The sequence below is a fragment of the Alligator mississippiensis genome, chromosome 1 (assembly GCF_030867095.1).
Source record: "Alligator mississippiensis isolate rAllMis1 chromosome 1, rAllMis1, whole genome shotgun sequence".
NCBI classification, from domain to species: domain Eukaryota; kingdom Metazoa; phylum Chordata; order Crocodylia; family Alligatoridae; genus Alligator; species Alligator mississippiensis.
The window spans coordinates 109,327,240-109,553,360 of NC_081824.1; the positions used below are offsets into that span (position 1 = coordinate 109,327,240).

Here is a 226,121-nt window from a genome sequence, read left to right on the forward strand (position 1 = left end):
GTGTTTATACACATGCTCTGGAGGCACGGTGGGCACTTTAATTAGCACAGCTCCAAGAGCCGAACTAACTAAAAGCGCCTAGACCGTCGTGTATCAGCATCCCTGCACTGAAAAAAGGTGGTGGGGCACTTTGAACTAAAGCTTGTCAAACCAGTTTTAGTTTAAAGTGCTCTGCCACTATTTTTCAGCATGGGGACGCTGATATATGTGACGCTGGAGGCTGCTGGAGTGTGTTAATTTCCACGCTCCAGCAGACTTGATTAATAGAGTCTGCCCCTACATGCTGGAATTACAGCACGTCAAAGCAGGCTCCCTGCACATATATAGGAGCCCTGTGCTCTTTAGTTAATGTGCATTAAGACAGGCTAATGCACATTTTCCTAGTACCCCACAATGGGCTCCTATACATATGATGCACTGTAATTCCAGCATGGTAATTACCATGCTCCAGCAGACTCCAGCATCGCGTGTCTAGGTTTACCGTATTTCCAGTACCAAAAGAAGATGACAACTGTGCGGGGGGCAGGGTGGTGGGGAGGGGGCAAAGAGGGAGGAGAGGTATATGATTAAGGTGGGGGCAGTGATATGCCCGTGCCCTGCCTCTGCCCCTCACTCTGCCCCCCCAGCCCTGCTGGTGCCCCTCACTCCTGATCCACAGCCCCTTGCCCCCCCAGCCCTGCCAGTGCCCCTCACTCCCCAGCTCAGCCCCTGCCCCTCTAGGCATGCTGCCCACACAGCTCCCACATATGTGCACACACACGTGCACACACACATGCACTCACACACTGCACACACTCTGGGTCTCTTACCTGGGAGTTTGCCGGGGCCCGCTTGCAAAGCATGTGACCCCAGACAGCCAGTCACCTTGCCCACTGCTCCCAACCCCAAGCAGTCCCAAGCTGGTAGTGCCCAGGAAAGCAGAGGAAGAAAAACCCAGACATTTGCTCCCATTTTAAAAACCCACTGGTACACAAGGACAGGGAGCCAAAAAAGAGGACAGGTCTGGGAAAACCCAGACGTATGGTAACCCTAGTCAGCATCCCCATGCTGAAAAATAGTGGCGGGACACATTAAACTAAAGCTTGTTTGATGAGCTTTAGTTCAAAGTGCCCTGCCACCATTTTTCAGCACAGGAACACTGATGCACGTGACACTCCGGGTGCCTTTAATTAGCACGGCTCTCAGAGCAGGGCTCTCCCCCACCTCCTGGAGCAGGTCTATAAATGCCCAGAAGCACTGGATTTAATGCACTTTAACTAAAGCATGTTAATGCAGGTGTAGACGCACCCTAGGAAACCAGAAGGAGCACTTGACCAACACACATCAGGAAGCCAAACAGCACAGTGCAGCTCCCTACACCCTTTCTTCTTGACTCAGACAAACAGGTCAACTCCTACGGCTTGACTAGCAGGAAGTTGCTGTTGTGGAGACCCTGCACTTTGGGAAGGGCCTCAAATAACACCCTAGCCCCTCCACTAGTGAGTTGTGCTGACCTGTGTGGGCTGCCTTCTCTCCAGGAGGCAGGGCTGTCAAACTGACCAGAGCCCTGCTCTGTTCCTCGGTAGCAAACACAACCGGGGCTAGAGATGAATAGTAAGGTCGTCCAGCTGGTAATTCCCATTTTTAACAAGTTTCCGTGCATCTGGGAAAGCAAGAGCCTGTTTCTAACCCCTCTCCCCCTTCAAGTAGCCAGTAGATATTTTATGCTTATTCTTTGCATTGGGCTAGATGATAACCTCAGTGCTAAGGGGGTTTGAAATGAAAGGTGTGTCTGCACATGCTGATAAGATGCGTTAGCCATTTTTAAGTCACACTAAGGGTGCAGGTCTACATGTGTGTGCCCTTAACACACCTTAAAAATGGTGATTTTAGGCTATTCATACCTCAGTTTGATACCTACAAAAGCAAATAACTAAACACTCTGTATGTTGACTGACTTGGGACTAACTTTGGTCCCAAGTCGGTCCACACACACAGCGTTAATGTGCCTTAGCACATGCATGTGTAGACGCACTCCTAATTCACCTTAATGTGCATTAGGCAAATGCAGGTTAAGTTTAGGTGCCTGTAAGAGCACATGTAGACATGCCTTAAATCTGCAAAACTCAGCTATTTTAAACTCTGAGTAAAACCAATAACAAAAAAGAGTGGGCTGGGGGAAGGCTAGAATGAGGGGTTTCCTAAAGGAGGGCACGAACTGCAAGCAAGGTCCTGGGGGCTCCAGGACTCCCGCAGGCAGTAGCAGCATTGATGCCAAGCCTGGGAGACAGAAGGTGCTCATTCAGAGCTGGGCAATTCACCCTCAGAAAAGAAGGCTTATCGGCAGGGCAAGGGCTGCTTGGCCTGGTCCCCAGCTCTGAATAAATGCCTGGCCTTCTGGAGCCCCAGCCTGTGGAGCCCAGGTCAGTGGTGCAGCAAGGATTCAAAGCCTAGGAGCCGCTGGGAAGTGCCGGGGCAGGGATGTGAAAGCAGCCGCCTTCCCTCTGCTTCACATCGTCTCTGCCTCTCCTCTACCTTCAAGGAAGCTGCTTGAGGCTCTTGCGGAAGCGGGGCTGTGCTGGGGCCGAGGATTTCGGCGCCCCAAGGAGGCTGGGCAGGCGGCCGCGGCGGTGGCAGGGGGGAGCCCGCAGGGCCCTGGAGCTCGGCCAGAGTCGCGGGCAGCGCCTGCTACTGCCTCGCCCCCCGGCTGCCGCGCGGGGAAGGGGAAGGGAAGGGGAAGGAGCCCGGCCGCTTGTGCAGGCGGAGCCGGAGCAGGGTGGCCGCCAAGGGGGTGAAGCTGCAGCCTCGAGCCCTGCTGGGACACGGGGGTCGGCCGCAGCCTCTCCCGGCCCTTCCTCTCAAGGGGCCAGACGCGGACAGGAGCGGGGACGGGAGCTGGGTCGGACCCTCCTCCAAAGAAAGAATAATTATGATTGTTATTGTTGTTGCTATTATTATTAATTATTATTAATAATGATAACCGATCACAATAATAATACTTATTATTGTCGTCGTTGTTGTTATGACAGCAATAATAATAATGGCTACAATAGCGCCAATGATAGTACTAGTGATAATGATAGTGATAACAATAGTAATCATGAGAGCAATATCACCAGTAATAGTAATAGGAGTAATAATACTGTCGCAGTAACACCGAGCATAGTCATAATAACAGTAATAATGGGAGCAATAACACCCATCATAGTGATAATTACAAGAAGAATAGTCCCAATGAGAGCTATAATACCATAGTAGTAATGCGGCCATAACAGCAATAATGGTAATGATAATAGTATCCATGCAGCAATAACACTGGTCATAGTAAGAATAGAAGTAAGAAACAGCAATAACACCAAGCATAGTAATAATTACAGTAGTAATAGTAATAGCAGGGATCCTGGTTTTCTCTAATTTAAAAAAAAAATTCCCAATTTTCGGTTAAAAAAAGTAACCCCAAATACATATTTTTCCATTATTTAAATAAAATGCCACTAATATATAGCTACATATCTATATATATAGTGGTGTTTCATTTAAATCATGGGAAAATGTGGATTTGGGGTTACTTTTTTTTTAACCGAAAATTGGGGATTTTTTTTAAACGGAGAAAACCAGGATCCCTGATAATGAGACCAGTAACACCCATCATAACAATAATAGTAATAATAATAAATGCAGCAGTAACAGCAATCGTAGTAATAATAGTAATAATGAGAGCAATAATACCAATCCTAGTAATACTTGCAATAATAATAGTAATAATGAGAGCAATAACACCAAGAATGACAATAATAACACCAGTCATCATAATAATGATAATTAGAATGATAAGAATGATAATGAGGCCAATACCACCAATAACAATAAAAACGATGGCAGCAATAACAGCACTAATGACAGTAATGACAATAGTAATAGTCACAATGGTAGTACTATAACAAGAACAGGAATCGCAAGAAGATTTTCTTCCGAGAAGTGGTGGATGCAGCCGCAGCGTGGGTGCCGCGAGTGAGCTGCTGCTATTCTTTTTATTCTCGCTCTTCTTCTTGTTTGTTATCGTCTTAGTTGTTGTTTGTTTTCCCTTCGTCCCTATTCCCCAGGTTTCGCGCAACTTAATTTGACCTTTACTTTTTAAATCAATAATAATAATAATAATCATCATCATATTTTTAAAATAATAATAACAACAATAATCACCCTGCAGGACCCGCGGTCTGCCCGACCCCCGCCCGCGGGCCGGCTCTGGGGTGGTGCCGGCTCCCGGCTCGGCGCCGGACGCCGCCGCGGGGCACCCGGAGCATTCCGCCCCCCCTTCCCGGCCCGGACGTCGCATTTCCAGGGTTGCATCGGGTCGGTGCTGAGGCGCGCAGCCAGCCGCCGCCGCCCTCCGGGGAGGAGATGCGTGCTGCCCCCCCCGTCGGCTTTCCCCAGCGACGATGCAAAACTCTGCCGCCTGCCTTGCCAGAGAGGCGCTCCCGGGCCCGCAGGGTCCAAGCGTGGCCTCGGCCAGAGCCTGTGCCCGGGGCGGGTTGCCGGGCACACACTGCTGGTCCCACTGTCCCACCAGCTAACCGCCTGGGAAGTGTTACCCAGGGCACCACTAACTGGGTGTCCTGCCCTTCAAGGTAAAAGGCTGTCCCACTCCTGTTTTAATGGGAGTCAAATCAGGCCCGGATTAAAGCCCACCTCTGTTTTCAGCGGTGAAGCTGGCTGAATCCCAGCCCAGGGAGCCACACAGACAGCTTCAGCAGGTGCTAGGAAAGAGACGGGGAAGCTACCTGCCATCTCCCTCAAAAGCCCAGATCCTGCCCCCTCCTGCCCTCTGGCAAGGGTGCACCCCCTCCTCTCATGACCCCTGCACCTTAAACCAGTGACTTCCAACCAGGGGGCCTCTGGGGTGCCTTGAGATCTTTTCAGGGGTGCCACGGGCAATGGTAGCACTGTGAGGTGTGTGGACATGATCCACAAGGGGTCCCAAAATGAAGCGAGTAGGCAGTAAGTTTAAAGCTAGCAAAAAGAAGGGTTTGTTTTTTTTCGCACAGCCCTTCATTCAAGCGTGCAACTCATTGCCACCAGATATTGTGGGGGCTGACAGTTTAGCCAGATTTAAAAAGAGACTGGGCAAATTGGTTGCCTCAGCCTCTCCCTGCCCTCTCTGCTACATGCATCAGGGTGTTTTTAAGCCTTCCTCAGAGGCATGAATGACTCCCGCGACTGCAGGGGCACCATGGTGGCAAGTGGCGAGTGGAAACTGCCCACAACCACCGTCAGTGGTGTTGGCAGCAGCAAGAGGTAAGCAGGGACCACCTGCAGCTGCCACCGGCAGTGTCAGCAGCGGAGGGGAGGGGGGGGGATGTGGCAAGTGACTGGCACCAGGCAGCAAGCAGGGACCACCCACAGCTGCCGGCAGCCATGTCAACAACAAAGCAGCGTGGTGACCACCTGCAGAAGCCAGAGGCAGCTTTGGCGGCAGGCAATCTCAGGTGGGGGAGGCATGTGCCCCACTGTGCCTTCCCTACGTGTTGCCTATGCTCAGAGATGTTGGGTGCTGGCTACAGCCAGACCTGGGGACTTTGATTGGGGTGTGCCAATGCTTCTGCTGGGAATGAAGCTAAACGTTCCTGGCTGGAGGGTCTTGCCTCTCTGCTGAAGGTCAGAGAGATGGCCATATTTGGGGTCAGAAAGGAATTTACTCCCTGGTCAGATTGGTATAGACTGTGGGGAGTTTTGCCTTCCTCTGTAGCAGGGGGAACAGCTCTCTACCTGGGATCTCTTGAGGGTATATTGACAACATTTCATAGAAGCAGGACCCTGACTGCCCCATTCCCCTGCTTAACTTGTGGCAGGTGAGGGTGTTAGGTCTGTGTTATGTCAGGGTTAAGGGATTTCTTATGTGGAGTTTAGATTCTGGACTGCATGGGATGGGTTGGCTAGGGCTGACCCTGCCTCAAGCAGAGGGTTGTCCCAGATGACCTCTGGGGGTCCCTTCCAGCTCTGCTTCTCTATGACATGGGCTGCTCTGGTCCCCCTGCTTTACCTGTGGAAGGTTAGGGCATTAGGTCTTATGTTGTGTCAGGCTTTAGGGTAGTTTTACAAAGAGTTAATGGATGGTGTGGAAGGGTTTGACAAGGACTGGTCCTGCCTCGGACAGGGGGTTGGACTAGATGACCTCTGGAGGACCCTTCCAGTGATCCTGTGATCCTATTTGTTTGCAAATATCTAGTTGGTCAGATAAAAGATATCACCTCTTCCATAAGTTCTGATTCCTTCTGTGATCCTATGAAATTCTGAGAGAAAAGCGATGTTCCCTGAGCATGGGACTTAAAAGGCACAGCCTCTGAATCAGAACTGCCTTAGAGACCTTCAAGGCTGGAGGCTGCAAGGGAGAGAGGAAGAGTAGGGGGGAAAAATAAACCCCAGTTCACTCTCCCTTTCAGCATCTGCAGTCTGCTGTGTGTGACACAGGAGACTGGACTAGGGTCTGACACACTCAATGGTATCTCTTATGTCCAAGACAAACCCCAGGGTCCCCCACAGAAATCCAAGGTGTTAGAAATATGCTGTCCTGCTGCCACTGTTCTGAGCTCTCTGCCCCCAAAGAACAGCTATGGGATCTTTGTGCCACAAAAGGCATGAATGCAGAGGAGGGCCTTTTCAAGGGGAGTTTAAGGCTGGGGACTTCCCCCCTACCTTTAGCTCCTGTAGGGCAAAGAGGAGGAGACTATGTGGTCTCTCAGGATCACAGAAAAGGAGGGTTGGAAGGGACCTCAGGAGGTCATTGAGTCCAACCCCTGAGGCAGGATCAGTCCTTGTCAAACCCTTCCACACCATTCATTAATTCTTCATAAAACTACCTTCAAGCCTGACACAACATAAGAGCTAATGCCCTAACCTGACACAACACAAGACCTAACTCCTTAACCTGCCACAGGTAAAGCAGGGGAACCAGAACAGCCCATGTCATAGAAGTAGGGCTGGAAGGGATCTCCAGAGTCCAACCCCTGTTCAGAGCAGCATCAAGAGTGACATCAGCCCCGGCTGTAAAAATAGATGTAAAAAATGTCCAAAAACAAACAAAAAAGAGCCATAATCATGGGCAGTCCAAGATGTAAACGTGTTGTTTCTCTTACCAAAGAAGGGGGCCTGGCAGGGCATGTTAAATTTTCCCTCAAGATATCTACACCCTCACATCAGTACATACCCACCCGGGACCCAGTTTGCCCCCCTTATTTATTTTAAAAGAAATAAGGAAGGTTAATCATTGTTTTAAAAATAAAAAAAACCCAAGGATCTTTTCCTGGTTAACTCAGATGAGCACCTTCAGAAGCACACTAAAGCTGAATCTCTTCTTATGTGGGAAAGACCCAGGCAGCATGAGTAAGGGCTGCCCAAGCACAGGTCTGCACCTTCACACATGTGGGGAGGGCAGGGCACAGCGTTGCCAGGTCTTAAATATGAAATTATCATATGGTTGCTCAAAATGTTGTATTTGCTGAAAAATTGGCATATGCTGAAAAATATGCAAATGTGAATACAAATAAGTACACAAATAAGTCTTCTTATTTACTTCTTATTGCTCACTGCAATTCACTAGTGAAGACCTGGGCTGGCAAAGTTGAAATATTTCTTTATTTTGAAGCAAGCAGACATGGGGATGTGCTGAGAGCTGCTTGGCCTGGCAGGAGAAACGCCATGTATCTGGGCCCAAGAAGGCAGCTTTCCTTAAGCGTTCCCCGGCATAACTGTTCTTCTGGTGTAATTAAGTACCCACCGAGGTGCTGGAGCTTAAAGTCCACTTTATGGAAATGGGAGGCTCCTCTTTAGCTTGCTCCTGTGGCCATATGGCTGAGGGCAGGTGAAATTTGGGGGCATCCAAGCCCCAAGCCTCCCGGCTTGGGGCTGCACATAGGATGCCTGCCAAAGACGTTGGAAATATCTGAAGCCCCTGGAGGGAGTGGAGGATGTTTGCCGGTTGTAGTGCCACTTACGGTTCTGGACTGACTCATGGATTTAGATTTGATTTGGCTGATTTGGTTTGGAACATGAAAAATTTCTTTAAAAAAAAAACGGGGCTTCTTGGCCTCTTGTGGGTAAGTAGCTGCTGCACTGGTCTGTTGCCTAAACCAAGATGGATTTAAATGGCATTGTGTAATGGAGTGTGCACCCCTGTCCCATGCACTGTGGACAGGACAGCCTATGAGTCTTGTAATTAGCTTCCCAGTGGTCAGCTTCCAGTGGGAGGATCTTGGCTACATGTCTGCTTTATAGAAATGAGGGAATCCTCCTAGCTTGCTCCTATGGCCTTTGGTTGAGGGCAAGTGAGACATGCAAACCCCAAGCCTCTGGACTTGGCCCTGCACGTAGGAAGCTCACCAATGGATATCTGAAGTTCCAGGCTGAAAAGTCTGGGGTGAAGGATACTTGCTGGTTGCAGTACTACATATGGTATTTGAACAATTGAACTTTGCTCAGTCAAAAGGATTTGGAACTTATCTGGCTAATTGGACCTGGAATATGAAAAACTTTCCAAAAAAAAATTATATATATATATATATATAAATTGCCAGTTGCAGTGCCACATATGGTGCCTGAACAATTGAGTTTTGCTCAGCCAAAAGGATTCAGAACTGATTTGGCTAATTTGACCTGAAACAAGAAAAATTTTCCAAAAAAAAAAGAGCAGTGAGTTTTGCTCAATCCATATGATTTGGAACTGATTTGGCTAATTTGACCTGGAATATGATTTTTTTTTTTTTAACCCAAAAGATAGTTAAGACTCCCTGAGAGTGACCTGGACTTTGCATTTGCTGCATCAGTTAGCTACCTCGAAAAGTATTGGAATCAAAAGCCATGGCAGAGGTGATATTTTTTATTAGACCGACTAGAGATTGGCAAAAAATGTCTTCATTTGCATGCTTTCAGGCATCCTTCATCAGGCATAGGAGATTGCCAAAATTGTAAAAGTTCTCCTAGGTAGAAATGAAAACTCTGATGAAGGATACCTATGCCTGAAAGCTTGCAAATAAAGACTTTTTTTTTTTTTGGCAAATATCTAGTCGGTCTAATAAAAGATATCATGTTTGCCATGAGTTTTGATTCCTTTTGCCTCTAGACCAATACGACTACAACCTGGATACCTCCAAAATTATGGTACAGATAATTTGTCAGGTAAACAAATGTGTCAGCATTTTGTCAGGTAAAGAATATTTTTCTTGCAAAGAAAGCTTGCAAATAAAGAACTTTTTTTGTTGTTGCAAAAATCGAGTTGGTCTAATAAAAGACATCACCTCTGCCACAAGTCATGATTCCTGGGATATTCTGGAATCAGAATTCATGGTAGAGTTGATATCCTTTATTATCATTTAATTATTATTTATCATTTTATAATGTATTATGATTTGTTGATTATTTATTATTATGAATTTTTTATCATTTATTATCTTTTAATATGTTATTTTGCAAAAATCTAATAAAAGATATCACCTCTACCACAGTTCTGATTCCTGGTACATTTTTGAATCAGTACTCATGGTAGAAGTGATATCTTTTATTACTATTTTATTATTTATTATTTTATCAGTTATTATAGTTTATTATTATGCATACTTTATTGTTTATTATTATTTCATTATTTTATTGTGCAAAAATCGAGTTGCTCTAATAAAAGACATCACCTCTACCACAAGTTCTGGTTCCTGGAATCAGAAGTCATGGTAGAGGTGATATCTTTTACTGTCATGTTATTATACTTATCATGTATTTTATTATCTATTACTATGATGTGAGCTATTATTTTATTCATTATTATTATGTATTGCTATTTATTATTGTTGTTTTACTATTATTTATCAGTTATTATTGTTTATTATTATTTCATTATTTTATTATCCAAAAATCGAGTTGGTCTACTAAAAGTCGTCACCTCTGCCACAAGTTCCGATTCCTGGGACATTTTGGAATCAGAAGTCATGGTAGCGGTGATATCTTTTACTGTCAGGTTGTTATGCCTATCATTTATTTGACATCATAATCATCTATTATTAAGATGCCTGAGCTATTATTTTCTTCATTATGCTGATGTATTGCTATTTATTATGATTGCTTTGCTATTATTGATTATTATTCATTTAATTTTGGAACAAATCTAGTGGGTCCAAAAAAAGAAAGCCCTTTTGTGCCACGAGGTCTGATCCCTTTGGCCAGCCCGGCCGTACCCTGGATACCTGGCCCAGGCACTTGGGGCATGTGTGCTGCTCTGGCTGGTGCACGCTACAAGGGTTGAGATGCCGGTGGCAATATGACCCTGCTCAAGCCCGGCTGCAAGGGGAGACAGCGACTGCCTCGTGCCGGGGCCGGGGCCGGGGCCGGGACAGACGCGGCCGCGAGCTCGGGGCTTTCCCACGCTGCGGCGGCGCCTGCCGCTGGGGCGGGGCCGGGGCGGGGCGGGGCGGGCCGGGCGCTGGGGCAGCGCGCGGCGTGGGAAGGCGCCCAGAGCCCGCGGCCGAGCGGCAGCTGCGGAGGCTCCGCGCAGCGCCCCGCTCCCGGCCGCCGCCATGAAGCGCCCGTGCGAGGACACGACCTCCGACAGCGACATGGATGAGACCATCGACGTGGGTAGCGAGAACAACTACTCCGGGTGAGCGGGGCCGGCCGCCCTGGGGACCCGCAGCCGAGCCGGGCTGGAGCTGCCCGGCCAGCCGGGTGCTGCTGGCAGGCGGGGGTTGTCCTGGCTACAGGGTTGAAGCCCCCCCTCCTCCTTGCACGCCCGGCTCAGCTCCTGGGATACCTGAGAGCAGCTGTCAGCTCGTTTGGAGGGGGGTCTGTGTGTGTGTGTGGCATGTGTGTGCAGGGTTTGTGCAGGGTGTGCATGTGGGGCACGTGTGCATTTGGAGCCTGTGTACGTGTGGCAGGGTATGCAGGATGTGCATGTGGGGCATGTGTGCACGCAGCGGGGGTGGGGTGTGGGGCGCGCGTATCTGTGTGTGCTGCAGGAAGAAGGGCCGCATCCAGCAGAGCAAATAAGCCAGGAGGTGCTTTCATAGTCATGGAAGGGACCTCAGAGGTCATCTTGTCCAACCCCCTGCCTGAGGCAGGATCATCCCTAGCTAAACCCTCCCATACAACTATAATCTAACCACTACGTAAGACTGTCCATGCACCCTTTGCACTGGTGACATAAGGACAAACACTTCCAGGTGGGCTGACATGGGAAGGGGAAGGCTCAACTGGGCTCTTACCTAGTGCATTACAGTCAACTGAGCCAGGAGGCTAAGTCTAGTTGGGTTGCACTTGAGAGGCGCAGTGGTGTCGGGCTTGTAATCTAGTGATCTAAGGCAGCGTTTCTCAACTCATGGGTCGCGACCCAAAAGTGGGTGGCAAGAATGTATGAAAGGGTCATGAACAAACTTTAAAAATGGATTAACAAACTTAAAAAATGGGTTCTCTTTGAAAAGAGAAAAATGTGGGAAATTGTAACTTTTCCCTTGCAGGCTGGTAGAGGTCCAGCCTGCAAGGGGCTGCTTGGGGTCCCCTGTAACCTACACACCCATCCCCTGCCCCACACACTGGGGGAGTGGGGCCTGGGGATGGGGGGCAGCAGGTCGAGAGTGAGGGGCACTGGGTCAGGACTGGCCATCGATGTTTACAAATGGGTCCTGGTACAAAATATGTTAAGAACCACTGATCTAAGGGGGTTGCGAACTAGGGGCGGTCAAGGATAAGGATCTCTTTCAGAAGAATGTATTTTCCTCAAAGCTGAATGGATGGATTGGTGAAACGTTTATGTTCTCTATCCATCAGATGTGAACCCAGAGTATCTCCACTTTAAAATTTGACTAGTAATCTGTTGCTCAGGCAGGTCGGTTTTATAATTTAATTGAATTTTGAGTCTCTTAAAGTTTGACATCTGAGCAGTACCAGCAAGACTCCAAACTGAGCCCAGATCCTACAAATTTAAAAAAAAGCATCATGTGTAAAGCAGGCTATTAAAATGAGTGAGATTTATATTAATTTGCAATCATTTCAGCTAATCCTAACAGCGGATACATACTGACAAGTGGTCAGCCAGAACAGCCTGAAATAAATCAGCACCAATAGGAAACGGCTTTTGGAAAGTAAGATATGATCCCTGCAGCTGAGCAATCGCTGCAAGCACTCTCTTCATTTGTAAGCTGCGGATGAAGTTTCCCAGGGTTTTCTGAGACAGGGCTGAATTTGAAGGTTTGCAGAGACCTGTGTGTGCATTTGAAAGTTGGCAGGTATTGCCAATTCTAAGAAGGGTTATTAGCTTTGGGGTCTATTTCTAGTTATGTGATCTCTGGGTTACTACTGTGTTTGGCATCAACATTCGAACCTAGGCAGACAGAGACTGCAAAACTAAAGTCCCTTTACTCACAAGTGTTCAAGTGTCTGAACGGATTGTATTTTCTTTATCAAATTCCATTAGAATGCATATTTTCTATACACAAGCATGTATGTTGCGAAAGCCAGTTCAATCATGCTACTGCAGGGAAGTGTCTTTGGGAGGGATACTTTCACCAAAGTGCTCTGCCAGCTAATATAAAAGTGGGGGGGGGGGGTGCTGAAAAGTGAAACCTCTGAAAGAAGAAACGCTAACCTTGTAACACAAAAGCACATCTTCCAAACCCATTAAAGCAGAGCTGAAATAGCTGTGAATTTTTCAAATGAAATGACTGGCCACATCTAGGTGGGAGCAATGTCATGTAATGCGACACCTGACATACTTTTATTGTTTTCATAGGCAAAGTAGTAGTTCTTTGATTCGATCAAATTCCCCAACAACAACATCTCAGATCATGGCCAGAAAGAAAAGAAGAGGGGTATGTGTTTTGTTTTTTTTAATTTTATTATTATTATTTTAGGTCTTTTTTTTCTTTTTCTTTTTCTTTTTACATTCCTTCTCTACATAAAAAAATTCATGTGTTGATTTGGTCCATCATTTTTACACACTTTATTTTTGTTTTGTGTTTTGGGGATAGATTATAGAGAAAAGGCGCCGTGATCGTATAAATAACAGTTTATCTGAGTTGAGGCGGCTTGTGCCAACTGCTTTTGAAAAACAAGTAAGCGTGCTCTTTTTTTAATATACTGTATCTCATCTGGCAATGCTGGTTCTCTTGTAAAGCTTGTTAAAATCATATTGTATGTGTCCTGATCTGGCAAAAAGTACATTTCAGTAAAATGCTTTGTTGTGGCAAAACTATTAAAACCATAATCCATCATAAAGCCGAAAAGCATTTCCATTCTTTGGTTTGTTTTCCCCTTAAGGGTAACAGTGTTCATGTTGCCTCTGTTCTTTCGATGAATTCCAGTAGTGGTTTTGTTTAAAAATGTGCTTTACTCCATTTACTTTTTTTTTTTTTTTAAATGTCAATTACTCCTCTGTCTAAATCCCTTAAGGGGCGGGGAGGGGGACAACGGTTTCTTAGGGTGATCTCTTTTATTGGACCAACGATATAGTTGGACCAGCGGTAGACAAGCTTCCAAATGCAAGACATTCTTCCAACTTCCCCTTCTCTTTCTCTCTCAATAACTTTACAATTTAAAAAAAAGCATAATTGCAGGAATATTCCAATTAGGCCGGTTTTCTAATAAGTAAACAAATTGTCTAGATTACTCCATTTTTAGAGATCCATTTAGTAGCAGTACATTAGCTCATATTTTACAGGCCTGATCCTTTCCCTGATGAAGTCAATGGGATTTTCAAAGGCTTTTAATAGGCGAGTCTTCAGTGGAAAGATTCCCCTTCATTTTAATGGGCTTTGGGTCAAGCCTGCTCTTTGCTTGTGGATTCAATAGAGAAAGACAATCTGTTCTATAAAAATGCTTCTGTCATAATCAATAATTTCATCCAATATCACTGAATTTCCAAATATATTTAGTAAAACAAGAATGCCATTTCACATCACTATAAAAACCAAAACTGAGATGTGGCAAAGTAATGGCTGTTTTAAATCAGTGTGTTTTTAAATCAAAAGGAATGATTGACATTAAAACAAACAAAGATCTCTGTAACTTAAAAAAAATAGAAAGGTAATATAAGCTTGATTTTGGAAAGTGCTGAGTGCTTTCAGCTCCCAGTGGTTTCTATAGGTGGTTTAAATGTTCTGCAGCTCATCGTACAGGCCTTATCATGTTTCTGAACCGAGGAACAAGTAACAGGAAAGCAATTTTAAATAATTTGAGCAGAAAGCAAAATACCACTTGTGCCACCTGCAAATATGCTTTTAAGCATTTATAGGACGGTGTTATTTCATAGGCTTTGGCAACATAGCACAACCAAGGTATTTTCAGCTAGACAAAACAGGGGCAATAGACAACAGTTGTTTGTCCCATTTTATTGTTTACTTCTTAAAAACCACAAACATTATAAAACAAGTCCTACAAAGCCCTTGGAAATTACCCAGCAACATGCAGTTTTTAGCTATTAGTCACTCTCACTGAGACGGCTTGTACTGTGTCTATGGAAAAGATTAGGACTGAGAAAAGTACAGAGCGTAATTCCATATAAAATGTAAAATTCTAACCAAAAAAATCACAAGTACGCCAAATTTGGTACATTGAGATGTCAGGCATTTCAGTTTAGTAAAAAAAAAAAGCCAAAAAATCAATAGCAGAAAAAGTAGTGTGTGCAGGGATTTAAAAACGTTTGTGGTTTGCCAGGCTCCAAATAATTGGTTCTTAGTAATCTTTTTTGATGTGGAAGTTGCTGGAACAGCTGTATCTGTAAAATGATAGAATTCTTAGTTTAACAAAATCAAAAGCTCCGTTCTCAGCAAATTCTGTTGTAGCAACTTGAAGATCATGAAATTTAGCTGCAGAGAAATATATCATTCTAATCTCATTTCTACTGGTGCGCCCTTAGAAAAGTCAGCTGGTCTTCAAGCCTATTATAGTCAGTGAGTTTACATGGATGTAACTTAGAGCAGCCTTTGGCTCACTGGGCCAAATCCTCACGTGGTATAAGTTATTATACCTTTATTGTAACTGTACTGATCTATGCCGGCTGATGATTTAGCCCAACTTGATAGTACTTAAAAATCAAGGTCAGAGGAATACCAAAATAACTGCTTTGTAATGAAATCCTGATTGACATTAGAATATTTATAAATTAATATATAAACAGTTTTTTTTATATGGAACACTTAACAAATTTGCGTGTCATTCTCGTGCAGGGGCTATGTTAATCTGTATCATTCCAATTTTAGTATATGAGCTGCCAAAGTGAGCACAATCTATAAACAGTTAAATACCTTAGTCATTTAAGATGTGACATTTATATTTTTGTAACATTTACAAGGCTATAAACCAACCTTGACAATGCTTTAGCTTCTCGCTGACAGCAACATCGTGCTTTCTCTATTCACAATGATTGTCTCCTGGTCCTGCAAACCAGCCTTCTTACAAGGTCAAAATAATTGTGGGACATGTGCATGTATATACAGAAGTGACGGTCTGTCACCATTGGATGAGAAGGGAATGTTCATCAGCCAAATGAAGCATGAAAAATGCATTGGGCCATTTTTTAAATTTCTGAACATTCCTCAAATTAAAGACGGTATGTGTTCACAGCGACACCTACTGGTAAAAGCAGAAAACAGTGCTGCGACGGATCATCCAGCATTAATAGCAGACTCTTTGCTATTAGCTATTTTCCATTCTTTTGGGAGGAAAAATCTCTGAAAATCAGCCTCCTTAGTCCATAGCACTGAGATGCAGTATCTGCACTGACCTCAGTCCAGAATTGCATTGGATTGTCAAGCCAGTCATCTAGCTGACCATACATGGAGGTGATTGGAATTTTGAGCTGGACCTTTCTATTGTCTGTTCATCTTCAATGATAATCCCTTCATTTAAATAAAGGGACTATGGTCCCTGATATTATGCTAATCCTATCTGCTATTACTATTTATTTTCTACTATGTTAGACGCATCTGAATTGCTAGACAGGATACAGAATTTGTCTTTAGTCTGGGATGCAGATGCTCAGGGAAAGAATTAAGCTGAGAATGTCTTAATGATGGGGGAAATTGAAACCATAAGGTTGAACTCAGTGGAAAGTATTAAAGCTTACAGCACTTGTAAGCCTTTATTTATCTGAGCCTCTTATCTCAAAGGGATCTGCAAAATTAGAAAAAGCGGAAATACTGCAAATGACAGTGGATCATTTGAAGATGCTCCAGGCAACAGGAGGGAAAGGTAAGGAGCTGACTGTCTGTCTTTTAATATTTGGGGAAATCTTTGCAAACAGTCGTTTGACGAGCTGTGATAGGCAGCTCCAGATTAAAGGAGTGGAAATCAATGCTAATGGCAGGATTGAACTCGTGGGAAAGAACTACTGGGACAAAAGAAGCACTTGACCCTGGGCTTGTGTTTGCTTTCATAACACTGTGGGAGTAAAGGCTTCATTCACAGGCAGCCCAGTCAGAGATTTGTTTGGGGTTTCCAAAGAGCACTGAAATGTGCACAGGGAGACAAAACAAATACACAAACATCCAAACATAAACAGGAGGTTTGTGGCAACAATTGTGTCGCACAAAACCAATGTTAAAACTCATTATACAGCAGCTTATACCAAAGGAAGTGGAACCAGAGAAACTTTCATTATTGTTTATATATTTTCTTTGTTCTGGAACAGACTATTTGAAATGCAAGGTTAGGCTGTCTCATTCACCAGACCAAAATCTAATCTTGCATACCTACACCACTGGGGATCAGATGATAGATACTGGTAGAAGGCTAGCCATGCATATCTGCACTCACATTTTTATGCAAGCAGTTGTGCTTATGTCAGGGTGTTGGGCTGTTCCTCCTCAGCCGGTACTGCAAGGACACAAGGGCTGGACTAAATGACCTAGTGGGGGGTCGTTCCCAGCTGTAGCGAGTCCAAGCTACCAGCATACCTCACTTGTGTGAGCTGACATTTGCAAGGCTGACAGCCAAATGACTTCAATCGCCCATGAGGTGTGGGTGGTTTGGTAGAGCCATGACTTATGCAGTGCACTGTTGGTCCAGAAGTTGTTAGATTATTTTTTTTCTTGAAGTCAGACTGTTACAGACTTACCCTGGTGCTCTGAACATTGGATACTTCTTCAGTTCAAGCTGTTGTCTTGCAAGCTGCTTGATTTTTTTTTTTTCACTAGGCCCCCATTTTATAAATGTTAACAAATGCAAGCAGGAGAAAAAGTCTTTAAGGTTTGTACCCTTCTGTTGTCTAAATCATGGGAGGTGATTGATTTCTTCTCCCCCTCCCCCTCAAAAGTGCCTTGTTAGTAGGAAATATTTGCTTGAAATTCACTTAGGAGTTAATAAACCTTTTTTTAGTCATAGGAGATTTAACAAAAAATTCAACCCCAAACTATTGCAGTTTGTACTTTAATAATAACAGACCCATCTTTTGTTTGACCAACAAATATTCAGACAGCCTGATCAATTGAATCTCAAAATATTGAGATCTTATAGCAGATATAAGGTATAAGTAAGCAAATAATAAGCAGGTATAAGTAAGCAAATTCTGTGCTGTATGCGTGGTGCACTGGGCAGCAGCTGCAGCTGGGCTGCTGGCAGTGGCAGCAGCAGCCAGGCTAGCAGCGTGGCAACTGCTATTTTTGTGTCTCCCTCCTAAATTGGTGTCTGTGGCTGGTGCCCTTAGCTACACTACTGGTTTATAATACTACATATGTGAAAACGATATATTTAAAAGACCTTTTATCTCGGTGACACAGTTAAGTACAGAAAAGTTAGGAAGCGACAGAATTTACTTGTCTTTGCAACTTTAATTCCTCCCCCTGATGCATGTGCTTTAGGACATAACTGCACAATTACATGCTGTTTTTCCACATGTAGGACCTTCCTGAGTCAGAACACAGAATCTAAGGTACTTGAAAATCTAGTAGTTCCTCATTATTTCTCTTTAATCATTTTTGTATGTGCCCCTTGCCATAGTTATCACATGCCTACTGAAGTACATGCGTAATATAGAATTTTTCATTTTCTAAACCAGGGCTTGGAAAAATGCAGCCTGTGGGGCAAATCCAGCCTGCAGAGTTTGTAGATCTGGCCCACAGAGCCAGAAGACTTTGCCTCTGCTAGTGTCCATGCTGGGGCTGAGCGGTGAGGACCTGCGCTGTGGCCCAGCAGCTAGAATCTGAGTTTACATTGCCACTGCTTCCCCCTGCCTCCTGCTCCCTGGGTTCAGTATGGGCACAGCTTCCAGCCAGTGGGGAACTGAGCCAGGGCTGGGCAGCTTTCAGCTATGCCCTTGCTGCACCCAGGAGTGGGGGCAGGGGAGAAGTGGCAACAGAGTGGCTACAGCCTCTAGGTGCTAACCCCAGCACAGTTTCCCACTGGCCCAGGCACAGGCAAACCCCTCTCCCCCTTGTAGCTGCCTCGCTGCTGAAACCACTCAGCTGGTGCTCATCCCTATGCTATTGACTGCTTCACAAATGCTGCTGGCACGATCTATCTGTACATCTCCCACAGAAGATAGCATTCTCCCCATTTTTTTCAGATTGGAAAATGAAGGGACGTACCTAAGGCCACACAGCAAGAACTAGCAGTCAGCATCTCCTGACTTCAAAACCTGTGCTCATACTTCCAGACCATACAAACTTGTCCCTGGAGGAGTCAGCTCATAACTACAGTTATGAGCACTCTGCACTTTTTGCAAATCTGGCTCCCACTGCCTCAAGCTTGGCCACTTGGAAAACTGCACCTACCCTGGTTTCAATACAGTTTATTCATTATTGTATAGAAAGATTCCAATACAAGCAAGGACAGATCTTGGTTTTCCTGTGTAACATCCCTTCTCTTTTTGCATTGCCTTGCCCTTATTATGCTTACACCTTTTAACTTCTAGAGTAAATGAAGTAAGAAGCCCACCACAGTCCCATTTACTATGTAATCCAGACTTCTTCTAGGAGCACCATCCATTCTTCTCACAGAATGAGGCAGGGGTCCTATGGAGAAAAACAATATGTGATCATCTAATTAAAATCAGTGTGCACAATATGCATTAAGCAAAGTAAGACATTATGCACATGTATATAGAATATGCACAAAGAAGCTGAATTAAGTTTGCAAAGCATCATTAATTCTGGTGTTAATTAATTTTGAGTGCTTGAGTTTGCAGCCTAAATAACTAGGTTTAAAATGTGGATTTCTTAGCATTTTTTAAACAGTAAAAATAATTGTTATGTACAACTGGAAGAATAATGTGGGAGCTGTTAATTTCAGTGGTTGAACCCTGGTACCTCAATCTCTGTAGCAAAATAGGCCATCATTTGAGTTATGGTGCTAACAGCGTTACCTAGCAGCAGCAGAAACCTGTTCTACAGGGGAGAAAATGGGTCACAAGCTATGTGTTGGGTCTGAGGAATGGTTAGTGAGAGCCTGGATAAATCTCCTCCTCTTTCCTCCCATGAAATGGCCACTTCTGCTCCATGTAGTGGTCCCAAAGTCAGGGCGGGATATGGAACAATTGGCCCTGTGCTTAATTCATGACTGGAGACATTTGGAGAAGCCCAGCCTGCTGGCACTGTCTCACTTCCCTTCCTCATCTCTCTCCAGCTGTTCTGAGAGCCAGCCTACCTTCATCTTGAGCCTCTGCTGCAGTGTGAGCAGCTTTGCCGCTGGCACTGCCTTGGGAGTAGGATTGGCAGAGTCTTAGATAAGAACCCCCCAGGTTCAAGTATTATTTTGGCCCAGTGCCAGCATTTGTGCTATCAGGCCAGGCAAGATAAGGAAAATGGCAAATGTTTAACATGGTATAATTCACCTGAAATGTAGTGTAATTGAGCATATGTCTTTGCTGCAGAATTAACCAAGGTGGTTGGCACCTATCTCTGAACTCCTGAGCTAGCCTATTACCGTTCTGTAAAGCTTCCACTTACAGGTGCTGCACTCCCATCTGTATTGCTAGCATTGCTGAGTGCACATCGCCTGCTTCAGCCAGCAAAGCTAGCTACTCTTGTTCTTTTTGAGTGAAACACGAGACGAATAATAGGCAGGGAAGGCATTAAAAGGCTATCAGCACTAAAGTGAGTTACTTATGTTGTAGCTAGCACACAAACTAAGTGTCCGGCAAAGCTGGCCAAAAGCTGGAATTTCCATTCCATGGACATTTTTTAAATTTGTGGGGGAGGAGGGTGTGTTTAAAACCCCTTTCCATTTCAGAATTAAACTAAATATTTCCACATTCCCTACAGAAGGGGAATTTTAAAAAAAGTTTGAAACATTTTATTCCAACTTTTTTCTGAATAAAATTGAGTTTGGGAGTCCCAGTTCTAAGGCTGTCTTCTCCTCGATGGCTTCCAGAGCTTTGGGGCTCTTAGTTCTTCATCAGCCCATCAGACTGACAGGGACCCAGAAATCTAGAAGCTCTGGGAAAGACGGGAACCTGAGACCTTGGGAACCAAGGGTACCTAGGCTTCCTGCTGTGGCACCAGTAACCTAGACCCGAAGAACCCCAGTTACAACTAGATTTCCCAGTATCCCGGCTCTGGGACACAGAAGAGGAAGCACTGAATATTCTAATTTGAGTCTGCTGGGGAGCTGGAGCTGAGTCCTGTTCCCAGGCTCTAGGCTCTGTTAGAGCCTGGAAGTCCTGGGGACCTCTGGTACTCTGGCCGTCCTCATGATGAGCTGGTGGGAAACGAGGAAGAAATCCTGCCAGTTCTCTACAGATTTGTGTTTGTTTCATCAGAAAATTCCTGACCAGGTCTGGTTGCCAGCCCTAATGTAAACTTCTGTTGGGTTTTAGCTTACAGCACTCTAAACCAACTAGCCCAAACTGAGAGCAACAACACGTTGTTCAGGTGGGAGGGTGTTGTGTGGATGGGAGGGAGATTAAAGTCAACATCAGAATAAGACCTCCAGTTAATTATTTTGAAGCGAGTTTATGTCAGAGATGCATCCTTATACTAAGGGTTGCCTCCCTGATGAATTTCAGAAGCCTGCTGCAAACAATGAAGGTGTCAGAGCTTCTCAGAAAAGGTTTAAAGAATCTTTTAAAACAGAAAGTATTGGGCAACTTGACTGTAAGATGATACGCAGATGCATGCACTTAAATACTCTGACTGAACTGAAACACATAGTGAAAAACTACCACACTTTGAACTGGAAGTGGGATACCATGTACATGGCATTATTCACCCTTGATGGCTACTTTCAGTATGAAAAGCCTCAGCTTAGAAGTTGGATTTTATTATAAAACCTTTCGGACAGAAAATATTTTTCCTCTGTGTTTTAGAAAGTGTCTTTCCTGTTTGGGGAACTTAATGAGATATACCATTTTAAAAACATCTTTGCCCCAAATGTGCGAGCAATTCATATACCACTTGCTGAAGTGCTTCATGGGATATATAGCCATAGTTTCTGCACCACTTGTCCAGATTTAGTGACGGTATTACGTAAAGCATGTTGTTTTTCATAGAAACTGTGTATCATGCAGAAGTAATGACAAGATGTTTTAAGTTTGCTACTAAATAACACAGCATGTCACAAAGCCTTTATGAATTTACTAAACAGATGATATTCCAGCAGTCTCCAGATCTTAGGAACTATGTTATTAACGGCAATATAGGGGAAAGGGCAGGACACAACATAAAAGCCCTTTAATCTTCAACTCATTTGTGTGCGTGTACGTGTGTGTGCACATGCACACAGTGATACATGCACTTAATGTGTGCACGTGTGTGCGTGTCTGCATGTGCGTATACACACACACACACACACACACACACACACACACACACACTATTCTGGAAAAGCACACCATGGAATTTGCCTCTCCCGCAGTGCAAGATGAGAAGTACCATATAGCTTTTTGGAGAACCTCAAATGCTGATGGTCTCAATTTTTCTTCGTTGTAATATTTGGTTGCAAGAACAACTGTAGCGTATTGGATTACCACAGATAGTCACACAAGTAATTTTACAAAGCAAACTTTCCTCCCTGAAATTCTCAACCCACAAATAGATGATACAAGTACTTAGTCAGGATTTTGCTGATTGCTAGCTAAGATGGGTTAAGAAATCATCTCATACTCAATGTATCTTTTTAACTTCCTTTTAGGTTATTTTGATGCTCATGCTCTAGCCATGGATTTCATGAGCATTGGATTCCGAGAATGTTTAACAGAAGTGGCAAGATACCTGAGCTCTGTGGAAGGTCTGGACACCTCTGATCCGCTACGCGTTAGGCTCGTCTCTCATCTCAGCACTTGTGCCTCTCAGAGGGAAGCTGCTGCAATGACCTCATCCATGGCCCATCACCATCATCCCTTGCATCCTCACCACTGGACAGCTGCATTTCATCACCTCCCAACCGCTCTGTTTCATCAGAATGGACTTCACTCCGACGCTGCTCCTTGTAGACTCTCCACCGCCACGGAAATGCCTCCACATGGTTCTGCGCTTCTCACAGCCACGTTTGCCCACGCTGACTCCGCACTCCGAATGCCCTCTGCTGGCAGTGTTGCTCCTTGTGTCCCACCACTTTCTACCTCTCTTCTCTCGCTCTCAGCCACAGTACATGCTGCTGCTGCTGCAGCTACTGCAGCTGCTCAGAGTTTCCCTCTCTCCTTCACTGGAGCATTCCCAATGCTTCCACCTAGTGCAGCAGCAGCAGTGGCAGCTGCAACAGCAATTAGTCCACCATTATCTGTGTCAACAGCTTCCAGTCCTCAGCAAGCAGGCAATGGTGGAAACAGTAAACCCTACCGGCCGTGGGGCACCGAAGTGGGAGCTTTTTAGATTTGCCCCACTCCACAAACCTCCTTTGGACTGTATGCAGTAGTAAGTCAATGTCCTTGTTCAGCCAGGTTAAAGATCTGTATAGCCTTATAGATGCCTGAAAGCCAAGCAAGGAACAGCAAAGCTATTCTAGTCACAGACTTCAAAGAGGACATGTGGTTGTATTGGGTAGATTTGCCTTTGTTTTGCTTATGGCACCTTGATGAGCAGCAGTGGCTTTTGGAAACCCCACAGTAAAAGTGTACTGGGAAATGTGTAGACTTTAGAACTAATAATACTCCAGATAATCATTGTCATTTGGCAGGGAGGAGAGGGATTGTACCCATAACACTCTCATAAGGCTGGACAAAATGTTCAAGTTCAACTAAGTGCCTCACCTTTCAAAACATAAGTGTGTGTGTGTGTGTGTGTAGGTGTGCATGTATGTGATCTTGTAAAGCTGATAACATTGCTAAAGGATGAAAAAAGATTGGGGAGCTGGGCAGGAAAACCATAGATTTAAATTACAGACATTTGATACAATTCCAGGAAAGACTATATCTCTAAACCAACCGGTTTATTTAGCCAAAAGGATTGCCGAGAAAATATGTTCAGCTTGACAGTTTTATCTTACCTAGTTTACCTTCTCTGTACAGACTTGCCAAATGGTGACATCTAGCATAGCATTGGTAAAAGCAATTATCTTATCAGTGCTTGGATTAACAAACATTTCAGCATTGCCTGGGGGCCTTGAGGCACTTTTTCATGGCTTAAAATATGGTGCTTGCTTGTATCTCTACAAACAATGAACATAGTGCACATAGAAGTAATTGCCTACTAAAAGCGTGCACACATCAATGTGGTTGATTCATGCCAATACAAGAGACTCAATGTTGTTAAGAGTTAATTTTAACATATTTAGTTGCATTTGGACATTTACTTTTAGCTGATTCTGTACAAGATTCCTCTTCCTCTACTATCAACTTCTGGGGATAACTATCGCTCTGGGTATGAATGAAGTTACTGTGGGGGTGATTTTTAAATTGGCTTTTTACATGCCAACATTGTAATGTGGGTTTGATTCCAAACCAAAATGAATGTACTAAAGGGGATGTCAATACCCAGACAACTAGTGCTGCATAAAAGGTTTTGCTTTCATTTTTTATTACGATGACTTAAAGTAACCTAAGTATTTTAATACATCAACTCAAGAACTAGAGATTTTATGTAAAAATAAAACACAGCATGTATTATTATGCACTTGATTTCTCTGCTGTGTGGAGAAAGCAATAAACATTGCAAATGTTAAACATTATGCAAAATATACTTTAAAATATTTGTTTTAAAAATACTGTACCTAGTTGGTCTTTTGTGCATTACTTTGTTAACCTTTTTCTATGCAAAAGTCTTTACATATCACTAATTAAACGAAGTCCTTTTTGACTGCGTTTTATGGATGATTTGTTTCAGTTTCTGTGTGCTTCTCTTAAACCTAATTGGATTTGAAGTTACAAGTGTCTACCTCTGCTAATGAGAGTCTGTAAGCTACTGCTTTTTCTTTTGACCTGGGCTCATTCAGAAAGTACATCCGTTATGCAGTGTGCTTGAGATGGGAGGGATCAAAACACTGCCAATGAAACAGTATTGTTTTTAAACTCATAAACTGGTTCACAGTATAACTGACAGCAAGCTTGGCAATACAAACCAGTCCCTTCACCCCAGCTACAATAAGAAATAGCTGTGGGTTCCAGACTCATCTTTCACTAAAAACACTTACTAAGCACTTGGGACTGTCTGGAATGCGTGTGCCAGATACTAAACCCCTGAAATCCTCAAACATGTTTATGTGGAAGAGGGTAATATTTTATCACCAGTTCTGCTCGTCTATTTTACAGATCCTTCACTGATTAATAGCATAGATTCTTGCCTTGAATTTGCCACGCTTTGAGTTTAATTCTCAAACCATCTTGAGGCTTGACATGGGAAATGAAGCAATATTATTTTGCCCATTTTATAGGGGGAGGCACAGGCACAGAGGTGCCCTTGTACGTTCAAGGGCACGCAAGTGTAAATCCATGTCAGAGGCTAATGTATAATTCCAGGGCCCGGATCTCCAGTGCCTAGTCCTTGCTCCGAACAGTAAAAAAAATAATGTCAACCTTAATTTGAATAGACTGGCCTACTGTGCCAGCGCAGGCTGACCTCTGTTTGCTTGAACAGTAGAATGGTAAAGAATGGACAGGGGATGGTTTATGTTCTCGGGGGTTTTGTTGTTTGAGGAGGGATTTTTTTTTTCTCTTTTGGAATACAAGTACCATTCTATTGCATGGGGATGTTTAACAATATCCAGTTCCAGTACCTTAGCTTTTCTGCCAAGCTGTCTCAGGAATAAGAATTTAATTGGCAAGTCGTAAGCTGATGAAAAGGCACACTTTATTTGCACAAAAGAGAACAGATACAGCCAGTCTTGGCTCTTTTGTATTAGCTATAAGCATTACCTGTAAGACCATGGTACGTTATGAAGTGTTCCACAGGCAGCCGTTGTCTGTGTTTCCCCTCGGGCTTCATTTTGGCCCAGTTATATGTGTGCACACCCAATCATAGAAGACAGCTCATAATTCTGAATCCCAAATGCTTCCTTTTCATCCCTTGCAGAAATTTAGTTTTAAAATATATCATAATTCTAAATACCTTAAAGCCTAATGAGCAGAAGTAGAATACTGATTTTTAACTTCAAAAAAAAGTTTTGGGTTGCTGGGTATTTTTGCGTGCATCTGTGAGTTCAAGTATATCAATTTCAGTGCCCAGATAAAGGATCAAATTGATAACCTGTGAAGGCCAACGTCTTTTTGTCTTCCTTTAATCAACTCAACTAAAAAGTTATAAGCAGTGGTAGTGCACACTTCTGTTAAGAACCTGTTAATGCCATGACAAAACAAGAGGCATAACAACTAGGGGCTGTGCCCTAGGCAGTGGTAAGGGCCAATCCAGCTGTGGCAAAGTCTCCTATTCTTGTGCTCCCTTTTAAGTGGAGCCCTAGGGCTGGTGCCTTGGTTGCCCACCACTTGTTATGCTACTGACAACCACTCTCTTAAAATTATCTGGGAGGGTCAGCTGTAGGGAGGAAATAGTAGCTCAGCCTTCATGCCCATTTAGTCCTTGGCATCTCTGCTGAGAATACCAACCAGAGTGCCAACTGTGGGGCTGTGCTGTGGACACTTGCCCAGTGAAACTTAACTGAGACCAAACATCTTTCATGGACATTGCTGAATAGCCATCTAAGAGTAATAACTTCCAGTCTTTGCTGACTTTGGCTATAATGGTACTGACAAGTCAGAGGCAGAAGATTCCATACCCTAGTATATTAAAAAAAATTACAGTAACAAAAGTATGTTGCAAAATTGATGATTTAAAAGATAGAAGATACTAGATTTATGGTTACCCATGTAACCTCAATTCAGCCCCTTTCTGCCTTTATCCTGTGCACTTAAGTAAGGGCTGTGTGGTGAAAATTATCATATAATTAAAGACTTTATCATTGCGCATATGCACAAGGGGGGCTATTTAAGGTTGCATGGTTAATTATAAGTTGGCTGTTTCCTAATCTTTGACTGTTTGGCTGCAACCTTTGTTCTTTTAGCTTTTTTGGATGTAATTTTAGGATTATTTTTATAAGGAAAAAGTTAAAACCAGATTCTGTCAACAGCTGCAGCTGTCAACAGCCCTCAACAAAACAAACCCCTCAAAAATTATTGTACTACCTAGGCTATAGAACCATGCAACTATCAAACCTTGGAGAGGAGTGGGCTGCTGAGCTGGGTCATGAGGTGGAGTTGGTGAACCTGGCCCAGCTTTCTCTTTCCTGAGCCGGGAAACAGAGCATCTGCTCTGGGGTGGGAAATGGACTGCTGGGGTGCAGGTATGTTTGGTGCAGGGGGAACCTTGCCCAGCTGCAGCTCACTCTGTACACAGCTTGCAGGTATAGCCAGATCAGGGTGTACTGCTGTTCCTTGGCAGGAGCATGGATCTAACCCTGGATTGTCTATGTGCAGTTGTTACTTTGATAGGCTGACATTTATTTCCCGTGCGTGCAACACCAGCAACAGAAGGGAAGGGGCAAGTTTAATGGTTCATATCTCAACCAAACCTAACAAGCTATGAGGAGAGAAATGAAGGGTGTGTCTCTAAATCTTGGGCTTTGCCTATGCCAAATTGCAAAGCACTGTTGCAAACAATGAAAGTATTAAATAGTCTTATAAAAGGTTGCAAGGCCCCTTTATTACAGAAAGCGTTACGGAAACCAAATATAGTGGTTGGTATCAGTGTTGTCTGTCATTACCAGTCTCCTGAACAATGCTCTCCCAGAGGTTTAGATAACTTCAGCATTGCACGCATGAAAATTTGCTCCAATAGCCCCAAGTAGTTTGGCTGTTCAACAAGAAATGTGTTGAACTTTATGTATGCTATAAATTGTTTGGGTTTAATTTTTGTTCAAAGTGATTCACAGTCCTGATCCTCTTTCAGTTTTTCCCCTTTGTAAAGTCTAGTACATTTTTTTTAGCTCATGGTCTTAACTCAGAGGCCTAACTGGGGATTTTAATGCCCTCTACACAGAGATGGCTAGGCTAGAAATAGATGTCACCACATGAAGCAAGGATGTGCCCTGGGACACCTGACCCACTTCATGGGGCTTAAGTGGATCAGGTCCCTTAGGCCCTGGGGTGTGCCTATCCAGCTTTTCCCACTTACCAAGACACACGCCCTGGATCTCTGTAGATATTGGTAAGCACATGTTGGTAATCAGGGTAACCTTGATTTTCCCCACTTAGAGAGACATGCCCTGGAAGTCCCAGGGGTGCATTTCAGTAAGCAGAAGAAGCTGGGCAGAGACACCTAGGGCTTGAGGGGTCTGATCCTGCACACAAATTCCCAGGGTGCACAGGATTGGGGCCCTCAAGTCCCTGGAGTACCTGCCTGGGGCAGTAGGCAGCACAGGCACATCCAGGCTTCTGGGGCTGTCGCACCATAAAGTAAACACGTCTTCCACTAAATAGTTGCACAAATTGACACCACCTTTGTTGTGGACGCAGATTTGGGGTGTTTGTAGTGTGACAAGAGGCAAGGACATCTCTTTGTTTGGCCTTTGCTGCCATAAGCATTTTTATGGCAGCACAAAGGCAATGTCTGTTTCCACCCTTAGAGTAAGGGTTGAGGGTGGCAGGCTGTGTACTTACCTCCCCAAATGTAGGTAGTTACTGCTGCCACAGCACAGGCTCCCTAGAGGCTGCTATTCTGGTGCCCCCTCTAAATTGGCACCAGGGGATCATGCTGCACATGTCCAACTCTAGTTACGCTACTGGTTTAACCATCTTAGCTCCATTGCTGATGGACATGCACACCCCAAATGACTCTGTTACAGGCATCACAGTAAATTGCAGTTGAACGAGCAATTTCTGGGTGCTTAGCCAGCCAAGTAGCTAAAGCAGGTGACCATATCAGTCCAAGTATCAGCCCAATCATTCCTGAGTTTACAGGTTGGCTTTGGTCCAAGATTGTCTTGGCTTTGATAAGTAATCACCTGGGAAATATTTTGTTGTTTCTATGATAGTAATGGCCACAAGCAATTGTGCCTTATTTATGCATGAATAGCATATATATATTTATCTTATCTCTACTCAGCCTGGAGAGAGGTCTAAGTCTGGCTCTTGCTTTCCAGGGAGTCAGGGACCAAAAACAACAATCACAGCAAAGCATATGAGAACCCAACGTGTGGTATTAAAAGAGAACCCTGGGGTGGGTAAGCTAATTTAATGATTTGGGGAAGCAGACTCATTTTTAAACACTTGAGACTGGCACTACTGAGCACGTCTACATGTTCATTAATGCACAGTAGTTACTGCACATTTAGTTTAGTATTTGCTTAATGAAGTACTAACTAAATGCACAGTAATTACAGTTATTGGCTACAGTTAGTAGCATGGTTCTTGACCAGCATGCTACTGTGCAGTAAGCATCATGTGTAGACGTGCCCACTGCCTTCAGGCAGAATAAGTGGTTACAAACAATGCATGCGGCTTGTGCACCAGAGCAGGGATATTATTTCATCCATGGAGCCTCTTTTTGCAGTGTGAGTTTTATATTCCTTTTTCTATCACATATCTTTAATATTTTCTTCTTATAAAGAAGGTTTTCATGATGCAGAAATATATTAATGCAACATTATACTGCAGCCAGCCAGGAAATTTCTGACTCTGCCCACATCTTTGTATGTATTAGCTCTGAGAGTCTCTTCTGTTAAATCATGACACTAATCCCAGAAACAATATATTTCTGGCAAATTGAAAGGAAAAGATTTTTTTTTCTCTGATGCCCATATATAGTGTTCAGTATAACTGTACATTGTGTGACAACCAAGTGAATGACCGCATGGTGTGTAAGGAAGCAAAAGGAAGATTGCTTAGAGGACTTTCCCTTTTATTTTTCTGATTAAACCCTTCATTTTTCTTTGTTCTCTTTTGGAGGCTCTTTTTGGGAATTTTAGAAGACAATGATGGTCTTTTAAGATGCATATTTGTAATCAGATGAGCACAGTTACATAAATTGCATATGGATAGTTCAAATAATGCTAAAGTTTTTATGGACCTCTCCAAAACTGCACTTGTGATACACACAAGCCTGAAAATAAAATCATATTCTTACTCCTCACATTCATTTTATGACTTAATGTATTGTTGATGGGAAGAAGGTGCTGTTAATTTTGTTTTGGGTTTGTTTGTTTTTTTGGTTCTGTTTCTCTGAAAAGCACCAGTATGGTTAAAAGGAAGTGGCAACCATGCAAATCGTCTCCTGTTACTCTAAGAATATTTCATTTAGTTTGGTTGGTTACAATCACTTCCTCTTCTTTCCCCTATCCTCACCCCTTTCTGGACAGCTGCTCCAAAATGCAGCCCTCATAGCTGGCAAAAATGAAAGCCAGAAATTTGCTGGAAGCAGAGTAAAAGTAAGCAGGCAACCAGACACACTCAAAGTTTTTATCCATATCCCTAAAAAATATCTAGTTTGAAGTACACACTCCTGATAAGTCTGCAGTTATAGATGGCTACTGTAGAAACTTGAGTACCTCTCTCCCTTGTTAAATCTTTTTTTGTTTTATTGTTACAACACAAGTGTGTGTCTTCACTAACTGTATAATGTTCTCAGCCATGATATTGCCACCCTTCCCCTAAAAGCAAGTGATCATAATGCTCCTGAATGCATGCACAGCTAAGTTGATTGGTTTAATTTTAATTAGGCTGTACACAGTGGTCTGTGCAGATAAAATATTATGGACAGTGATCATTTCTGTGTGAAAAAGATTTTTGATACTGCCAGCAAAAGTGACCTTTATGTGTCGCACTGTCCTCCTTCAAGGCCTGATAGACCCACAAGAAAGATTCCCATTAGTAAATCACTGTTGGATCATTAAACCTTTTTAAGGCAGTATGTGCTTTACCAAGAGAATGAGGATTACGACACCCAGTGCCTGCTGCCCACTGACAATCATGGGAACAGACCTCAGTAATAAATCCATGAATTATCTGGCTCACATTGACCGGTTCTCACGCCAGAGCAGCTCCTTTGATGTGACCGTCAAAACCCAAGGATGTCCAAAAGCAGTAGCCACAGACAAAACAATAGAGAAGTAATAATTCAGGATAAATATGTAAAGCCAGCTGCCCAACATGCTCAGCTTTTGCAGCAGAGCATTTCTGTGCATATGAAATCAAAGACAAAAAAGAAAGTTCACATTAATTGTAGTGTTTTCTCTCACTGCATCTTTAAAGGACAAAAAAGCTGGGTGCTTAATAAGAACCTTCAGCCACTGTGAGTATATGTGACTCTTTCTTTTGGAGAGGATCCCTGACTTTTCACCTGAGTTGGAATATATATAGGGGCTGCGAAGGGACTTAAGAGCATGAGTAACACCACTGAGCAGCGCAGTCCCACTGATTCCAGTAGGATCACTCATGTGAATAAAGTGATTCATGTTCTTAACCCCCTGCAGGACCCAAGCTTGAAGAAATGCTTTTGCTTTTTCTATAAGTCCTGTTCAGCATAGGCACAAATGCACACATCACAGGAATAAGCTAATTTGCTTGACCAGAAGACCCACTGGGAATTAGCAAATAAAGAAATGAAGGGTAAAAAAATAAAATTGTAGTTCAACCTTATTTATTGTCATGGCAGCAGAGTGGCTAAGGACTCTCCGTATGGCTCCACAGACAGGAGTTTGAAGCCTCCCTGTGGATATGTGCCAAGGCTGCTCCCAGTCAGCTCAGCCAGGAATGCATACCTGGTCATTCAGCCTTCAGAGGTGGCTAGATGTTATGGTGACTCCATCACTTCCTGGCATATGATTAGCTACAGAAATTGGTGTGTCTCAAGCATGCTGGCCTGTTAGATTGTTCAGCCTGGGCAGACCTTTGACTGGAATGTGTTATTTATCTTCACAGTGTAGGAGTGATGTTGTAGCCATGATGGTCCAGAAATCATGGGAGAAGCAAAGATTTCTTAGGGTGATATCTTTTATTGGACCAGCTATGTAGTTGGGATAAAGCTGAATGCAAGGTATTCTTTGTCTCATTTATTACCATCCTTCATAATTATTTGTGCGGTTTCCAGAGCCATGGTACAAAAAGGTTTCCATCCAAGACTGAGAACCTGTGTGACAAATCCACAATAAGGCATTTCCTGCCCCAAGCAGCTTACAATCTTAAGCCCTGATCATGGAAATGGTCAAATACGTACACTTGTAAACACCTAGGCCAGTGGTTCTCAACATTTTTAGTCTCAAGGCTCCCCTCATTAGACTCGAGGCATCCCCCAGAAAAATGCCAGCTCTTAGTTTTCACTCAGTTTTTGATTAAAGAAAAATAATAGAGCAACTTTTCTGTTGCAAAGAACTCAGGAAGACTGCAACAGGTTAGAATGCTTTTAACATTATCGATTTCTATTTGAAATCTCTGGTTTATTGTAGTGAATTGTGTTTGCTCACCTGATAATGTTAACATTTTCTGGCACCTCCATGGCACCCTTGAAAAAATCTCTAGGCACCTCAGGGTGCAAGAGCACTCTAGTTGAGAATCACTGACTTAGGGTGTGCACACACAATACCTTTATTCTGAGTATTCTCAATACACCCTGGGGAGAAAGTGGAATGAAGATGCAATGCATATCACTTACTTGGGGGAAAATGCTGTTCTCTGCTGTAATGTTACTTATGAGTAAGTCAGAAGTAAATTTACACCAAGATGGTGACATCGGTATATGTTTTGTGGGTCAGCTACCCTCATTGATTTTACTTCAAGGTAGCCTTTTGCTCTCTGTAACCAACGCCCTTGCCACCTATTGTCCAGGTATTGCAATAGCATGTATGTCAGGAGAACTGGTTAGGCGTCTACTCCATCCTACGGAGTAAACTTTAATTATGCTGTTGTAATCATGTCACGTGTCTACCCTCTTAGTTGTGGGTGGGCTAAATAGCAGGGGGGCTTGGCTGAGCCCATCCAAGTCTTGCAGATGTGACCGCACCGCTGTGATGATTGCGGAAGCATTCTGTGCAAAGACATACCAAAGGAGATTGCTGCCTGGCATCATGAATGCCACATGCCCCTGGAAGCTGGGGAGGCATGGTGAGCTCCCACATGTGGCAGCAACGGTGTCAGCAGCATGGTGGCGGTGAGCAGCAAGCTCTTGCAGGCAGCCACAGCCCTTGCAAAAAGTGTTGCCAACGCTGCCGGCAGTGCCTTCAGGAGGTTGCTGCTCACCATGTCCCCCCACTACCTTGCTGCCGACACTGCTGGTGGTATCTGCAGGTGGTCACTGACTGTCAGTCAGCGCTCACCGCCCACTATGCCCCCTGCTACTACAATGCACCGCCAAGCTCAGGGGATGCATGTGCACCCCCTTTGCATCGCCAATGCCTGGCACTGCAGTAGCATAACTGAAGAGGGGCAACTGGGGCAGCAGCTCCAGACGTTGTTTTTGTGGGGACTGCAAAAGCAGCAGCTGCTGCAGCAACTGCTAAACATCCTGCCTCAATCAGCGTGGCAGGAGCCAAAGCTGCCCCATGCACCACAGCTGCCTCAGATGCGGAGCTGCTACGTGACACGTCTGTGGCACTGTAAACATGTAGATATGCCCTAAGTCAGTGTTTCCCAAGCTTCTGCTACGTGGAACATGCTTTTCTTCTGGATTAAAATTGGGGTACACCTGAAAAGGGGGGCGGGAGCTATTTTCCCCCAGAAACATATAGCATATTCCATTCCCCTGCAAGAGGAAATCATGACACACACAAAAAAGATCTATTCCCTGCTCTTTCCACTGGCTGCTCCTTCCCAACACCTGATCTGTGCCTCAGGGAGCCCCTGCTCCTGTGGTTGCTCCTATAGGGTCTCATATATCAAAGACCATCCCCACAGCCCTTCCTGCTGGCCCCAGGAGTATTGGAGGAGTGGAGGGGATGAGCTGGGCTGCAAGTGTAGCTCAGTCTGTGCATCTTGCAGCAAACCTCACTTCTAGGAGCATTGGGGGTCCAGCTTAGGGGCTGACTGGGGCTGGGAAAGGGTGGAGGAAGGCAGCAGATGTGGTGACAGTCCCCAGAGGAGCAGTCCCAAGTGCCGCTGGAGTAGCTGGGGCAAGCACAGTGTTCCAGCTGGGGGAGGAGAGTTTTTTTCTCCTCACAAAGGGAGATCCTGCAGCACACGTCTGTAATGCTCATAGCATACTAATGTGCCACGACACACCCTTTGAGAGTCACTGACTAAGACATACTACACACAAGTTACTGAGTTTAGGTGGGTCTACTCATGGGTCTCTGCAATATCAATTACATTGCATTTTGTAAAACTAATAACATTGTAATGAGCTCTCACTACAGCTTCTGGAACTAAGCTGTTACTGAGAGGTATGTAGACAGAAACCACTCTTGCTCTGTATTCTTATAAGGTGTTTGGTTCAGTGTGTAACTGCTGTTGTCAGATATATATACATATTTAACGTGTTTATGGAGCATCTGTCTCAAGGCATCTAAATACCATAAACAAGAAATAGTGAAATGCAAAGCCTTAAAGTTAAAAAGAAAAAAGCACCAAGACAGCCCAGAAAGCTCTGGGCACAGGAAGAAATCCAATAGCTGAAAATCCTCACAGAAAGGAAATGTGGTCTTGTGGTTAAAGAGCTAGGCTGACAGACAGGAGATGAATGGTCAGGTCTAGGCTTTGCCCCAGACTTCCTGTGTGATCCCGGATAAGACTGCATTTTGCAAGGTATTTAGATGTCAAATTCCCAGGGAAGCAGACACCAAAATACAGTACAACCTCATTATAGCAACCCCCAATGGGCCTGGGAGAAAAGTTCAGTAAAAGAAGGTGTTTGCTAGAACAGGATTAGTCCAAAGGTGTGAAACATCTGACCTATGGGCCAGATCTTGCCCATGGAGTGACTCTATCCAGCTTGCTGGGCCACTGAAAGTTAGGGGGCTTGGCCCCAGCAAAATTCAGGGCCCTTTGACCCTGTTGGCCATGGCCATTTGTGGCAAACTTGGCTTGCTGCTACTGTCCCTAGACCTCTCCCTCAGACCCACTACTGACAGAGCATACCCACTGCTAGCAAACCTTCACTGGCTCCAGACCCAACGCTGTTGCTGCCTCTGAACACTTTGCCACCCTCACCAAACCTCTGACCACTGCCAGAACCTGCAGCACCACTACCATGGTGGCCACAGCACCCACCCCAAGCCCCTGGCTGCATCTAGCCCATGAAGACCCCTGTGGTCCAGATCTGGCTCAGGATTGCAAGTGAGTTTGATGCCCTGAGTTGATCAATTTGCTGAATAACCATAATGAAAAAAATCTGTTCCTGCTGTTGGATTGTTAAAAGCTGGGCTGTGTTATAAACAGGGTTTGTAACCACAGATTGTAAGACCAGAAGGGACTTTAGAAGATCATCCGGTCCAGCCCCCTGCACCAAGCAGGAAAGATAGCTGAGGGTCAGGTGACCCCAGCAAGGTGACCGTCTAGTCTCCTTTTGAAGATTTCCAGGGTAGGTGATTGCACCACCTCTGGACGGAGCTTATTTCACAGACTGGACACGCTGACTGTAAAGAAGTTTTTCCTAATGTTGAGCCTGAATCGGTCTTCCAGCAGTTTGTGGCCTTACTCCTGGTTTCCCCCTTGGGTGCCCTGGTGAACAGTTGCTCACTGAGCCCTTGATGTACTCCCCTAGTGTAGCGGTAAGCTGCTACCACATCTCCTCTCAGCCTTCTTTTCTTCAGGCTGAAGAGTCCTGATCTCTCAGCCTTTCCTTGTATGGCTTGCTGTGTAAAACTCTGATCATACAGGCGGCTCTTCTTTGGACTCTCTCAAGCTTGTCCACATCCTTGTTAAAAGTGCTGTACCCAGAACTGGACTCAGTACTCCAGTTGCAGTCTCACCAGTGCTGAGTAGAGCAGAAGAATCACCTCCTTGGTTTTGCTGGAGATGCATCAATTGTCTCATCAGCACAGAAGCAGAAAAGGATCTTGGGAGTCATTATAGATTCCAAGATGAACATGAGCCGCCAATGTGAGGACACAGTCAGTAGGGCCAATTGCACCTTATCATGCATCCACAGATGCATCATGAACAGGTCCAAGGAGGTGATCCTTCCCCTCTATGCGACACTGGTCAGGCCACAGTTGGAGTACTGCATCCAGTTCTGGGCACTGCACTTCAGGAGGGATGTGGACAGCATCAAGAGGGTCCAGAGGAGGGCCACCCGCATGATCAGGGAGCAGCAAGGCAGGCCCTACAAAGAGAAGCTAAAGGACCTGAACCTGTTCAGCCTCCACAAGAGAAGGCTGAGAGGGGATCTGGTGACTGTCTGTAAACTTACCAAGAGGGACCAGCAGGGAACAGGAAAGACCCTGTTCCCCCCAGCACTACCAGGATTAACTAGAAATAATGGCCACAAGTAGATTGAGAGTAGGTTCAGGCTGGACATCAGGAAGCACTACGCCACAGTCAGGGCAGCTAGGATCTGGAACCAACTTCCAAGGGAAGTGGTGTTCGCTCCTACCCTGGGGGTCTTCAGAAGGATGCTAGATAGACATGTTGCTGGGGTCGTTTGACCCCAGTACTCTTTTCTGCCCATGGCAGGGGGTCGGACTTGATGATCTGCTCAGGTCCCTTCCAACCCTACCAACTATGAAACTATGCATGCCAGAGTATTATTTTCCCTACTGCCTACAGCATCACACTGCCAGCTCATATTCATACTGTGGTCTATTGTTACCCCCAGGTCCCTTTCATTCATTGTGCTAGTCAGTTTGGTGCCATCAAACCTGTAGGTGTACTGGGGATTCCTCGTCCCGAGGTGATGCACTTTACATTTCTCGACATTGAACTTCATCAGATTCCAATCTGCCCAACTTGCTAGCCTGTTTCTGTAGCTTTTCTTCAAGCGTGACCATGCTCCCCCATAACTTGGTGTCGTCCACGAACTTGGCCAGTAAACTCTTCACCCCCACATCCAAATTGTTAATAAAGATGTTGAAAAGTACTGGACCAAGCACTGACCCCTGCAGGACACTGTTGCCCACTTCTCACCAGGATGACACGTATTTGTTCACTACGACTCTCTGGGTCCTATCCTGCAGCCAGTTTCTCACCCACCTGACTGTCTCAGAGTTAAGCCTACAATCCTCCAATTTTCTCATGAGAACATCGTGGGATACTAGATCAAAGACCTTTTGGAAGTCAAGGTATACAATGTCAACCTGCTCTCTTGTGTCCAGGTGGCAAGTTACCAGGTCATAGAAAGAGATGAGGTTGGTAAGGCAAGACCTGCCTGCAACAAAGCTATGCTGGCTGCCATTAAGAATCTTACCTTCTGCAAGCTTATCGCAGATAGACTCCTTGCTGAACTTATCTAGGATTTCCCTAGGATAGAAGTTAGGCTAATTGGCCTATAGTTACCTGGGTCATCCCTCCTGTCCTTCTTGTGGATGGGCACAACATTGGCCCTCTTCCAGTCCTCAGGGACTTCTCCAGAGCACCACGAGTTGTGGAAGAGTTTCACCCTGGGTTCCACAATATCTTCCGCCAGCTCCTTCACCACTCTCAACTGAAGATCATCCAGTCCGTCTAACTTGTATATGTCTAATTTTTTTACTTGGTCATACACCAATTCTATGGCAATAGTAGGAAAGCAGTTACTCCTACCATGCTCATCCTGTACTCTAACTGGCATTGTTTTCCCCTTTCCGGTGAAGGACAGAGGCAAAGTAGTCATTCAGGAGTTCAGCTTTCTTCTGAGTACTGGTAACCAGCTCTCCTGAGTTGTTGAGCAATGGCTCCACACTCCCATTTGTTTTCCTCCTGTTCCCTATGTACCTGAAGAAGGACTTCTTGTCCTTGATTCCTGTTACTAATCTAAGTTTGGTCCCCACTTTAGCCTTTCTTATCTGTTCCCTGCAAATGCGGGCCATTGTGGAATAATCTTCCTTGGGGCCTGTCCTGAGTTTCCATTGTTTATAAGCCTCTTTCTTCTTTCTTAAGAGGACCGTGATTTCCCTGTTCAGTCAAGAGGGCTTCCCAGCCCTTCTGTTACCTTTTCTCCCCATGGGAATGGACTTCCTTTGTGCTTCAAGGATCATGTCCTTAAGGAACAACCACTCTTCATGCACACCTTTTGCCTTCAGTCCCTTCTCCCACAGCACTTTCCCTGCAAGTGACCTAAGCTTGTTGAAATTTACATTTTTGAAGTCCAAGACTTCAATCCTTCTATCAGATTTGTTTGCCTTACATCAGACAGTGAATATGACAGTTTCATGGTCGCTGTTGCCCAGACTTCCCTCTATATTTAAGTCAGTCACCAAGTTGGCTCCTTTGGCCAGGACCAAGTCTATCAGAGCATCACCTCTGGTTGGCCCACGCACCTCCTGAGTCAGGAGCTCCTCGACACAGGTCAGGAAGGATTGTGACTGATCCAACTTGGCCAACTGTTCTTCCCAGGAGATGTCTGGATAATTAAGATCACCAATGACGACCTTGTCACGTGCACATGCAGCCTCTGTCAATTCTCGGGTAAACTGCAGATCAAGTACCTCCCCCTGCTTTGGTGGTCTGTAGTATACACCTGCAGTTAGGTCTCTCTCACCGCCTCTCCCGCCCCGGCTTAACCCAGAGGGTTTTGAGCTGTTCATTTTTGGAACCAATGTCAGCCTCCAAGGAAGTGTACTGCTCTTTTACATAGAGAGCACCGCCACCACCACCACTTAGGTACAGGAGGCCCTGTGGCTTAGTTGGCTAAAGTGCCTGTCTAGTAAATAGGAGATCCTGGGTTCAAATCCCAGAAGGGCCTGTATTTCTTCATCTATGTGGATGCAAATGATACACGCAGCAGTCCTGGCTAGGTCATGAGAGACTTCTGGGTGCAGGTAATTTTCTTCTCATTCCTGCCAGTTGCAGGTCATGGGTACAGCAGGGTTGGATGCACAGAAAAAGTCAAAAGAGGGCTCCATAGCATTGGTGTTCCTGTGAGAGTTTTGGCTTCTAGTGAGGCCCTGAATGTTTCTCAGCTGGCCATCTGTAAAATGGGAAGTGCAGTACTTCCTTTCTTCAGTCCTTTGTCTGGCCTATTTAGGCATCAGTTTCTTCAGAAAAAGCCTGTCACTTAGTATGTATCTCCATAATGAGTGCCTAGAACTATAGGACCTGGATATATTACTAAGAGCAGCATTTATCTGTTTACAGCTGGGCCACTTGGGGGCAGCCTTTGAGGCAAGCATAAGTAGAGCTTGAACTATTGCTTTCAGTACCCTAGGAAAAAGCCCTTAACCACTATGCCATCACAGCTATGTAACACCTCCATGAAGGAGAGCACTTCCTAAGTAATGCAAAGCATGACAGAACCAGAAATAGTACCTACAAATAATGGGACCCAAAAAGGGTCAAACGGTTAGCAAGGAAACAAGAGTTATTTCCCTTATCTTGTTTAGCCATCTAACTTTTTCTTCCAAAGCAGGATTAGAAAGTTTAAATAATGAGAAGCCATATATGACTTTGAGACAGCAAGGGCCTGGTTTTTTGAGATGCTGAATATCCATATCTACAACTAACACCAAAAGTAAAGCACACCTAAGAAAAATCTGGCTCTACATCGGTCAGGTGACATACCCCAAGTCTTAAAGCGCTTTGAAGTAACAAATGCTAGCCTACATCTACATAAATGCACACAAACTGCATTTTAGAGCCATATGTTAAGGTTCTCTAGGACACACATGAGGCAATTAAGGGTTAGATTTCAATCCAGGTATCATTTTTGCTGCATAAAGCATATGCCACATGTGAGGTTTTAAGATATGTTGTGATTCTACTGCAAAGCAAGAGGAACTGGATCCGAGGAATGGAAAAGTGCTGACAAAATGAATGTGGTTTCCACTTTTTGGACTCACCCAGGTCTCCTCTTCATTGACATCTGAAACTAAGACCAAAGGTTATGACAGAGAAGAAGGAACCTGCTGCAAGTGACATCATGCAAAATTATGTTCTCTAGCTTCAGGGTTACAATTAGGTAGTCTTACTTGTTGGGAGAAGGTATCATCCATCTCTTGATCATACTATCATAGTGTTGCCCTGAGGGGCCAGGCCAACATTTATACAGTGAAGAATGCAGGCATACTGCGGGTGTTAGCGGGAGTGAGAAGTGTGGGCTGGGTGATCTAGTGTGCTTGTGTATTCGATGTCTGTTTGTGTTATATTTGAAGCATTGCTGTTATTATAGAGACGCCTACACCGTTATTGTTGTTGTGATTATAGAACTCATCCCAGAGCGGGATGGGCTTACCCAGCGTAGGGTCAGCATTATAGAACTCATCCCAGAGTGGGGTGGGGATACCCGGTGAAGGGTCAGCATTTTTAAGGGGAGCTCCTGCAGGACAGGGGCTTAAGCACCCACAGCACTTTCCTTGTTGTCACTGTCATTGCTGTCCTTGTTGTCGTTGTCATTGTTGATGTTGGGATAGGACTGAGAAGTAACCAGTATGTTCAGGAAGAAGACCCCCACGCCAGGCATTAGTGAGCATGGGGCAAAGTAGGTGAAAAAGGAGGAGGTATCACTCTTGTGCAGGGAGATCCTGAAAGAGGGTCCTTCACCTTGGAGAGAGGATGTGTGTCTTCCAGGTTCTCCCTGAATGATATTGAGGTTCAATTTGAGAAATTTTGTCTCTGTGAAAATCCATTAGCCCAGAGACAGCACAGTACTGCAGTTTGGCTACTGTGGCATGCTGTGAAAACAGCAATTGAAGAAAAAAACCCAAAGAGCCTCCAAAATTGAGGAAAAGGAAAAATTCAAAATCAGGCTCTGAGGGACAAAAATTCATAATTGGAACTGAATAACCAAATATTGAAAAGCTTCCTTCATACTTTGGAACAGGAAAATGAGATATTAAGAGACACAAATCTGAATTAGGCCCAACAATTAGAGTCACTTGATCAGGAAAAAGCAAGCCGGGAGGCCTTGCAAAACCTGGTAAAAAAGATGGCAAAAGAACAATCTGACAAAGAAGCCAAAACTAATCATGGGCCCTGTGAGGAAACTATCGCCCGCTTAAAGCAGGAACTCCAGGAGAGCAGCTTACAAGTGGCTGCTTTCATACAGGGAGAAACCAGGAATGGGAAAGGGGGTTCACACTATGCACTGTACCCCTCCCTTCAGGACTTTGAGTCCGAGGAGGAGACAGAACCAGGGCCTGAGGTATGCGCAGTCACATGGACCTCCATAACCAGGGATGCCCAGGGAAACCCCAACCAAACCACACAGATCACGGTTCCCCTTAGTGGGACAGATCTGGCTGCCCTAGGTAAAACAAACATGGGGGCCCACTAATATAAAAAATTTGGGGCAGTGGCTGCAGAAATCACTCCAAGTAGTGGAAAATGAAACCCTAGATACCTGGGAGTGGCACTGTTTAATCAGAGCCTGTGCAACCCCAGAAATTATGACAGCCATAAACCAGGAGGGTGGCATTTGGGGGGACTCAATCCTCTGGAGTATATTGGATCTGGGAGTGAATATAGGGAGGAAAACCTTCAAGGGGCAATTTGGGGCTAGCAGCCAAAACCCTGGGGAACCAGCTGGGGATTATGCAATTAGGTGTGTGATTAGGGTTGTTGCCTAGGATGGTCTTGCCCATAGGTAAGGCAGGCAATAGGACCCTTGAGATCAGAAACATTGATTATCCCCCTGGATTCTGGAAGGAGGTGCAGGAGGAAATGCACCAATCCATTATAGGATTAATGGGGCCACTTAGGGAAACCCAGAATTATACTCTGGGGGAAATCCTCGTCAAAGCCTAGGACGCAGAGAGGCTGGGTGGCAGGCAAGGGGGGGTGATGGCAGTTCTCCAGCCCCGAACCAAAACTTACAGAGCACCAAACCACAGGGTCACATACTCGAATGAGAGTGCCTACCCTGATTTGGAGCGAAGGACCCAAAGGCCCAATTTCCGCCTCAATAACCATCCCAACTACCACCGATATGACAGTAGAGAGGAGTATAATGGGGTTCGGGGTACCATATGGAAATTCTTAATGCAGCATGGGGAATGCCATTTTCATCTGGACCAGACCAACTTCATGTCACCTAACCACCCCAGAGGCCCTGCTGGCAACCCCCTCTGGACAACACTGAGCTGAAGGAGACCCTGACTGGCCATCGAGGATCAACTTCCAGCCTGGGATAAGTAGATATTACCTGCACACCTCCTCCTACAATTTGGACTCTCTCTTTCTCTCTCTGTCTCTCTCCTCCTGGACTTCAGTGGACTTCAGCCCCTGCACCAAGCCTCTCTAACCCCTGCTGCCACTGTGTGGGTGGGTGCAAGGAACCAATTTGGCATTGTGTCACCATCTCCCCTGTTCAATAAAACCACTGTCATTTGCAACCCTGAGTTGGGTCATGTTTTAGTGAATCCCAGTCCCTTCCTTACCTTAAATTCCAGCCTCATTCTCTCTCTCTCTCTCTCAATTCCAGCCCTCACTCCTCTCCACTAGTTTCCCGATCTCCTCTCAATTCCTACTGCCTTTTCCCTGTGACTTTCTGCTGCCTTTCTCTGCTTTCCCACTGCCTCTCCTGCGATTTTCTGCTGTCCCCCTTCTTCCCATGCTCCTGCTGTCTTTCTCTGCTTTCCTGCTCCCCTGCTGCCTTTCAGACTCTCCTGCTGCTTTTTCTGTGATTTTCTGCTGTCCGTCTCTCTGGTTTCAGGCTCCCCCCCGCAACTTCCCAGACTTCTCTAGCTGCCCCGGAGCCATCCTCTGGCTCCCCCACACCCAGAGCCCCTCTTTAACACCCACACTTTCCCTTAGTCCCACTTTCCCTCTCCAGCACCTACCTTTTCAGCTCCCCCATAACTCTGGCTCCAATCCCAGACTCTGTACCGGTAAGGTTCCTTGTTCTGTAGGCTTTGGGCGTTGTCTTTTAATCAATTAAGATCAATTAACCTAAAGTTACCTCCAAGCCTCAATTCTTCAGCCCAGGCCCCTGCAGTCTACTGGTTCTAATCCCGGTCCTGGTAACTTTAAATCCTTACACTTTTAGTTTCTTACTTTAACCTTTCCCCAGGTATCCCAAGTACACCAAGCATATACATACGTACACATCACAACAGCCAACTTAGGAACTCACTTGTGTGTATGTATAGGTGGGTGGTATGTGTGTGAATTAGTGAATACACATATATAGATATCAGTGTGTGTGTGTGTGTGTTATATGAATTAGTAAGCCACGTATGTGTATTGGATGTGCAGGTGTTGGTAACTGGTAACTGATTCTGTCTAAATTTGGTGTGTGTGTATGGGCTTAAACTGGTGATAGGTGTGCATGAACCTAGACTAATTATTTTGAACTTGTGTGTATCTGAGCTGATAGTGTGAGTGTGTATGCCTAGTAGGGGTGTATGCACCTAATGAGTGTATGTGTGCTTAATTGATTTTTATGTGTGCATGTGCAATTGTACACCACACCCTCCTGTCCAACAGCGCAATATTGAGATCCTGAGCATTGGCCTGAACCCTCAGGGCAACAATAGAAAAATAGGGAGGGACCTCAGGAGGTCAACCAATCCAAAAATATTGCTCAAGGCAATATCCTTGTCTTCAGCTGCACTGCTGCATCTCACAGACATAATTTGGCAAAATCTGCTGGTAGGTGTGATACAATGCTTGAATTCTTACAGGACATTTCTATACTGCCTCTGTGTTGAGGCCATGACCAACTCTGATAAGCACACAGCATCTACTCACACCTGCTCAGTGGTCGTGTCTACCTGAGACGCTTTACTGCAAGTAGAGCTGATTACTGTGCATTAAGCATCCATATCTACATGTGCAGACACTTACTGCACAGTAATTGACTCTAAATGCAAGTACACTTTCTACCTGCAAAGGCAAATAGCAAATTTATTTGTGATTAGTAACTGAGCAGTAGCAGACGTGTAGACGCCTGACTGGAAGCAAATGTGCTCCCAGTCAGCTGGGCGGCAGGAGGTTGCTCCCTGACCTGGGAGCTGCCTGCTGCTGGGGTGGGCTCTGCCACTGGAGCCTGGGCAGGGACAATATCCCCCTGCCCCAGCAACAGGGAGCTTCCAGCCCCTGCTCTATGATCACAGAGCTGGGGGATCCTTATCTCCCAGCCCAAGCCCTGTAGTTGTGGGACTCAGGCTGGGAGATCCTTATATCCCAGCACCAGCTCTGCAGTCAAAGGGCAGGGCTGGGAGATTGTTATCCTTAAGGATCTCCCAGCTTGGGTTCTGTAACCACAGGGCTAAGGCTGGGAGATCAGGATCTCCCAGCCCTAGCCCTGTGATTGCGAAGCAGGGGCTGGGAGCTCCCTGCTGCTGGGGTAGGCAGACATTGTCCCTGCCCAGGCTCCAGTGGCAGAACCTGCCCCAGCAGCAGGCAGCTTCTGGGGACAGGGAACAATCACCCAGCCCCTGCCAGGAGACAGCTGTCTCTTGACCCCTGGGATGGCACCCAGAGAAAGCCTAGAGCCCCCCCTGACTGCTGCATGGGCTGGTTGCAGGGCTATAGGGAGCAGAAACAGTTTGCTTCTAGGAGTAGTAAAACTGCTCCAGCATTCCTGTATATGTAGACATATGTCTGGGAAAGTTTACTCTCGAGTAGTTTACTCAAGAGGAAATTGTACCTGGATTATATGCATATGTAGACACCCACTGTCCACTGAAGCCCGGAAATTAGGCAGTTTAACCAGTTTACCATGGCTCTGAGTGTGCCTGAGACAGAGAGTCTGAAAGTGTCTCTGGGTCCACACTCAGGACTGTGTTGCCTTATTTGGGATTTGGTGAAAGGAGTTTCTTAGCAGTACTCCTGGGCTTGCCATGTTTAACAGTGTAGATACCTGCCTAGAAGAGGAGTCTAAGACTCATCTTCTTCTCTCATGTGGTAAAAGGGGCAATCAGTTATGTTTGAATCCTACAAGCCCAATTATTTGACTACTCAAGACAGTGAGCTTTATGTAGCAATCCTCTTGTGTGTTAAGCTCAGGAGGCTTGTCGGTGAGGCCCTAAGGGACCATGACCCCAAGGGGAGGGGAGTTCAGGAAGAGTGGTTGTTCCTCAAGGGAGTGATCCTAGATGCACAAGCTAAGGGAATTCCGTCTCGGAGGAAAGGCAGCAAGAGGGCACAGCAGCCCCCTTGGCTCAACAAGGAACTAGCAGACCTCCTGCAGCTAAAAAGAAAGGCCTACAAAGGATGGAGGACAGGATCCACCTCCAAGGAGGAATACGCTGCACTGGTACCTGCAGGGAGCGAACCAGGAAAGCCAAGGCTGCGACAGAACTCCAACTAGCTAAAAGTATCAAGGACAATAAAAAGTCTTTTTTTAGATATGTGGGGAGCCAGAGGAAAAGCAAGGGCAACATTGGACCCTGCTAAACCAGATGGGACAACTGACAACCGATGCCCAGGAAAAAGCCAACCTGTTAAATGGGTACTTTGCGTCGGTCTTTCATCATTCCCATGGGACGCCCATGCCCATTATGGTACAGGGAGGCCTGGGTGAGGGAGATTCCCTGCCCTCCATCAGTGCTGACCTTGTGAAGGAACACCTTGAGAGGCTGGACACCTTCAAGTCAGCTGGCCCTGACAATCTACACCTCGGTACTCAAGGAGCTGGCGAGCATAGATTCATAGATGTTAGGATCGGAAGGGACCTCAATAGATCATTGAGTCCGACCCCCTGCATAAGCAGGAAAGAGTGCTGGGTCTAGATGACCCCAGCTAGATACTCATCTAACCTCCTCTTAAAGACCCCCAGGGTAGGGGAGAGCACCACCTCCCTTGGGAGCCCGTTCCAGACCTTGGCCACTCTAACTGTGAAGAAGTTCTTCCTAATCATAACTCAGCCCCTGGCACGGATCTTCGAGAACTCCTGACACTCTGGTGAAGTGCCTGAAGATTGGAAGAAGGCCAATGTCCTGCCTATCTTCAAGAAAGGGAGGAAAGTGGATCCGGCAAACTACAGACCCATCAGCCTGACCTCTATCCCGGGAAAGGTCTTAGAAAAGATTATTAAAAAGGCCATTCTTAACGGACTGGCTGACGGCAACATCTTGAGGGATAGTCAGCATGGGTTTGTTCCGGGTAGGTCTTGCTTGACCAGTCTTATTTCCTTTTATGACCAAATGACCTATCACCTGGACAAGGGCCAGGAGATTGATGTCATATATCTTGACTTAAAAAAAAGCCTTCGATCTGGTATCCCATGATCACCTCTTGGCAAAACTGGCTAACTGCGGCCTCGGGTCCACCACAATCTGCTGGCTGGGAAATTGGCTCCATGGTTGGACCCAGAGGGTGGTGGTTGACAGAAGTCAATAGTTGTGGTGCCCTCTGATGAGTGGGGTCTCCCCAAGGCTTTGTTCTTGGACCTATATTGTTCAACATCTTCATTAATGATGTGGACATTGGAGTCAGAAGCGGACTGGCCAAGTTCGCCAATGATACCAAACTCTGGGGTAAAGCATCCACACCTGAGGACTGGAGGTCAATCCAGGCTGACCTGGACAGGCTCAGGAAATGGGCAGACAAGAACCTGATGGTGTTTAACACTGAAAAATGCAAGGTTTTCCACCTTGGGAGGAAAAACCTGCAGCATGCTTATAGGCTTGGCTGTGCTATGCTGGCTAGCACTATGGATGAAAGGGACTTGGGGGTCATGATTGACCACAAGATGAATATAAGCCTTCAGTGTGATGTTGCAGCTAGTAAAGTGAGCAGGACATCATTCTCCCATTGTACTTGGCCTTGGTGAGGCCGCAGCTGAAGTACTGCATCCAGTTTTGGGCTCCACAATTCAAAAAGGGTGTGGAGAAGCTTGAGAGAGTTCAGAGAAGAGCCATGCACATAATCAGAGGTCAGGAAAATAAACCTTATGATGACAGGATGAGAGCTATGGGACTCTTCAGCCTGGAAAAGTGCAGGCTCAGGGGTGATCCAGTGGCCACCTATAAGTTTACCAGGGGTGTTCACCAGGATCTGGGGGAATAATTGTTCACCAGAGTGCCCCAAGGGATGACAAGGCCGAATGGTTATAAACTCCTGCAAGACCATTTCAGGCTAGATATAAGGAAGAACTTCTTTACTGTCCAAGCCCCCAAGGTTTGGAATAGACTGCCGCTGGAGGTGGTTCAGGCACCTACATTGAACACCTTCAAGAAAAATTTGGATGCTTATCTTGCTGGGATCCTATGACCCCAGCTGACTTCCTGCCTGTTGGGCAGGGGGCAGGACTCGATGATCTTTTGAGGTCCCTTCCAGCCCTAATTTCTATGAAATTTATGAAATCTATAATACAATTAAGTTATCTAAGACTACTAGACACTGATCTGTCAGTCTCCCAGCATGACTAGCAACAAGTGCAAACCTGGGAGTGTTTTGCATTTCCAGCCAGAGAGAGCTCCGCTTTGTGTTAGAAATGCAGTAGTGCAGTCTCCTATTACCAGACATGGGAAACTGCAGCAGTGAGTTGACAGTGGGACAGCTCCAGCCCAGCACCTGGGTGAGCATGGACTTCCCGCCCAGCCGGAGGCTTGCTGCCAGCTGCCCCACTAGTGGAACAGGTCGTGCCCAACCTCTGGCTGAGAGGGAAAGAAAGAGCTCCCCAGTCCCTGTGCTGCTCAACTCCCCACTCCTGTGGTGAACTGGGAGCCCCACGGTGCAGGAATAGGGTGGGGGCAGAGAGGGACTCACCCAGTCCCCGCACTGATTGGCTCCCATCTCCTGGGGGAAGCAGGGAGCTGAGCAGTGCCAGGACCCAGACCCCTGCTGGTGTGGCTAACTGGGAGCAGATTTGCTCCTGGTCAGCATCTACACAAGCCCTAATGTGCAGTATCTACTGTGCAGTTAGTTTAGTACCCATATTTACAGGTACTAGCTAACTGTGAAGTAGACTAATTTACTGCACAGTAGCTTATGGGCACAGTTACATGATGATGCTTTATTCATGTGATGATGACTGATCTTACCAGCTTATATGAAAATGTTTTGAATATGTAAAGTATTATACAAGTGCTGAACATTCTTATTATTATCTATATCCCAATGGCTTCACACTTCTGGGTCCAAAGAGGTTCTGGGTGGAGATGGCCCAAGCAAGGCCCTGTTTTCCCTCATACACTCTGATCGGCAATCTCTGTTTTGGCTGGTTATGCAGCTACTCCTGCCATCTGAAGAATGAATATCATTGGCATACAGGTGAGTGCCTGCTGTTTACCAATGGCAGCTAAGTCTATGTTATCTCATTCTGTCTCTCATGTAGATATTGAACAGGAGTAGAGATATATTTTATCCTGCAGGGCCCTGTTGATGAGCACTTTTGGAGAGGAACAGGTGTGTCACGCGGTGCTAGAGACTGGTGGTTCCTTCCTTCTCAGATAGTTTGCTCAGCACCAAATTGGTGATCAGATAGTAGTTGGAGAAATCATCAAGGTCTAGTGTAGACTTTTGGAGGGTTGGACAAATGATAGAATTTTATTGACTATTTCCATTAGCAGTGACCAGACTTATTCTTCACTGGCTCTTATCAACCAGGAGAGACATGTTTGTGTTTCACAATTTGGACTGTATCTGAATGGCATAACGCGCTCAAGGCTGAATATGGGGTTGTACTCCCCTACTCCCAGTGCTGGCCATTCACTGAGCTAAGCCCCATCTTAAGGTAAAAGGAGGACTGCACACTTTCCACCTGGCAGGCTATAAATCCAAGGGGATTCCTAAAACCCATCACCTGGAGTAGAAGACATTACTTCCAGATAATCAGACCAGGTCTGAGTAGGCATGTCTACACGTTCATTAATGCGCCTTAGATACTACATATTTAGTTTAGTACTTCCTTAATGAAGTATAAACTGAATGCTCAGTAACTAGAGTTACTGTGCAGTAGCACCAGCGCATGGTTATTTTGTGATGCCTAGTGTGCATTAGCCTAATAACACTGAGCAGTAGGCTATTAGCAGTTTTTAACCACCAAACTACTGCACTGCATTATTAGTCTAATGTGCAGTAAGCATCTCATATAGATGTGCCCAGTATCTACTTTTTCTTAAAAATATATCTTCTTTATTAACAGAAAAGGGTAGAATTCACATTTATGGAATAGTGACATTTTAGAGCAAACCTTATCCCTTTGGTCTGCTAGCCTTATGGATCAATGTAAAGGGGGACAGGACTGGCCAGATCTTTCATGTTTGTCTGGTGGAGAGACAGTGTTGGATATGAGCTTGCAGAAATTCTGGTTCATGTCTACTTTAATACAGACTTTCTGTGTGGCCCTAGGCAGTCTTTTAATCTATAAGTAAAGTCTACTACTTCCCTGCATCACAAAACTGTTGTGAGGTTAAATGTGCTATGGTTGAAAGGTTTTTGGATACTGTGTTACCTTAGCTAGATACTAATAGAATTGTTCTAGCAACATATTAGTCCTTTGTATCCTCTCTTTTGTAAACCATACCTTCTAAGAAAAATGCTGAAGAAAAACACTTAAAGTTTGCATGCATGGAATTGTAGTGTTCTGTCAAGGAAACTGGTGATCTTTGTGGACTGAAACTATTTGGTTTGGTAACAGATACATATTTTAAATTAAGCTTACCATTATTAAATATAATATATAAAACTGCCTTGTTGTGTGCATAACTCTTTAGTATTATATTGTGCCACTTTTACTTTAAATATTTAATTAGTAGTGCTCTTAATAGTAACCAGTTTGGAATGTGAATCAAGAAATAGAAGTCATGCAACTAGGATGCCACCTTGTGGTGCACTGAAGTGGTATTTTGAATCAATAAATATATGATTGTTCTCATCTAGACTACACAGCATAGCACTTTACCTGGGTCCTTATTTCCACAATATAAAGCAGACAGTAAAAAATAATGGGGTATTTGATACCTACATATGACAGTAGCTGTCACAAAAGCCACATAGGAATATTCACTTAAATAGCTTCCCCTTTCAGACACTGTGCTGCAAAATCAAGTAGAACCCAAGCCTTTAGAAAAAAAACACAAATGGTAAGCATACATCTTCTAAGTATCTTATTGATGTTCAAGGCCATGGACAGTTTTTGAAGATGATCACAAAAAATTAATATGTAGGCTGTAAATCGAAATTTAAAGAGGAAAATTAATAAAATGCTCTAGCCTAAAAATATAGCAACAGGAAATTTTAAATTTAAAATTTAAAAGCTCCAGCCATGAATCCTTATATATTGGTAGGTATCTAAAATAAGAATTAAGGTATTCAAGCAAATTACAGACAGATTAAGAACCATTGATTGGAGTTCCAATAATTCACACCAGCTAAGGATCTGTCTTCTTTAACCCTGTCTTCATATATTCACCCTTGGACCTACCAGCTATGCTGGTTCCATTATGTGGAGTGTACAAACTTCTGAAATATTGGAACTAATATGTTCTGAAACCTTTAAAATACATTTTTTTTTTACTTAATTATCTTGTAGCATGAAGGTCTTACATCTCAGCATTTATCAGAGTTAGAAGTAAATGCAGTGACCTATTTGAAAGTTAGGATTCTGCTATTTAAGGTTACATAAATCACAGAATCATAGAAAAAGAGGGTTGGAAGGGAACTTAGGAGGTCGTATAGTCCAACCCCCCTGACCAAATCAGAACCATCCCCAACAAGATCATCCCATCCAAGGCTTTGTCTACCTGGGCCTTAAAACCTCTAAGGATAGTGGTTTTTAAGACCTTGCAACTTCTCTGGATAGCCTCTCTGGTGCTTTACTACCCTCCTAGTGAGAAAGTTTTGCCTACTATCTAAGCTAAGCGTTACTTGCTGCAACTGGAGACCATTGCTCCTTGTTTTGTCATTCAGTGACAGACTGATGGGTGGGGGACCATGGCCCCCGGGTGCAGACCTGGTGCGGGGCACCAGCTAGACCCTTCAGAGTTCTTATTGTGCAACGTGACTTTCAGTATTGCTACATGAAGGACGGGGGTGGGGTACAAATGCAAGCATTGGCCTTTGGGCGCCGGAGATCCACGGTACATAACTGTACCTGGTCCTTGGACTAAGGTGATTCTCGAAGGGAATTCCACATTTGGTGGTAAGAGAAGAAAGCATTTCTTCTACACGTCTTTTTGTTTGTTAGTCTGTTTTAAATCATGAGTAAATCACAGTGCTGGGATGTTAGGCTGGATTTTTTGGCAGAGAACAGGGAGGCAGATCTAAAGTTTAAGGGACAAGGACTGCAATTTAGCGCACAGATATTTCTACCACATAGAGGCTGATTATAGGCTTTATGTGTCCAGTTTTGGGACCCCCACCACAGAAAGGATTAAGACAAATGGGAGAACGTAGCAGAGGGCAAAAAAAGTGGTAAGGGGGCTGAGGCACATGATTCATGAGAAGAGTCTGAGGGAACTAGGCTTATTTAGTCTAGCGAAGAGAAGATGAAGGAGAGATTTAATAGCAGCCTTCAACTACTTAAGGGTAGTTCCAAAGAGGATGGAGCTGGACTGTTCTCAGTAGTGGCAGCAGTGACATACTGTGGGTCTCCAGCCACCACTGACCAAATGGGCAACATTCATGCCTGGATCAGTGATAAGTTTCAGATTTCCTACTATAAAACTCATTAGTGCTGAAAACTAATGTTTTTACTATTAGAAAGACAGTAACCTCCCTTTTCAGAAGCATATACATTCAATCCCAGAACAATCTAAGGGGTGGGACCTAAAGCTGCACCATGTGTATGCATTAAAAAGTTTGGATTTTTTCAGAGTTTTGCTTATTTTAATTCTGTCCTGGCTGCCTATAAAGAGAGCTTTGTGGTGCTATGGAGGCCTGACTCCGCAGAAGTGCATGTAAAAAAAATGCCAGTAAGTTAAAACAGAGCAGAATATCTCCATCATCATTGGATGGACATCACGCTAACCACTTCTCAAACCACCCATCATTGCCTGAGGTGGAAAACAGGGGCTTTTTAACAACATATCATTTCACTAGTCTGCTAACACATCCCAGTGAAATGTATGGAACATTATCAACTTCTGTTGTAACATAGTTGATGCCTTAACAATGGAGTAAACTGTATAACTGTCACTTGTGTAGAGAGAGGAGGCATCTTAGATATAAAAGAAGAAATGATGAAAGTTCATGGGTTTTTTTGCTATTGGAATTAGCTGTTTCCTGCTCTCATTTTTTTTCAGGTTAGAATGAAGGAGATCATACATCCCCTCCTTTGAACCTCTCCCCCATTAGTTTGTGCTTGGGGCTTCTTACTCACAACATTTGGTTAATACATTTTATGAAGCAGATCCATGCACTATTGGATTAAAGTTTAGACCTTATAGACTAAACTGAACCAAAGGTACTACTCACATTGTTTGTTTCAAGCCAAAATATAGTCTCCCAGTGGAAGGAGCAGCTTTACCTGTCACCATTAAAGGGAGTTGCACCTTTTAATGTGCAGCTACACCCTGGCAAGTCTCTGGTGGCCCAGAGGACTTTTATTAAAATCCAGCTAGTTAGTGTGGCTTTAGCAGTAGTAGGCTTTGTCTTAGGATCATATGAAAGCAGGGCTGGAAGGGACTTCACAAGGTTATCTAATCTAGTCCTCTGCTCAAGGCAGGATTATCCTTGACTAAACCATCCTAGCCAATGTCTAGTCTAACCTGCTCTTGAAAATTTCCAAAGATGAAGATTCCACAGTCTCTGTGTAGGTAGGCTCTAGGTAGGTTCCCTAGGTAGCCTGTTCCAATCCATGACTACCCTCGTAAGCTTAACAAGAGTTGGGAAGGATTTTCAATCAAGTTGAGATAATTCATAAGAACATAAGAAGTGCCATACTGGGTCAGACCAATGGCCCATCTAGCCTAGAAGCCTGTTTACAATAGTGGCAGAAGTGGATGTTATACAGGGCAAGCATTGAACCAGGTCTCTCTCAAGTGATCTATCCCCTATTCAACACCTTCCTGGGCATCCACTATTTATCGAATTAGAGATGCCAGAAGAAATATCTCCAACCATTCTTTCTGTTCAATAGCCATTAATAGACCTTGAATTTATCCAGTCCCTGTTTGAACCTGGCTATGCTTTCTGACTCCACCACTTCCTGTGGCAATAAATTCCTCAAGTTAATTATGCTTTGCATAAAAAGTACTTTCTCTCATTCAGGGGCGGATCCACAGGGGAGGCGAACACTGGTGCATTTGCACCCTGCTTTGATTCCTGCTCCACCCAAAGTTTAAATCTAACTGCCTGGCAACTTTTCTATTCAGGCGGGGGTGACAGCCTCAGGCAAATTCATGGCTCATTAGAAATCTACCTAATTCCTTCTGAGCTCTTCATTCACAGGTGTTAGTGACCCTCCTCCTTTTTAATAGCCTTAGTGTTACACTAATCAAGCTAGCCTTTACTCTGCAATTCTGGTTTGTTAACAGCTCCTGGTAGCTCTTATTTCACAGCCCTGCAGACTATTTTTTTAAATTCATTCCAGTAAAGTTATATTTGGTTTTGCTTCAATTATTCTTAAACTGAATAATAGAGCCCGAGGCCCCTGGCATATTAGTTTCTTTTTTTTACCTGGAGAAAAATGGGTGCTGTGTTATATGTGATGATGGACAACATCATCTGCACCCCCTCTCCTTTTCAGAATCCGAGGTCTACCCATGTTCTCATTAGTTTTAAACCTGACACCTACTAATTGCAGCAGGTGCCCCCTAATTCTGGTATTCTGGGACTCGGTGAGCAACAGTTCCTTGCCTGCACATACTGCACCATGTCTGGCTGCAGCAAATGGAGCAAGTGGCTGGGAAAAGGAGATACCAAGCACCATTGCAAAGTTCTCCATGACAACATTCTCCCCTTGTACTCAGCCTCAGAGAGGCTGCAGCTGGAGTTCTGTGTCCAGTTTTGGGCCCCACAATTCAAAAAGGATGTGAAGAAGCTTGAGAGAGTCCAGAGAAGAGCCACGCGCATGATCAGAGGTCAGGAAAACAGACCTTACGACGACAGGCTGAGAGCCATGGGGCTCTTTAGCCTGGAAAAGCGCAGGCTCAGGGGTGATCTGATGGCCACCTATAAGTTTATCAGGGGTGACCACCAGTATCTGGGAGAACGTTTGATCAGCAGAATGCCCCAAGGGACGACGATGTTGAATGGTTATAAACTACTGCAGGACCAATTCAGGCTGGACATAAGGAAAAACTTCTTTACTGTCCAAGCCCCCAAGATCTGGAACAGCCTGCCATCAGAGGTGGTTCAAGCGCCTACATTGAACACCTTCAAGAGTAAATTATCTTGTAGCTTATCTTCCTGGGATCCTATGACCCCAGCTGACTTCCTGCCCTTCAGGCAGGGGGCTGGACTCGATGATCTTCTGAGGTCCGTTCGAGCCTTAATGTCTATGAAATCTATGAAACATCCAGGGCATTACCAAGCCAAGCCATCCCTCTGCTGCCTGGCTGGCTGTGGTGGCATGAAGCACATCTCTGGCTTCATCTAACAAAGAAACCGTGGGGAGCTGAAGGTCTTCCTGGAGAACATGACCTGTGACAGTGACGCTTTCTCCTACACCGAGCATGCCAAGTGCAAGACCGTGACTGCCACGGGCATAGTCTACATGCTGAAGCGCCAGGGTCACACTCTGTATGGCTTCGCAGCTCAACTCACAGCACCAGAACCCTGTTCACTTGGTGGGACCCCCTCAGGGTGTCGTGGTCCTCTATCACAGTGCCCCCAGCCCCATCCCCGTGTTTATGTGCATTGCCTTGGCACACAGGAGCCGCAGTCACAGAGCAGAGCCCACTTGTGCCAAGTGTGGTAGAAACCAGGGCCCAAAGGCAGCACAGAGGTGTCCTTTCTGCCTGTTTGAACTGGGTCCCAAGGGGTATCCCCTGCCCAGCCAGCTCCAAGAGCACACGCAGCTCAGCAGGTGCCCTACCCACTACCCGCCTGGCTGCACCGGACCCAGGAGTCCCTGCTGCTCTCTGCCCCTGCCAAGCCCCGTGCAAAGGGATGCAGTCAGGGACACCCCGCCAGTGCAGCTGTCTCCACCTAGAGACAACACAAAAGGAAAAATAGGAACCTTCCCTGACCGGGAATCGAACCCGGGCCGCGGCGGTGAGAGCGCCGAATCCTAACCACTAGACCACCAGGGAACTGCTAAACTTTTTCGCCCATGTGCAAATTCTGCTTCCTAGCCCCGCCCCTTCTCTTTGTTATGCCATTCGTCATTGTCGTGTAAACCCTACTCGAACCTCCGCCCCCCCACCTGGCCCAGCCTCTTGAGCTGCTCCAGCCTGAGTGCTTCCTTGCGCCGCTCCCCCACTGCGGGCGATACCACTGTCCCGAGAAGCGGGGGGGAGGAGGGGAGGTAGTGAGATCATTCCCAGAGCTTAGGAGGGAAGCACCAGAGCGGCTTGCGGGGCGGGCTGGGGGCGGGCAGGCCTAGAACGCGGTGCGGGGGTGTTCTGCGGTGCAGGGTGTCTCAGCAGCGGGGGCGGGAGCGGAGCTCGGCTCAAAGCGAAGGAGCTGGGGAGAGGAGAGGTGGCTTTGCCGCGTGGTGCTCGCTCCGGGCGGCTCAGCCCTGTTGCCGGGGCGCGGCGTTGTGCTGGAGGCCCGGAGTCAAAAGCGGGCTTTTGCTGCGGGGTGGGGGCTGCAAGCATGGCAGGGACGACGAGACGGGGTGGGGGGGCTGTGAACTGAGCCTTTCCAGGCCGCTGGCATTTCCCCAGTCCCTGAATATGTACTGTGTATAGTGTATATCCACTGATATAGTGTATAATACATAGTGTGTGTGTGTGTATGTATGTATAGTCACATCTCAGTTGAAGCAGCAAAAGCAACTGGGGGAATAAACACATACATACACACACTATATACTATCCACATATAGATGTGATATACTATACACACACAGTATAGTTATTTTTCACAGTTGAAGCAACAAAAGCAACTGGGGTCCTGGTGGTGTCTGTGAAGGCAGGTGCACACTTCTTGGTTTCAATCCCTCCCTGGCAGGATGTATACATCTAATAGCTATGAACACTCTCCATGCAGAACTCCCACTGACTCCAAAAATCATTCTAATATAATCCAGGGCTTCATCTGTGTCTATCCGTCCATGACGCTTTTGGGCAACTGCATGTGCCACCGAGAGGCCGGGTTGCGATTGGCTGCGCAGGCCCCAGTTTGAGCTGCTGCTGGGGAAGTTTGTGGTGGTGGCGAACATGCATGCCCCAGCAGTGGGGCTTCCCCACGCCTCCCTGCCTGAGGGCGAAGAGGGGGCATTGTGGTGGCAGTGCTCCCCCTGATGCCCATTTCTGATGCCCCCCAGGACAGCCACTGGGGAAGGGGAGGCAGCAGGGGCTGGCAGGGGAAGGGGAGGCAGCTGGCAGGGAGGGAGGGGAGCTGGGCAGAGGGAGACAGAAGTGGGCTCACGGTGGTGGCTGTTAGGGCAATAAGGGAGGGAATGTGGGGCTCCGAACGGGGCCCTGACAACAGCTGGCAGGGAGGGGGTGAGGAGGGAAGGAGGCTGTGCAGGGCAGGGCAGGTGCAGGGCAGGGGGAGGTGAAAGGCAGGGGGCAGGTGGCAGCTGTTGTCAGACCAGGCGGCAGGAAAAAAAGGGAGAGAAGCAAAGGGAGGTGGTCACAGTGGTGGGGCCCCACTGCTACCTGGCTCCTACAACAGCTGGCAGGGAGGGAGGGAGAGAGGGAGGGGAGTGGGAGGGAAGCTGGGTGCAGAGGCTGGAGGAGGCGGCGGCGGACAGAGGACCCAGGTTGTTGGGTTGCCCTGAGAATGGGGAGAGGCTTATCCTGCCTAGAATGACCAACCTGTAACTCCCCAACTTGCAGTCTTCAAGTTGGCACTTATCTTGGTCAACCCTTAAGGTTGTTATGGAAAAAGCAGGTGTGGCTCAGAGCTCAAAATTATTTTAATGTGCTTGTTACATCATGGCAGGTCTAGTAGTAGGAGTAAACTGGCATCTTCTGGATGCAATGAGTGGCCATTAATAACAGACACCCATTGATGGCCATTAATAACAGACCCTCATCTGGATATTTTTGCAAATATTTTGTGGAAACCCCATGTATTTTATGTGCAACTATTATGAGATCCCCAGTCAACAGCTATATTACATTGGTGTTAATTTGGACAGCACTGTTTTTCTAAACAATTATCCAAAGACAATGTGTCACAGGGGTCCTGGGTTAATGTTATCTCCCCCTTTTTTGTTCAAGTCATTAAATTGAAGTGTAAATAAATAACCAAATAGAAAGTTTTCATTGTAAAGTAACCACGCGCCAAAATAATACATTCCTCCATGGGAGTAGAGAATTCAGAGAATGCTTTTTTCTCATTTTATTTGGTTTGTCTGTGAGTAAGAAGAACTGAAACAAGAGACACCATGAATCTTGCATATTTTAATATCCAGACACTGGACAAAACTGACCAAATTCTGGAAGCCCACAATGCTTGGGAAACTATTTTCTCACAAATAAAAAACAAAATGACAGGCCATTTGTTCAGTGCTACTTGCACTTCCTTTGTTCATGGTTTTCTTAGGCCAGGTCAGATAGGTGTATTGGTTTTTTGGTAAGATTTCTGTTTGAAAAAGCCAAAAGCATCAACAGTGTTGATATCATGCGGATTTCTATCTTTCTGACATAGGTTAAATTGCTTGTTAAACCCATGTAAGGCATACTGGCAAAAACATTATTTGTTGGTGTAAACTGTGTCTGTATTAGGAGGGTGCTGGAATAGCAGTAAATCTCTTCTAGAGTAGGCCTCTAAAACCCTTAAGCACAGGAAACACTGCCCATTTCCCTCCTTCCTTTTTTTGTTAAATATAAGCTAAGTTTCCTTATATCTTCATGGTAGCAGACAAACACTTGAAATTGTGATTAAATGCTTAAGAGTCTGAAGGTAAGAGTGACTTAAAAGTCTCAAAGCAAATTAAAAGAAACCCTAGGAGTGGGAGATTGGTGGTTTTGGTTTTTTGGGGGGGCAGGGTTTGGCTTTGCTTTGGCTTGACAGTACTGAATGTTTGGCTTCACAGTGCCTTCTAATGACTGTCCTTTTTGTGTCATTTAAAAGATTTCATGGTTGAATAAGAATGGCTGTGTTAATTCATATTACGACAACTTGTTCTAATTGATTGCTTTTATATTTGGTGACCAAGGATATTTCATATTTTAGGCCAGAAAGGAACCATTAGATTTAATCTGACCTGCATATCACAAACCATTAATTTTACCTGGGTACTCTTATGTTGATATGTCACTTCAGTTTAACCAAAGTGTTCTGGACCTCAGGGAAAGTAAATTGTGCGTCTCAAGTAAAAAACGAGACACTAAAGTGTAACCAATGACTGAGTGCCCCCCCTGCCTTGCCAAGTCAGAGAATTGATTAGGTGAGAGATGCCTATGTGAATCCCAGCAGAAAAAGTCTGCAGAAGGTCCCTGCCAATCTGACCTGAGGGAAAATTTCCTTCCCAATGCTAAATCTGGTGATCAATATAACTCTAAGCATGGGAGCAAGATGCACAAACCAGGAGACTTCTACATTGCACTGATAGCAGCTTTTGAAGACTTGCTTGAGTTAGTTTGGATATTGACGACAGTCTGCTCAGCAGCAGGTTAATTGCCCTAGTATTTAATTTACTCTGGAGTGTTTTTGCAGTGTGGCCTGAACTCTGTGCGACCATAGCTATACTGTTATAAAACCTGAGCTAGCTTGGCTATGATTGAGTTGCAGTCACTGCAGCGTAGACATTCTTTATGCCAGCATTTCTTGACCTGTGGGTTGCAAGAATCTATGAAAGGGTCTCAAACAAACTTGAAAATGGATCAACAAACTTTAAAAACAGATTCTTCTTTAAAGGAAAGAAATGTGGGAAACTAGCTTTTCCCTTGCAGGCTGGCAGAGTTCCAGGCTGTGAGGGGCTGCTTGGCCCCCCCCCACATACTGGGAGGCTGGTGCCTGGGGGCAGTAGGTCAGGACTGGCCATTGATGTTTACAAATGGGTCCTGGTAAAAAAAAGGCTGAGAACCACTGCTTTATGCTGCCTCAGAAAGGTGTGCCATCTCCAGGTGTGACCAATCTCTGCTATTTCAGAGGCAGGTGAAGACTATCTCAAATTGCATTTGCCAACTGTGTGTTTGCAGAGCATAATACCTTTCTGATACCAGGTGTAGGGAACTGGCTGGGGCAATGCAACTTGAGACTTAATTAAAATCTGTCTTAATACAGTCTTGCAAGTTAAGAGCATATTTCAAGAGAGAACTGAATTGTCTGCACTTTCTTTGTGTTAAAACCACAAAAGATCCTTAGGCTCATACATTTCAGCATTACTCTCTCTAGCTAGAAAGAATTCTAACCATTTTAGTGAGGATTCCTGTATCACAATGTGAATAGTAACATAAAACATTTACCTTACAGTGGGTCCTGGGTATGCCCATAAACAGCATCCAAATGGACAGCCTCCTGGCAACATGGGGCTGCTCATGGCCGGGGTAGCCCCTATAAAATATCACAATGTTGCAACCTCCAGAGTAACTTGAGTATAGGGCAGGTGCGGCTGGTGAACTCAGACTCATGGGGTGGGTGGAGCGGTACATGGGAACCGGGGTTGGGAGTTTGCAGCCGGCTGGAAGTTGGGGGGTTTGCAGCCTCCTGGCTGCACCTGCCCCCCACCCCCACTGCTGTGTGATGCTACACCTGCCCCACCAGTCTGAGTTCACCATCTGTACCTGGTATAGAGTGCCTCAAAACTCCCACTGCTTTGTGGGTACTCCAGGGTTTGAGAGGCTAAAGAACATTGCCCTGACTGAAATGTGCCCTTGCTGAGGCATTAGGCAGTCAGCAGCAGCTATAATCTGTTCCTCTCTGGCAGAAGCTACAACCATCGAGGCAATGAATGTCTGGACTAGGGACAGAAGTTACACATAAATTGGTTTAAGTGAGCAGAAACTGGTTTAAACCTGTAGCAAAACATTCATTCAGTGCACACAAACCAATTTCAAAATGGCCAAAATTGGTTTGAGATAAACCTGGTTGAATATAGTATCAGACTTAACTGATTTGGCTCAAACCAGTTTAGGGAACTTCATCCCCAGACCCCTTCCTGGCTTAAGTTAAACCAGAGTCTCCCAGCATCCCAGCATGCTCTGCAGCCCTGGGCTGGGCTGGGCTGGGCTGTGTTCTCTGCTCCAGTGGAATAGGGCTGGCCTTGCCATGGGTGATTGGTGCCTCCTGAGTATGGGGGAGCACCAGCAGCCGATCGCCAACAGTGGCAGTGGGTGTCTCCCAATGGCAGATCGCTGACTGGGGGGCGGGGAAAGGAGTGTCAATCACTGACCCTGGAAGTGCTGGCAGCAAAACCTGAAGTGCCACCAATGCTTCTTTTGGCGCCCCCACTCCACGGCCAGCGCCAGTCTCACCGGGGGCACTGGCTGGCACTTCTCTCAGTGCCCTCACTCCCTGGTCAGCGCAGGCCAATCTCAGGGGGGGGCCCCTGTGCCTCCCTTATGGGCCCCAACCCTCTGCTTTTTAGCCAGAGCAGGGGTGGGGGCGTGGCCAGACATTGGCCCCTGTAAGGCAAAGCAGGCAGGGAAGAGGTTTAGTCCCCCCTCCCCTGTCCCAGCAGCACAGACCCCAGCTGGGATCTACCTGGGCAGGGTACTGAAGACCCTGCTAGGCATTTCTCTGCTCACAGCTCCAGTGGCGAGGGCATGGCCAGCTCCAGCAGCAGCGTGAAGCAAATGGAGATAGGGGTATAATTCTCCCATCTGTCCCCTGTCCCAGCAGCACGGATCCCAGCTGGGCTCTGCCTGGCCAGGGTGCAGCAGCTTGTATCAGGGTTCCCCCCCAGCTTTCTCCTGCAGGCATGGGGACATGGCCCCCTGAGGCAAAGGGGGCAGGGAGAGGGTTTATTCTCTCCTCTGCCCCAAGGGAATGCAGCTGGAGTCTGCTAACCCTGATCACTGCCTCTGCCAATCGCTCCCTGGGCAGGGTGAGCAGGGAAATAAGCCCCCTCCCTGCCCGCTTCGTGTAAGGGGCCATGTTGGTTGGCCTATGGCCACACCCCTGCCCCTTCTGCTGGAGCGACAAGGGAGGAGAGATCCTGACAGGGCAGGAACCCCTGTGATGGTGTCCTGGGAGCACAAGTCTCTTCCCAGTTGGGGGCTGCACTGCGGGCAGGAGCGAGGCAGGCAGAGCTACTCAGATTGCGTGGGGTGAGTGACAATTCAGGCTCTGGCTTTTTGAATGTCTTTCCCTAGCACTGGACTCAGTCTGGCCTTTGGATTTCCCTAGTCTGGCCTTTGGATTCTATATGGTCTAAAGGGGGGATGGTAGGTCTTGGGCAGCCTCCACTCCTCCACACTCTTGCCTAGATGTACATGTTGAAGATCTTGCTGACTAGACCTCTTACACTGGGAGTTAATTAAGATTTATTTAAGATTTATTTGCTCCTGGCTGCCTGTCAAAGATGACAGGAGCCCAGGGCAGTAGGACCCAGGGGGAGCTGGCAGCAGGAGGCAGGAGCCCAGTCCAGCCCTGCCCCACCCCCAGCCATTTCCCTGCTTCCTGCCCCTGCACTGCTCCAGCTCCCGGCTGCATGTGGCTCCCGGCTGCATTGCAGGACTGGGGAGCACAGGACTGTGCTGGTACTCTGTGTGCATGTGCGTATGGTGTGTGAGCAGGGAGGGACTGTGTGGGGATGTGTGTATGTGCCAGCAGGAGCAGTGTGTGTGTGCGTAGGCAGGGGCAGTGTGTGTGGTTTTTTTTTAGGACAAGTCCCACACGCTTACCTACCATACACATGCACCCACACCTCCCCTCACACTGCCATACATGCAGACCCCCATCCCCAAACCTCCTCACACACTCCAGCCACCTTCCCCCAACACACAGCTCCCCACACCCACTAACACCCCACATCTCCACACACCCACGTGCTCCCTCACCCCACATATCCACATACCCACAGCCACCCACAAATGCACCTGCCACAATATAGAAGTGTAAGACTTCATTTTAAGCTACTGTACAATCACCTCTATGAGCACTGTACAAATGCATGTAAATCAAGACAGAAATATTTTTTGAAATCAAATTAATGAATGTTATAGATGTTTTGTTTTAGAGTGTAATTTGGTATTTTTTGCCATCTGGTTCCAAGATGGCAAAACCCCTTGCTGAAAGTAGTACTTCCAGGGACAAGGGGAGGGACATCTGGCAGCAAAGGTCAGGGGTTAGGGGCCAGGACTTCCTGTCACAAGATGATGATCAGGGGGCGGGGCTACCCATGCAGCCCACAACAACTTGCTAAAACTCAGTAAGTGGGCCTCCACCTGAAATAATTGTTCACTCCTTCTTACATGGACACCATGATCCAGAGCAGCAGTGGGTGCCTACTAGAATTGATAAAGCTGAAACAGACCTTGCTTCCCTTCCTGGGAAGCAAACCTGAGTTGAGGAAGGTAAATATGAGCCACTAAACCACAAGGGACATCCTAAAGGTGCCATTGCATGTTCTTATGTGCTAATGTGAAGGTACACCAGTCTCTTTTCTTTGTATAGCTAACTTGTATTACTGAGGGAAACAATATCCTTCCATTTTATGTCTCTTGTGGCTTCCCAGATGTAGCTAGAACAACTCATCAGTAAAACTGTTAGTTATTTTGCCTCCTGCTAACAGAGAAGCTGCTGTTTGGGCGTATATCAATCTTTCCAAATGGTGCAGGAATACAATATATGAAATAGAGCTTTCTGTCCACTTATGAAGAAGAAATGTCCATGAGCAATCAAAATGAATAGAAACCAACAGTCTGCTATAAAAGGCACTGTAACCCAAAGCTTTCGGATTTCTCTATCCAAATCTAAATCTAACCTTGTAAATAAGTGGTCTGATTTTTTTTTCAGATGGACTGTATAGCTGCATATGACTGACAACTGTATATAAATACATGGGTTAATTTAATTTCCTCTGCTAACTGGTTTTGATTCTAGTCTTATACAAATTCCAAATATAGTAAGGAATTAGTCTGAGGTTATCCTTAGTTGTCTTAGATAAAAATACTTTAAGCAGACCAAGAACAGTGATTCTCAGCCAGGATGCTGTGGTACCCTACATGCAGTGAGATGTTTTGAAGAGTACTGTGAAGTGTGTTGATTGAAAGAAGCAGGTAAGAGCAGGCTCAAGCTTGTCACTGCATGGCTGATCCTTCATCCCTGCTGCCTGGCTCTTTTGCAAGGAAGTAAGCACTATAATCTATGTTTTTTGTGAATTTACTAGCACCCTTCAAAAGGGTTACTATTCAAAGTGCCCACTCTAGTATTTAGAAAGATACTGATGTGTCTTGATTTTCACAAGGGCTTTTAAATTATATTGATATGGTTGCCATGTCATCATAAGCTCTTCCATTATCAGGCTTTTATACCTGTCTGGAAATGAATACCATTGGAGCTGAAATTTTATACCTGTTTGCAGTACAAAAGGGAAATTTATGGAAAAAAAATTAAAATGTATCATCCAGTCTTTCAGTAAGATCCATCTTCCAACCCCTAGTTTTATATTTGTCATAAACTGGGATGTGTCTGGTTACCTTTCTGTAGCACAGGGGTGGGTAATTACTTCGGCTTACTGAGTTTTGGCAGGCTGTTGAGGGCTGCACGAGTCGTCCTGCCCCTTGACAGGTGCCCCATCCTCTGATCGTCTGCCCCCTAACCCCTGACCTTTACCACCAGAAGTCCCTCCCCTTGCCCCCAGAAGTACTCCTTTCAGCAAAGGGCTTTGCCATCTCAGAACTAGAAAAACACCAAATTATATTCTAAAAAGCGAACATCTACAGGATTCATTAATTTGATTTAAAAAAATATTTTTGTCTTGATTTACATGCATTTGTATAGTGTACACAGAGGTGATTGCACAATAGCTTAAAATGAAGTCTTACTCTTGTATATTGTGGGGAGTGGATATAGGTTTGTGGGGGGCTGTGGGTGTGTGGGGTGAGAGAGCATGTGGGGGTGTGTGTGTGATGTGGGGTGTTGGTGGGTGTGGGGTTTGTGGGGTACTGTGTGTGGGGGGAGGGTGGCTGGAGTGTGGGGGGGTATGGGTGTGGGTGTCTGCATATATGGCAGTGCAAACACAGAATCTCTGCTCTGGAAAACTTCCTTTTAACCAGCATCCCTTCAGTCTCGCCCGCTTTTAAGTTTAAAGAGCAATAGTATAGCAATCTGACTGGGTTGCATTAAAAAAAAATGTACCTAGGGCATGTGTCCTGCAGAAGTGAAAGCCATAATCTTAAAGAAAATCTACAGGTAGTTCAAACTTCATGTCTCATCTCTGGAGCATTTACTCCAAGGGACCGATTAGGCATTTTAAACATTGTGCTCCAAACATATTTAGCTCAGGATCTGTGGATCCGATGGTCTGGATTGTTAGCAGTTATTCTCTGCTTCCATTTTATTTTCTATCAGATAGGATTTAAAATACTGTGTTGATTTTAGCAAGGTTCAATTTGCTAGTGTTTGTGAAGCACTCTTAGGTCCATGTATGGAAGGACAAAGTTTTAAATATTGTTTTAAAATGTAAACTTATACATTCCAAAATAAGTGCATATGTGTATGTGTGTTTATATTTAAAAAAAAGGTGTAGACTGGGGCTTAGCATTGGTGGGTGTTTACACTTTTGGGGAAGTAAGTCTTGCATATAAACATCCTAACAGCTATGCTACTTTAAAATTATTACATAAGATAATATTCAAGAGCTCATGTGAAGCATCACTTGCTGTTATGCATTATTGCTTACAGTATTATCAGAGTCTAAATTTATGAGCTTCGGGGATTTTGTGTCTAACCTCAGGCTTTTGGCCTGCAGTGCCGGAATCTATGGATTTACTAAAATCCTGGGGCCTGCCTCTGAAGTCTCAGCACTGCAGCTGGGAGCATGACACAGAATAGACTAGAGGAGGAAGAGAGGGATGGGTTCTAGTTAGGCTGGCTGCTAAGAGCACAGCCCTGCTACATGGAGTCACCCTTTTTTTGCACTTATTTATTTTTGTCACTGTCCCTCCTCTCTTCTTTTTTCTGTTTCATGTGGAGAAAAACCCCAGCAGGCCAGAAGCAGCACGTGCAGCCAGGAGGAAATCTTGAGGCACTTGTGTTTAAAACAAAAAATATCTTTATTTTTTGTGGTAATTTTCCAGTTGACATTTGAGATTTACCTGAATGTGGTCATTTTGGTCACTTCTGCTTCGGGGGGATACAATGTAGCGCCAGCTGCATTCAACTGCAGGTTTGGGCCTTCTAAGTTAAAAAAAGAAATAAAATAAATGGCCTTTCTTCCTTGTTTGGCTGTTCAGATCCTGAGGCCAACCAGCCTTTCTGTCTCTGTTTTTTAAGGCTCCAGTTTTTCAAGATTTCAGTCCTAGGGCTAGCCGGCTTGCCCGTCTGTCTTTTAGGATTTCAGTCCCAGGGCCAGCTGGCCTTTCCGTGTCTCGGTCTTTTACGACTCCAGTCTTTCAAGATTTCAGTCCCAAGACCAGGCAGCCTTCCTGTCGGTCCTTTAAGACTTCAGTCCCGAGGCCCAGCGGCCTTTCTGACTCTCCATCTTTTAAAACTTTGGTGCTAAGGCCAAGGCGGCCTTTCTGTCTCTCTGTCTTTTAAGATCTTGATGCTGAGGCCAGCCTGGTTTGTTCCCCTCAGCCTGGCTTTTAAGCTTAAAGCTGCCCGTCTGCAAGCAGGCTGGCCGAGAGGAACCTCGGCAAAGCGAAGCAAAGCAGCCGCCCTGAGGCCTGGCAGGGAGAAGCGCGGCCCTCCCTCAGAGGAGGCGGCAGCGGGGCAGGGGCGCTCGGGGAAGAGACTGGAGCGGGGGCGGCGGCGCGGCGCGGCGCGGTGGGGCGGGGCCGCGCGGCTGGGCTGAGCCGCGGCGGCGCTGGAGGCTTGTCTGCAGCAGAAGCCGGAGCCGAGCATCCCTGCACCCCCGGGGCTGCCTCCCGCCGGGAATGCCCGCTCGCCAGGTGCGCAGCCGGGGGTGGGATACGCGGGCTTGAATGTTGCAAAGGCGGCAGCGGGGCGCAGCACAACAAGGCGGCGGGGCGAAGTGCGTGAGCTGGGCGGGGGTGGGGGCGCGGCGCTGCTGTCAGCCCGCGCTGCGCGTTTGTCCGCGTTGCTGTGTGCGGGGCGGCGTCCCCGGCAGGACGCACGCCGGGTGGTCGGGGGGAGCCCGCGGCCCCAGCATGCGGATGCGGAGACCCGGCCCAGCCCAGCCCAGCCCTTCCCTTCCCGCGGGAGGCCTCCCGCCAGCCTCCAGCCTGTACCACAAGGAGCAGCTGGGATCCTCCCCCCTCCTTTGGCACTGATTTCAGACGGGCAGCAAGCAGGTGAATGGCAGGAGTGAGGGTTTGGTTAGCACATGGTCTCCCCCACCTAACCCCCCCCATGTGTTTTTTACCTAGTAAACCCTCCCAACCAGCTGCTTAGTTTTAGTAGCAAACTAGCTACAGTGTTGTTGCCCATCTAACACCCCCCCCAACCCACTACTTGTCTTTATACCTGTCAACCCCTCCCAGCCAGCTGCAGCCTTACCCAGCTAAACCACCTGTAGTTAGTTACCCGTCTAACCCTGGCAGCCAGCTCCAGGGTTTTACCTCTCCAGCCAGCTCCCTGGTTTGGTACCCAGACCAGCTCCCTGTTGCTACGGATCTCTAAGCCTCTTAAACTTATGGGAGGTTTGAGGCCTGGGAAAACAGGGGTTGTCCAGGGAGGAGCCTGTGAACTCAGACTCTGTCAGTGCCCCATTGTATTTCTCTGTTTTTAACCCTTTCCCTGTATGCCTGGATTGTTGTCGTGGTTTTGCAGTCTCTGCCTCTGATGCGTCAGTCTCCAGGTGGCTTGCTAATGCAACTCAAAGCATCCTAACATTGGCTCTTGATAATGTTTGTGCTACATGCTCTTTTCCTCACTGGGCCCCAGGAGTCCTCTCTGTGAACTGGGGTGTTGGTTGCAGCCGTGTTGATCTAAGGATAGAGGCAGACAAGGTTATTTGGGTAAATGCAATATCTTTTTATTATACCAACTGAATAGTTGGACAGTTTGTTCTAATAAAAGATATCACATTTACCCAAATAACCTTTTCTGTCTCTGTTAGCTGGGCAGTGAAATCGGTGGCCAAGAAGTAGGGTTGGGTGTGCAAAAGTGAATTAATTTAGACCCGGATCTTGCTGGTTGGTCTGAGCAGGTGCAACTTGGCACCTGGCTCATCCTGATTGACTGCATTGGGACTCTGTGGGAATAGAGGGTTTCACCTGTGCTGAGGCCATCTGCTGTCTCAGGGCCTTGCTGTGTAGCAGCTCTTCCCTTGCCATTAGTCTTTGAAGCTAATACTCTATATTGGATTTGTTATTTACTTAAAATCTTTAACCATTGCACTTCTGTGAGGCCATTATATATTCATGTACTAATACAGAATGATGGACTTCTAAAATGGGTGGTGTTTAGGATTTGTTTGAAACTGCTGTGGTGAGTAATACTGAGGACCTGTATTTGGATAATATGTAATGTGCATCTTGAAGGAATCTTTTTAGGCTATTGAATAAACAAATACTAGCACCTTTTTTTTTTCCTTCAAAATGAATGCCGGTATTTTAAGTCAAGAATAAAAGATCACTGCATGTTGCAGAAGGAAACATCAAGAAGTAAGTGTGTGTGTGTGTGTGTGTGTGTGTGTGTGTGTGTGTGTGTGTAAAAGAAGATTGTTTAAACAGCCATACAGATCTTGAAATCTGAAAGCATACCAAGAATTTTAAAAAAATCCATTGTCTAATTCTATTCCTCTCTCTAATCCTTGTATCTAGAAAATGTCTATACATTAACTGAATAGTAGACTGAAACCTGCAAAGGTTATAACCCTGAGTAATTTTGCTCCTTTGAGAAGTCATAATGCAGTCAATAAGACTACTGAAAGGTTTAAAACTTCTCAGGATTGCCCATAGTCTTTTTAATGAGTCAGTATTGTGAGTTTCTCAATATTGAGATCTTTCAAGAAATTCAGTACTTGAAATTTTTGAAGAACATGGAAGCTCTGTGTTCAGTGCTCTCTCTTTCTCTGCTACCTAGCACAGACTGAAATGAGAAATGCTTCTAGAAAATGTGATGCATACACATGAAGCATACAAACTTGGGCCTGTCGGCCTCTTGTCTTTTCCCCAAAGGACTGTTCTCTCATGATATCATTTTTCTGAATGGCAGAATCTCTGAGGCAGCTATGATTCTAATTTGTCATCTCTATTGTTGAAATGATAGCTCCTCTCTTTGAACTTGGAGTGAATCAAAACCAGCTGAAAGGATAGGCGAGAGGTATTTGCTAGAGCAGTTCTATTCATTGTCTTCTGTTTTCAAGAATCTGGAAAATATAAGCAGGATTACTCAGGTATTCATATACAGTATTTCACCTCCATATATATCTTGGAGACCTGTTTTTTTCCCCTGCTGCATGCTGTTTGCAGATATCACAATATCACATGGCTTCTTGCATTTCGTGCTGAAATGTGGCTGAATTCAATTTGGAAAATGAATTCAAGGAACAAATGCAAAGATACTATTTGTTCAGAAAGGGTTTTTTGACAACTCATCCAAATGAGATCGCTAGGTGAGGCCAGTAGTCACAAGAGTGAGCTGTTGTGCCTATACTACTTTTCAGAGAATAGTGTTCAGAGACTAATATGGCTATCTAACTCTCTACCTTTCAGAGAGGATGTTGCAAAGATGGACATTCACATTTAAAAACTTTATTGAGGAAAATGCTAAAATTATAGTTGGTAGGTTTGGAAGACATCATGGGACCCTGTGCTTGGTACCTATGTAGGTACACAATTGTTGTATATTAACACAGTTAGACATGCAGCCTATGTTAGTTTGGGATTAAGTAATTATAACACTTCCATGAAACTCTGTGGTAGGAGGAGAAACAGGACCTCGCACCTGGGGTTCTGCACAGAGTTGGAAGGCCGAGAGACATTCTAGACAATGAGTGGCGTGTTGTGTACAGTTGTTGTGGGGAATATTGAATAATATTAGTGGTGTTTGCAAGAATCCATAGTATGCGGGGATGGTCTTTTTCAGCCCATCTCCCTGGTCTTGCCCAGGGTACGAGCCAGTAAATTGCTGTTCTTGGCAGCTGGGGATTACACAAAAGATAATTGTCATATAAATGGAGGACAAAGAAAGCTCAGTATCTCTTTTATGCCAGTAGGCATTGAGGGGAAATTTGGAACGCAAATGATGATGGAGATGTCTCATGCCTGTATAGCAGAGGATTGCTTAATGGATGCCAGGCAAAGCAGCATAGTCAAGATTTGCTTTCTGGTCAATAAGGGGGAAGAGATTTGTCATCCTTCCAATTCTGGGACAGTTATAATACTACATTCATCTGGTTAGAAGTGCTGACCTGAGGCAAATAAGTTGATGGTCCCTGCTCTTGTATTAATAGAACTTTCTGTATGTTGGCATCCTGTTGAGGATGAAAATGAGTCTGTCAGTCACTTCTGAAATATGCTGGGCCTGAAAACAAAATCTGTTATAGTAGGCAGCATCTAGGTGGGCTCGTTAATAGCTAGAATTGTTGGACTTTTCCTTTACAATTATGTACCATTTATCAATTGCATTGTTCAATTTTAGAAGTACTCAGAAATTGGTTATTTCATTTGTAAAAATCCCGATGGCAAGTACTCCATGTATTATATCAGTTGGACTCCTTTGGGACATTGGGGGTTCAACCTTTTTGGCAGGCATGCCACAAACTAGCCTTGCACTTTCCCTGGGTGCCACTCTGATACCCTTTCTCTGCCCAGTCTGTTGCACTGCTTTTATCCTCCCTACTCTGTGCTCTCTGCCTGATCTCTGCTCTGCCATATGGTCTGTGCCACAGTCCAGCATCCCCTCTCTGATTTGTGCATGCCACACAGAAGCCACTTGTGCCATGTGTTGGCCACCCCTGCTATTTCTTATTTTTTCTTTTCTTATCTTGCTTCTTACCTGGACAAGTTGGCCTCTTGATTCTGTGATCTCATAGTAAAGGATATGCAGATTATACTTTCTCCCACCCTTTCCTTTTGTTTAAAAAAAGGCTGCCCTGCCTATGCTTCTTCAAAAAGCAGAAGTGTAACTGTCAATTTGAGAAGTTAGTTTCAGTTTCTAGAGAACTTGTGTATGTTGTAGACTTTGGGGTGTTTCTAAAGGATATGTTGCTTCTAGTGCCTAAGTTAGCTCAAGTAAAGCTAGGACAGGAAAAATACATGGCATTGTATTGTGCCATGTAGCCTTGCTTGTATATAGTAGGATAAGAAAGGACTTTGACTAATAGTCTGACCTAGTGCATAACACAGGTGATAAAACTGAACCCAGTGATTCCTATGTTAGTTCTAGTTCAATAGCAAGTTATTAGGCTTATTTTTTAGAATTATTTGCAGGCTTGATTATAGCCTTCAGCTAATGCAGAATTCAACATATCTCTATGCAAGCTGTTGTGGTGATTATTTACTCTTTTAAAAATGTGTGCAATATTTCTGATTTGAATTTAACTTTTATACATACAGGATCGTGTTGAGGCTTGGTCTTCTAGATTAAACAGCTCTCTTCTGTCAAATATTTTTCTTTCTACATACATACTGCATGTATATATAACCTGTCTCTTTCTTAGACCTGAGGAAGGGCATTTGATGCTTAAAAGTTTGTCCAGGAGCTCTCCCAGCTATATAGTAGATCCATTAAAAGATATCATAAAACATTCTTGCTACCCAAAAATACATGCCTCAGTTAACACTCTAAATTCTTAGTGCATGGCAAGTTTCCAGCTCTTGAGTCATTGTTATGGCTGTTTTTGGAATACTTTCCAATTCTTCAGTATTGTTTCTGAAATATAGGAACCAGAACTGTATACATATTCCTGTAAAGGTCATATTGGTGCTGTTGGATACCTTTCCTCCTATTTGATGGTTTTTTCTTATACACCCAGGGATTGCATTCACTTTTTGGCTGCAGCATCTCATGAGTGGAGCTTGTGATCCACTTTGACCATGATGTCCTTTTTTGGTATTGCTGATTTTGCAGATGTAACCCTCTTCCTGTAGTTCTTAGATTTCATAGACATTAGGGCTGGAAGGGACCTCATAAGATCATAAGGTCCAGGTCTTAAAAGGCAGGTAGTCAGCTAGGGTCAAAGGATCCCAGCAAGATAAGCATCCAAATGTTTCTTGAAAGTGTCCAGAGTAGGTGCTGGGGTGTAGGTTGTAGCCGTGTTGGTCTAAGGACATAGGCAGACAAGGTTCTTTGGGTGAATCTGATATCTTTTATTAGACCAACCCAAATATTTGGAGAATAGTTATTAAGCAAGCTTTCCGGTTCAAAAACCCTTCGTCAGGCTAAGGAAGTTTCAACAGTTGGTGTGTGCTCTTCCTGGATGGAATGAAAAGGTGCTTGCACCACCCCTGGAGGGAAGTCTGCTCCAGGCCTTGGGAGCTCGGACAGTAAAGAAGTTTTTCCTTGTGTCCAGTCTAAAATGGTCTTGCAGGAGTTTGTGACCGTTGGACCTTGTCATCTCCTGGGGTGCTCTGGTGAACAGGTGTTCCCCCAGATCCTGATGTACACTCCTTATGTACTTACAGGCTGCCACCATGTCACCCCTGAGCCTGCACTTCTCCAGGCTCAAGAGTCCCATAGCTCACAGCCTCTCTTCATAAAGCCTGTTCTCTTGCCTTCTGATCATGCACATGGCTCTCCTCTAGACACTTTCAAGCTTCTCCAGGTCCTTCCTAATTGTGGAACCCAGAATTGGATGCAGTACTCCAGCTGCAGCCTCACCAAGTCCGAGTACAGTGGGAGGATGACATTCTGGGTCTTGCTTGAGATGTATCGGTAGATGCAAGCCAGAGTTTTGTTCATTTTATCAGTTGTGGTATCATATTGGTGGCTCATGTTCATCTTGTGATCAGTCATGACCCCCAAGTCTCTTTTGGTCATGGCAAATTGGCTTGGGGGTTGCACACAGAGAGTGGTAGTAGACGGGTCAGTATCGACCTGGAAGGATGTAGGCAGTGGGGTCCTGCAGGGCTCAGTCCTTGGACCTGTACTCTTCGATGTCTTCATCAGTGACTTGGATGTGGGCGTGAAGTGTACTCTGTCCAAGTCTGTGGATGATATTAAATTGTGGGGTGAAGTGCACACTCTGGAGGGGAGGGAACGATTTCAGGCAGACCTGGACAGGTTGGATAAGTGGGCAGAACACAATAGGATGCAGTACAACAAGGACAAATGCAGAGTGCTGCACCTAAGGCATAAAAATATCCAACACACCTACTGACTGGGAAATGACCCTCTCAGCAGCACAGAAGCGGAAAGGGATCTTGGAGTTGTAGTGGACTCCAAGATGAACATAAATCATTAGTGTGACAAAATCATCAGCAAAGCTAACCATACTTTATCATGCATCAGAAGATATGTGACAAGGAGGTGATACTTGCCCCCTATGTTACATTGGTCAGACCACAGTTGGAGTACTGTGTCCAGTTCTGAGTGCCTTACTTTAAGAAGGATGTGGATAACCTCGAGAGGGTCCAGAGCCACTCATATGGTTAAGGTTTTACAGGCCAAGCCCTGTGAGGAGAGACTAAGGGTCCTGGACCTCTTCAGCCTCTGCAAGAGAAGGCTGAGAAGTGATTTTGTAGCCACCTACAAATTCTTTGGGGGACACAGCAAGGAATTGGAGATGTTCTGTTTACCAGGGTGCCTCTTGGGCAATGGTCACAAATTAACAGAGAGCAGATTTAGGTTAGACATCAGGAAAAACTTCATGCTAAGGGTGGCCAAAGCTTGGAATGGGCTTCCAAGTAGGTAGGTGCTCTCCCCTACCATGGGGGTCTTTAAGAAAAGGCTGGAGGTCTGGGCTGGCTGGGGTCATCTGACCCCAGCACTCTTTCCTGCCCAGGTGATGATCTTTTGAGGTCCCTTCTGACCCTAGCATCTATGAATCTATGGTGCTAGCGAGTGTAGCATGGCTGAGCCTGTAAGTGTGATGTGGGTTTTTATTCCCGAGGTGGAGTACCTTGCATTTCTCCGTATTGAAAGCCATCTGGTTTTCATCTGCCCACACGCCCACCTTGTAGGCCTATAATGCCAAATTATGACAATTTTGCCCAAATTATGGCATTTTAGTGTCTCCTGCACCCTTGCCTAAACAATTGCATGATTCTGATGAAGCAATATCGTTAATCTGTGAAGAGAGCAAGCAAAAAATACTCTTGTTCACAAATCTTTACTGGTTTTTATATTTTAGAGTCCCCTGTGATCCTTTCCCTATACAGGTAAAGAACCATTCCTGTGTATAAGAAGGGGTGAGAAAAGGGATCGTTTAGGTTACCCCATGGAAATCCATATTAAAATCAATTACTTTCTGGAACTGCAGCCTGATATGGACCAACTGCAAAGGCATCCACTTCTCTTCAGAAAAAGTCTTCTAGTCCCTGACTCATTCTCAGTCTAATTTAAGATTTCCTAATGGTACTTTCTCTTTCTGTGCGTTCTGTAGTCTGAGTTCTCAGCGTTCCATACCACACACACCATCTGTTTCATTTTCTGGTTTGTTTTCATTTACAGTGTTCAAAACCAGCACAATAATATGGAAAAAGACGAGTCATGAATATTTGTGAATATTGCGGTCCCCTCAGTTACAAGAGGAACATGTATGGATGGATGTCTGCCATATCCCCTTGTTCTGTGTTCTCAGAGGCTAAAGGGGCTCAGGTTGGGTCATTACTCAGACTGGATATACCTATAGGAAACAATTAAGGGTTGTGGTGATTGAGTAACATTTGTATACTGTGCTGATGGTCACTGACACCAGATACATAAAATAATTGGTGACATTCTTCTGGTATAGTAAGAAACCATTTCTTAGGGTATGCACTGCTCAAACATGGTGGTAAGGGACTTTGTATTTATGAATCAAAAGAGAGGTTAAATAACAATGTCTTTTTGCTTGTGTCATTTTAGATAATTTTAAATAAAGTAGGGGAATGATTGATTTACAGGTCTGTTGGTGGTCACCTGGAAGAAACCCTGTAGTTCTGCAGCTCTCCAGACTGTAGTGTCTTTAAGAATATTCTGCCAAACTAGACAGCGGGTTAGGGTTTCTTTTGTTTGACTCCAGGGAGAAAAGTTCAGTTAAATTGCAGACATGCCCATGTAGGAACTCATTTAACTTCAGCTGAACCCAGTTAGGTTGAAAGAGTGTAAAATAAATTGGGCTCTTTGCTGTTTCATGAGTTTTAAAGAATGCCTGATAGCTCTAAGGTAAGTGGTGAGACTGGGTGGGGGGCAGGCAGATGAGAAAAAGAAATGCATTAGGAACGCTGTGGTCTGGTTTTTCATGCTTTTGTTTGAAGGCTTTCAGGGATGTTTAATCATGAATGTTGAACACCTTAAATGAAGGTTAGAGGGTGTTGAATACTACAAGTTAGTAAGTGTTAATAAAAAAGGAAATAAAGATCATATGATGATCCTGATGCTTTCTCTGTGACTTTAGAGCAAATAGCTGTTGTGTGGTAAGCAGCACAATGAGATTATCAAGTGTTATCCACCCTGATTGGATAACAAGTAGGCTTGGCAGAATTCAATTTTTAAATTTTTATTTATTTAAAATTGTTTATTTCCAAGCATTTATTTTGTTTGCTAGCAATTTAAATTTTCAGGATTGTGCAAAATTAGGGGGGGAGGGGCAAATAATTTAGTAATATAAAAAGTAAGTATCCATAAATCAATAAAGCATACCTTCATGTAAGCAGGCAGTAGCAGCCATCAACAGAGCAGTATCTCTTGGAATTCAGATTAGCACCACATAGCCTCATAGGAGTTTGGTGCACAGACACACATTTCATAGATTTCATAGACATTAGGGGCTGGAAGGGACTTCGTGAGATCATCAAGTCCAGCCCCCCTGCCATAGGCAGGAAGTCAGCTGGGATCATGCGACTCCAGCAAGAAAAACATGCCCATGTTTTTTGAAAGAGTCCAGAGTTGTTCCAGACCCTGCACAATCGGACTGTAAAAAAAAACAAACAAACCTTTTTTCTTAAGTCTAGTCTAAATCAGCCTTTGGAGTTATGGCCATAAGACCTTGTTATCCCTTGGGGAACTCTGGTGAACAGCTGTTCTCCCAGGTCCTGATGTACCCCTCTTATAATTGTAGGCTGCCACCAAGTTCCCCTCGAGCCTGCTTCCCTGGACACAGTACTCCAGCTGCGGTCTCACCAGGGCCGAGTAAAGCAGGAGGATGACATCCCTGGTTTTGCTTGAGATGCATCGGTGGATGCATGCCAGAATTTGGTTTGCTTTGCCAGCCACATGTATGCAGTGGCCACTGCAGGAGCCCATAAGGATGTGCTGGGAGGAGGGTTATGGAGGGGCAGGGCTGGTAGCAGCTGGGAGCCTGGTGCCGCTGGCTCTTTGCTCTACCTAGTTCCCAGCCAGAACAGGGGTCAAAGTCCTGTGGAGCTCAGCCTGGCCTCTGTGGGAGTTTGGACCTTGCCCCAATCACAGGAGGGCCAGGCTGGGCTCTGTGGGAATTTGGCCTCTGTCCCAATCATGCAGGAGCCAAACTTCCTTGGAGCCTGGCCCAGCCCAGCCCCTGTGTGGTCAGGGCAGAGGCCAAATTCCCTTAGAATGTGGCCTGGCCTGGTGTAGCCCCCGTGTGATTAGGGCAGGGGTCAAACTCCTGCGGAGGCTGGGCCAGGCTGTCCCCCAGTTGGGACCTATGCAGAGTGAGCAGCTGGTGGCACCTGGCTCCTGGGCTCCCTGCTGTTACCAGTCTTGCTCCTCCAATCCCCCTCTCGGCACAGTCTTGCTGGCATGGCCCCAGCTCCTACAGTGGGCCGTGTGTGTGCGTACGCATGCACATGTAGTGCCTCCTGCCCTGGATTTCTTACCTCTGTCCCGGATTTTTTATTTTATTTTATTTTTTAACATCTCTTTCATGTAAATGTCAGTGGTTACTGCTGACATTTTTCTGTTGGCCTGCGAGTATCGATCTATCTATCCTCAAATCCTGCTAAGCCTAATAATAAGCTAGCTACCAAATCAGCGTGCATCTGCTGAAGATTGAGTGCCTGTAGGCAGATATACATACTGACTAGGGAAATCCTGTGAGAGCTGTTGGGGTGTCACTACCTTCCTTTGGTTCTGACGCTGAGTTATTAGCCATGGCTCTGATAGCACTGGACAGAGAGCCTTCTGGCTAAAAGCACGCGGATTTCTAATTTTCTTCTGTGACAGCTCTCTGGTACTTGTTCAGTTACAATCCAGCTATGTGGCAAATACAGCCCAGGTGACCAAAAAACTAGTCAGTGACTGGTTAGTTAGTAGACACTGTTGTCATTGGCCCCAAGTGTCAGTGAGTGGTCAAATAGCAGGTAATGTGAGAGGAACAATGAACTACCAAGGGCTGCTGTGGAAGCAGTGGACACCTATCTTTCACAAAGTGTTGCTAGCCCTGCAAAGAAAGTCCATTTCACTTGGTAATAATTTGTGGTCTACTATTTAAGTAGGCTAGATTGGATTATGATTAAGTGGTATGTGGGTACACAAGCAGAAAACAGTACACAAGTAGAAAACAAATGTCATCACCAAGACTGTGTAACCTTTGTACACCTTGGAAGGCACTCAACTGTGCTTTTAAGAACTGTGCCACCTGTAGACCAAAAAACTTTGTCTTCACTAATGCAGGAGTTTGGGAACTTCCTAGAATAAAGTAAATGTGAACCTCAGCTGCAAAGGTTTAAAACAGGGGCAGGCAACTATTTTGAGTGGAGGGCCACTTATCCAGTTTTGGCAGGCTGCCAAGGGCTGCATGGGTAGCCCCGCCCCTTGACAGGTGCCCCACCCCCTGGTCACCATCTTGGTACCAATGCCCCAGGGCCAGCACTGGTGGGGCCCAGAGCGGGCACAGGCCGGCAGGGGCCTGTGGAGCCAAGCTGGGCTGCACCAGCAGGGAGGGGGTAGCTGGCTCATCTATAGAGACCCTGCACTCCTGTCACCCTGCTCTGGGCCCCGTCGGCACTGGGCCCGGGACAACAGTGCAGGCCCTGTGCTCCCACTGGTTCCCCATCCGCTCACACCCAGTGCCCCCAGCCCCGTGGTACAGGCGGGGGGGGAGGGGCCGCACACAGCCCTGGCCCCCTGCTCGCCAGCAGGGAAGAAGCTGGTGCTGAGCGTGGGGAAAAGCGGCCCCTCGGCTGCTTCATGGCTGGCGCCCCGCACTGTAGGTGTTCGCAGCCCACGCGGGGCTGTCTGGAGCAGACACAGGCAGCCCCAGGTAGGCTGCAGGTGGCTGCAGCGTGGGGCGCTGGCCATGGGGTGGGCAAAGGGCCGCTTTTCTCCGAGCAGGGAAGGAGCCCAGGGAAAAGCTGAGCATGGGGGGGAAGCGGCCCCACCCCCACCCCACGCCTGGTGCCCCACGCTGCAGGCGCTCGCAGCCCACACAGGGCTGTCTGGAGCGGGCACAGGCAGCCCCAGCACAGGGCATGGGGCGTGGGCCCACTTCCTGCCCCGGGGCAGCCACGTGCTCCCAGTCCAGAAACCCTGGCTGGGGCTTCCCGCGGGGCTGGGCGGGCCCCACTGCTGTGACAGCCTGCCAGGCTTCCCCTGGGCCCTACTGCCCTTGGTTCCTGTCATTTTTGACAGGAACCAAGGGCAGAGAAATATTAGTTTTCTACTTTTTTTTTAGGGGCTTGGTGGGCCGGATGCGGCCCGTGGGCTGTATTTTGCCCACCCCTGGTTTAAAAGGACTCTACTAGCTTGAAAATCAAACTTCCATCTGAAATTGGTGTATGGATTATATATGTTGGAGTGATGCTTAGTTCTTTGCAGTTGAAACAGATGAGGAAATATTAGTTTTCTGTTAATTTCTTGGTCTGCTGACATTGTTTATTTGACACTGCTTTGTGGATAGTCGGTATTGTTTTGTCACCCAGTCATAATCATGCTCTTTCCCAGACCCAGGAAAGGGTGTTTACCAAAAACTAAAGCAACAGGGTTAAAATTGAAATATAACGTAGGTGTGTCAGGCTTTATACTGACAGAAAAGGGGGCTGTTTGGGATAGGTCTGAACCCACCTAAAAGACCCTTCCAAACAGCAGCAAAGGAGAAGGAAATCAAGGTATGCTATTAAAGCATAGTTTTAGTTAAAAAGGCATTTTTTCTCATTGATGTCCCTGTCTATAAACTCTTAAAAGCATATGAAATTTTACAAACCCAGATGTTTTTCTGTTTTAATGGTCTTTAGTTTACAATTAAGACTCCTAATGGGTTTTTGCATGGATGACCATCCCAACAGAGTCAGCTGCTCACCAGGAAAGATTCAGATCAGCTACCTCAGACCCCAAACATAGCCCAGTTTGTATAAAACTAAGGACCACTGAACATGATGAGATAATTTGCTATGGAAATCCTGTGCCTGACTCAAGAGGCACTATGATAAAGGGAAAATTTTTCTAGGCAAGAGAATGAAGACTTACTCCTCTTGCTTAGTTCTGAAAGCAAACTGCCAGCAGATGGAAGTAATTAGAAGATGAAGAAATGTGGGTTATGAGACCTTATGGCCTAAGAGGAAAAAGAAGCACATGAGATCTCAGCTCTGTTAGAAACTCTGTTTAGATCCCTGTAGTTGTTCAGAGTTTCATGAAGGACTAGGGCCCCACTAGGTTAAATCCTGTCATGCCCAAGAAGGGCTGCTGGTAGATCTTAAGAAGAATATAGTGGACTTAGGCAGTCTGCAAGTTGTGAATCTGGAAAGTCTAAAGGATATCTTTATATCTAGCGATTATATCTAGAGATAAGGTGGTTGTGATGAAATATGCATTTCTTTGTACTTGATAGGGCATAACACATTACTGTTGTCATGGGCAGTATAGGATTTATGATGTCCTTAACTTCTCAGCTCCTTGTTCTTAAGCACTTGTGTGTGGTAAATTTGTCACTGGTAAGTAAATCGTTGCCTCTCAGTAAATGCCTTTGAAACCATCATTTTAAATTGCAATATCTATTCCAGGGTGTTGCTGGTTTTTTTGTTTGTTGAACTTTTAAGGTAAAATCCTTGCCCCAGTGAAATCAGTGATTGAACTCCTGTTGACTTCTTTGGGAACAAGACTTCAGTGGTGGAACTTTAATTCAGTCCTGAAAGTTTATTGGCCTTGCTGCCAGTGTTATATTGCCTTGAAGTTGATAAGTGTTCTTTACTCTCTGATTCAGTGCTTTTTATAATTGCTTTCACTTTTAAGTTTCTTCCTCTTGCCTTTTGTTTTATGTTTTCCATCCCACATGCCATCTGCTTTGTATTTTTTCTGCTTCTGTTGTTTGTAACCTTGGAGTGAGAATTGTTGCTACTTCATGATTATAAATAAAGTGATAAGTACTGGTGAGTTCCAGTGTCACCATGATAAAGGGAGTTTTGCTGATGTATAACCATATGAGTGAAGTACAGATGGGTTGTCTTTTTTTTTTTTTTTTTTTTAAAGGCCCAAACACGGCCCAGTCTTATTTTACAAATGGCTTTTTTCTGTATTTCATCTGGCTTGGGAATGCAATTTGTTCTTCTCTTTTATATTTCCTTTTCTCTGCCCCCTGTTCCTGACAAAGTGAAAGATTTTTTTACTATGTCAATTTTTGCAAGTGAATAGATGGGAAAGGCCATGTTTGTGTGTAAACCTTGAGAAACCAGTGCTACAGATGAGTAGTTTACAGGGCAGCACAGTGGGCAGCCTGAATTTTAGTTGTAATAGAAGCCTTGTTCTGGAAAAGAGTGTTTTTTCAGGGATGGAGATGGATAAGTATGAATAAAAATATTAAAATTTGCCCTGTTAGCCTTAGCATCATCCTGTTACTGCTTGGATTCTGGGATTGAATAAATGCGTATAACATGTTCCTACATGCCTTGAAAATTATAGCATTCATAATATGTTACAAAAGCTACCAAATTTAACCTTACATGCAGCAAAACTGGGAGAATAGTTCCATGCTGCTAATGCTGGCTGCCTTGAGCCCTTCACTCTGAAGATAATCAATCCTTTTGCCAGTGTAATTGATAGCACTTTATTTAGTTCCAATGTGGAGGCATCCTTATCGGCCATAAATTATTTTCAAATGCCTGGCTCCTTCCCTACTTCAAACTTTTCCTTCTAAATAGGACTCCTTTTTAGCTTTGGCATACTCATGCCTGTGTCAGGCTATATGACTGTTGCTCTTGTATCTCATTGGCAAAGCATCTTATCTCCCCCCTTCAGTGCTAGTGCATAAAGTAGGGGCGGGCAAAATACGGCCCGCCAAGCACTTTCATCTGGCCTGCAGGGCCCCCCAACAAACTGTGCCCTGGCCAGCCCTTTCACCCATGATGGTGGGAGCGAGGCTCCCATGTGTCACCCGCTCCCCAAACATACCCTATTGCCTTGCTCCCACCCTTGTGGGTGGAAGGGACTCGCCTGGCCCACATACAGCTTCCGGGCAGCACTGCATATCGGGACGAGGGGCACAGCCTCCCCTGGGCTGTCTGTATTGCTGCCGCTCCCTGCCACTCAGGCTCAGCCCCTGCACTCATACAGCACAGAAGGGAAGCCCCCCAAGCTGGAGCCAGCTGCCTTCCCTGCTGGGGCTGCACAGCTCAGGAGAGAAGCTCTGCAGGCTGGAGCTGCCTGCCTTCCCCACCCCCCAGAGGAAGGCACCTGGGGCTTCCCTCCCCTGCAGCACAGCCCTGGGGGGAAGGCAGCATGCTCCAGCCCACAGGGCTGCTCTCCTGTGCTGTGCAGCCCCAGCAGGGAAGGCACCTGGCTCTAGCATTTGGCTTCCCTCCTTGCTGTGCAAGTGTAGGGGCTGTGCATGAGTGGCGGGGAGCACTGACAATACAGACAGCCCCTAGCTGTGATGTATAGTACTGGCTGGAGCTGTGCCCCACAGGGTGACTACACCCTGCATGCTGCTGCGCCGTGGGGTGAATGTTGGGGGGGGTCCCACACCCTGCCCCCACAACCTCCCACATATATACAACCTCCCCTGCACACACACCCACATCCTACCCCTATACACGCACCCACCCCATACACACCCACACATACCTCACAGACCACATCCACCATACACACCCACATGCACACATCACACAATATCCAAAACTAAGAATTTATTTTAAAGTTATTATGCAATCACCTCTATATACAGTATGCAAACAAAATAATTAAAAAAAATGTTTGTACTAAAATTAAAATATGTTGTAGTAGGTGTTTGACTTTTAACATATGATTTGTTTTTCCAGGTTCTAAGATGGCAACCCCACCTAGGAGTATTTGGGGGGGTAAGGGGAGGGACTTCCAGTGGCAAAGGTCAGGGATTAGGGGTGGGACTTTGTCCCAAGATAGTGGCAAGGGGGTGGGCAACTGTCAAAGGGCAGGGCTACCCATCTGGACCTCCATAGCTCATCAAAACTTGTTAAGTGGCCCTCCACCCAAAATAATTGCCTGCCCCTGGCGTAAAGGTTGAGACACAACTTTTTGGTTACTGTGTCCATTCAAGAGGCAGAGGTCTGTGCCAGAGGTCATCAAGAAACCTTAAAACCTTTAGACCAATATGGGTTTCAGTATGAGGCCAATTTTTCAGGTTTTTAAGAAACCTCGGAGATCACATACATACATGTGCACACTAAAGGAACATTATTCAAATTGCAAATTCAGAAGTTAGGAGATGCTACAATTAGAGTTGCCTGTGCAACCTCAATCAATTCATTAACTGCAGGACCACATGTGTTTTTATCACAGGACCCGCTGCCTCTTGTTACACATGGAAAGGACCTCCTTTAGGGATAGAGCTGGGGTGTGTAGTGATGGAGGCTATTGTGTTACGTAAGTTGGAAGGGGTGATAGCTGCAGGAAAAGGAGAAGCTTTTGATTGAAGCATTTGAATGATGCCTTGGGTTCTGTCTGTGTTTGTGCCATAGAGCATCTTTGTGTAGCTGGAGGAAGGCTTTGCCAATGAGTTTCATCAATAGTGGCTTATAGCAGAGTGCTGGTTCTTAGAGACTTTGGGTTGCATTTTATGCTCTGGTGGGAATTGTACTTTTTAAGGCACAGCCTCTCTGCCCATTTCCTTCTCAACTGGACTCTTCTGCCCCACTCTCTGGAATCTGTTCTCTCATCTGCTTGTCCAGTTTGTCTCTGGTCTTCTCTTCCCCGCTGGCTGTCAGTTCCAGCCTTTTCTCTAAGTCTGGTCACCTTATCTTCCCTAGCCCACATACAGTGCTATACCGTGAATATACTGTGCTGTTCTTTGCCCAGCCAGTGCTAGATCTACCCACTGTTCTTATAACCTGGCTCCCAGTTTGATCTTTTTTTTTTTCTTTTTTTAATTCCAGTCTCCCTTTACCAGCTGCTTGTCCTAACTTGGTGCATCTTACTGGCATCCAGGATCCCCGCCCCAGCAAATTTCCTTCATGCTTCATTTCCTATTTCAGCTCCTATTGTCTCCATCACCCTCCAAATTATTTGTGCTCCCTCCTGTAGTCAGCATTCATATATGTTCTTTCTGGGTAGGTACAGACATTCAAAAAGCCTGAGGTGGAATCAATCTAAGATTGCACACAGAGTTGCATGGTTTTCTGTAAGTGGCGTAATTTAGATCAGTGGTGTAGTTTAGATCATCTGCCCTTTGGGGGATGCAAATCTTAGATCAGGTTCCACTATTTTTAAACCAGTCTACGTGTGCCTAATGTCTTATGGGTATAGACTGGTTTCCTGTCACTTATACCAGTAAAAGTGTAATGTCTGTACCTGGCTTCTTTCTCAGACATACCTGTGCATGCATTCTCTCTCCCTTTCTCTCCAAATTAGGCAGCGTGCCCACTGTAGATAGAATCTTCTTGAGTTTGTAATAAAAAGCTCTAGCAGTTCATATCATGGGTTGTTTGACCCCAGTACTCTTTCCTGCCATGGCAGGGGGTCGGACTTGATGATCTGCTCAGGTCCCTTCTGACCCTACCAACTATGAAGCTATATGTTGACTGATTTCATTTAAAAGCTTATAACATGACCAAATTTGGGGGGCCTTTCACAGAGACAGCAAAAGAAGCATGTCTGAAATGCCCCATGCCAAATTTCAAGTTCCTACTCTAAAGCTTCTCAAATAACAGGTTAAAATGAGGACAAAACAACTTTTTTTTTTTCTTCCCTTTAGCCTTATTTTTGAAGTGGTTTGAACTGCATCATCTGAAAACGTTATACAGGCACGTGGTTAGGAAAACTTCAGCCCAAATGTGTTAAAATTGGGAAATGAAAATGGGGCCTTACAATCAGCAAGTTTTATAATGGCTTGTGTTACCAGCCCTAGCAATGCTAAATAATTTGACTTATTTTTCTTTTACTTTTTTTTGTACAGTAAGTTGCATACTTAGAACTAAATCCTGTAAGAATATGCATGTCAGTAACTGTGTATGCAGAAAGTCTGACTGAACAAAGATGAAATAGGTGAAACGTTACATGAATTTTAGGGATCAGTGTAAAAGGAGTCCAATTCAGTATCTAGTTGATTTGGACAAAATATTTCCAGCAAAGTAAAATTAGCTAAAATTTTCAGTTTTAGGTGGATTAAAACTATTTCTGAATTCCAATCAAATTCAGGGAATACTTTGAGTCAGGACAAAACAATTGGGGGGGGGGGGAATTGAAAATGTTGTAATATTTTGCTTTTTTTTTTCCCCAAATGTTTTTTTCAGCAGTGCTGAAACATTGGTTCAGAGCTTTCAGTATAGAACATGAAATATTTAGTGTTTTCAATTCAAGACATCATCTTTTGGTTTAAAAATTGACCCATGTTTAATAAAAATAGAAATTTAAATGACTCCCAAATGAAATGATTTATTTTACTTTAACCCAAAACCTTTTTTGTATTGCTTTGCCAAAAAGAAGATGAAAAATTTCAGTTTTGACTCAATTCAGACTGAATTTTTCTCCAATTTATTTGTCTCAACCGTCAACCCCAAAACCCCATTATTTGTCCCTAGTTACTATAGGACAGAGTGAAATTCTCTAAGGAAGAGCAGTACATAGCTGATCTGTGTTAACACTTCTTTGCTTCTCTCCATATTTATTAAGAAATTAGTTTTTTGAAGGAATGAAAATAAAGACCACAAAGTTAAAATTTTGAATATTTTTAAAGGCAAGATAAAAAAAAATAATAAAAAAGGAATGCCACAGATTTTTCTGGGTTTCTCACTTTTCCTCATCTGATCTCGTTTTGTGCTTCAGGTGTAAATCATGCAAAGGTACAAAGTTACACTTAACAAATGTTCCTGTCCTATCTGCAGCCAGCAGCTGTAGTGTGAATTCCCTGTGCCTCTTTCTGCCATACTGGGAACTCTGGTGGGGATGGGGGTGGAAAAGGAGCACCCCCCCTCTTCCCCTCCCATCTCCCCCCCACTGCAGGATGACCTGAGCCAGGAAGCCCACCTTCCTGGCTCAGGGCTCCTGTTCCACCCCCCTCCACCAGAGTACCTGGTGCAGTGAAAAGTGGTGCAGGGAACCCACGTTGCTGCTTCTGGCTGCAGCTGGGGAAAGGAGCCCCCTTACTGGGCGCCCCTCCTCCTCCCCCAGCTTCCTGGCGTGGGTCTTCCTGGGGTCTGGGCTGTGCCTGCTGCAGCAGGGCCCCTTTCCCCAAGCTGTGGCAGCAGTGCAAGCTTCCTGCACAGACTTCCACGACACCGGGAACTCTAGTGGGGGGAAAGGGTGGAAGAGGAGTGCCCGTGCACCGCAGGCCTGGCCTTGCCCCTGCCCCGACCAAGACTCAAGCTGAGAAGCTAGGATGGGCCCTTTTTTCATCCCTTGCCCCCCCACCAGAGTTCCCAGTACTGCAAAAAGTGGCACAGAGATCCTGTGCTGCCACTGTTGGCTGCAGCTGGGGGAAGGGAGCCCCCACCACAAGGACTCCTCCACAGGTTGATGGCTCGGGTCTGGTGGGGACAGGCCAGCTCTGCATGGCAGATGGGCTCCCTTTCCTCTCTCTCAACTGCTGCTCAGCCCTGCAGCTGGCAGGGAGTGGGACAGGAGGGGGCAGTCCTCCTGGGAAGCTTGCAGGAGTGCCCCCTGCCTGCTGGCCTTGGCCGTTGCAGAGAGGCACCAAGTTCCCCCACACCAAACAGCTCAACCTAACTTGTAGCTCTCTAAGTAAAGTGTGATAAAATACTTTCCTGTAGGAGCTTTTTGAATGTCTGTACTTGGCCCTTGTTGACACACACATTCATGCAATTTCCAGCTTTGGTAAACTGGAATAAAGTAGGAAAGACTGAGTTTTATCTGTTTATCGGAGTGTCCACTGTAATGGCATAATTATTCGTGAAAACATAATGTTACAGTATTATTATTGTATAAAAAGGTGTTTTAAGTTTTGAATTGGAGGAAATGCTCTGCATATAAGGGGAGGAATGAAGTCACTGAGATTTGATACTACAATCAGCTTCTGACCAGGTACAATGGAACGTTGAAGAGGAAAAAAGGAAAAATGATAGGATAATAAAAAGCATTAGCAGCAAGGGATTTAGGAAAAGAGGCAGGAGAATTAAATGTGGTTACCTTAAATCCTGGCCATTGTACCTCAGTTAGTTTTTCAGAGAGGAAAGAAATAGTTTGTAGTTTTGCTTTTCTAAGATAAGTGTCAGAGCACACACTGTGTAAATGGTACAATTCACGCTGATCTTTGTAATGCACCTAACACTGAGTTTTTGAGCACCTGTTTGGTTGCATGTAACATGCACAAAAACCCCTTAATTCAACATGCTCTAATGCAACAGTACTTTTCCAGATTAGCAAGTCCAGAAATAGAAAATTGAACTTTTTGTAGCAATAGTAGTTCTTCCACATTACACACGTATAGTATTTTTAAACTGTTCATTTTGTTACTTAATATATGGTGCATGAAATGCAGCAGTTACTGTTGCTATAGAAATGTTGAATTTTGCTTCTCTTAACTATGTGGTCAAATACGTGTTGCATTACTTTAGATTTATTTTCCTTAAATCTCCTTCTTTTAAAAAACCAAACCAAACCAAACCAAAAAACAAACCTGAGAGAGGAAATGCCATACTCCAGTGTTTTAGAAATTGCACAGTTAAGCATTTTTTGTAACTCCATAGTTGTTAAAATATAATTATTTTTGGAAATTTATCTTGAAAGTAGCACATAATTTTTTAATGAAAGAATTGAATAGCTTCAAGAGTATTGCATAAAAATATTAAATGCTGGAGAAAAGCCCTGGTTCAATAAAAATAATTGATACTCTTAAAAAAAAAAACCAAACAAAAGAACCCAACAGCAAAAAATGCCTACACCAGTTCTTCTGTTAGACTATAAGGCACATTTCTGGCCTGCCTTCAGCTCAACATAGAACTCACTGCTGGATTTGAGACTTCCTGTATCACACCTGAGTTTCATTTTATAGATCTCTGAGGTTGTACTATTCTATAAGACCAGTGGACACAACCTAATGGACAGTATTATGGGATTTTTTTACTATGCTTTTGCAGTTAGGAGTTCATCCTGCACTTATTAAAGTCAATAGTAGGGTTTCTGTTAAGTTCAGCTGAGTTCAATCAGTCACTTAGAACTTGACTGTATAAAATGCTAAACACCCTCAATGGCCATTAGAATCAATATTTAAATAGCTTGTAGTGTTTTTAAAACAAAAAGAAAAATTTCAAGTAAACATATTGACTGATCTCAATCTGTAAGCAGGTATGCATGTGTTTAACTTTTCACAGTTCACTAGTTGCACTGAACACATTGGGACTGTTTATCTGGAAATAGTTAACTTCATAACAAAGTGTTTGTAGGCCCAGGACTGAAATAATTGTAAATGGAAAGTACTGTTACATTTATTTAGTGAGTGTAAACACTGAACCATTTCAAGAGTGTTGGACATATTTAGTTATTAAAGAGTTTTACCTTGAAAGAGCCCTTTATATTTTCCTCCTTTCCTTTCAGTACTTTATTTCTGCTCAAAAATATTTTTAATTGACTTTAGATAAAAGTTAATATGGGGGGGGGATACTTTCTGAAACATAATATGTTCATTAGTCTCTGTTTTTTTTCTGTCTTACACACAATGTCAGGGTTTGAATTACATTTTGACTCTGGGGGAGGGGTCTGCGGTGGTGGCAGCTGGAAGCTGAAAGGAGCCGTTGGTGCCTGAGGTGTGGGGCGGGCCAGGAGGCTCTAGTCCCTTATTGGGGGGTCAGCTCCCCTGGGCTCCCTCATAATTCAAACCCTGTATAGCATACAATGTTTCTAATTCACTAAAGCAAATTAGAAAGGCTACCCTCTTTATGTAGGTAGACCATTGAGATGATGTAACTGAAGTAGCAAGGAAGGAAACAACCACTTCTTTTAGGCTCTATTCTTGGCTGGGTCAACTACAACCCAGTGTGAAGAGAGCATAGAAAAATCCTCTGCATGACGACTGCCTGTGGCAGATGGGCCAAATGAAGGTTCTGCATACTGATTGTGTGCTATTCCTGTATTGCCCCTTTTTGTGCTAGTTTAGGTGGGACCTGCTCTGGTGGATATCCAGCTATGGGATGTGTGACTTCATGGATGTAGTGGCCTGTAATGTCCTGTATACATGACCATTACAGTTACCATTGCAGCCTACGCACTAGAACCGTGGTCTTGGGCAAGGGAAACTGGCTTCGCAATCCCATGCCCTGGTGCTTGAGTTGGTAGAATCTGACCTGTTTTGCTTTCATAAAAAGCAATTAATCAGCCTGTATGCGGGAATGAAATGAATTTGTCTTTCTGTCCTTCCTGCTGTTTTGTTTTGGTGCACAATGTTAATAATCTATGTAGTATGAGTCTTTTAAAAATTTGGTAAACAACAACAAAAAAAAACAATCCCTGTACAGAAGATTGGGGGTTTCTTCATTGTCTCCATTCATATCTTTGATAAAATTCAAATATTATTTTTTCAGACTCTTTGAGCAGATCTTATAGGTATTATCTTAAATAAAAGGCATGCTGTTTTGAACTGCCAAGCAAGTGCCTAATTATAATGGAGTTCTCTCTGTGTGTGTGTGTGAGAGAGGGAGAGAGAGATCATGGTGTGGTTTCTCTTCCCTTACCTGATCCTTTATCCTCATGGCTAGGTCTTACCTCTCCTTTCTGGATAAAATATTAAATCTTTGACTGACTTTTGTTATATAGTGACAACCACCTGGAGTTGTAGATAAATGCTTTTAGATGCACTGTAAGCTATTTTATTTAATGCGCATGCTCGTGTGTGTATGCATCTGTGCACTCCAGACAAGGAAAACTATGATTAATCTGCATTGCAAGTATAATGGGGTATGTTGAATGTTGGCATTGAAAACAATGGAACTATGCTGCTTTACTCCAGTTTTTGGTTGGAGACCTGGCCTCATAAATGCAAGGGAGGCTACTAGGGGTATTATTAGAATCAAGCTAATGCTAATTATTAGAATCAAGTACTGTAGTAGGTTTTATTCAAAATGTGTTCTGGAAAAAGCATTTGTGCAGTCAGTAGGTAATCTACTGGCCTAGGCTGAGAGGGGGTCTGTTGCTTTGTCACAGACCTGCATTGTGATCAAGAAACAAGTCTTTTGACCTTCCTGGGTTTGTTACCTACCCATAAAATGGAAGTAATGCTGTTATGCAGGAATACTATAAGGGTTATTTCATTGGAGGACAAACTCTAGTGTTTTTCAAAATTTTAGAGCTAGCTAGATATCCAGTCCTGCAATCTCTTGTGTGTGTGTATGTCTTTATACTACAAGTAGCTAGCTCTTTTGGCTTGGAGAACTATAGAATTTATCTGTTTACAGAAAATGGTAATTTTTGTGGGGGGCAACATTGAACCTTCCTGGCTAACATATTTGGCAAAAAAGACTGAAGTTTTCTGTTAATAGTTTGTAAAGCATTCAGGATTTAATACTTCACTGTTATGCTTTGTGTTGATGTGTACCCATGCAAGATAGTTGAAAGTGCTACCCAGATCAGGGTTGGTGTGTGAAACACATTTTGTACTGATGCAAATGAAAACACAGCATGCAAGGAAAGGACAATGTTATATCCTTTTAAACCTCTGTGGGGAGGATCTGTATTAAAGCTAGCCCAAATCTTATGACTTCTAGTAATTACCAGGACATCTGATAGAGTAAGACGGTGCTTTTACCTTCAGCATTACACAGTTCTCCATGGAGTAGTCATGTTAATATTTTCTAGGCCAGGGGTTTTCAGCCTTTTTTAAAGAGTGTATCCCTTCTTGTGGGTACCCCTTCTGAAGTGTGTGCCTTTTTGGGATGGGGGTTGCTGATGGCCGGCCAGACAAAAAGCCAGTGGCGCAGGGAAGCGGTGCGTGGCGGCATGGAGTGGTGAATGGTGGGGGGTGGGGTGGGGCAGGGAAGTGGTGTGCAGCAGTGGCACAGTGGTGAATGGCGGCAGCGGGGGGTGGGGTATGTGTATCCCCAGTTGATAGCCCTGGTTCTAGGCTTTTCATTGTCTTTTTTTTCTCTCTAACACCCCATGATCATAAGAAAGAGAGAGGCTGGAAAGGAACTCAGTAGGTCTTCCAGTCCATTCCCCTTCTTGAAGGCAGCTTCATTTGTATCTAAGCCATTACTCGCTGATTACTGTCTAACCTGCTTTTAAAAAGCTCCAAGCGATGGAGATTCAGCAACTTCTCTAGGTAATCTGTTTCGCTGTTTAATTATACTTACAGCTGGTAAGCTTTCCTGATATCCATCCTAAATCTCCCTTGTTCTGATTTAAGCCCACTGCTACTTGTCTTGCCCCAGCAGACTTGTAGAACAGTTTTTTTTTTGTTTGTTTTTTTTAATAACCTTCCTCTTTGCAGTAAGCGTTTTACATATTTGAAGGCTGTTTTCCTGCGTCCCCTCTTTTCTAGACTAAACAAGCTCAGGTTCATTTTTCCCTCAAAGGTCATATTTTCTAGAGTTCTGACTTGTTGTTTGAATCTCTTCAGTTCAACCTTATCTTTCCTGACTGCACACAGTACTCCAGTTCCAGCTTTACCAGCACCAAGTAGAGTGCAAGGATTACATTGATCTTGCGTATCACATTCCTTAGGCATCTTATTGGTGGTGGGTTTTCTGTGATGGAAAGTTTTTTGACTCTGATTCAGTTTGTGTGAAGCATTGCGTCCACCAGATTCTTTTCTGCAAATCTAGTTATTTACCTCCCATTTTATACTCAGGCCACTGATTACTCCCAAGTGTAGTACTACTACATTTTTCTCTTGTCCAGTTTCACCCTATTTCAGACCATTTCGGATAATATCCTATATGGGTAATATAGTGATGTACAGTTGTCAAGTAAAAAAGGGCACAGATGACTAAATACATGCTTTTAACCTTGATAAATACCATTCACGTGATATTTCCATGCCAAATTCTTGGTATTCTTATTTTCTTTCTCATCTTCATGGGGGATTCCCTCCTCCCACTTGAGTCTATATCAGTTCTGCTGTGGAATTCTGTGGAAGTATGACCAGACATATTTATTGGAAATTCTATGTTTATATTGCTGTCTCTATCATATTTTTCACTCACTTCCATATTTCCAGAACTTCATAGTCACAATGCTGTATTTCAGTAGGAGTTACAGTGATTCTATAATAGAGATGCCATACAAATTCATCATCTCTATTTGGACAGAGAAATACAAATCTGTTTTTTCCTATGACATCCTATGGCTTCTTTTATCCTGAATAGAATGCCTGTTGGGGCGTGTGTGTGTGTGTGTGTGTGTTTTTGCCCGTCTATTAGTTCATTTTTAGGTAGTTCCTCTGTATTTTAGTTGTATTAGATTTTTTTCAAAAGTGCCTCCTCATTGCAAGAAACATTATATGCATCCTACTTCAACCTTTAATGACACAAGCACATTGAAGTTAATGGAACTACTTGAACAAGTTAGGATTATTCACCTAAGCAAGGATGTATAATCAGACTCAACCTTGCCTGTGGAGAAGCTTTCCTGGCATGGTCTGAAAGCTTTTCTGTAAGGTGCTTGATGGACCATGATGTTTTTACAGAGACAAAGAGGTTATTCATATGTGTGTTTTGGCTGTTGCTTTAAACTTCGTATTGTAACTAGTATTTTAATTATAAAGCTGAGGGTAAAAATTTCCTGGTTTCCTTAAGGTAACCTTTTAATATAAATTCCCAATGTCATATACAGAGTACTGAAGCTAATACAAGTGTAGCTGAGGCTAATTGAACTGGTCTGTGCTGGTGCTTTCTTATAAGCATCCAATCTCATTTGTAGTTAAGGCATTCTGTCTGATGAAAGAACTAAATAAGCTGTGGCTTATTCTAATCTTTGCTGGCTATGCATTTCTATTAGACTTTCATTCTAAGACCCTGCAGTGGTTGAACCCTTGTTTTCTTGGTGACTAATGCAAATAGACTAAACTAATTGATTCTAACAGTAATTCAATGTGAAAGTAGTTTGTCCAGTCAGTGATAAACTAATTAATGAAATTCAGCATAGCTTGCCTTTTTGCAAGGACAGTTCTAAAATGCTTCCACTTTTAGCATTTATAGAAGGGGAGAATAGCGTATTACAGTGACTTTCTTGAAATGTTTGGTTATTTATACCTCAGCCCATCAAGTCACAGCATCTAACCCTACTTTCATCTCTGTGACTGGATAACAAATTAGAAATCTCACTTTCCAGAGTTTTTTCCTTATACATTTTTTATACTCAGATATACTGTATTCTTGCATTGCATTGGGGAAATCCTTGTTTTGTATAAAGCCCCATTACTCCTAGTTGGTTCTAAGTTGGCAGAGAGGTTTTCCCTGATTGAGCCATTTATTTGCAGGATTGGGGCCTTATATAACAAGGAGGAATAAAAGTACTGATTCTTTATGTGAAGGTGTGTGTGTGTGTATGTGTGTAAAAACAAAAAAACCAAGAAAAAAATCATTTCCTTCTTCCACCCTGATGCAGGTTTCAACATTGCTCCCAAACTGTGTTTCATCCCATTTGCTACATGTTTGCTGGCTGTCATGTTGGCATTATCCTTGCTGCTTGTTTTTGTCCCCCTTCATGGCTCAGAATTGAAATGCTAACAGCTGAAACTCAGAACTTTTTTTGACATTTCAAGTACAGTTATTTCCAAGGAAACAAAAGCTGCCTACACATTTAAAAATGGAACTTTATGATACTCTTAAGTACTTTTTCATTGTTACGTAATGCCTGTGGTAGTGAGGAAACCAGTTTCTGTGGATCAGTGCTTCCACTGTTTATCTATAACCTCTAGGACAAATTTAAAGGGCAGAAACAAGGAAAATACAGTTGTGGAGGAGATCTGGGGGTCAGGTGACCTGCAAAATACTGGACAATGTCTGGACAGCTAGAATACAGTGATTGCTTACTAGTAGTCTTCTCCTGTTACCTGATCTATTCTTTGCCCTGGTGCTAGGACAGACATTACAAGTAAACTGGTATATGTGATCAGAAACCAGTTCATATCTGTAACACAACAGAAGTTCAGTGCACTTAAGCCACTTTCAAAATGGCCAAAATTGGTGTAAAACAAACCTGGGTGGATGTAGCTAACTGAATTAGTTTAAATTGGTTTATGGAATGTCTGTCCCAGATCTCCTTCAGGTACAAGTTAACTTGCAGTCCCCCAGCATCCCAGGATGTTTTGCACCTATGCCGCAAACCCCGTCTTGCAAGGAGGGTAGGCTAACCTTGGCCTAAGCTGTCTGATCCAGCAGATCAGGGAGGTCTGCTCTAGCACCCCCCAGCTTCTGGCCTGAGCCACTGCAGGCATGTAGCTGCACTTCTGGAATCAAATGTGAATGTTCACTTGCTTATCAGTTCAATGTATACATCTTAGACTAACCTGTGAAGATTGAATCAGTTCAGCCTCAGGCTTTTTGACTGTCTGTACTTAGCCTGGGTGATTGTTTTTCTCCACCTGCTGGGTGCTATTCACTCCAAAACTGTTGAAAATATAGGATCAGGCCTACTATTTCTCTTCTGTGTTGCAGGGCAGAGAGGGGATGGATGGCTTGATGGTTATAGGGTTCATCTGGGACTCGGTAAAACCCTAAATCTGCTCTTTGCTCTGTCATAAGTCCCTGCATAATCTAGGCAAATCATTAGCACTGTTAGGCACCCAAGTCCAGGAATAATCCCCCAACCCAGAATTGAACCTCTGAGGCACTTGAAAATACACAGGGTTCTAAATCTTCATCAGTAAAGCTATTTGTGTGCATGTATCCAGCAGGGCCGCCATCTGGGCAGGACTAACCAGCTCAGTGCCTGGCTTCTGCTTAGGCTCATCTGAGACCTACAAACCAGGCAATCTTCTGATGGAGTCACACTAGAGGGGTGCAGCATTGGAAGTTGTGTTTACAGTCCACCTAACACACATTGATAGATGGCACTGAGCTTCATACAAACCACAGCAGCTTTGGCCACTTTTATTTAAAAATACAGTCAGAGGAGGAAAATTAACGAGTGGAGGAGGTGGTTATGCTGCTGCTCACTTTAACAGAGAGGCTTGTCATTAAAGAACTCACCCACCAAGGAAGTGAGTGAACTGGATTCAAGTCCCTTCTGAGCCTGAGGGCTTTGAGACACACATGTCCTGCCTTCCAGGCTACTGGCCAGACTGGTTTGGGGATACATGTGATGAAGCATGGCCAGGCAAGTAATATAAGATCCATAGAGTCGGAGGCAGACGTTTCCCAGCTAGCTTCAGGAGAAAGGTCCAAGCTGTGAATCTCTTCTTGACAAAGGTGCTTTTCAGCCACCCCGTATAAGGTGCGTCAGTCTTGGAGAGGGGTGGGATTTGAGACTCCTTTCTTGGTTTTATATTGGCTAACCTAGGTTTTCACTTACAAAATAAGGCTCACAAAAGTAAATTCCATTGTGATTCTCCTTATGCGGTATAGGGAACGTAGTCCCCTAGTCCAGGGTTCCAGCTAGCACATGGTAGAAAACAGAACATGCCCAGGATTCCCAACAGGGCCAGACACAGGCATAGGCAAACCGGGCAGCCAGACAAAAAGGGGGCCCAAAAATGGTAATTTAAAAATTACAGTACAGTGCTGCTCCCCAAAGGGCAGTAGCATAAAGCAATAGAACTGGGGAACCAGCCCTGGGCACTGACCCCAGGGGAGAGGATGCAAAAAGAGTAGCAGCTGAGCTGTTGGATTTGCTGCTACTGCCAGCGTTGTAGCTAACGATGCTGTCCCATGCACTCAGGCATGTTGAAGTTCATGCTGCTATGTCTTTACTACTATTGTTACAGGTGTTATCTTGATTTGAGCTAGCATGGGTATATAAGTACATGATATCCTAATTTTGCTGCATAGTTCTTTTTTCAGTTCCCCAGCTACAAAATGGGGAATAATAGCACTTCCATATATATTCATCTTGACAACAGCTTTACAATGTTAAATGCCATGATTCAGGGATATATTTGGTAGCCACATTGGTCTGAGACAAAAAGAAATGCAAAACTCTAGAACTCTTGGTTCAGAGATTATACTTTCTTTTAGATCAACTATGAAATCACAAAAAAAAAAAAAAAAATCTTTTTCTGCAAGCTTTCAGGCACATGGGCACATGTGCCCTTCCTCAGTCTCAGGGAAAATTAAAGATGGTAAAAAGTCCTCATATGTAGAAAATAATCTTCACTTTTGCAGAGAGGAAGCTGAAGGTGGAAGTCTGTTCTTCTAGGTCCATGAGTCAGGTTGAACAGACTTCCACCTTCAGCTTCCTCTGTGCAAACATGAAATTTATTTACTACCTGGCCAATTGTCGCCTTGGGTCCCCCACGATCCATTGGCTGGAAAATTGGCTCCGGGGTCGGACCCAGAGGGTAGTAATTGATGGAAGTCACTCATCGTGGTGTCCTGTGACCAGTGGGTTCCCCCAGGGCTCTGTCCTTGGACCCATACTGTTCAACATCTTCATTAACGATGTGGACACTGGAGTCAGAAGCGGACTGGCCAAGTTTGCCGATGACACCAAACTTTGGGGCAAAGCATCCACGCCAGAAGACAGGCGGGTGATCCAGGCTGACCTGGACAGGCTCAGCAAGTGGGCGGATGAAAATCTGATTGTGTTCAATGCCGATAAATGCAAGGTTCTCCACCTTGGGAAGAAAAACCCGCAGCATCCTTATAGGCTCGGCAGTGCTATGTTGGTTAGCACTATGGAAGAAAGAGACTTGGGGGTCATCATTGACCACAAGATGAACATGAGCCTGCAATGCGATGCTGCGGCTAGTAAAGCGACCAAAACGCTGGCTTGCATCCATAGATGCTTCTCAAGCAAATCCCGGGACGTCATTCTCCCCCTGTACTCGGCCTTAGTGAGGCCGCAGCTGGAGTACTGCGTCCAGTTTTGGGCTCCACAATTCAAAAAGGATGTGGAGAAGCTTGAGAGAGTCCAGAGAAGAGCCACGCGCATGATCAGGGGTCAGGGAAGCAGACCCTACGATGACAGGCTGAGAGCCCTGGGGTTCTTTAGCCTGGAAAAGCGCAGGCTCAGGGGTGATCTGATGGCCACCTACGGGTTTGTCAGGGGTGATCACCAGTATCTGGGGGAACGTTTGTTCACCAGAGCGCCCCAAGGGATGACGAGGACGAATGGTCACAAACTACTACAAGATCGTTTCAGGCTGGACATAAGGAAGAATTTCTTTACTGTCCGAGCCCCCAAGGTCTGGAACAGCCTGCCGCCGGAGGTTGTTCAAGCGCCTTCATTGAACACCTTCAAGATGAAACTGGATGCTTATCTTGCTGGGATCCTATGACCCCAGCTGACGTCCTGCCCTTTGGGCGGGGGGCTGGACTCGATGATCTTCCGAGGTCCCTTCCAGCCCTAATGTCTATGAAATCTATGAAACCTATGGGAACTTTTTACCATCTTTAATTTTCCCTGAACCTGAGGGAAGGGTGTGTGCCCAAAAGCTTGCAGAAAAAGATACATTTTTTTGTTATTTCTTAGTTGGTCTTATAAAAGGTATCATCTCTGAACCAAGAGTTCTGGAGTTTTGCATCTCAAACGCTGTGATACTTTCAGATGCTGCCATAGATAAGTAGCAAGAATAGTACTTGGTTTTGGATGGCTTAGATTCTGTTCTTTTTTCTCTCTTCTATATGGCATATCCATCGCAAGCAATTTTGGGTGCAAGGTGTTCACTGTAAACTGCCAAATTCCCTGAACGTCATATAAAAATAACCATATCTGTTTTCATACTCTTCTCTGTGCTAGTACTACTGAATATACCATTAGTGATCTGCACAGCTGTTGAAACCAGCACTGGCTGATGGATAACTGCTGATACAGAGCCAGGAAAAAGAAGTTATTTATTCTGAAACTGTTGTGCACCAAGCAGATTGACACATTCCTTTATGTCTTTTCATTTAAAGAAAACATTACTATTTATAGGACAAGTTAAAAAAAAAAAAAGTTGACATTTATTGCTTAAAATCAATTGGTTCATTTTGACAGACGGAGAAGTGAAGAATCTGCTAGAAATTGTCAGTGGAAAGGGATTGTAAGCTTTTTTTTGTGTATTCAGGAAAAATAGTGCATAAACAATAAGACTCATCGCTAGATGACCCAAATTTTACACTATGGTTTTAAATATTTCATCTCTGGCTACAACTTGTTTTGGCAGTGTTTGATGCAGCAATTATGTAACACAGATTTAAGGCGGAAAACAATGGATTTTAGCAATAATTCATCTTCTGAATCAAGTACGTGTCCTTCAGCCAGATCCTCCCTCTTTAAAATTATCTAATAAAGAAATACAGCATTGTTATGGTCATAAAATATAAACTTTCCCTTGTCTATTACAGACTGCAGTTTAGCAGGGAATACTTCTAAAATGCTCATAAAGACAATGCCAGCTGTCTTGTGGTTTATATCTGATCAGGGGTCATGCTGGTGGTATCTGGGAAAATGTGCATCTTTTTTCCCTGCTGTACAAAAATGTTATTTTAGGGATTCTCTCATTTGTTACATTCAACTCTTACTTCCAGCAGAGAGAAGTTACTACAAGCACTAGATTTATTGTTTTAATACCCAACCTAATAAATATTTAATGTAATATATTTTATGATAATATTGAAGAGATAGTATCAGGTTAGAGTGGAAAATGTGAATTTTATTTATCTGAAAAACATTATACAAAAACTTTAATGTTTTCCAAATGTTAGTGAAAACTTTGCTTTGTTTAGAAATAAATATCCCTTTGCTCCACCCTGTGTTTATAACCTAAACATTGCAGCAGTGGCCTACTTCTGAAAACCACTTCTTGAAATTTTCCTTTCTCTAATATTACTTTCCATACCAATTACTATAGGCTGCTGTGTCACCATTCATATGGGGAGATCTACACTATGAAAAGGTTTGAAAACTTGTGGGTTTGTTTTCTGTATTTGAGATATAAGTATGGGCCAAAAATGGCAAAATTAAATTGGTATTTAAAAAAATTGGCACTACTTACAATTGCTTTCTATAGAAACACTGAGGAAGATATTATCTGAATACAGTTTTTAACCTTGAAGCATGCATTTTCTGGAACCACTTTTCTTTTTGGAAAGCAGGCTTAAAGAGTTTTTAAACTAAACAAAGGGAAGAAAGGAACGTAATATATTAAGTCTGCACGTGGAAACTTTTGTTCAGCTTGGGGAGTTCATAGCAACTATTTGAAATGAGATCATCGTTTTCCCCTCAGTACAAAACCCAAAAAAGAACAGATGCTTTTTGTCTCTTAAAAACACCTTAAATTCAATGCCCTGACTTTGCTTCCATTTTCTAAGTAATGCTCCTATTTGGGGTAGTCCGTTTATCCTGAATCAAATATTGCATTTCTATTGTATTTAGTCTTGATTTTTATTTTTTTTTTTAAATGCTGAATGAAGGAATGAATTCGGTTGCATCTGATTGTGGTTTCTAGAACTCAAGTGGGAAGAGAACTGTAGCTTCTGACCTTGCATTTTCATAGGGAGCTTTGCCATGTTAGGTGGTCTGTGATTCGTTCTTGCCACGAGTACAGTATCACTTGTTAGGGAAGCGGAGGTTCTTTCTTCACTTGAACTCTAAAAAAAATCAGCTGCCTCTGGCATTTGTTGGTCCACAAACTCTGTAGTCTAATTTCAGTTTTGACTGTAATTACAATGTGAACAAAGCAAGCAGTCGTTCTTTCCCTAAATGTTAAAAAATCTAAATATTTAGCACTTGATATTTCAAGTGTTGACAGCTCCAAAAATTGGTGGGATGATGGGGAAGGTAGTTCCCGGCCCTTGGGATGGGGAAAGCGAGGAAGGTGAGGAGTGGGATGGGACACTCAACATCTTGTATAGCTATCAACCTAGTTTGTTAGTGGTTCAGCATGCTTTCACAATTTACAAAGCTCTGCAGTTTCAAAGCACTGTAGTTCAAAGGTGTTTGAACGTTGGGGTTGCCCAGGGTTCCATTTAAATGGTAAGTCCATCCAGTTCAATTTAGGACTTGCAAAGAGTACTGTTAACAGGATAAGATAAGAAGTGTCAGAGCCTCCTGGGGTGGACAGATTTTATTTGAGAAGATTTTAAACTGTGAAGATACCCAATATGTTACAGTGATTTGGTAAGAATAAAGGGACTGTTTTCAAACAGTAGCTTCTAAGTGCTTTGGTTTGAGATTTTCATAGACGTGTGGGCTGGAAGGGACCCCAGAGGATCATTGAGTCCAGCCCCCTGCCCCATGGGTAGGAAGTCAGCAGGGATCATAGGATCCCAGCAAGATAAGCACCCAAATGTGTCTTGAAGGCGTTCAAAGTGGGTGCTTGAACCGCCTCCGGCGGCAGTCTATTCCAAACCTTGGGGGCTCAGACAGTAAAGAAGTTCTTCCTTATGTCCAGCCTGAAACAGTCATGGAGGGGTTTGTGACCATTCGACCTTGTCATCCCTTGCGGCGCTCTGTTGAGCAGATGTTCCCCCAGATCCTGATGAGCACCCCTGATAAACTTATAGGTGGCCACCAGATCACCCCTGAGCCTGCGCTTTTCCAGGCTGAAGAGTCCCAGGGCTCTCAGCCTGTCATCATAAGGTCTATTTTCCTGACCTCTGATTGTGCACATGGCTCTCCTCTGCAGTCTCTCAAGCTTCTCCATATCCTTTTTGAATTGTGGAGCCCAAAACTGGACGCAGCGCTCCAGCTGCGGCCTCACCAAGGCCGAGTACAATGGGAGAATGATGTCTTGGGATTTGCTTGAGAAGCATCTATAGATGCAAGCCAGCGTTTTGCTCGCTTTACTAGCCGCAAAATCACATTGAAGGCTTATGTTCATCTTGTGGTCAATCATGACCCCCAAGTCCCTTTCATCTGTAGTGCTAACCAGCATAGCACTGCTGAGCCTATAAGCACGCTGCAGTTTTTTTCCTCCCAAGGTAGAGAACCTTGCATTTTTTGGTGTTGATCACCATCAGGTTCTCATTCGCCCATTTCATGAGCCTGTCAAGATCTGCCTGGATCACCCTCCTGTCCTCGGGTGTAGATGTTTTACCCCAGAGTTTGGTGTTGTTGGCAAACATGGCCATTCCGCTTCTGACTCCAATGTCCACATCATTGATGAAGATGTTAAACAGTATAGGCCCTAGGACAGAGCCTTGAGGAACCCCAGTGATGACCGCGCACCAAGACGATTGGCTTCCATCAACCACCACCCTCTGGGTCCTGCCGTGGAGCCAATTCCCCAGCCAGCAGATCATGGTGAGGTTGAGGCCACAGTTGGCCAGTTTTGCCAAGAGGTGATCATGGGATACCAGATTGAAGGCTTTTTTAAAGTCGAGATATGACATCAATCTCTTCCCCCTTGTCCAGGTGATAGGTCACCTGGTCGTAAAAGGAAATGAGATTGATCAAGCAAGACCTACCCACAACAAACCCATGCTGGCTATCCCTCAGGGTGTTGCCATCGGCCAGTCCATTAAGAATGGCCTCCTTGATGATTTTTTCCAAGACCTTCCCCAGGGTAGAAGTCAGGCTGATGGGCCTGTAGTTTGTCGGATCTACTTTCCTCCCTTTCTTCAAGATAGGCATGACATTGGCCTTCTTCCAATATTTGGGCACTTCACCAGAGCGTCAGGAGTTCTTGAAGATCTGTGCCGGGGGCTGAGCTATGATGCTTGCCAGCTCCTTGAGTACCCTTGGGTGTAAACCGTCAGGGCCAGCTGACTTAAAGGTATCCAGCCTGTCAAGGTGTTCCTTCACGAGGTCAGCTTGGATGGAGGGTAAGGAATCTCTCTCACCCAGGCCTCCCTGACCCACAGTGGGCAAGGGTGTCTCATGGGACTGGTGAAAAACTGACACAAAGTACCCATTTAGCAAGTTTGCTTTTTCATGGGCATCAGTTGTTCCATCTGGTTCAGCAGGGGTCCAATGTTGCCCTTGCTTTTCCTTTGGCTCCCCACATATCTAAAAAAGGACTTTTTATTGTCCTTGATACTTGTAGCCAGTTGGAGTTCTGTCTCAGCCTTGGCTTTCCTGGTTTGCTCCCTGCAGGTCCGGACCAATGCATAGTATTCCTCCTTGGAGGTGGATCCTGTCCTCCATCCTTTGTAGGTCTGTCTTTTTAGATGCAGGAGGACCGCCAGTTCCCTGAAAAGCCAAGGGGAATGCTGTGCCCTCTTGCTGCCTTCATTATGTAAGAGCATTAAATTGTACTATATACTGTGATCAAGTATAATTTTAGCTATAACTAAATAGCCACCCAGTATCTTCCTTTATGGAATTTCAGTCAGGGTGGCCTCTCTTGACTGCTGGTAGGAAAATCACTGGCTGGCTCCTACTTCATAAGGGAGCTGGTAGATTCTCTGTCCAATCAAGCCTGGATCCTTTTCTGGCAATTAAACTATCTTTGGCTAAAGCTTGAATTCAGTATAGGTGCAACAGAGTGAAAGTTTTTTGGCAGATGTTATAGACTGTCAGACTAGATAATCTAATCTATGTGCTGAAAGATTACTCCTGAAAGTAAATTGTGGTGTGAGGGGCAGAGGTAAGGAGAACAGGTTAATTGTACCTTTTCATTGAATTCTTTTTCTTTTACATGATTGTCTTTGCTGTCCCGTATCTCAGTGGACTGGGGATTCTCAACTAGGGTCAGGAGATCCTTTGAAGGCAGGTGTGAGGAGATAAACCAGGTGATAAGGAGATAAGGGCAGGCTCAGACTCCATCACTGCTTGGCTGTTCCTCATCCGGACTGTCCACTCCCTCTGCAAGGTGGTAAGCACTCTAAATAAATTGCTTTTTGAAATGGGGTGCTGCTCCATTTAACACCCCATTTTAAAAGTTATGGGGGGTAGATTGTGTCTAATGATGGGTGGCATGAGTCTAAAAAAGTAAAGAACTTGTACAGTAGATTATTTAGAATTCAGTACTGCATCTGAGTTTTCAATGTGCCGGTGCTGAAGAGTAAATGAATCATAAAAAGAGGGAGTTAGTACTACATTTCAGAAGGACTTTCAAGAATTCCAGCCAGGGGTGGGGGAAAAAGGAGTTCCTTTGAGATGCCTTTCATGGGATTTTTAAAAGCACTTGACTTTAGTGTTTCAGTCACTTCAGTGGACGTATAGAAGGATCAGTTTGGAGCTCTTTTAAAACTTCTACCCTCTGGTTAACAAGTGGTTTATGTTGTGTAAATAAACTGTGATTACACTGCTATGGATGTATATCCCTCTATTAGTCTGCATTAGTGCTACATTAAAAATCAGTTGTTTTCTTGAACTACTCTAGTTACAATTTTCATACCTCAGTTATGAAAATCACCAGTTCTTGTTCCAGCAATTCATCTGTGAAGTAGTAAGCCATCTTTAGTTCTGTTTTTCCATACAGACTTATTGGGGCATGTACGGGGCAAAAAATAGCTTTTTTGCCATTTCATATAGAATTATTAATGGATTCCTCCTATAATTTTCTGATTATGCACTTTTTTCTCAGCATTTTTCTCTCAGGGCACATTAATGATTCATAGATTCATAGATGCTAGGGTCGGAAGGGACCTCGATAGATCATCGAGTCCGACCCCCTGCATAGGCAGGAAAGAGTGCTGGGTCTAGATGACCCCAGCTAGATGCCTATCTAACCTCCTTTTGAAGACCCCCAGGGTAGGGGAGAGCACCACCTCCCTTGGGAGCCCGTTCCAGACCTTGGCCACTCGAACTGTGAAGAAGTTCTTCCTAATGTCTAGTCTAAATCTGCTCTCTGCTAGCTTGTGGCCATTATTTCTTGTAACCCCCGGGGGCGCCTTGGTGAATAAATACTCACCAATTCTCTTCTATGCCCCCGTGATGAACTTATAGGCAGCCACAAGGTTGCCTCTCAACCTTCTCTTGCAGAGGCTGAAGAGGTCCAGGTGCCCCAGTCTCTCCTCATAGGGCTTGGCCTGCAAGCCCTTAACCATACGAGTGGCCCTTCTCTGGACCCTCTCCAGGTTATCCTCATCCCTCTTGAAGTGTGGCGCCCAAAACTGCACGCAGTATTCCAACTGTGGTCTGACCAGCGCCCAATAGAGGGGAAGTATCACCTCCTTGGATCTGTTCGTCATGCATCTGCTGATGCACGATAAAGTGCCGTTAGCTTTTCTGATGGCTTCGTCACACTGCCGACTCATGTTCATGTTGGAGTCCACTAGGACTCCAAGATCCCTTTCCACTTCCGTGCCACCCAGCAGGTCATTTCCTAGGCAGTAGGTATGCTGGACATTTTTCCTCCCTAGGTGCAGCACTTTGCATGTCTCCTTGTTGAATTGCATTCTGTTGTTTTCTGCCCATATGTCCAACCTGTCCAGGTCTGCTTGTAGTTGTTCCCTGACCTCCAACGTGTCCACTTCTCCCCACAGTTTTGTGTCATCCGCAAACTTGGACAGAGTACACTTCACTCTCTCGTCCAAGTCACTGATGAAGACATTAAAGAGTATCAGTCCAAGGACCGAGCCCTGTGGGACCCCACTGCCCACACCCTTCCAGGTCGAAACCGACCCATCCACCACGATTCTCTGGGTGCGACCCTCTAGCCAATTTACCACCCACCAGCCTGTGTAGTCATTCAAGTCACAGTCTCTTAACTTGTTCACCAGTATGGTGTGGGATACCATATCGAAGGCCTTCCTGAAGTCTAAGTATACGCTATCAACCCCTACTCAAAATGAGTATTTTGGGGTTTTACTACCTCTGCCAGTATATTATGGTCTCAATATTTGGCTCTTCCTTTTCAGTCATGAATGACAACACAGCTTCCTATAGTAGTCATTTTCTTTCATGTGACATTTTAGGATTATAACATTCATAGATTAATATCTGCATTTGATAACCATGTGACTGCTTCAGGGGTAGCTGCATGAATTGATTTTCAGATGGCCATTAAATGATATAATTGGGCAATCATTCACAATGTGTTGCACTGTCTAAAAAATCGCACCACAGTTGTAACCCAGGCGCTCTCTGATTCTCCATTTATGGAGTAGATGTCCACATTTTCCATGAAGTGTCTGGATGCGATTCAGGGAGGATCAGATCTTTCTCAGTAAATCAAATCCTGGCTAGAGGATTGTAGGGTTGCTGATGACGTATTTCTGTGGCAGGTTGGTATTTGCCCAGGCTTCCCTCTATTGTTCCCCAGTGCGCTTGTTATCATCATAGAGCTTCTTGGCATATTTCCATAAGGGTTTTCTAGATTTGAGCCTATCTGGTGGTGGCATGACGATGTCTTCGTTGAGTGGGAGGTTTGGGTTACCTATGGCTTTACGGTATTCCCTCATGCATGTGGTGTTGCCAGAGTTGTGGGGGAGCAGTATTCCCTAGGACTGGAAGCCATGGCAATGGCATACTTTTTAGCGTTCCTGATATAATCTGCATAGCAGCTTTTAACTGTGTATCAACGATTTTTGTATGCACACTTTTGTTCAATACTGGAGAGCAATAATATTCTGCTGCAGAGGAAACAAGTGTTAGAGTAGCCATTTGAAGTGTGGTTGCATTTGCTCCCCATGTTGTTCTGGCCAGTTTATTTACAAGATTAGCTTGTGCTTTCATTTTTTTTAGCAATTTTCTGTAGATGTTCATGAAAGGTAAGGAAGTAGCAAGTAATCAGTATGGAAAAGTAATATTGGGAAAAGGAAATCTTTGGTTTCCATTTTCAAGAACAAGGTCTGTACTACAGTATTTGCAGGTACTGGGGGGAAAAAAGAGGGGTTTTTAATACATTTTTGAAAGGTAAAATCTTCACAAGCTGTTGAAAATCAGTGTAAGAGGTCTTTGAATTAATCTCCTGCTGTATGCTGCTGTAAAAGCTATTACTTCTTTTCATGTGAAACTGTACAAATTTCTTCTGCTGTTCCTTCTCTGTTAAATATCTGTTATAATTTTTCTGCAGAGACTTGCTCAAACCTACTCATTGTTTTTTGTTTGTGGTTGTAATAGATCTGTGTCACATGATGTGCTTTCAGTGGTTAAAGTTTACTCACATCTGTCATGCGACTAGGTAGGTTACCTCTGCACCCTAAACGCTTGCAGACTTTGACATTTTAATTGATACGTTTCCTCTTTATTTTCTTCAATGATAAATACAGGGTGTACTTGGATATGAGGCACTGAAAAAGAGCAATACACCCAACTACTCACCTTGCACATTTTACTGTATACCATGGAGACTAAGGAAGAGAAGAAGGAGCGGAGACAGGGTTATTTTTCTCGGTAAGTTTGTAATTTTTATTTCAATCCTGATAAAAATGCAACTGTGGACTTCGCCTTCTATGTTGGGTCTGTTTTTTACATTTTAAAATTATAATCTAGTGTGTTATAAATCCAGCAGAGCCTCAGGGGACCTAGATTTCCAAGCATATTTCTTCTTGGCATTTGAATAATGATTTGATGTCCTCTCTGCTGTTTCCAAGTAATGGAGTTAACCCTGCCATACCAGTTAGCTCTGTACCATAAGTAACATCTATATCATGGTGAACCTAATTAAATTGCTCTGAATCTGATATTAGCAATTTGCAGTAAATCTGACCTCCAAGTGGCTTGCTCCTGTGTAAGGTTAACTGGATATAGGTGCAACAACTTAACTGCAAAACATACAGGTCTTAACATTTTAGATTCCTAGACACAGATTCAGTAGTACTTTACCTCAGGGGGACAGTTGGTAAACTGGGGAGACTATTGCCCTTATACCTTCAGCAGTGAAACTGTTCTATGCTGTTTTTAACATTCGTTTATAAATATTCAGACTTCTCTAATATGTATAGTGCTAATGCTCTGGTTTTTTCCCAAGCATCTTGGGGCCATGGCTTACGGGGTTTTAAGAATAAAAATGAGTTGCTAAGGACTTGCCCCTTATCTTTGTAACACTGTAGCTATTGTATAGCCATCCATGACAAGCAGCAAAGGAAAAAGAGTATTAAAGCTCACTCAGCCGGCTTTGAAAAATATGAGAATATGGTTAGGCAGACAAAGTTCTGTGGATAAACATGATATCTTTTATTAGACCAACTAAATAGTTGGAAAATTTGTTCTTTGCAAGCTTTTGGGTACAAATACCTTTTGTCAGGCATAGGGAGAGTCTGCTGCTGTTCTGCGTTTTCCTGGGTGGAATAGAAGCCAACATGCAAAACGCAAGTCTGTGACAATGCAAATGCATGGCAGTGAGGATCAGAGGCCATGGGAGACAATAGGTGAGAGACAGGTAGGTGGGGTGGGGGAAAGGGGGAATATTGGTCTGGTGATAGAATGTAGCTGGTAAAATGTAGAGAGGTTACCTGAGGTGTAGGGTGTAGCCGTGTTGGTCTAAGGACATAGGCTGACAAGGTTATTTGGGTAAATCCGATATCTTTTATTAGACCACCTCAAACAGTTGGAAAAATTCTTCTTAGCAAGCTTTTGGGCACAAACACCCTCCAACAGGCTGAGGAAGCATCTGCAGATGGTCTGTGCTCTTCCTGGATGGAGTGGTAAAGCAGCCAGAGGCCAGTACATTTGCAAGAAAGCCAGTCAGTTAAAATGTAAATTGAGGTGGTCAGTAGGTGAGAAACAGGTGGTGGAAGGGAGGGGGAAATGAAAGTAGTTGTAGTCAAAAGATGAGGGCGGGGGTGAGGGGGAAGGAATCGGAATAGCTGGTAAAAAGTGGAGGGTTTACCTGGGGAGTCAGATGTTAGGCAGGTTATAATGTCATAAATCCAGTTTCTATATCTGGTCCATGATTTTTTTTGTATCCAGTAGATTTATGAAGTGAAGTTCAAAGATGAGCCTATGAGCTTGTGACCCTGTGTGTAGCACAGGAGACTGGTCTGAAGTGCACTCTGCATGCAGCACCCCACTGATGGGGCCCTGGGCTCTGGCTCTGGGGCTGATCCAGATCAGGTTATGCTGGAAGCAGTGAGAAGGGCCAGTGTGGTGGGGCACCATGTACAGTGCATGTCTTGGACTGACCCCCTGTGCTAAGTGCAGCACACACAGTTAGTCCAGCCCTGTATACCACATGCAGCATGTTTTAGTCCCAGGGTTCAGGGGCACGTAAGGCTATCACAGGATGCACGCTACACATGGCACAGGGGGTCCAGGGTGGGGGCTGCATGCAGCACCCCAGACCTACCCTCTGGGCTGCTGTAGTACTGGTTCCAGACCATGCACTGTTAGTTCGCATGCCATGTGCACAGAGAGTACTAGGGCTGGTGCATGCTGTTCGTAGGCTGGACTTGGTGCTGTGGGCACTGCATGGGGGGTGTGGTCCCCATCTGGCTTACAAACTGGCCCACTGATCCACATCAGGCCCACACAGCCAAATGAGTTTGACACCCCTTTCTTAAGTTAATATTTCAGCCTGCTTGGGAAGCAAACACCAGTTAACACTCAAACAAAGTGAAACTGCCATGCTGAGAGTTGTTGTCAGCACAACACTGACATGTATTTAATTTGAATTCCATGGTGATCCTGACTAAGATCTAATGAAAGGCAGCGTAGTCCAGGGGATGGGGCATTGCACTGGAATTCAGATGACTTAGGTTCTGTTTGTGGCACTACCTTGTCCAAGGCCATACAACAATTCACATTACCTCTAGGTATCTTTCCCATTCCATGTACTCCTGGTCTGTCTCTTTGGAACACTCTTACTCTTGCTAGTGTCTACCACCATGAGGCATTGGTTTATATTAGGCCCTCCAGGCTCTCTTATAGTAGGCAGGCTAGATGTGTATTATGCTTCTTTTGCATACGAGGACCAGAATCCCTACAGGGTACACAGGCAGGCTGTCAGAGTCAGCAATGAATCTGAGTCTCCTGAGATCTAGCTTAACAATTGAACTACAAGATCATTCTTCCTCTGGCAGTCAGACTTCCCACGATCTAGAAGATAAGTATTGGGTCACCTTGGTGAGAATTGAACAGAACAATAACTACAAGGGGGTCTCTAGTAACATTCCTAGCACAGAACAATTGATCGAATCTGCTGGAGCATGATAATTACTGCACTCTGGCAGACTCCAATGTCACGTATATCTGCATCCCCATGCTGAAAAATGGTGGTGGGGGTGCTTTAACTAAAGCTCATTTGTTGTATTGGCCCTAACTAGTGATAGTTATACTTTCACAAGTATCTTGTGTCCAAATATCTTGTTCTGCCTCTCCTAGTGTTCATCTTTTACTAAACAAAGAGATGCTATCTGGGCTCTCTCTCTCTCCCTCTCTCCCCTCCCCCCCCACCCTCCATTGCTCTGTGTTGCATTATATTTTATACCATCCCATGTTGTTGTTTTTTGTGAGGTAGGAGATTTGGGTTTTGTAAACACAGTAGCTACATATAGTAAACATTGTCTCATGATCCAGAGACTTTTGTTTTGTGGGGTTTTTTGTTTTCTTTCTTTTGTACCAGTAACTTCATTAGTAAAAAATAAAAAAGTGTGATGTTTTAGGAGGGGAGCTTTCAAAGAATGGAAAATACCAATGGGATGGGAGAATGCCAATGAAAACTCTCTCTCGCTTTCCCTCCTGCATCTTATTTTAAACCTTTATGTAAATTTAATTTAGGGTGAGGGTAAGGAAGCAGGGGAGAGGGATAAATGTCTTATTAATAACAATCAAAGCACAGATCATTGTTCCACCTAACAGATATGCTGCAGAAGTGAGCTGCCACAATTTGAATGCAACCCTGACAAAACACTTCTGGACTGCTGACTTGCACTTCAGAGTTAGCATGGGGACTGAATGCCCTTTTCTACACGGAGTACCAATTGGTGTGCCTGACTTTTTTTTTGACAGAGCATAATAGTGATAATTTGAGAACTCTTAACTGTAAAAACTTCTCAAAGAATTCTATATAGTAACTATGGAAGTTATTTTGTCTTTCCAATTTCTGGAAATACCTGTGGTATGCCTTTTTAATAGATGATGACTGTGTGCGCGCCACATACCAATATCCCTGTTGTTTGAGGGGGACAGGATGGTAAGGAGCTGCCTTCTTTTCCTCTTCCTTCAAATCCTAGTTGGCATGTGGGATGGTCACCAAAAAGTTGCAAATTGCAGCCTGCTGGGAAGAGGAAAGTATAATGCTCAGCAGTACAAGAAAATGACTGGAGATAAATGACAGTGGTGAGGCAGGCCTTGTGCACAGAAAGGAGTTTGGCTGATTTGAGGGGTACTTCTGAACTAAAGGAAATTCCTTTATGGACACTAACTTTGGATTGTGTAGTTTATATCACTTGAATTGATTAGGAATTGGTTTAGATAAGTGGGGGCCAACCTTTTTGGCAAGTGTTTCACAAATTAGTCCCGCCCCCTCCCTGACTGCCACTCTGATCCCTTTCCTTCTGCTTGATTTGCTGCTTTGCTTTCTGCTTCCTGCCCTGTGCTCCCTGCCTGATATCCTGCTCTGCCTTTTGTTCTATCTGACTCTGTGCTGCCTGCCCCTTCCTGATCTGCCAGGTGTCACATGCAGAGGCTGCCCATTCAACTTCTAGTGTTATATGCACAAGGTGTCCAGTGCGAATTAAAAACAGGCGGGAATCTTATCAGGGTATAAGGCACAATGCCACATTTACTGGAACATAACCTTATTGTTTTTTATTCCTTTTATCTGCTTTACTTATTCACATACGTACTCATTCACTCATTCATTCATACAAAAAAAACAAGCACACAAACGGATAGTTACACAGTCCTACAAAGGTTAAGGTGTTACCAAGTTCTAAAGATGCTCAGGTCAGTCTGGTGACCAGCCAGATTGACCACAAGGAATGGAGCCAGGTCTTGCTGGATGCGCCCAAAACTCCTTCTTGCAGGTGGACAGACCCAAAGCCTTTTCTTTGTGTTCATTCTTTATAGCGATAGCTGTCCATACAAGCCTATGGATTCTGCTGATTCAGACGCGAAGGTCATCGTCCTTGACTCATTGGCAGTCTGGGATTGGTAGGGCGTGATCTTCTGGCTTTGTGTTCTGCAGTCTTCGGTGGGGGTTGTTGCTTGTAGTCTTCAGCTGTTAGGGTGAAGGCATGATTTAGTATTTAGTACTCCTTAACTGTTGACTCGACATCGCTACAACCTTTAACTGTTAAACCACAGAAGGCTATTTTCACCTGCTGTGAGAGGACTGTCTTCCTTCACATTGTCACTTACATACCTCACTAATTCTTTCATTACCTCTTTTCAAACATGCCAGACATACCACAGACCTTACATGAACGTTTCTCTTGTACTAAATTTTAGTTCTAAAATCATGGGACCAACAGGTCACATACATTTATGCTATGCAATAGGGAATTTAAGGTAAATGGTTAATTCCATGGTTATTTAATATTTGATGCAGAATCATAATGACTGATAAAAATATTATGAAAAATAAATCATAACAAGATTCATTATAAAAATAGCAATATAAAGCAATTACAGCAAATATAGCTACTGCAATACAACAGTAGCACTCGTGCTGCAGGTTGGCTACCCCTGGTTTAAACTAAGCCAATATAAACCACGTTGGAGTTGAAATAAATGTCCACACTGGGGTCTTTTTGCCCATGTAATTAAACCCATGCAACTTTCTTGCATAGATAAGAATGCCCTGGAGGGCATTAATTTATCCTTGTTTGTGCCTACAATCTGCTTATCTTGTTTAAAGACTGCCTTGTTAGTTCATCTTCTTTTCCTAATTCTTCACACCTCATCTTCAGGCTCTTTGATATGACACTCTCTGTTATGAGATCCAAATTAGACCAATATTATTTGCTCCTTCAGCTCTTGTAAAGAACCAGGCTGCTCACAAGATGGAGAGTGCCCTGCTACCCTGCAAGTCAGAAAGCAAATGAAAGTCTCATGGTTGCTGATGTGTATGATAGAGCAGCACATCTTTGTGAACTGAGTTCCCTCATTCCAGTTGCTTGATCCTGGCAGCTTGATTTTCTTTATTTGTGGTGTGTCCTTTTATTATACTTCATTACCATGCATCATTCTCCTTTACCTAGATTTATTGCCTCATCCTTGAGATTGTGCAGTATGGAGAATCTCTCTGACTGCCTGCTAATCCCCCTTCTGTTTTGTAGGGTTATTCTTTCCTACATGGATGTGGTGATAATATTGTTGGTGTTTGGAGGCTTTTAACAGTAGGTGTACATGTGTTTGGAATGGTAGTAAATAAACAGTTCTGTAAATTGAGGGAAATGGTACATTCAATAATCCAAGCAAGAGGGAAAGGACAATTTTGTGAAACCATTGTAAAACCTAAGCAACCATTACGGAGTACCCTATTCCAAATATTTTAATTAATGAACAGCTGGAACTTCCTCTTGTTTATGTAATCTGACCTCTTGGTAATACTGGTTACCTCTTCTGCTTTCAGAAACCTAGCATCCACTCATACTAGAAATACTTCCTTAGAAAAACAATATCAACAATAAGTCGCAGAAAAATCACATGAAGGAAGTCCCCTTGCCCCTGGGCTTATAAAGTAGGACACTGGGTATAAACTGTATTTGTTTTGTGTACACTCTGCTATGTAATGCTGGATTCATTGGTGGGGGGTGCATTTTGGAGATCTATAATGAGGAAGGGAACCTGATGAGCAGGATTCTACAAGAAAAATTAGATATTCTCTTATGGGGACAGCATAGATTCTCTTTATCTTAACCTTGCTCACTGCTAAATTATAGAACCTTGGAAATACCAACTGTTAAGTGTACTAGTACATCAGGTAGCTTCCCAAACTGTTTCTCATCAGAGTGCAATAAGGCTTTCTTTGCAAAATGTTACTTTATCCCAGTTAAAATGATGAGATTCTTGTTTCCAGTTTATAATGGTTCTAATGAGTTAAACATTCTTGAGGGAATGCTGGATGTGTATTATACACATCACTTTTTGAAAAGCATCTAGTCATTTTCTACCCCTGCTCAATAAAGAACATTTTCCCCATTTTATTTTAAAACATACATAAGTCTCTAACCATGCCTTACATAGTATTGAAGCATTGCTTTGTGTTTCTATATAAATTTGTGCTTGTGTGTCTGTGAAAATATTTCAAGAGTGCAATTTCTATTAATTGAGCTTGCATTTCAAGCAAAAAAAGTTAAAATTGTTGATTTTGATCTTGAAATTATAACTATATATAATTGTAATATAATTTGTAAGCTATGGATCTGCCACACAAGTCCCTGTCAATAGTAGGTAACGTTCCATTGGTTTTAGCATGAATTTGATCATAAGACCTTAAGAAGTGCCATAGTGGGTGATACCAATGGTCCATCTAGCCCAGTCATTTTCAGCCTTTTTTCATTTGTGGACCCCTTTGGAAATTTTGAATGGAGGTGCAGACCCCTTTGAATTATAAGTGTGGGCAGTCACATACTTTTGATTGATTGTAGTCATAGTCTGACATAGTCTGTGGCTCCCCAGGGGTCCATGGACCACAGGTTGAAAACCACTGATTTAGCTTATTATCTTGTCTCCAACGGTAGCAGGAATTAATATGTTAGCAGGGATCAGCAGTGTGTTTGGCAGAGTGCCAAAAACACACACAACCTCAACTTGTAAGATGTTGGAATGCCAGGGGTGGACAGTGGGGGAGCCATGAGGGGCCTGATCTTTGTGGCAGTGCAGCCCAGGCCCCTTCCCTGCTGTCAACCCCAAGATGCATATGGACCTTCTGCCAGCAACAAGCCAGGCTGGGGCTCCATGGACCCCAGTACAGCCCCTTGTAGCCTCCTGGCTGCCTATCACAGCTGGGCTGGGCTCTGGGAAGCCTCTGCTGCCCAACATGGTGCCTGGGATGTCCACAGCAGGTGTCAGGGAGACTGCAAGGAGCTGCACTGGGGTCCGTAGAGCCCTGTCCCGGCTCCTTGCAAGTGGTGGGTGTGCTTGTGCCTGAGGGTGGACAGTGGGGGAAGGGACTGGGGCTGTGTTGCCACAGCAAGGATTGGGCCCCTCACAGCTCCCCCCTCCATCTGCCCCAAGGCACACATGCCAAGCAAAATACCTTCATATGCTATGCTCTGGCACATGTGCAGGGGGTTGCTGACCCCTGTGATAGGGTATATAGAGGGAGTCATTGTTGGTTTAGAGATGTGAGGGGATACCTCCCTAACTTCAGTTTCATAGGTATTAGTGGATCTGTCATCCATGAATTTGTCTGGTCCATATATCAGTTGCTGTGAGCCCAGTTCTTTGTAGATAGGGGTCTGTCCAACTTGAGGAGGTGGCTGGCCAATTTCCCAGGCAGATCATGGGGCCAGCTGCCATTTTCGAGGGCTTATTGTGACTGGGGACATCAGGCCTCTGGTTTAGGAGCCCCAGTGGTTCTGCCCCCCACCACTGAATGCTAGAGAAGGCTGTCTGGCGTCCAACCCTGCACCTCACCATTGATTGGCTGAGAGGGATGTCTGGCATGTGGGCCCTGCCCTTTACTGCTTATTTGTGGGGAAGGGTGGGACCACAGGACAGGCAGCCAATCAGTGGTGAGGGGCAGGGATAGCAGCTATCGTGCCTGATCACCTTGTGCTAGTAGCCCTCTTTCCCCAGGTGGGCTGCACGGCATAGGTGGTAGAAGGCTGGGGCTAATGGGGCTTAGCCCCTCCAAACTAATTTTGAGGCAGCTGGTGCCACCGTCCTGCAGTGCCACCGTCATACCCCACAGCACTGTGCCCCCACTTCATGCTCCTCTGGCACCACTGCGTACAGCACCAGTGTGCACTGGCCCTGCAACAGCCATGTGGGAGGGAAGGGCAGGGATCACCCCTCCTCCCTCCGAATAGTATTTTCTCCCACCATGGTTGCTGCATGGCTGGGAGGACTTCTGGCTCCTACTGGGTATCCAGCATTTTATTTTTAGTAGGGTTTCTTTTTCCCCTCCCTGTGAATTTAATAGAGACTGCCTGATTTCATGATTTCAGTGCAATCCATGCAGTTATGATTTGGGTAGATATCTCTATGCGTAGATACCCATCATCCAGAGCTCTCATTAACTTCAACTGATTGTTGCCATTATACGTATACAGAACACACCATCTTTCTTAGAGCATAAGGTAGATGCCTTCAAGACCAGGACAACAGAAAGCAAAGAACTGGCCTGGCCGGCCCTTGGTGACCTTTTATGACCAGGTTACCAAGTCCTTGGATGCGGGTGTAGAGGTGGATGTCATCTACCTTGACTTCAAGAAGTCCTTTGACACTGATGCTTACCCCACTCTCATAAAAAAACAAAACAAAACAAAAAAAACTAGGCGATTGCAGCATTGATGCCTACACAGTCAGATGGGTGGCAAATTGGCTGGATGGTTGCACTCAGAGAGTGGTGGTAGACGGGTTGTTTTCGACCTGGAGGGATGTGGGAAGTGGAGTCCCCCAGGGCTTGGTCCTGGGGCCTGTAGTGTTCAACATCTTTATCAGCTATTTGGATATGGGTCTGGAAAGCATGCTGTCCAAATTCACTGACGACGCCAAGTTGTGGGGTGAGGTGGGCACACTGGAGGGCAGGGACAGAATCCAGCTAGATCTAGACCGGTTACAGAGGTGGGAGGATAAGGATAGAATGGAATTCAACGCAGACAAGTGCAAAGTGTTACATCTAGGGCGAAGGAACCAACAACACACCTATAGGCTGGGGAACACCCTTTTTGTCAACACAGTGGCAGAAAGGGATCTTGGAGTCATTGTTGACCCCAGGATGAACATGAGCCACCAATGCAAGGAAGTGATTAGTAAGGCTAACTGCACCTTGTTGTGCATCTACAGATGCATTGCAGGCAGGTCCAGGGAGGTGGATCCTTCCCCTCTATGCGGCATTGGAGTACTGCATCCAGTTCTGGGCACCACACTTCAAGAGAGATGTGGCTAGCATTGAGAGGGTCCAGAGGAAGGTTACTCAGATGGTCAAGGGGCAGCGGGGCAGACTGTACAAAGAGAGGCTAAAGAGCCTGAACCTATTCAGCCTCCACAAGAGAAGGCTGAGAGGGGATCTGGTGGCTGTTTACAAATTCACCAGGGGGGACCAGCAGGAATTGGGGGAGGCCCTGTTCCCCCGGGCACCATGTGGGGTAACTAAGAATAATGGCCACAAATTGTTAGAGAGAAGGCTCAGGCTGGACATCAGGAAACATTACTTTACAGTTAGGGCTGCCAGTCTCTGGAATGGACTCCCAAGGGAGGTTGTGCTCTCTCCTACCTTGGGGCTTTCAAGAGGAGGCTGGATAGATATTTGGCTGGAGTGTTATGACCCCAGCACTCGTTCCTGCCTGGGGTAGAGGGTCAGACCTGATGGTCTGTTTAGGTCCCTTCCGACTCTAAGCACTATGAACTCTGCATGTACCTGTTATGTATATGAGAATTTTAGGGAGGCAGCATTTAGTTATCTCCATCCGAAATTGTCATGGTTACTGGATTTAACTCTTATGATATGAACCATTAGAGCTTTAGTTAGTGGTATGGACTTTGAGTTTAGACCTCAGGAAAAACTGAAATCTCCTACTGTGAAAGGCCCAACCCTGATGTGAAGTATACCTTGTGCTTGGTGTAATGCTGATTCCAAGGCACACGTGGAATAACTTTTAACAGAGCATTTTGCAACACCTGCAGTAGCGTTTCCTTAAAGTCTTCATATTTGTGACCCGAGATTGCTTAGTATATTATGTTACGTTTTGGTGCGGAACAATAAATCCAGCTGCAAAATCACACTTTCAGTTAAACTGTAATATAGTTTTTTGTTTATTTGTTTTCATTTTAAAATTTAGACTAGAGTGTCCTCAGCCTTAAAGTATAAATAACTACTTTTTTAAAGCAAGCTGTGATGAAGATCTAGTGTTTCTTAGCTGTATAAAACTTGAGGTCAGAGTTTGTTCTGTTCATTTACAAGAGGAAGCCCATGAATGCCAGAAGCAGCCTTTTCTGGCCCACCTATCTTGGTTTTGGTTTTTGTTTACTGTCATCTTGTGCAAAAAAGATGTGAATATCTCAAAACCAAGCCAAAACCTGGCAGCAGTAATGGAAAGATTGCCATTGCCTTCAATCTGTATTAATGTCAGACCCCTGAAATCTAGTCCAAGCTGACAAGTGGAGGAGGAGTTGATTAATCATATGGCATTGTCTTATATAGGTATCTGAAAATATCATTACAGTTTTGAGAAAAATTGGCTCCTTGTTAGATTGTTATAGTCACCTTCATCCATGGCAAGTTTTGTTTGGAAGAAATTAGAAACTATATCATATTTGAATATATTTTATTATCTGTTTGCCCTCAGTCTTTTATTTGGTATTTTTTCTATTATTACGGTTATGAATGTAAAGACATATAACAAATTATACAAACATTTCTCATAATATTACTCACTTATAACCTTGCCATATTTACTTGTAGTGATGAATGATATGAATGGTTCATCTGAGGTCTGTTGTTTTTATTGCATGTTTTACATACCAACAATATTGGCTTATAAAAATCCAGCTAACGTTAAGTGTCATTCTGTTTTTTTCCTATCTGAGATGCAGAGATATTGAAAGGAGGAATAATAGGCTAGGGAAAGGGAGAGGTAAGGTGGCAAAATTAGAGAAAAAAATTACAGAACATTTTTAAAGAGTATGAATGAAGAAAAAAGGTGGGGGGAGGCAAGAGGTATTCCATGCACTTGCTAAAATTACTGGGATACTTCAGGAAAGCATCCAAAATCACTGAGCTATTTACCTGGGGCACTTTTATTACAGTACACACATTCTTTACCTGGTTGCCATGCTTGCCTTGCCTGTGCTCCTGTCTGCGGATGCTAATCATATTTTGGGTTTCCACTTTTGTAATGCGGGTCTTTTAGCAGTTATTAGGGCTCTGCTGAGCCAGAACTTGTTATGTATTCAGCTTCCTTTTAGCATCCATCTTTTTTTTTGTTGTTTTTTTTTTAAAGGGAAATAAGCCATCTAGTCAGTATTTCTATTTTTATGGTATGAAAAGCCAACACTCAGCAGAGGCTGGAATTTTATAAATTACTGTAGGAAATGTTACCCTGTGTCAGCTCACTTATATGATGGAAATGTTCCAGCTCATCTAACAGGGATATAAACATTAGCTCATTATTTTGCTATTCAGACTTTAAACAGTGTTGTATTTAACTCCCATTGTTGTGACCAATGGCATGAATGCCAAAGGAGTTCGTCTCAAAGAAACAGCGAAACATATATCATGAGCACAGATTTATGTCGTCTAGGTACTTGTAAGGCAAATTATTAAATTTCTGGTGAATAACTGACCTTAGCTGTGAATGCTGAGAAATGCCACAAAGGACCTTCTGTGGTTCTCTTTCTAGCAATTTAAGGCATAGTAGTATTGATGGGTTTAGCAGGCTTTCTGCCTGCTATTCAATGTATTTTTCAGGTGTTCTAAAATAATTTGTCTCCTTGGGTTTTGTTTGGGGGGGAGGCGCTGCTTTTTATATGTTGAGTCTTTTCCACAATGGCTTTAGCTGTGAGTTTTTTGAAAAATTATTCTGGAAGCAAGTTTGTTTTTTTTTTTGTATTGGGAGGGATGATAGATGGGCTTTTCGGCAAAAAAATACCCTTCTCTTGGGTCTGGGAAAGAAACAGAAACTAAATATCCAATAGAGCAATTATTTTTGTGTAACTGGGTGCACTACACGTTCAGTTAATGTGAAGTACTCCTGGGTGCATCATTTGAGCATGTGCCTGGGACGACAGGACATTGAGCCAGGTCGGAGCAGCCTTTGCTGGTAAGGGACACTGGAAGTCAGCCTGTGAGCCTGGGGCTGCTGTTGTTTGGCTTAACATGCTGTGGAGGGGCTGGCTGGGACATGAGGGTGCTTCATTGTGGGGCTGCTTGTCAGGCAGTCCCGACATTGAAGCACCCTCATGCCCCAGCCAGCCGGGTCAGTGTCTACACTTGTCTTGCTGCGTACCAAAACACTCCACAGCAGGGTAGTACTTTTAATTTTTTTAGTTTACTCTGGCCTAATAGGGTCACATGTGTAGACATTGAGACATTTACAATAGAGCTAGTTGGGCATCTCCATAAGCGTCTAAGTGTCTTGTGTGAAGAGGAGCCCACTGTTAATTAATTAAATGTTAATTAAATCACTTAAAAGGGGGAAGAGGGAAATAAACCTCTGGAGTGAATGGAACTTATCAGAAGTATCTACAGACCAAATAAAGAACAACTGTAATAGATTAATCTAATTACAAAAAAGGGAAGAAGGTTGTTATTACCTGTGTCATACAGAGAGGTTAGTGAGGGAGCAGGTAAAGCTTAATGAGCCATAAAACCATTGTCTGTGTTTAGTCTATGGTTTTTAGTGTCCAGTGAAGTTAGGAATTTTTGTTCCCAGGCCAGTTTACTATTCTCTTCTCCTTTTTAAAGTGACCTTTATCCTTTACATAACAGAGCTAAACAAAAGTAATTGTTCTACCTAATATTTAGCTTAGGCGGTGCCTGTTTCTTTCCTAGGCCTGAGGAAGAAGGCAAGGTAGGGTGGCACCTTAGGGGGCAACAGACATAACACTCAAACCATTCCAAGAATGTCACGGATTGGAAACCTGTTCACAAATGTCCCTGGACAGGATGTTTGCACATAGAACGCTTAGCAGTGTACGTAGGATTGTTACTTTTTAGGAATTTTACTGCAGGCAAAATGCCACTAGGGGGTATTAGAGTAGCCAGACCATGCCTTCCAGGGGTCAGTGCCCACAGTTTTTTTTTTTTCCCCCAGGATTCCCCTAGAGGGGGCGGAAGATGCAGATTGGTTGAAAATCAAGAAGAGGAAGACAGTAAGTCAGGGAAATCGGCAAGTAGGGTAGAAATCCTTGATTTTAGGAAAGCTGACTTCCACAAGCTCAGAAGATTGGTTGGCAAGGCCCTGAGGGACCATGGTCTGACAAGGGAAGGAGCACAAGGAGAGTGGTCCTTCCTCAAGGAAGCAATCCAAAACCTCAAAGGAAGTCCATCCCCTATTGTAAGAAAAGCAGAAAAAAGACTGGGAGACCCCCTTGGCTCAATAGGCAAGTCATGGACCTCCTGAAATCAAAACAAGAAGCCTACAAGGAATGGAAGTCAGGAACAGCTGCCAAAGAGGAGTACACAGAAATAGCTCACACCTGTAGGGAGATGATCAGGACAGCTAAAGCACACACAGAATACAAACTGGCAATCAAGATCAAGGACAACAAAAAGTTCTCCTTTAGATTTGTAGGGAGTAGGAAAAAACAAGGAAAGCACAGGCCCCTGATGACTGAAAAGGGACAGCTGATAATGGACACTCAGGACAAAACTGAATTCCTGAATGAATTCTTCACGTTGGTTTTCCACCAATCCAAGGCTGTTAGCCTGCTTGACAGAATGCGGATGATCATGGTGGGGGCAACCATCCTCCCATAGTTGGCATAGATCTTGTGGGGGAGCACTTACAAAGACTAATTATCGACAAGTCAGTTGGACCAGATAAACTACACCTGAGAATGACATTGGCCAGTTCTTTTAGCATCGTGCAACCTATGGCTAGGTTATTTGAAAATTTGTGATGCCTGGGAGAGGTCCCAGAAGAGTTAAAGAAGGCCAATGTGGCGCCTATATTTAAGAAAGGGAGAAAGGAGAGTCCTGGGAATTGCAGGCCAATAAGTTTGACCTCAGTCCCAAGTAAAATCCTGGAAAAATTATCAGAGTCCATTACTGACTGGCTAACAAAGTAGTATTCTGAACATGGCTTCATTATGAGCAGGCCATGCCAGATTAACCGCCTCTCCTTCTACAATCAGGTAACCCACCACCTGGATAGGGGAGATGAGGTTGATGTCATATACTTGGATTTCTGAAAGGCCTTTGACCTGGTCTCCCATGATATCTTCATGGTTAAATTGGAACAGTGTGGCCCCAACTACTTTACAGTCCAGTGGCTAGGAAACTGTCTCCGTGGTAGGACCCAGAGGATTCTGATAGGTGGGTCTGAGTCATGGCGGGAGGTCACCAGTGATGATCTCAGGGCTCAGTACTCAGACCCGTGCTTTTCACCATGAAGGCCTTTGACACTGTCTCTCACCCCATTCTCATTAAAAAAACTAGGGGACTGTGGCGTCGACACCTACACAGTCAAACGGGTTGCTAACTGGCTGGAGGGCCGCACCCAGAGAGTGGTGGTGGACGGGTCATTTTCGACCTGGAGGGATGTGGGCAGTGGGGTCCCTCAGGGATCGGTCCTCGGACCCTCACTGTTCAACATCTTCATCAGTGACTTGGACAAGGGGGTAAAAAGCACCCTGTTCAAATTTGCTGATGACACTAAAATGTGGGGGGAAGTGGGCACGCTAGAAGGGAGGAATAGGCTGCAATTGGACCTAGACAGGTTACAGGGGTGGGCAGATGAGAACAGGATGGGTTTCAACACTGACAAGTGCAAGGTGCTGTACCTGGGGAGGAAGAACCAGCAGCATACCTACAGGCTGGGGAACTCCCTTCTCATCAGTGCAGAGGCAGAAAAGGATCTTGGAATCATTATTGATGCTAAAGTGAACATGGGCCGACAGTGTGGGGACGTGGTCAGGAAGGCCAACCACACCTTGTCATGCATCCACAGATGCATCTCAGGCAGGTCCAAAGAGGTGATCCTCCCCCTCTACGCAGACTGGTCAGGCCGCAGTTGGAGTACTGTGTCCAGTTCTGGGCGCTGCACTTCAGGAGAAATGTGGATAGCATTGAGAGGGTTCAGAGGATGGCTACTCGCATGATCGGGGGGCAGCAGGGCAGGCCCTATGAGGAGAAGCTAAGGGACCTGAACCTGTTCAGCCTCCACAAGAGAAGGCTGAGGGGGGATCTAGTGGGCTGTTACAAACTAGTCAGAGGGGACCAGCAGACATTGGGGGAGTCCCTGTTCCTCCGAGCACTACCAGGAGTGACTAGAAATAATGGTCACAAGCTGGCAGAGGGTAGATTCAGACTAGACATCAGGAGGCGCTACTTCAGTCAGGGCAGCCAGGATCTGGAACCAACTTCCAAGAGAAGTGGTGCTGGCTCCTACCCAGGGGTCTTTAAGAGGAGGTTAGACAAACACCTTGCTGGGACCATTTGACCCCAGTACTTTTTCCTGCCATGGCAGGGGGTTGGACTTGATGATCTGCTCAGGTCCCTTCTGACCCTACAAACTATGAAACTCATTCATCAACTATTTGGATTTGGGTATTAAATGTGAGCTGACGAAGTTCGTCAGTGACACCAAACGATGGGGGAGCGTGGTCATGGTCCAGGACAGGCTGGCGTTACAGGCTGACCTAGACACGCTTGAGAGGTGGGCAGACCTCAACCTGATGTCATTTAATACAGAGAAATGCAAAGTGCTCCATTTGGGGAGAAATAATCCACAATACACTTACAGGCTCAGCAGTGCCACACCAGCCAGTACCACAGCTGAATGAGACCTGAGTGTTGTGATAGACAACAAAATGAATATGAACCACCAATGCGATGCTGTAGCTGGCAGAACTAATCAAACACTGGCGTTGATCTACTGAGGCATCTTGAGCAAGGCTAAAGATGTTATCCTCCCGCTCTACTCAGCCTTGGTGAGACCACAGCTGGAGTACTGCATCCAGTTCTGGACACTGGACTCTCTCAAGCTTCTCCACATCATTCCTGAAGTGCAAAGGAGGGCCATGTGCATGGTTACAGACCTAGAAACCAGGTCATATGAGGAGAGGCTGAAAGACCTGGAACTGTTTGGCCTGGAGAAGAGAAGACTCTGAAGTACATCAGGGGCGTACACCAGGGCCTGGGAGAGCAACTATTCACCAAGGCCCCCCAGCGGAGGACTAGAAATAATGGGCACAAGCTGACTGAAGATCACTTCAGACTAGACATAAGAAAATAACTTATTTACAAGTTGAGTACTGAGCATTTGGAACAGGCTTCCCTTGGAAGTGGTACAGTCACCCACCCTGATGTTCTTCAAAAAGTGTCTTGATGCCCATCCTGCTGGGTTTATCTGATCCCAGCAGTCTTTCCTGCCCAAGTGCAGGGGGGCTGGACCTGATGATCTGTAAGGTCCCTTCCAGCCCCTTTATAAAAAAAAAAAAAAAAAAAAAAAATGAAACAAAGAAAAAAACTATGAAGACGTCATTGCTGGCAATTGCAATTTTCTGCTCCCCTTCTCAAAAACATTGAGTTAAGAAAAGATTGATTGATTGATTTTATTAAAGAACATTGTTACACTTAAACAAAATCTATGTGGTTTGAGGGTGGGTGGGCATGTGAGTGGGGAGGCTTGTGTGGGCTCCCTGCTGGGTGCTCTGTGCCCCTCCCTCCCCCCAACTCTGCTGTTTTGTTTTTATAGCCTTCACTGGAAAGCATTTTGTTGATGTCACCTCTGTGCTGTGGCCCCTGGGTGGGGGAGTACCAAGATCATTTGGGGCAGGTGGTATAATTGGATGGGTATTCAGGTCCTCTGGTGGGGGGTTGGATTGGGGACAGCTGTGTGGCCCGCAAAGAGCTTTTTTTCTCTGCTCGAAAGCATTTTGTCATTTCGTCTCCCTGCCATAGACTTTGTGCTGGGGGTGCTCACTTAGGGGTGTGAGTGGAGGGGTTATGTGTTCAGGGGGCTTCATGACTCCCTGTTTGTGGTGCCCAGGGGCTGGGTGCAGGTGAAAAAGCAGAATTCTGACTCTGGAAACCACAAGCACACAGCCTTCCTCAGCAGATAGCTACCCCCAACTCCAAATGAGCCTGGGATCCCTACTCAAGGTCCCTAGCAGGATGGGGAAACTTCTAAACTTTCCCCTTGCCCACCCTGTAGCTTGTCATCTCTGTAGGCAATAGATCTCTGGGCAGTAGGGTCCTGGCTGCATCCTAGAGTACCTCGATGCCCTTTATATGTTTGGGGAGGTGACAAGCAATGCAGTTCATGATGTGTATGGGACTGACCAGACACTAAGCATGGAATGCTGTGTCCACACAAAATTGAACCGGTTCATGGAGGACTGGCTCAAAACAGTACTTGATTTTTCCAGGCATTTATGAAACGTTCCAGGAAGTATAAACCATTCCTAAGTGGTGTGGGGTTTACAGTGTATTTAGAAAGTTCTAAGAATTGCACCTGTCTACACCCTAAGGTGTCACCCTGCCCTACCTTTTGTATAACTTTGGACTAACACAACTAACTGCTTGTCTCTCCCTGAGGAAAGGGTATTTTGTTGCTTCAAGCTTATCTACCATCTCTCCCAATAATATAGTTGGCCCAATAAAAGATACTACCAAATGACTCTTGCTTCTCATATTTTCTGGAGCATCGTGGCTACATCACCACCACTAGAATTATGTAAACAGCAGTATAGAAAGTTTTTTTTCATTTTGCAATGAGGTGTTGCTAAATGGAGAGGATCCTCTAGTGCAGCATTTCTCATCCCGTGGCTCGCAAGAATATATCAAAAGGGTTGCAAACAAACTTTAAAAATGGCTTCTCCTTTAAAGGAGAAAAATGTGGGAAACCGTGGCTTTTTCCTTGCAGACTGGCAGAGTTCCAGCCTGCAAGGGGCTGCTTCCTCTCTACCCCCATGTCCCACACACCAGGGGGCTGTGGCCTGGGGGTGGGACGCAGCAGGTTGGGAGTGAGGGGCACCGGGTCGGGACTGTCCACTGATGTTTACAAATGAATCCTGGTAGAAAGAAGTTTGAGAACCACTGCTCTAGTGTAGTCTGGAATGTGCTGTGTGGGGCTCTTGTATTATTGTTGCATTTAGAAGATTTTTTTTTTTTAACAATATGTGTAAATCTGCTAAGTGTGAGAGTCTGCAAGTCTCTCTCTGACTGGGGAGGGCAGGAACCTTGCTTAATGGAGGCTGGTGTGGTATGTGGAAGTTTTCACGGCAGATGATATACGGTATTGGGACAGCATTTTCTTGGGAACTGTTCCTGGCCTGATACTGCTTCTGCTTTTGGAGCTCAGGGTGAGGTTTCACAGAGCAGCACAGAAGTGTCTGTAATTTTCTCCTGTCTTTCTTGTAGAATAGGATAAATCTTCATGAGAGGTAGTTGAATACCTTCTGGTCGGGCAGTCCATCACAAGATTATGCCCCATGTTTCCAAAATATTAAGTATTTCCTCTGGCCACTTTAAACAGCAAAGTGATTTGTGCAGCCCCAGTTGGTTTTACTCTGACACTTGCATGTTTGATGAGAGGACTGTAGAACAAAGGTTGTTTCTGGATACCTGAGCAGTGGAAATATTGTCATTTGGGTCTTTTTCTGGCAGAGAGAAGATTCTTGATGCTGTGTGTCTCTAATACACACAGTGTGGAGGGAAGGAACAGCTCAAATTCAATGTAAAGAGATTTTAGCAAAGAAAAGACCAAAATTAAAAATGTTGTTTTGGAGCTACAGAGCCAACATGAAGAATAAAAAGGGATTGATTAGTTAGGTTCAAAATATAATGTGGTGGTAGTACACCAGAGGTTTCCTATCAGACATTTTTTGTTGTTTATCCTGAAAGATATGTAAAATATGGGCTTGTTATGAAGAAAGCATACAATGATTTTAATTGCTTTCTGGAAACGAACTTTTGGGTGACTTTTATCAGTTTTTAGAGCGAGCATATTGTGGGGGTAGGGGGGACCTTGACTTAACTCCTTTTACTGTATAAGCAGTATATATACAGTTTTGATGTAGAAGTCTGGGCAATTCTGATAAGACCCAGTGTTACTGTAGTCATAATATGTTTGGTCTTCATTTACCATTGCTATCTGCAGCTGACTATACATAAGGGTTTGAGAAGTGTCCTGGAGATCTTTAAGCTTGTATAATATTGCACAGTTTTTTTTTTTAAGGGCATTTTATTTTAAAGGCCATCAGGCTTTAAGCAAAGATGTGAGACTTGATTGATGCCTCAGTCTTAGATTTTACAGACTACAGACAGAGCCTAAGATTTTCATTTGAAAACATTTTCTTTCTTTTGGTTTTGAAAATAGCCTTCTCAGTGTACTTTTGTCCTGTTACCTTGGCCTTACAGGAAACTGAATTCAACTGGATTGCAGTAGGGAACTTTTCTGTTAACCTTAGTGAGATATGAAATTCAAAACCTGGCTATGAAACTATTTGAACCCTAATTTTTAAGACAAGGCAACTAAGAAACATTCACAATGTTGAGCTTTGTTGTTGTTGACAACCTGTCCTTTAGTTAAATGCTATGGGAAGTCACAAGTCACCTAGGAACATATGCAGTGGAGAACAGTCTGCAGTAATGGTGCAGTGTTACACTGAAATGAGACATCAATAGTGAACTGCAGACCAGAATCCTTCATGTCATATACTGCTGTCTATTTGGTTAATTTTTAAATTAGGTTAATTGGGTTCCCACTTCCTTCTCTTTCCTTGGAGGACATATGTTCAAATGTGTTGTGCATCTGCCTTTTTAGGTTGTGTACAGATGAGCACAGACGTGTGGTATGTGGTGCTGCAGCACATATGCAGGTGTTCCTCATGCTGCTACCTTGCATGGAGAACCCATGCAAAAAAACGCACACTGAAAAAAGGTGGGGTGGCTCACATGGCAGCAGCATGTACCGTCCAAAACTGGAGCCTAGCCAGCTGGAGCCACACTGGCTGCTGGCTAGGCTTCCTGCTGCAGCTGTAGCTCCATGAGAACCCCAGGTAGGGCTGCTGGGGCCAGCACAGTTGCTGGCCTCAGCCTCCCTTACCCCACCTGGGGTAACCTGCTGTGTGCCAGAGCATGCGTGGCACAGGTGTTTCTTGGGTACACGTAGCAGTGACACACAGTGCTGCTGCTACTTGTTCCCGGGGAAACAAACGTCTGCGTTCATCTGGACGTGGCCTTAGAAGGGCAGGCTTCTTGGCAGAGAGATTGTCTTGTAGAGAGCCAAGCTCACTGTTGGCATCTTGACAATAATTATTTTTACCTTAGCCATTCTGAGGTGGCCAGGTTTTCTAGATTAGTTTAGGCTGAAATATGGTGCACGTCCTGCCATGCTCTAAAGGTAAACTTATTTTAATTATATATATTTTTCAAAGAACACAGATATTTGGTGCAGTAACACCTTTCAGTTGTAAGCTTTTGACTGTAATAGCTACTTATATAAAAGGGTGGTCTTATATAAAAGGGTGGTTTTAATGATATATTATGATATAAAATAATTTTGGCAATTTTTTTAAAAATAGCTTCATAAAAACAATTTTATTTCCCTGTAGCAAGTACTGTTATTAAAAAAGATGAGCTCTTTCTTTCTAAACAAATTATGGGTTGTTTATAGCACTTTGCTTTGTGCTAGGTTGAGTAGGTTTTTTGTTACTATGGAAAATTTTCACGTTATTAGCACTTCCAAAGGCACAGTTGGACAATACTGAGGAGAGATTTTTTTTTTTTTTTTAAATGCAAAATCTGGCTCTGATCCTACAAACTCTCATGTACATGGCAGATTTTACACATGTAAAGAGTCTAACTGAAAATAGGACCATTAATATTACTCGTGTACTTAAACCAGTGGTTCTTGGTATTTTTAGATTCAAGGCATCCCTTGGAAAATGCCAGATATTAGTTTTCATTTGTTTTTTGACTATGGAAAAATAATAGAACAATTTTTCTTTTGCAAAGTACTCGGAGAGACTGCAAGAGGTCAGAATATTTTTGAGACTGTGGATCCCTGTTTGGAATCTGGGTTAACCTTGTGAATCATGTTTGCACACCTAACAGTGCTAATATGTGGCACCTGCATCAGCCTTAGAAGGACCACAGAATCACTAGTTTGAACTGTTTATAAGCATGAAGCCTTTTTTATGCTTAAGAGGGGGTTAGGAACATGACTTTATAAAATGGCTATTGGAGTTCAGTCATGTAATGTTACAGCTTTAGTTTAGCTGCTCAGTCTTTCTTGAATATTTAGCTTCCACAGTCTACTTGATCCTTTTTCGCTTGGAGATTTTAAGCCGAGGACTAAGAAATCAAAGTAGAAGATTTCATCTACTAGTGTAGAGCGCTTCCAATGGGAGAGCATAGTTTGTTTTTCTTTTTGGTTTTACAGGTGGTCAGCATTTTTCACAGTAATTTTTTTTTGGTAACTTTTTCGGCTTTTCCCCCCAAATTAATGTTTTCATAGACAGCATTCATTTCAATGTAGGACTTTTCTTTGTATTTAAAAAAATGAGATTTTTTTTTTTTAAATTAAAACAAGAACATTTTTAGGTTTTGATATGACCGAAAGAAAACAAAAAACCTCAAACCCTATAACTAAAAACAGAAAACACTGAGAGGTTGTTCACAGGCAGATACTAAGGTAATTAAAGAATTATATCAGTACAGCTCTACAGGCAGAAATCTGTGTGGATGCTTATAAGCATGCTCACTTCGCATATTATACCAGTATATGTTTCCTGTGCAAACAAGCCCTTCCCTCTTCTTTTGCATCCTCCTTCTCAATTATGGTCTGTGATCCTTTGATCAGAAAGGTATTAGCCTCTGGTTTTTGTTCTAGAGGTCTTTGCATTGCTCTAGGGGTCTCTTCTGAGGACATTCATTATTGTACACTCATGTAATGCCTATTGCATGTCATTCATTATTTTGAAGATAAAAACTATAAGAGATCCTGCTTTTCTACCTGCTATCAACATAACAGGTAGAAAAGCAGTATATTCCTTTTGAGCTTTCATCCACATGATTTAAGATGTTCAATTTACCATTGTACTTCATCCTACCTTTGGGTGATTGTCAATTATTGAAAGAAATCTTTTTGGAAAGCTAATTAACTTCCATTCTAATGCTTGTTGTCTTGTCAAAGAAGTTTGTGGGACACTTTAAATAATTACTTTGCTTTGTATTTAAAAAAAAAAAAAAAGAATTATTGACGGACTAGATCCAGTCTGCCACGCTTACTCCCACTCATCGCTTCTTGTTTTAAAATAGTTTGTTAACTCTTCTGGTCAGGGACTGCCTTTTAATACATATGTGTGCAACACTTCAACCAGTTAAGTTCCAATGATTTAAAGAAAAAAATACTTTGCATATACGACATGAATGTAGATATTGCATTTGGAACTATTTTGGCAGTAGTTTAAAGACTAACTTGAAACCCACCGTCTTGGCTTTGTAATTAGTATTTCTTGGATAATACTGCACCCTTCGCTTACATAGGTGCTGTATTTGTTATGGTGAAGAGTTTTATGCAACCATCTCTTGTACAGGCATTGCTTTGCACTCATCAGAACTTTCACACTGGGTAAGAAGATGCAATAAGGAAGAATGATGTGCTGTTTAACCCTTTACATCTTCACTGACTGCCTTACTGTCTTGCATGCATACCAGCCCAGCCTCTGGCTTCTTTACTATTCATTTCATCCAGGAAGAGCACACACCAACTGCAGAGATTTCCTCAGCCTGACGAAAGGCTTTTAAACCCGAAAGCTTGCTAAATTTTTTACCCCTAACTATTTAAGTTGGACTAATAAAAGATATCAGATTGACCCATAGAACCTTGTCTGCCTATGTCATTACAGGGCTACAGCCTACACCCCTATTTAACCCTGACTCTTTCAGATGTCTTTGTACCAGTTTGTTCTTTTATTCCCCAATACATTTATTTTCCTCTGTTTTCTGCCCCCATTCCTCCACCCCTCCAGGTGATTGGTTTAAAGCTACTTTTTTATAGGAAGCGCTAACTTTAATTTTTTTTTAATGCTTTAATGTCATTGTTCTCCTCAAGTTTTGTTCTGGCTACATCTTGGTTCTACTTTTTTTGGCTAACAGACAGACTAATGTGGTTTGGTTTTGTTTCAGTGGAGACCACCTGATAAACCCCAACAAAATACTCAATTACGCGCACACACAATTTTGCACATAAAATATATGACTGCACATAATTGCTTACTTTTGTGTAATTTAATGCGGGCTGGCTCTGTACCTCCACAGGGCTCCCAACACTCCAGCTGGGAGCCCCATGTGGAGGCACTGAGTGCAGTGGTGCACTACAGAACAGCTGGTGAGTGGGGAAGGGAGCCCCTGTCTGCAGGGGGTGGACGTGGGGTTTGTGGTGGGCGTGAGGATGTGGGGGGGCCCCCCCCACCAGATGCCCTCCCCTCCCTGATGGTGCACAGCCCTTGCTACCAGTGGCAGCAGCAGCAGCAGGCAGCAAACCCTTGGGCTGCTCATGGCCATGGTTGGCAGAGCCCCCCAGCAGTGTGCAGCTCCAGCTGAGTCTTGGGGGCTGCAAAGAGCTGGCCTGGCTGGCCCACTGGCGTGCGATTTCAACCCAGACTGGGCTGACTCCGTGCCAGTACATAGAGCTTGCAGCACTCCAGCGGGAAGCCGTACGTGGAGACACAGAGCCCGTCTAGCCTGATGGCATGCAATTCCTTGCCTCCACATGTGGCTTCTTGCTGAAGAGCTGGAAGTCGCACATGGAGGCACAGAGCCCACCTGGCCCCATGGTGCGCGGCTCCTGCCTGCAGTGCTGTGAGCTCCACCTGCTGGCACAGTGTCAGCCTGGTCTGGTCTGAAGGCACACACCAGTGGGCTGGGCCAGGCCAGGCTGGCTCTGTGCTGCCACTTGCAGATCCCAGGACTCAGTGCATAATTTTGAAATTTTCTGCACATAATACCCTGGGGTGTAATCTAAACCCTAATTACACTACCGAGTGTTTTGCTGGCAAAATTTTTTGAGAGTGGTGGCAGAACCCTCCCCTCTTCCGGGAGAGTTTTGCTTTGTTGAGTGGAGTAAGTCTTCTGCTACCATCCAGCAGCTGGCTTGAAGGTACGTGTAGACACTTGTGCCTTCTGCCAACTTGCACGGTTCCTTCAGCAGCTGGTATTTCCTTGGGCCATGCTTCATGCTCTGGCAGTGCAGTTGCTGTAGTGGAGCCAGCCGAAGGCATCACAAGAATATGCATATATGTGCACTTTGGTGGCTGGCAGGTGGTTAGTTACTATCTCCTGCTGTATCTACTGGCAGAGGCAATTAAATATAGACAAGGCCTAAGTAGTAATAAGCTCCTATTCAGGTAGCAGGGCAACTAGTCTCTTCCCTTTCTCTTCCCTTCTTGTCTGCAAGAGGGAAAACTGAGGAAGGTTTGTTTCTCACTGAGCATCTGGCTGCCAGAAAAGGTGCTAATGTGTCGAGGAGATCCAGGACCCTTGTACTTCCCCAGGCTGTGGTAGCAAATACTTTGAAACCTCACAATGATAACAGGAGACAGAAAAGTGGGAATGGTAGAAACAGTGTGTCATGGACTGAATCAGGAATCAGAGCCAGCCACCCTGTAAGGAAACACATACCCAAGTTGCAGTAGGACCTGTCAATCCCTGATTGGTCTTGTCAGCTGTCTTTGGATCCACAGATAAGACGGTAATGGAAGACAGGTATCCCCAACTGCAAGACATTGCTGATGATGGTAGCAAAGCCCCTGATAAAATGCTTGCTCTTCTTTAAAGTGCCTACCCTGCATGAGTTAGGAGCAGAAACATCAGCTTTTTTCAGTATTATTAAGTGATCTGCTGAACAAATTGCAGTCTGTCTTTTTGATTTAGCATTCTTTAGAGACTGCTTGCTGGTCATAGCCAAAGGAGTCCCACAGATCAGTTGAATTTCCTACTTGAATTTCTCAGAAGAGCTGCAGAAATCAGGCCTGTAACCTGTGTATGATACTTCCACAGCTGGCAATCACCGTGTTGGTTCCACAGAAGCAAACTTTGTTATAACTGTTGTTTTAACATCTGGTGCCCCACAGAGTACTGGGTGCTTCCCAGGACAAATCAGGAGATGTGTTCCCTTCTGCAGGTAACGCATTATCTAATTCCAACACAGAACATTGTGCCAAAATAATACAAAGTGACTGAGAGATGAACAGGGGTCAGTAAAATGATAGTAATAGTACAGACTTATGTGTGCTGATGATTTTTTGCCTGTGACTGACTCATTTTTCATAGGTATTCTGCCAAGTGGATTTTAAAGACTATTATTGTTTTGAATTATCGTAGCATTCAAGGATTCCCTAAAGGATTAGGCACCCCATAGCACAAAGCCCTGCTTGCACAGATAGGGCCTGGCTGGCCAAAGACCTTATGAGCCAAATAGATGATACAGATAAACGAGGCGAGACAAAGTACTGCTTTCATTTACAAAGTGATGAAGCAGCCTGGAGAGAGTTTAAATTATTTGACAGAGGTCATGAAGAAAATCTGAGCAAGGCAGAAGTGAACCCAGATCTCCCCCCATTATGCTGTTGCTGTTTATGATTTGTATTACCATAATACATAGAAAATATCATCCTGTGCCAAGTTGGCTTTGTGCTAGGTCAAACAAACAAATGAATGAAAAAAGACTGCCTGAAAGGGCAGGACTGTAAGACAAGAGACCAATATCAACAGAAGTTCAAGGAGACAGTGGTTCAGTATGCTCAGCATCAAGACAGTCCATTCCTCAAGAACAGTTTGAACAACAAGTGGCTGGCTGAGTAAGATGAGGAAGAATGTGGTTTATGTTTGGGATGATTCATGTACAAGATGTTTCTGACTTCACAGACAGAGCAGAGGCGGTGAAGATAGAAGATTAATGCAGAACGAGAGTCTAATTTTGTATTTTTGAAAACAAAACTCTGTGGGGTGGATTTAATTAAACAAGTATACATTGGGTGAATTTAAGATGGGTGTTAAAGGAGCAATTCCTAAGAGGAATTACTTCATTTTACTTTCGTATCTAAAGCTGTTCTGTGAGATCCAGTTGTAACTAATGTTATAACAGAAGGACTTAAATAGATGTGTGAATCAAAGTCAAATATCTTTATTGGTGACTTAAATACATTGTAGCCTGTCTTATTTTAAGTAAACAGAAAAGCTGTGGGTGTCATAGGCATTTCAAAATAGAGATTGCTAGGACAGATCGGGCTCTTATTAAAATCTCATTAAAGTAATGGTAAGAGCTCTTATACATCTTGTTTTTAAATGCATTACTACTCCCATTTTTATAAAGTCAGGTAAATATTGGAGCCAAAGCTAGGTGAGTTACCATTACTTTAATGAGATTTTAATAAGAGCCCGATCTGTCCTAGCAATCTCTATTTTGAAATGCCTATGACACCCACAGCTTTTCTGTGAGGGCCTAGATTTCTCATTTCAGGGGAATTTTGAAATTAAAACAAATCATCCTGAGTTAAAACAAACCTCAACATTTCTTGGGGACTGGGGATTCCAGATTCCACTTGGCGGGGTATGGATTACAAATTAATGGCTCACTTATGCCTCTTAAAGCAAAATTGCCAAAACACTGTAAATTGCCTGGAGACCCTCTCCAGCTCTGCTTTCAGACCTCTTGCTATGCAACAGGTGAGAGTCCTAGCTTAAATGGGTTTCCCAGGGTCTCATCCTCAGCAGCCTGACAGGCAAGCTGGCTAGAAACATGACACTGGGAGTTGAAATTTGCTTGGCCTCCTCCATCAAATTCTTTGACTAAATGGATACCTTCTGAGCAGTTTGATTTTGTTCTCTGACATAAAAATGTCTTATTGGAAAACTTCTAACCAACTTTTTAGTTCATATCGTTAACTTTTTTTGTCAGGTGGAGAAAGCTGCATGCGACTTGCTGCTCATAAGCAGTGACAGCTCTGAGGACAGAGCTGAGGCACCCTGGCTCCCAATGCAGTGCATTATCCATTGGACCATGCTGCCATTTTGGCAATACTGAAGGGTGATCATGTGGGAAATCTAGGTTTGTTGTGTTTGTTGTAAATCAATACCTGATTTCCACCAAGGAAGAAGGGAGTTTCCAGCTTTGACCTATGTTGCTTATTTGCACTCTTATATACTTAATGTTTAATGTGCTTTTTAATAGCTAATTGAGTTTCAGTTTAATTTGACCAGAATGTAATTTCTTTCTGGAAATTGGCAGAGTCAGTAGAGACAACTATTATAGCTGTAGTTCAGCATTAGCTGAACACGTTAATTATTTTAAATCCAGCATGAAACTATTTTTGCCATGCTCCAGTGCTGAAACAGGTTCACTTAGCCTGTTGCCCTTTTGTTTCTGCTTTGTTTTATGTATCAGCAGGGCACCCGTTGCCATTCCAGAGAGCTTTTTGCTCTCTGCCGGAGTAGCAGGGTGGCTGCATGCTTAGATTCTTGAAGGCATTTCTGTTAGGGTGAATAGCTTGCACCACTTTTTTGGAGCAAGGCATAACCCTCTGGCAAATGACCTTGGTTCCTGTGGCTTTTCAGGCAACTATGATTTATTTAGCTCGAAATAAGTGACTCATCAGGATACATCATATTGTATGACAGTGGTGCTTTTGGTCCAGAGCTGGCTGAGCTGGTTAAAGGGGAAATGTTGAAGTGCTGTGCAAGCTGAGAAGTACCTGACTAGTGCTATTTGTTTTTAATTTCTGCTAAAATCATCCTGTGCAAATATTTTGATTTTTTTTTTTTTTTTTTTTGTAGAGTTTATTTGGGAGACTCCTACTAGGAAAGAAAATTAATATGTAAATAACGGTGCGAGTTGAGATTAATATAATGAAGATGAATATTCATTTCATCATATTGTTGTGAGTGAAGTAAGTTAAGAGGGATGCATACAAAATTAATATCTTGCCATAAGGCTTACAGGAGCTCAAAACACATGATTTATAAGGTCACTTAAAGTGCTTCTCTGGTTTAAAAATAAAAACCCTACCTTACTAGCCTGAGATTTCAAAAGAACCCATATCTGCAGTGTAATATCTGCAGGATGTTTTGCTCATTGAATCAGTGGCCAAAGAGACTTTCACAGGATGCACGTTGTAGAAAATTTCCTATTGGGAAAACAGTGTCAATTAATGGTGAAGGAAAGGGGTTTGTTCCTCCTTTATTTCCTTTTGTGTTTGCTTGAAGGCCAAGGAAGAGTGCTTTTGGGTTTTTTTCTTTCTTAATAGATGTCCGTGCCTTTCTATTTGTATTGTAACCTAGATATTTTTGGATTATCAAGTTTTCACACCCTGCTTTTCCTGGAGGAAACTCAATCAAACAGAAAATTCCCTGTTAGAGAATGAATGGGTGGACTGGGAGCTCTCTCATCCTGTAATTAAAGGAGTGTAGGGTTGAATATTTACCAAATGAGTTTCTTTTCCAACAGATTGTCAGGCATTTGAGTTCAGTGGGCGTTAACCAAAATGAAAGAAACACTTCAATAATGAGATTCACACTTTTATATTATTGATATTGTAACCTTGTTAGTTCTTTAGTTATCCATAAAGTCATCCAGAAGAAACAGGATGAACAAGATCATTTTTTGAGTAAGCAAGAAACAAAACAAAACAAAAAGCACCTCATTTTAGGGTTGAGGAAAAATGTTTTGCGTCTTTACCTCAAAGGTAGTAAAAATGTATATAAATAAGTGGCAAAACATACAGGCACATTATACATATATTTAATTAAATATTATCATGTAACTTGCATAAATGTGCACAATTTCTCGAATAAGTATTTTAATATGTAAAGTGTAGTATGCATGTGTAATTTCCTTTTGTGGCCAATCAGCATGAGCAGTGGTGCTCAACCCTTTGGCTCCACTGGCCAGATGAATGATGCAGTGCCTGGCACCGCCCGTTCCTGCCCCTTGCATGCCAGGATTAGGACCTGGAGATCTGGAACTGCCGTACCCAACCCCTGTGTGCTGGGATTGACACTCCCCTTTTTCAGCCCTCCAACACCAGGATGTGGCCCTGAGGCCAAGTGTCTGCCCACCTGGCCCTCTGTGCTGGGTTTGAGTGCCAGATGCAGCATGCAGGGCCTGGGGCTCCCCATGGGCTGGAGATTTGGCAGCAAGGGAACAGTGCCACCGTTCCCCTGCCACCAAATATCCAGACTCATAGGGAGCCCTGTGGGCTGGATAACATGATGTGGGCTGAATGACACGATGCCACTGGAGGCTGAGCACCTCTGTGTATGAGGCTAAGTTGGGATTGAAAACAAGGTCCTAGGTTAACATGGACTGCAAGTGCAGTGATTTGTTTATTTGAGGCACTGTCAACTTTAAATTAAAGAATATAGTAATTTGAAACTATTGTAGGTTTTGTTCGAGTATCCTTTAAATAAACTACTCCTGGCATTTAAAAGTTTGTGTGAATTTTGCTCCCTTGTTGATGTTCATAAGGGGTTTTCTCAGCAAGCTAACAATAGGCAGCTCATTAGAATTAATGCGAGGTTTTTTTAAAGGGAAAATACCTGTGGCCTCTTACCAATATTTACAAAAAATTGATGAAAAGTCTTGCTTCAAACTTATCAAGTCATGCTTGCAGACAGACTTGGGAAATGGAAGATGAGCTGTTGTTCAGAGAATACTGTGAGGATTGCTGAAATAAATATTGAAAATGAGTGTACTGCCTACCTGCCAGAACTGAAAGACCTGAAATATTTTGCTTGGTGCTTAAATACAGACATAGCTGTAGCAAATGCTCATGTGAATGATGTGGTTCTAGGCCAGGGACAGAGGCATCTGGAAGTCTGTGTCAGTAGGATTAACATGGCTTCCCAGCCTGTCCAGTGAGAAATGGCATTATCTCTCATGGCATTCTCACTAACAAGCCAAAGAAATAGAGTATGCGAAAGTATCGTCAGGTGGATACGTAACTGCTCTATGAGTAGTAATTAGTGACTCAATGTATAATTGGGAAGAGGTGTTAAGTGGGTCCCCAGGCTCAGGTATTTTTAACATCTTCATTAATGGTTTGGATGATGAGATTGAGTGCACTTTTAGCAAATTTGCAGATGACATCAAATTTTGGTGGAGTTGCGGATACTCTGGAGGGTTCCAGAGTGACCTGGGTAGACTTGAAAAATGGTCTGCTGTCAACCAGATGACATTCAACAAGAACAAGTCCAGAGTCCTGCACTTGAGACAGAATAATTGCATGCACAAATACAGACTGGAGAACAGTTGGCTAGAGAAGAACCTGGGGGTTACAGTGGACCATAAACTAAATTTTAGGGGTACACCGATAGAGACTTTTTGGGTTGATACAGATGGCTGACTTTTAACGAGCCATATAGGCCGATACTGATTCGATTCCAATATGCAATCCCATGGGGTGGAGAGTGATGTCTGGCTCGTAAGTCTGTTGTGGGGGGGAGGGAAGAGGTGTGGGAGTGCAGATAGAGGCCCCAGCAGTGAGGGAAGGAGTGGAGCAGGGGCAGCCGGTGCCTGGGTGGGACAAGGTACAGGACAGCTGCAGCTCGTACGGGGGGGGGGGGGGGTTGTTCTTGCCACTGTGTGCACCCTGGGAGGGCATAGGGGCGTGTGCCCCCAGATCTGCATGCAGGGTGGGGAAGGCTGCTGTTCATGGTGTGGGGCTGGGCTGGCCTGTGCTCGGGGTAAGTGGCAGTGGCAGCACTGGGAGCAGGAGCTATGGGGAGGCTACAGCAAATTTTGTGGTGGCTGCAGCCCTGGCAACCCCCTCTCCCAGCTCTTCCGTCGCCCGCCCTGAGTGCAGCCTAGCCCAGCCCAGCCACCCTGCCAGGAAGAGCCCTGCACTGCCCTGGCTCCAGCCTGTGGCAGCAGCTTGCCCCATGCACAATTCCAGGGCACATGCCCCCTCATGCCCTCCTGTGGTTCACACAGTGACAGAAGCCACCCCCCAGATGAGCCACAGGTCTGTCCCATGCCCCGCCTCCCCGCCACCTTGGCTGGGCAGTGCCTGCTCCTGTCCCAGCCACACTCCCTCCCTTATCGCTGGAGCCCTTTCCCTCCCTCCCTACCTTCCCCTTGCCCCTTCCCTCACAATAGTCACCAGCCGGACCTGGCTGCTTTCCACACTGCTGGGCCATGCTCCTGGCTGTGGCGGTGTGCATGCACACAGCATTTATGGGCCACATCAGACCCAAAAAAATGATGGCTGATACTCTCAATTTTCCTCATATCAGTGCTGATCCGATATGGGATTAATGTATTGGTGTACCTCTACTAAATATAAGCAAACAGTGTACTCTTTTTGCGAAAATGCAACATACTAGGTTGAATTAAAAAGAGTATCTCTTGCAAATCAAGGTAATTGATTCTTCTACTCTATTTGGCACTGGTGAGTCCTCATCTGGAGTACAATGTACAGTTTTAGGCCCCACACTTCAAAAAAGAGATGGACAGTTTGGAAAGAGTCCAGTAGACAGTAACTGACCTCAAGCTGCAGCAGAGGAAATTTAGTTTGGAAATTAGGAGAAACGTTCTGATTCTGACGGTGGTCAAGAATTGTAACAGGCCTACCTAGAGAAGCTGTGGAATCTCCATCTCTGGAAACTTTCAAAAGCAGGTTAGACAGACACTTAGCTGGGATGGTTTAGACAGAGATGATCGTGTCAGAGATGACCCTGCCTTGAGCAAGGGGTTGGACTAGATGACCTCGTGAAGTCCCTTCCAGTGCTACTTTCCTATGGCACATTATCTGTTTGTGTAATATGGCAAACCTAGTCTCTCCTACGTTCATAGTTTATTCATTCACCAACAAGGTGATGTTCCGTTGTGTCCAAATGCTATTCATAGAGCTGGAGAAACCCATTGTTCCATTTTCATACTTGATTTCTTTTGATGCTAATTACAGTGGTTTTGATTCTGTTTTTAAGGGGTGCTAGGGCACCCCTCAAAAAATCTGATCCCGGGTTTTGACTTGCCCCTCAGAAACATCCTCGAACTAAAAGCCAGTAGAAAAATGTTTCTAGTAAATTTAAAATAATCCCATAGGAAAGCTTTTCTTAAATAAACGTTTGCTGAAGCTTTTGTTTTAAAGGGCGTGAAAGATTTATGGAATATGAGAGAACAGTGAACAATACCTTCAGGCCTTCCCTGTTTATTAATACTTAAAGGATGGTATTATTTAGTGTCATTTGCTATGAATTTTTACCTCTAGCTATGTTGATCTCCACATCTGTCTTAGTAAGGGCCCAGTGTCCCAGCTTGTGGGTATAGGAAGTGATGTGGGAAGAACTGGGAACAGTGGCACATCTAGGGGTAGGCAAACAGGACACCAGCCCTCAGAGCTGATTTAGACCAGTGGTGCCAGAAGTGGCAACCCCTGAAGAGCCTGTGCCACGGGGGCTGCTGCAGCTGGTATGCAGGATACCCCACCCCCAGCAGCTCAAACCCACGCTGCTATAGCAGCAGCCTCAGCAGTATCAGCTGCCACTGGAGTACTCGGAGCCCAGGCTGTGGCAAGTAAGTCTTCCCACTCCAGTGGTCGACATAATCTCTGTTCCCCCCCTCCCCTCCATTTGCCCAACGTGCTGAAAGAGCTTGCTGTGTCTCTAACTGGGAACCGAGAACTTTGGATGGATGGAAGGACGTACAGTCCTGGAAGAGAGGAGAGCATGAGGCAGACAGATGAAGAAGGCTGATGACTTGTCCCCCGAAGGTGCAAGTTAGCAGTTGCGCCTTCTGCTGTATTGTGCTACCGCATATTAATAATACACAGTATTACACATTAGATAAGGAAGAACATCACAAGTATCATGTATTCTTTTCTCCTTGACTTCCTTTACTGTTTGTATTTCTCTCAAGTTGGCTAGTACTGTGTTGTGTGAGGACATGGTCACATAGATCATTACTGTTGGGGGGAAAAGGGGTCAGGATAATGCCAGCCTGAGAGAAATGCAAACAGTAAAGAAAGTTAAGGAGATAAGAATACAAGCGTTTTTGACATTTTGGTGGTGTTGCTAACACAGGTTAAGGGCATTTGGTTTGGATTATTAAATATCTAGGCCAAGCGTTTCACAAGTAATTAATGAGTTTTGGTGTCAGGCTTATGACACCTACCCAGAGGCATACTTGGGTACTTATGGGGCACTGTCAGTGGTGCTGGCAGCACAGTGGCTGCTGTTTTTGTGCCCCTAACTCAGTGCCCATGGTACCCTGGTCACGCACTGTCTTAGCTATGCTACTGCACCTACAAGCCTTTATATAGTGCGTCTTGAATTAAAAATGTGAAATGCCCAAATCATTAGTCACATTTGAAAACTTTTGCCATTTATTTTTAACTTGGAAGTATCCCTCCTAAGGTCTACTGTAAAATGGACAGTAAATCTGCCAGAATGGTACAAGTTGCGCACTGGCCCATGATAAAAGCAGTAGTGTAATAGTGCACAGGAATCAAAGTGTAGTTAGGGGGTGGATATGTACATAATTTAATACTGGGTGAAGGATAAGTGGGGCTTTACTGTGCATCAGTTGCTTTACAGTAGCTGCCCATGTATATGCTGTTACCCTGCAGCAAGGAAATCTGCATTTTAGTAGCTTAATCAATAAAAGCGAAGTAAACAGCAGGGCTGTGTGAAGCTTCAGTCCCTGATGCGATTTGGCAGAGATTCGGCCCAATTTGGTGGTCGAATCTACGAATCCAAATAGAATCAGGAGACCCTTTATTCTCTCCGAATCAAATCGACTCAGAGGGTTCCTATTCAGAGAGATTCGGAAAGATTCGATGATTTGGACATTAGACACAGCTTTAAATTTTTTTTTCTACATACCTCAAGGTATCAGGTGACTGAATGCTGTGATGGTGGGGCAGATGCAGAGGTCCCCAGCATGCTTGGCAGCAGACCCAGAAGTGGACCAGAAGCACTCCACAAGTGGACCCCCCCCACACCCTCCCGGCTCAGCGACTGGTGCCTCCTCAGTCTGGGGGGGGCACCCAGGGTGCCCCTATAGCTGATCAATGAGCTAGGGGGGCATGGGGAGGGGGGCCTTCCTTAGCACATTCAGCAGTGGACCCGGACATGGACCAGACATGCTTCCGGTCTATTTCCGGGTTCGCCACTGAGTGTGTGGGGGGGCTCCACTGGGCTCCTTTGGGAAGCTCCATCTGCCCCAGCATTGCAGCGTACATGAGCCACACCTGGTACCTCACAGTATGTAGAAAAAACATGTAAAGCTGTGTCTATGGCTGAATCAGCATCGAATCTTCAGATTCGGATTCAGTTGAATTGAATTGGGCCAGTGATCTGAATCAATGAATTGAATCACTGTCCCCAATTCGGGCTGAATCTGAATCGAATACGGCCCGTTTCGCACATCCCTAGTAAGCAGCTGTGCTTTAGTGTCCACTTATGGGGTTATAGAGCAGGCACACAGGCATTTTCTGTGGAACAGCAGATGCATGGTAAAGCCTGACTCCTTTTCTCTAACAGTAAATGATCTATATGACCATATCCTTGCATAACATAGCAGTAAAGACGCATGCTGTCTGTGAATGTGCTACTGCTTTTGTTGTGGTTGTCACCAGTGAAACGCTCCTGATTAAACTTAGATTTATGCTTGTGTTCTTTTAATTAAATACAGCTTATTCAAACAAGGATGCAAGTGCTTTATGAAACCATCCTGATGAGAGGAAGCTGTTTATACTGTCCTCCTTAAAATGAGACTATCCCAGATATTCAGTCTACATGTGGAGGGAAACTTTTTTTTAAAGAGATTTGTAGGGATAAGTGAGGAATCCTCAGAGAAGTGTGATGGAAAGTTACAGAGTTTTGAAGCTGTACATTTATGCAGTTCAAAACTTGTTTAGCAGGCTTTGTGATCAAAGCAAATAGACTAGCATCCTAAAATTGGAAGCTCCGAGTTGTACATGGACCACTAGTAGACTCTTGCCAGTTTTCCCTTTCCTGAACCAGGTGGTTCATCTCTTCCTAAAGATGATGCAGTCACAGAGACATAGACATGCATGTGAAGGTCATCATCTCTGCTAAAGCAGAGGGAGTGCATGTCAAGATCTTGTCTGTTACTCAGCAGCCTGGAGCCAAATTAAACCATGTTCTAAGAGGATGCACTTTCAATGTGGACAGTAGCTTTGCACCAGTTTATAACGGGGCTTAATATTGTAATATTATAAAAGCTTGTCTGTCAGCCACTCAGAGCGCAAATAAAGTGGTATGGACAAACAGCCAATCGGAGTGTGAAGAAGTGTTCGGACAGGAGGTAGCAGCAACACGGAGTGGAGCACAGCTGGCCTCGCTGCTGCCTCCAGGGAGCTGGGCGGGGGGGCAACAGAGTGGATGGAACGGGGGCGAGCCTGGCCTTACCCCGCACAGCCCTGTCCCCTGCAGGTGGCAACAATGGAACATGGGGGGGGGGGGCAAGGCCACCAGAGCTGGCCTTGCTGCCGGCCCCCCCCCCTGCTTACTCCTTGGAGGTGATGGCGGAGCAGGGTTGGGATGTTGTGGGGGTGGGGGGTGAGGCCACCGACCCTGGCCTTGACCCACCCCAATCCCCTACCATCATCAGTGCCTGCAGAGCTGATGTGGGGGTGGGGGGCAGGAGTGGGCCTGATGCAGGTGGGGGAAGGCGCTGGTGTGCTGTGGCGGTGGGGGGAGGGGAGGAGTCGGCCTGGGCCCGACATGGGGGAGGGGAGGAGGAATGAGCCCAACCGGGGGTGAAGCTGGCCTGCCGCAGCATGGGGGGGTGGGGGAGGGAGTAGTGGGCCTAGCCTGATGTGGCAGTGGCTGGGGGAAGGGAGGAGCTAGTCTCCTCCCCCCCCCCACCTTGAGCCTGGGCCCACTCCTCCCCCACCCCCCTCCCCTGCGCTGGCCCTGAGCCTGCTTTTCCTGTCCCTCCCCATCCCCCCCCGACCGTTTCCGGGTTGGCCCAGGCCCGCTGCTCCATTTCCACCTCTTTCCCCCCCACTGCAGCAGCAGCCCAGTTTCCCCCCACCTTTGGGCCCAGTCCTTCCCCACATTGCTCCTCCCTTCCCCCTGCCACTGTGGTGGGGAGGGGGGAGCAGGCCCAGATAGGGGGGCCTGGGGCTCTGTCTCCACCCGCTTCCCCCCTTCCTTCTTGATGGGCAGTTGGCTAGTAGTCATATATCTGCAGTGTGACCAAAGTGAGCTGCAGCTGTCTTAGCAGATTTAGATCAAAACTGTAATTTATTTTTGACTAACAAACATTTTATTTGTTTTTCCATCTTGACATTGTTATGGGTATGTACAAAACATTGTTGTGTCTGTCACCAGATACATGTAGTTCAGCTGTGCTTTTGATAAGCCCCCAGTGATTGTTTTGGTACGTGTTCAGGCCTTGATCCTGCAGGCAAACCTATGATTCAGCAAAGCACTCCATTAACTTATTTTTAATAAATGAACAACTGTGAACTTTCTTCATGAGGGGGCTTCCCTTTTATTGCAGGGTGTGTCTAGGGCTGTAACATTTTTAGAATAAGCTTAAAAATAATGTTTTCATCTTTTAGCCTTTCCTTACCTTATTTTGGTTATTTCTAAGGCCTTATGTATAGGCATTCTTTTGTAAGTTTAAACAGGTTAATAAAAGGGTAGATGTTTTTTATCCCACCAAAAAACTAGTTTGTTTCAGTTCACAGTACTACATAGATCTTGCATAACTCTTTCTCTCAAATTCCTCTCAAAGGAGTCAGCATCTCTTGCTGAGAAAATGGAAGGATCCGAGAGGTAGCGTTACTTCCCCGAGGTTATTTTGCAGGGCAGGGGAAGAGAGAGGTTTCCATTGTCCCAGTCCAGTGCTGTCTGCATGAGCCACACTGTATCCCAGTTTAGTTTAAGCCTGTTTCTTGCTTCCTTTAAACTTAACCAAAACAAGTCTGATTTAATTTTAAATCCAGTGTCCAAACAGTCTTCGTTTAAACAAATTAGTTTAAAAGCACACCTAGTGTTAAACAGTTGTATCTTTATAGGGAAGTCCCAACTATAAAGAGAAGGACTATAAACAGATGTCTAATATAAGGTGGGTTTTGACTTGGATCGAAATGGGAGTAGTGTGGTACCCTGACAAGCTGCATTGCTAATCGTTTGACGGTAGGTGGCTAGGGATAGCACAGAGCCTGATAGGCTTGTCCCTAGGAGGAAACCTAATTAAGTTAAATGAGCCACAGTTAACTTACAGGCCCAATGTTGGGTGGGAAGTGGGAAGAGCTAGCACATCTTACTTGACATACTTCACAGGTGCTTGAATTAGGACAAAAAGCTTTCACCTGGGAGAAATGCAGTGTGTGTTTGTAGCCTTAGTGGTATATCATATCACCCCTAGTAAAGAACCCTATTACAGTGTAAAAGGGGTTAGAGAGGTCTTAGCTATGATCACTGTGATCAAACATCATTTAGGGGTTCTGTGATAATACTGTGATGCATTACATTTTCACTCTAAAATGTATATGCAAGTTCCCTTTGTACAAATAGGCTTTTGGGGTTTGAACATGCAACTGTGACTGTTTCAGACTCTTAAGGTGTGGATTCTATTATTTTGCTTGTAACAGAAATGTTCAGCTTTATTTTGTGGCAAGAATAATTTACTGTGAGATGAGTAAATCCATCTTTTGAGTGCTTTGGTTTTCAGGACCACAACTTGAGCCATCTTTCCATGGCAGCCTGCTAGCTAAGGGACTGGCTTCTCCAGTGCAATCCCTAAGGCCAGTCAAGAGCCACCTCCCTGCAAGTATCACTTGTACGCCAAGTCTGCTTGGCAAAAACACAAGATAGGTCATTCTTAGCAGTTATTACTTCACTCCTGAGGCTGCCTGACCCTGAGTCTGGGCATCTTTCAGCTGCTCTGAGACATTCTTATTTAGAGGCATTTAGCAGCCAAGACTAAGCCAAAATTTTTAGTGGGTCTTGCTTTGTGTTTTGTTGTTTTGTTTTATCTGTCTTAGCTGCCTTTTTAAGTTATTTTGTTTCCCTGGCTGTAAGGTGCCCTGGGCCTTTTTTGGGAAAGGCAGCATATAAATTATATAAATGAACAAATCAATAAATGAACTAGAAGTAAGAATTCTTGTGAGTGATATCTTTTATTGGACCAACTATGTGGTTGGGATAGACATTGGCAAGCTTTTAGATATCAGGCCTAAGGAAGGGTACCGTGATACCTGAAAGCTTGCCTATGTCCATCTTGGGATGCAGTTACTCCAATAAAAGATATTGCACACAACAATTGTTGCACCTTCCATATTTCCTGGATTGTCATGTCAACAATGTCACCTCAACACTAAATAAACTAGAAAGTTTGGAGCGTATGATAACTTGGCCCATTTAAGTTGTGTCAAGTCAGGCACACCAATAATCTTTACTCACTTTTGAAAATCTTGGTCCCCTGCCTGGATTTTCATATTATAATTTTGAGCTGGATTTTTTTTCTTAGCATTACACTTGAAAAAAATTCACCCCCAATGTGCTGGTACATTATAAATATATCTGATAACCAAATGCACAAATATGTGCAATTCTTTCCTGCTGATCCTAGTCTGTTTGTAAAAGCTCATGTAATGTTTTCATAACTGTAATGGATCCTTAATAGATTCATTTTAATGCTCGTCTTCTCTTACTGCTTGCATATACCAGTTATCAACAGCAGCAAACTATATATATATATATATATATATATATATATATATATAGCAACCCCTCTTTCTGGTCATGTAACTGAGAGGTTATTAATGCACTAGAGAGGAGGAACATAAAGATTAGTTTTGCTTTTTGTACAGGTGCTTCTTAGTTAAGTAGTAACAGAGTGTTATTGTAATGATTACTTTGTGACTCTGTCTCAGTCAAATGTGGCTCTGTTCCTACTGAAAATGATTACCGAAGATGGTGACTGAACAAACAAGCTAGGGACAGACATTCAGAAAGCCTAAGCCTGAATCGATTCAGTTTTTGCAGTTTTGTCTAATCTGCAGAGAGTGAACCGGTTTGCAAGTGGATAGATGTTTGGCACATGCCTGCAGTGACTCAAGCCAGAAGCCTGGGGCGCTAGAGCAGCTCTCCCTTCCCTTCCACAGGAAAGCTGAGCTGAGAAGGAAGGCCGTGACCAGGCCCCAGGCCTGCCCCAGCAGCTCCTTGACAGCTGGGAGTGATCTGGGCACACAGGGCTGCCTGGCCCCAGAGGGGAGCTCTTCCCTCTCCCCCACCATTGTGGGGCCAGGAGTAGGGCCCTATTCAGTGCTGCGTGGCTCTTTTCCCTCCTTCCCCTCTGCTTCAGGTGGGTGGTTCTGTGAGGCTGTTTGGCCCCAGAGGGGACTCTTCCCCCTGCTTCTCCCCCATTGCTGCAGGGTGGGGAGGGGGTCTCTATGGGATAATGCCCAACCCCAGAGGAGGACTCTTTCCCCCACTCCTCCCTCCTTTCCTCTCCCCCTCCTCCCCCCCCCCTCCCAGGCAGGGGGATGCTCTGCTCCGTGCTGGGGGGAGCTCTTCCCCCTCCTCCTCCTCCACTTGGAGGGGCAGCGGGAGCGCAGAGCGCTGCCTGACAGCAGGAGCAGGCGTGGATGTCAGGGCGCTCATGCCCTGGGCAGGTGCAACACTGGCCAGCACTGCATGGCAGGAGGGAGTGCAGCCGGCCTTATCCCAGCAGCTCTCGCTATGGGTATAAAGCAGGCTCCACTCTCTCCCCCAAACACAGCGCTGGCTGGAGCCATGTCTGCACCAGGCACGAGTGCCCTGATGAACCCGCCTGCTCCTGCTGCCTGGCAGCAGGGGCTGTATGCCATGTGTGGAGTATGGGGGTCCCTACACCCCCCACCCTGCTCAGCTGAGGAGGAGGAGGAGTCCCTATTCAGTGCCTCACAGAGTCCCCCTCCCCAGCCTGGGAGGAGGAGCAGGGGGAAGAGTCCCCCCAGCATGGACCAGAGCTCCCTCCCCACCCTGTGGGACAACCAACCCAGCATGGCCCCCTTAAAGTGAAGGGGAGCAGGGAGAAGGGTTAATTCCTCCCTCCGTCCTTTCCCTGCAGCAGGGGATCTGGCAGCTCCAGGGGCCACTGCTGCAGCCCTCTCCCCTCTGCTCCGCGGAAGACTGGCTGATCCTGGCTGTGGAGGGGGAAGGAAGAAAGAATTAACCCTCTCCCTGCCCACTTTGCCTTAACGGGACCATGCTGGTCAGTCTCTCTGCTAGGGCCTGTCCCTGCTTTGGCTAGAGAGCAGAGGGGAAGGGTCATCCCTGCAGATGGAGCAGAGAGCCCTGCCCAGCCCAGAGAGCATGCTGGGATGCTGGGGCTGTCTGGTTTATATTAAACCAGCAAGGGGTCTGGGACAGACATTGCATAAACTGATTTGAGCCAAATCAGTTAAGTCTTGTATACTACATTCAGCCAGGTTTATATCAAACCAGTTTTGGCTATTTTGAAACTGGTTTATGTGTGCTGAATGTCTGTTCTGGTACAGGTTTATCACTTAAACCGGTTTATGTGTAATGTCTGTCCCTAGCCACATTGAGCATGTGAAGCAGCTGCATCTCTCTCCCTTCGGATATGTTTTTTTAGGCCCTGGTCACACATTGCATTTAAGGCACGTCTTAAGTTGTAACCCAGCCACACGTTAAAGCAGTTAATGACATCATAAAACAAGGAATATGCCACAAAGTTATTCCCCCAAAATGTGTAATAACTTTGGGGCTGGTTCCTATGATGCCATTAATTGAATGTGTGACCGGGTTCACCCCCATGATTGGAAGCCGTTAGCTGAAGGGGGCATCCCAGGCATAGGAGCTTGCTATGTGCCAGTGCAGGGGGAGCCCAGGATCATGTAGGTAGTAATAGTCCTAACAGATATTAGTCACGTTGCTTAATGCACTCCTCAAAGGCACCCTGATTCTACGATGATGAGGGCAGTTTAAGAACATGCCTAGAATGCAGTACGAGTGGCCATTGATAAATAACCTTGAACAAAATGGAATTAAAATAACAAGTGTTATGTCAAAACAAACTACCTCAAGAAGCAGAGGCTATTGACTTTGAATTTATAACTTCAGCTGTTGTGTTATAATACATAAAGATTTTGACTTGTTGTGATTTTATACTATGCCTCATCTTGAAAACATTATCTATGCCTTGTTGTTTCCACTCCTTAGTGTTTCTGTGTGTAGAGGAGAATATGCTTTTGGAGAACAACAATGTGACCTTTTAGTCTCATGATGTCTGATGATATTTTTTTTTTAAACTTCAAGAGAAGATGCCCTTGAAATGATGTTGTTGATGACTGAACAATATAGCCTAAGATACTGTTTGGTTAATTACTGAGGTGCTGATGTACCCGAGAAGCATGCATATATAAAATTCCAGTGAATATCCGTATGGCATAGTTAATTCATTTGGAGAAATAAGATTCTTAATTCCGTTCTTAGTCAAGGGCTGCATCTCACTGTTCTGTTTGGTTCCTAGGTTAAAAAAGAAAAAGCAAACCAAACAAAATGCAGAAGCTGCTTCCAAGACTCAGGCTGGGAAAGATGATGCAAGTAAAGTCATCTTGGAGCAAATCAGTTCTTCTGAAGACAACTGCAAGTTTGTTGTGGAAAAGGAGTGCGTCCCTGACAAAGAGAAGAAAAAGAAAAAATATAATCAACTAAAAGATATCAGACGCACAGAGCTCAAGAGATATTATCATACTGGTAAGTTATATTATTGGCAGTATAGTATTTTTGCACTACATTATTTTGTTAACTTGTTTATCTTTTTCTAATATGTTTTTTCAGGATGCCTTTAAAAGGCTATTAAGTTGAAATCTATTCAAAGCTAAAATAAGTTACAATAGTTAGAAATGTTGCACCTGCTTGTTACTCCTAGCAGTTCTCTTGATTTTTTTTTCCCTTTCTTGTTGCCATGTGAATTACCCACACAAGCAGAGGAACTTAATGGCCATAGCAGCATGAAATAAACAGATTGGGGGTTGCGCAGGGGAGGGGAAGGAATACATTTTCTCTTTATTTCTTTTCTGTTGCAGAAAGCCAAATTTGTGTTTTTAATTATAATAGGTTAAATTTCAGACAAATGTGACTTTAAAGTTGACAATCTTGTTTAATATTTTAAGGGTCTTTTGGCATGTATTTGGCAAAAATTTAATATTTTTGGTATCCTGTCCTACTTGCTGCCATAAACCCAAGTGTATTAGGCAGAATCAACCCACTGTGTAGGGTTGATCTGGCACTGAGACGACAGAGGTTTACGTTGGCAAACACTAGCTACTATAATGATGTGTAGTCCTGATGAAGTGAAGGTAAGCTTGCGCAGAAACATTGCAGGGTCAGAATTGGCACATAGGCCACCATCTGTAGTTCTGGATTGTACTTTGTAATATGTTCAAAGGCATGTAGAGATAAAGCATAGATTTAAATAAAATATAAAATACATATACACAATAAATTGTGACCCACCTGTGTGTGTGCGCTTTGAGTAAACGATCACTGATGACCTGCATTCTCCTAAGCACCCTCATTAAGAGAAGGGATCCCCCAAAAGCTAGCACCATTTGACAAGTATATGCAGACCAGTCTACAGTCTGAGAATTGCTGTCTTCTGTTTTTCTTCTATGGTAATATGTGACTTATTAAAAAAGTCAGAGACCCTATGCTGTAAACTTGTTTTGCTTGTTAGTAAGTTTACTTGTGTGAGTAAAATCACTTTATCCTAAGTGTTTGCAGGATTGGACCTAGAGTAAATAACACTCAGGAAGTCAGAAATGAATATTGTATTTCTCTTACCTTAAGCACTGTTTCTGATCAACAGCATAATTTGAAATACAATATTTACCTTAATCCAAGACAACTCTGAATTTAAGATGATCCCCCAATAATGATATTCATTAGTTATAATTTTTCATACATAGAGTGTAATTGTTGAAGGGTCACTTTAACTTTGTATGCTCCCCACCTTGCTGCAGGAGGAACAGGTGGTGGGGGAGGCAAGGAAGGCAGTAGGGAGATGAGGCGGGGAAGTCAAGCAGCCTGACCTCTGCTGCCTTTCCTATCCCCTCCAACCATTCCTTCCCCTACTGCCTGCTCCCGCAGCTCCCTGCCTCTGCTCCCTTCCCGTCTCCCTGCCTAGTCCCTCCTGCCACCTGCTTTCCTTATCACTTCTGTCCCTGACCCCCTTCTGTCCCCCTCCCCCCCACACACACTTATTCTCTGGCTCCAGCCTCACTTCAGCTTGGGGCACAGGGCACATAGTTGCTCTGGCCCCAGCTTGTCCCAGTAGCAGCAATGATGGCAGCAGCTCAGGCTCAGCTGGAGCTGTCATCGCTGCAACAGCTGTTGCTTAACTGGGCTGGGGCTGGAGAAGCCACTTGTTCCATGTTGCAGATTGGAGTGGGGCTGGAGTGAGGAGGTAGGCAGCTGCTGTGGTTCCAGGTCCCCAGGTTGGTTCCAGAGCTGACTGACCCCAACCCCTCACCTCATACTCAAATATAAGAAGAGCTGCCCCCCTCCCCCCAGTGTTAAATGGGGAGGGGGGATGTGGATCTCATCTTGGATTCAAATAAACATGGTATTTTTTTCTAGTATAAGAACAAATATTTGGATTGTGGAATTATCTGTAAACTGCTTCTGTTGTATATTACTTGCAAATATTCGGGCAAATGTTTTTATAACTGACAGTTCTTTGAGTGACAGAAAGGTGGGAACTGGTAGTTAGTGAAACTTGCTCTACGTAAAATGTTTTAGACAAAAGCCTGCATCATTGAGACCTTTTCTCTAAGGAGACTTGTTTAATAAAGATTGAACACTTCGAGAATTTTGAGTGTTGTGAGGAGGCTGGAATTATTTTTGTACTTTAAAAGTTTTTTTGTGAAACATCTTAATGGTTGGAATTTCCCTGAAAAAAAAATTGACAAAATGATATCAACAAGAGCAATCACTAAGAGTGAGGTAATAACACTTCTCCCTTCCACCATTCCTTTTGCCTTTGCCTCTGCCTCCCATTGTTCTCACTAGGATGGTCTTTGCATGCTGGTTCTTCCCAGCAAAGAATCTGCTTCATCAGTCTTTATGAAGAGAGCTTTTAGCATCTGAACTGAGAACCCAAATGTTTAAAGTAGATTGGATTCTGCAGAAATGTGAATATTCTGGCAGTGGCAGATAAATATAAAATATTACTTTTGTAATCAATTTAAATACAAAAATGCTTAATGTAATTGATAAATATATGTATAAAGATGATCTCCCAATAATTGTGTGTGTGTATTCACTTCACACGTGCGTGCACGCACACACACACTCGCATTAAACTAAATGTAATATCAAGACAGACAAATTTTATATATGTATATAAATCTGTCTGTCTTGATATTGTATTCAGTTTTTTACACTAGACCAGGGGTCGATTAATGTTTTTGGTCAGAGTGCCAGAAACACCCCATCTTCATCCAATGCCTTGACTTGGTGTGCCAGGGACAGACCGGGCCAGGGTAGTGCAGTGGGGGGGGAGGGAGGAGAGGAAGCTGTGAGGAATCTGATCCTCATTGCTGGTGGTGGGTGCCTGGACACCTCCAGGCAAACAGCGGAGTAGGGGCTGGAGTTGCAGTGCCCTGGCCCTTTCCCTGACATGTCCTGAGGTGCACATGCAGCTGCCCCTGGCCGTGGAGCCCAGGCTTGCAGCAGACAGGCTGCAAACAGCTGCACCCAGGTCCGGAGCGGGAGCCCTGGCTCTGTTTCATGGCCAGTGGTGGCTGTACACATGCCTCGGTGCACATGGTGGGGAAGGCACTGGGGCAGCACAACCCCAGCCCCTCCCCTGCCAGCAACGAGCTGGGCAGGGGCTCTGCAGACTTCAGTGCAGTCACTTGCAGCCTCTCAGCTGCCTGCCACAGCTGGCCTTGGCTCTGAGCAGGCCCTGCCACCTTCCACGGAACTTGGGCTGCTCGCAGCAGGCGGCAGGCAGGCTGCAAACAGCTGCGCTGAGGTTGGCTCAGCCTGAACCTGACTCGTTGCTGCCAGGTGGCAGCTGCAGTTGGACAGCAGGGAAGGGTCAGGGTTGCACTGCCCCAGCCTCTTGCCTGCCATGCACCGTTAGGCATGTGTGCAGCTGCTGCCAGTGCTGGGGCTCCAGAGCCCACTGCAGTTTTTTGCAGCCTCTTGACTGCCTGCCATATATGTCCAGAGCTGCCGGTGGTTGCTTCCTGCTGTGGAGTCCAGGCTGCTTGCAGCAGGGTGTGCCTGGGCTCCATGGCCAGCAGCAGCTGCCCCAAGCCTGGGCCAGCTGTGCCATGCTCTGCCCCAGCTCCCCCAACCCACATGTCTGGATCAGGGCTGCTCCTCCCCCTGCCAGCAGATGGATCAAGGTCAGGCTGTGTACCAGCCCTGCCTGCAGGATTGAGTCCACTGGCTGGATCTTGCTGATGGACACACTTGGCACTGCCCATCCAGCCTATGGGGCAAAGAGGTTGGGGACCACTGGCCCAAAACATCAAGAGCAACCTAATTACCACAGGTAATGCAGGGTGATGAGGGCACTGTCAGTGTCTTGCTGCTGCAAAGACCATAGTAGTTTGTTAAAATACACTCAAGAGAGCCAAGCATACCATGCCTTCGGCTACAGTGGAAGGCAACCCCCCCCCCCCCAAATCTACAGGCTGTCCTTGGACTTACGACACAATTGGTTCCTGAAAACTGCCTCTTAAGTAGAAACAGTGTAACTCAGAACCAATTTTCTCAGAAGAAACCATGTTATAAATGGGGGATTAGTTCCTGAATGAAGTCCCAATACCCTATTTTCACCAAAAATACCCCAGAATTTTGTACTCGGTCAATTATAGATGAGTTATATAGCTACATTAATGTATTTATATTGTAAATAGCAATCACATTGATTTTGAAGGACTTCTTTGAGGTGGCTTTGCTGGACTTTTTGAAAGGCTGTTGGTTGGACTTTGTGAAGGGTTCTTGGCTGGAGTTTTCTCAGGAGTCTTGACTGCAGGTTTTTCTGGAGTCTTGTGTGCTTTTTTAAAGAAAGTGTCCAAGGAAATTTGGACAGATGTTTTCCAGGGAGATGAGCAACGAACTTGTTCATTGAGCGGTGCATCTTGCATTGGATCACTGGCGTGGCGTTACATCGGATCAAGTGTTGTAAAGTCGAAACTGACATCATAAAATCGAAACAGGGTGTCAATTTATAAAGGTTGTAAGTGGGAAATGTTGTAAGTGAAGGACTGCCTGCATGCTGATCTGACTGTGGGGTAAAATTCCTTCTTGATCCTAAATGTGGTGATTGGTCTAACCCTGAGTAGAGAAGCAAAACTCTTTAAACAGGAACCTTTGGGTTTTTTTAGCAGGAGAATCGACACGTGCCAGACAAATCCCCAGATTTAGATGCAGCTAACACCTGGTGATTCTTGAGGAAGGCAAAAAGAAACTTTGACACGTATAGCAACAGGAATGGGAAAAAATCTGTCCTGGGCCTATGTGGCAAAGCCTAGAAGCCTGAGAACAAAACAGTTCAGTTCATAGATTCTAAGGCCGGAAGGGACCTCAGAAGATCATCGGGTCCAGCCTCCTATGCCAAGTAGGAAAGATAACTGAAGGTCAGGTGACCGCAGCAAAGTGACTGTCTAGTCTCCTCTTGAATATTTCCAGGGTAGGTGTTTGCACCACCTCTGGAGGGAGCTTATTTCATAGTCTGGACACCCTATGAAGAAGTTTTTCCTAATGTTGAGCCTGAATCAATCTTCCAGGAGTTTGTGGCCATTACTCCTGGTTTTCCCCTCGAGTACCCTGGTGAACAGTTGCTCACTGAGCCCTTGATGTACTCCCCTAGTGTAGCAGTAAGCTGCTACCAGGTCCCCTCCCAGTCTTCAGGCTGAGGAGTCCCAGATCCCTTAGCCTTTTCTCATATGGTTTGCCTTTTTAAGATTGATCATATGGGTGGCTCTTCTTTGGACTCTCTCAAGCTGGTCCACATCCTTGTTAAAGTGTCGTACCCAGAACTGGACACAGTAATCCAGCTGCGGTCTCACCAGTGCTGAGTAAAATAGAATCACCTCCTTAGCTTTGCTGGAGATGCATCAATTGATGCATGCCAGAGTATTTTTTGCCCTACTGGCTAGAGCATTGCACTGCCAGCTCATATTCATACTGTGGTCTATTATTACCCTCAGGTCCCTTTCATTCATGGTGCCTGTCAGTTTGGTGCCGCAAAGCTTGTAGGCGTGTTGCTCGTCCCAAGGTGGAGCACTTTACATTTCTCTACGTTGGACTTTGTCAGATTCAGACCTGCCCAACTTGCTAGTCTGTCTAGGTCTGCCTGTATTTGTAGCCTATCTTCAAGCATGACCATGCTTCCCAATAACTTGGTGTCATCCATGAACTTGGCCAGTGAGTTCTTCACCCCCACATCCAAATTGTTAATAAAGATGTTGAAAAGTACTGGACTGAACACCGACCCCAGCAGGACACCACAACCCACTTCTTGCCAGGATGACAGATCCGTTCACTATGACTCTCTGGGTCCTATCCTGCAGCCAGTTTCTCACCCACCTGACTGTCTTGGATTTAAGCTCACAATCCTCCAATTTTCTTGCAAGGACATTGTGAGATACTAGATCAAAGGCCTTTTGGAAGTCAAAGTATATAATGTCAACCTGCTCTCTCATGTCCAGGTGGCAAGTTACCTGGTCATAGAAAGAGATGAGGTTGGTAAGGCAAGACCTGCCTGCAACGAAGCCATGCTGGCTGCCATTCAGAATCTTACCTTGTGCAAGCTTATTGCAGATAGACTCCTTGATGAACTTTTCTAGGATTTTCCCTAGGATGGAAGTTAGGCTGATTGGCCTATAGTTACCCGGGTCGTCCTACCTGTCCTTCCTGTGGATGGGCACAACATTGGCCCGCTTCCAGTCCTCAGGGACTTCTCCAGAGCACCACAAGTTTTGGAAGAGTTTCACCAGAGGTTCTGCAATAACTTCGGCCAGCTCCTTCAGTTGTGGAAGGGGAAGTCGGCAAATGTGGAACAAGCATATTAGCTCAATATTTTGGTAAAACAATTGCAATGAAATAGCTAAAAAATGTAATAGATTTCATAGATACTAGGGTCAGAAGGGACCTCAACAGATAATTGAGTCTGACCCCCTGCCTAGGCAGGAAAGAGTGCTGGGGTCAGATGACCCCAGCCAGATGCCTATCCAGCCTTCTCTTAAAGACCCCCAAGGTAGAGGAGAGCACCACCTCCCTTGGAAGCCCATTCCAAATTTTGACCACCCTTACCGTAAAGAAGTTTTTCCTGATATCTAGCCTAAATCTGCTCTGTCAGTTTGTGACCATTGTTCCTTGTTACCCCAGAGGTGCCCTGGTGAACAGAACATCTTTGATCCCTTGCTGTGTCCCCCTAATGAATTTGTAGGCAGCCACAAGATCACCTCTCAGCCTTCTCTTCTGGAGGCTGAAGAAGTCCAGGGCCTCACTCTCTCCTCATAGGGCTTGTCTTGCCCTAACCATACAAGTGGCCCTCCTCTGGACTCTGTTGAGTCTATCAACATCCTTCTTGAAGTACGGTACCCAAAACTGGACTTACTACTCCAACTGCGGTCTGACCGATGTTGCATAGAGGGGAAGTATCACCTCCTTGGATCTATTTGTCATGAATCTGCTGATGCATGATAAAGTGCGGTTAGCTTTGCTGATGGTTTTTGTCACACTGATGACTCATGTTCATCTTGGAGTCCACTATGATGCCAAGATCCTGTTCTGCTTCTGTGCTGCTGAGAGGGTCACTTCCCAACCAGTAGGTGTGCTGGATATTTCTGCACCCTAAGTGCAGCACTCTGTACTTGTCCTTGTACTGCATCCTATTGTGTACTGCCACTTTTCTAAACTGTCCAGGTCTGCCTGCAATTGTTCCCTACCCTCCGGAGTGTGCATTTCACCCCACAATTTAGTATTGTCTGCAAACTTGGACAGAGTACACTTCACACCCACATCCAAATCACTGATGAAGATATTGAAGAGTATTGAAGGACCAAACTCTGCAGGACCCCGCTACCCACATCCTTCCAGGTTGATACCGACCCATCTACTACCACTCTCTGGGTGCAACCCCCCCAAGCCAATTTGCCACCCACCGGATTGTGTAAACATCTATGTCACAGCCTCTTAATTTATGTATGAGAATAGGATTAGATACTGTATCGAAGGCCTTGTTAAAGTTCAAGAAAACGACATCCACCTCTACTCCTGCGTCTAAGCATTTTGTGACCCTGTCATAAAATGAAACCAGATTGGTCAGGCATGATCTACCTGCTACAAATCCATGCTGGTTTCCCTGCTGCATTATTTTTCCCACTGGACTCCCACAAATATGATCCTTCATAATCTTTTCAAAGACCTTTCCAAGGATGGAGGTGAGACTGACTGGCCTATAGTTACTTGGTTGCTCCTTCCTCCCCTTCTGGAAAATAGGGACCACATTGGCCCTTTTCCAGTCTTCCAGGATCTGACCTGAGCGCCACGAGCGCTCAAACAGCCGTGCCAGTGGTCCTGTTATGACACTGGCCAATTCCTTCAGTACCCTCAGATCCAGCTCATCTGGGCCTGCTGACTTGAACGCATCCAGTTCATCCAAATGACTCTGCACCAAGTCAGTGTCAACACTTAGTAGGCTGGTGTCCCTCTGATGCCCATCTAAGAACCTATTAGGAGACTTATCGTGACCCCTGTTCAGGAACACCGAGGCAAAAAACTCATTGAATAGCTCAGCCTTGTCCCCCCTGTCTGTCACTGATTGCTCCTTCTTGTTCAGTTAGGGGTCCTATGCTGCCCTGCACCTTCCTTTTACTCCCTATATACCTAAAAAAAGACTTTTTGTTGTCTTTAATTTGTGTTGCCAGCCTCAGCTCTGTAGTTGCTTTGGCTTTTCTAACTGCCTCCCTGCAAGTGCGGGCCAAATAGGTATACTCCTCCTTGGTAGCTTCCCCCTGCTTCCACTGCCTATATGCTTTCTTTTTTGCCCTTAGGCTCCCACGGATTTCCCTGTTTATCCAAGGAAGTTTTTTGGCTCCTTTCCCCTTTTTCCCTCATACTGGGATAGTCTCCCTCTGTGCCCAAAGGATCGCTTCCTTTAGGAACGACCACCCTTCCTGGACTCCCATCTCTCCAATACTTTTATCCTGCAGTGTGTCATTGACTAGACTCCTAAGCACACTGAAGTTAGCCTTCCTAAATTCAAGCACTTCCACCCTGCTACAGTAAAACTCCGTTATCTGGCACCTTACAAGCCAGCATGTTCTATTAACCGGCATGCCGGCTTGTAAGATAAAATGAAACTGGAAGTGCCCACCGTGGCACTTCCCGTTTCTCCAAGCCCCCACAGCCCGGGGGAAAGCAGCCTGCGCTGCTGAGCCCCCATGGTTCGGGGCATACCAGGCTGCACGGGGCCTGCAGGAAGGTCGGTGATGCTGCGGGAGGGGTGGCGATGCCCCAGACACAGCAGGAGAAGCGGCGGCCCGAACAGGCAAGGATGTCTGTTCCGGCCGCTCAATTAACCGGTATATCTAGTTATCTGGCATCCACCATTCCCGGGGGATGCTGGATAACAGCTTTTACTGTAGTTATCTTGCCTGCCCTACGCCGTATGGTGAATTTGATTGATTGGCAGTCACTGTCCCCAAGGTGACCATGAATCTGCAGCTCCCCTACCAGGTCCTCCCCCATAGCCAACACCAAGTCTAGTAAGGCATTCCCCCTAGTGTGACCATATTATTGTATTATGATTATCATCTTGATGTTACAAAGTTAGCCCACTAAACCCCGGAGGGAAGGGGGCGGGGGGTGCGAAATTCACACCTCCGAATCTGTTTCTAACTCAGCAAGCTCAAGCAGATGTCAAAATGTTACTTATACTAGTGTAACAGCCATTTAACTTTATCTCCAGGACCATAAGAGCTAGGCACTTTTTTAAAGGGTTTATTAGATTTTAGAGTACAGGTATGCATAAAGGGTGAATCCAGTAATTCTGCAGTAGTAGAATACAAATGCCCTGCTTGTAGGAGGAAGTTTATTGCCAAATCTATAAGTCCTCTAAACTGGTTAGATCTTTTTTAAAGTGTGGTCATGCTCCCTTTGCACACAGGCTGTTGGGGAATATCTGTGCATGGGCTTTATTCTGTCATTTTTTTCCAACTATGGTTTTGAGCAGTATTATAGACAAGCCCCGAGGTACTCAGACCAAGACCAGTACCTTACGCTTCCTTGTTCATCAGTCTCCATTTCTAATGTTAGGTGCATTTGCGTGTGTGGTGTTGCTGCTGTTGCTGGTGCTGCTAGTCTTTGGAATATCTGTATAATTCTGACACTTTTTCATTTTAATGCTCTCAGTGTGTTTCTGAGATTATTTAGAAAATGTTATTAAGAAAACTTTCCAACCCTGTTGAAAAGAAAATATGTTAGATGTGTTCAGAGCACTGCAGTTTGTCTCATCTATGTGCCGATATGATGGCAATGCATGCATAATTTATTATATGGCTTAATGGAAGTTTTAACACAAGCTGCTTTAATGGTCCAGAAAGGTCATGTCTGTCGGGTTAGCAGAACTAAGACCCTTATTGTCCTAATAATTTGCTTTTCGTATTTCACAGGGTCATAAATCCTTATTTATTTTTATAGAGGAAAAAAGGAGAAGAATATGCATCTTGTTGTAACTCATTCCTTAAACGTCATGTCTCTTCATTACAAACTCATAAATCTGTGTGCCTTTGTTAATTTATAAATGCTGACCGTGACTTCCTTTTTCTTTCTCTTTGAATGTCATTTCCTCTTGATAGATTTATGGAATGTGTGCTATTTCATGTCAGTGGTTCTGCTAACTCAGGGAATTCCCATTTTAGGATGGTTTCAATCTACATTCCTAAGGGTATGGAAATGCATGGTAAATGACATGAGGGAGTCCAGTTTTTGAAGGAAGGAATTTATTTTTAATTTGGCCCTGAAGCAGTTCTAAATAGGGCTTGGAGACGAGAAATCCTGTAATAGAGGTGACAAATTTCCAGCCCCCAAAGTTGTATCATTTGGCCTATGAGGCTTCTAGAAGGGCTGAGAATTTGGGGGTGGGAGAAGTGGGGGTAAGATTTGGCTGTGACCCACAAGGTTCCTCGTAGTCTGGATCCAGTCCATGAAGAGCCCCACAAATCCAGATGCAGCCCCAGGGGACCAGGGAGTTTGTCCCCACCCCTGCTCTAATAGAAGGAATTAAATCCTGAATCTGTGCTAGCTTTTGTTACTGTCTGAGGCCAGTAGGTGGCATCTCAGAACCAAAAAAGGATAGCTGGTTGCACCTTTTAACTGTTGCAAATTTTTAAATCAGAAAATGGTAAAGTTCTGTTAGCTCCTCTAGGTCGTTTCCTTCTCCAAGCAGGATTTAATTACAATGCATTTCTTTGTGTGTGGATTGGTTTAGTTTTAAATGTTCCAAGCTATGGAGGAGTTTCTGTTATTTCCCTTGGGTAATGATTACACATCATCTAATGGATCCCACTTCCATGGTTTCTTCCTTGTTATTTGTTCCTGCTTTCTTTTTTCATGTAAATGGCAGTCCTCCAGGCTGGTCCTTTGGATCTGAAGTAGTGCCATACAAAACTCCCCACTTTGACATCTAAATCAAACTGCTTTGGTTACTGAGCCCAGTTTTCTTGCATTTACAGTGATGTAGCCAGCTTATGTCAGTCTACAGTACATCCATACTTCTACAGTAGATAGCTGTTTTACCAATGAAGCAATGATCTCTGTGCCTGCTCCCCAGCACATGCTTCAACACCAGAAATGAGACAGTGAGGCTATCTTGCGGGGGGGGGGCGGGTCTTAATCCCTGGACGGCTGCAGGTCGGCTGACAGTCTGCAGCACAATTGGCTGCCAGACTGGAAGTAGCCATGGACTGCCAAGCCTTGGCCCGCCAGTGCTGGGCAGAGAGGCCGCGGCTCCTTCTGCAGGGCCCACAGCAGTGCAGGATTTGGCCCACCCCCCTGCCTGGGAGGGTGGGAGAGTCTTTACCTGTCTTCCACTTGGAAATTCCGGCCAGAGTCGGCTGTGATTGCTGGGCCGCAGTTTGCTGGGCCACGGCATAAAAACATTGGGAACCCCTGTCCTAGGGGAGTGAGGGCCAGCCTTTTGCCTGGCTACTGTCTACATCAGTGATTCTTAACCAGGGTGCCATAAAGTGCCTTGAGATTCTTCCAAGTCTTTTGCAGGATTCCAAGTAATCTTTGCACTCTCAGGTGTGCAAACATGATTCACAAGAAAAACCCAGATATTTCAAATAGGAATCCATAGTGTTAAACAGGAAAACCCTGTTGTGGTCCTCCCAAGTCCCTTGCAATAGAAGAATTCCACTATTATTTTTCTGTAGTCAGAAAAACAATTAAAAGTTAAGAGCTGGCCTTTCTGTAGGGTACCTACAGTCTAAAAAAGGTTGAGAACCACTGGTCTAGATACTAGGCACTATCTTTCAGAATGTGTGTTGGCTTTCATTGTGTTTGTACGTACCAAGCCACCCCTCTGAAAACGTTAGCTCTTTGTTTTTACTTGTTTTTTGGCCAAGAAAAATAATAGTGTTTTTTTTTCTGATGTACAGAACTCAGAATGACCACAACCTTTCAGAATGTTTTTGACACTATGGATTTCTATTTTAAATCTCTGGGATTATTTTGTGATTCATGCTTATGCACTAACAATGCTAACATTACATGGCACACCCCATGGTACCCTGAAATAATCTCAAAGCACCCTTCTTAGGAATTGCTGTTAGCAGAGTTCTATAGTCTGATTTACCTTGGCTGACACAATGGTTGTAAGCAGGGCTTGTTCTGCCGGTTGGAATTTTTTATTCGAAACAAGCTTTTGATGGAAAGTGCTGGTTCTTTAAAATGTTTTGTTCAAAATATCTCTGGTTCAGTGAACTTTCACCAAATCCAAGACAACATCCAGGGTTACAATGGAACCCTGCCAGGATATCTGTTAGACTGTGCTTGGGCTGAAAACCCCAAGGGGTTGCCAGGTTTGAGGCCTGACAAGTGGACTACCCTGGGCCCAGGGACCCTATGCTGCCCCAACTCAAGGACAGACCTGACTGGTGCAGGCGGTAGAATGGTCAAACTTTTGGCAGCAAACTAAGAATAAGTGTTAATAAAGCACAGATGGAACATGGCAATTTTCAGCAGTTCCCAACGCATACAGTCAGATCGTCACTGATCTGCATAAGACTTGATAAAAGCAGCTCCCTGATGCCAAGTGTACTCACTGCTAAATTTCAAAATGCTGTTACAAGGTCTGGAGGCACGAAAGATCCTTAAGTAAATAGGTTGCAGAAATATGATGATGAAAAGTTAGATGCTCTAAATGCATACAACTGCATGGCACATTAAGGAGATGCTTCAAATGATTTATTTGATCTGTGATATGCTTATTAAATAAACAATTGTGTTTAGACATTTCTGCAGCGAGCTCTGCAGTTAGAACAAATTGTATAGCAGAGTTCAGGAAAAGAGATTTTTAGTGCAGAAGTTTCAGTGTAATCACATTTTAGAACTGAAGCTTTATTCTGTTAATTTATTGTTTTCAAATTTTGTTTTCTAAATTAGTTTGTTGCGTGTGATTCCTTATGCCCTTATCATACCAATATCCACTTAATAAACTTACTGCTCACGGTTTATCCTGAAAAAGTGAAGTATGTTTAAAAAAACCCCAAACCCCACATACACAGTCCCAGGCAAATAGCCAGCTCTCTGCAGTGAACCCAATTACAAAAGAATTGATTCTGCCCTCATTTGTGCTGTGAAGTACTTACTCATCCAACTGAAATCATTGGGATAACTGGAATACTCCCAGAGTAACAGTTCATTTCAAAGGGAATTTCCAATATGACACTGCTTACTTTAATTGAACTAACCAGAAATGCAATGGCCCTAAACCATTTGAACTTTCTCAAACATCTGAGATGTTGATTTGTGCTGGTCTCTGCACAAATCAGTCTTAAAGAAGTAATTAACACAAACGCTTCAAGAATAAATAATAAAATAAAATGAATCAAGGCATCAGTGATCTTGAAGAAAAGACATTATTTTAATTGCCTGTGTAGTGAACAAGAAAAACTAGAATCACTCATTTATAAGCATAAATTGAGCCTTATTATTTAAACCAGGTGGTTTCAGTATATTAGATAATTGGTAGTTATAATAATCAGTTATTTGGAAAGGATAAAGTGAGCAAAAGAGTGGGGACACTCTTTTTATGTAAAAAAAAAAAATGACATACCTACTGCTGAATCACTGATTTTATTGAGGCAAATTATCTTTGATCCTTAAGGATCAAAGATAAATACTAATGCTAAGATGTGCAAGGTAAAGTGCTAGTTTGTTTGCTGTTGAGCACCGAATTGCACTAAAGTAGGGGTTTTCAACCTTTTTAAATAAGTGTACCCCTTTTTAACAAGTGTGGTGAGCAGCTGGATGGCAAGTGGGGGGTGGGGGCATGGCGAGCAGTAGTGCTGCGTCTGTGCAGCCCTGCTCCTGTGAGGCAGCAGCGCGGGGTGGCGGTGCTGCATCTCCTTCCGCCCCTGCATACCCCCGGTACCATTCAGGCAAGGGACAGACATTCAAAAAGCCTGAGCCTGAATTGATTCAGCCTTTGCAGGTTAGGCTAACCTGGCTAGGCTGAACCAGTTGGAAAGTGGGACAGACATTCTCTGTGGACTGAGAAAATTCAGACACATGCCTGCAGTGGCTCAGGCTAGAAGCAGGGGGGTGCTAGAGCAGCCCTCCTTTTCCTTGCACAGAGTTCAGTTTAGGGGGGCATGGCCAGGCCTCAACAGGACTTTCTTATTAGGATGTGTGCACCATCCCAAGCCTTTCTCCACTGGCTGGTCAAGGGGTGGGAGAGTTAGCATCCCCCAGACCCCTGCTAGCACTCTGAAGCAAGAGGGAGTGGGGTGTGCAGTGCATGCATCTGTTTGATATGGAGCTTTTGAATCTTCTCTCTCCCTGCTTGTCAGACTCTCTGCAGCAAACTGACAGGCAAGCAAAGTAGCCCAAAGCTGATGAGAATCTTTATCACCCAATTAGTAAAACAATAGCCTCTTTCCCATTATTTCAAACTCTTCTTAAACAGCTTACCCAGTGACTTGTTGATTAGCTCCAAAAGCCCTGTTCTGTCTGCCTGCCTGTTGCAATGAAATTGGAGAGACGGACACCTGTTGGCATTAGGTAGCAAACCACATGCCTAGGGTCTGTGGGGCTGTGCTGTGGGAGATGGGAGGGAGGGAGTGGGGGATTTCCTGCTTTGAGCAGTGAAGGGATATAGGGCAGGGGAAGCCAGCAGACTGTGCTGTGTCTGTAGTTTCTGCCAGAGCCTTATACAGCACTAGCTAGCATATCACATGCTGTCTGTGTTGTGGGAGAGGAGAGGGAGGGATCCTTGCTTAAGCAGCAAGTGGTGAAAGGGGAGAGAGGCACAGGGAACCCAGCAGACCCCGCTGTGTTTGCAAGTCTGTGCTGGAGGAGCTCTGGCCAGGGAGCAGAGGGGAGGGCCCAGCCCTGCTGTGGAGCAGAGCCCTGCCCAGTCCAGAGAACATGGTGGGATGCTGGGGGTGTCTGGTTTATCTTAAACCAGCAAGAGGTCTGGGACAGACATCGTTTAAACTGGTTTTAGCCAACTCAGTTAAGTCTGATACTACATTCAACCAGGTTTATCTCAAACCGGTTTCAGCCATTTTCAAACTGGTTTATGTGCACTGAATATCTGTTCTCTTACAGGTTTAAACCAGTTTCTGATCACTTAAATCGGTTTATGTATAATGTCTGTCCCTACCCTCAAAGTATCCCCAGAGGTATGTGTATCCTAGGTTGACACCCTTGCACTAAGGAACAGAATGTTTGGTTTGTTAAGAAACAATCTATTATGCGGAAGACAAAGAAGCTATACTATCAGAGAGGAGTTTAGTTTGACCCCTGCTGAAGTCTACCAGCTTTGCCTCCTTGACAGATCCTAACTCCCAACTTCTCCATATTCAATGCAGTATTTTTTCTTTTAGGCCTCATGTCCAGAAACACAGAAGCTGTAATGATGGTAGTACCATCTGTTTTTAGCTGTAGGTTTTCTCCAGATCTGAAATAGTTGTGTGTAAAGACAAAGCAGGAAGGTGCAATGGAAATAGAAACAAGTGACCTTGCTGGAGAACCTTGCTCTTTATGGCTTGTAATCAGTCCTCACAGGTGATGTTAGTGTACAGAAATGTGACACCTATGGTAGCTAATATGGAGTTTGCTACAGGATCGTCGATGGAACCTAGTTTCTTTAGGAAATCTATAGTGTCCTTTAAATAGCTGGCAGTTCCAGTGGCATATGGGAATAGGATAAGAGTCAACTTGGCCAGAAACTCTCTCCTTCATGGTGCCAATGCCAGAGACAGTGGGATATCCTGGGGTGCCAGATTTGTGGATCTTAGCTGATAAATTAAAATTGCCTGGCCTGGACTCCCAGGAGTTTGGAGCACTAATCTTTTCCTGTGTTTCTAGAGCCAGTGTCTGTTAAGAGTTTTAGTTCCTATTACTGTGCCAGAGTTTGCAGAACAAGAAAGCATCTACAGACTGGATTGACTGCATTTTAAGAATGGTTTAAACCAAGACTGCAGATTCTTATTTCATTACCTGGATTAGTTTTTTATAAGCCCTATGTCCCTCAGTGAGTTAAATGCTTTGTTTTTTCTCTATCCTACCCACCTTGCCTTTCCCAGCAGTGTCTCCTTCTTTTTCCTTCCCCTTTCCTACCATTTTTATTCTAATCACTTACTTCTATTTAGAAGCTCTGCTTACTGCTCTGCTCCTTCATAGCATCTGATAAAGTAAGCTAGTGCTTATGAAAGCTTATACATTTCTGATTTAGTTAGCCTGTAAGGTGCAAATCTGGAATGTTTAGATAGGGATGATCTTCCCTTGAGTAGAGAGTTGGACTATATGACCTCTTAATGTCCTTTTTGCCCTATTTTTTTGGTTCTGCACTGGGCATTGTGTTTAGCTTCTAGGTCATATTAACATGCAGTCACAAATATGGGTTTTTTTGGGTATATTGTATTTAGGTTTCTAACCCAAAACGTTATGCTTCCCTGCCAATCATAACAAGCATTTCAAAAAGCTTTCAAAATATATAAGCTTCCCTTTGTGTGTACCTAGGTAAATATCCCTTAAGAGCGTGCCTTTTAACATGCTAATTACTTCCTCACTCCAAGAGGTCTGTTGAGCTGCTGATTGATTCATTATGTAATATAATATTTTATAAGCACACAGCTGAACTCATCAAGACTTAGATAACAAATATAGTTTATAAAGAATGGTCAGTGCACCATCCATTAGACCTTGAGGCTCAGAATATTGCAATTCCACAGCATATAAGGAAGCCAGGATAACTATAAAATGATTTTGTGTAAGGCAATCCTGAAGCTAAAGACAGCTGGACCAAAGCAACAACTCTCAGTGATAAGAGGTGTCTCTGTTCAATGAAAAGTGAATCCAAAATTCCTAATGAAAATATCCAGTTTTTTTTGTTTATTGCTGTTTGCTTTAGCAGAGCTAGCCATCTATTTTGGGACTGCAGTGTGCAGGCCGCGCCCTGATCCCACCTTTGTCGCCATGTGCGGCGGCGATTCCCATCTCATTCCCGTTGCCATGTGCGAGCCGGGGGCGAACCGGGCCCGTCTTCGTTGCACACGGGCTGTGGCCGGCAGCCCGGGCACGCGGGGCTGGAGAGAACTGCGTAGCGGTTCGGCACGCACGAGTTAGAATTAGTTACGGAGGCGTAATGGTTGATTGAAAAGATTGTTTACTTACACCCAAAGATGGTATTGGTGTAGGCTGGACAGGTTTCCAGGCACAGCTCCCGCTTAGATCCTCGCTAGAGGAACACGACAAATCGATTGCTCCCACGGAGTTGTTCAGGCTCCGCGGGTCCGGTTCGGTTGGGTTCGAAAAGTTTCCCCGGAGTTACTTAGGCTCCGCGGGTCTGAAGTTACAGGAAAGGGATATGTCTGGGATTGCGCTCGGTGACGGGGAGAGGCTAGAAGCGAAAGCTCCATAGGTTCGGTTCTATTGCCTCTATTGCCGCCTTAGGGGAGGTGCGTCGGGTCCGCGAGGGTCCACAGCGCTTGGAGATCTTCACACAGAATCTCTCTCGTCCTCCCTCCTCTGGCTTGGGCGGAAACTACCCAAGGCTTTTTATACGGCTAGCAAGTCAATCGCTAGCCGCCACGTGTGCCTACATTAGGAATTGACCAATAATGTGGTGTTAATCCGAATACAAATGGCGGGAACTCCTTTGCAGTGTGTATCACAGTGATGCAAAAGAAATGCACCCTGCAAAGAAGCTGTAATTTGGCAGGAAATCCCCCGTTGCACCAGAGTTCTCTCTTGCATCAGAGAACTCTACCGTGCAAAGAAAGCGACAAATAGCGGGACAAATTTAGCAGTGCTGAAGCACACACACAAACAAAAATCACACCTTTGGGTTGTGACATGCAGAAGTTGAGTGCTACTAGCTCCTCATCCACCTCTTTCCGAAATGTCCTTTTAACATCTGATCATTGCAACCCCTTGACCTTAACAAAAATACATGTGATTTTGCTTTGTGAGTACAGTAACAATTACTTACTGGTGATTAGAATCAGATTACTTTATCATTCATTGAAAATGTACAGCTTTTCATAAAATGGTAGGTGAAGTTGGATTGACAGCGCGTGAAGCTTGTTTGACCACAGTGAGAAAAGTGGCCTATAATTTTTTTTTTCTGCTAGTTTCTGACAATATTGACCTGTCCTGTGCTTTGACCAGGTCTGGCATGCAATCACTGTAGCAGAGTGGTAAGAAAGACAAACTGTGTTTGCCGAGGGTTTAAATGATCTGTCTTTGATGGGGATCTTATGCCAGAACACTTGCTGACTATTATCAGTGCTTCATGGAAGGTCCTCAAGCTGCTGGGAATAAAATGGGAGATGCAGCTTCAGAAGTGAACTGGGCTGTTTTTTGGCTCTGAGGCAGAGAAGAATTTAGGTGGTAGATTGTGCATATTTGAATTGGGATGGCAGTCATGGTAAGGGAAGACTCGGGCAAGATTTCATGTTGGGTTATTGCTATATCTTTATCATTAAAGCAGATCTTGAAAAGAGAATGAGTCTGACTGGACACAGGGTGCATGGATTGTCAGAGCAAGTGAGAAGGGCAGTGTATACCAATTGTCTCTGACCTGGCTGATTTATTTGGCAAACTATATGCAACAATAAACAGCCCTCTGCAAGAGGATTAAGCCCCGAACTGGAGTTAACTATGCTTCCAACCGCAAAAAACTGTTGTTCTTGGCTGACGTTGAGTAGGACTGAGGTCTCTTCCACACGTTATTCTGTGGGCAGTTGGGAAAACAGAATACCGCCAAGTCCACAGTCCAGCTGCTGCATGTGTATGTATAAGAACTGGTGGAAAATAAAGTTAGTCAAGTGACAGATACAAAGTAGGTCAGGATGAGGCCACAAATTGCACTCAAAGCAGATAGATATCTTTTCCACCTCCGTTCAAGCACTTATTTGCCAGAAACTGTGCCCCACTTTATGGAGGTATGCATGTCACTGGTGATGTTTTTATGGCGCAAAATGCAGTGGGGAGACACCACAGTGATCTCCGTGATATAGCTTGGGTACTAGAAGCAGTATCAGCTAACCTTTCCAGCAAGGTAAATTGACCTAAGTAGAACGCTGTGCCAATGCAGAGTGAGTGAATACGGACAGCAAACAGGGCAGTTTGCAAGTCAGTTCACAGGTCAGTTTGCCGCTCCCCTCTTTGAAGCAGAGCCTTTAAGATAAATTCTTTAATTAAGAGTCATAGAGGAGTAGAGCTGGCAGGGCCCTCCAGAGGTCATCTAGCCTAACCCCCTGCTTGAGGCAGGATTATCCCTATCCAAACCATCCCATACAAACCATAATCTAAACTCTACATACCCAAACTGTACATAAACCATAATCTAAACTATATTATTAGCATCATCACCAGCAGTGTTCAAATGATTGGTTCAAAACCAGTCACGCTTCCCACAAGCCACCTTGCTCATGCTTAAAGCCTAGCTTAACTTGAGCTAAAGATTTTTGCTTGCAGACATGAATCAAGTTGAGAACAAAACTTGAGTTGCTGCTCAAGATAACAGTATAATTAAGACAGAAACTGAGTAAATGACAGACTGGTGATGGCATGGAAGAAATAGTCCAACAATCTTTCCTTTTACATACTGTATATGGAGTACGTTAACTCTGCCATGGATGAGCAATTCTACCCATCCAGTGCTGGTCCCAAGCCCAGATGGAGGGTTAGCATTAGGAAGGGCATCTGGCTGTAAAAATCTCTGCCAAATCATTATGATGTGGATCCAAGGCCCTCAAAAAAAACCTCAAGAAAGGAGACTGAATGTAACCGATGAGAATTCTCTGATGGATGCTTGGAGTTATGAAGATGGATAAAGTGAGGAATACTTACTTCAGAGGTTTGGTAAAAATAGTGGAGGCATCCAAGAAAGTACAAGAAAAAAGACTGGCATAGTATGGGCATGTTCAAAGGAGTCCAGAAGAATACATGGGAAAAGAAGTTACCAGAATGGCACTACCAGGGAGAAGGGGAAGAGGAAAATGAAAGATTAGATGGAGAGAAATATTGGAGAGAGGAGGAGTTGGAAGAAGAAGATACGCATGACCAAAGCTGTTGGAGAGCTACAGAAACCCCGTTTAAATGGGACAAGCGAGGGAAGAAGTAGAAATGTGGAGTAGTTTATTTAGAGCTTCTAAACTATGGAAGTTCTTGGCTTACGACTGTCCTGAACTAACCTAGATATTTAGTGCATGTAGTTAAAACTCAGCAGTTAGATCATTACTTAAGTCCCTTATTTAATTCCCTTGTTTAACTAAAGACCAGAGTGGAGTAGGGAGCTTGCCCAGAAACTCTCTCACCTTCCTTCATTGCCAGCTTAGTGAGAGGGAAGCAGGTTAGCAGGACAAAGGGAACTGTTTAGTACCAAGGAGCAGGCCAGCTTACAGGGGAGTTTGCTAGGGAAGGTCTGCTTGAAAAGAGAGCAGGAAGAGGTAGGTGGCAGATTTAAGAGCCCTGTAGAGATGTCTGGAGGATGTTGCAATGCTAGAGACATTGCCAGTAGGGCTGTGCGAAGCTTCGGTAGCCAATTCAATTCGGAAGAGATTTGGCCCTATTCGGCGGCCAAATCTCTGAATCTGAATCAAATTGGGAGACCCATTAAAAGGCCTGAATCAAATTGGAAGCCTCTGAATCGTTTTGGGGAGATTTGGAAGGCTTGCAGCAAACAGACTAAGAAGAGGGAAGGGGATGGAGTGATCTTCTATAAATGGAAAAGGCTGAGAGGGGGAAAGACTGCTCTGATACTGACATCTTTAGCTGGCCAGTGACTGATCTTTCTCTGAGTTCCTTACCATCAGCAGGGACCATACCTGCTGTTTTCATCCCACTCTGCCTTAACACATACAAGTGATATGAGTTTTGCTTTCAACAGTTTGAGGTGCAGTTTCACAGAACCCTTGTACCTATCTCCTTGAAACTTGGCAGGCTTCATGCTCTCCAAAGGGGCTACCATCTGTGCTGTTTTCATCCAATTCTGCAAAAAAAATGACAGTTACAGGTATTTTAGTGATGCCCCATTATAGTCTATGGCCGAATCTCCGAATCGGCCGAATAGAATCTGGACAGCAATTCAAAACATCAAATTGAATCACTGTCCCGCCAAATCAGCCTAATCTGAAGTGAATACTTGCTGCTTTACACAGGTCTAGTTGCCAGCTCTTCATCTGCTTGCATCTGTGAGGTGTCTCCAGGCAGGACTGCTTACCCTCGGGGCTTCCACCCAGGTCCTGGTTTGGTGCTGTGGAGACTGCAGCTTGCAGGTTTCCAGTTCCTGGAAAAATCATGGAGCAGGTCCTCAAGGATTCCATTTCCAAGCACTTGGAGGAGAAACAAGTGATTAGGAACAGTCAGCATGGATTCAACAAGGGCAAGTCATGCCTGATCAACCTGATTGCCATCTATGATGAGATGACTGGCTGTGGTTGCAGGGAGAGCGGTAGATGTATCTTGACTTTAGCAAAGCTTTTGATACCGTCTCCCACAACATTCTTGCAAGCATGGTAAGGTAATATGTGTCGGATGAATGGACTTTGAGGTCAACAGAAAACTGGCTGGATCATTGGGTTCAAAGGGTAGTAATTAATGGTTCAGTGTCTAATTGGCAGTTGGTATCAAGTGGAGTGCCCCAGGGTTTGGTTCTGTGGCCAGTTTTGGTCAATATCTTCATCAGCAATATGTAAGATGGGATGGTTAGCACCTTTGGCCAGTTTGTGAATGACACTAAGCTGGTTGACGTATTAGTTATGCTTGACAGTAGGGCTAGGATTTTTAGGTACCTGAACAAATTGGAGAATTGGACCAAAAGAAATTGTATTAAGTTCAATAAAGACAAATGTGAAGTCCTACACTTAGGATAGAACAATCCCATGCAGTGGTACAGATTGGGAACTGAATGGCTAAACAGCAGCTCTGCAGAAAAGGACCTGGGTGTTACAGTGGACAATAAGCTGAATATGAACCAACAGTGTGCCCTTGTTGCCAAGAAAGCTAACAGCATACTGGGCTGCATTAGTAGTAGCATTGTCAGCAGATCAAGGGAAGTGATTATTCCCTTTTATTCGTAACTGGTGAGGCCACATATCTGGAGTCCTGTGTTCAGTTTTGGGTCCTCACTACAGAAAGGATGTTGACAAATGGGAGAGTCCAGTAGAGGGTAACAAAAATGGTTAGGGGGCTGGGGCACATGACTTCTGAGGAGAGGCTAAGGGAACTGGGCTTATGTACTCTGGAAAAGAGAAGATTGAAGGGGGATTTAATAGCCTTCAGCTACCTGAAGGGGGGAGGGGGAGGGTTACAAAGAGGAAGGAGCTGGACTGTTCTCAGTGGTGGGAGAAGACAGAACAAGGAGCAATGGTCTCAAGTTGCAGCAAGGGAAGTTCAAGTTAGATATTAGGAAGGATTTTCTCATGAGGAGGGTATTAAAGGACTGGAACACGTCCAGAGATGTGGAATCTCCATCCTTGGAGGCTTTTAAGACCCAGCTAGGAAAAACTTTTGCTGGGATGATCTAGTTGGGGATGGTCCTGCTTCGAGCAGGGGATTGGACTAGATGACCTCCTGAGGTCCTTTCCAATCCTCATTTTCTATGATTCTATACCCTACTAATTCCCGTGCTAGCTCAAGCATTTCTATATAGCACTGCAGTGTGCCATGCAGACATACCAGCATTGCTATCTACATCCAGAGTAAATATATTGTTTTACTACTACAGTGAATCAATAAAATAATGCAAAAATCATGGCTGCGGGGAGCAGGGGCACTAGTGTGTGTTTTTTCTGGCCAGCTTCTCTGTGGATTTCTTCCGAATATCCCTGCTATCCATAAAAATTACTGACCTACAGTCTGCATTCAGGATCTGTTGATGTGGAATCCTTATGCCAGTTGTTTCAATGGGACTTATCCTGTGCTGAGAGATCTACACAAGTAGATCTGATGGAAAGATGTATGACCTATTTTAATTTGCTGTGTCAAGTTAAAATGACATTGGTTGAGGAAAACTGGTTCAGAAAAACAGTGCTGGGGCATGTTCAGTGGAAAAGGAGAAATAATTAATTGTTTAATTCTTAGGAGAAGCAGGGTAGTTCCTTAAGCTCTAGATATAATAATTGGTATCTTAACAGGATTTTAAAAGGTAACTTCCACTACTTCCAGGTGGTTAGTTTCTTTCAGCTCTTAATCTCAGCCAGCTCTTACACTCTTTCCTGACCAGTGGGGATAGGCAGAAAGAGATGGAAGGGGAGGGGTCAGGAGTGAATTGGCTAACAGAAAAGAGGGTTGAAGCTAAAGATATAGAACACCTATTTTTAGATGAAAAATTCAACAACGTGGTGACTAAATATAAAGCTAAAATTAAGAAATTAAGCCTCCAAAATCAATAAATTGAGACATTCCTGAGCTTTGTACAGGTAGGTAAACACCTTCTGGTTGTATAGGTTTGGCATTCTTGTTTAAAATATTGTGCTTCAAAATGTAGCTTTATAGCTGAATGGTTCCCATTGTTAGAGAGTGACCTATGCATGAATACAGCATAATGAAGGTATAAGGACTCTGAGGGTTTCAGGTTCCTGACTTTGTGCCTCTCTTTCATAGGAACATAGCATTTGAAGGAACATATCACGGGTTACTAATTTCAGCCCCTCAGTGTTGTAAGTAGTTACATCATATAATCTCCATTACAAATGGATCAAGGTTCATCTTCAAACAAGCGTAGGGTTTTATTGTCCCCACTCCAGAACCTTTTAATTTCCGACCTTTTTTTTTTTTTATTGCCAGTTTATTTGGTCTGAATCTTTGAGGCTCTCTCTCAAAATCACCAATAGGTGTAAAGCAGAAGCAGTTAATACTGTTGAAGTCCTTATGTGAATGATGGATTTAACACTAAGTCACTTGAACAGGTACCAATGCATTTGTTAACTATAGCTTTTGTTTTGACTCAAGAATGCTTGGGTGTTCTGTGGGAACTGTGATACTTAAATGATAGAGCATAAATGCCACAAGTCTCATACGCATGAATAAAGTTCAAAGGATTTTGCATTTGAAAGCCTGTATGCCTCTAAATGTACTGTGTTATGTGGAGAGTGATTTTTCTCAGTATTAATAAGACATACTGATCAACTGTCCTGTTGTGTGACTAAATCTTTGCAGGGGTCTCTCTCGTAGCTGTGTCAATAAGATAGAAAAGCAAATTAAACTGTACTTTCCTGATGCAAATAAGTATCTGTGCCTTTTAACTGCTTCTGTTAAATTCCCCAAACTCAAACCACTTAGTTTTTGATGCCTGCCTCTTTTTTTTCCTCCTTTAAAATATTTGCATGTAGGGAGAGTTAGGTTTGGTTCTGCCTGTAAATGTTTTGTTTCACTTAAACACCATTTTCTTTAAATTATTCTTCAATATCTCCTATTGAACTCGAAATGGTTTAGATTAATATTAACAATTTTAAAGAGGTTTTACATGTGTCTTAGTTCAGAACTCCTTGTTCATTTTCTTCTCCAAGGTTTTCTCCTTCTAAAATATTACCATTACTATTATTTCCAAGTCTCATTCTTTTAGTTCATGTATAGATTTTCTTTCCCCCCATCCCTTTCATTTTCCCCCTGTAATCTGCTGCCATGCTTGGCCAGGAACTTACTCTGGCTGGGGCAGAAGTTGCATGTAAGCCAGTTTAAATGACCAGAAACTAGTTTAAATCTGGAACAGAACAAAAGTTCTGTGCACATAGGTCGCTTTCAAAATGGCCAAAACTGATTAGATAGAGGTGCCACCGATACATCGGTCTGATATCGGATTGGCACCAATATAAAGAAAAGCGATTGTATCAGAAATCGGCCTGATGTGGCCAGTAATTTGGCTGATAAATGCTTGTGCGTGTGCACAGCTGCAGCACAGCACAGGCAGCAAAGAGCACAGACCAGCAGCTTGGAGAGCTGCGTGCAGCTGGTAAATTTGTTGTAGTGGAAAGGAAGAACGGAGGGAAGAGGCATACGGGGCAGATCAATACCCCTCACAGTGAAGGAGGAGTGGGGCTGGGGCAGGTGCTGCTCAGCCAGGGTGGGATGTGGGACGGAGCTGTGGCTCGTCCAAGGGGCATGGGGCCGGGGAGGGGGGTGGCTGCCACCATTGCATGCACCCTGGGAGGGCACAGGGGGTAGGGGCATGTGCCTCTCACCTGTGCAGGGGGGTGGGGGAAGCTGCAGTTATGGGCTGGGGCTGTGCCGGTCTCTTCCTGGCATGGGGGTGGGGGGGGGAGGAGGCTGGGCCAGGACTGCACTCGAGGCAGACGGCAGTGCTGGGAGGGGGGGGGGTTACAGGGAAGGCTGTGGTGAAATTTTAGGTGACTGTAGGCCCCCCCCCACCGCCCCCTGCATAGCCCACCTCCCAGCACCATTGCTGCCTGCCCCAAGTGCAGCCTGGCCCAGCCCCCAACCAAGAAGAACCCAGCGCAGCCCTGGCTGCAGCCCTCCCACCCCCCACGCAGATCTGGGAACATGCCCCCTCATGCCCTTCTGGGGTGCGTGCAGCAGCAGGAGCTGCCCCCCACGCACGCCCTCTGGATGAGCCACGGTTCCATCCCATGCCCCACCCCGCCCTGCTGGGCAGCGTCTACCCCAGCCCCACTCCCTCACCGCAGGGGCCTTGATCTGTGCCCCCATTCCCCTTTCTTCCCACCTCCCCTTCCACCACAACAGACTTAACAGCTGCGTGCAGCTATATTGAAAATTGGATCAGTATTGGCCTATATGTCTCCTTAAAAACTGGCTATCAGTATTGACCCCCAAAATCTCTATCAGTGCACCTCTAGTTTAAGATAAACCTGGATGGATGTAGTATCAGACTTAACAGATTTAGGTCAAACCACTTTATGAAACTTCTGTCCCAGATCCCTTCCTGATTCAAGTTAACTCACAGTCCCCCAGCATCCCAGGGTGCTTTGCAGCCCTGGGTGGTGCTGTCTGCTCTAGTGAAGGAGGGCTGGCTTTGCCCCCCTGCTATCACAGAGCTGAGGCAGTAAAGTCTCTGTCTGTGCCTGTCAACACAGCAGGATGGGGGAGCAGGGGAAGGGACCCCAGACCCCCCAGCCTGGGTCTGCACAGGACAAGGGGAGGGAAAGTACCCTCTATGGGGTTTATTGCCCCCCCCCCACAGGCCCTCAGGCCAGGCTGGAATTGCCTTAGCATCCTGCTAGCTGCCCTTGTCTCTGAGGGGGTGGGGTGGGGTAGAGGGCTGGGAGTCCCATCCAGCATGGGACCCCCAGCTTGGGTCTACACAGCACAGGGGAGAAGAGCCCCTTCTGCCAGGCTTTTCACCTTCTGCAGCCGAGAGAGCGGGGCTGGCTTCCTTTAGCTGCATCGCCTAGTCAGCTGCCCTTGCCTCCGAGGGGCCAGGGTGGAAGGGGAGGGGGGGAAATGCATCCCTGCCAGGGGTGGGGCACCCCCACTGAGGCTGGGGGATCCTGCCTGCCCCAGGCTGGATGGATTGTTCCTCTGTCTTCCTACCTATGGAGCTGGGACAAGCCTGTGTAAGACCATCCTAAGGGCAAGGGGGAATCCCTTCTCTGCACCAGGGTAGTGTTGCCAACTCTGTTTGAAAACTTCTAGAGTAGATTCTTCATATGACATAGTGCCATTAATGAATCATTATGTCAGGAAGGGAAATGCACGTTACTATTAAGTTTTAAAAACCCACTGGGCTACTGTATATATCGAATTCAACATTTAATATTTATTTTCATGAATGTCCTATCATTTATCTCCCAGATGAATCTCAGCAGTCTCCTAGTTCTAATTTGTCTCTAATTCCTGGAGACTCCAAGGCAATCCTGGAGGGTTGGCAACCGTATACTAGGGGCAGGGCTGGGGGGACCCTGGCTGGGGTGGGAAACCCCCACTGAGACACAGGAATCCAGCCAGGCCTGGGCTGGTGGGCTGTTCCCCTCTGCGAGGGACAGCAAGGGGTTAAGGGGGTGTGCTGGGCAGCCGGGCTGCATTTGTGTGGCCAGCAGGCTGGGAGGCATGCTCTAGCACCCCCCAGCTTCTGGTGTGGGCCACTGCAGGGGTCTGGCTGCCTTACCAGTTTCAAAAGTGAACATTAATTCCCTTTATTATTGGTTGAATCTACTCAGTTTAGAGAAACTTGCAAAGATTGAATCAATTCAGCCTTGGGTTTTTTGACTATCTGTACTTAGCCACTGTGCCTGGTAGCGTTCCCTCAAACCCACTGCATTGCCTTTTCTGCTCTGCTCCTCCTTATACAGTGCTTTCTTGTTGAGCTTTTGCAGCATCAAGGGTGAGGTAATTGGCATTGACTTGCTGTGGTGCTAATTAGTCCACCCTTGCTACTGTAGGAAATGACTACATTTCTTCTAGTCAGGGGCTGGCAGCGGGTGTGGAACGGTGTAGAATGTCTCAGAACATCACTGCCAAGCAATTAAGTGGAGTGAATGCTTATATCCTTGTTAATAGTACTGGGGAGGAGTTACTTTAATAAGTAGCAAGGGTCTTGACCATGAAGAATGTTCTGAAGGAGCTTGGGTCTGAAAATCTATTTTAAAATTGACATTGATGCTGTTTAATTTTCTGTTTCAAAATCAAGAAATTTGTGAGCTGATACTGACATTCTCCCCTTCAACTCACTGTTCCATAGTCACTGCTATGTGCCCTATTTATTAAACACCTGGGAAGCGCTTGCTGGGATTAAAGTTCAGCTCAGTTCGGAAGAGCTATACACACAGGGCCTACCTACCACTTAAACCATTTTCCCCTTTGTGTTGGGGAGAGAAAGGTGTAATTAAAGCAGGGCAGAGACGACAGGGAAAGGCACAGCGCATGCTTGGGAACACTGCAGAGATCCCCAGGTCCCATCCCCATCCCCAATAACATTGCACAGAGAAAGCCAAGAGACCCTTGAAAGTTGCTCTTCTCCTCCTTTCTTTAGGGCTAGGTATAGACATTCAAAAGCCTGAGATAGAATTGATCTAAGTCATATGATTTTCTGTAAGCGGTGAAGTTTAGATCAGTAGTGAACAGAACATGCATTTACCCTTTGGAGGGAAATCTTAGTCTGGGTTCCGCCATTTTGAAACTGGTCTATGTGTGCTGAACTTCTGTTCTGTTATGGGTATGGAATGGTTTATGATCGCTTATACCAGCAAAAGTGTAATGTCTGTACCTGGTTTAGGTGTTTTCTGCACTTGAATAAACGTTGCATTGTACAACTGCTCACCTGTTTTGAACCACCGGTAGTATGAAGAGCCGTAATCTTTGTTATAGTATGGTTTTAAGCTGATTATGAATCCACCATTACAGCAGTTTCATTTAGACCAGGGACCAACCTCTTAGGCTCATGGGCCAGATCCAGCTTGCAAAGATGTGATTCGGTGAAGGAGCAGGAGAGGGACGGGGGCTGCCGATATAAAGGAGCTGCATTAAAACAGCAACTTAAAGCCCTTGGTCTGTGCCCTCGCTTGAATTTTCCTTTCCCCATTGGCATTTACCATAGTTTTCAGCAGCACCTGGCAGGCAGAGGGAAGTGAGAGGACTGGAGTAGAAAGGAAAGGATTGGAGTAGCATAGGGCTGGCGGCAGGGGATCACAACCATCTGGACTGGCATTCTAAAAGGTGTTACTGCTTGATCTAGACCATGGTTTCCTTACTTGCTTAGGAGAATGAGATGTGAGACAATAGCTAAAGCCTTACTCAAGTCTAGGTATATCACATACCCTGCTGCTTCCCTGTCTACAAGGCTTGTTGTTATGATACGCACATAGAAGGACATTAGGTTGGTTTGTTGTGATTTGTTCTGTTACTTCTCATCTTGGTATCTTCTATGTATTTACAAATATGTTGTTTGATTATTTGTTCCAGTATCTATCTAGATCAGGGCAAGTGAGATTTTTGCAGTGGAGGGCCATTTAACAAAATCTTGGCTCCAAGCTGCCACAGCCAAAACTGCCGCCATAGTGCTGTCGTTGCTACCTCTCTCTTCCACAAAAGACCTCCTGGTTGTGGGCTTGTTAAAATGGCTCCATGGGCTGTAGGATGCTGACTCCTGCTTTAGCTTAGTTTCCTGGCCCCCAGTTTCCTCCTTTTTAAAGTAAGAGACTGTCTTTGCCCTCTTCCATGCTCAGTGACACCTACCTCTGCTCTTTTCGGATACCTCCAGCAATACAGGAAAGAAAATATGAAGGAGAAGTGTGATATGTCAGGACAAATGTGTAAGAACTGAGGAGAGAGGGTTTGGTGGAGAGAAGAGATTGAATTTACAGACTCCTAAAAAAAAAAAAAAAAAAAAAAAAAAAGGGGGGGGGGTGGAGTAGCTGAAAGATCCTCTCACATTGGTATAAAACTGACTAGGAAGGAAGGTACCTCTCCAAACATAATATTAGTTGCAGTCTACGCAAACAGGTGTATTACTGAAAGCAGCAATGATGCCCACGCAGGGATGGAGAAAGATTTGTTGAGTTATTATCCTCTTTTTTTCCTTCTCCACATGCCTACACTAGCCAAAACGTGAATTCTGTCTCTCAAGTTCTTTGTCTCTTAGAATGACTCATGTGGTGTAGGAGTTGCACCATATCCTCTTGTGAGACTGTTTTGCACACTAAACAAACGTCACTGATAATGAATGTTCTCTTAGTTAAATTTTTGCCCAGTTTTATGACTGGATCACTCTGAACCCTGCGTTTATACACTTCAGATGCTTGTGAATTTCAATGGTATCTGCTTCTTAGTCATTGTTTAGCTAAGTTATTTAGATGCTTTATTTTTTTTCCCCTAACGAATCAACTCTAGGGGACAGTAGGAATAGATAGGACCCCTGGATCTTAAGTTTTAGGCCATCCAAAGCAACTGGTTTGTCAAGCCTTCAGTCTCTTCTGCACCTCTTCTCTACTTTTACTGTTAACAATACAGGAGAGTTGCGATAGCAATGTTGGGACATTTTTCTAGCAAAAAGCCTGGTGTAAGAAGGACGTATAATCTGAAAATCTGTTTATAGATCATTTTGCCTTTTATCTTCTTGTTTTCTTCTCTCATTCTCATAAATAATAATAATAAATAATAGCATGAGAGTCAAATCATCTCCTTCTACTTAATTCCCTACTTACATTCTTAATACTTCATTATATGAAATGTTATTGTGAAATCAAAAATTGGGAATTTGTCATTTAACTGGTGTAATAGCAGATGAATGCCTCCAATAATAAGTATCCTGGTTTTCCTTTGGTAATTTTCAATTGTTTTGCATCTGGTGGTGTGTGTACCCACCCACATTCCTTCACTCAAACATACAACCAATTCAGACTAATGGATATACCCTTTTACAAAAAAAAAGTCTTTTAGTATTGCCACAGTTAAACAGATACAATATGCTTTGTGCATTTAAATTTACTATGAGATAAGATCAACACCATTAACCTATCTGAATGGGGTCCCTCAGGTCAGGTATGAACAGGGAACCTCTGTGCCTACATTTTCATCACACACAAGATGGGGACGTAGCCCCATTTCTCCTGGCATGACTTTTCTCATGGACCATACTTTTGCAGGTTGAGATCTGTATAGAGAGAGGGTTGGGGATCACTCTGAACCCTGCGTTTGGACTGGAGGGTTGGGGGCACATCGTTTCAATTTCTACAGAGTCCCAAGAAAAAGGAAATACAGCCTGAAACTCTCTTCCCCACAGTCTGTTCTGCCTACCCAACATCTTAAGGGCAGCCAGGGTAATGGTGGGAGGCCCTGGTGATCCAAGAGACTAGGGCTGGTGCAGTGTCAGAGGACTTCCTACAGCAGAGCTAACAACCTACCAGCTTTGGGAGTGGGCAAAAAATAGCCCTGAAACATTTGAATTATATGATAGAGCAATATAGATTAGAGCAGAGGCTCCCAACGTTTATGTGCCCAAGAGTACATTTGAATTTAAAAGAAAAAGCAGTGTGTGCCAAAATGAATATTAAAGTTTAGAATTTAGAATCCTGGATACGCGCATGCGCGTAGTTTTGTTTGGGGAGGGAGTAGCAAGCGCCACTCCATCACTGCGTCAGTCAGACTGACTTGGTCTGATTTTGGTGGCTGTTGCATACAGCCTGAGTTCAATCGGCAGTGACAGCATTTTTTGTTGGAATAATGATTTTTACTGATCATGAAAATGTGTGTGAGCACCTGAGTAAACCTTGGGGGGGGGGGGGGACAGTGCCATGGCACCTGCAGGTACCGTGTTGTGAACCGCTGGATTAGAGGGTGTTGACAAGGCTTCTTTGGACTACAGTACCTGATTACCTACTTGGGTCCTCAGCTGGCCTTGCACTTGTTATTTATTGAAAGAAAAAGGACTCTGCCCTATATATAAATGTTACTAAAGTTAATAAAACGAAGGAAGCATATCACTAAACTCACTCTACAAATGCTATTAAAGCACAAACACTATTAGACCAAAAACAGTGTATTTATTAAAATAAGGTTGAAGCCACATGTTAGCAGTGATATTGGATCTATTAAATCATTAAATTAATACAACAGACATTGGATCCTAGTAGGTCCTAAAGTGGAATTTGAGAGAAGTGGCTGTTACTATACAACCCCAACTGAAGAATATTACCAGGTGAGTCAAAGCAAGCTTGGGAGTAGGTTAGCAATTTTTATGTTGCAACTGAACTATTGCGTAATGTTTAGACCCCCAACCTCAAAGCTGTTAGAGCTCCCTTGGATTTCAACATGTGCTGTCTAACCCTTCTCCATTCCATCCCCAGCAGGAATGTCAGCAGTATAGACTTGTAGTAGAACAACTGGTGTGCATCAGTGTGTCTGTCCTTATTTTACAATATACAGATAACAACCCCAAATTTCTTAAGGCTTTTTGTCCATCATACAGGATACACTTTAAGATATAATATTTGTGGCTGTTTAAACCTGGACGAGTTGGTTTCCCTTTGGAGCAACCCCCACATGGACTTCACGGGTGGTTATACTATACTCACACCCTAAAATAATAATAATAATACATTAAAAAAAAAAAAAAAAGCCAGGACATCTCCCAGTCAAGGAAAACAAAAGACAGAAAGAGGAAGAAGGAGAGAAATAAGATGTGTAAGATGAGAAGATTCACAAATTCTTTGGGTCTTGATGATTTCTGAATTGCTCTTAGGAGCTATTAGCTGTAGCTAGTAGTTACAGGTATTAGGGACCCCTCTGGTAATGGAGCTAGCAGGAAGAGTGGCCAAAGGCCTGGTGTAGCCTTACTTGTCAATCTTGTTGTGATTTCTTTCCCAGTAGTGATCTGTGTCAGGACCTTGGACCCTCAGTCTTCCCTCGAATGGTCGTGTTTTCCCAAGTGGCAAGGCTCTCAGCTCTTACCTGGATTCTTAGATTAAGCTAGAATTGCCATCCATATCTTGTAGTACTTCTTTCTTGGTCTTCAGGCAAATTAGGTGGGAAGCTTGCTTCAGGTTCTGTGAGCCGGACCTGGAAAGATTCATTTTATGTCATTTTAGGCTTGTGTAAATTTTGAGGGAAAGTCCTAACTTAAAAGATTAGTTTCAAAATATATTGTGCTACATCTACATTTGCTGAAAGTTCATGAGACGCCAAACATTCCAAAACATGAAAAAGCTAAGACCACTTTTAACAAAAATAACAAGGTCTTATTCAGGTAATAAATGCTTTGAACTGCCATCTATTATCACTTACAGAAATTACTCTGAAATTCTATTGAAAAAATTAATTGCAAATACACTAACAATAAAGCACCAGTCACTCACCCTTCATTTATCAACAATAATAAAAAATAAATTGGGACATCTTTATGACACATGCCCCTATCTTTTCTTGCAAACAAGGCAATCTGGAAACATTTATGTTTTTAGAATTGGGTCAGAAGTGGTGCAACTGACTCGGCTTGGAAATTTCCATCTTATAGGTGAAAGGTTACTTTAAAACTCATGTTTATGTGAAGCCTGTATTTTCATATGCTATATCTGTCTCACTTGGAAAGAATATATATGTTTGTAAATAGGTACTTGACACACAGAAAGAAATGCTGTTGGGTAAAATTTTGAGTTTATTAATCTTGATAGTGCTCTTTTTGTCTGAACCAGTTTGTTTTTAGTCACCGACTGTCAGATTTTTGCAAACTTTTCTCTTGCGTCTGCAGTCATTAGTCTTTTACATTAGAAACAGGAATCTAGTTAATTTTTTCTCTATTGCATCAGACAATTGTTTTGGGACTCTTCTAATTAAATATATTTACGGTGATGTAAATTAGAATTGGAATGCATTACATGTCTTTCACAACATGATATTTGAGTTATGAGGCCAGGACCCTCTATCCAGTAAATAGGCAGACGGATGGGCTGACTTGTCTAATTCTTTTAAAGCAGCTGGTTCTGAGATTCTGCTGGTGAGAGATTGTGGGGTGGGGAAGGAATAGAGCTTCAAAGATAGGTAAATGTATAATAGATTTGAAAATATTACTGATTATTGTTTTATATGTTTGCAGTGCCTAGGGGCCCTAAACACATCCCATTGTGCTAGGCACCGTGCACATAACAAAGACAATCCCAAAAAGACAATTCCTGCCCTGAGAGGCTAAGATAACAGGAGATAATACAGTTGTGGTTCCTGAAGGAATTGAGACAGAACTGGTCAACATAAAAAACAACCATAGGATAGGGGACTAAAGGGTGTTTTACAAGGACAGTATTAACTGATCTCTCAGAGCTATCCAGCTTGTAGTCTGACATATCTAGTTGCTATTATACAGTGTGTCATAGTTCACATACAGATTCTGATGGCTTGTCTATATGTACAAGATGTCTACTAGTATGGACATGGTAATGCCAGCGTAAAAAGTATGTATACTGGTGAAGCTTATTCCTGTTTAGAAAGGCACCATTGTGCAGATATGACACTGGGCACGTCTCCATAAACAGTAACATGCATTCCCCAGGGACAAGCAGCAGCATATTTGTGCTGCTGCTAGTTGTCCCTGGGGAGTGTCTCTGTACGTGTTCTCTGGTGTGTGGCACGCAGCCCTGGGTTGCACCTGGGCTGGCCCGAGCAGCCTTACCCAGGGTCCTGGGGGCATCCTGAGGCTTCAGCAGCAGCAATCTGGGTGCATGGAGTCTGGCCAGCAGCTAGAGCGTGGCCCTGGCTGGCCATGCTTTGGTTTTGGACAGTGCATGATGCTACCATGTATGCTGGCCCGGTTTTTTCTGGTGTGTGTGGGGTTTTTTTGTTTTGTTTTCGGGGTTTTTGGGGGTTTTTTTTTTTTTTTGGATGCCAGGATCCGCTGGTGTCAAAAAAAGCCTGCTGCACTGCAAATTAGCAGTGTGGCGAATGCCTGCATGTGCCCTGCTTGTGGTTTGTGGTGCTGCACATGTGCGTTCATGGGGAACGCAGCCTTTTGAGTTTAAAAAAAGAACCATATCCTTCACCAATATAGTTTTACTCTTAACTTTTAAGCATAGAGCAACCTTAAGTCATAGGAACTTTTTCATCACAAGAGAGATTCTTAAGCAAAATATCCCTGGTGTCCTTTGTTCTTTATAATTTTTATAGGATCCTTAATGTTCATGTGATCTTTAACCCTAAACATCCAGCAGAGGTAGGCAGAAGGGATGTGTGTAACCCCTTTCTTCATAGGACTCTTGTTTTTTGGAGTGTACAATACATGTCCATACATTATAAGGCTTACCCTACTTTTTATCACCAGCCTCCCATATTTTGCAAGCAATCTGATATATTGTCAAACATGACTTTGATCCAGCAAAAGTGAACCAGTGTACCCTGATTTTTTTAACCTCTTTCCAGACCTCTCTTCCTCCCCCCCCTCCCCCTTTTTTTTCAAATGGGTTTCTTTTTTTGACCAATTACACATTCCCATCAAGGGGACATAGTTAACCCAGGGGCCAAGAGGCTGTTGCCAAACGTCCACTAACCACAAGAAAAAAATAATTCCTGCATCTGCTTGCACAATTCCTGAAGTGCTACTTCTGCAAAGCTGTAGAAATCCTTTGGAGTTCATTGGGAAATATCTTGCTATGTAACTTTAAATCCACTAAGCCAACAAATTTCAAAACTCATTTAATCAAGAATTAATTGAACTCTGTAAGGATTCTTCAAAATTATTCATTTTTTTTTTTTTAATTATTTAATCTAGGAAAGCCTACTGCCTGAGTACAGTGACCAATACTATCAAAAAGCAGTCTACAAACCTTAACTGGTCTTCTAAAAGATGAGCATGGACCACCACAAGATCAGTCACAGTAGAGAGCTGGCTGATCACAAAGTGCTGGCTCTCCTTAATGATGCAGAGGGATTTGGCAGTTGTGAAATTGTGATGAATGTGGTTGAGGTGGCCTGTCTCATGAACCACTTTACTTTATCATTCTCAGTCCCTGAGGGCTGGATCCAACAAAGAACTTAGGTGCCTGCAGGGTAGGTGCTGCAGTACCTCAACTTTTGGCGCTGGAATGGAGAGAAGTAGAATTCAAAACCCAGTTAGGTTCCTCCCGGGTCCCTATGCCATGCATGGGAAGAGGTAGGCGTCTCAAAAAAAAACAGTCTTAAGAATCCTGCTGATGGAGTAGGGAGCTGCCTAGAGCAAGTGTGAGCCAATAGGAAACACTGAAATAACCCAGACCTCTTTGGAGTTTGAGTACGTGAATCAGAGTGGCAAAGGAACCATCTCCGTCCACTTAGGATCCAAAGCCTAAAGCCAACTCTGAAGAGTAAATACCTACAAGGATTTTTTGACTGGAGTGAGCAAGTGAAAAGGGAAGTAAACAAGGGAAAGCCTGACTTCACAGTTGTTGAGGCTCTGATCTGGGAGAAGGGAATCCTGGGTTCAAGTCTCTGCTCTCAGGATTATCACTGTTTTTTTTAAATCTGACTATTGTAGCCTCAAGGCACAAGGGTCTCCCCTTCCCAATATCCTTGACCCCCATCCCACTCTAACATTGACAACCACCTCCCCCCCCTGCTTTCCTGCTGGAGGCCCATGGTGTGGCTGAATCCCAAGCACCTGGCCCACCATGCTAAAAGGTTGACCCAAACTATGGGCCACATTGATGAAGTCTGAGAGTCCTTCTCTTAAAGTAGGTAATTACTTGTGCTTCTACTAACCAGACCAAGATAAAGAATGTGTAAATCAGCCCCACATGATTGGGTAATACCTCTTCCCTTGATGTAATCTTTAAAGGCAAAAAAGACCTGGTTTAGGCCTCTCTGAAATTGTTTTTGTTGTTATTGTTTCTTTTGGTTTTTTTAGTTATTTGTTTTACATCTGGTAATTGAACGTGATGCCATACTTATGCCATTTACTGAGTGGCAGAGAATGGATGTTGAAAAGGAGAGTGAACTGGGTATGATCAGATTTTTTTTTTCTATTTTTTTTCCCTACTGTTCCTTTCTCACTTGCAGCCTCCAGCCTTTAAAGTTTATGAAAACCTGATTCAGAGGCTGTATCCTAATTCCCATCCCCAATAGCTACTGATGCCCCTTTCCTCCAAGAACTGCTCCAATCTTTCTTTTCTTTTCTTTTTTTTTTTTTCCTTTTCAAATCTGGCTGAACAGTCAGCTTCCACAGCACCTGGTGGCAATGCACTAACCTCTCCTGATAATCATTTCTAAGCTCAGTGTGGGCAAATGCCCAACTGCTGCCTGGACATGAAAAGCAGAAGGAACTGGTCTCTGGGCTTGTCACATCTGAGATGTCCTTTAAATGAAGTGGGGATATGATCACCTTTCCTGTGCCTGTCGTCAAGCAGCATTGCTAATGGGGATGTGCTTGGGTGCGGGGGAAGAAAGGATCCTGTGACCAAGGAAGGGCTGGGCTGTATCACTGCCTCACTATCTCTTGCAGTGGGTGGGCTGAGAAGGTTGCTCAAACAGCCAGGTGAGGGGGTCGGAAGGGTTTGTAGCTGCCTCTGGCTCTTGGCTGAGGTAACACAGCACGTTCCCCAGCAAGGGGGCCCATGTGGGAGGGCTGGGGAGCTCTCAGGTTGCTGGGGCTGGGGCTGGATGTGCAGTATGTGCTGCAGGGGGGAAGGAGGGGCAGAGGGAGGCTTCACTCTCTCCTTTGTTCCAGCTTCTTGGTGGGCTGGGGCTGGTGCATGCCGGGCCGCACTCGCTGCCTCTACCTGGAGCTGCTCCCCACTCTGTGGAAACACTACTGCTGCTGTGGATGAGCAGGGGAAGAACGAGGGATAGCCGCAGCTGCTTGAAATAGCAACACTAACCTGCAGAGCAGCTCACGGAGCTCCACTCCTGCAAGTGGGGGTGGTGGATCCCTGCTGCAGGGAGGAGGGATCCCCCTGCTCCCTGGAGCTCAGTGAAGGCGGAGGCCATTTGCAAGGGGAGAGAGATGTGCCCTGTCTAGATGACAGCAGGACCTTAAGGTGAAGGGGGGGGGCTGTGCCAAGCAAGGGGCCAGCCTGGTTCTGCTGCATGTCTGGTCCCGTGCATGTGAGTAGATTTCCCCATCTCCTATGCTGAGGATGTTTGCAGCGGAGCGCTGCTACTGCATGCATGGTCCAGGCACCTGCTGCACTTGCTGCCCATCTTCTGCCACAGGCCCCAGGCCTGCAGCAGTTCAGACAGTGAGGAGGTGTCGTCATCTTCTGGGTACAGCTCTGCCCATGGGGACAGCTGTGAGTCCTTGCCCGAAGCCATAGCCCGCGATCCTGGCAGCTCAAGGCCCAAGGGCAGCCTGCTGGATGCCATGCAGGGCTTCTCCCTTCCAAAGCACTTCTCCTGGTGCCTTGACTGCAGGCAGCCTTACCTCGTGCTAGGTAGGGGGGCTTTGGTGTGGCCCGCGCCTTCTCCTGGGCCCAGGTCTGGGGGGGAGGGGAGCAGAGAGGATGGCACAAGTTCGAAATGGTTTTCCAGTGGGCCTGGGCCTGTCTTGACTTCTCTTTTCATAGCAAGGAACAGGAGGTTTGCAACCAAACATCATATAGTTGGTTCCAGCCGGACACGGCCATGGTGTTACGCAGGCCTATTTGATAGGTCAAAGGAAGGGTGTGGGCCAGTGCCCAGTGAGAAACTACAAGCCTCCCTTAATAAGGGAAGCCAGTTATAGGCTCTTCCAGCAGATTTCTGGACAAATAAACAGAAAAGGTTGGTAAGAGAGCTGGAAGGGGACACCTAGCAGAGCACACCAGCCTAGGCCCATTGCGTTCTGAACGAGTCAAGGAGCCGGTGGACGTTGACCAGTGAGACCTGCCTGGAGACTTGAGCAGAGGAGTGAAAGGAAAACAGCCGCTCACTGGCCTAGGTTCCCTGCAGCCAGAGCCTCTTGTCTCTTCTGTTAGCTACTAGCTAGTGAGCATGGGAGTTAGGGGCACAGCCTCTGAATTGTAACTTCCTGGACCTCAAATGCTGCATGGTTCCAAAGGAGAGAGGGACAGTGGAAAAAACCCTGGTCAAACCATGTCCACTCGGCCTTTCAGCAACCACAAGCCTATTTGATGTGCCGAAAGATTGTGGGCTTAGGCCCATCACACAATGCTATAAACTGTAGCAAGATGGACCTCTGATCTGACACAGTACCAAGGTATTTCTTATGTTCTAACATGCCAGGAGACTGACTACTGTAGCTTAGTGTAGAAGGTGATCATTGTTGGCCTCATGTTCTCCTTGGGCTGTTCTTCATACCCCAAACTCCCTCTGAAAATGGTGGTTTTGCAAGCAAAGATGAGGCCCCTTCACACGTTTTTTTTCGTGGTGGGTTGGTTGTATTTGTTCTTAGCCCTCCCCCATGAATGTAGATTGGGGAGGAATGTCATAACACCATCAGTGCTTTTACAATCTATGCCATTCTCTTATCATGGATCTGTATGTGTCTTTAGATGGGTTTATCTGTGTTTGGGTATAGCTGGGTGGGTTTATCTCTGAAATAGCTGAAATGTTTGCCTGCCTGTTTCACCCTGTCACGCTGAGGTTCAGCTTTATTTTTCAAATGAATCCTTGAACCAGGTGGTTAAAAGGTGGAAATGTTTGTTTACAAGTTCAGTGTTCTGCTCTTGTAAGGGGTCAGCACATGCTGAGTCCTGCTGACTCCAGTAGGCCTTGTTTGCAGGGGCACACTCTAATAGGATCAGGGCCTAATGGAGCTCAAAAGTGCACTTACACACAGTTATCTCGAAGCAAGATTTGTTTGGCAGTCTGTTTTATTAGATCAGCTGTATAGATGGAAGAGAGGCTAGACAAGCTTTCAAGCACAAACGCTCCTCCCTCAGGCCTGAGAAAAGAGCAGATACAGCTTACACTAGATATCAGTAGAAGTTACTTATATACTGTACTTTATCTTGAAGTCATTGAGAACTCCACACATCTAGCTGATGGTTGGGCAGATATGGTACTAGAGTTCTAATTCCAGCTCTGCTTTTCTTCTTTCTCAGACCTTGGGCTGTTGCTTACACAGTGCAAAGAGGAGGGTACTACTGCTAACTTACTTAACATTTAGTGTGGAGAATTGTGGCTCTGATTACACAAGCATTTATATACCATGGTACCATGTACCAGCACTGTGTTTGCAGGGGTGTTAGATGAGGAGTCCTTTGAGGATTAATATAGGGGCATAGGTTGTAGCTGTGTTGGTCTAAGGACATAAGCAGACAAGGTTTTTTGGGTAAATCTGATATCTTTCATTAGACCAGCTCAAATAGTTGGAAAAATTCTTCTTTGCAAGCTTTTGGGTTAAATACCCTTAGTCAGGCTGAGGAAGCATTTGCGGTTGGTCTGTGTGCTCTTCCTGGATGGAATGAATAGTAAAGAAGCCAGAATCTTGCACATACTAGCCTCTGGTTTCTTTACTATTCATCCCATTCAGGAAGAGCACAGACCAACTGCAGATGCTTCCTCAGCCTGATAGGGTATTTATACCCAAAAGCTTGCAAAGAACTTTCCAACTATTTGAGTTGGTTTAATGAAAGATATCAGATTTACCCAAAGAACCTTGTCTGCCTTGAGGATTAAAATGTGTTGAAATACTGAGTATTACTGATCTACATTTTTAATTTAATATTCCAGTCATTCCTCATCCTACAGATGCATAAGGAGTTGATATGACCACATACTCTTTCCTTCTAGTTGTGTAGGTCAAAAATGTGCATGTACTTTATCCAACATCTAATCTGATCTTTGTTAATTGACAAAACTTCCTCAAAGACTTTTTTTTTTTTTTTAAAGCAGTGCTAGGGAGATAATGTTAAGAGATTTTAACTTGTTAATTGGAATCTACCAACATTGATTATTCTTTTTGGCCATGCATTCAATTTCCAGGGCATTACATGGGTCTGTATTTCAGCTGTTACTGTTGTATGTGATTTGGTCACAAGTATAGTTTGCATCCACTTACATCTTTTCACTTGAAATACTGACAGACTAGTGGCTTGAAAGTCAGTTCATTTTAAATAATTTTTGGTTTCTTTCCCAGATGACAATCAAAACAAAACCAATGAAAAGAAAGAGAAAAAAATGGTTTCTCAGAAACCCCATGGTACTGTGGAATATACTGTAAGTACTTGTGTAGTTAGGTCATCAGTAATATTGTTTAACAAATAAGACTGAAGCTGATAGGAAATCAGTCAAATACTGTAGACGTCACTTTTTGTTTTCTAATGTATAATGCATAGGCCTTCCTGCCCTGTATATTTTCACTGCCACAGAATGGTCATTTAATAGTTTGTCCCATGCAGTATAGTTTAAGCCAGTGGTTCTCAACCTTGTTAGGTTCGAGGCACCCCTTGGAAAATGCCATCTCTTAGTTTTCACTCTTACTAAAGAAAAATAATAGAGCAGTTCTTCTGTTGCAAGGAACTTGGAAAGATCACACCAGGTCAGAATGTTTTTAACACTATGGATACCTTTTTGGAATCTCTGGGTTAGTCTTGTGAATTGTCTTTGCACACCTAATGGTGGGAACATTGCATGCCACCCTCTCAGTGCACTTGAAAAGATCTGAAGGCACCCCAGGGTGCTGTGGCACCCTGGTTGAGAATCATTGGCTTAAGCCCTACAGCAGGGCTGTCTTTGGACTCTGAGCTGGTTGTGCGACTCCTCTTTTCTATTTGGTCTGTGTTGCCTTTGTACCAGAAACTAGCTGCATTATAAAAGCCTCTGATGTTCTTATCTTTTGCACAGAGAAGGAACTCTTGACCCGACTTGCACATGGGTGCCTGTACACTGCATTTTCAGTGTATCAGTTGAGAATAGGTTTAGACTTTTCATTGCTGGGATGGTTTAGAGAACAGTGACTATCAAGCTTGCACAGAATTACATCCATAATTATAGCTTAGTGTGTGTGTGTATGTAATATACTCACCACTTTTTCCCAAACCAATTCTAATTGGGATGCTGATTAATTAAAAGGATGTTTTAACTAAGTTTTATGAAAAAAAATTAGACAGATCTTAACTATTCTGTTTATTGTACTTTCTATTGTAGAGGAATTATTAAACACATAGACACTGCTTTTTAATTGTCATTTACCGAAAAGTAGACGATGAAACAGCAAATATATTGGAACATTATGTCCATCCCCTAGAAATGATGTACTAAATAAAGTTTATTTCAATTGTTGTACTTTTCTGATATTTGATCATTGCCATATCTTAAACTGTAACCTTTTGTTCTTCAGGCTGGAATTCAGGACACCCTAAATAGCATAGCACTGAAGTTTAACATTACTCCAAACAAACTTGTGGAACTCAATAAACTGTTCACACACACAATTGTTCCAGGACAGGTAAATCTTAAGTTTTGAATACTTCTCAAATTCGGAGTCTTTGTTCTATTTTTAAGAGGGACTTTTTTCCCCTGTTTAGGGAATTGGGTATATGACTGTGAACGACAGCTGTGTAATGTAACTGTAGGATAAATTAACAAATCTCACTGCAGGGTTAGGCTTTCTCTAAGACAGACAGCAATGTTAACTGTTTTTGAAATAATTAAATATTAAATCAATATGTGAAGGGTTAAACGTTTAACATTTCATGTCCCTAGTTCCAACATGGATTCCGTTGCAAGATGGCCAAAGTTTTTATATAAGAGTTTTTATATAACCTCTTTGTTTTTCTTTCATATGGAAATGCTTTTAAAATAAATTATTTGCATCTATACCATTGAACAGGTTCTATATGTACCTGATACTGACCACCATTTCAGTGCTGCTAGGTTTCCTTCTTCCAGTCCTGGTGCCACTGTTTCTCCTTCCTCATCGGATGCCGAATATGACAAACTTCCTGTAAGAATTTTTTGTTTGTTTGTTCTTATATTTATAGAACCCTGTTCAACATGCTGGTTCTGAGGATGGTTTGTGGGATGTGATTACAGTCAGGGTTGCCTCAGCAGTGTCTGCTATCATTTCCAACTCACTTACCACCCCGATTCTTCATTGCTGAGAGAACTGTTGACCGTGAAGGGCTCTATCAGACTCCCACTAATTCCAGTAGGAATTGGATTAAGCCCTAAGTGTGTTACAGCAGTTGACAAATGTGTCCTTGAAAAGTGGGGTGCGGAGGAAGGAAGGAGAGAGAGAGGAGCTAGGATAGATATAAAATAATATTTTGTACTCTTTCATAGGTTCATAGATGTAGGGTTGGAAGGGACCTAAGTAGATCATCAAGTCTGACCACCTGCCCTGGGCAGGAGAGAATACTGGGCACATATGACCCCAGCTAGGTAATTGTCAAGCCTCCTCTTAAAGACCCCCAGGGTAGGAGCCAGCGCCACTTCCCTTGGAAGTTGGTTCCAGATCCTAGCCACCCTGACTGTGAAATAGTATCTTCTAATGTCCAGCCTGAACCTAGTCTCAAACAACTTATGGCTGTTATTCCTTGTTACTCCAGGAGGTGCTCGGGTGAACAGGGTCTCACCCATTTCCCGCTGGTCCCCCCTGGTAAGTTTGTAGATGGCCACCAGGTCCCCCCTCAGTCTTCCCTTGTGAAGGCTGAACAGGTTCAGGTCCCATAGCCTTTCCTCATATGGTCTGCCCTGCTGTCCCCAGATCACACGAGTGGCCCTCCTCTGAACCCTCTTGATGCTAGCCACATCTCTCCTAAAGTGCAGCGCCCAGAACTGGATACAGTACTCTAACTGTGGCCTGACCAGTGTTGCATAGAGGAGGAGGATCACCTCCTTGGCCCTGCTTGTGATGCATCTGTGGATGCATGACAAGGTACAGTTGGCCTTACTGACCGCGTCCTCACATTGGTGGTCCATGTTCATTTTGGAATTGATAATGACTCCAAGATCTCTGCTACTGTGCTTTTGAGAAGGGAGTTCCCCAACCTGTAGGTATGCTTCTGGTTCTTACTGCCCAAGTGCAGTACTCTGCATCCTATTCTCATTTGCCCACCCCTGTAACCTGTCCAGGTCCAGCTGTATCCTGTCTCTGCCTTCTAGTGTGCCCACCTTGCCCCAGATCTTGGTGTCGTCAGCGAATTTGAACAGGGTGCTTTTCACCCCCTCGTCCAAGTCACTAATAAAGAGATTAAACAGTGCAGGCCTGAGGACTGAGCCCTGGGGGACCCCACTGCCCACATCTCTCCAGGTCAAATATGACCTGTTCACCTCCACTCTCTGGGTGCAGCCCCTCAGCCACTTTGCGACCCATCTGACCGCGTAGGCATTAATGCCACAGTCACCTAGTTTTTTAATGAGAATGGGGTGGGAGACAGTCAAAGGCCTTCCTGAAGTCCAGAAAGACTACATCCACCGTGACACCTGCGTCCAGTGATTTTGTGATCTGATCCTGCTTGGCAGATTCAAATGCACGTACAAAATCCTGCATGCACATTTTTCTGTTTGTACAGCCTGCTAGTTTACTCTCATTAAAGATATAGTAGGATTGTTGTTGGCCACAAAGAGTGGGAAGGGATATGTAGCCATGTTAGTCTGAAGTGAAACAGAAGGCAGGTAGATTTGCACCATATAGACTAACTAAATCAGAGAGGTATAAACTTTCATAAGCAGCAGCTTGTTTCATTGGATGCTGCTAGTTTACCAGGCCTCTGGTGTTAAGGTTTTCTGTGAATGGTTCCAGCATGATAAACAGGATTGTTCTCATTTCATTTACCTTGGAATGATGAAGAGCTATGTTGGCTCCATCAGGGTTTGAGCCAGTTGCTCCAAGGAGTTTACATACTTCTGTGGCAGCCTTGAAGCAGCTAATCTGTTCTACATGCAAATCTGGGAAATCACTCAAAATGTTAAGCCTCACTCCTCTACAAGCTGATCCATATGAAGGACTCCTGTGCCCACAGGAACTTCCTTTAAAGTCAGTGGGGCTGTACTATGCACAGGGATTTTCCCATATGGGTTGTATTGTAGGATTGGGCCTCTGACTAAGTATCTAATTGGAAAACGTGCAATGAGCTGTTTTTATTTTTCCTGTCTCCTGTACTTGGAGATTCTTTTATGATGTTATAATCCAAACATTCTCATACTCAGTGGGTTATGCAATATAAGACATTAGGAAAATTGTTAATGAAACTTGGTATTTAATTTTCCAAAATTGGAGAGAGACTAAATATACTCTCCATCCTGTTGTTCTGCACTAAGGCTTTTGTTTTTTTAAAGGATGCTGACTTGGCAAGAAAGGCCTTCAAGCCAATTGAAAGAGTCTTGTCTTCTACCTCTGAAGAGGATGAACCAGTTATTGTCAAATTTTTAAAAATGAACTGTCGTTACTTCACGGATGGTAAGGTAAGCAGAACTTGGGACTTGTGTTTGATTTGAGATCCTTAATAGCGTGAAATATGTTAGATAAATAAAAGACTAACAGTAGGTTCTACAGCCACTGCGTAGAAGTGTTCTTTATTATTAAATACTATATAGATGTGTGGTATATCAGTGCACAGTATTTGTTTCTTTTTTTTTTTTTAAAGAATCAACCTAGTAAGATGACTGCTTGATGGTAGGATAGTTCTTCCTTCCCACCCATCTCCTCCTTCACAGACTTTTACTGAAAAGGTTTCCTTTCAGGTGTGGTAAGGACCTTGTCCAATTTGTTAGGAAAATCACTTGCACAGTTCAGCTACTCCTTGTCCACTCGAGCCGAGTTCACTGGGTCTCAACAAGTTCTGTGAAGGATTTATCAAATGGACGTGACTTTTTTTTTCATTGTATTTCATTTGCAACCTCTTGAACTCTTTTTAGTCTTCTAGATGTAAAGGTACAAGGCTAAGGTATCATCTTAAGTCTGCAATTCACTCCTGAAGACTTCATCCTCCCTTATTTATCTTATCTATCCTTGTTGATTCCCATTGAAGTCTTCAATATAAGATGTTTGCTTGTTGGATTTTCAAGTTCTCTGAAGTCGGTAATAAATATTGAGATGGTTGTTTCAATTTAGCCCTCCCCCTCTCCTTTGTCCTAATGTTTATTCAAGATTTACTCATTTACATTCAGGTGTCTGGTTTCTGCTGATCCTGAGTGGCCACGGAATGTACACTTTTTACTAATTTAGAAATTGTTTAGGCTGCTAGTCTGTAAATTTAGCAGAATATTGCAGTGTCTTAAGCTTAGCAAGTACAGTAGTGTTTATTTGCTTGTTTTTTGTATGATGCTTGCTTGTTCTTGAGTTCCATTTCACGAAACATCATGCCATCTTTTTTTTTTTCTTGGAGCCCAAATCTGATTTCTGGAGCCATACATTTCTTCACACCACAGCAATGCAAAGTGACTTTTGTTCTTTGTCAATAAAATGTAGGGCACAGCCTAATGTGTTAATGTTTCTCCTTGTGCCTACGGACCTAATATAGTATAATTATGTGGTGTTCTACTCTGCATTGCAAACGGTGACGTAGGTGCCATTGGATGTGAATGGCAGAACCCAACCAGCATGGGCCTGCACTAGCACTTACTTGATTTTCCTTCCTCTGGCCACTTGCCTTCTATCCTTCATTAGCATGGCTTGGAGATTGAGTGGTCCTTTCACTTAATGATACTTTCGGCATTCAGTCGGTCTTTGTAACGCTTAATTGCTATGCGCTGACAGACTGATGTGATGGAATTTAGTGCAGGCTGAAAATGTGGATATGATCGTAGTTTGCTAACAGGCCATCCATGAGTACCAGTCTAGGGTGTGGAGATTGGAAGTCTGGTCTGAAAACCTCCAAGTGATTTAGAGGTTCTGAGTTTTACTGTTTGTCTACAAAGTTTCTTCAGTATCGTATCCAAACCACAACTGGAGTCATTTCCAAGAATTGGAAAACCTTTAGTAGCTGGGTAAACAAATGGGTGCCCTAGAATTTCTGTCTTGATTCTCTGTAACATATGCCAACAAATCCATGTATCGGATGGCTTTTTGAAGAATACATCAGTGGGATGGAAAACCCTAGGTTAGATTGCTGCTGGAATGACAACCTTGACACAGGTAGAGCTCTGCATATATGTGCGCACATGTGCATGTGGAAATGCATGCTACCAGCTTGCAGCAGGGCTGTTAACACAGTGGTGGTTGGGAATCATGGTTGGGATTAGCCAGAGGGTTGCTCATATGGGGGTTTATTCAGGGAAAATTTATAGTTGTGGAGATGGGGGGAACTGGAGTTCTGAACTTTAGGGGTCTTGTTTGGGGAATCCTATCGTTGAGTTGTTACAATAAACAAACAAACAAACATCTCTGAGCTCTTTGGATAGGGCGGGATATAAGTCTAATAAAGAAATAGATCATGGTGGAGTATCCAAAATTTAAAGGATGCTCGTGGGTTCAAACAAGACAGACAAACTCAAATATTTCTTCTCTGTTTAATTAACAAGCGGCTTTAGTTCATAGCAACCTGGGATGAAAATTAAGTATCTTGATTCCTCTTTATGACACTGTCCTTGTCTGCCAAGAACTTTGAGTATTACAAAGGGATCTTTTTATTTGCTCTTCTTGTAATATCTGTCCCCCTGGGAGCTGAAGTGGTCTCTTAGAAAACATGTACTCCACAGTTCTACAAAGAGATGAGTGAGAGAGAGAATTATGTTGGCAATAGCCTCTAAAGGTTATGCTGTACTACTGATTGTTTGAGTCTTCTGGTCAGTGATAGGTCTGATGTGTTAACTATCTTTGTTTCTTTTTATTTTCAGGGTGTAGTTGGGGGTGTCATGATAGTGACTCCAAACAACATCATGTTTGACCCACATAAGTCGGATCCTCTGGTAATTGAGAATGGTTGTGAAGAGTATGGGCTCATTTGCCCCATGGAAGAGGTTGTCTCGATAGCGCTCTACAATGATATCTCCCACATGAAGATTAAAGATGCCCTGCCATCGTAAGGAGTGTTTTTTGCTGATCATGTTTACATCTTATCAGTAATGAAGAGAAAACAGAGTGGAGGAGGTAGAAAAGGTTGAGGAAAATACAAACCACCTATACTTTTTATCTTCATCTCTCTGCTTTCCTTGTTGTCTATGAAGCATGAACAAAGAAAGAACCTTTTCCCATGGTAGTAGGCCATAACTAGGCAATGAGTATAAAAGCTAAATTAGTAAAGAAGGAAGGTGAAAATGAGTGAAGGCATGCTATGTAAACTTTATTTTTTTTCCAAGAGGTTGGTTTCTTCACGAAGTTCTCTAGGAGAGTATTCTACAATTTTGGTGGAAGAAAAACCATTGAATAATACTGTTAATTAATTTGGATCATATTGTCGCTGTTGTGATTGGGGAGAGACATGATGGGATATAGGTATCATTTAAAACTTACTGTTCCAGCAGCAGTTAAGTTCCCACCTCCTGCAAAACCCAGAAGATCTCAGTCCACAGAATATTGCTATGCAGGGACCAAAAATAATTTGATAGTTTAGATTGTTTTTAATATAGAATATATTTCCCTTTTTTTGGCATTTTGACTTCAATGTGCTCTGGGTGATGCATGCTGTCCATATGTGTGCTGTAGAAAAAATGTATCTTTACACTCCAGGTAAAGATTTCTTCTGTTCTGAACAGAATTCTTTTCAAATAAATGAGTCGCCTTCTCTCTGCTCTCCCCGACCAAAAAATGGCCACCATATTCCAGAACTTGAATAAAGATTATTAAACCTATGTAGGGTTTCCTTTGCCCAGGTCTTTATACCACACTCATCACCACTGCATCTTGGTTTCTAGGAGAAGGGAAGCCTTCTAAGATTTTATTCTTTGTTGTTCTTCTCTTCAGCTTTGATAAATGGTAATAGCAGATAAAGATCTTCAGCTGTTTGTTTTTATATTTCCGAGATTTTTCCACTTAGAGGTTGTTTTATAGCTTGCCTCATCTGCTGCTAAAGTCTTTGGGGAAACCCTGCACTCAAATTATCAGCCTTTAGCATTAGGGTAATAATAAAAGCAATAAGAGAGACTCTAATGCTTTTAAGAACATTTACTATTCAGCAGTGAAGTAGTATAAGTGCATTAATGTGTAGACATTCTCTGTGGTTTGCTTGCCTTTCAAAAATTAATATCTTCCCCGTTAGAGAAGCAGATACTTAAAGAGCATGGCTCATGGCCATAGACATACTATTCTTCCTTTATCTATGGAGAGAAGTAGCAAAAGGAGTGATCCTCAGCTGATCAGTAAATAAGTGCAGTTAAGTGGACTCCCATGAACATATATAATTTTCCATGAGTTGATGATCTGGGCCATAATTTTTAACTATCGAATTCCTGTTGACTTGTTACGAGGCAAGGCTTTTTGTGATATCTTTTATTGGACCAGCTGCATAGTTGAGAGGTCCTTATAGGTATGTATGTATCATTTCTCCACCCATGTGGCATACATAGTTCCACTTTTTTAAGTTATACTTCCTACATTTTCTTCCTTTTTTGATACCACTTGTTTTAGTTGGCTTGTATTTTATTTTGAAGGAAGCTATTTCTGTTGTTTTAAAGCTTTAAATTATTTTAACATAATTTAAGTTTTTTTTCTTTGCCATTTTGTTTGGTTTTCATTTTATTTTTAACACCCCATCTGCATCCACCATTTCTCCTGACAGTGACATACCAAAGGATCTTTGTCCTCTGTACAGGCCAGGAGAGTGGGAAGATCTTTCCTCTGAGAAAGATATCAACCCTTTCAGCAAGTTCAAGTCCCTTAACAAAGAGAAGAGGCAGCAGAACGGAGATGACTCCAGTGCACTAGATGCCAAAACAATAAAACCATCAGATGAGGAGAAGCCTACTGATTTTGAACTGCTCAAATCTCCTGAGAGTACTATTTCAGTTAGGAGTAAGTCACTGGAACCTCTCAAGGCTGTTACCTCCATTAAAGCATCTGAAAGATCTGCAGAAATGCATATAAAGGAGCCTTTTGGAGAAAAAGCTTCTTCAGAATCCAAAACCAAAGAAAATTCCTTTCTGGGAGGAGATGAAGGTTTTGTTGAACTGGAGGGGACCCCACCTCAAACAGATGGTGAATTGGACAGAAAGGATGGAGCAATGGAAAGTTTTCCTATTGACTCTAAGGGGATGAGTAAAGCAAAGTTGCAAGTAACCCAATCTGTTTCAGAAGTCCAGGAGCATTTGACATTTGATTTGTCTGAAACAAAGAACAATGTTAAACCCAAAGCTGACCTAGATTTAGAACTGTGTGAGAAACAAGATGTTGTGCCAGAAGTAAACAAATGTGCCGGTTCCCCAACAACTAAGGTGGAGACTACAGTGGACACACAGAAGGATCTAGAGAAGGACAAACTTATAGAATTTTACCTTGGTAAAGACAAAGATGGGTCACAGTCTTCTGAAGATTTGCATAAAGCTAAAATGCATGAAGATGAAAATAATAAAGCAGTTGGCATAGACCTCACACTTAACTGTTCAGACTCCCAAGCCAATGGTCCTTGTACAGTTATACATACAGAGTCTGATTCCAGTTGCACTGAAAGGAAAGAGTCTTCGTTGGAAGTCAGCTCAGCTGCAGCAGAAGAAAAGGATCTTAAAAAGTCTGTGGATTCTCTCTTAGTATCACCAGTGGACAAGACCTGCCAGGAAACACAGTTAGACAATAAAGCAGAAATCAGACTGTGGCTGTTGCAGAAAATTCAGGTGCCAATTGAAGGTAGGTCACAGTATGTGTTTGTTGCTATGAATGATGAAAGCTAGCCAGAATCATCCTACTGATAGTTGTAAAATGATCTTTCTATTATAAATGTCCTCTTAATGCAGTTTGAGTAGCATTTTACAATATGAAGCCTCAGCCCTAGAAACTCTCAGTCAAAAAGCAGTAGAGGAGAAAAAGGTTCCCTTCAAATTAGTTGGGCTGCTGAGTTTGGAAAATGTTAGTATGCTTTATGTTCAGTAACTCCTTTCAGAGTGCCCTGCACATAAAGAATGCAATAAAATGTCAGCCACAGGTAGTATCTAATGTAACACACTATGGAATAAAAATTATTTTACTGTTAGTTAGGCAGGCTCTGCAGATTTGCCGAAACCTTTGGTGTTTCCTGTATGCAAAATCCAAAACATTGCAGTCCAGGCATGTTTTGTATGGACCTCCAAAAAAGTGGTGAGTAGGCACAAAAGTACATTCTTGCTGAGTAATTGGTTTTTATGATAACTAGAAGAAGTGCAAAGGTAGGTGTTTGCAAATATGGCATTCCCCGGGCCCCAAACCAAAATCAAATTCCAGTTTAAGTAACGTGTGTATGTAACACCTCTTCCACAAGTTTAAAGACCCAGTTCTCCCCTGTTGCTGGTCTGCACTGAAACCAGTGCAATGAATTTTCCTGACTTCAGTGGAGATATCTATGATTTACACTGTTGGGAAAGGAGAACTGTCTGCAGGCCTGGATTTCAGAAACCATTAACAAACCCACCCTCCAAAAATGGATTTTCCCTTTATTTCTTTGGAAAACAGTTGTGTCCACTGACAGACCTTGAGAACCATTGTCTAGTTGAAAAGGTAGTTGTCAGTACATTCCCCAGAGCAGATGCAACATGAGCTTTACTGTACTCGACTGTCCCTTTCCAGAAAGAGATTGAATTTGGAGCCATTTGTAATTAGTTGCAGATGCTGTACTGTAAGCAGACTGATTCTTTTGTCTCTGTGGTTCAGATATGCTACCTTCAAAAGAGGAGAAAAGCAAGACCCCTCCGATGTTTCTGTGTATCAAAGTGGGAAAGCCCATGAGAAAGTCTTTTGTTACACAGAGCACAACTATGGCACAGCAGTATGGTAAAAAGATTAAGCAGCCAGAGTACTGGTTTGCCGTTCCTCGGGAAAGGTAAGTTGTGATACAGAATATGAAAGCATGCTTGTAATACAGTAGAAATGCCAGAGGGTGACAAGCTGTGCAAGAAAACTCTTGAGTAAACTAACCTTGTTGTATGGCTGAAACAGTTTTCTGGTCCCTGGGTCATCAAGAAATGTTCCTGACAGAAAATTAAAGATTTCTATTGAGCCTTTTTCTTCCTTAGATTGTGAATTGGATGAGACTGCTTTGAAAAGTACAAATTGCTCTAGTTAAAGGGCGACTTGAATACAGTAAATATTTTGGGAAGAGATTATTAAAGAACCATATCGATGAGCACCAGATGCTTTGATACAGCACAGTGATACACTTGAGTGATTAGCTTCTTAAAATTTTATTCTTTTAGACTGAATCTTTTAAAGATAGCTGTGTGACTACTGCAGGGAAGTACAGTCAGCTTTGGGGCTTTTGAAGAGCTTTGCTTAAACATAAGGATAGTGGGGTCAATTCTGCTTACCTTTGTTCTCCATATTATCATCTGTCAGGACTGAAGGAGTTATTTTTTTCCGGGGATAATGGATAGGAAGGCATCACACAGACAGTAGGGAGTCTAGATTGGTCTGAGTGAACAATTAGGATCTGTCCCTATGAATAAAATTGCCTCAGCAATACAATGGAAGACCAGTGACTGGACAACCCAGGAAGGGAAACTTGTAGGATCAGGTTGGTGTGAGCTGGTTGCAGAAGGGAATATGGAGATAGAAAGGCAGGAGGCTTTGGGAGAGCCAAGCAGGTGATTCTTCCAGCAGGGCCTTGAAGTTTTGCTTTTCCATTCTAACTAAGGGCTCTATGTGTTGTCTTTCATTTGGCTAATAAATGCTAGACTATTGTTGCTTAAAACACCTGGTGGGTGCATCACTCTATCTCTAGTAGCAGGAATCTAAATTAATTTATACCCATGATGAGACAAAGGGGTGCTGAAACAGAGGACCCAGTCTCTGAGTAGTGCAGTTTCATAGATTTCATAGACATTAGGGCTGGAAGGGACCTCGGAAGATCATCGAGTCCAGCCCCCTGCCCAAAGGGCAGGAAGTCAGCTGGGGTCATAGGATCCCAGCAAGATGAGCATCCAGTTTGCTCTTGAAGGTGTTCAATGTAGGCACTTGAACCACCTCCGGTGGCAGGCTGTTCCAGACCTTGGGGGCTCGGACAGTAAAGAAATTCTTCTTTATGTCCAGCCTGAAACAGTCTTGTAGTAGTTTATGACCATTCGACCTTGTCATCCCTTGGGGGGCTCTGGTGAACAAATGTTCCCCCAGATACTGGTGGTCACCCCTGATAAACTTGTAGGTGGCCATCAAATCACCCCTGAGCCTGCGCTTTTCCAGGCTAAAGAGCCCCAGGGCTCTCAGCCTGTCATCGTAGGGTCTGCTTCCCTGACCTCTGATCACGCGCGTGGCTCTTCTCTGGACTCTCTCAAGCTTCTCCACATCCTTTTTGAATTGTGGAGCCCAAAACTGGACACAGTACTCCAGCTGCGGCCTCACTAAGGCCGAGTACAAGGGGAGAATGACGTCCCGGGATTTGCTTGAGAAGCATCTATGGATGCAAGCCAGCGTTTTGGTCGCTTTACTAGCTGCAGCATCGCACTGCAGGCTCATGTTCATCTTGTGGTCAATGATGACCCCCAAGTCTCTTTCTTCCATAGTGCTAGCCAACATAGCACTGCCGAGCCTATAAGGATGCTGCGGGTTTTTCTTCCCAAGGTGGAGAACCTTGCATTTATCGGCATTGAACACCATCAGATTCTCGTCTGCCCACTTGTTGAGCCTGTCCAGGTCAGCCTGGATCACCTGCCTGTCTTCTGGTGTGGATGCTTTGCCCCAAAGTTTGGTGTCATCAGCGAACTTGACCAGTCCGCTTCTGACTCCAGTGTCCACATCATTAATGAAGATGTTGAACAGTATGGGTCCAAGGACAGAGCCTTGGGGGGGACCCCACTGGTCACAGGACACCACGATGAGTGACTTCCATCAATTACTACCCTCTGGGTCTGATCCCAGAGCCAGTTTTCCAGCCAGTGGATTGTGGAGGACCCAAGGCGACAATTGGCCAGTTTCTCTAAGAGGTGATTATGGGAAACCAGGTCAAAGGCTTTTGTGAAGTCAAGATATATGACATCAATCTCTTCTCCCTTGTCCAGGTGATAGGTCACCTGGTCGTAGAAGGAAATGAGATTGGTCAAGCAAGACCTACCCGCAACAAACCCTTGCTGGCTATCCCTTAAGATGTTGGCGTCGGCCAGTCCATTAAGGATGGCCTCTTTAATAAACTTTTCTAAGATCTTCCCCAGGATAGAAGTCAGGCTGATGGGCCTATAGTTAGCCGGATCCACTTTCCTCCCTTTCTTGAAGATAGGCACCACATTGGCCTTCTTCCAGTCTTCGGGCACTACACCAGAGCGCCAAGAGTTTTCAAAGATCCGTGCTAGAGGCTGGGCTATGATGCTCGCCAGTTCCTTGAGTACCCTGGGGTGAAGATTGTCAGGGCCGGCTGACTTGAAGGTATCCAGCTTCTCAAAATGTTCCTTCACAAAGTCAGCATTAATGGAGGGCAGGGGATCACCCTCACCTGGACTTCCCTGTCCCGTAGCGGGCATGGGCGTATGACTTGCACCTGAAAAAGGTGAAGGCCTGTACTACAGCACTGAACAAGAGTTGCTCCTGGAGAGGTTGACTACAGGTTGGGGCTTAGCACCCCTTCTCACAATATGACAGGGCAATGCTTACATTTGCCTTTTGGGTGTGGTTATGTAGAAAATGATGCCTTCTTATTCAGTGCATCTCAGTAGGTAAACAGAGGTCTGCCTGTTTTTCCACAGGCAGAGAACATGTATTTGGGTATCTGGCACCAGTTTACCTAGGTTTTAGTGGCTAGTTTTACAATTCCTTCCCAGATTTAGCTGGGTAGAGCCTATTCACCTATGGGTGAGAGAGCAAACTGAGCCCATGTAGGCTCCGACATGGACTTGTTTCAGTTCCAGCTTCAAAGGCAGACTTTGACTCTCATTTTTACTTGTACATTGCTTTCAAAGACACAGGCTTGTGCAGCTGAAAAGGAATGTGCTGTTAAGACAGAAAGGTTGCTTGAAAATATAACAGGGCAGAATCGGGTCTGCAGAACCTCTAGAAACTGTAGTAACCAAAAAGAAGCAACGCAGTTCCTCTCACAGATAGAGACACTGGATCTGGCATGTCAGGAATCTCTTACTATCAAGCTAAGCAACCATGCTGTGGACAGCAATAAACCCCAAAACGCCGCCTTATTCTGTCTCAGTTGATACAGTGGAAGGTGAAAGATGAATGAATTTTCACCAAGCCAAAATAGCAAAGGCTATACTTTTCAAAGGGAGGTATACTCTGAGCCATGCTCTTAACCTGTTTTTAGGCAGCCTTAGACCAGTTTGGTGAAACTGCTTGACCTCCTTTCGCTCTGCTGGTAACACCTCTGATTTTTTTCTGATAACAAACAAATATCGCTAACAGCATTCTTTTATTACACTTTTGGAAAGCAGAAAAGACTTTTATGTAGCCAATTAACCAAGCACACATTTTGAATGGAATAACTAACAGGCTTTTGCAACATGAAAGTATTTTCAGGGATATGCTATGAGACATTTTGGTCCAGCTGCTGCTGCTACTGCTTTTTATAATTGCCCTTTTGCCCCCTCAACCTTCTACAGCTTTATTATTGCAACGGAAAGACGGTTTTACGAGATTATCCAGATCCAAAATATAGGGGGAAATTGTGTGTTAAATATCAGTGGTGTCTCTTCAAAACTGCAGTTGTTTTAGGAAAACTGGATTTTTTTCAAAACTTCAAACATTTTCTGACTTTTTAGTTTTTCTGAAACGTACCTTCTCTCTCTCTCTTTTCTTTACCATGCCTGGTTCCCCTGTTACATTTTGGACAGGACTTGGTTAAGAAGAGCAGTGGTGTGGGCTTTGCTGACACAGCTAGTTAGGTTTCGTTCAGGTGGAATGCTGCCATTAGTTAAACTTCTAACAGCTTGAACTGTAGGTGAAGATCACTTTCGATTCACTTGCTGTATGCTAAATGCAGCATCTGTTTCCAGTGGGATTGCAGAAATGTAGCTTAAAAAAATTCTTGATTGAAGTATGAGCAAGCATGTCAGTGTTTGAAAGACACTGTTGCTCAGGACTGTCTAACTGACAGCCTGCAGGCTGCCTCTGGCCTGGAAGGGGTTAATCTGCACTGCTGCTGCCTGCTGTGGCAGGGGCAGCCAGGGGCTCTGGGCTTCCTTTCTGGCTTCTGCCTCCTGCATATGAGTCCACAGCTGGGGGGAGGTGGGGGGGGGGGGCTGTGTGCATGTGCGGTGCAGCAGCTGCCCAGGCGCACACAGGGTGGGAGAGGCCATCCATTCAGGTAGGTGGAGGAGTGATGGGTGTCCCTTCACCAGTCTGTATGCTCAGTGGGAGAGCCACCCACGGGTGCCGCACAGCACAATTATGGGGGTGGCGCACTGTCTGTGTATGCTGCTCGGGGTGGTATGGGTTCATTCAATGGTAGGGGGATGCTGGGGGTGGGGGGGCTTCGCTTCCACTGTGTGGCCCATGCAGAGTGCAGCCCCTGGCTATAGCCCTGTTGTAGCTTAATGCAAACCCAGTTATTGCTCTGAAAATAGCATTTCCATTTTGAGCTGCATGAAAGCACAGCACTGCATTTAGGAGCGTCAGTGATTGTTTGCTCAATGATAAACGTGTGCTTGAAACGTGATTTGCCTACTTGCAGTGCATTAGTAAGAAAATGTTGTTTGTTAGTGAAGGAGCCAGAGACATTGTTTATAGTTTAAGCCTTTTTGTTCTTAAAGTAATTCCCTAGTTGGAAATTGTCTCATTTCAAAAGTGAACTGCTTCAGCAGTGTCATGCCTTTAGATTTGGCAATATCTTTGCTGCTGCTCACTTCTTGTCAAAGAGCCTTTCAGGAAAATGAAACAAATATGGTCAATTTTAGTACTCCTATTCAGAAACTGCGGTTAGGTGAGTATCACTATGCTGCTGCTTGGGAAAGCTTGGAACAGGAAGGCATTTCAGACTGTTCCTAAACCTAAATATCTTTTAAGAAAAGCCCCAAACAAACAACCCCCGTCCCCCATTGGCTCAGCCCTAATCCAAACCAGTGTTTCCCATCAAATCCAGGTATAGCGACCAGTGTTACATTTCACTGGATTTTAATAAATTAAGTTTCAAAAAACGTAACCAGAATGTTGGAGCAATAGGTACACAGGTCCATAGTCATTCTGTTTGTAGTTTCCCCTATCCTAAATGTCATGCATGGTCACCCTATGCTGATACCCAGCTTCTGTAGTGACTGCATTTCAGTGGCAGATAGATATTAGGGCTGTGTGAAACGACACCATTGCATTTTGACTTGTGTTTTGACATTTCGATGGAACAGTGTTTCGCTTTGAAACCATTGTTCCATTTTGTTTAGTCGAAACAGTTTCGCTGTTTCTATGTTTTGCCCGTAGGCTATAATGGGGAAGCTCGAAACAGCCTGTAACTTTGTCATTTCTGGCCTGATTTGGATAAAACTTGCAGGAATGGTAGCCCCTTCTGAGGGCATGAAGCCTGCCAAATTTCAATGAGATCGGTGCAGGGGTTTGGGGGAAACTGCACTTCAAAATCTTGAAAGCAAAAAACTCACGTCACTTGTATGTGTTAAGCCACAGTGGGGTCAACACTGCAGGCGTGCTAGTCCCTGCTGAGGCAACAAAGCCTGCCAAGTTTCAAGGAGATAGGTGCAGGGGTTTGGGGGAAACAGCACCTCAAGCTACGGACAAGCAAAACTTGTGACATGGGTGACACTGTGTTAAGGCGCAGCAGGGTGAAAGCTGTAGGCCTGCTCGGCCCTGCTGCGGCCATGAAGCCTGCCAGCTGTCAAGAAGATAGATGCAGGGGAGTCTGGGTTCTGGGGCCCTGCACCTCTAGCTGCTGACAGGCATCACTCATGACATGGGTGGGTGACTGTGTGTGTGTGTGTGTGTGTGTGTGTGTGTGTGTGTGTTAAGGTGCACCCTCACTTAACTGACACCAAGGCAGAAAGTAGGGGAGTTCAAACAACGCTGCTTTTTATGCAGTTTTTCCATGCCTCCCCTGGAGCACTGGGTTTGGAAAAGAAGGACCTTAGGGAAGGATGACAGTCACTGTCCAGCTACACAATCAATAATGAGAGCACCCCTTGCCCCCCTCTTCTCCCTCCCTCTCCTTACTTTAGTTTCTGTTTCCCTGCAGGCAAGCCCAGCTTGAGTTTTGAAAATCAAAATGTTTAAAAATTTTTGAAATGTTTCAACTTGCCTCTTTTTGTTTCAAGGCTGTTTCGAAGCTCTCTGTTTCATTTTGATTTTGCTGTTTTGAGCTTGAAATGAGTCGAAACACCGTCAAAATGAAACTACCAGTGAAATTTTGCACATCCCTAATAGATATTGTAAGCTTAAGCTGGCACTTCCATTAAAGCATTTTTTCTCTGGTTGTAAGTAGTGTTCATGCAACATGCCAGGTTGACAGTAAAGCTGACTGGAAAAAAAAGTTTTCCAAAGCTTATCATTGTATGCTTTAAGTTTAATCTTTCTCGGTTGTGTGCATAACATCTGGAACCTCATTGGCAGAGGAACAACAGAGGAATAAAATTGTTTTGCCATGTGCTTTAATATCTTTTTCAAATGCTGTAAATATTTATTTAAAAGGTCTCCACCTTGTATACCATCTTAATTCTTCTCCTTGATTCCATCCCGTGCCATACGTGACTTCTGAGCCACAGAAAGGTGTCCCCAAAATATGTCACTCACATCATCCCTGACAATGTAACCAAGTTAATTAATGACTCCAAGGCTGCTCTGTTCTGGTTGCTTAATCATAACAGCCTTTGTCTTAAGCACGTCACTGGGAAGATGTAATCATTAAAGAAGTCCCAGCTGCAGAAGGTGCTTCTCATAAGGAAACTTCTAGGCCCGCTCAGAATTAATTTTGGCAGAGTAACACCTGTGATTTTGGAGAGCAGCTGGGAGTAAGTGATTCTCTTGCTAGGACACTGAGTGATGGGTGTTGCATACAGTGTTGGAGGGTAAGTTCAATGTGTTTGTAGCATAGGTTTGTATTTAGAAGGAACTAAGTGAACCTGCAGAATTTTATGTTTACAGATTGGTTACTGAGATGTTATTATAGAGCATTAAATTAGTAATTAAGTCGCTTTTAAAAAGTATTTAAATAGTGACAGGACAGGCAGTAAAATAGATACCACTGCAGAATTGTTCCTAGTTTGTTTAGGGTAGGCTCTAAAATAATGAATAAAGGAGGTGGGGTTAAATGAAGACAGATATTATATTGATTCAGAGTTCATTATTTTTAAAAATTCTGCTTTGCATTCATTGAAATTCATAAATCATTCTTTCATCCAAGACTGCCAGATATATACTCTAGAAATCCAACATATAAATAACTGCCTGCTGCTACATTGTTTTCTCCTTACTTCAGACTAGTTACTGCATTCAGAAATAAGCTTTACTGGCTACCTATAGTCACCCTTTGGCAGCCAAATTATGGATTTATTTTTTCCATTGTTACTGACATTGAGGAAATGAGGAGGCTTGACATTAGAACTTATGAAGTCTAGGACTCGTTTTCTGTACATGTTTTTTAGGAAGAACAAGCAGTGTCTTCAAGAAGGAAAAAGGGCAGGAGTTTGATTGTTGATATATAGGAACAATTTCTGGGTTTTTTTACATTTGATTTTATAAGACCAAATAGGATGTTGGTGAGATGCACTGGGCTGCAAACCCATCACTGTATTATGTGCTGTGAAGAGGTCAGTGATATCCAAAGCGGGATTAAATTTGGAACTAAGTTTGTTTCAAGCTGGATCCCATTCTAATTAGAAGAGGTCAGTAATGAAAAGATGTTTCCCTGCCATGTATGTCAGGATTGTAAATCATTGATAGCATTACAAGGGATTCATTTGGTTTTTAGGATGGGTGAACACTGGTGCTAGGGTCATCTGAAATACCCACTTCCACACACACGTTTTCTTTAGTAGAGGTAGGGTATACAAGCAGGGTATGGCATAAAGTTAGGAGTCACTCATCTTGAGTGATCCCAGCACAGATAATAAGGTACCAGTTCATAGGACACTGCCACCCTAACATGTGCATATTTTTATGTAGATACATATAGATTTGCAGCATGTTTTAAGAGTCTTGTATCTTCACTTTTGTAAACTCTTCAGCTACGCATTCATATATTTCTGGAATCTAGTCTTGATTTCCTTTACAGCATACAATACAACTTCCGAGAACTTTTGGTTTGCATCCAGTAGGTGCAGTAATAATAGATTATGTTGTTTATAAAAATGTTTGGTTCTTATGAAAAAATTTCCAGTGCCGACAAATTCTCCCACAACCCTTAGTAAGTTGTTCCAGTAATTCACTTTTCCCACAATGTTGAAAAATCACCCTCTATTTTTAGCTTGATTTTTCTTTATCATGTTTCAGCCTCCAGCCATTAAATCTTGTTATATCTTTGTTTGGTAGGTGGAAGAGCTCCTTATTTTCTGAAGGCATTTTCTGAAGGCAAATGTTCTTTGCGCAGTAATAGATAGTGATAAAATCATCTCTTAACTTTCTCTTTAATAAGCTAGGGATTTGAACATTGTTGTTGACCGGCTGTCAGGGCTCAGTTCAACATTTCAGAAGGTGTCCAAGCAGCACCAGAGAGAGATAGTCCAGTCTCCAGTTGAAATGCCACTTAGGAATTTCAAAGTCAGCTGCATAAAAATAGTATAAATGTATATATTTTTTAAAAATGTAAAAGTTGGAATTAAATTTGGATGCTTTGATAGACCCAAACTGATCCTTAATCAGAAATACAGTTCTTTTTCTTTCTGATTTGGTGATCTTTTTCAAAATGTTAAAATTCCTAAAGTATAAAAATTCTAGTTTAGATCTAAAGAATTCTGTGACTTTCAAGTCACTGTTTAACAATATTAAATAGGACCAAGAACTGGTCCCAAAGAACACTTTAAGGACATGTTCATTCAGTCATTATTCTTCATTTACAATTATACCTTGAGAACTATCAGCTAATTTTGATGTGTGTTTTGTTGATTTTATATTCTTTTAGTCTGCTAAAAAATATCAAATGCTGTTTTGGCCATTTTGTTCTTTTTGCTCAGAATCAAAATCATGCTTACAGATACAGTTCTCTGTTTCATCCTGTTCATCCTTTTTAACTCCTGGAAAAATATTAACTAGAGAGAGCCTGAACCAACTCTTATACAATAAATTTCCTGGACCAGCATAATTTAAAAAGTTGACTTTAGTAGGTGCTATCTGTCATCATTTTAGTTATTGTTGAAATGGGAAGTATTTCATCATCATAGGATAGGAATACTTTTGTCTGGCTTTCCCCTCATTTAGTGTTTTTCCCTTCTATTTGAATATTTGCTTTTTTGGTCCTGATTATTAAAACTTATACCATTCTTATCCGTTGATAAACTAGTACTGTTAGGGAACATATTTTTCTCAGTGTACTTAAAGATGGTTTTTCATTGCTTTTAATACTATAGGGCATTTATAGATGTGCTCTGGGATGCCGGGGGGCGGGGCTGGGGAAAGTAGGAGAATTAATTAGCACAGCTCCAAGAGCTCTGCTAATTAAAAGCCCCCGGACCATCACATGTATCAGCATTCTTGCACTGAAAAATAGTGGTGAGGTGCTTTGAACTAAAGCTTGTCGAATGAGCTTTGGCTTAAGCACCCCACCACCATTTTTTCAGCATGGGGATGCAGATACATGTGATTTGATTAATCGATTGGAGCAGCTTCCCTGCATGTGTGTAGGAGCCCATAGTTTTTGCTTTTATCCTTCTGTTACCAAATTTCTTACATTTCTAGTTTCTATTTTATATTCATCACAAGTAACTTCCTCTTTTTTTTTCATTGTGTGTGTGACTGGTTTGGACTTTATTTTGTTTGCACGTAGCAAACATGAAAAGATCATTCAAGCAACTGCTAACTTTTACTTCTCTGACAAGTTCTTATTGGAAGCTGGTTCTAATATAGAATTCCCCCATACAACATTCTTTTGAAATAGGGGATTGTCATCTATAATTTTAACGAGTAAATAAAGTAACTGAGAATTCCTGCTTTTAAAATCATTGACATTGCACTGAAGTAGAAGTGATTCACTGTATCTCCTTTCAAAATATTCCCATTTTTCCATCACCATAGAGATAAAAGTTCATGCCTATACTTACCTTTTGAACTGACTTCCTTTTCTTGCAATGACAATAGTACAAATACCTTGCTTTGTGAAGCCTGGGGATGAATTGGTTTAGGCAAAATAGTAGGAAATAATAGGAATAGTAATAATAGGAATACAGGGGATAATAATAGGAATATATGAAAAGGCAGCTTTAAAAATCCTCTCTCTTTTAATGAGATTTGTGCAAAAAATGTCCTTCACTGAAAATTACATTCCTTATCCTGGGCATTAGGCTTGCACCTAACCTGCACAAAATATCTGTGGGTTTTTAATTGATATTAACTACACAGGTGTGTATGGTTTTTTTCCCCCCCCATAAGTAAACAGGTAGGTTTTTTTCAGTGCATGGACAATAAGAATATAAGCAAATGGTGTACTTGAAGGAAGTCTAGTGCTACTTCTCTGAGTGCTAACCATCCTCTCCTAACTTTATTTTTGAGGTTGTCATATACTGTACATGTGTTATTGAATTCCATTTGGAAACCCAAATATTCAGGTTTTGGCTTTATTTAATTTCATCATAGATTAATGGGGATAATTAGGGCAGCAATTTCCCCCCACAAATACAGGCTGACATAAAAAGAAGTAGCTTGGATATCAGCCCCTTCATAGGAATTTGTAGAAATATACTTAGTTTTCCAAACTGTTTAAAGGACACAGTTGCATTTCAGACTTTTCCAGCTCAGTTGTGGCCACATTTTCTTCAGGCAAACCTGAAAAGTAATGTGACCAACACCTTGAACATTTGTTCAGAACTGTTCAAATCGATCAAATAATCGAGGGCTGTCCAGCTGGTAGTCCACAAGGGACTAGCATGTGGCCTTCAAGCTCCATTCTCATTGCTTTTGCTGCAGTGGTAGCTGGGGTCTCTGAGCTCCCCCTCCCTCTCTGGCTTCTGCTTTCTGCTCCTACTTCTGGGGGCAGGGTGGTGCAGCAGGAGCGGGCCAGGATGTCTGTGTTGCATGCGTGGTTGGGGAGGAAGAGGCTGAACTACTCGCATGGTATACTTGGCAGGGGGAGCTGGGCTGCCTATGCTGTGCATGTAAAGAGGGAGGGTACCAGCCTAATTACACTGGGTGTACAGCAAGGAAGGAAGATGTGCTGCCTGCACTGCACACAGGAAGGGGAGGGGGGGAACTTCCCATGCTGTGTACCTGGCCAGGATGGGGTGAAGGTGCCTGCATAGCAAGCAGCCTGAGCCTTGCATGACCCCCCCCCAACCATCAAGACATTAAACGACCCTGAAATAATAGATTCACTCAGCAAAGGGATTGTTGTCATGTTGCTACTTCTGGAGCATTTGTGAAGAATGCTGGGAAAATGTTCTGCAAAAGCCAGTGGTGGGAAGAGGGGGAGAAGAATCTTCCAACTCAAAGCAAGGATTCTGTCTCATACAACATGGCAGATCAATGCCCCCTTCATTGCTTAGTATTTTACCTATATGCCAGTTCTGTTAGTGATTGCACTCAAACATGCAATGCTAATACTTTCCTACTTCAACATGACATTGAAGCTCAAGGGTTGCATCCTTTAGACTAGTTGTTTTCAAGCTGTGTTCTGCAGACCCCTGAGGGTCCACAGTCTGTCGAAGGGGCCTGCGAAACATGACTATGATCAATCAAAAGTATATGAATACCCACACTTACAATCCAAAGGGGTCCGCACCCGTGTTTGAAATTCCAAAGGGTCTGTACCTCCACTGAAATTTTTTTAGGGGTCCACAAATGAAAAAAGGTTGAAAACCACTGCTTTAGAGTTCCTTTTTGCATCTTTAGCTTCTTGGCTCTCCAACTGTTGGATAAACACATTAGCTGGATGTTTCTGCTACAAGGAGTGGTCAAATAGTAATGTCACATTTCAGTAGCCATTATGCTTTCTCATTTGACTCCCATCCTCCCCCAGTTAAGCCTCCAAAAAGTCGTCCCCTTCCCCCCCCCCCTCACCTTAACCGTCGGAAAAGTTCCCCTCCACCCCAGCTGGCAGTTTATTCCATGCCATTCACAATCTCTGGAGAGCATCTTTGGACTTAGGTTTGCATTTCAGATGCCCCTTGTTTGCAACTGCATAGTAGTAATCTTTTATCTTAAATCTGAACACTTAAATTCAGGGAAACAAGAGCCTCCCATGTGGGACAAGGGTTTGTGCACTGCAGAGAAGCATTTGTGAATGCCAACAGGGGGGAAAAGGGGACCGTTGAGAAGAATTAATTTGTTCCGTGTCTGTGGTAAGGGAAAGGAAGTCTCGGTGATGTAGTAACCAAACTCTCTTTCTCTGGGGATGGGAAAAGCTGCAGCTACAACTGGGACCAAAGCGAGTCAAAGCCCCAAGATCTGTCTGAGATCTGAGAAGGCAATTACAGCCAGCTAATTGACATACTTTTGTAGATTCATATTTTTGTGAAAAATACCTGTCCTGCTATACCCTGATTGGAGATTGATCTGCCAGTCCTGAACAGACAGGAATTTAAGAAATTAAGGGCAAGAATCTGACTTCAGTCATAGTGTAAATGTGGAGTAACACCATTGATTTAAATAGAGTGACTGGAGTTGTAAATATGTAACATAGTACTTTCCGAGTGTGAAAGTACATAGATGCATATTTTGTGTAGTTCACTTTTGCCATTGAAAGAAATGTGCATATTGTATAGCAAGACTGTGTTTAAAGAAACCTAAATTCCATGTCTTTTCTCTTCTGTCTTTCAGGGTAGATCATCTTTATACATTTTTTGTTCAGTGGTCACCAGAAGTATATGGGAAAGATGCCAAAGAGCAAGGTTTTGTAGTGGTGGAAAAGGAGGAACTTGATATGATAGACAACTTCTTCAGTGAGCCAACAACTAAAAGTTGGGAGGTTAGATTTCTTTTGTCTTCTGAGTGGAGAACCATGAATATAATGGAGAATGTGAATCATCCATTGAGACTCAAAGTACCTGCCATTTTTCTAATATTTGTATAAACTTTTATTCATATAATTTTTGCTCCTTATATTAAAAAGTCCCAGGCTTCGTGGCTCTCCATTGCCACCATACACGTTATTCCATCTTTCCTTTTCTTTCCCATGTATTAGTATACATACTAATATCATACTGTTTCTAAGACAGATTGGCTTTTTGGGCACACATGCATGCGCATCCCCACCTATCTAGATATACTGAAAAAGCACTATGTATTTGGACAATGAGAACGTAAGGAAATAGGATATTAAAAGGATGTCCACATTCCTGTGTGTGCATGAAATTAAGAGTTCTGGAATATCAACTATGCTGAAGACATGTGGGCCGATCCGATCATAAGGTGTACAGATTGTTTTAAAATGGATTTGCAAAGCTTAAATCAGAATGTTGTTAGTCTGCAAACCCCCTGCCCCCCCCCCAAAAAAAAACCAAAACAAAATCTACTGCTAACTTTTATTTTAAGTATTCCCATCTGCAAAATCAGCTGCTATGTTCAAAAACTAGAGAGAGATGAAAAGTGAGAAATGGATCATCCTCTGTAAGTTCTGGGGATGTCTACATGTACGCTGACTGCTTTAGCAAGTACTAAATGACAACTCAGTAACTGCCGGTACTGCACCGTCCCGGAGCTGCATGGGTCACTTCTGACCCTTTTGTGCAGTAGCTCATTGCTACTGTGCAGTAGCAGTGGCATCACAGTTCATGGCCGTGCCAGCTGACTCTGTCACCTTAGCAATGAGCTACGTTGCCATAACTCATCACTACAGCGACATAGTGTGTAGATGTGCCCACTGTTAATTTTCACTTTGTAATCCCAGAGTTTAAATAGGAGTTTGCTTGACAGGTTTTGTAGTTCCCTTTTGGTGCAGTGTGAGCTGCAAACAGAAATGTTTGTCATGTTTGTCCTTGTGTAGGACTGGGGGCACAGATGCTCTTTACTATGTAATTTTATTAAGTTTCAGTGTAGTTCAGTTGGAGTGCATGGTATGCAAATAGAGCTGATGGGAAGGGGAAAGGCAAAGTATAGAAGGGGAAAAGTAACACATTGAAACTTATTATCGTTTTAACTTTAACATCTATTTTGAATGAGCTGTAGTGGTAATAAGGGAAGAGTTGGAAACAGTTTACAAAATTAATCTGTGCGAGTTTTATGTTTGAGATGTGTCTGCCAAGAACTTCCGTGACTAAAGCCCTAATATGGGCATGGCTGTCGGGGAAAGTATTCCTCTACTGGGGAAACAGAAAGTGAGATGGTAAGAGACGTATATAAGCAGTATTATCACATCCTGTCACAAACAGTAGCTGGCTATCTTACATAAAGGAAACAGCTTTGGTGTATTATTAAGCTTTGGCATTAGAGCAGAGAAGTTTGGTAGCTATCAGAATAAACTTTTAACAATGAGAGTACAACAAATGCCTTTGAACATTCAGATTCTTTACTGTGCCAGACCTGACCAGGAACCTTTTGTGCAGGTATGTTGGACTGTATCATTCAGGTAAAATGCTGGGTAAGCTTTGCACTAGTGAAAGAAAGTTGTTTTTTAATATGTATTTTAATAGGACATTCCTGAATTGTGTGCTTGATTCCACTCATTTATACAAACGACAGCACTTAAAATCTTTATTCTATTTCAAAAGATGGTGGTGGTGTTTTTAAGTGACTTTTTGCTGCATCAAATGACTGGTGAAACTGCTGATAATTCGCAGAATATTGTGCTCAACCCTTCACTGCTATTGTTTGTGTAGAGCACAATATTCAAATAGGAGGTTTCATTTGGTGAGGTGAATTAAGAGAGTTTGTCTTCATTGAGTCTTGTTTGTCTTCAATTTAAGTCTCCATGAGATCTTAAATTGTCCAGAACCTGATTCTTTCCCCTCTCTCCTGCCCTTTAGTAGGTAGGCATGAGGTTAACTTCCCTGTCTATATTTCTAATTAATATGGATTTTTTGTAGTGGGTTTTGAAGGAGCATACCTGTAGCTGCTTGCCTCTGAATTTGGTTACATATCATTTCATGTATCTTTTGTTCGATACTTCACTGTGATTTTTCTTTTGGAATCCTGAAATAACTGAAACCTTTGAAAGAATAGAGGAATGTTATTTGGCTGAAGTTCAAAAAGACTTATACACTTTAAAAATAAAAATGGGAAAAAATGAGGGTGGGAATCAAGGGCAGTTGTGGATCAGTGTTTCAGTAAGACCACAAGTAGTAATAGAACAGAGGAAAAAGCAGGAAATTTATACCCCTTAAAATGGATTAAAAAATACCAGACAAGATTCTGCACTGCAATGCAGCCACTTTTGAGTCGCACCATGGGGACAAAACTGCTGTAAAGTTGGCCATGAGAAAAATCATCCCAGCACAGAGAGATCCTCCAACGGCTTAGAATCCATCCATAGCGGCTTAGTGTATCCATAGGGCGTCCTGGTAATTTTTGGTTGCTCTGGCCACTGGCAGTTTCTGCAAGTTTGGAAACGTAAAAGGGAAGTGACAGTCCAGCACATAAAGCCACCATTGTGTATGTTCATGTCTGAGTTATACTGGGTACTCTTCAGCCAAATATAGGGGCTATTATCCCAGAATATGAAAACTGGAAAGATAACAGGTTTGTAGAAGGAGGGTAATTTAGCCTGTGTAACACCAGAGGCTCTGCAGTTGTTCTCTCCCAAGTGGTTCTTCTGTGTGGAGTTGTGGAGGGACAAGTCATAGTATTTTAATTCTAGTTAATGGAAAGATCTTATTCTAAATCTAAGGAGCCATTTATGCTAATGCACTTTGAGTGTTGTATCAGGCTCAGTTTAAAACTAACAGCAGCCTGATCCTCCTTCTAATTCTAAAGAATAATCTGGTCATTTTCAAATAAAATAGAGAATCTTTTTTAAGGCTCTTGAGAGGAATTTGTGAATTTCTGAAATTTGTGAAATGAGTGACAGCTTCATTACCAAAACAGCTGTTTTAAAGAAATTAAATGAGGAAGAATTAAGGATTAACTATTTGACTGTGCATCCAATTTCTTAGAGAGCTTGCATGTATTATGCAGGTTTTCAAAGCATTTGCTATGTTTCAAGTATTAGCTTAGATTTAATTTCTTTTTTGGTTCTCGTGTATGTTGCTTTTATTTCAGTTGTGTACATAAAAATGTCTGTTTCTTAGTAAATGAAGCATGAAAGGGTAGTTGCTGGCTTATTAATAACAGGAAATGAAACTTAGATGTGTTTATACTAGTGTTATTAGTGTAGCACCTGGGAAAAAAATCATTGCACTCAACTAATTGCAGGAATGAAAATGAAGAAGCTTCCATGTCCTTGGTTTTTAAAAATCACCTATTGCCATCTAATATGCTGTTCAAGCCAGGAGGATGTGGCATCCCCTGATCTTGGACAAAGCATGTGCGGGGTCTGTTCTGCAATCCAGTCTTGTTATTCAGGCAGAGGGATGACACTAACATAGCTACCTGGAAACATCAGGGTAAAGGGAAGTCCTGCCATGCATTTTAGGCAGCTCAGGTACACCATGTCAGTTAAGGATCTTTCTGCACTGGGGTGACTCTGTGTTGGTTGAATGTACCTGGTTTATAAGGTTACTTTGTTCCATATAGATTGTGGAGCCTGTGTCCTGACACGTTTATGATTAACTCTTCCCAGAGATAAGATTAACAAAGAACAGGAAATAGATGTCATATAACACTTGTGCCCTTTTATCTCAGATTATTACTGTGGAAGAAGCAAAACGTCGAAAGAGCACCTGCAGTTACTATGAGGAAGATGATGATGAGACTTTACCCATCCTAAAACATCACAGTGCACTCCTAGAGAATATGCACATAGAGCAGGTATAGTTCCTAATGGAATTTTGGTTTGTTCTCTTTTTTTCTAATCAGATTTTCCCTACTGACCCTCAAACTATTTAAATTTAGAATTCACACTGGCACAAGATACCAAATTTAAATGTGTATCCAAAATGGATAATCTATTTATCCTGGGTTCATTGTGAATACCTAGCTCCAGTGTCTAGATGGCAGGCAGTGCTTATTGCATGGTACTGCTTGCTGTTAATTGAAAATACACAGAGAAATATTATACAATTAAATGGTTTGCCATTTTTGTTTCCCCTCCTAGCTTGCCCGGCGCCTGCCAGCAAGAGTGCAGGGATATCCATGGCGGCTTGTATATAGCACGTTAGAGCATGGAACCAGCCTGAAAACATTGTACCGTAAATCATCATCACTTGACAGTCCAGTCCTCCTTGTCATCAAAGACATGGATAACCAGGTTAGGACTTGAGTGTGGCATGATTATTTTCAGATCTCATTGTCTGGGGGGACCGCATCATAGAAACTGCTCATCCTGACTGCGAGTAGGTAACCTCTTATCATTTACAGTTTGATCTTCTATAAGATTGGTGAAAGCTGCTGTTTTGCTAATTTAAGTCCTGCAAAATAAGAATCAAGATCTTTTTACTCCTATGTTTACTACTATTAAATTAGCACAGAATCCTTAAATCCAGACGAGTATAAGGTACTAACAGGGACAAAACCCTGACAGTTTTGTTCTTCAGGGAGACCACAGGTTTGTTGTCACAAGTATCTATTTAAGACATCAGAATTCAGTTACAAAATAGCAGACAGCTAGTAATGCATCCTTGGGTATTTCATGTAGTCATATTGGTCCCCCAATACTTCACAGTTATCTAGAGCAGTAGTGCCCAACTTCCAGCCTGTGGGTTGTACCATGGATCCTCCCCACAGATCTGGAAATTTGGCAGCTGGGGAGGCATGGCAGTTAATGCCGCCTCTGATCCCTCACTGCTAAATTTGCAAGTCTTGTGGCCAAATAACATAGCCCTGTGTACCAGACTGGGGTGACATGCGGGGCAAGGGCTAGCACGTTTGATCCAGCATGTGGAGGCTGGGGCCACACTACCAATCCAACCCACAGTCCAGAAAGTTTCACCACTGATCTGGAGCTACTTGGCTAAAGGATATTTATGGAAGACCCTGATACCTTATCAGCCAAGTTTTCTGCATTTTGGCCTTGGTTATTTGAAATATCAGCACAGTTTGTTTTTCAGAAACTATTGTGAAAGATGTCTCTTGATTTTTTTAAATTGTTGGAGTATAACCCACACATTGTATTTTGACAGATATTTGGAGCATATGCAACACATCCCTTCAGGTTCAGTGATCATTATTATGGCACAGGCGAAACTTTCTTGTACACTTTTAGTCCGAATTTCAAGGTAACTTACTGAGGAAGGAAATTAATTGCTTTGATCTCCACTTGTGAAACACTTGTAAAGTTTTGTCATGAGAATCTGTAGAAGCTATGATAAAAAATGTAACTCTTCATAAAAGCAGTAATTTGAATGTATGGAACCAGCTACTTGTGAATGCATATAATACCAAACACTCCATTAGCTGATATCAGACTGCAATTCTGTTGTTAATAGAACCTGAACGCATATCATCCATCCCCAGTGTGAGGGGAAGGGAGTTCATTGTGGAAAAAGATGTGTAATGAATAATCTGCTGGAGACTTAATCAGAGAAAGGGGTTGAGGGCAGGGAGTAGTCTAAAATTGTATGTACTACATAGACCACAGAAACTAGACAAATGGGGAAACAGAGAGACAGCTCCAAACTGAAAATGCAGTATTTTGTTCTAAATACTGAACATATTGCAAGATTCTCTCTCGAGAAGAAAGTAGTAGCACACAAATAAAATTTAGAGTGGGATTGTGCCTTTTCTTGTGGCAAGATATAAACCATACCTCTACTTCCCCTGACCTAGAATGATTCACAAGTCATTGTTTTCAGTTTATTAGCTTAGCAGAATCCTAACAATTTAATGTGTTCTGCTTGCTCAGATATTTAAGTGGAGTGGAGAAAATACCTACTTTATCAATGGAGACATGAGCTCTCTAGAACTTGGAGGAGGAGGGTAAGTGTGTGTATTTGGCTTTACAATTATAGCTGGCTACAGTTTGGGGGTGAAGGGATGCTGATCAGGGTTGACAATGGAAGATTTTTTTTTTTCTGATAATCTGCAAGCTTTTTACTGAAAGCCAACCTTTTTTTTTTTTTTTTTACTGATACATGTTTTACATAATGTACAAGTAACTCTTCTACCAGGCCGCAGTCAGAAGGGCTTGGTTGAAATTTAGGGGTTTAACATCAACTTTAGTTAAAAGAGTAAAAATGGATTCTCGACCGCATGCTGCACCATTCTGTACCTCCCGGCCTGCCTCCCGGTTTTACTCCTGCTGGCCCAGTTCTCCCTGCTGTGGCACAGACCCTTTAAGAAGCCTGACTATAACCCAGCAATAATACAGGCAGCCTCTGATGCCACAGCACATGGCTGAGAGATCACCCTCTACAGGGTTCTGTGCCTCTGCTTGGACACGAGGTAGCACTGCTGTGTGCTGTCTGCTAGGGCTCTACCAAGCTGTGGCTGCTTAGTGTTTTTACTGACAGCTAAAGTTTTTTTTTATGGACTTTACTGTCAGCCATTTTAACCCGATTTCTTGCTTACATTTGGAAACCCTGATATTGATAGAAGTACATATGTTTGGGAAACTCATTGGTCCAGTGACTTATTCTTTTGTTAAACAGCTGAGGACGGACCCTTAGCTGGCTGATTCTATGAACAGATTCATGTCAATTTTCATTGTCCCTCTAATCCTGAATTGGCATCCATGTTAGTCCTACATGAAAATATACATGGTGGGGGGTGGAATAGGGGCAGGGGAAGTTGTTTGGCACATGGAACTTAGATATGAGTTGTAATTCTAGGATCATTAAAGTTGATTACAAAGTTCCTATTGTTGTTGGGGTAGGGACAGGCAGAATAGTGGGAGATTGGGCAGGGATCAAAAAACAAAGGAGCAGATCAGGTAGACCAAGGGATTGGAGTGGCACTCACGGAGTGTTAATTTGTGGCATGCCTGCCCAAAAGGTTGGCTTCCACTCTAGAAAAGACGTAAGGTAATTTTTTTTAACCCCCCCCCCACTAAACCCTGGAATCCTACGCAAGAATAGTGAAGGGAATGGGTACATCTATACGAGACATTCACTGCACAGTTGACTAATTAGCTGCACATCTGTGTGCTCTTATTAGGCCAGAGTAAGCTAATTTACTTCCCGGGAGAAAAGTACTTGTAAATACTTGTAAAAAAATTCCACAGCAGTACATATGTAGATGCTGGCCAGGCTGGATGGAGCACGAGGGTGCTTCAGTGTGGAGGCTGCCTGCTGTCTAGCCCCACACTGAAGCACCCTCATGGCCCATTTAGCCCCTCTGCAGCATGACCCCTCCCCCTCTATGCTTCCTGCCAGCCGGGGCTGCCCCAACCTGGCTTAACGTGCTGCACATGAATAAACTCTGGTGTTCACTGTACCAGAGCTTATTGCTCCTTGACACACGTTCAAACAGCATGCTTGGGGATTAATAAACTCTGGAGTAATATGCTCTGGAGTTTATTCATGCACAGTAATTGCTCATGTAGATGCACCCAATGTGATTTCTGTTTGCAAAACTGTCAGTATTATTTTAATCTGTTCTTTGATAGGCTGGTTGCACAAGATATGAAATTAGTGAGAAGGGTATTCTGTGTTTCTAAGACAGCATGGTCTTACCTGTTGCAGATAAGTTTGAAACATAAACGGAAAACACCAAAACCTAATAAATCGCCCCCTCTCTCTTTTTTTAGTGGTCGATTTGGATTATGGCTAGATGCTGACTTATATCATGGGCGAAGCAACTCCTGCAGCACCTTCAATAATGACATCTTATCTAAGAAAGAAGATTTCATAATACAGGATGTGGAAGTATGGACATTTGAGTGAAATACTGACTGCCTTAGAGACTGGATTCTTTGAGTGCCCCTAGGATGCTGAAACTAGATCCTAAGTGCAGGCTGCCTCATGCTTACACGCTTTCTTTCTGAAACTGTATCAGAGCATGACTACATACAAGTAAAATCTGAGAGCCAGTTTTTAAGAGGCAGAAATGGACAGAACAATAAGAGGACCATTTTGTGTTATTCTTTTTACTCCCTTCCCTCCAGTACTCCTTCAGAGAAAGATGGTTATGAAGACATTCATAGTGTTTGAGTTGTTAAAACAGGTTTGTTTTTTTTATTTTCTGTAACTGTGAAAAATATGCTGTGGGAATATATATATATAGAGAGAGAGAGAAAGAGAGTACATTCCATGTGTATTTATGTTCAACATAAGTGCTAACCAAAAATAAAACGTTTCATTACCAAAATCTGCAGAATATTGTTTGCCATGAAAAAGATGGTCATCTAATCAAACAGATGTACACAGCACTTAAAGGGAACATACTTTTAAAAACATATTATTTATTGTTGTATAGTAGATTTTTTTGAAATGTATTAAGTATGGCTTTTTTTTTCTTTTAATGTTTAAAAAAATAGAATTTGATTTAAAAATACAGTTGAGGTAGGTTTCTTATGTGTTGGAAACATTAATTTGATTTCATAACATTAATTTCATATTTAATTTTTTTAATTTTGTAAATGAAGCTTTGTTTTTATTTTGCCCTAATTTAGGGTTTTTTTTGGCAGAAACACTTGAGTGCATAATTCTGATGTTCTCTAAGATGTGAGAGGTAGTTGTCAGTGCTCATTATTGAGTCTGCTACCATATTCCTATTAATTTTATATTTTGGAACTATACGGGGCAAGTTCCAACTTGGTGTTAACCCATCACAGTCCCATGTAAGTCAACAGAGTTCTGACAGTTTGCACTAACAGAAGATCTGCCCAGGTATAATTTTTACTCCTTATGATAGAAACGTGTATGGAACTGTGGGTGGTTCTTTTAAATCACTCAGTAGGGGCAGTACAAAAACTGGGTCACTTTCATGAATGCTGCCTTACAAATTGCTTAAAGAAAAACTTTTTTCCTACCTCCCCTTGAGGGGAAAAATGAATCTGAGGAAAGTGGGAAGGAATGCTCCTTTTTCAACAGGCCAGGTCATGCTGGTGTCTTACCTGTTTTCTCATAAATCATAAATGGTTTCCTTCCCAAAAAAGGCTTGACGCAACAGGATTTTGCAAGCAGCTAATTACTTCCTGTTTGGTTTTAATGAAATGACATTTACCAGTAAATAAGGACAAATATTTTTTTTCTTGTAGGCTGTTTCATTTATGAAAGGTGCAGCTGAGCTCTTATCAAGTTAGCGTTACAAGACGTCAGTAGATGGGAAACTAGGAAAGGGAGCAGAAAGAAAAAAGAATCTGCATTTTTATGCTATTGGACCACTTCTGCCTTATCACAAAAATACATCTGTGTTTAAACAAAGAACCCTAAGCCCACAATGGCAGAATGCTGGACTTGATAGAATGCTGTCCTGTTCTTAGAGTTAAAAGCAAAATATGACAAGGATGTGTTGTCTTCAATTAATCACATTTAAAAAAAAAAAAGATTTTAGAGATGGTGTTTTGCTTCCATGGTTTAAAAATTACAGTGTATTCTAGGACTATTAGTACAGCTTCATTTAGGTACTGCTTTTCCCTCCTTTTTTTAATAATGCAGAAGAAAAAAGGGAACTACTTAAATACCAAGTGGTTTTCTTTTATAAACATCAGCAATTCATAATTCTACACCAGATTCCATGTAGTTATGAATTAACGTTGTACAGCTGGAAGTCTGAAACACACTGCACGTAAGCTTTTAACACCGTTTTCTGCCACTTGGTCTAATAGCCATAAATAAGGTTCTAACTGATTTTGCTCTAAATTATACTGGAAGCTGCTAATAAAATACTGCTCTGAGAGGCACCAGGAATGTCTAATAAAGTTTGCTGTTGTTACCAGTGGCAAATCACTTACTAGTTACAAATGGGAAGTTTGACATTTTACATAATTTCGCTATTGTTACCTACAGTTTATTCCATTATATTATACTTGTCAGATCATATCTAAACGCTGTGTTCTATATTCAAAGCAGTGTTGTTCAATCAAAATTCTGTGGCCCTTTAAACTATGGATATTGAATATATGTAATGCAGTTCTATCACAATATTTTCAATAAAGGAATTTATGCATTCAGAGACTTCATTTTGAATGTTTAATTTATTCATCAACTTCAATACTTATACAAGTGAGGGAACATAAGAATTTTGTCTAAAGATACAGATAATGCAGTAAAAAACCATGGGATTGTGTACCCATATGTGGCTTTCAAGAACCCTTCAGATACAAATTTTATTTTCTTTTTAAGCTATCCATTTAAAACAAATTACTTTTCTTTTTTGATGGGAACATTCTCCAAAGTTGGTTTTGTGCCACTTTTGCCATATGCATTCCTAACTTGTGTGGAACTCAGCCAGTCTGGTACAGAGGATCTAGATCAGTAGAGGCCAATCTTTTTTGGTATGCATACCACAAACTGGCCCCACATCGTCCCTGGGTACCACTCTGATCCATTTTTTCTGTCCTATCTGCTGCTCTGCTTTCTGCTCCCTGCCCTATCTGCCTTGTATCACATGCTGCAGGTTGTCTTCCTACACCCCAGTCTAGACTTTGGAATCCAAACACATTAATGAAAAATTTAAAAATGTGTTTAGTTCCAAACTTTGAAACTAGTCTCCCTGTAAAAAGTCAAAATTAAAATGTGTCAGACCACTCTGAAACTACTGTCTCATATGAAGGGGTTTAGGTTGTAGCCGTGTTGGTCTAAGGATATAGGCAGACAAGGTTCCTTAGGTGAATTTGATATCTTTTATTAGACCAACCCAAATGGTTGGAGAATAGTTATTAAGCAAGCTTTCGGGTTCAAAAACCCTTCATCAGGCTAAGGAAGCTGCAGCAGTTGGTGTGTGCTCTTCCTGGATGGAATGAAAAGTAAGAGACCAGACAACAACTGCGCACCAGAATGAACGTGCACCGGAAATCCATCAAAGACAGAAACACTCAATTACCGGTGGGGGCACATTTCTCACAGGAGGGCCACTCTCTCTCCAATCTCTCAGTCCTGATCCTCAAGGGAAATTTACACAACACATCCCAGAGACGAGCCTACGAGCTCCATTTCATCAACCTGCTGGATACTAGAGATCATGGACTAAACATAGGCAGACAAGGTTCCTTGGGTGAATTTGATATCTTTTATTAGACCAACCCAAATGGTTGGAGAATAGTTATTAAGCAAGCTTTCGGGTTCAAAAACCCTTCGTCAGGCTAAGGACGCTGTAGCAGTTGCTGCGTGCTCTTCCTGGATGGAATGAAAAGTAAAGAAGCCAGGGGCTGGGCTGGGCTGGGGAGTGAGTTGCCAGGCAGATTATAATGTATCAAAAATCCAATATCTATGTTTAGTCCCTGATCTCTAGTATCCAGCAGGTTGATGAAATGGAGCTCATAGGCTCGTCTCTGGGATGTGTTGTGTAAATTTCCCTTGAGGATCAGGACTGAGAGATTGGAGAGAGAGTGGCCCTCCTGTGAGAAATGTGCCCCCACCGGTAATTGGGTGTTTCTGTCTTTGATGGATTTCTGGTGTGCGTTCATTCTAGTGCACAGTTGTTGTCTGGTCTCTCCTACATATCTTCTATCAGGGCATTTGGTGCATTGGATGAGGTATACTACATTCCTGGAGGTGCAGCTGTAAGATCCTGGGATGCTGATGGCTCTGTAGATCGCAAGTTTGAAAGAGCCACCTGGATACCACGTGAAGAACTGCTGCAGTACAGAAGAAAAACACCCACAAATCACACACCGCTGGTTATGACCTATCACCCATCCCTTGAACCTATACGGAAAATCCTCAAAAAATTGCAACCCATATTAGAAAAAGACCCTATTCTTAAAAAAATCTTCCCAGAGCCACTCATCCTAGCCTTCAGACAAGCACCGAACCTCGCCAACCTCATCACCAGAAGCAAACTTCCTCAATCCCAGAACACACCAAAAGGATCCAGACTGTGCCATGACAAGAGATGCAAAACCTGCCCCCACATCTCCACCACCCCCACTATTACTACACCCCCAACAGAGCCATCAGCATCCCAGGATCTTACAGCTGCACCTCCAGGAATGTGATATACCTCATCCAATGCACCAAATGCCCTGATGGAAGATATGTAGGAGAGACCAGACAACAACTGCGCACTAGAATGAACGCACACCGGAAATCCATCAAAGACAGAAACACCCAATTACCGGTGGGGGCACATTTCTCACAGGAGGGCCACTCTCTCTCCAATCTCTCAGTCCTGATCCTCAAGGGAAATTTACACAACACTTCCCAGAGACGAGCCTATGAGCTCCATTTCATCAACCTGCTGGATACTAGAGATCAGGGACTAAACATAGACATTGGATTTTTGATACATTATAATCTGCCTGGCAACTCACTCCCCAGCCCCTGGCTTCTTTACTTTTCATTCCATCCAGGAAGAGCACGCAGCAACTGCTGCAGCATCCTTAGCCTGACGAAGGGTTTTTGAACCCGAAAGCTTGCTTAATAACTATTCTCCAACCATTTGGGTTGGTCTAATAAAAGGTATCAAATTCACCCAAGGAACCTTGTCTGCCTATATCCTTAGACCAACACGGCTACAACCTAAACCCCTGGACTAAACATAGACATTGGATTTTTGATACATTATAATCTGCCTGGCAACTGACTCCCCAGCCCAGCCCCTGGCTTCTTTACTTTTCATTCCATCCAGGAAGAGCACACACCAACTGCTGCAGCTTCCTTAGCCTGACGAAGGGTTTTTGAACTCGAAAGCTTACTTAATAACTATTCTCCAACCATTTGGGTTGGTCTAATAAAAGATATCAAATTCACCCAAGGAATCTTGTCTGTCTCATTTGAATGCTTTCCAGTTAGGTGATGGTTCATTTGCAGCATTGAGTTCATCATGTTGAAAAAGGGGAAGGAAGCCCTGGTGCATCTTTAGACCTCAAAGTTATAGAAATGAACTAGAGTGATCATAGAAGCATAGAGAAGTAGGGCAGGAACCAGAGGTCACCTAGTTCAACCCTCTGCCTGAGGCAGGACCATCCCTATCCAAACCACTCTATACAAATCCACTGTCTAACCTCTTAGCAAAACTAGGAAGGTCAACCCTGACACAAGATATAGTACCCTAGCCTGCCACAGGTGGGGCCATGGTGCCTAATGTCCTACAGCTGTAAATATACTCCAGAGATCCCAGGAAAAGGGCCATGCCCCCCATCCCCAGTCCATACTAATCTAACCATGGGGTAAAATTCTTCCTGACCCCAAATAAGGCAATAGGTCTGACCCCGAGCAGAGGGGCAAGACCCTATAGTGACCTCTGGGTTTAGGTCTTAGCAAGAGCACTGGCACACCCCTCAAAATCCCCAGCCTTAGCTGCAGCCAACATCCAATGGCTTAAAACATCTCTGAGGAAGGCTTAAACATATACGTGATGCAAAAGAAGGGGAGGTGGGGAGGAAATTCCCAGTCCCATGCAGCAACCAGCAAAACCCAAAAGCATGGGAAATACCCACAGCAGAACAAAGGCACAGCTGTGCCCAGATCTTTCCCAACCAGTGGCTGTCCAAAGTCTTCTTGAACACCCCCAACGATGGAAAGTCCACCGCTTCCCCAAGCGATCTGTTCTCCTGCCTCGCTGTTCTAACAATGCAGACGTTTTTCCTGATATCCTTTCTAAACCTACTGTGTTGAAACTTCAAGCCACTAGTCAGCATCATTCTTACTGCAGCAAGAGACAAGGTGTTTTTCCTTTTTCTTTATGGCAGCCCTTCAAGTATCTGAAGACTGCTATTGAGTCCCCTCTTAAGCACCTTTTCCACAAGCTGAACATGTCTAGGTCCTTCAACCTCTCCTCATATGACTTGCCTGCCAAGCCCTTTATCATTTTTGCTGCCTGCCTCTGGACTCTAACTTCGTAGTTATTAGGGGCCTTACAGATCATCGGGTCCAGCTCCCCTCTCCGCATCTTTCTTTTTTTGTTTAAATGTGGAGCCTGTAACTGCACACTGTGGGGGCCGAGGGGGAATCGAGGATCGGAAACCCTCGGGAACGCTAGCTGGGGTTGCGGCTGCAATCCCGTGACGGGCAGATGGGTACTCTCTATCACCGGAGCGGAATTAGGCATAGACGAGACACGTATCAATTGGAAAAACAGAGATGGCTTTACTTACACTGTAGAGTTGTATACAGTGCAGGCAAGAAGTGACTTCACACTTCAATCGTAGTTGCAACCATTCTAATCTCTAGTCGCTAATTGAGGAGCTCTTGTAGACCGGGTAGCTTGGGTCTAACTTGGGCATGCAACACGGAGGATACGTCGTAAGGCTTGGTCAACGGGGAGTCGTTGGCAGGTGATCAAGCTGCCGGAGTTCTCCAACTAGGGCGGAAACACCCCTAACCTTTTATACGGCTAGCGAGCCAATTGCCAGCCGCCATGTGGGAATAATTTAACATCGGCCAATCGTGTTATGCAAATCTGCATTTCCTCGGCAGGAACTCTATCCCCGCCGGAACTCTTCACCATGCCGAGAATTCCCCTGCCTTACCGTGCCTTGTGCTGGAAAGTTCCACTGTGTCGAGGCACTGATCCAAATCAGCTCTGACACACACATGGGCCTAACCGGTGCTGAATTGACAGGCACTATCACAGGTACCTTGAACTTAGTACTTCGATTGATACAGCTCAAAACTGCATTTCCCTCTTGGATGGCTGCGTCACACCACAGCTTCGTATTTATGAGACTGATCTAACAGGACTCCCAGATCCTTCTAAGTGCTTCCATCCAATCAGGAGTCACCCATATTGTATTTGTGGTTTTGATTTTTCTTCCCCAGGTGTAGCAACATGCATTTAGTCAGCAACGAACTTCAGTTAGCTTCAGCCCAGCTTTTCAATCTGTCGCAACCCTTCTGAATTGCGCTCCTGACCTTCAGCATGCCCAGTCCTTCCCAGCTTCATGTCACCTGCAAACTTGTTCAAGCTTTACAATGCTAGCATCCAAATAATTAATAAACAGCTGGTTGCTTTAATACTGCAGTCAATCACTCCACAACTGAGCAAATTGGGTTTGACAGAGCCTCCCTCTGTGCAACATGAAAAGCATGAGACTCTTCACCCCCTCGAGCAATACCACGGAATTAACTGGAAAACGCTTTTTTAATTCAGCCTAAAAAAAAAAAAAATGGCTGACATGACTGCGGTTTCAAAGTTTCAGCATTAAAATAATTTAAAAAAAATCTTAGTTGTGGGAATCTGATGGCTGGCCTTTCAAAAAGCAGCCACATTACAAATGCAAGAGGAAAAAGTGGTAGTTTGGACACCTGGACTGGCTGCTCAGGAGGGTTAAGGGAAGTTAAAATGAAAATGCAAGTTCTTGTGAGGCTACTTCCACTGTTTTTTTTTTAAATGCCTTCAGTGCCCTGTGCTCTTGTACCCGTACTTTTCTTGTGCAAGGGCACAGTGGCTTGAATACGAAG

The 226,121-nt window shown here is 44.1% G+C and overlaps 2 protein-coding genes, 1 long non-coding RNA gene and 3 other non-coding genes across 10 annotated transcripts; 3 read left to right on the top strand and 3 right to left on the bottom strand.

Moving 5' to 3' along the window:
- The first annotated feature begins 10,459 nt into the window (after positions 1-10,459).
- Positions 10,460-24,176, top strand: HEY2 (hes related family bHLH transcription factor with YRPW motif 2). The gene is made up of 5 exons (XM_006266650.4): positions 10,460-10,618; positions 12,743-12,821; positions 12,981-13,064; positions 16,119-16,200; positions 22,075-24,176. Exons 1-5 carry the CDS (start codon positions 10,536-10,538, stop codon positions 22,752-22,754), a joined length of 1,008 nt encoding a protein of 335 aa, XP_006266712.2. The 5' UTR covers positions 10,460-10,535; the 3' UTR covers positions 22,755-24,176.
- On the bottom strand, positions 15,132-15,233 carry LOC132248019 (U6 spliceosomal RNA). Its single transcript, XR_009459376.1, has one exon. It is a non-coding gene; the product is annotated as a U6 spliceosomal RNA (small nuclear RNA).
- A 13,864-nt stretch (positions 24,177-38,040) lies between the features above and the next one.
- TRNAT-AGU (transfer RNA threonine (anticodon AGU)) lies at positions 38,041-38,114 on the top strand. The gene has a single exon. It is a non-coding gene; the product is annotated as a tRNA-Thr (tRNA).
- A 16,264-nt stretch (positions 38,115-54,378) lies between these two features.
- Positions 54,379-54,450, bottom strand: TRNAE-CUC (transfer RNA glutamic acid (anticodon CUC)). Its single transcript has one exon. It is a non-coding gene; the product is annotated as a tRNA-Glu (tRNA).
- Positions 54,451-56,638: 2,188 nt separating this feature from the next.
- Positions 56,639-65,268, bottom strand: LOC109281154 (uncharacterized). Its single transcript, XR_002087715.2, has 3 exons — positions 64,522-65,268; positions 58,726-58,813; positions 56,639-58,089 (listed from the first exon to the last, which is right to left on the bottom strand). It is a non-coding gene; the product is annotated as an uncharacterized LOC109281154 (long non-coding RNA).
- NCOA7 (nuclear receptor coactivator 7) lies at positions 65,227-220,731 on the top strand. 5 transcript variants are annotated; one of them, XM_014611046.3, is made up of 16 exons: positions 65,227-65,316; positions 103,993-104,116; positions 145,966-146,192; positions 186,649-186,728; positions 187,852-187,959; positions 188,344-188,457; positions 190,794-190,919; positions 193,293-193,477; positions 195,173-196,233; positions 197,230-197,398; positions 210,406-210,553; positions 214,363-214,488; positions 214,775-214,927; positions 215,799-215,894; positions 216,521-216,594; positions 218,363-220,731. In XM_014611046.3, the coding sequence occupies exons 2-16, from the start codon at positions 104,067-104,069 to the stop codon at positions 218,496-218,498; spliced, it is 2,853 nt and encodes a 950-aa protein (XP_014466532.1). In that variant the 5' UTR covers positions 65,227-65,316; positions 103,993-104,066; the 3' UTR covers positions 218,499-220,731. The 5 variants fall into 5 exon arrangements, with proteins under 5 accessions (XP_014466532.1, XP_019335043.1, XP_059589502.1 ...); XM_019479498.2 differs by lacking the exon at positions 65,227-65,316 and adding an exon at positions 65,590-65,679; XM_059733519.1 differs by lacking the exon at positions 65,227-65,316 and adding an exon at positions 65,590-65,679 and having other exon boundaries at positions 195,206-196,233.
- Positions 220,732-226,121: the final 5,390 nt, after the last annotated feature.

Bases quoted from the DNA above. Each gene is read 5' to 3' on its own strand.
- HEY2 (XM_006266650.4), top strand. From the start codon at position 10,536: ATGAAGCGCCCGTGCGAGGACACGACCTCCGACAGCGACATGGATGAG. The intron at 13,065-16,118 runs GTAAGCGTGCTC...CTTATCTCAAAG, and splicing joins CAACTGCTTTTGAAAAACAA to GGATCTGCAAAATTAGAAAA. The intron at 16,201-22,074 runs GTAAGGAGCTGA...ACTTCCTTTTAG, and splicing joins CCAGGCAACAGGAGGGAAAG to GTTATTTTGATGCTCATGCT.
- NCOA7 (XM_014611046.3), top strand. From the start codon at position 104,067: ATGGAGACTAAGGAAGAGAAGAAGGAGCGGAGACAGGGTTATTTTTCT. The intron at 193,478-195,172 runs GTAAGGAGTGTT...TTCTCCTGACAG, and splicing joins ATTAAAGATGCCCTGCCATC to TGACATACCAAAGGATCTTT. The intron at 197,399-210,405 runs GTAAGTTGTGAT...TCTGTCTTTCAG, and splicing joins TTTGCCGTTCCTCGGGAAAG to GGTAGATCATCTTTATACAT.